The 218,876-nt window shown below is 48.3% G+C and overlaps 5 protein-coding genes across 5 annotated transcripts; 3 read left to right on the top strand and 2 right to left on the bottom strand.

Moving 5' to 3' along the window:
• Positions 1-1,716: 1,716 nt before the first annotated feature.
• LOC133354748 (endophilin-B2-like) lies at positions 1,717-35,130 on the top strand. The gene is given in 11 exon segments (XM_061571829.1): positions 1,717-1,946; positions 16,131-16,272; positions 20,050-20,178; positions 21,721-21,854; positions 23,279-23,371; positions 24,850-24,912; positions 28,702-28,725; positions 29,011-29,100; positions 30,055-30,169; positions 30,472-30,701; positions 31,589-35,130. Coding segments are annotated over 11 exon segments (1,191 nt in total). The 5' UTR covers positions 1,717-1,883; the 3' UTR covers positions 31,697-35,130.
• A 1,098-nt stretch (positions 35,131-36,228) lies between these two features.
• Positions 36,229-52,962, bottom strand: LOC133354747 (proline rich transmembrane protein 1B-like). Its single transcript, XM_061571827.1, has 4 exons — positions 50,834-52,962; positions 47,473-47,834; positions 40,969-41,088; positions 36,229-39,818 (listed from the first exon to the last, which is right to left on the bottom strand). Exons 1-4 carry the CDS (start codon positions 50,841-50,843, stop codon positions 39,672-39,674), a joined length of 639 nt encoding a protein of 212 aa, XP_061427811.1. The 5' UTR covers positions 50,844-52,962; the 3' UTR covers positions 36,229-39,671.
• Positions 52,963-72,527: 19,565 nt separating this feature from the next.
• GLUL (glutamate-ammonia ligase) lies at positions 72,528-81,904 on the top strand. The gene is made up of 7 exons (XM_061571844.1): positions 72,528-72,740; positions 75,543-75,723; positions 76,522-76,683; positions 77,146-77,292; positions 77,785-77,912; positions 79,314-79,513; positions 80,063-81,904. The coding sequence occupies exons 2-7, from the start codon at positions 75,558-75,560 to the stop codon at positions 80,394-80,396; spliced, it is 1,137 nt and encodes a 378-aa protein (XP_061427828.1). The 5' UTR covers positions 72,528-72,740; positions 75,543-75,557; the 3' UTR covers positions 80,397-81,904.
• A 13,475-nt stretch (positions 81,905-95,379) lies between these two features.
• LOC133354697 (arrestin domain-containing protein 1-like) lies at positions 95,380-208,399 on the top strand. The gene is made up of 8 exons (XM_061571749.1): positions 95,380-95,551; positions 104,987-105,094; positions 173,597-173,656; positions 184,944-185,098; positions 186,013-186,195; positions 201,750-201,926; positions 204,068-204,893; positions 208,305-208,399. The coding sequence occupies exons 1-8, from the start codon at positions 95,443-95,445 to the stop codon at positions 208,397-208,399; spliced, it is 1,713 nt and encodes a 570-aa protein (XP_061427733.1). The 5' UTR covers positions 95,380-95,442.
• LOC133354691 (uncharacterized) lies at positions 134,785-141,190 on the bottom strand. Its single transcript, XM_061571743.1, has 2 exons — positions 139,259-141,190; positions 134,785-135,420 (listed from the first exon to the last, which is right to left on the bottom strand). Exons 1-2 carry the CDS (start codon positions 140,639-140,641, stop codon positions 135,415-135,417), a joined length of 1,389 nt encoding a protein of 462 aa, XP_061427727.1. The 5' UTR covers positions 140,642-141,190; the 3' UTR covers positions 134,785-135,414.
• Positions 208,400-218,876: the final 10,477 nt, after the last annotated feature.

The following is a 218,876-nucleotide window of genomic DNA, read 5'->3' as shown; positions in this document are numbered from 1 at the left end:
CGAGCCTCCACAGAGGCCGATACTGACACCGCTGCTTCCAGTCATCGGCAAGTCCACTCAGCTCCACATCCTCCTTTACTACATCACTCCATCTCTTATCTAGCCTGTAACGCGCCCGTTTAGCCCCCTCTATCCGGCCGAACAAAAGCTATTTGAGCATGCGGTGGCCGGGCATGCGGGCTACATGACCCAGCCAACGCAGCCTTGCCTGCCGGAGGAGCTCACCGATGGGACTTTGTCCAGATCTTTCGAGAATTTGTGAGCTCCTCACACAATCCAGCCTGGTGAAACCCAGGATGAATCGTAGACAGGCCAGTCCTGTTTCAAACCGGCGAAGATGCTCCATTAGGGTGGAGAAGGGAGGGCATGAACGTGGCCGAGAAGACCCGAAGGTTCGTGTGGAGCGATAGACCAGGTAGCTTACACACAGCGTTACACGGCCGATGAAAAGATAATGCCGCTCGACTGATTCGCATTGAGACCTCTGCTGTCTTCACACCCACTCGTTCACAGCTCAACACATCGCTTCTTTTGTCACTTGAAAATTGCCTTTCTCACGCACGAGTGATTCAGTACCTGGAAAAAAACACGTGGAGGTCACCGGACTGGCAAGTTGCCGCATGGGTCGTTGATCGACCACTCCAATGCCAATCTCGTCAATGGGAGCCGTTGTTGCCATTCGGGACTCGAGACTTCTTGGTGTCTTCTACGTGAAATGTTAACTATCTTGCCGAATATACCGGAGGTCGTGGGTTCGATCCCGACCCTGACGATGCCTGTATATTTGGAGTTTGCGGTTTTCCATTAGACGTGCGTATTTTGGCTGCTATATATTTGCACATGTCGTAAGCCACTTCGTGGAGCTATTATCATGTGTGGCCAGGTCACTCACTTCTAAAAAAGAGCTACATCGCTCACTGAGCCCTACCTGGTAAAATAAAATAAAATGTTAGTTTCTGATATAATCCCTATGACTCCCATCTGTCAAAATAGCGTTGAACTGAACATATTCTTGGTGGGCGGTGATTAATCGTGGGTCCACTGAGTTTAGGTTTTGCTTTCGTATGCAGTACGTGTACTGTTATATAAATCTACTGAGAAAAAGGTTTTTCTGAATTTCATAGGTACTGCATGGTGGCCCATTAACCCATGACAATGCCTGATTGGATCATTTGGCGGATGCTCAAAAGTTCTGGGGTGTTGCACACAACCAGTTCTTTACAACCTGTACCTTTCCACATTTGCAGACCCGCCCATACTGGACATCTGTGAAAAAATAACTTCATAGCTCGTGGGATTCCTCCAATATAAATTAAGATTCCGATTCTTACTTTATTGATCAGCTGGTGCAGTTGATCAGATTGACCTGATACAAATAATAACCGACCACGTTTTTTTTGTGGCCGATTACTCTGACCAGCCCCACTCGCATCAATCCTCACGAAGGTGGGAAACCCCCCACAAGACCACGCCCATAATGCGGATGACGTCACGACGACGTTCCATTCGAAAGTTCCGTCGCAAGAACCTGGCGCCGTGTTTGCAGCGCACGTGAGGTGACGTCACGCAGCCGTGTTTCCCGTAAACCAAAAAGTGACGTCAAAGGGGCGTGGTTTTTAGTAAACAAACGGTGACGTCACGGGTGTGTCGCCGGCAAAACACTGAATGGCGTCATCCTGCCTCACGTCAGCCGTTTAATGCGAAAGTGACGTCAGAGGCGGCGGCGGCTTTGTGTCGTTTCCTCTGCGGGAGGCTATGACGTCACGCGAGGGCGTTCTTTGCTCGGGGACGCACGTCCGGTGAGCGGTCTCCTCCTCGGCGCCCCCCACTCGCTGCTCGCGGGGACACAGAGAGAGACAGAGACACAGAGAGACGTGGGAGCCATGGACTTCAACGTGAGGAAGCTCGCGTCTGACGCGGGGACTTTCTTCAGCCGCGCCGTGCAGGTGACGAGACCCCCCCCACACCCACCCCCTGCCTCGCCTCCCGCCGCTCCGGTGAATCGCTGCTCCCCCAAACCCCGACCACCAACGCCGGGCCGCGCTCCTCCTCGGCCGGGTCTCGGTGCCGGGGACCCGGCGGGATTCTAGCCGAGAGGCGGGAGTCGGCCGCGGCCTACGGCCTAGTCGCATTGTCGTCGGTGACAATACAGCAGCGTAGAACTACTTGGAACAGACGCGTCACCGCGCACACACACACGAAGGAGACATCACAGCGATGATGAAACACTTCTCCTTTGCTCCTGACGCGGTTATTATCTTGCTTGACCACCTGAGATTTAAATTGTAGCTGTTGCTCCACATCTACCGTACGCAGTAAGATCAGCCATGGTGATCCAACTTCTTTGCGAAGTCCTCTCGTAAGCGGTCGCCATGGATCTCGACCCTGCGATGTTGATGATCCGGCAGCTTGCACGCTCGCTGATCTCTTGGCTCCGTCACTGTGGCCTCTGTCCTCCCCTCTTGGACGCGTCTCGTCCCTGCCACTCTCCCTGCCCCCACTGCCGCTAGTTCCTCACCATCGGACAATCTCCCGTTCCTGCGACGCGTCTTGCCGAAGCCCACTCACTCACTGATCTTTACGGTGGCAGGCGTACATTTAAAACGTACATTTAACCGGTTTAAACTGTCTCGAATCGCATGTCTTCCTCTTTCTGGCTATCGTTGTAATTCCACATCACAATATCAGTGTCGTGGTTTAGGGAAGCCCCACCGAGACACGTTGTTGTTCTTGCCTGCGTGACGTTGTATGGACAGCTACATCAACACGAGCTGTGTGGGTGGAGTGGTGGGCGCAGTTCAAAATCTGTCACGGACGAGGGGGTTCATCTGACCATACTTCACCATATGGGTCAGTGCAGGCAGGTGAAGGCTGGCTCAGGTATCAACTCCGTCGGCTGGTTTCAGTAAACTTTATTTAACGCCTGTGTGTGTGGGGGGGGGAGGAAACTAAGGCGGGACCGGTGGTTGACGCAAAGGAGTTAACATCAGAATTCTAGAGGATTCAATAATTTCGCTACGCAGTCGTCTTTTCGCCACCTGGCAGCACATCCTACGCCGTGTAGAATTCACAGGAATTCTCCCGTCGAAGTATCCACTCCAGCCAGCTCCTGCCCTTTGTTTTGTGTTGTTGATGTGTTTGTTTTGCTGCAGTGTTTAGTGTTGAGTCTATATGGCGGCATAGGGCTTCCGTATGGAAGTACATGTTCACGGATCATTAACTGCCATGGCAATGTGGAATTACCATCTCTAAGCTCAGGGATGTAAATCTGATTAAGCCCTTTTGTTTGTCATCGTTAACTGTTTTACTTTCTCTCGCATTGAGCACCGTTTAGCCACGCCCGTCTTTGTCACACTGACACTTGACAAACACTTCAGTGCCCGAGTACAATTCTGCTGCATCACTGCACTGAAAGAATAGCCGGCTAATTAAACGTCATTACGGATTTTTTTTTCTCTGACTTTTGCTCAATATAACCACTCGGGCGAAAGTCGAGAGATGTTTGCCTTTTTCGTGACTCTAAAAAAACCCATTTGTTGTTCACAATGTCTCCGTTGTTCATTGACTCCGTGGGGCAGCATAACGAATTGATTTATATTTTATATAACGAATACACTTTACATGTTAATGCACTCCTGTATGAGGTCCTCCCGGCATCGTGCGGGTCGTGGAGGTGACTTCACCATGCTTCACCATGCTGGCCCGTGCGGGTTGGAGAAGGAAGGTTGCATAGACATGATAGCACAGTACAGTCCAACAATATTTGTTTTTCTTCACTGCCCTCCGCTGCCCACAATGTAGCTCCACAGCAGCCTATAACAACCTATTTTTGTGTGGCGGGCACCCTATTGAGCACTATACAGGCTCTCAACCAAGCTTGATCGAGACGTGGTGAGATTAGGCACGTTGCGTGGCATTTGGTCAGAAGCTGCACTCAAGTCTTTACGCTGAACAAGATTGAAAGCCTCTCCACGTCGACTAAAGTATGTGCAAACGTTGGAGGTTACAGTTTACTCGGCGTGCAAGGATTCATCGATAATTACTATGTGCCTACGGTTTGTGATGCATGTGTCCAAACCATGCGTGTGAGAATTCATTTTATTTCAATGTTGCAGTTGTCAGATTTCACCCATAGTTTAGAATAATTTCCCCCCACCCTAAATATTCAAAGCTCTCAGCTGGTTAGATACAGGTTCAATACCTTCCTCTGGTGCTTCTCTTATTCAGATCCACCAACTGTGAAAACGAGGAAAAAGCAAGCATACGTTGCTTGTTGGCCTGTTTTTTTTTTTCCGCAATATTTGTTTAAGATTTAACTTGGTGGTTCAAGAGGATATTGTCATATTAGAGAACTGAATCTGATCAAGTACCCATTATTAAATTGGCTTCTCGAGTATTGCGAGTTAAAGGGGCTCAGATCAGTAAAAAATTACTTGCCCAAAATAATCCATCATTCTAAATTATATTTTTCACTTTATTTTTTAAGTATTCCACCTCAGGAGGTATTTTTTTTCTCATTTGGTTGACATTTTATTATCACACTTTTCAGAGCAAGGCCAATAGGCTACTGACTTGGCTTCAGAAGTTTTACAATCTTGTCTTCTGGCTTCATCCTCTGGCACAAAGTGGTGCACTGAGCAGAGATACTTTAACATTTGCGTAGTGGTTTCAACTGAGTCGCAGACGTACTCTTTGGAGGCAACACATGTGTTAATACAACACACGGGGTAACTGCCCCTTAACACTATAACAACCTATGGTGGTGGACCACCAGGCTAACTGCACTAATTTCACGGTACCTCGCTGCAACGGACCGGACCCCAACTTGGGTCCAGCTCCACGTGTTGGAGACTCTGTAGGACGTGGAACGTAAAACATAGATTTCTTAAAGCTGAACAATAGCAGCTGGTCCCGCTCGGGGACCCGGCTTATATCCTCTGGCGGGGCTGGCTCCGCCCTTAGCCACGACCACCTTCTAGAATCCTCTTGCAGGTTCTCGACCCTGACACGTGACCACCCCTAGCCCCCACCTGGGGCCCCTGTGTAGACTGTACCAGTCACGTGTCCTTTTGGGTCAACCAAAGTGCCATGGCCCTTGGTATAACCCCATTCCCATGGCCGGCACTCTCATCCTGTAGGGGTCGGCACTGCACGCAGAGCGTGGTGCCACTCAGCACTGTCAGACAGCGCTCACCGAGCCCCTCTAGTGCCGGTACTGCACCCACATATTCGTGGTGCCTGCGATGGCAATACATCGCACGCCGTGCCTCTCTAGAGCCGGCATTACACAGTGACATCCGCGATGTCACTACATCTGCATTCCCTTTACTCGGCACAACTCGAATACAATGGGGGGGGGGGGAACAGTGGTTTTATAATAATCATATACTTACAGTAAAGCGACACAACTCCACAGCTACATGATCTCCGGTTTAAACCGGTGATATGAGCCCACGGTGTTGCACTAATTCAGTATTCACAACATGTTATGGACAGCAAGTGTTCTCATGCGGTGGCCCCATCTGCCTTGCTGCCTATCTAATTTTGCACGGTCGTTAAAACTATGGCAGGCTTTCCTGGGGGCTCCATGCACTCGGATCGCGCCCACGCCCTCCTAAGTGCTCACGAGTAAAGAGTTGTTTTCTCTATTACAAACATCGCAGTTCCAATATACGTACGTGTCAAAGTGGACATCACCATTGTATTATAAACCTCACTTCTCTGTGTAAATGCGAGAATACGTTGGAACTGATATCTTTTGCGAGGCAGGCTTGGCCAACTCTGATCATGGACATCCATTTAATCCCATTGCAATTTTCCGCTGGGCATTTCACACACCTGTCATTTCATACATGACGTCAACGCGCTGTGCGAATATTGTCACGGGGTCTTTGAACATCTGTCCACTTTTCAGTATGCACAAGCTTTGGTAATTCATCACAGAAATCACAAGCAAGGCATGGGTGCCCGACATTTAACTGCAGGCAAACTGGGTGACTGGCAAGTGCTTTGATAATGTTTTCCTCACTGCCTTTGTCTCGCCAGCACTGAGACACCCAGTTTTCCTGCCAGACGCTGTGTATTTGGCACATGCCTGTGATCCATCGCTTTGAAAGAATGGGTTGGTAGATCGCATATATCTGTGATTCTCTCAAACCCGCTGGACTGTGTGGTTACCAGGAAATGGCAGTACAGCAAGTGGGTTCCCCTTACACCTTCATACGTGTTGGTGTTTCCCAGGTACCCTCGGTATCCTCACATATACATGAAGCTCATTCATAGAATTGGCCAAACATCGTGAATCAGGACCCTTTTAGGAATAGTCTTGATATTCAGCGAGACTTTGCTGTATAACTAAATGGCATTATTATTGTTAGCTTATATCGTCCACCACATAATCCAGCAACCGTGTGCCCAATGTGAAAAGATGCACTTATGGTGAGCACTTGAGTGCAAATTTGTCACGTGTGTATGTTATTGGAAACCCGCATGAATAATGGTGTTCTGTTGGGAATTCAAACACTTGCGTAATTGGTGAACGTGTAATGCTGCTGTCAGTGCTTAAAATACGTCACCCAGAGGCCACATGATATATTCGAAAGAAGAGAAGTGTGTTGGCCTAGTTCTCGGTCTCACCCATGCCTTCAGTTGGCAATTTGAGTGTTTTTGTTGGTGGTCTTTTGTTTGTTTGACTACAGCTCCAGAAGCTCTTACACCCACAGGAAATGGCCCTGTGTGTCAGCTGTAGTACAAATTACCCAGGAAATCCTGGCTAAGTCTTGATATTCTTTCAGGAGGCTTGCTTGGCTTTGGGATTTTTCTTTCCCAACAGCATGTTTATCCATCGTGTGGAGCAGCGGTGCCATTGGCTCTCGCACTGCTCTGTGAACCCAGCTACTTGAGTTGTATTCCCAGCCGTGGTTTAATATCAAAGGTTCGTGATATGTGACCTGGGCCTTCCCCTTCATCATCCGACACTGTCCTGTCTGTTGAAGTTCTTTCAAACAGCAACCACTGCTGTAACAGTCTGCAGAGGCCTTCATACAGACGTGAATTTATATCGGGCTTTGTTTCTATACCTACAGACGATTACCTTCAAAATGTAACCCCCATACGTATTAATAGTAATAATTTCAACTTTTACCATGCAGACGCACAGTATTCGCTCACCCACAGACAATCGATCAGGCAGCCACGCGGACAGCCAGTTCCAACAATTGGCCAAGGTCTGCGGTCCTATATATATTAAGGTTATTACTGGTAGGAACAACAGGTTCCACACTGCCCACCAGGGATTATTTGTCTGTCTATCGTGCACGAATGCGCTGTCCAACCAAGTTCCTACCTGCCCACTCCGAAGGAACGTGTTATGCACCACCGCTGCCCGGCTTGATTGTGTATTTTTGCCTGCTATGAATTTCCACGTGATTAGCGACATCCTTGAGCTATCACTTGTGGTCAGGTCGCTTCTGAAGAAGAGCTCGAAATAGCTCAGTGGGCCTTACCTGGTAAAATAAAAACCGTTTGTAGTTTGATGGTTAAATGGGTTAAGTTGCCTAATTGACTAATTTGAATAAAAACAATATCATCCTATTTTTTATCCTGTCTGGCTAGGTGATGCAAATGATTAATTATTGTTTTATACCAGGCATCGTTAGTGTTTTCTGGTAATCATTGAAGGATCATGTAGGGACCATGATCTACGATATTATTTTTTACAAAATGCAAAGCGTCCTATTTAACCTTTAGGGTTTTAGGGCACGTCCTATGAAGCAAACACCTTTCAGTACTAGTATGGCACATGGTGGAGTAGTGTGGTCACACCAGGCACTCATTTTAGTCTAATTCAACTTAGGGAAGTTCAGGCCTAGTATAGATTCCCAGGAATTTAACAAATTTTTCCAGAATACTAGCAGATGCAGATAACCACCACAACATCACTCCACCAGATATATGCTCACACATTCACATGCGCTGACACGTGCACCTTTCAACGTGAGCCTCCTTAAATTGGGTACGACGCGTGCGCAGCTGCTTCCATCGTCCGTGCACCGAGGCAGCCTCACCAGATGCTCGTTTATTTTGGTTGAGGCAATGCGGAGCAGATGTGCATCGGGTACAGACAACACACTACTACACCTTCATGCATGGCAGAGAATAAAACCCACGTGACTGCATGTGAGGATCATATATCCATGTGTGGTCAAGGCTTCATGGTTAAAAACAAAAATTCTCCATGTAGCCCAAAGAGACTACTGATACAAGTGATGCTAGCAAGCACTCCGAAGGTCGGCATAGCACACGAGGGGATGGTATGACCAGCACCACGCCAGGCCGCTTTTGTCTCCCAGGTGCTGATATTTGCACACCAGGTTCTCATGTAAGGCTGAGTTGACCTCGGTCAGGCCCAGGTCCAGTTCAGATATTCATCACTGGTATTGGTCACGATTGTGAATTGAACTCTGATCGCCAGGTTCGTCATGTAATGCGCCAACTACGACTCCAGCGCTACCCACAGTACTTCATGTGCACACACACACAGTTATACATGCGTGTCGTCTTGCTACACAGGTGTTGCAGTCTTGACGTGCAGATGTGCTGACTTACTCATGGAAAAGCAAATGTACACGTGGGGCCTGACAAAACTGACGTTAAAAAGAAAACCGCGTTTGGTAAAGTGTGCCTCGAGTCCAAGGCTTTGGAACGCCCCTCCCAAGGTACCTCGTGCCTCTAGGTCTTGTGGTCATCCTTGACCTGAAATAAGATTACAGCAGAGATCGGTGCTCAATCAGTGCCACCAATGAGCCCCTATACTCACTAGCACGCATTCAGTAAACATTGAATAAGTACTCATATTTCCAGCATTCCTAAAATAAGATTTGTGTCACTGCTTGTGTATATATATATATATACCCACGTATGAAAGCATCAGCGGTGGAGTGGTGGCGCAGTGCTTATATTCGTGCATCATGTTATGAACCCGCTCATGTGAGCTTTAAGTCTTAGCCACAGCTATAACACGAGTGGTGAGTGAAGTCTGAATTGGTCCTGGATTGCCCATACTTTCACCACTGCACTGACCAGCGTGGATAAACAACAGCCATGGCCGACATGGCATAGTAAGGACCTTCATTTAGTCGTGGACTGACAAAGGGCTGTATATATGTATGTGTTTGTCTGCAAAATTTCTCACCCACTGTACACCGAATCAATAATCTAGTATTTGTGTGTGTGTGTAAATCACTTGTCAGAGCTGTTGCCAAGAAATAGCACTGGAGATGTTTCAGCCCCCTCCCCGTCGGCCTGTAGTCTTGACCCCCAGCACAAACCCAAACGCCTGACACGAACAAGCGGCTTCAGTCACGAGAACTTGCTTTTAAGATCGGGCGACGATAATTGGGTGGGAGCTCTGGTGTTTGTTTGTTTCGACATTTAAAGTACTCGGCACACAACGGCCCCGATGTAATTTAATTCGTAAACGTAACTTAATTTCATCCCTCTAATTGGTTGAAACGTGCATTAGGAAAGCAAATGGAAGTAAAGCTGGTGATATGTTGGAGTTGAATTGAAAGCCACCTTCTGCTTTCAAATGCCATGCATTTTTTTGCTTGGGGTATTTTTTAAAGACTCCTTTTCTCGTCAATGCATGACGTCACTGTAAAGTGACTTTAGTACAGTGCGGTCAAAACGGCTTCCTCGTGGCTAGTAAAACAATTCTACCCATTCGTATACATTTGTACCGCCTTTATACTATTGATAGCTTGATTCAGTCACACAGCTCATTTTGAAGGGAGGCTGTGTTACGCCCAGTTTACAAACTGCTGCCAAAAATTTCAGCGATGACACACGCACACGCTCGCAAGGTTTCCATTTGTTGGTCTTGGTAACTCGGTTTATTCCAACCAGAATATATCCCTACAAGTTACTTGGCTTTACCGTTTCACAACATGGAATGGTTTCTCTCGATCGGATGCCTCGAGCGTTGTGTGCTGTGTGATGTAAGTGTTGCTTTCACAGCTGCGTCATTATAGCTGTAATTGGATGGAATCCATTGAAAATGAAAGCTTGTGCACAGTTTCATTTTATACGTTGCCTTTCACGAACAATGTTATGATCAAAATTTGTTTTATTTTGTATTGGATCGTGTAAGTATACAGTGCTTTTTTTTTTACAAGAACCCTCCATAAAGAAGTGTACCTTGCCTTTCAACATTCCTCCAGTTTTACTGAAAAACCAAATCAAGTGGCACATTCGACCATGTAACAACTTGATTTGATTGGCTCTGTCGAGTCAAGGGTTATAGTAAAACATTAGCATTATACTTACACAGTCTAACCACAAGTAATCTAATTACGAATTATTCACGGTTTACACGGACGTATATATATTTGTTTTATCTGCATTAACAACTTAATTCGTATAAAAAAAGTTAATGGAGAGCTGGTAAAATTGACCTACTCTCGAAAATCAAATCGCATTTCTTGCGCGTTGGCAGACGCCACGCTCTTCCCAGAGGGTGTGTGTGCTCATCTGCTAATGGCCCAGCTGCGACGCTGTGTGATCCGCCGTCAAAACCGTGAGCCCTGAATGATCTGAGCCGGTAGGGACCTCCACCCAGCACATTGTGCCTGGGGGTAGCTTCGCAGCCTCAGCGCTCGCTCAGAACCGAGTTCGTGCGCGGTTCTATTCTGGCCTCAAACCATAAGACGATGGTGTGGTGGCATCGCCGGAACTTTTCCACGATTGGTTCTATCGATCTTGAGATTGTAAAGTCAATAATAGTTCGTGCTTAATATTAATTCATCGATTCATTGAGTAGCATTGTCCCTTTGCTCATGGTACATGACCACATTTTTACGTAAGGAATCGGTTATGTTTAGTTCTTAAAATTATGTAAAATTTTACCTTGAGGCTAATGGACTGAGCAAGACACAACAAAAGCAGATGAAAAATTCTCAAGATGAAATTGTTACTCCGAATCGTGAAAATTCAGCACATAAAGGAGGGCACGATTGTTTTACATGCTTAATTTATCTAAGAGGTAGAACGATTCACTCCCCAAGTAATTGGACACATTTTCATGATTATTATAGTCAATTGATATAAGTATATTTTACTTTCGGAATGTCGCAGCCACTAGTGGCTTCACGGTTGACATGAACCCAATATATATTGAACATACAATTTTAAATACGTCACTTCATGTGTCATGAGCTTAGAGAAGGATACCCCGCCACCATTCAGTTATAATGTGTCACTGATGTGAGCCATGGCCTTTAATCCCACTCAGACCGATGTGTTCATAGCGCAGCGCGATAACGACTGTGCCACCACTTCCCCCACAAGTAACCTCTGAGTATTATTAAACAAGAGCGATTGCGTGGACAGACGACATTTGCCTGTGAGTATACTGTGTAAGCATGAGGTTGAAATAATTGAATATATTTAGGTATTTACAAAATATATTTTTCATTGAGTTTGGCATTCTGTGGGCCAGTGTGTCAAACATTGGATGGGTTTCTCTTGACAAGCAGTCCATTGACATCAACTTCAAATACCACATCACAAACATTGCATTATGCAGGCATTACCCCTTGCCCTGAACCATCGCCTCCTGCCTTGAGTCACGATGCTCCTGGGTGGTGTTCATGGCAACAGAGAGCGCTGTCGACGGACAGATGCTGTCTCGCTTTGAGAACGCATCATTCAGTGGCCTTCCTACAGTAAGGATCCTCCATTAGGCAGTGCCACAAATTAAACAACCCCACAGTTAACATTTCGGAATCGCCATAATGTGGCATATGCGGTGTCGTTTTGACTTATTTCGGCCCTTTGAGACATGAGTGGAGGACGCCTTAAAAATAAATGTAAATTATTATTATTATTTTAGTGCTGCTCGTGGGGTTGTTTTTTCTTACCATACTTTACACTGCTCAAGATTGGTTCAGATATCACTTGCCATTAATGTTAGCCGTGGCCTGGAATCAATCTCAGGCCACTGTGCTACCCACTGCACCACTGCATCTCACCCCAGCAAAAAACACATGGCTCATTTATGGTATAAGTCAGTGGTTTGGCACTACATGAACATTAATTTTCCATCACCATCCCAGCATTGATGAAACAGTCAGTCCATCTGAGTGTCTGATATCGTGGTATTGTATGAGCTTTTCTCTCTAATCAAGAAAGGTGGACACGTTATTTATATCTGAATTATACTGTACTCATTCATTTACATTATGCAAATATAAAGCCATGTCATGATTCAACTAATGATTACCCATATGTTTAATGTGTCTTAAATGTTCCTCGGAAATCGTGGAACTGACCAATATTGGAGATGTATGTATGTATGTTGAACTTCTTTTGCACCATCCGTAGCCACCCGTGCTAATCGGAGGTGCGGTGCAAGATGAGGCAGTCACACATGAAGAGACCCAGTGCCAGGAATGATCTTATATTGTGTCAGAGGCACTGATATCCTGGTTTTGAAGCCAGGCAGCCACATCTGATTAAAACGAGTTCTAAAGTGCATTGAGCTGATGGTCTGAGTCTGATCACCAAATGTACATGTACAACCCATACGTTGGGGACGAAATTTTTATTTTGATCGATCAAAAAGCAGTGCATCCCTTCATGTTAGAGCGGATAACTTAGTACTCGCTCTGAGAACCCTTCAAGTGACATCTGATCCACACACTTTAGGGGGCAGCACTTTCCTACCTGCTCTGCCATCAAGAGTAATGTTCAACGCATAGCAGGCAAAGCTGTAGTCACAGAGGCTGGAATTAGCCTAACTTAAGTGCAGAACTAAATTAAACGTGAGGTGTTTTGTATGCAGCCATTGGTGTGACTGAACTGAGACTCCCAGCTCTTTACACTTGAGGACCCGGGTTAATCGCAGATTGGAGTCTGGATTTGAACTGAGGATCTCGGCCGTGCCAGCTCGGCGCTCTGAGCTGAGAGCCGCTTGAGCACTCCAAACTGTGGTGATTCTTAAACCCGTCAGTCACCGTGTTTCCTGCTGGCTTGGCCCCGGGTTTTTGCAGACCGCCGTTTGCAATCGAAACGGAGGCTGCTGCTGCTCCCCGGTGGACGTGTAAGCAGCGCGTTGTGTAAACAGCGCAGCCCCGCTCACTGAGATAGGGTGGCTGTCGTTCTGCGGCACATTTTATGAAACTCTTACCGCTGAACAAAGGCTCCGTCAACAGGAAGCTGGGTCCCCATTTTCGTCGTCTGGTTTTGTACTGTAGTGCCGTTTTAGCGTCGTTGATGCTTTTTTTATTTTCACCCAAAACCAGGCGTGTATCGTCGGCGAGGGTTGGCACTTAATGAAATATATATCCCAGCCGCCTGGCGTCATGTGCCGCATGAGTCACCGCAAGCGAAGATCCGCTTCGAGCGAGGTATTGGACGCCCGTTTCAAGCCTCGGCGCCCTGTCCCAGTTGAAATCAGAATCTTTATTTAGACTGGACGAGGAATCCGATGAAATATTAAGATATTTTTGACAGATGTCCAGGAGGGGCGGGTTCAGAACGTTACAACAGCAAACGATACAAACACACGCTAGGAGTGCAAAGTATAACAAAGGTAAACAAATTACTTAAATATAAACTATTTTTTTTATTATCAGGTAAAGCCCACTGAGCGACATGGCCACAAATAAGTGGCTTATCACCTGGAAATATATAGCAGCAAAATAATCAGCGCAGAAGCTTAAGATAACCATTTCGTGTCTGAACGACAGTCACTATCTTGCAATTATGCATGTATGCCATGCAGATGATGGAGCGGTGGTACGGTGGTTATCACACTTTGCAACCAACCATGGCTAACATCAGTGGCAAGTGATATCAGAACTGTTCCTGCCCTCATTTCTCTTTCACCAACCTGCACTGACTGGTGAAGTGCAGTAAAATAAATCCCGCATGACTGATGATGCAAGGCCTTCATCCAATGGTGGATTGGGAATGTCTGGAATCTCTTATTTTACAACACTGCAGCCACGTTCGCAGATATGTTCAAGTACTTTGGATGTTTATTTGCAAACGTAATGCGTATGGAATTATACTGTACTCACTTGAGTGTATTGTCAAGTACTGTACTGTGTGCAAATGTTAGGCCGATAATGATTCCCCCCCATTCTATTCAGCGAGTTGTCCTGGCCTTATTTTATTCAAATAACTTTTTTTATCGTGAATATAGGAGCGTCTATTGGCAGCTGCAAAAAACACACAGACCTATTGACTATAGGGTATGCAAATAATTGTAAATGTACAGCTACTTTGTGAATTCATTGCTGGATGAAGTTGTCGGTAACGGGGTTTTTGACCATACCTTGCCATGCTGGTCAGTGTAAGTTGGTGAAGGTTGGACCCAGGACAGGTTCAGATATCGCTCTTCACTGGTGTTAGCCATGGTTTGCAATTGAACTCAGGAAACTGGTACGTAGCAGTTTGCGAACCACTGCACCACCGCTCCACCCACAATGGGTATACAAAGCTGTTGATTTTGAAACGGATGATTTGCATGTATATCGTTCATATACATATTAGCAAGTGTGTAAACGTTTTCTGTGCACAATAACAATAATAGAGTGCTCAGTGACTGGTAATATTAATACTGCTTCAGTCAGCATTAACCTCATCCTCATGGATCAGTCGGTTGTGGTTTAAGCCCATCTACTCTGATATATTCTGAATCCAAGTCTCCCTTGGCTGCCATCTCTCTATTGATCGTAATGGTGCCTTGTTGGCTGGATAGTTTGTGAAATCTATTGGCATGCCCAAGAAAGAATTGCACATTTACTTGTTTAGTGGTGGCTGGAAATCTGTATTTCTTTACGAACTGGGTGGTAATTGTGCACCATGCACATTCATTTGGGAGGTGTGCTGTTCGTGTGGTGGTCTTTCCCCCCCCCCTATACCTGAGTAACTTACGCCAGCCACACAAACTTGCTTGTCCCCTTCCCTCTGCCAACTCTGACCATCTCCGCACCCCTCACCCGCTCCTCGCCAACGTCGGTGACTGCTCCATCAGTCGCTACCCCCCCCTCGCTCTCTGGAATTCACTCCCCTCTCATCTTCGGCTTTCCTCACTAGCCCTCTTCAAATTTCTACTACAGACGTTTATCTTTGGCTGACCGTGCTTTCCACCGTCCCTAGTTTTAGTTTCGTTTTCTTTCCGTTCCTTTCCCCCACTCGGTATCCAATTCGTACACTTCCCGTTGTGCAGCACTTGGAGAAGTTTGGTATTTGTGATTCGGCGCCTTCTCGGTGAGCGTTGTTGTTGCTGTGGCAGGGTGGCCCAACGTCAGCGTGCCGAGCTGGCGCTGCTGACGAACCTTGCTTCGAATGTACGCAGCTGCCTAGAATTGGGGCGCCATGGTGGTGAGGTGTTAACTAGCTCACCCGGTATACAGGAGTTCGTGTGTTCGATCCCGACCCTGACGCATGCATTTTTGGAGTTTGCATGCTCTCCCCGTGATCATGTGGATTTTTCCGGTTTTTCCCTCCACATTTATAAACATGAGTTGAGAGTATTTGGCTGCTTTAAATTTCTACGTAATAAGCCACTTCGTTGAGCTGTCATTTGTGGCCAGGTCGCTTCTGAAAAAGAGCTGTATAGCTCAGTGGGCCTTACCTGGTAAAATACAAATAGTTTAGCTCCTGATAATTACACTGGGTCCTCAAGTGTAGTGAGTTAATGATTTCAGCCCAGTCACCAAAGACTGCACAACACTTATTGTTAAATATGGTTCTGTACTTAATTTGTAAAAATTCCAGCTCTTAATTATTAAAATATCAGTTTGACTGCCATGCGATGAACCGTACTCTCATGCCGAACGTGCGCGAATGTGCTGTGCTCATCAACTGTGTCTCCCAGAGGTTCTTTGAGGGAATCTCGGAAGTAGCTCTGTGATGTCTGCTTCCGTATTCTGATGTCTAACGCAAAGGGTCGCTCGCACTGTTCTGCTAAGAGATCCAAATGGATACTTTGTCTCATGACATGACGCCGGCAGCGCAATCAGGTTAAAATGCAGCAAATGACAAATAATACAAATTCAAATGTCCTGTCCACATCTGTGCTAATTGCTTTATCCTTTTACCTCCGCCCCTTGCGCTTCCAGTTCACGGAAGAGAAGCTGGGCCAGGCGGAACGCACAGAGCTCGATGCCCACTTTGAGAATCTGCTGGGCCGTGCGGAGATGACCCGGCACTGGACGGACAAGATAATGCGCCAGGCGGAGACCCTGCTGCAGCCCAACCCCAGTGAGTAGGGGCCGTGCGCGTCTCTCGCCCTCTCATGAGGTGGACTAAGCAGAGATCGGTCTCAAGCACAGTGTTTAGCTTGGTCAACGTAGTCGACCCTCTATTTAAGACTGGAACAGGAGGATTTCTCCACAAGTCTGGGTGTCACCCGATGAAGCTAGTTGTAATTGCTGACAAGATGTTATACTGGAATTGTAAATGTTGTGGGTTTACTCTCCATCACACCGGTGTGCTGCTGTACCACTAACGAATTGGCATGTTTTGTTTGCGTGACAAACCTTACTGATTGGCTGTTGGGTGGTGGCAGGTTTAACGACATATTTATATTTACACAATCTAACCCATAAAACCTCTTATGAATTATATTGGTTGCGTAAGCCTACTTGTTAAACTTTGTTCACTCCCGTGTGTGCGTGTGTATATGTATGTTGAACTTTTTTCGCGGTGTACGTAGCCAACCGTGCTAATCGGAGGTGCGGGGGGAGGACAACAAACTAAATGCAAAAAGCGGTTATTTAAGAGATGAGTTGTTGTTGTGTATATTGTCTCGACCAGTGGTTCCCAACCTTTCTTTTGTGAAAATAATTGTGGTTACAAGAAATTTGCGGACCATTTCGCAAAGTTTTTCCAACCATTAGTCAAAACGGCATTGTTTTTTAAAGTTGTGTGTTGGTCTGAAAACGCTTTGTTACTCATCTCAAAAGCCCCCTTTGTTCTGGCACCTCAACACATAGGGCGTGGGAGGTGCAGGATAAATAATAAATGATGACGATGAAGATGATGACCCATGTCCTCGTCACCGACGCGTTCTAGAGAGGTCAAGGGGTCATCGCGGATGATGCCGTTAACCCTTTCCTTGCAAGTTGCAGGGTGGCGTCCCGTTCTAGCGAGGTCAAGGGATCATCGCGGATGATGCCGTTAACCCTTTCCCTGCAAGTTGCAGGGTGGTGTCCCGTTCTAGCGAGGTCAAGGGGTCATCGCGGATGATGCCGTTAACCCTTTCCCTGCAAGGTGCAGGGTGGCGTCCCGTTCTAGCGAGGTCAAGGGGTCATCGCGGATTATGCTGGTAACCCTTTCCCTGCAAGTTGCAGGATGGCGACCCGTTTACCGCTGAATCTCGGAATGCGCAAGCAGCTTGGCGTTAATTGTAGAGAGGCGTAGTAGCGCCGTTGTTTTTGAAGACAATGTGCTCACCGCAGAGAACCGTAGCTACACGACCGCACACTCTATTATAGCTGGGGCCAGACTGTGGGAGCTGCGGTACTCTGACAACCTTCTTAGCTTATTTCAGTTTTTCTTCCGGTTCCATTCCATTGACGTACACGTATGTCACGACGTACACGTATGTCATCGGAATAGAATCGGAAGAAAAACTGATGACGTACATGCACATCATGGGAAAGGGTTAATATGGTGGAGATTTATCGAGCATCTGAGAATGCCTTTCGCCATCAACTTCTTTGTGCCTGCACAGCTGCGTTGCGGAGTCCACACCCCGTCTCGTTACGCCTTTGCCTTGATCGCTGACCTTGGTGCCATTTTATTGCCTCTCTCTCACTTTTTTATCGATTGCATATTTATTTTAAATCTCCATAGTTTTACAGGGTGATCCACGCCTCGTTTTCCCACAAGCTTGTGGGACCAAGTAAAGAAACTGCGGGAAATTCTACATTTATCGCAACGGCATGGAGTCACTATAATACGGTATTAGGAAGCCACTGGAGCTATGCACGTTTAAATCTAGATGGAAAACTCATTACTTTAAATCTGCTTTTTGTGTTTAGTTTGTTGTTCTTCCCCCTCACCTCCGACTCGCACGGTTGGCTACGTACGGTGCAGTGTGCTGACCATCTTCTCGTGCGGGGATGTGAAGTTGTGACCACATTTCTTACGGCCCAACACCTCTGTACACCCAGCATGTGGTGGAGTATTGTGTAGGTACTGCCACAGTTTCCAACACATTTGATCAGGGTGGAAGAGAGACCAAATCCTCTCCCTAGTGGAGGCCTCTCCGCCAGCAGTGGTGCGTTTGAGTAAATGCAGGGCTTTGCCGAATGTAGCTGAAAGCTCATGTTGGACAGAGGGCACACGGCCGAAATGTACCGAAATGTACGTACAAGATAAGAGCTCTTTTGTTTTTTGGGGGTCCAACCTCCTTTATAGGAATAAGTGTCAGTGTGTCAAGACATTTATTTGCTTAATTGATTTCGACTCTGTCATGCGTGTGACTGTACGGTGCCATTTTGGTCGAGGCCTGAAGGGTTCTACTCAGGAGGGATCTTTGTGCTGATACGTTCACGATGGCTGAGCATGTGACCGAGCCGTTTTGACGAGGCAATTTTAACCCCACTTAAAATTTCCCATTTTAAGCAGCGCATATCGCATGCATTAAAACCCGGTTGTAATTGTCTTGTACGAAGGAAGGTGTGGTCACACTGTCCCTGTGTCGACACAGCATGGGGGGGTCCCTCATCCAGCAGCGGATTGATAAACGGACGTAAATTATTGTCATCATTGGGTGGGCGTACGTAAGAATCTGATTAATTGCATACCGAGTTGCCGTTCCTTTAATGTCCACACACGCATGATACCCCCACATGCATAATACAGTACACACACTTGAATAATACATCCGCACAGTATGTACGCACACACATAAAACCACTGCAAGAACAAAAGGCATTGTCAGTGGACTGCCGTGAGAGAAACCCGATCGGCTCTTGACCTTCTGACCCAGATACTGTGATAACTGATTAAGAGAAGACAACTTCTCAGGTGTGATTTGCTCTCTGGTTAGGTCTTGAGCCTCTGAGAAGGAAATTGTCTTCTTATTTGTGACGACCACACTCCAGACATTACAAGCACCACTGATCAGATGTTGACAATGTTTTTCTTTCTTCCAGGAACTAATCTGTCTGCAGTTCGTATTGCAGGGCGAACAGTAACACGGACGTGAGGAGGTTATGGGTTGAGAGGGTCTGATTGTGTTGGGCACCACGGTGGCTAGGAGATGTTAACTACCTCGCCTGGTATACAGGAAGTCGTGGGTTCGATCCCGACCCTGATGCTTGTATGTTTGGAGTTTGCATGTTCTCCCCACGGCCGCATGGATCTTTCTCCGGATCCTCCGGTTTTCCCCCTCTGCGTTGAGAATCAACATGTGTTTTGCGTATTTGGCAGCTATAAATTTCCACTTGATAAGCCACTTCGTTGAGCTATCATTTGTGCTCAGGTCGCTTCTGAAAAAGAGCTACACAGCTCAGTGAGCCTTACCTGGTAAAATTAAAAAAGTTTAGTTTATTGCGATGGCTGCTCACGTCCCCTCCCTCTCCCCCCCACCTCCCCCTCCCCCCCACCTCCCCCTCCCCCCCACCTCCCTCTCCCCCCCACCTCCCTCTCCCCCCCACCTCCCTCTCCCCCCCACCTCCCTCTCCCCCCCACCTCCCTCTCCCCCCCACCTCCCTCTCCCCCCCACCTCCCTCTCCCCCCCACCTCCCTCTCCCCCCCACCTCCCTCTCCCCCCCACCTCCCTCTCCCCCCCACCTCCCTCTCCCCCCCACCTCCCTCTCCCCCCCACCTCCCTCTCCCCCCCACCTCCCTCTCCCCCCCACCTCCCTCTCCCCCCCACCTCCCTCTCCCCCCCACCTCCCTCTCCCCCCCACCTCCCTCTCCCCCCCACCTCCCTCTCCCCCCCACCTCCCTCTCCCCCCCACCTCCCTCTCCCCCCCACCTCCCTCTCCCCCCCACCTCCCTCTCCCCCCCACCTCCCTCTCCCAGATGCGAGAATAGAAGACTACTTCTTTGAGAAGCTGGAAGGGAAGGCTCCCCTTCGGGCCACCAACTCGGAGTATCTCGGCCAGTACATGATTGAGGCCGGGCAAGAGTTTGGACCGGGCACTGCCTATGGTAGGGTTCGTGTGTACAGCCCAGGATAGCACAACATCGTACGCTACTCAGGGATGTGTTCTTGGTCGCTGCACGGCTCTGGGCGTGGCCTCTAACGTGGCTCAGCTCAGCCTTGAGCTGCTCGGTGGCTTTCATAGACGCGTGAGAGAGGCTCAGCCATGTTCAGAGCTGGCTCAAGCTTGGCAGGGCTTTGAGCTGACTCACTTGAGCCAGAGCCAAGCCTCGGCCGAGCTGTGACTAAAGATATGGGCCTTCGTGTTATTGCACAATACTGCATTGCTTGACACTGAATCATACTTTACTGCACTGAAATTGACTACTACATTCGTATAATATATGCATATGCTGTACATGTACACGCATCTCCATGCTCCTTACACTTCTCCTTTGTAAATGTATTGAACGCAAATACCATGCTGGTGGCAATGATGAAGATTGTAATCTGTATACTGGAATGTATGCCATATTTAATCTCTCTATCCCTTCTAGAACATAATTATCATTTACATCAATCAATCAGTCACTTACATTCAACTACATATTGTATAAATTGCTATTTTCCAGCTACCTAGAATATATTTTATGCAATATATTTTTCTTTATAGAGCAACATCAGTATTGACAAATGTGTCAAGTTTTGTTGTTGTTTGTGCTTGTGCAGCACTGCCAACACAGTCTCAACATTTATATTATTTTATTCTTTGGTTGTGTACTCTCATTTAATAACATTCATTCAGTATGTGCCTTGGTTAAATATGTGCAGTTGTTGCTTAGTTGATACGTATTGCATCCCCATGCTCGCTTAGCGGTCGTGCGCGTGCACACACACACACACACACGTGCGTAAACAAGCGTGCTGGGTGTGCACACAGTCATGCTGTAGTAACATACAAAGACTAAGATCCCCCATATAGCCTTGGCAGACTGTTAGGGCATTTGCTGTTAGCGAGCACCTATTAAGGCCGTCGCAACACACAAGGGGGGGTGAGTGGCCAGCACTATGCCTGGCCGCCTTTGTCTCCCCAGTGCCAATATTTACACTGCACCAGGTACTCGTTTGAGGTTGAGTCGATCTAGGGGAGGCCTAGGACCGGTTCAGATAATTGTTACCGGTGTTGGCCAGGATCGGAAACCGAATCCGGATTGCCGGGTTCGTAGTGCAATCGCGCTAACCGCTAACCACTCCCCACAAAGATGAAGATCCCCTGTATAGCCTTAACATACTGTAAGGGCAAGTGCTGCTAGCGAGCACCTATGAAGGCCGGAACGGTACACGAGGGGGTGGGTGGCCAGCACCACGCCCAACCGCCTTTGTTCCCCAGTGGTGATGTCTACACACCATACCAGGTATTCATTTCAGGCTGAGTCGACCTAGGGGAGGCCCAGGACCGGTTCAGATAATCGTCACTGGTGTTGGCCATGAGCGGGAATCGAACCCGGGTCGCTAGGTTCGTAGCGCAGCGTGCTAACCGCTACACTACCGCCTCCCCACATGCACACACACAAATACGGTGGGCGTGTGCGCATGTGTGCCGGTGCCAGGCTGCGCCCTCATCAAGTGCGGCACCACACAGAAGGAGCTGGGCATCTCGGAGAAGGATTTTATCCAGACGACGGCCAATGGCTTCCTCACGCCCCTGCGCAACTTCTTGGACGGCGACTTCAGGACGATCGCTGTGAGGCTCCACACTCCCCCGGGACGCTCCGACCCGACAGCTTCGCTCGCTCATTCACTCGCTCCCTCACTCGCCTGCTCGCTCCCCCAACCAACCTTCCCTGTGGCCACACCTTTGACAGTCAAAACATTGAGCCGGGCGCGGTGCACAAAAATAGACGGTTTTGTTTTTCTGCAACGGGCCAGTTCCGCAAATGATGTGACCTTACCGTGAAAATTGCACAATCCCAACAATCCACACGGAGTGTTATTTTGAAGGTATTCCTATTTTTAGAAATGTACAGCTCTTTAGTCCACTGATTGCCGTGTCACTCGTGGGGGTTTGTTGACCATACTTCACTGCACTGCTCAGGAGCTCAGGATCGGTTTCTGTTATCACTCGCAATTAATTTTAGCCGTGCCTTGAAATCGCACTAAGGTCACTACGCTAACCACTACACCACCGCTTCCCACCGCAGTAAAAAAAACACATGGCTTATATATGGAATTAAATCGTGGTTTGACATGTATAAATGTTGTGGATTTGCTCCTCAACACACTGGTGTGCTGTACCACGTTCTGTTTGTGACATAAACAGAACGTGCCAAACCATACTAATTGGCTGTGGCGGGTGGTGGCGGGTTTAACGACACATTTATATTTGAAAATTACTCCAACGATTTACTAAACGTTTAAAACGTCTGAAATGTACGTCCAGAATTGTACAACTGTGCCCCCATGCACACAGTTGTACACATGTTGAATCGAATCTGCGTCATAGTTTTCTCTCGAGATAATGGAAAGGTTTTTTTGGTGCTGTTCAAAATATAATAATAATAATCAAGTGATAATTTCAACTTGTAAACCGCGCAGTATTCGCTCACTCTCAGAGAGAGAGAGAATGACGCGGAGGCACGAGGAGGAACCGCAGGCAAGCAGGAAGGCGGCAGCAGGCACGCAATGAGCTGGCGCTACCAACAATAATGTATTATTGTCATGTTTGAGTGGAGATATCCGTACTTAATAACAATGGTAGATTCTGGTGTGCAGATGGGACTTGTATGCTCTCTGAAGTTAACGTTACTTCTTTAAATAACCATCTGTTTGCTAATTTTCGATGCATATATTAGTGGCTGGGTGAATAGTTACGTTCGACTGTTTGACAAAGGGAACACAAGTAATGGGCAGGTAGAGTGGACAGGTCTTGATGAAGATGCGGTTCTGTCATGCAATATGACACTGCCATTACAATCTTTTAATGGTTTATTCTTTGGTTTAAAATGTTATCTGTTATCATTATGAATACATGTGGGGTCACCCCAAATCTAGTGTTTGCAAAACTCGACCAAGAGTGAATGACCAAGATAATGATGGTGGTCGTGTTGACGTTGCTAAGAACTATGGTGGCGGTGGTGGTGTGGGCTTCCTGCTGTCTCTTACATGCAGAAGGAGAAGAAAATTCTGGAAAACAAGCGCTTGGACCTGGACGCATGTAAGTCCCGGCTGAAGAAAGCTCGCAGCGCTGAGGCCAAGGCTGCGGTGAGTGCCACGCGCGCATCCACAAAGTTAACAGCGCACGCGCTTGTGCGTGCGTACGCTCGCTCGCACCCACGTTTCACCCATGCCCCGTCCGTGGAGGCGTTGCTTTTGTGACGAACGCGCTTGCGAGTTGTTTTTGATCCATTCAGTCGGAGCGTAATCGCTGTGCGTGTGAATCTGCTCACCGACATCAGCGCCGGGGAAGAGTGAGGCTGGCTGGGCACGCGCGTGTTTTTGTGGCACTGACCTCGGCTACTGCCTTGCATGTCACGCCGTCCTCAATAGGTGCTCGCAAACAATGCGGATTCCAATTATATAACTAGACTGAGAGATTCATCGTGTGTACGTGTGAGCGGTAAGTGTAGCGGTTAGCGCGATGTGCTATAATCCCGGCGACCCGAGTTCGATTCCAGCTCATGGCCAACACCAGTGACGATTCAACTTCAAATGAGTACCTGGTGCGGTGTGTAAAAACATCGCCACTGGGGAGACAAAGGCGGCCAGACGTGGCGCTGTCCACCCACCCCCTCGTGTGCCGTTCTGGCTTTCATAGGTGCTCGCTACCAGCACTTGCCCCAACAATTTGTTCAGGTTACCAGCAGCAGGGGGTTCGCAGCTGCACATGACGGTGATCATTAACATCCACACATGGGGTTCGGTGCCTCCGTTATGGCTCATCGGCCAAAATCTCATTCCTGGAGCAATGTGTGGACAAATCCGAGTGCTGTGGACATGACGATGTCGCGTGGAATGTTGTGGTCATTCCCACAGCTGGCAGCACGACCATGCATACGAGCAGCGCCCTAGACAGGGTTTTGGGTCTGAGTCATTTCCCTCATATTTGGACAGTGAAAGTTATTTTAATCTTTCGATTTAAAGCTTTCGTGACTGCAGGGATTCATCTTCTTGGTTCTTTCGGTAAAGTCACTTTACCGAAAGAACCAAGAAGATTATTTTAATCTGGTAAAATGCAATGCAACCTTGTATTCATGAGTAATGTTGAAATTCCGAAAGAAACGAGAACTACGTTATTGTACTTTAGTGGTACACATTCACCATCATCCCCTCTCACGGGCCCCAAAGATCACATGACCGCTCCTTCACCGCACATGCATCCGCTTTATTCCGTCATGTGAGCTCAAGCCGCATAGAAGAATCGCCGTGCGTATTTCTTGCATGGTAAATTAAAATATCATCCGCAGTTCACATTTTTAAGTCTTACAACGGCCAGCAGTATGCAGCTTCTTTGGAGCCACTGCAAAATAACGGGCGCTCTCCAGTGCCGCGTGTGCGCATTGGCACTCAACGCTGCGTGGCCACAAACTTGCGGCGTGTACTTTTCTCATCGCCTGCTGTGTCTCCCATCTGCTCCTCCTCCTCGTTCCCTCTCTTCGGCCGCTGTCTCTTGCGGCTCCGCGTGAACGTGCGTACGCCCCGTAACCCCCCTGCGGAACCCGCTTCTGGGACCACCCCCGCAGACCGAGCCGGATTTCAACGAGACCCGCCCGCGAAATTACGTGCTGTCGGCCAGTGCGGCGGGGGTAAGGCGGCGGACGCTTTGCCGATCTGCCGATCTGCCGGCCGCTCCCTGGGCCAGGAAGCTGATGCCAGGTTTTCACGACCGCTGGGGGAAGAGTGCTGGCAGCCTTACTAGGGCGGACACGATACCCGAGCCCTCGATTCCACCGTATTAAACATTACCGCACGGGGGCCGTGCCGAGGCTGGCTCAGGAGTCGTGCGTGGCTCAGGAGGTGCCTTGTTGTTTTTTTCCACTGCAGATCTCAAGCCGTGTCATTGACGACACATTCAATTGACGAGTTGAGTCGTGCGCGTGACTATGAACCCTGTCGCTGGTCCAGCTTTAACCTGAGCCAGAATCAGATGTTTTGCGAGACCAGAGTGTTTCATGGTTCAGAAAAATCTTACCTCAGAAATAACCAGTTGTAATACATCCATATTGTGGGGGCCCTGTGTTAGATTGGCTTTGATGTGTCAGTGGAAAAGTGGTAAAAGTAGGCACGGTTCCAAGACTTCTGAGCACCCTCCATCCCGTGCTGCGTGCACTCACCTGGCTCGACCCCGGGAGTGCGCATGCGCTCATGGGGTCAACATAGAAATGGGACACGCACGTCGTGACACGACTAACTCAGATCAGCTCCCTCGCCGAGTTGGTGTTTAATATGTGCGCTGGAAATTGACAAATTAGATGTTGGCGTACATTAGTCTAAACTTTCCCAATGCCTTGTTTTTAAATGTTTAAAATCAAATTTAGTTTTGAGCACTTGCTAAACTTCACCCACCAGCCAGAGAGGTGGTGGTGCGGAGCCCACGTAGCTTCGCAGCTCGCAGAGTGTGGAGACACGGATCCTCGGGGCCTTGAAAGCCATTCCTGGGCCAAATGCCGGGCTCTTCTTGCCAGTGGTCGTGGAAACGTAGCACAAGACCTGCCTCGTTTCCGACAAAAGGGGGGCGGCTGTGTGTGTGTGTGGGTTTGCCTGTGGTGTAATAGTTAGTAGTGCACCGTGTTCTGTTCATCACTGCGACCTTTGATACCTATCTGCAATGACCGTTGGCACATTATCACCTCGTGACAATTTGGGGATCTGAACCTGGTGGGGCCTCTCCTAGCATCTTAACCGATTGCTTGATGTGGCCATGTGGTCAACTTTCGTTCCGGAAGTGCGTGATGCCGACCCCACGATCCATCTCGTGTGCCGTCCCATTCTTCATAAGTGCTCGCTTACAGTACATTAACTGACGTTCCTCAAGGCCAAATGGGACCTTTGTGTTATTATTTAAATGCAAGCGCATTCATCTTGTTGGTGCCAATTTTTGGTGTGCTCCATTCTGGGATATCCAACATGCTGTGGAAATGAATGCCAGCATTTTGATATATATGCACTGCAGATAATGGCTAATTGCTATTGACTAAACTCGGGCAGTGAATTTATTACTTTTCTTAAAATGAGATGAGGGTTCTGTACCGGGTGAGTCTATGCTGCTCTCTGCAGCTTGACTATTCGGATGCCGTTTTTAATCGTCATGTGATGATTCGTCAATTGAAATGAACTCCCACGTTGTCAGTGACCGCGTGGCTCAGTGGTCAGAGTGCCTATGCCACTGCTGTGATTAAACTGGGTTCTCAGTTTTAGGGAGTTGATGCTGGGTCTCAGACTGGTCACATGGTTCTTCAATTAATTTGGCTAAACCCCGGGTCTGAGAATTAAAAAGTATTGGATTGACTGTATTGCGACGAACATAGGAGCTGGCAGGGAAAGCACTCTCCTCCTGATACGCTGTGGACTGGAGGTTCGCTGGTAGGGTTCTCAAGAGGGAGCTCTGTGATATCCGCTTCGGTAACACAAGGAGCGGCTCTTTGAGGGTTCTCATGGATTCATTCATCTCATGGCATGCCATCGATACCACAATTGGGATACAATAATGAGTAAAATATCTGTTTTTAATGTATTCCTATGCTCACGATAATGCAGATATCTGCACGTTTGAGAATTATATTCGAATTGGCCACAGCTTTCCTTTAGGCCATTGGTTGGAACGAACGAGACAGAAAACACAATTTGACAGGCAGAGTCTACAAACGACAGTGTAGCGTGGCAAAACGAATTGATTCATAACTGTAAATCATGACAGTTAATTCAATCTGGGGGAAGTTGAAGATTAATTATGTCTTGCGCGCCTAGCGTTCACGTAAAAAACTAACTCTCATCTCATAAATCTGAGCAGTCGCCAATAAACTAACCAAAAAGTAACTGCAGCTCATATATATAATATACATTGCCACACAAACACAGCCTCCAGCATGGTAGGGAAGATGTTGCAGTGGATCACCGCATCTCTCCCTGCCTTGGCCTGCGAGTGCACGAGCGTCTGCCGGGCTTCCCCTCCCCTCGCCACGTCCTCTGTGGTGCAAACGCGACCGCGATGTTGGCACCACGGGCCTGCGTCCCGTGTGTGTGTCTCTCTCATTCAGTGGCAGAGCCCACGGTGGCAGAGTCTAAATTCGCCATGCACCACGACTCTGGTGAAATGGAATTCCCTGGGCGGAGAGGCGATGGCGTAAAAACTAAAAAAAAAGAGATTTTGGTTTTCCGTGCGTGAATCTGTTAGTCCACACTTTGTCCAGAGTCTCGTATGGCCATGCAGGCCACAAATAATAATAATGAACACCACGTGACTGGCTGGTGCTTTATAATTGAAGAGATTATAAGAAAATAATTATCACCTCCAAACTCAATGGCCAATGACCAAATCAAAAGCTAAGCGGAATTGAGCCTGGATATTGCTCGGATGGGCGACCACCGTGCGTGGCAGGTGTCATCAGCTATACGACGTTGTGGCCAGGCTACCATGTGGGCAGCTGAGGACCATATAGAGCAGCATTATTATCATAATTGGTTTTTTACCCTTCTATCTGGCAACAAAACTGACACCTTTTTACAAGGAGTCATGTTTGCATAGACCGCAATACCTGCAGTCATAATACAAACAAAAGAACATAACTCTGATAATGTGCACTGTCCTTGAAGTTGATTGGTCCACACCCGAGACAGCTTTCCTTTTGGCGTCATCTGGTCCAACCCATGTGAGACTAGGCTCTAAGGAAAGCTGTCTCGGGTGTGGACCAATCAACTTCAAGGACAGTGCACATTATCAGAGTTATGTTCTTTTGTTTGTATTATGACTGCAGGTATTGAGGTCTATGCAAACATGACTCCTTGTAAAAAGGTGTCAGTTTTGTTGCCAGATAGAAGGGTAAAAAACCAATTATCATATTTTTACTGGCAAATGAGGTTCCCATAGAGCAGCATTATTGTTGTACTATACCATGCTTCTGCTTCTTTGCTCCCCGTCTTCAGTAACCCTCACTGACCGGCATAGTGGAAGTATTGTGGGGCACTACGGTAGCGATGTTAACTACCTCGCCTGGTATACACGTGGTCGTGTGTTCGATCCCGACCGTGATGCCTGTATATTTGGAGTTTGCGGTGTCTCCCTCCCTGTGGTCGCTTGGATTTTTCTTCGGGTTCTCCGGCTTTTCCCTCCACATTTAGAATCAACGTGTGTTTCGAGCATTTGGCTGCTATACATTTCCACGTGATAAGCCACTTCGTTGAGCTATCATTTGTGGCCAGGTTGCTTCTGAGAAAGAGCTCTATATCTAAATGGGCCTTATCTGGTAAAATAAAAAGTTGAGTTTAAATTCGAGCCCCAACATAACCATCCCATGCACACCTCATGAGCCCTGTGATGGCGCTTGAAGTGAAAGTGACGGCGTGTGTCTCCCTTGTTGTGCTTTACGTGACCCAAGCTCTGGGCGGACGAAGTGGCGAGAGTGAGTACCGCGCGAGCACGGATTTGCACACTTTTCGTCGTGATGGCGTTCGCCAGCCCCGTCCGCCGAGTGTCCTTCCCCCCACCCCCCCCGCACCTCCGATTAGCGCGGTTGGCTACGTACGCTGCGAAAGAAGTTCAACACGCACAAACGCGTACATCTGTGTTTTCTCATCGGGCTCGCTGCCCTCGGCTGCCGTTGTTAATAACGCGGTCCCGCTCCCCGCCCCTCCCCCCGTGCGCGTGCTGCCCGTGTGTGCTGCCCGTACGTTCGCGTTCTTTGCAGGCCGAACAAGAGCTCCGTGTGACGCAGACGGAGTTTGACCGGCAAGCTGAGATCACGCGCCTGTTGCTGGAAGGGATTGGGAGCACGCATGTGAGTGCACGCACACACATGCTTACAAGAGACAATGACAAAGATCCACCATATAGCCTACACAGGCTGCTGGGGCAAGTGCCATTAACCGATTAAGGGCAGCATTAGTGGGTGGTGTTTCCAGGGCTGCCTTTGTCTCCCAGGTGCTGATGTACGTACCACACCTTGTACTCATTTAAGGCCGAGATCAGATAATCCCAACTGATGTGAACTCTGGCTGTAAACCGTATTTGGGATGCAGGGTTCACAACGCAGTGCACTAACTACGACGCCACCCCTCTGCCAGCACACACACAGACATGTACACACGGACACGCGCACACGTCGTTACTGCTGGCCAATACAGTGAATCCTAATGGTGAAAAACATATATTGGGCCAACACTCAACAGAATGAACAGATTAGGGCACTAATCCGCTTGCTCCACTGCCATTTACTGGCCAATTTATAGCCCTGCAAGTTGGGTGTCTCGCATACGTAATCTTGGCATGGGCCACCTACCCCACATTCAAAGTACTGGATTCCAGGAGTGTACGACAGGTGATATATGAAACGCTACTGCTATTCAAGCTGCAGACTTGGCACTGTGCAGTTCTGGATGGCACCAGTCAACGGGTGGAGGGTACTCGGACTGTGTGTGCATGGAGTGTCGGAGCGGTTTCGTGGTGGTTAGCGCATTGTGCTGCAAACCTGCTGATCCCAGTTTGATTCCTGCTCATGAGCAACACCAGTGACGAATTTCCGAACTGGTCCTTGGCCTCCCCTATGAGTATGTGGTGCAGTGTTTGAACATCAGCACTGGGGAGACAAAATGGCCTGGTGTGGTGCTGGCAATACCACCACCTTGTGTACCATGCCTGCCTTAATAGGTGCTCACTAACAGCACTTGCGGTCAGTCAGGCTAAACAGGGATCTGTGTGTGTGTTTGCGTGTTTGTTTGCGTGTGTGTGACAGGCGAACCACCACCGTGCACTCAAAGAGTTTGTGGAGGCCCAGGCTGCATACTACGCCAAGTGTTACCAGAGCATGGTGGAGCTGCAGAAGGAGCTGGGCAGGTGAGAGGCTCTCAGTCTCTAAATCCGTGCTGTCAGTCACAATGTTGTCATCACGAAGGGACAGCGCTGTGTTTCACTGACGTCGTCCTGTCTGGACGCCAGCCAGCAAAGTTTTTTTGTTTGTAACATAGTATGATAGGATACATCCGGCAGTAATAACCTAAACGCATTTCCAAGACGGTTTTCAAAATAAAGTAGAAAATGCAGCACGAATTCGCCATGCCGAACAACGCACGGCGCAACACAACAACGCGTCGGAGACCGATGCTTTTTCCCACTCGACTTACGGAGTCCACCAACCCCTTCGTCTTCTCAGCTTCCCCACAGTCCTTCGTCTCCAACAACAACCTGGCGGGGGCCGCGGGTTCTGGCGCTGCCTCGGCCGGCACCGGCAGCGGCTCGGCGCCACCGGTCCCCACGCCATCCATCCTGGGGCTCCCGTCAGCCGAGGGCGCCCCCCCTCTGGTGACCGGCACGCGGCGAGCGCGCGTCCTCTACGACTACGACGCAGCCGACATGAGCGAGCTGTCCCTGCTCGCCGACGAGGTGAGCGGGCTCTCCCCGACGGGGTGAGCGGGCTGTCCCCAACGGGGTGAGCGGGCTCTCCCCAACGGGGTGAGCGGGCTCTCCCCAACGGGGTGAGCGGGCTCTCCCCAACGGGGTGAGCGGGCTCTCCCCAACGGGGTGAGCGGGCTCTCCCCAACGGGGTGAGCGGGCTCTCCCCAACGGGGTGAGCGGGCTCTCCCCAACGGGGTGAGCGGGCTCTCCCCAACGGGGTGAGCGGGCTCTCCCCAACGGGGTGAGCGGGCTCTCCCCAACGGGGTGAGCGGGCTCTCCCCAACGGGGTGAGCGGGCTCTCCCCAACGGCGTGAGCGGGCTCTCCCCAACGGCGTGAGCGGGCTCTCCCCAACGGGGTGAGCGGGCTCTCCCCAACGGGGTGAGCGGGCTCTCCCCAACGGGGTGAGCGGGCTCTCCCCAACGGGGTGAGCGGGCTCTCCCCAACGGGGTGAGCGGGCTCTCCCCAACGGGGTGAGCGGGCTCTCCCCAACGGGGTGAGCGGGCTCTCCCCAACGGGGTGAGCGGGCTCTCCCCAACGGGGTGAGCGGGCTCTGCTGCTCGCCGACGAGGTGAGTGGGCAGGGCAGTCGGCACGTGCGTCTCGGTGCTGATGTCTGTGCTTGTGTCCCGAGGCCAGGATCTCCGAGGTGCTGGCTCAAGCATTGGCTTCTGTCCCACCGGCACATCCGAGCTGAGCCAGCACAGGGCCCCCCCGCATTTCTGCGGCCTATTTGGGTTGCCGTTGGCTTCTTACCGTGCCAAGCCAGAACCGAACTGCGAAGCCCCGGCTTCTTGAACGCCGAGTCTGCCGGATCGCCTTCAGGCATCTCGAGTCTAAACATCCCTCGTGGTTTTTCTGTGGTTATCTTTCCGCAGGTGGTCACGGTGTACAGTCTGCCGGGGATGGACTCGGATTGGCTGATGGGGGAACGCGGGAACCAGAAAGGAAAAGTTCCGGTCACGTACCTTGAGCTGCTTAATTGAGTGCACACCGTGCAGGCTTGAAGGCTCTCTGGAGGTGCCTCCGCTGCCCGGGTCTCCGCTGAGCAGTCGGCCTCCTCCATGCGCGCGTCCCCATTTCTCTGTTCAGTTTTGTTTGTCCGTTCAAAAGAGAATGTGTTTTTTCACACGCGGCTCTTATTCATTTGGAATCTCCAAGTCGGTTCGGGTTGTTTTAGTTTCAGGCCAGAAGGTGACAAATGATTTGAAGCGAATGCCAGACTGAGATTGAACGATCGTCATTGCAACCATTTACAACAAAAAATTCCGGCTGCTTTCTTGGAATACTGAGCATAAACGTTTTGCCCATGTGCAGTGTCTGTGTGTAATTTAGAAGTCGGTCTAGGACTACATTTAAAAGTCTTTCATTTTTATGAACTCTCTCCTTGTTTGGGTGTATACGTTGTGTTGCCATGCACGTCTGGTTTCATGGGCGCCATTCATTTTCTGGACCAAGTGGACACTTTAATTTTGATTGAATGCGTTTTTAAATCAATTTCCCCAAGAAAACCTTGGAGTGTTGTGTATTGAGCAACCCTCAAGCCATGGAACCGGCGCGTGTCTCTGTTGCCCTCTCAGCAGTGGCAGGGCTCCTCAGGGGAGCGGGGGGGGGTGATGAGTGCCACTACCCAGGTCACAAAGCGGTGAGCGGGGGGGCGACAATAATTTGATAAAAAAATTCCAGCTTGCGTCACAAAGCGCGTGTGTAATGGGGTCGCGTTGGCACGCAAGAGGAGTCGCATTACGCGTAGCAAATGGCGACATTACAGGAGTGTTACCAGAAAACTAAGTTCTCTTTTTAACTACAGAGCGCTATTGACATTTAAGGCCAGACCTACTCGGTGATCCGTTCCGAACGATGCCAGTCGCATCAACTGGATTCTCCTTAAATGTTTAGCAGACTAAGCCAAATTTTCTAAATACCGGGGTTTGCACGCACACACGCCTCTGAGGCTGAGTGTGCGCTTCTATTTAGTGCATTGTGTTTTTGTTTTTTCAAGTTGCGCTCCCACATTTAAAATTCAAGCGTAGACTTCAATCGTTTCTGCCTACTCCTTTCGCTGGAGTCTTGTCGTTATCTTGGTAGAGATGCTTAAAAGTACACTCCTCCGCGCGTGGGAATCGGCACCAAAGTGTTCATATTCCTCCCGCCATACTTTACACTGTGAAGTGATTTGCAGGGTCCCCACCCCCTCCGCTCTGGCTGCAGAAACATAATAACAAGAATATTATTTATTTTACAAAGCACCTGTCACATCGAAATATCTCAAAGCGCTATACAGAAGAAGAAAACGAACTCGCAAGTGTCGATAAAATCCGATAGAAATATGGGAAAACCCGACAATAACAATGACAACTACACTCGCACTGCGGATAGAATGCAGACACTGATAAAAATCCAGTTATAATAATACTCGTCAGTAAGATCCAATCAGACTACAGGAAAAGCCAATTAATAGTAGGTTTTCAAAAACATAGTCCATGTACTGCCCGTGTCTCTAGACTCTTGTTTCAGGAGAGTCCTGAATTGGGGTTGATTGGCCAATTCCATTCAAAGAACGTTTGACAACTGTGGAATGAGTATCTGGAGATACCCAATCCTTAAAGGGAAATAAAGTTTAGTGCAGGCAGGTCTAAACCCCACTTGCTATACTGCTGTCTCCTGGCCAGTGTGCGACTCTGCGCGTTTTGGAGTTTGGCGGATCTGTGTGATCAACATCCAACATCATCGGTGGACGTTCTGCCATTTTCAACGCTTGGTTTCTTCTTTTTGTGATTTCCGTTCCCATCGCATGCTTTTGTTTCACCTAGAAAAGTACAAAACTGTCTGGACTGAGTCTTTCAGAGGTGAATTGACTTCAGGGACCAAGGTTGTAAGCGCTGGTGTTTGAAAAACTAATGGATTGCTACCTTTGTCAGCTAATTCCATGTTCAGGGTACTGCGGGCAGAAGGTATAAACGCTTTGGAACCTCCAGTGCTCTGCTTACTTGTTGCTATCGTCTGGCTGAACGAGGCCCCGCTTTGTGAAGTTATCGCTGCTTCACGAGACGTTTGAGGGTCAGACTGTTTTTTTTATTGAAGTTTGAAACTATTCCTAGACCAATTTAGAATGTGAAGGTCAGGCTCAGAAGTAGGTCACTACATGACTCCAATTCAGAATTGTTGTAAATTGCTGACTCGTGTGTGTCAATGTACTTTTGTGTGTGTGTGTGTGTCTGCGTGCGCCATGTGAAAATGTAATAATTGAACAGCTGCTTGTTGAGATGAGTGTACAGCGTTCCCCTGTGGCTGGAGCCTCTCTCACTCTGTTCGTGGTGGCAGTGGTGGTGCCAATTTTAACCCCTTCCTCACCGGACACGGCGAAACCCATTTTGCAGTTGCTGTTGATGCATGCGGCTCATGCAGTTTGGGCTGTGGTACTCTGTGCAGTTTGATTTCATCGTTGCTTCCAGTGTAAATATGAGAGATGTGACCTTGACAAAAGCATGATGGCCATGCTTTGTCCACTTGGCATAAAGATGACTCGTATCCTTTATCCATCGAGGCCTCGCTGAGTCTCAAGGCTTTTTTTCAGCAGGGACCTGCCAGAGTTGTTTGGCCAAATCCCCTGTTGAGTGTTCTTGCCTGTGGCAGGAGGCTGCAGCGCCCACACACGAGAGGCGAACGCTCGAGAACGGTTCCTGTCTGGACATGCAGAAATGTCAATGCAGCTCGTAGGTTATCACAGCCAATTCATCATCCGAGAATGGTCTTCCACGTGAGCGCACGTGCTAAACGTTTCTCTCACGCGTTCAACGTTTCTCTCACGCTTTCGCCATGCACTGCTGTGAGCGGCTTCAGGAGTTGAAGATGCCTGAAGGTGACTACCACCCCCAGTCGTGTGTGGTCAAAGCTTGAGAGACGAAACGCAAAAGCACGTGGCCTAGCCCGAGTCATTGAGAAATTGGCATTACATGGAGTGATTTAGTCGAGTTTGTTGTCCTTCCCCTGCACCTCCGATGAGCATATTTGGCTACTTGGGGTGTGAAAGAAGTTTAACATACAGATACAAGGAAGCAGCTCTTAAATTTGGTACCACTGCTGCGGAAAGTCGGGCTGTGGAGTTGGGGGAGGTGAGATGATGAGTTGCCGTCACAAGAAACGGGCCACGCTTGCTTTGGGCTACTTCCCCGGCACGGCGTGGCGCGGTGTTCTCGGGAGCGCTCGTGCCCCCTGCCGCCCCCCTGCCCCCTGCCGGCCCCGCGTGTGGGGTGGCCGCATCGAGGCCGCGCCATCCCATGAAGATGTCTTACGTCGCTCGCTTCCGTGCCCGTTGCCGCGACGCCACAGCGCTGCGAGCGGCCCGCCGTGCATGTTTCCAGGACATTTTGTGCAAGCGATAGTAATATAAAACAAAAAATAAACTGTGTGAATGAAAGCACTGCCGCCTTGGCTTTTGTGGCTGTTCTCGAGACGGATTCGAGCACTGCGCGGAATTCTCTGCTGCTCTGGCTCCAGTGACCGGGTTGCATAATGCGGTGAGGCAGCGCGTCCACATTTTAAATTCGAAAATTGCCCTCAACACTCAACTGGGACGACTTGGCAACAGTCGCCCTCCCCTACTAGCAGACTTATGCCCCCAAGTTACTCCTGAAACTGCGGAAAGCTATGGTCTCTTGAGCCAGCACCTTGTTAAACAAAAGAAAGTTAAAACGTCTTTGGTAAGACCGTTGGGTGCGAGGCTATGTTGACTGGAGGAGTTCTACCAGGGGATGTTCATCTAACGACGTCGCTCCCACACAGGGCTGGCGCTGAGGTGGGCCCCCTACCACCAAATCCCACACCCTTGAGTTCTCATCTGGTTAAACAAAACAACTAACTGCAGCAATATTGACTTAAAACTTTCGTGACTGCAGTAATTCATATTCTTTGGTTCTTTCGGTAAAGTCACGTAAATAGAAAAAATAATTAAGTGAATAAAAAATGTAACTCCGACGTTTCGATCACATCGTGATGACGACCGCTTGTGTTGCGATCGAAACGTGGTTTTTATTTATTTTTTATTCGTATTCTTTGGGTCTTTCGGTAAAGCCACGTCGATATAAAAAAGAATCTAGATAAAGTGAACAATATTATTGTGATTATTTTTTCTATCTACGTGGCTTTACCGAAATACCCAGAGAATAGCAATATTGAGCTTTTTTATCTTTTTTCCCAACTTTATCCCGATTGTGCGCTGTGTGTATATTGTCTTCTTATTCACCATACGTATCCAACAGTGCTAATCGGAGGTGCAGGTTCGTGTCATGAGACCATGCAGGAGGATAAGTCACAGAGTCGTGCATCAGTCCCCTGTGTTGGAGAACGGACTGCGGAAGAAAACGTCACAGATTTGCTTCTGAAATCTCTAAAGACCTCGTAAGCACGAGGGGGCAGCATTTTCTCACCCACTCTTGACACAGAGTAATGTTTGTCGCGTGATAGTCAAACGAATATCGTTCTGCGAGCTGCAAATTAACTAAATAGGATGTAGAACCAAGTTTAATGTGATATTTATTTGTGCAGTCATTGGTGACCGGGCAGAAACCATCAACTTTGTACACTCAAGAACCGAGTTTAACCACAAGTCGTGGCTGAAACCTGGATTCAAAACTAATATATCAGCGGTGTTGGCCCTTAATATCTAAGTCGCCCGACCCCTTTGGACTTTGTCAAGGTGCGAAAAAAAGTTCAATATTCATCGGTGCCATTTAAGCGGTCTGCGAATATCATCCTGTGCAGTTCTGCAGCATCATTTTCAACATGTAGTCCACGTAGGTCAAACTTTAAATAACCAAACAAGGTGAAAATATGAGAGTGCCAGATCTGGGCTGTACGGTGGATGGGCACGCACAGTCCCACCCAGCAGCGTCCGCGGTCATCTCAGGGTGACGCGCGTGCGTGGCCTTGCACGGTCATGTAGGAGGGAGGGCTTCCTACACGTGACGTATGATCATGGCATGACATTTCCATGAATGAATGTCAATGTATCCTTTAATTAAAATGTGATAAAAAATAGGCAATTAAAGTACTTTTGTGGTATCCCACATAAGTTGGTAACAATACGCAACGTCCAACAGCAACTCAAACTTTGTCGTGTCGGTACGGTGTGTTACTATGTAACACACATTATACTTCAACACATGGGCAACAGGAGCAGCATCACATCACCACTGCGTGTTCGAGACGGTGGTGAAGGCCGCTGGGATCGGGTTCCTCGGCCGGATGAGAACGAACCATGAGCCTGGCCCTGCCGAGCCTCCGAGCTGCAACTGGAAATCGTCGTCTGACATCTCGTGAATGTGTTTATTATTATTATTGATGATGGTGGGATTACACAAACATGAAAACGTGCTTTAAATATACTCAAAAATGTTTATAATTCAAACAAAACAACCCGCGTTCAATAGAAGCACACCGCTCACTGCCCAAAACGTCCGCTGGAGACAGCCGTGGTGTGAACAGAAGGGGAGGGCAGGTGACGACGGCGGTCGCCCAAAAACGAATTCGCCACTGCCAAGGAATTCGCGCGATGGCGTAAAGCCGTCGGGGTCGAAGGGGGTCACATTGGAATTGTAATGCGCCTTCAAACAAATCAATCTGCTCATCCTGACGGTAGGTTTCACTATTCTTCAATGGATTCTGGCCGAGCAAAACAACGTGGGGCAATACTTTCTGGGCACCCTTCGTGTATGTCCAGACGTGCTGGGCATCTGTGGAGAAGAGCTTTACAGCTCATCGGATTCCCCCAGTCTAAATAAAGACCATGATAACATTGTAGTGGGAACCTTGAACACCATGTCATTCTAATCATCTACGTACATAAAAAAAAACGACTTAAGTTACCCGTTTCTCTTACACGTTTAATATAATTAAACCATCTTTGGTTGCTGTTATCTAAGATCGCGTGATTATGACGAGTATGAATACAAACGTCAAAATGTTGTACGACCCATGTGTTCATAATGAACAGACATTCCTTATGCAAATGCATATCAAGCGTCACCCACGCTAAGTGCTGTTTGTTCACATCAAACCCGATTAGAATAACATTATACAATGCAACATTATACAATGCAACATTATACAATGCAACATTATATGCATCATCAGTCCTACATTATCATATCATGTGCCATATACTCGTCCATTGAAAATCGCTGTGAATTAATTCTGTACCGTTCACACGTTTTAAATTATAAACATAAAAGTATAGACATTGTGTCATGCAAGCCAGCTATTGTTACTGGAACTAAATCTACGACGCTACGGAGCAGAAGACACCGCCGCCCCAACTGGGACATGGCCTCTGATGCTCCTACATGACCTGGCATCTTCTTGTTGTCCCATTGTCACGAGCTGGCATTCTCTTGGTCTCTAATCGTCACAACCTGGCATTGTCCTAACCTCTCATTTTCGTGGCCTGGCTTTGTATTGGTGTCTAATTGTCGTGATCTGCATCGTCTTGTATCATATTGAGGTGAGTGGTAGTTTAGCGGTTAGCGCGCTGCACTACAAACCCGGCGACCCAAGTTCAATTCCCATTGACAGCCATCAACACCAGTGACGAATACATGAGTCCTGGGCCTCCCCTCGGTCTACTCAACCTCGAAGGAGGACCTGTTGTGGTGTGGAAATATCAGCACTGTTGAGACAAAGGCGGATGTCGTGGTGGTAGCCACTCACCCCCTCGTGTGCCTTGCTGGCCTTCATAGGTGCTCGCTAACAGCACTTGCCCCAAGGGTCCGTTCACGTTTAACACGAAGGCTTTCGCGACCAATATCCATAATAAAGGGTTTTTTTGGGTAAAATCGCGTTGAAGACTATACGGGGATCTTTGTGTCTGTGGTGCATTACACACAGCCCTCATAAAACACTGCTGGAGCTATAAAACACAGTGCGTCCACTGTCAATGGGCTAAAGAGATGGCGGGTGAATGATTGCGACAGAGGTATTGGCATGCGGCCAGCACATCAGCCGCACGCCGCCGCTATCGGTATAAAACGGAGAGCATCTAAGAGGCCAAATACGACCGCTTAATGGCGGTAGGGAGTGGGGTGTTGGGCTACAATAGGATGTGGGGCAGTGTCGTAAAAGCCCCTTCCTGGAACCGCCATTAAAGCGCTGCTCTCCACACCTCCCAAAGAAATGAGATCACAGGGGTGACGTTCACTCCTCGCGGTATTCGCCGACGGTGCACGGCTGTCTGTCGCGAAGGCGCTGTGCCACACAGACAGTGAGAGCCTGCAGCAGGAGGGGGGTGTCGTCTCTGTGGGTTTACCCAAATGGGTAATTTCCAATCGGACTTCAAATTTGCCAAATTTGGACCGTGAACGACACATAATGGCACATTTTGTGGAATAACGTCGCGGGATCCTTCGACGTACGACCGAGCTGACGCCCCCTGTGTTGTGGAAGATGGGTAGCGTTTGGTTAATCCGGCCGTAGTATTGACCAGGGCGGCCAAGGGGGCTCGTGACCTCGAACCTGTGCAACGAGTGGCAAGTGCGCTACCGCTCGGCCACGTCATCGCTAAAGTCCTAAAGAGAACCACGGTTCCAAGCCAAGAATCGCCTCATACTGGGGTCACGGGCTGCCTTGTCAGGACACTTGATGTCGCTTGCAGCTGCCATTTTAAAACCCCGCTCTCAAATCTCCCAGGGCCTGACCAGAGCATTGGAGATCAAACTGAGAATCATCTCACGCCGGGGCCACTGCGTGCCTGTGAGCAAACACGGGGCTCTGTATGGAGACACGGGGGCTCTGTGAGGAGACGTGGGGTCTCTGTGAAGAGCCACGGTGTCGCTTGGAGCTGCCATTTCAAACCCTCGGCTCTCAAACCTCCTCGAGGCGGTGCTGACGAGAGCACTGGGGATCAAACCGAGGATCCCCTCGCGCTGGAGGGGACACGGCGCGCCGGGCCGCGTCGCCCGCCACCGCTCACATGTAGAGCTGCACGATGACGAAGGCGAGCCAGCAGACGCAGAGGCACAGGCCGAACGAGAGGCTGAAGAGCACGAGGGCCCGGGTGCGTCGCGACGACTCCTGCGCCGCCAGCAGGTCCCCCCGGTGGAACGCGTTGCGCGTCTACGGAGGAGGGAGGGAGGGGCACGAAGGAAGACGGCGCACAGCGAGCGGTTACGCACCGACTACTACTACACGTTACCTACTACTACTACACACACCTACTACTACTAAACGCACCCACTACTACACACACCCTCTACTACTACACTCGTCCCTACAGATGCCTGCATGGACACAGTGGAGACCGCACGCACATTCACGTGGACGCGTGAACAGGTGGACACAACGGTACTATGGTCACATGATCACAATCGTGGGCACATACGCATGGTCATGCCGACACACAAAGACAAAGATCCCCCACATAGCCTTTAACAGACTGTTGGGGCAAGTGCTCTTCTTAAGCATCTACGAAGGCCGGCACGGCGCACGAGGAGAGAGCGGAGCCCGTAGCACGCACGGCCGATCCACTCGCATAGAGACACGGTAATAGTTGTGGTCAGATGGACAATTAGACATATACACACGCCAGGTACGTGAAAACATGGAAATACATGGACACGTGGTCAGACAAAGACAAATATCCCCCATATAACCTTCATAGGCTGTTTGGGCAAGTGCTACTGGTGTGGCATCTTTGTCTTCCCAGTGCTGGTGTCTACACCACCTCACCAGGTCGTCATGGGTGGGTCAGTTAACCTCGGAGAGGCCTAAAACCGGTTTCAGATATTAAACGCTCCTGCTAACCATGAGTTGCAATCGAACTTGGGCCACCAGGTTCGTAGTGCAGTGCGCAAGACGACTCTGCCACCGCTTTCACCCACACGGAGCTCCAGTGGATTCCTAGAATCCCTGCGTCTCGTTGGGGCCCAGTGCGCTATGGGGTCCTGCGCCTCCGCGGGCTCTCGTCGTCACCAGCAATGGCCGGCGACTCATCGTCGTCGTCATCATTGTCATTGCCGTCGTCATCATCGTCGTCGTCATCGTCGTCGTCATCGTCATCGTCGTATTCATTATCATCGTCGTCGTCATCGTCGTCATTGTCGTCGTCATCGTCGTCATCATTGTCGTCATCGTCATTGTCGTCATCGTCGTCATCATTGTCATCATCATCGTCGTCGTCGTCGTCATCATTGTCGTCATCGTCGTCGTCGTCGTCATCATCGTCGTCGTCATTGGCGCCGGTGCAGCCCCCACCCCCCCTCCCCACCTCGTTGGAGGTGACGATGGCGCAGAAGCCGGTGCACAGGCAGCAGAAGAGCGTGACGAGGATGGACTCGAGCAGGTAGTCTTTGGGTGGCGCCTGGACCTGCGCGCTGAGGTCCAGCACCTGGACACGGGCACAGGCGGCGGGGAGAGCCGTCAGCCGCACCTCCCATTAGCGCGGTTGGCGATGTACGGTGCGAAAGAAGTTAAACGTACGCACACACGCACAAATATAAAGATCCCCGGTATAGCCTTAACAGACTGCAGGGGCAAGTGCTGTTAGCGAGCACTTATGAAGGCCGGAACGGTACACGAGGGGGTGGGTGGCCAGCACCACACACATACACACGTACACATACACACACGCACACACACAAAGACAAAGATCCCCCGTATAGCCTTAACAGACTGTAGGGGCAAGTGCTGTTAGCGAGCACACACACACGTGTGTACGTGTGTGTGTGTACGTGTGTGTGTACGTGTGCGCCGCTTTGCCTTCGTGGCGCTCTCGACTCATCTCACGACGCGCGACGCGGAGCTGCGTCGCCGGCCCAAGTGGCAACCCAAGTTTGGGAACCCAAGTGGGGGAACCTGCAGCGCATCGAGACGCTGCAGAGCAGCGGGGGCCGTCCGGCGTCTCCCGAGCCGCGTGCCGCGTGCGGCTCTTTAATGCGCCGCACGCGGCTCTGTGGAAGGGGCGTCACGTGGAACGAGCCGCTGTCACAGGCGTAGCAAACAACAGCGAATGTCTCCCGTGCTCTGCCGAAAACTGTGTCTACACACACACATACAGATATATATATACAATTGGCTCCCTGCAGAACTCCTGGGTGCTGTTTGACTCAGTCTGTTACAGGTTGGCCACCTCTGCCAGAGAGGAACGGCACGGGAATGGGTTTTTTTGTATTTTCTGGAGAGAGAGAAAGAGGCGTTATGTGGTAGACACAGGAAAAGAGGAAGGCCTTGAGCTTAGACTTGAACAGAGGGCAGGGAGTCAGTCGACAGCACGGATGGATTGGAAAAAAATGGAGTTCGTTATTCTTTACAAAGTTGTTTTGAGCACTACAATTGTCTTATATACGGTATATATATAATTAATTTAATCGTGCAGTACTTTCTGGTGACTTCATTTCTGGATGTCTGTGAAAAAGAGCGTCACAGCTCATCGGATTCATCCGGTATGAATATATATTCTGATTCAAAAGGCCCAAAATCGCAATAAAGATCGATTGTTGTGAGAGGGCATGTACAGCTGGGTGCCATTGCCACTGAAATGCCAGGGCCGTGTTGAGGTTGAAGATTCTAAAGGCATTCATGGTAAGATAAGCCACCTGTTAAAGATATCCCTTTATATGGGATATAAACACCGTATGTGTTTTATTTGCTCGGTGGAGAAGTGAGATTACAGGTTAAGTCGGTTATCGAGAGTGAGCGGGGCTGATCAGAGCGCTGACGTGGCCAAAGTCCCCTTCTTGGTCTGTGCTTGTAAATTGCAGTCCGCCAAGTGCTCATTTGAGGTCACGTTAACCCAGGGAAGGTAATCACTCATCTCAGAAGCTGGTGATCTTAATGAATAAAACGCCAACTGCCTCGCAACAATTATGCGTTATTTCAGTGCTGTCTCAACCGGTTTAAACCCTACATGATATAATGTAATCGTGATAATAATCGTGATAATAGTCCTTATTTAATCTAGGAAAGGCTCACTTCGGGGGCCTGCTTTTGGGATGGTTGACCTGTTCGTTCTGGTGCTTTACACGTGGAGCAAAAACAACATAGAGAGCAAACGATCACAACCAACCCCAAACCGGGGGGGGGGGGGGGGACATCGCTCACAGAATCCACACAGATGTGTTCACGAATCCACTTCCCACTCTACCATCTCCAAGCCAACTCCCGCGGGGCTTTGGGAGCTTCCCAAGATCTGCTTGACCCACCACCCCCGTGTCACCGAGGCGGCGGGGAGCCGCTGAGCGCCACTGCCCCCCACGTCCCCCGTTCACAGCGAATTGTAAACCGGTGATTTACTGAGAGCCAAATCCTGGCCGTATTTCTTATGGGGTTCGAGCCATAAAACTTCCAAGGGAGGGGGCATTTTTTTTAGTTTACCGAGTCCTAAAATATGTTACAACTTGTTGAACTCTGTTTAGGTTTCAAGGTTATTTTGTTTCAACAGGTGGGAACTAACTCAAGAGGCCAATAAAGTGACCAGGGTGGTGTTAATTGAAATGTTAGGGTGACCATAGATGTCCAAACCTATCTCGTCTGCTCCTGAATCATAGTTATTTTGGGAACCTCACCAATGCTAAACAAATTAGTTGGTGATGATACTGCATTGTCAGTGGTGCACGAAGCACAATTAACAAACAAAATCAACACTCTTCAACAAGCAAATACAATGGCGCTTCTTCTAAGCATCGCCCGATATGTGACTGATTATATATTTTTATGACAGCGTTATTCACGGAATTTTGTTGAGTTTTGTTAATTAGTTCATTAGAATGGCAGCATGTTGCTCCTGAAGCATGCGCTAAGCACGTGTGCCCTCGAGACGATTACCGTGGCCGTCACTGCTGGTGTACACAAACACACACACAAACACACAAACACACGCACACATAAAAACAAAGATCCCCCGTATAGCCTTAACAGACTGTTGGGGCAAGTGCTGTTAGCGATAACCTATGAAGAGCAGAACGGCACACGAGGAGGTGGGTGACCAACACCACGCCCAACCGCCTTTGTCATCCCATTTGAGGCAGAGTCGACCTAAGGGAGGCCCAGGACCGGTTCTGATAATCGTCACTGATTTTGGCCGTGAGCGAGAATCGTACTGGAGTCGTCGGGTTCGTAGCGCTAACCCCGACACTACCGCTCCCCACAAACACCACGCACGGACCACACACACAAACACACACGTAAACACACACAGACACACGCAAACACACGCACGCACCACACACACACACACGCAAACACACGCACGCACCACACACGCAAACACACACAGACACACGCAAACACACGCACGCACACAAACACACGCAAACACACACACGCAAACACACGCAAACACACGCACGCACCACACACACAAACACACGCAAACACACACACACAACGCGCTTCTCCGTCACGACGCTTCACAGGTGAATTTTGGCCTCCTCTTCAATGCTGGTCAGACATCTTGGAATAGATTTGGTAAACGCACACTCTACCCCACCACACGCTAGCTGTCGATGGACTCCCTGCGGTGATGCCTGCCGATTATGCTGCTGCTGGGTGGACGGAGGCGGTGGCGGTGGGTTTAAGAAACTTTCACCGTTCCGACTGGCACGCCGGGAGATCAGACCGGCGACCTCCTCTGCATTGCCAGCCCAGCGTGCCGCTAGACCGTTCTCCACCATGGTTAGCGTCCCGTTGGGAGTGGAAGATGGCAGCAGCCTTCAGGCGGCCCACTCCGTTGAGTGAGAAACCATGACGGACGCGGTCAACGCGGCGACTGAACATGGATAGTCGACCTCCCGCTCTCCAGAGCGACAACAACAGCTACGAGGCCACGCCAACGGCCCTGAGCAGGGCCCAGCAGCTGGGCCCTGCTCAGGGCCAAGCAGCACGCCAGATGGGCCCGAGGGAAGAGGATCCTCCAAATGGACATTAAGGGAATCTCCCGGGCGATGTGACAACAACCCACGGTGACATTGATGTCCCGCACAAACACGAAGGCGACACCACGGCGATGATGATGCACTACTCCGCTGCTGCTGACGCAGCTGTCTGGGCTTGACCAGCTGAATGTGAGGTTGTTGTCGTTGCTTTGCGTCGACATCAGCAGCCGTACGAAACAAGAAGGGGAACATGAAGAAGCGTCCCTCTTTAATCAGCTTTGCGAGTGCGGAGCGGCGTGCTCGGAGCGGGGTTCGCGCTGACCGCTCAAACCCGCATGGTGGGGGGTCAGCGGCGTGCCAGTGCCTGAGCTTTGGACCTCGAATTTACAAAGATCTGCGGCACCCTTTGAAGTGACAACGGGCGGTTAGAACGGAGACGGGGCAGTTAGAACGGAGACGGGGGGGTTAGAACGGAGACTGGGAGTTTAGAATGGTGAGGTTAGAACGGAAACGGGGCGGCGTGCCGTGTCCCCTCCAGCGTGAGTTGATCCTCGGTTTGGTGCCGGTGCTCTCGTCAGCACCTCCTCGAGGAGGTTTGCGAGCGGGCGCTTTAAAATGTCAGCTCCCACCCACAAGAGCCCCTACCCCATAGTGATACACCAACCCTTACGTCCAACGCACACAACAAACCAGGCACCGGTTAAAGGCTGAGTCGCTCTAAAGGCGGCTCAGAACAGGCATCACGGAAGTATGTGTGTGTGGCTCGTCATTGAGTGCAAGTCGGCGGGTTCATAGGGCAAAATGCAAAACAATCCCCCACATTTACCGTACACTCAAAGGCAGCCGTCCCACAAAGGGCTACACACTAATTATGTTTGTATGGCTCGAGATGAAAGGGAAAGATAAGCCGGAGCAATAAAGGTTGAGAAGACAGCAAACCTGGGTGGCAGCAATGCGCAGATTAGCAGAGAACAGCACACTGCCAACAGCAGGCCGCTGACCCCCTAGTTGGTGGTGAACGAAAATAAGATTCATCCACTCCTGGCCTTCTTGCACCCCGGGTCAATAACAGCAACAAAGGTTCCAGCAACATCCTCACCATCATCATCATCATCATCTGCAGCAGCATCAATGTATCATCATTTTACATTACCATCATCCTCTTCATCATCATCAGCACCACCACTTTTGTCACCATCATTATCAGCAGCTACTGCATCATCATCATCTCTTCCAGCATCACCCTTGACAGATTGTTGTTTAGCTCAATGGGCCCCGTCCAGGTTAAGTAAAAATAAATGAACTTAACTAAACTAAACTCATCTTTCATAAGAATCAATAAAGCAGCGGCATCTTTATTTATCATATCTTATTTTGCGTTGATATCTTCAAAGTCATCTTCCTGTGCATATGAACCTCCATTCCATAATCTTGGGGAAGGATTGGAGCAGCAAAAGCTGTGCACTCCAGAGCTAACGCACAGGCGCAATTGTGCCATCAGCAGCAGCGGATTGATTACATTTTTGTGCAAATACTGGCCACGCAGGATTTGTACATTTTTCATTTTTTCTGAAGAGTGAGGCAGAATGAGACATCATTCTATCAAAAGGCGATGGAATTGCGGCAGAAATAGCGACACGAACCAGGCCCCACGCAATAATTTGGGACTCGTACAGAGCGGCGCATCGTCAAGTGCTAGAAATGGTCCCGCGGAGGCAGATATCACAGGAATAATTCTGAAATTCCTTCAAGTGGCCTCTTACACACACACACACTTGGGGGCATGTTACTTTCCCGCAACAACCTGCTAAAATAAATGTTTGTTACATGACAGTCAAACTGAAACGTGTGTTCTCAGTATAATCCAAAATTGTATTTGAAGTCACTGGTGACCAAGCTGAGTCCACCATTACACTTGACACCCCCCCCCCCCCCCCCACACAGGTACATCAAACTATTTGCTTTCCAGACAATTTAAAGATAATAATAATTACTTCCCTACTCAGAAAAGCCACACTAAGTTTAAATGTTCTTTCAGGAGGCTCCTGTTACATTGCGATGTTTGACGAACACTGATGGCATTGTAAAAGAGCTTCATAGCTTATCGGATTCCTCCAGTATAAATAAAGATGATGATCCTGTATGCTGTTTTATTTACACCAGGAAACTGGGGGACCTGGAGAAAAGCCATGCCTATTATCCAACAGCTTTCATTTCTGCAAGAAAACTCTGAATGGGTTTCGACCTTCTCAGTGTCATCAGCAAAGTTAAAGATAATAATAATTTAAACTTGTAACACGCCACACGGGATGTGCTCGCTCGCGAAGAGAAAGAACTCGGAGAGGCACGGGGAGAGTCCACAGACGGGTGGTGGGCAGGGCTACAGCCACACTCCCATCGTGTTGCTGTATTGTTTGTTGCTGCATTGTTTGCTGTATTGTTTGCTGCTGTATTGTTTGTTTTTGTATTGTTTGTTGTATTGTTTGTTGTATTGTTTGTTGTTGTATTGTTTGCTGTATTGTTTGCTGCTGTATTGTTTGCTGCTGTATTGTTTGTTGTATTGTTTGTTGTTGTATTGTTTGCTGTATTATGTTGTTGTATTGTTTGCTGCTGTATTGTTTGTTGTATTATGTTTTTGTATTGTTTGTTGTTGTAACGTCCTGACCTGCCCCGACTGGACATCTGCGCAAAAAAGCTTCACAAGCTCATCAGATTCCTCCAGGATAAATATTCTGATTCTATTCCCCCCCACCCCACATCTCTGCAGTCCCCTATACATGAAGTTGTTACCGGCCAGTCAGTGAGTGTTTCCATGTGGAAGGAAACCGGAGCACCCGGGGGACACCCTCACACGTGCGAGGGGCCGGCACCGACTTGCAGGCGAGGCTCTGCGCACTCACCGTGTGCCCCGCAGCGAAGGCGGGGTACGGCGGCTGCTGCTGCTGGATCGGGTAGCCCACGCCGACGCCGGAAGGAGGCACCGGGTACGGTCCCGGGTACGGTCCCGGGTAGAGCCCCGGCGGGAACGCTGCGTAGCCGAGTTCGCCGGACGGGCCGCCCGGGCCGGGGTAGAACGGCGGCGGCGGCAGCGGCGGCGTGGGGCTCTTGTGGTCGGTGGGGGAGTACGGGGGCGGGTCGCCCACGAAGCCCGCGTTGGTGTAGGCCGGGGGAGCGCCGGCCAGCTCCGCCTTGCCCCCCCGGCGCGCCGACTCGGCCGAGCCCGCACCCGCGGCGTCTCGTCCGTTCGAGACGTCTTCGTTTTCTGCGCGGACGGTAGAAGGGACACGCGCGGGTTTTCCTCCGCATTCTCCCGTTACCTGCCAGAGCTGAGCACGTGCGGCGCGTACGGCGTTGGTGCCGGCCAAACATCCCGATGTCATTGGACCCTCCGTGAAAAGAGAGAATTTCAATGTCATCTGTGAGCTGTTCCAACGTCCCCACTGCTCGCCAAAGACCTCCGCCCGTGCCTTCCACTTCTCTCGATCTCTTGCCACCTCCATCCAGCGCGCGCCTCCATATGTGCTAAACATTCCGCGCTGAAACTGAAGACATCTTTACAACACGAAAGGTGTATATCCTACCGCGAGCATTGAGCGTGAGCCAATACCAGAATCCTCCCGTGATTAGAACAACCACTGTTGACTTTCCACCAAGTGATATGCTTCGTCAACATCATCAGCCATGGTCAATCCACTGCTGAATGAAGACATCCGAAAGCCAGCACCATCTGTCGCAATCACGCGATGTAACACTCCACCGAGCACACCTGCACGCAAGCTGATTCCATCGTTCCATCTCTCTGGGGGACGTCTTATCAGACGCGTTCCATTCCTTGGCTTCCACTCTTTTTTTAAGCAGTTTGGATCACGTCGCGAACCTGCTGTATGTTCTCCAGTCCACGGGCCCCTCCGTCTCTCACTGCGATTCCAAGGATGCCTCTCCCCACGTGTGTTTGTCTCCCGTCTAATGATGGTGACGTCGTCACGTGTTTATCCTTGACAGCCTTGCCGAGTCTCAAATCTAATTCTGGAAGGTTCTGAATTGGGGTGTATGGTTGATTCCTCGGATGCAGCCGTGGCGCCGAGAGACGCGGGATGACGATGTCTGTGGTCTACAGCCAACGCTTCATTGACTGGAGTCACGGCACGGGTAAAACAGAAATCTCAGACTATGCAAAGCACATTTCAAGGAGGATTTCGAAACAAATTTAATATTTTACCCACGTAGAGTTGCGGGTGAAGCCGGAGAGTGCTTCTAGTTGTTTACTTTGCACCGTTTATGAATGCAAGCGGCTTACTTCTCGCCACGTTTGCGATGATCCACGTGACTGCCGAGTCACCGACCCTCGACGAGTGAGGAGCAGCCAATAATGACACCGGGCTGAGTTCATTGAGTACGGGACGGATGAGCGCGTTTCATCTGTCGCCCTGGACAATGGAGCTTTAACGGCGCATGCTGCAGGGCTGTTGCATGGACTCACACAGGAAGATGTTGAACATCTTAGTAGGTACATGGATCAGTGAGTCACCTTCTTTTAGGTTGATCCAGACCCGGCCAATAGAACAGTGGGAATCAAGGCAGTCTCCCAAGTCAATGTCTTGGTTTAGTCATCAACGTTAAGATCTTCGTTTTCGAGATGGTGGTGATATCATTGATGGTGATATTGGTGGATAATTTCAGTCATTTTCACGTTTGATGATTATCGTCAACTCAAAGTAACCGGTGACTCAAATATATATAAGATAAACACTTTGTTGTCGACAATAGTTGTAATTAAGTTCACGAACAAAGTTTACACGGCCATCGCCACTGCAACAGTGTCGAGTATTTCAGGAATGCATCCTTGCCCCTGACGAGTGTACGTGCTGCTTCTGTGCAGCAGCAGCAGCAGCTGCAGCTGCTGCAGCTGCAGCAGGTCGAGGAGATTGCTTGATTTATGGCCAGGTAGCAGCAGCGGTGATTGCACTGCACCATGAACCCGGTCACCTGAGTTCGAGTCCAGGCCATGGTCTCGATGAGTGTCTAGGAGGGAAGACGTCAGATTGTCTAGAATCTCGATCTGGGGTCGGCATCCCAAAGAGCAAGAAGAGACATTCTAGATTTGAAGTTTTCGTGACTGCAAGGATACATATACTATTTGTTTATTTCGGTAAAGTCACGTAGGTAAAAAATAAAATAAATAAATAATGGAAACAACTCAATTAAATCACGACGTTTCGGGCGCAACACAAGCGTCCGTCTTCAGGTGGGGACAACGCAGTGAAAGCACAACCGCCACAGCAAGATCACCCCTCGTCACAGCCATCTCTGAGACACACTCACGCGGTTGTGCTTCCGCTGCGTCGTGATTTAATTTAGCTGTTTACATGTTTTATTTTATTTATTTTTTACCTACGTGACTTTACCGAAGAAAACAAAGAGTAAAGAAGAGACATTTTTGGCGAATTCGATAATTCACTCCAACGTTTTAAGAGGCGCCGTGCAACGTGAATAACGTTACGAGCAAGTCCTTAAAGAGGTCGCCCACCCCCGCTCTCGATGAATGATGGACATGGCTCGCATGATACATCAACCAATCCTCGCCACGCCCTTCACGATGACCAGCGTAGTGAAGTATGGTCAAACAACAACCCCCACCTTGAGTGATTGACATAACATAGAGAGGCGTTCGTGCAGAAGTGGATTGGCAAAATGATGACAATTAGAAGTTTATAACTCATGGATACCAGCGGATAGCTGTATTGAGTGCATATCCAGCTAAACAACAAACTCCAGATGCATACAGATAAAACAAATAGACACTAAATACAATTTGACAGCTAAATCAACGTAAGAAACGATGTCTATACGATGCCGTGAGGAGCAAAACCTCACAATGAGAATGACGCTGGTGGCAACTCCATAATAATTATACAGCAAAAAAACTGATTGTTGTACTGTAGTTCTATGTCACCACATCTACGGTCTTCACTAACCATCGTGGTGAGAGTCTGGTGAAACAACCGCACGGCCTAGTGAGGCCCTCGTCATCCAGCAGTGGATTTACAGAAGGTCTCTGTCGGGACTCTTGCACATGAGACTCTCCCCTCACTGCTCACCTGGTTAAACACAAACCAACTGAAAACCCTCGTGATTTCATTCTTTCGAAACACCACCAACAACAACAGCACAAATAAACAATCGTGCAGAAAAAAAACAAGTTCAAGAACAAGAATGCACAAGGTACCGACTTCCCAAGTGGCTGTAGACTTCAGTGCTCACCTGGATTCATCCCGACACCTCCACCGGGGGGGGGGGGGGCCTTCCCAGCCGCTCGCAGCCTCGTGGACCCCGCTGCTGCTGCTGCCGCTGTTGTTGTTGTCACACTCGGGCCTGTGCTGGGCGCGTGCGAACCAAGTTTGTCACCGCGTGTGGCAGCGGCAGCAGCAGTGGCAGCAACAGCGGCAGTGGCAGCAGGTCGTGGTGCTGTGGTGCCTGGCACCGGCAGGACGCTCTCACCCCCCTTGCTCCTGCCACGCGCGCCCCTCCCCCTGTCTCTCTCTCTCTCACTGTGTGTGTGTCACTGTGTGTGTCACACTGTGTGTGTGTCTCTCTCTCTCTCACTGTGTGTGTGTGTCACTGTGTGTGTCACTGTGTGTGTTTGTCACTATGTCTCTCTCTCTCTCACTGTGTGTGTGTCACTGTGTGTGTCACTGTGTGTGTCTCTCTCTCACTGTGTGTGTGTGTCTCTCACTGTGTGTGTGTCACTGTGTGTGTCTCTCTCTCTCACTGTGTGTGTGTCTCTCACTGTGTGTGTGTCACTGTGTGTGTGTCTCTCACACTGTGTGTGTCACTGTGTGTCTCTCTCACTGTGTGTGTGTGTGTCACTGTGTGTGCGTGTGTCTCTCACACTGTGTGTCTCACTGTGTGTGTGTCACTTTGTGTGTCTCTCACTTTGTGTGCGTCACTGTGTCTCTCTCGCTCACTGTGTGTGTCACTGTGTGTCTCTCTCTCACTTTGTGTCACTATGTGTATGTCACTGTGTGTGTCTCTCTCTCACACTGTGTGTTACTGTGTGTGTCACTCTGTGTGTGTCTCTCACTGTGTGTGTGTCACTGTGTATGTGTGTCTCTCACACTGTGTCAATGTGTGTGTGTGTCATTGTGTGTGTGTCTCTCACACTGTGTGTGTGTGTCACTGTGTGTGTCTCTCACACTGTGTGTGTCTTTCACTGTGCCTGTCACTGTGTATGTGTGTCTCTCTCACACTGTGTGTGTCACTGTGTGTGTGTCACTGTGTGTGTCTCTCACACTGTGTGTGTCTTTCACTGTGCCTGTCACTGTGTGTGTGTCACTGTGTATGTGTCTCTCTCACAGTATGTTACTGTGTGTGTCTGTCTCACACTGTGTCACTGTGTATGTGTATTTGACACTTTTGTCTGCTGTATGTCTCAATGTCTTTATCACGTTGTGTCTATCACTCTTTCTCAATCACCACGTCTGGCTGGGTCACTATCACAGGCTCCCTCTCTCTCAGCCTGTGCCTGTCACTCTGCTATCAGTCCGTCTCGACCGTGTATCTCTCTTTCACGCCATCTATCCGTCCATGTAACCAGAGATCCTGTCTCCTAAAGCACCGTGGTCTCTTTATCACTGTGCTACTGTCTCTATCGCCCTGGTGGCAATCCTATATCCACATGTCTCTCTGTTTGACGATTTGTCTTCAAATCCTAAGTCGTTTATCTCTGTAAAGCTTCGTCCCAGTCAGACGTAATGGGTGTCTTCTGTCCGAGTGTCTCTCTGTGTGTCTCACTCACTGTCTACCACTCCATTGTGTCTGTCTCACTCAATGTCTACCCTGTGTCTCCCAGTGTCTTCCCCTGTGTCTCTCTGCGTCTGTGTCTCTCTGTGTCTCTCTGTGTCTGTGTCTCTCTGCGTCTGTGTCTCTCTGTGTCTGTGTCTTTCAGTGTCGGTGTCACTCTGTGTCTCTCTGTGTCACTCTGTGTCTCCCTGTGTTCCCACGTGTCTATCTGTGTCTCTCTGTGTCACTCTGTGTCTCCCTGTGTTCCCGCGTGTCTATCTGTGTCTCTCTGCACACTCCGCTGTGTCTCCCAGTGTCTCATGTCCTCATGGCCGCGGGCTCTGTGAAGCAGCGCCGAGGTGCTGGTGTCATCTCAGCGTTCAGTCATCATCATCATCATCGTTATTATTCATCTGTCCTGCAAGCCACCCGCCCGGCACACAATTCGCAGTCTATTAGCTGCTGCTGCATCACGCGAAGTAAACAGTCATCGTCGTGTCTATTAAACACTGGGGCCAGGCAATCTGAGCCACAGCCACCAAGGGGGTGGTTGCTGACACGCAACGATTATTACCGACAGCTCGCAGCGATGTGAGTTGAGGCGCTCTCGTGTTCTACGTGGAAGTGCCGCGTCTCTCTTTGACTGCCGCGTGTTTTAGCAGCTGCTCTCGATGTGTATCCGCTTGTTGTTTTGTATTTCTGCAGCCGGTAACGTCATTGTCATGGAACCTCGTAGAGAATATAAACTACAACTGCAATGTTTGTATTTTACAAGGTAAGGCCCACTAAGCTATTTACTGAAGCGACCTGGCCACACATGATGGCTAAACCAAGTGGTTTATCACGGGCAAATATACAGCGGCCAAAACTACTCTAAACGTGGGACATTCATTCTAAATGTGGAGGGAAAACCCGGAGGACCCGGAGGGAAATCCACGCAGTGACTACGGCGAGAGAGAGAGAGAGACACCCAAACTCCAAATATACAGCAGCAGCAGCAGGCGTCAGGGTTAGTCTCCACGACCTCGTGCACATCAGGCGAGGGAGTTGACATCTCCTCGCCAAGATGACAGACCACGCGAGTTGGCATTGTCTCTGCTGACTCGACACTGGGAGGTCAAAATCGCCCCGGGGTTTTGCTCGTGTTGATCCATCGCTGCTGGAATGATTCACTCCCAGATGGCCTTATGGCTGGCGAGTGTGTATGTAGAGGGACTGATCTCTATATATATGAAGGAAACTCTGTCTTCTTGTTAAGTTTTGTCTCTTAGACGAGAGACTCCTGATCGTGTGGCTTTGTAAGCTCAGCATTTGCGACCCTTTGCCAACCCACTGCTGCATGACAACCTTTTGGCAATAAAAGTTGTTTAACCATACTTCACCACCCTGGTCAGGACGAGGTTGGTGAAGGCAGTGCACCAGTCGGTGAAAAAGAGCTTCATCGCTCTTCGGATTCCTCCAGTATATATATTAATATTCTGATTCTGTTCGTGTGTGCCTTGCCACTGGCATCTAAGTGGTATTGTCACCTTTTCCACAGAGCAACCCCAGAGATGAGTGTCACTCATCACGAGGTTCATTGCCAAAACTGTACAGTACAGTGCAGTGCAATGATACATTTCAACACAGTAAGTGGAATGAACTCTCGGTGAAAATCAATTCCTGCCACCCGGACACGGACGCCGATTCCTGGACCGTGCGGGTCACTCCCAGACACATCGCGACTCTACGTCAGCCGTGGCTGGATGATGAACTCAGGCAACAAGGTTCAATAGTGCAGTGCGCTAACCACTGCACCACCGCTCCTCCTGCCCTCCAATGAGCACTTACCTGCTAATACATAGAGGTCATCTATCCCTCTGTCTTTATAGCTCATCGCAAATGATTTACGGCCAATGGGATTTTGTGCCAGCTTGACAGCTTGGTGACCACGTCTTCGCGTGATGTGAAATCAGTCGTTCATGAATCTGGGCATCCTCCATGTCAGCAAGGCATAGAGGGAGGACTTGGCGAGTCTCAGTAATATTCAGAGGCGGCGGCGCTCCAGACGCTTTAGTCATTCACCAAGGTGACGCGTCGGTTTCAGCAACGCGTAAAGACGCGACCGCATTATGCGCTGACATCGGTTAGTTGGATTGAATCTGGTCTTCCTCTAGGTTAACTCATCCTAAACGAGTTCACACTTTACCACTGGCAGGGGTCAACATGGTGGGCTGGCGGGCAAGACCGTGGCCGTTCCAGCCCCTCCGTGGTGGTGCGTGCGGTGCTGGTTGTGAGCGCGTAGTCGAGCGCACGATGGCGAGATGTTAACTACCTCGCCTGGTACACATGAGGTCGTGGGTTCGATTCTGACCCTGATGCCGTGGTCGGCGTGGATATTTTCTCCGGGTCTTCCGGGTTTTTTCCCCTCCACATTGAGAATCAGCACCACGCGTTCAGAGTATTTGGCTGCTATAAATGTCCACGTGATAAACCACTTCGTTGCGCTATCGGTTGTGATTCTAGATTTGAAGTTGTGGCCAGGTCGCTTCTGAAAAAACAGCTACATAGCCCAGTGGGCCTTATCTGTTAAAATAAAAGATAATGTTTTTAGTTGAGTTATAGGAGCGCGCTACAAAGCGCACCCAGCAGCAACAGCAGTGTCTCAGCATGCACAGGGCGGACCGGGATGTGGGCACGTTCCCGAGCCGCGTGTCCACGCCACGTCGTGTCTCTCATCGTTTGCTCAGAGTCGTCCCCTTGTTGTACAATAATTGCCACGCTAAGGAAAATGAAATGAAATCCGGCTACTGAAATTTCAGCACGCGCTCTCGATGTTGTTGGTTTCTGATTATGAACGATATGCCGCAAACGGCGCCTCTTGTCTTCCACGTGAGAGAGCAAAGGGAGCAAAGGCAGCGGTCGTCTCACAGGTGACGAAGTCAGGCAGTCAGACGAGTGCGGGTATGGCCCCAAGTGAGCGAAGAAGTTCATTCTTTCATATGTCCAGTGACGACAAAGAACATACGTCAAGTTGCACACGTGCAAATGTGTTACTGTTTCAATTACCCACATCCATAGTGTCTAGATTGTATTGCAATATGGTAACAACTGAGAGCCCGTTGACAGTCCACCGCGGCATTTGGGCCTCCCTGTGTTGTGTTGTTCTCGGGGGTTTGTGTGACCATACTTCACCACGCTGGTCAGAATGGGTTGGTAAGGGGGTGGGGGTGCCGGCCCCGGCACCAGTTCAGCAATCACTCGCCATAATCAATAATCACTCGCCATAATCAATAATCACTCGCCACTCACGTTAGCCATGGCCCGGACGTGAGCTCTGGCTGCTGGGTTCAGAGCCTGTTCTACTAACCACTGCACCACAACTCGCCCGTTCAGTATTTTAACTCAAGATATAACTGCACATTTTTAGAACAACATTCATGAATTTTCATTATGAGAATAGGGTTTCCCCTTTTATCTGGCAACAAAACAGGTGTTAACTTGTTAAAACACCAAACCGAAACCTTTTACAAGGAATCACGTCTGCATTAACCACAGTACTTGTGGTCAAAATGCAAAAAAAAACGTACTCTGATAATTATGCATATATTATAATATATGCATTGTCTTTGAAAGTGATTGGTCCACACCAGACAGCTTTCTTTATCTCAAACGGTGTTAGACCAGAGGACGCCAAAGGGCGTACAGCCCAAAGACAATGCACCATCAGAGTAATGAGAGCAAAGGAGGTCCCATGATGTAGAATTTTCATTATATACAGGAAAAATACAAAAATCCCCCGTGTAGCTTTAACACACTGTTGAGGGAAGTGCTGTTAACGGGCATCTATGAAGACGGGCACGGCACACGAGGGGATAGGTGGCCAGCACCACGTCCGGCCGCCTTTGTCTTCCGAGTGGCGATGTTTACACACCGCACCAGGTACTCATGATGCTGAGTCGACCTACACACATACACACCTAGGTTCTTTAATTCACCGAGTGAGAACCCGTTTAAATCCATTTCCCTTATTTCCCAAGTGAACTTTGATAACTGCGGGTGCAAAAGTTACATGCGCTCCTGCCCAAATCTAGTGGCAATAAAACCTGACTGTGTAACTTGTGACCCATGATTCCTGCCCAGACATCCGGTAAACTGAGGAGTCGTACTGAGCGGCGGTGAGAGGGGTGGGTTGGTTCATCTCCACCCTCGTGCTCACTTCCTGATGGAGGGCTCAGCAGTGGGAGCGAAACGTCGTTGCACGTTGATGTTGAATTCAGTCGTGAAAAGTCCGAAGCCATCGGTGAGGAAGAGCTTCATCGGTGAGGATGTTATGACTACACTGGCCACGTATAAATAACTTTTGTATAAACGTGACCATCTTGTCGGGTTGTGGAGGGTTAATGAGAATTATTTTGGCATAAATCTAGTGCGTGGCCCTAACCTAAAAACAAATACGGGTTGGATTTATTGATGCACATTAATAAGTGACAACTCTGGGCCATATACAGTCTAATAAACCACAATGGGTTGGGCTCCTTCAGTGGACGAGGAACAGAAAAACGACACCAACTCTGTCTCCTGAAGCCTTCTTGTCGTGGCGAGCCGCAGACCTCGACATTAGCTTCATGCTCAATAGTAGAATGAGAAAAGTGATGTATCCTTGTGAGTGATGGGTTTTGACACAGATTGACATACATTCTACAACACAGTGGAACTTATTACCTTTTTTCCCACAGTCAGTATTATGATTTGTAATTAATTCTTAGGTTCGGCCACGTCATGTTTGGGCCAAATTGCTGCCATGAACCCCTCCACCAGTGGGACTTGCATCAGCCAATGAGCGTCACTTTCAGAGGAGCCCAAATCGACAGAGGGGAGAACTTGTATTGGCGCTTAAAGAGGGAAATGTGGTTCAACGATTACACAGCTCTCGTTTTGTGAACATGTTCGGACTGAGCGAGTATTTCAGGCCGCTCAACGCGAGTTCGAAGCCCCATGGATGGCGACGACCTGGGGAGGCCTTCATCCAGCAGTGGATCATCGCAGCTATTGCCAATCCACTGTGCCAAATCGTTTGTTGCGGTGTCAAAGGGCGATGTCAACACACCAATCGCACCACGTTGGTGTGAGCTCTCCCCATCTTCAAGTCCCCTCTTTGTGAAGCCCATCATCCCCACGGTGTCAATAAAACAGGTACCATCTTGTAGGAAATGAACAGTGACTGCCCGATGTGGCGACTGACACTTTGTCATCTGAGTGACGAGTCTATAAAGCAGCGGTGGGGAACCTTTCTCTGCCAAGGGCCATTTGGATATTTAAAACATCATTCGTGGGCCATACAAAATCATCAACTTAAAAATTACCCTGTTATATTTGGTCAAACATTTAATTAACTCACCCCTAATGTGATGGTTGGAACTGCTTCTCTTTGGTGAGACGTGTGGTGTTAGCTGGTATTGGTGATGTTGCTACTCGCAACTGCTTTTCCAGGTTTGCTCCTAGATTTATTGAATTTCGAGTCCCGCCTGCGGTTGCCTCGACAGGGCCACACCAAATGATTTAGCGGGCCTCGTCCGGCCCGCGGGCCGGACGAGGCCCGCCCCTGCTCTTAAAGGAATACAGTACTGTGTGCCGCATTGCAGAGAATGATCCAGCACCACCGTGCATCAATGGTCACGTGCCTTGTCTAATATACCATGCAAGGGTTTTGGTTTTGGGACCAAATTGTGGGTAGCCCACGAGCATCAGCGTAATGAACGCATTTTGCTACTGCTGAGAAATACAACTCTTTACTATATCATGATTATCAAGGATGTGGAAAAATATATAAAATCTTTTTTTTGTGCACATCCGCTCCTCACTCGTCGAGGGTCGGTGATTCGGTGCCCCACGTGACCGCAATGACGTCAGCAAGTAAACACGATAACTTTAAGAAGAAATACAAACGGACATGTTATGTCTTCACCCCCGGTTCTGTGCAGGTTAACAATATATTAAAAAGCCTAATTTACACGTGTTTTGCATGATGGACGCTTTCATTTTGTCCGGACAAACCTTACAATTTTACATTTGATACTGATGAGTTCATTCAAAAGTATTACTGTAATAAAACGTATTCCTACCATCAATAGCCACGAGTAGGTAACTAATCAAATGCCCGTTTAAAAATTGCTCATCAGAATGTTTGGTTTCAATGTGATTCTCATCAGACCCCCCCCCCCCCCCCCCCCCATGGTGTGGACCGGTGCAGTCTCCAAACCTCCGACCGCAACACAGAGGCGAGCGGACTGGATGCCCGGTCTCATGACGGATGATAATCAGAAGCCAAATCGGCAATTCGATTGGGAGGGGGGGGGGAATAACAAAACAAATACAAAAGGAAAAAGCTAAATAGATTTTTATATATACAAATTTAATATTCGTCGATAGTTTTCTCGAGAAAGAATAGCACCAATGATGCGGGAACAATAACATTGACTTCCCTGTACTGTGCTGCATCATGCACAAATATTGACACACACCACACACGAACACAATGTGCTATAGTCTACATTGCAAAGTCTCGGGCATTTTCCATTCAGTCTCACACACACACACGCGCACTGGCTCGGGTGAACTCTGCCATGTTTACCAGCGATCTAAAGTCTGAACGCCTTTTGTCCACCAGCTGAGCCACCCACCCCACACGTGCTCGACATTGCACCGGCAAATACAAACATTGGCTGACGCACGAGGCAATCATATCGCCGCAGCAGCAGCAGCAGGAGCAGCAGCAGCAGGAACAGCAGGAAGGCACGCAGCGCTGAGCGAGTGACAACGACGACGCAACGCGGCAAGCCACGGCAAACAGACTGGGGGGGCAGCCATGGGCATACGCGAACATCGCCACGTTTTAGTTAGAATTGTCGAGGGTCAGATTATTTGAAGGAGACATTCTCTGCTCGTCTGTATAGGGGGCCGTCCATAAATGATGTCACGCACCTGGGGGGGGGGCGGGATCAGACATTTGTGACGATGTGTGACGAGGGGCGGGGGGTAGAGAAATGTGACGTCACATCAAAATACGCAACTTTAAATAAATATATAATTGTTTTAACAACACTGATTGTTATAACAACACTCCTACAACATCAGAGTGCAGCGCCACATTAAATACGCACTACAATGACAATAATTTGAAGCCATTTGAAGAATGTTTAATTTTCAAAATGGAAATATGGTTTGGGGGGGGGGGGGGCAGAGCTTTGTGACGTCATATTTGGGGGGGGTCTGACTTTTTGTGACGCCGTGTGACGAGGGGGGGAATCAAAAATCGTCCAAAATCGCGTGACGTCATTTATGGACGGCCCGTAGGACTGTCTGTAGAGTCGGCTCTTGGTCACTGCAGGTTCAAGCGAATGCAGTCACAGGGCCGGGCAGGTGACAAACACGGAGTTGTGATCTTTGGACGGCGAACAATGAACCACCAGAGCAGGAAGGAACGCCTCTTCACATTGTGGCAATAAGGGTGTGCACAGCAATGTGTGTGTGTGTGCACGTGTGTGTGTGTGATGGGGCAGTAGTGGAGAGAGAGGAGAATGTCCCATACCTGGGCAGTGTGCTTATGACCGGCTCCAGTTTAACAGCAGAGGTCTCACTCCGAATCAGTCGAGCGGCAATATCTTTTCATCGGTTGCGTAACGCTGTGTGGACGCTACCTGGTCTGTCGCTCCGCACGAATCTTCACGTCTTCTTGGCCACAGCCATTCCCTCCCTTCTCTACGCTTGCGAAACGTGGACCCCTCTAATGGAGCATCTACGCCGGTTGGAAATATTTAGGCTGGCCTGCCTACGATCCATCCTGGGTTTAACCAGGCTGGATTGTGTGAGGAGCTCACAAATCCTTGAAAGATCTGGGCAAAGTCCCATCGGTGAGCTCCTCCGGCAGGCAAGGCTGCGTTGGATGGATCATGTAGCCCGCATGCCCAGCCACCGCATGCCGAAACAGCTTTTGTTCGGCCGGATCGAGGGGTCTAAACGGGCGCGGCACGGGCTAGAGAAGAGATGGAGTGATGTGGTACAGGAGGACGTGGAGCTGAGTGGACTTGCCGATGACCGGTACCAGCTGTGTCATGATCGGCCTCTGTGGAGGAGGCTCGTGAAGGACGCTACTGGGCAGTTGGAGGCAGTCGCCCTCCAGCAACAACAGAGGGCAGAGGAGCGACGCTCACAACAACGAGCGGAGCGCCGGGTGGCTAAAGCACAGTAAGGTGGCACAGTAGGGGACACAGGTGGTGCATCAGCCAGTCATCTCGGTCATCTCAGTCAGTCGACCCGTGGCACCTGCTGCGTCTGCCCCGTGACCTCCTGCCAGCGGGCGTTCGACACTTCACGTGGCCTCAAGGTGCACATGGCCTGGCACAAGCGTCGTGGTGACGTCACCGCCACTTAGTGGCGAATGGCGGTTGTTATTGTGTGTGCACGTGGGTGTGTATGTGTGCGGAGTGGTAGTGTAGCGGTTAGCGTGCTGCGCTCCAAACCCGGCCACCCGAGTTCGATTCCCGCTCACGGCCAACACCAGTGACGATTACCTGAACCGCTCCCGGGCCTCCCCTAGGTCGACTCAGCCTCCAATGAGTACCTGGTGCGATGTGTAAACATCGCCATTGGGGAGACAAAGGCGGTCGGGTATGGTGCTGGCCACCCACCTCCTCGTGCACCGTTCCGGCCTTCATCGGTGTTTGCTAACGGCACTTGGCTGGACAGTCTGTGAAGGCTCCACGGGGGATCTTTGTCTTGTGTGTGTACTCAGCCTCAAATGAGTAACTTGTGCGGTGTGTGAACATAAACACTGGGGAGACAAAGGCGGCCGGGTGTGGGTTTTTTTCTCACCAAAGCCCATCGTGTGCCGTGCAACCTTCATAGGTGCAGCGACTCGCTAGCAGCACTTGCCAAAACAGTCTGCTGAAGGCTATAAAAGGGGCTCGTTGCCTTTGTTGTACTGTATATATATGTACACTGTATCCCATGTGTAGGTGCTTAGCCGGGTAGCGAAGTACGTGGCCTGTGGAGGCACCCGCGAGGGTTGATTGATCACGGAGACGTCGTGAAACTCCCCGGTGTGTACACGTACAGGGCGCTTCAAAAGAACGTGAACACTGCCGAGAATTTTCAACAACACCGTGCACGAGAAAGTGCCTCCTCCTCCGAGCTCTGGAGACCACCTGGAGAAGATTCCAGGCACGTGACGGCGAGCAAGTGGAGACTCTTTGACGTTTTGAAGCTATTAAGATACATTTGCTATCATGTCGCAGTGTTATCCGCGCTTTCTCTATTAAACACGAGTCCCATACAAGTGTTAACATTATTTTGAAGCACCTGGGTATTGAACCTTTTTCGCACCGTACGTAGCCAATCGTGCGAACTGTAGAGGAGCCATAACCCCTGGCTCGCCATCTGTCCCTGGGATAGAGCGTTGCCCCCTCGCACGCTGCTCCGGTTTCCTCCAACATGTATATATCACACACACACCCTCATTATTTGGACGCGAACATCTTAGTGTATGCAGGACTGCGAAGTTTGTGCGAACCGACTTACCGCCTGACTGCTTCCCAGCTTGTCTGCGGTTTCTCGGGGATTGTGAGATGCTCATTTGCATGAACAACAACGCCGTAAAAAAACGAATGATTACAATCACTTGGCAGTCGTCTGCCCTAGGTGGCAGCGTGGGGAGCGCAGGTGGTGCATGTGCCAGACATCTCAGTCGAGCCGATGGCACCTGGGTCTATCCTGTGGCCTCATTCCTGCCCGAAGCCTTCGAGACTTCGGGTGGCGTCAAAGTGCACCTAGCCTGGCACAAGCACAGTACTGTGGTGGTGGTGTTGCCGTCACTTAGTAAGGGAATGGCATCTGTTGTTATATTTGTACATGTATACAGAGTACGTAATTGAACATTGAAAACGAATTTCTTTAGCACTGGTGTTTGGTTTCTCGTCCTTAACCCCGCCATTCCGATTAGCACGGTTGGCTACGTACGGTGCGAAAAAGGTTCAACATACATATGTAAGTACATAGGTGCAGTATCTATGTGTAAGCACACACATGTGCTGTATATAATATACCTCGTACAGTATAGACATGGTGTGTGTGTAAATCGCACAAAGTAGAAGCATTCTGGCTTAGTTGGGGGACCAGTCGGGCTCAAGAGTTGAGGTCGGTGACTTCAAGTGGCGCTCGAGGGCAATGCTCCCACAACGCCATCACCAGCTGCATCATGCTCACCCACAGTCCAATCATCAATCATCATAGCTCCTGGGGTCGGTAAACGGAACCCTTGGTGAGATTTAAGCACTCGGGAGTTAAATGAAGTGCTTGTTTTATTATGTGTGTGCATGGTGCCCGTCAGACGAATGTGGAATGTTTACCATGAGCTCGTGGCTACCACCAGAGATGAGCGAGTGGACTTCCCTTGCGCCCACACACAGAGAGACGAATCACCCAACGCTTAGAGACAAGGCCCGTTTCAGTCCGAGCGCCATGGATACAATTTGATGTGCTCACTACACGTGTTAAGCCACGAGCGCCTCACTGAGTGTCGAGTCTGTTTTGTCGGGAGGAGGTTCCTGCCAAGAATTATCTCGTGAGGCGTCCATGTACGGAGGCAGGTTTGAGGACGATGTCTGATACAACAAGCACAAGTCACATGCAGAATCTCACCAGTAACCGCTGGCTTGTGGCACTCTAGGTAAGCTGCGCCCCTTGGTGGCGAGTGCCGGTGATGGGTCGTGATTGTTGGTGGTGAGTGATGGGTCGTGATTATTGGTGGCGATGGTGATGGGTCGTGATTATTGGTGGTGATTGTTGGTGGTGAGTGATGGTGATGGGTCGTGATTGTTGGTGGTGAGTGATGGGTCGTGATTGTTGGTGGTCAGTGATGGGTCGTGATTGTTGGTGGTGAGTGATGGGTCGTGATTCTTGGTGGTGAGTGATGGGTCGTGATTGTTGGTGGTGAGTGATGGGTCGTGATTCTTGGTGGTGAGTGCCGGTGATGGGTCGTGATTGTTGGTGGTGAGTGATGGTGATGGGTCGTGATTATTGGTGGTGATTGTTGGTGGTTGAGTGATGGTGATGGGTCGTGATTGTTGGTGGTGAGTGATGGGTCGTGATTCTTGGTGGTGAGTGATGGTGATGGGTCGTGATTGTTGGTGGTGAGTGCTGGGTCGTGATTGTTGGTGGTGAGTGATGGGTCGTGATTGTTGGTGGTGAGTGATGGGTCGTGATTCTTGGTGGTGAGTGCCGGTGATGGGTCGTGATTGTTGGTGGTGAGTGATGGTGATGGGTCGTGATTATTGGTGGTGATTGTTGGTGGTTGAGTGATGGTGATGGGTCGTGATTGTTGGTGGTGAGTGATGGGTCGTGATTCTTGGTGGTGAGTGATGGTGATGGGTCGTGATTGTTGGTGGTGAGTGATGGGTCGTGATTGTTGGTGGTGAGTGATGGGTCGTGATTATTGGTGGTGAGTGATGGTGATGGGTCGTGATTATTGGTGGTGAGTGCCGGTGATGGGTCGTGATTCTTGGTGGTGAGTGGTGGTGATGGGTCGTGATTGTTGGTGGTGAGTGATGGGTCGTGGTTGTTGGTGGTGAGTGCCGGTGATGGGTCGTGATTCTTGGTGGTGAGTGGTGGTGATGGGTCGTGATTGTTGGTGGTGAGTGATGGGTCGTGATTGTTGGTGGTGAGTGATGATGGGTCATCCAGCCAGCGAGTAAACCTTGTTTCTCACAGTGCTGGTGACGCAATCACGCAGATGTGCGCGGTGACGTCGCCACCGTGCACGCGAACATCCGAGCGCCAGTCAGCCAGCCAGGCTGCCAGCCAGGCAGCCATGAATACAGCCAGCAAAACGTGTTTCTAATATAGTAAGACATGTCAATGCCAGACAAGTATTGTTGGGTAAAACCCTTCTCAACTTCCCATTAAATGTATAACAAATATCAATCCAGTGCAGTGTACAGGTCTTTGGATGAGCTACTGCGTGTATATTATCGCAATTGTGTTGCATCTCTCCACGTGCTGGGAGGTTCCACCCATTGCCGGATTATAATCGTAGAAGCAAAAGTAACAAATGCTACGGGCCCCGCACTTTCAAGACCCCCGCGCTAAATGCGCCCAAGCTATCAATTCCGGTTCAGTGATGCTGCACATGCTCTTGCTATAGTACTATACTGCCTTCAACTTTTATGAACTGCGTGTTTTAGGTGAGCGATTTGTCGTATTATCTGACTGTATAGCAAATGAAAAGATACAATTACTTTACTGTGCAAGTGTAGTGTACTAATTCAGAGACACTAGTAGGAGGCACTCTCCCTTGTTTATTCCGGCCTCCACAGCCTTAGGGGATAACCGCACACCGAGTCAGGACAGCCAACACGCTGCCAGACCCACAGCTTGAAGAGGCGAAGACCACGACGACGGAGCACGACGAGTTCCACTGCAGGTGGCAGCAGCCCCGACTGCGAGTCGGAGTTCGCCTTTTATCCTCCCCGCGTGGCCAGGCTCCGCCTTCTGGATCCCCCAGAATGCTCCGGGCTCGGCCCACAGGTCCAAGTGGTAGAACTCGCTGCTGCCCCCAATCCCATTGTCTACCAGCCTCCCAGCGCCACGCGCTACAGTGACCCATTCAATGTCACTACACAAGTTACAAATGTGTGTTTTAATATTTATGTGGGTTTTTTTTTATTTAGGGGCCGTCCATAAATGACGTCTCGCACCTGGGGGGGGGGGGGGTGAGAAATGTGACGTCACATACAAATGCGCAACTTTAAATAAATATAGACAAAACGTCCTGCTAGTTAAATAGACTTTTTAATAAATGTTTTCTCCTACAACATCAGAGTGCAGCGCCACATTAAATACGCACTACAATGACAATAGTTTAAAGCGATTTGAAGCATGTTTTATTTTTCTTTGGGGGGGGGGAAGCAGAGCTTTGTGACGTCATATTTGAGGGGGGGTCTGACTTTTTGTGACGTCGTGTGACGAAGGGGGGGGGGGGTCAAAAATCGTCCAAAATCGCGTGACGTCATTTTTGGACGGCCCCCTTTATAACATATGCTACAGCCCCCACTCGCTTAATCCGGCACTGATTCCAGCCTGTCGCGTGAAACGTCGGACATCGTACCGAACAACACCGCTGTACTGTACCAACCCGAAAACATCGGATGGTTGTGTTTGGTGAGCTGTCAGCAGATGGCGTAAGAAGACCAACAAATATTGGTCTGCTTCGACTCACTACGACCGCTTCACTTTTACAAACACAATGAAAGTGACGTCTCCAACGTGTGTTTTACGTCGTCCTCTCACGAGATGAAGCCAAGCAAGCGGCTCGCAAGACCATGAGATATGGCGACCGCTTGGGGACATCTCCATCCAGCCGTGGATAGAGCACGGACTATGATGATGATGATAATGCATCACTGCCGCAGGGTCGGTGATCCAGTGGTTCGTGCAGTGCGCTGTGAACTTGTTGGCCACACGATTTTTAAACTAAAAATATGTAAAACTAAACTATGTTTATTTTTTACAGATAAGGCACACTGAGCTATATAGCTTTTTTCCAGAAGCGACCTGGCCACAAATGATAGCTCAACCGAGTGACTTATCACGTGGTAATGTAGAGCAGCCAAATACTAGAAACGCACGCAACTAAATGTGGAGGGAAATATCGGAGAAAAATCCACGCGGCCACGAGGAGAGAGACACGCAAACGCCAAATGTTTCGCAGGCGTCACAGTCGGGATGGAACCCACGACCTCCTGTATAGCAGGCGAGGGAGTTCACATTTCCTAGCCACCGCGGCGCCCTTTTCAATTAAATTCCCATCCCGACCTAACATCAGTTCGGAGTGATATCTGTACAGGTCCTCCTGACCAACGTGGTTGAAGTATAGTCAAACAGTTCCCATAACCAACACAGCATGAGTAGGCTTTCATCCAGCAGTGAGTTGAGTCTGACAAGGGAGCTGTAATTTAAATTATTATATTTTTAAACACTGCCCTATTGGGCGTGTAAACATGTTTTGATTAATTGATTCATAGTGATACGTGTATCGAATCACGTTGGTAAGAATCGATGTTCACGTTACCTCTGAAGCAACTCGTGGCCGCTCCGTTCTCCGTGTTCTTGAATCGAATCAGGGCACTATTCTGCCGTGGGGAATGAGTCGTTGCTCTCCGTGCACTGCGAATAATTGAAATTGACAAGTGCAGGGCCGTCGCTCCTCCTCGACGCCCCGGGAAGGTTGGTGAGACAACATCTGAGCGGTGATCCACCAACCCTCGCCTCCGCAATGCTGGATTAGAGGCCACGTGTCTCAACTACTGATGCCACCATAGCAATACAGGATGGCATCAATGATTGTGGGTTTTATTGGTTCAGTGGGAAAATAACAACGCATTTATTATGGTAACCATAACTGTTGGGCCACCCAGAGCGTGCGTACACCACCAATAAAAATAACACTTTTGCAAGAGAGATAACAAGTCGTTTAGTGAGACACGGAGCATGAAATAAGCAATGGGTGTGTGCAAACTGCGTGCCCTCTTGCGGTGTGCAGGTGTGGAAACTACGAGTTGCTGTAGTTCATTGCTGCCATTGCCACTGCTTGTTGACTGCGTTATTTAGGAAAAAATCGGGACAAAAAGGACATTGGTGAGACCGCTGAATATCCATGCGTATAATTTGCTGGCCTAAATAAAGTTACAACAACACATTGGATCGTGATGCACATTTCACTTGTGAGCAATTGGTTCAAATTACTATCAACATTGAACATGAATGCACCGATATAGTCGTGCGATTTTGCAATTCGGCGGTGCTAGTTACATAAATAGTTGGCATGCATATTCTTTGGGTCTTTCGGTAAAGTCACGTAGATAGAAAAAATAATACAAATATCACGACGTTTCGATCGCAACACAAGCAATCGTCATCAGGTGAAAAAATACTTGATTAGATGAGCCTTCTTGTCTCGAAGTTTGTTAAAAGATCTAACTTCGAGACAAGAAGACTCATCTGATCGAGTATTGTTTCACCTGATGACGATTACTTGTGTTGCGATCGTAACGTCGTGATATTTGTATGATTTTTTCTATCTACGTGGCTTTACCGAAAGACCCAAAGAATATGAATTCCTGCAGTCACGAAAGCTTTAAGTCAAGAGTTGGCATGCAATTGAATGAATCCATGCTTACACTACACTTTGCGACTCAACGAAGCCTTTGACATCCTTGCATTAGGTAATACTACAGTGCTCACTAGACACATGCACTCTCTTCTGTTGTAGCCATAAAACCAGACTTTCCAGGAACTTTATCTGTGGCCATGACAAGTATCGGGGCGAAAGTGCAATTTGCAGGCAGCACTTATCGGGGCGAAATTCAAATAAGTAATTAAAACCGATATTTTTTTACAAAGGTACTTTTTGTCGTTGCAGCAAACGACCATTGCATCACTCAGGATAATTTAATGGCTTTGCAAAACGACCTTTAGAAGATGTGCTTGGAAATAGCTGCGGATTCGACTCACCAGACATCACAAAGAGGATGTACCATATGGACTCTTCTCAGGAATGTTGATGACGAGTTCGGCGTTCCGAGACCTTCGTCCAGCAGTGGGTAGACAGAGGCTGATTATGTTGAATACGACCGTGAATTTGCACTACACAAATGTTATATTATTACTGTGTACAAACTGATTTCATCACTTAATCTCCATGGTGTTCGTACTATCAGGTGTATTCCCACCTTTTGCTGCCGTTCTGTCACCAGTCTTTTATGTTATTTTAGCAGGTAAGGCCCACTGAGCTTTCAAGCTCTTTGTCAGAAGCGAACTGGCCACAAATGATAGCTCAACTAAGTGGCTTAGTGGGAAAATGTATAGCAACCAAACACTCTAAATGCATGTTTATAAATGCGGAGAGAAAGACCCGGAGAAGAATCCACACGACCACAGGGAGAACATGCAAACTCTAATTATAGAGGTGTCAGGCTCGGGATTCAACTCCCGACCTGCTGTGTTCGAGGCGAGAAAGTTCACTTCTCGCCACCGTGACACTTGTTCAGTCGCTTTTATAAATTCTAGCGTGTGAAGGCAGATTGGGATCAAAAAAGTGAAGGTGAGCACGATAGATGTCTTTAGAAGAAAGATATTTGCGAATGAAAAATAACATTCCAATGAGCCTGCAACGTTTTTCAATCATTACCAATTAATTACCTGCCCTGGGATGAGAATTCTCGACAACTGCACGGACACAACAATCGATGCTGGGAATTTACAAAGAGAACCATGGAGAGGACTACGTGGATTGCTGTTCGATTGTCTCAAACAAACAACTTTAATGTCAGGGAATAATTCCAGAAGATGACCCCATCTACCAGTGTCCGTTCTTCGCTCATTTTCAGAGGGGAGGCCACTTACGCCGATAAGACATCGTCAGTGTGAAGGACGCAACACATTTGAAACCATTGGGGGTTTGACAGCAGCACGATGATGATGATGATGGGTGGTGGTGTTCTCACTCGCTGTGTATTTTTCGATTTAAAGCTTTCGTGACTACAGGGATTCATCTTCTTGGTTCTTTCGGTAAAGCCGTTTGGCTGGTTCGATCAGAGAAGTCGAACTGGAAATGATATTGTTGTTTTTTGTAGTCAGGCTGTTAGTAGGATCTTAACTGATTTTGGAGTAGCTGCCATCATTGAGAAGGTCCTGGATTTTGTTGTTGTATGTGGTTTTATCCATGTCGGCTGAAAGGATGACTGTCATCCCTCTATTTCAAATTTGTTTCTTGCTTTGGCTTTTCCACCTGATGACTGACGCTTGTGTTGCTTCCGAAACGTCGTGAGAATAATTTTATTATGTTTTATTATTATTATTTTATCACTTCCCTTCTACGTGAATTTACCGAAAGAACCAAGAAGATGAATCGCTGTGTATTGTCAGGGGCCGCACTAGAGGCCACCAGGGGACGCCAGTGACCCGCCAGGCTTGCGATGAAGAACGCCGCCTTCCACCCTCCAGCTTGTCACTTCAATTAGCGACTCTAGAGCCACTCTGGATGGCGCGCCTTCGTGCTGTGTAAAGAGAGGTTCATGGGATTAAATTCTACGTTGTGTTACTGTGCGCACCTCAGCAATACTATATAGGGTTGTGATTTATACGGCGTAGAAACACTCAAGAGGTTTTATAACAACAATTTGACGTCATGTAGAGAGTGTATATATATAGTTCAGTACTTATATTTTATAGAAAAGAAAGTCATATTCCACATATACCATCAATTTCTCGAGGCTAGACCTGTTTACTGATTTTATCACTCCACAGCAGTATGTAGATACTTGTAGAAATGCCAAGATGGGTAAACAATAAAACATACTTTGTGGCGTTGGTACACAAAACGTGCACTTTGCCTAATAAAGTGCATCAAAGTAAGTTTAATTCAATTTGTGCGAGATTTTGTTCTTGACTATGCTTTATAAAGGAAACTCCTGCTTTTCTGTCAGTGTAACCCTCTATCCTTCGATTAGCACGGTTGACCACGTACGGAGCGAAAGAAGTTCTACATACGTACGTACGTACTGTGCTGTGCTAATTCACTCAAATAAAAGTGCGAATTTACAGCAAACACGAACTCGCCAGCGTTCCGGACGAAACGAGAGCCGCCGGAATGTAGAGGCACACGTCGAGTGGAAAATGACCACCCTCAAAGTAACCTTCTCTACAATACGTGTCATCTCTTGAGCAGACACCGCTCGAGATCCCAACATCAAACATTGCCTCTTGGCGTTATTTCGGCTGCGCACGTCAAACATTGGCATACGTTCTGTGCATATCATGACGCGCGTGCGCGAGAGGAGTGGAATGGGTCACACCACGCCTGAGCCTCAGGTCACCGCTGGGTTCGATTCCTGGCCATGCACAGGGGTGGCGATGAGAATCTGAAAGAAAACTGAATATATCTATGGGACCTTTTTGGCAGTATCAAGACGATGAAAATATACAATATGTATACTTGTGAGGCGCACTCTGGAAATTAGGCATATAGATATAGCAAAGGTATCTGCTTTTAGCGTTACAACTGTATGAATGTATGTAGAACTTCCTTTGCACCGTACGTAGCCAACCATGCTAAGGTGCGGGGGAAGAACAACACACGAAGCACAGAAAGACTGATGGCTTCAGTGCCGTCAGTGAACTCCACCAGGGTCTCCCTATCCGAGTGTCATCCTCGAAGTGAGTGGCTGATGTCCCTGACAGACGCTTTGCATCTTCCGCGATCTTCAGTGTCTCTCGCGGAGTCTCCTGTTCCACTTCTCACACTCTTCCACCTTCAGTTGTGGGCCTCTTAGGATACGTCCCACATTTATGGTTAAATGTTCAGACTGGAACACAAAATGTCGTTGGCTGTAACTCAAATAATGCCAATGTGTCACCCAGCCATCTGCCTATACGGGAATCATGTTTCTCCGTGTGATGCTGACTACACGTTGTGATAGACCATGGGTGACGTTGTTTTGCTAACTATTAAGGAAAACACCTTGAGATGCTAAAAGTAATTGTTGCGTCAGTATGGTGGAAAAAATGCAGACCAGGTCACCGTTTAAAAATGCGTTGAGAATTCTGTGCTGAGAAACAGAAACTTAAAATGTTCAGCTCATGTGGAGTAGCCAGATTGAATATGGCATTGCGGTACCATGAGGGGTGGCATTGGTGTGGGGAAGCTTTCATCCAGCAGTGAATGCACCAAACTACATTTAAACTGTAAATACAAATTGTATTATACATGTTTGAGTGATCCTGTAATAAAAATAGCAACACGGTAACGATTTGGGGTTATTGAGGATGTAATTCATGTGAAAATCAGTGTTGATATGTTTATGCTTTGTGTTTAAACACTCTGATGATGTTTACACTTTCCTGTTCGTTCCCAACACCATTATTTATAGGTGAATAGGTGTCTCCTGAATTCAAATCTGAGTTTAAGTCAACCATATTTAAGCCAGCTTCTCTACTGTCGTGAGTGTGATGGTGTCACCTTAGTGACGACTGCCCAGAAAACATCTTGTGAATGTGTTTTTTCACTTGAGCCCTCTTACGTCCAGCCACGGGAGATGTTCATCTCCACTGTGCCACTGGCGGTCAACATCTCCATGCCGTGTACAGCGAACTGGTCATTTAAGCGTGCATGTTGGTGTGCATCTTAAATACAGCAGGAATTAAGTGTAAGACATATCCTATCCAAGACGACTCAATAATGTGTACCACAGTCAAATCCCATATCTAAATTAAGAAAATTATTTTAACATCACCATCAGCAGCCACACTCTATCCACAGCTAGCTTAATGCTACCCAAAGCCATAACTCTCAGAATCTCAAGGTACAAACGTCAATCCAAGCTCCTCCACACAAGCCGGTCTCCATCTCTGGGGTGGATATCCTCGTTTAGAGGCCACTTCTTTCTTAGTCTCGAACTACGGCCTTCTTCCATTCATGTTTGTTCGCGGGTTGTTTTGTTGACACACTCATTCACCTCATTGTGATCATGCTTGCTTACACGTGTGTCTCTCATACAGACATATGTCCGGGTTTTTTGTTGTAAACTTGTTGTACATAACTTTGGTGTCACAGGGCTATACCAAATAAATGAAACTTGAAATAAATTAAACTTGAAAACTTGGTAAAGTGTGGTAGAAACAACCCCGATGACTACGAAAAGGGTGTGTGGGTGGAGGCGTTCATCCAGCATTGTAATGACAAATAAGCTGTTTAATTAGCATTTCTATTTGGGATTATGCCCAAAAAAGGACCTTTGTCAAGGGAGACCTGTTCTTAGACTTTATGGCGAATTAAAGTTGTCGTTCGTCTCGCTGTTGACCGTCACAAGGTGTTGTTGCTGCCTACGAAATTGAACAAACCGTGTTCTGTGAAGAATGTAAAACAACACCCGACGCGGCCATTACTCCCAATGAGGAGTTCCTCGTTCCTGAAAGGGGGGGGGGGCACAGGGGCGGGGGGGTGCGGGGGGGGTCCACCACTCACTCCCCTCAACCAATCACAACGCGTCTCGCGCCGAGCATGGCTCTATCACGCGCCCGACCGACCAATCATCGGCGAGCTTCGGCTATAAATAAAAGCGCTCGGCGTCTTTGCCATTCAGTCGCCAGTTGTAGCCGCCACGTGTCGCCTCTTGCTGTTGTTGAGCGGTGCGCGGCTGGGTCGCTGTCTAAGCCAGCAGTGTAACGTGGCATCCAACTCAGACTAACACGACACCTGCCGACTGGTCTCAAGGTGTAACCTGCTCATTTCAGGTTCGGGAAGCACTCTCTCCCGCCCCGATTTAGTTCGGTTTTTATTTGTCAAGAGCGCGCACAGGTACGTTGCTGTTGTTGCTGCTGGTGCTGCTGGATGTGTTGCCATGGGGTTTGCGGTGCAGTAATTGTGGTCTTTGTGTACCAGCTCCGAACAATAATAGACAGAGAGCAGCGGAATGAGAACCCCTGCCAAGTGCTACACGGCAGAGTGTTACACAACGCTTTGGAGTCGGGGGGGGGGGGGTATATTCGTAATGCAATTGTTTAAAATGTTTACACGAAATGGTGATATGCTGAGTAGCGTTATCCTTTGTTTCAGAGAGCACGTGGGCAGGAATTTGCCAGCTCTGGCTGTGTGTGTAGGCTTGCATTCGGTAATATATCAATTGCACTAATCTACGTATGTATGTGTACATTCGTACAGAAACGACCTGATCATGTGGATTAAGATGTGTATTTTATACCATTACAGTATTAGACTCTGATGTATATTTGTGAATGTGTAATTTTGTATTGTGTTGGGTTAATAGCGTGGTGTTTTAAGCCGAATTTGTATATATTTTTGGAATGCCATTTAGTATTTTGGTGAAACAGAATCGATGTGGATGCTATATACATTATGAAGGGATACGCCATTGCGTAACCACGGGATGTGGACGAATCTCGGGGAGCGATAGAGAATGTAGGCGAATCCGCAGGCTCGTGATGTTACCTTCAAGTCAACGCGATGAGCTTCATATTCTTAGGTTTTTTTCTTAGGTTTTTTGCGATGAGCTTCATTTTGCTATACCACGGCCAATGCAATAGATGGTGACATTTTGAGATTTGTATTCCCAATTTGATGATAAATTGTGGAATGTGTCTGCAGGGATGACCTGGGAGGCAAGGCGATTGTTGTTTTAACCCTTGCTTGGTCACGCAATGGTGGCTAATCGCTGCTGCCAGCACATGCCGTGTGTGGTTGAGGCGGAGTGCCGCCACACAAAGACATTCGTGGCAGAGGGCATTGAGGTCCCTCCTTGGTGGCTTAGGGCGACTCTAAGATGGGCACTCAACTGGCTGTGCCGGCCATGTGAGGAATCTGCCTGTAAACGATGGTTTACATTGGGCACGAAGCCCACATCACAGCTACTCGTGTACTGCACCTTGAGGTGCCAGCACAGACCAGCGGGGCCGCAAAGCAAAATCACACGGAGAGCCATTTTATTGGAATTGGGTAAACAAAAAACTAAATTATTCAACAGCCTTGATTAATTTGTGTAAATGATGTCACGAAGCGGTCCTCAAAGAGCCGCATGCGGCTCCAGAGCCTCCGTTTGCTCCCCTCTCGGCCACGAATCCGCGTGATTGCAAGGCGACTCGACATAAACTATTAATGATGGCAAGACCACCTGATTGGCAAGTGTTATAGAGGTGAACAGGAAATGTAGCTCTTCGATAGAATGAAAAACGGCGTTTTCAAACCGACACTTAGATTGGCAATCGCAAAAGTAGATTTTTTTTTAGATTGGCCCATTTATCATGGCTCCTGTATAATGATCACATTTAAAACATTTTAAGAATGCCTTTGAACATTTTTTTATCGTGAATTCCATCCTGAAAATTGGGGACGACGTTTGATGCGGAGAAATTCTGGAACGTTTAGGGTTACATTTGGATGATGGCTTATCCTCATAATTTATCCAGCTGTTGTCGTAAGGAGTTGTTTCAAATGCCACTGTTGTAGTAAGTCCGTGCTTGGCTATCGTTACAAGCACCTATTTTTAAACCGTGAGAGTTTATTTTCAATACAGCTGGAGTTACGTTCGAGAGCCATCTCTTTGGCAATATCCTTGCTTGAAGAGTGGGTGTCTCGCCACTAACAGACACCGGGCCTCTTGTCCCTCTTAAACCCAGAGGGCCGCGATGTCCATTCAAAGGGTTCACAATTTGCATTGTATTTTTGGTCTGCTGGCCAATAAGGCCCTTAATTCTAGATTTGAAGAAAAATAAATAAATAAATAAAAATAATAAATAAAAATTTTACCTAAATAAAAATGTATTTTTCTTTTATTTTTTTACCTACGTGACTTTACCAAAAAAAAACAAAGAATAGTCCCTTGTCGAGACCTGGCACCGTATGCAGTTTCACCTTCCCCATCGATCAGTTTAGATTAGAGTTTACAGCAGGTAAGATGGATTTGAATGCAAAACTAGTAGGACTTTTTTTTTTTAACCCGATTTGGCTGCATACACCACCTCCCCTCAATCCGGTGTTAGATTATGTTGTTGGCAACATAATTTTAGGTTCTATAAGAAATGAAGTGGATTGTAGGCGATGCGTTCAGTTGGCTGAAGAGTGGGCAGTGGAGTTCACATGTGGTTTTAAAATGTAACAGGGGTTCTGTTGGCCTCTTTTTTGTTGTTCAAACTATAGCAGTAGCAAAAGTAAATTCCGATATTTACTCTTTGGTTATTTTGGTAAAGTCACGTAGGTAGAAATAAAATAAATTTCTAACTCTGGAGTGAAGCTGAATAATTGTGAAATCTGTGGAATACATGGAGTTAAAACGTCCAGCAGCTAAGCTTGCTGCCCTAAATGAGAACGCATGATAGTTGTACTGATGGGGAGATGGTTTCGTGGTCACCATCCACCATGTGAGGTGGTTGTTAACTTGAAGCTTTGTGGCGTGAATGCTCTCTTCGTGCTCCTCGTTAAAGCTTGTGCGCTTGGATTAATCTGCGTCAGCATCGGCCACGTGATCAATTACAATCCAGGCCATTGTATATCCACGTGTAGTCGTGTTGCTGCAGAGACGCGGTGTCTTCTCCCATGGTTTGTGGCGAGACTACAATGCGCGGGTTTCTCCCCCCCCACCTCCAGAACCAAGCTGCTGCCATGGCCACTTCGGAGAGCTCGCGGCTCAACAAGATGGTGAAGAGCAAGTACATGGAGCTGCCGCAGGGCGACGCGGTGCAGGCCATGTACATCTGGCTGGACGGCACGGGGGAGGGCCTGCGCTGCAAGACGCGCACCCTCGACACGGAACCCAAAACCGTGGCCGGTGCGTGAACCACCACAACAGCCCCCTATTCACCACAGTAGCGGTGGCTTTCACCGCGGCAGGAGATGGCAGAACCTGGCAGAACGGAGCCCTGCCCGGTGTTTTGGGTTGACCGAGATGACTGGCACCATCTAGCTGTAGACAGTACGGCAACTAGCCCAGATTTAGCTCAGGTTTGTTGGGTTTCTCTTGTAGTGTTATACAAATTAATTTGCCAAATATTTCAAACCTATACCTCAAATGTTTCGCGCAGATACCCAAATCTTAAGACGTAGTGGAGAAATAATTTAGTGCTTGTTGTTTTGGCTGTTAAGTGATTATTTGGTGGCCTGTTCCTGAGGTTTGTACACGTTGCTTGCTGGGGCTGTGTGGCTTTGTGAGGCCTGCACTCTTGTTTTTCGCCCCAGGGGTTAGCAGCTTAAATCTTAAATTCGTTCACCTCATTGTAATTAAATGGGGGGAAGGGGACTTTATTTGCTATAAAACCTGCACATTGTCTTATAATTGTGTGAAGTAGCCTGCGACAGTAAGCCATTACCTTTTTGGCACCGCATCTGAATTCTAACAGGGACCTAAACTTGGTAATCTGCCAAACAATTGTCGTGAATGATTGTGAAGTGGCTGATGCCCCCCCTGCACTTGGCTGGGTGGGTTGTAATTCCTCTCTAGACCAAAACCACCAACAAGACACTTGGTACTAGCTAGCAGACATACCAAATAAAAGCATCCTCATTGGGAGGCTTGAATGGGAGCTGGTTGAATAAATTGTGAATCCTTCCTTTGCCAATCTCTGTACAGATCTGCCCGAATGGAACTTCGATGGCTCGAGTACGTACCAGGCGGAGGGGTCCAACAGCGACATGTACCTGATCCCTGTGGCCATGTTCAAGGATCCCTTCCGCAAGGACCCCAACAAGCTGGTGCTCTGCGAGGTCCTCAAGTACAACCGCAAGCCGGCCGGTGAGCTTCTGCAAGTGCCTGTCTTTTTTGGTCGACCCACTTGCCTGGCTACCTGATTTACGTTGTGTTTTTGCTTTAAAAAAAATTTATCCATTCTTGTAGCTCCTTGAATGTTTATATATAGCTGGATTGAATTGTTTTAAAATAAGGCCTCGAATGTGCGAGTATATACGTCTTTAATTTTGTTGCGGATTATTGACATTACATTTAGACCAAGCCACATTATACATTTCCTATTTGCCTGTAAGGAATTTTTGTAAACGATGGACAACTGCGCTATAGAGCCAGGTCTGTGATTTCTATTAAAATGAAGCGCCGCTTGTGCATTTGGAGGGCAGTGTGGGCCAACTCGAGGTGGAGCTAAGATGGGGCCATGCCACAATTTCCAGTTCGCCCCGAGGAGCCTCTTGAATGTTCAGTTGCTTACCGTCTCCGTGTTTGTGTGGTCTTTTCGCCCTGCAGAGACAAACCTGCGTGGGACCTGTAAAATGGTGATGGAGCGCATTCGGGCGCAGGTGCCATGGTTCGGCATGGAGCAGGAGTACACGATCCTCGGCGTGGATGGGCACCCCTTCGGCTGGCCGTCCAACGGCTTCCCCGGGCCCCAGGGTGAGCGCTGGGGGTGCCGCATGCGTCGTCTCTTTGTTGTGGGCTGCACGGGTGAATGTGGTCACTATTGAAGAAACAAAGCAGCTCTGTAGGCTGGTGCAGGACTTTTCTCTCGGTATGCTTCCTGTTTTGTTCAGTCTTGAGCATTTGTGCTGAATCGTAAATGTTTCAGGTTATTAACTGTTCCTTCTCATATGAATTTTCCTGGCAGCACTGCTCTTGTGGTGATATATGGCCATCCTGTATAAGCTGCTAACTTGGGTAGTATAGGTTCCAATTCTTACGTGATTTACCATTGAATCACAACTATAATTGGGCTATTGGCAGTGGTGGTGAAGGCTGCTCTAGATGGTTTTAAAAAACCTTGTACCTGGCAATGTGGTGTTTCACAGTTATAAATAAAGGACGCCTGGTTTATGTGAGTGCATGTGGTGGTGGCAACCAATGACTGGGGCGAGTGTTTGACCAACTGCCCCGTCTTTGTGCCTGCAGGTCCATATTACTGCGGTGTGGGCTCTGATAAGGCCTACGGTCGGGACATCGTGGAGGCGCATTACCGAGCATGCCTCTACGCCGGCGTGAAGATCTGTGGCACCAACGCAGAGGTCATGCCCTCGCAGGTAAACAAGGGGGACACGGCATCCTTGACACGCTCGTCTCGATCGTGACATGCGCAAATGACCAGTCAAATGGATCGATTCGTCAAACTCGGTCGGTGCACTTTGGCCTCTTGATTTATTTTGCTTTATTGCATCGTGATGGGGTAAGGTTAAATGAAATGTCACGATGTTTTCTGGAAGTGAAGGCAAGGGCCTCGTTTTAGTTTGTCTTGGCATTTTTTTATTCAAAGTTGACCTGTTCATATATGTTAAAGTTTATAGGGTAATGCTTTCTGTTTATCCAATTACATTTGTAGACATGTGTCTAATGAGTTGGCATGTTGATACATACCCTAGACTGGCAGTCACACACAGTCTTGTCGCGAGAACCATCGGCACTTTTAGCAATTAAATATTCCGCATTTGTTATTGCCGCAATTCTTGTTCACAATGTATTGAAGCGATAGCTGCACACGCGTTTAAATTGTGCTAGATATGTTTTCAGTTGCTCGGTGTATTTACTCGACCTCTGATCAGAATTGCGAAATGGGTGTAGTAACGCTGGGAAGCCAAAATGTCGTTACTACCGAGGGCTCGTTAATCGGAATGGGTTTTATCCTGTCAACACGCACTCGCTGCGAAGTTAAGAAATTCTTATTTTGGCAGTTCTAATATTTTGTCGGTCTTGTGCAAGAAGCAGTGGGGATCAAATGTTTGTTTATGTATTTGACGACGTTGGGATGATTGGCCACACATTTCCCCTCTGGCTCTGCAGAGGCAGACTAGAATTGAACCATTTGACATCCACACCCACGGTGTGAACTTCTGTCGCCCGAGATCGCACATTCAATGACGCAAGTAGTTGTCGCAGAAGGAAATGAATTTACACTTAAAATGCCGTTTAAGAAAATGCCAAGACCGCACCCAGTAACCCAAATTGTGAAATGTTACTTTATCTGTGCAGCATTTTCTTGAGAACAAATGGCTTTTACCTGACAGAATTGCGTTCGTAATTGCATTTTTGGACATGATGCTTTATTAGAAATATTGGACCCTGCTTAAAATTGTATGCAGAGTGCTTACCATTGATGTTGAGATTGCTTCACTTTTTCAACATCAGTGGCAGCCAGTTAAGAAGGCCCGCTCTCTCATCAATGAAGTATATGGGGTATTTTTTTACAAATTCATGAAGGGAGCAGTTGTACATCACAGTGCTACAAATCCGATTACTCTCGTTTAATTCCTGGCTACGGTGTCGTGTGTTGTGGTTTACACTGGCCACTCGCATACCTCGCGTGCCCCAATAGGTGGTTGTTAACGGCGTTTAATGCGATAGCCTGAGCGGTCGGTCACTCTTCTTCAGCTTCCGCCTGCCCATTTGTGCACGATGTTAACCTCGTCCTTGGTCCCCCCCCTGCGTAGTGGGAGTTCCAGGTCGGGCCCTGCGAAGGCATCGACATGGGCGACCACCTGTGGGTGGCGCGCTTCATCCTGCACCGCGTGTGCGAGGACTTTGGTGTCGTGGCCACGTTCGACCCCAAGCCCATCACGGGCAACTGGAACGGCGCCGGCTGTCACACCAACTTCAGCACCCTGCCCATGCGGGAGGAGGGTGGCCTGCAGTAAGTTTCCTTCTCCTCTCCCGTTCGGTTTCCGGTCGTAACGATCCGTTTGTGAAATGTTGCTGCGCAAATTGGCAATATCTGGGCCGGATGGGCCATCATTTGGTATCAAAGTATAGTCGTCAACTTTCTTAATAACATCCGTGAGCTTTGCACTCTGGATGGGTCTGTTGACGTGTGCATGGAGAGATGGACTTTTGTCTATTTGTGTTGGCCCATCGACCTATTGCTAAATGCTTTTATCTATTTTTACCCTGTGGATGGAATCAAATAGGTGTTCCATAGCCCTGGACCAAAACTCAATTTTAGCTATCACTTTTTAAATTACTTCCTGCATCTGGTAAAGACCTCCAATTACGAATATGGACTAAATTAAAATTTTCATTTCCGCAATTGAACTGACAGCTTGGTTATCTCCTCCATGATGATGAGGGTGGTGAACATGCCCGCCCACGCACAGACTTTTATTATCCACGCAAACCCAAATTGTAACGCAACTAACGTCCGCATCCCCTCTGCGTGTCTTCCGCCTGTCCCCCGTCACGCCAGGCACATAGAGGAGGCGATCGAGAAGCTGGGCAAGCGGCACAGCTACCACATCCGCGCGTACGACCCGCGCGGGGGCCTGGACAACGCGCGCCGCCTCACTGGCTCGCACGAGACGTCGAGCATCCACGAGTTCTCCGCCGGCGTGGCCAACCGCGGCGCGTCGATTCGCATCCCGCGCCAGGTGGGCCAGGACGGCTGCGGCTACATGGAGGACCGCCGCCCCTCGGCCAACTGCAACCCGTACGCCGTGACGGAAGCGCTGATCCGCACGTGTTTGCTGCACGAGAGCGGCGACACGCCGACCGTGTACAGCGACAAGGACGAGAAGGCTTAGGGCAGCGCGAGCCGCTCCCTGCCCGTCCATCCACTCCCACGCCGCCACCGCCGCCTCCATTCCCGCTCGTTCGTTGTCCCCGTTGAGCCGCGCGTGTCGTCACCGCCGCTGTGTCCCTTCGTTCTCCATCACCCTCGATTGTTTTCAGGGTTTTTTTTTTGTTTTATTATTCCTTTCCGGAAACTGCTCACCTGGTGCGAGGAGAAATGAGTGAACGTAACAACAATAACAACCACCCATGATGTGTTTCTCGTGCGAGATTCTCATGGGGCATTTTTGATTTTGTTTCCCATCCGCTTAGTGCCACTGCTCATGGTAACGAATGGATTATAATACATTTTTGACGCTAATTTTTTTCCTTGATCATTATTTAACTGTTAACATTGTCATATCACAAGTGCAGTGAATGATTATAATTATTTAGCTTCTGCTGTGTGTGCGTGCGTGTTCTTGCCCATCCCACGCGGTCGTGTTCTGTTATGATTTAGATTGCACTTTGATTCTCGTTGGCTGGTACACGGGCTGAGCAACCTCGGCTGTTCACAAGAATGTAATGCTCCGTTTAAATTCTCATTCAAGGTTAAATGTAGTCTCTGCTTTTACCGTTTATTTTTAAACAGTTATTTTAAGCCTTTGACGTTTTTTCTCTTTGCTTATGAATCTTGCGTTTTTAGTTTTATATAAATTAACTCAAATCACGTTGCAATAATACAATACCAGAATATTAAAATTGTTTAGGAGTCGTTGTTTACTTAAACATAACTTGTTCGGACATACTTAAAGGGGTGCTGTATCTTACAAGTCTCAGACAAATGTTTGAGATCGTTTTTCGACTGTATGCTACTGTAAGCCTGTTGTCTGCCAAGCGTTAACCTGATGCAATATTTAAAGCTTGCCCTGTTTGTTTGTAAAAGAGTCCTTTTTGGAAGTCTCATTATTTTCATCCACTTTTGAACGGTTCAAATTGTGTGCTTTCAAACTGCCAACATTTCTAAGGTTTCTATTTCTGGTTTAGATTGTTTCTGTGGTCAATGCAAATTAAAAGAAATGAAAATCATAACATTTGGTTGGGAGTAATACAAATCTAAACTGGCACAAAGCTTGAAAACTGTTTTGTTTCGTGTGAACTGTTGGTTTTTGAATGCAAGTCGGCTTTTCTGAGAAGCATTAAAAGTAACAAAAACTTTTAAAATGGGCATTTTTTTTTTTACTGGTAAGCTTTTTGTAATTCAGTACATGTAACATAGCAGTGCAGAAAGTAGTTTTGTACTTTTTCAAATTTGCACCCACTAAGACCTCTTATTAAATGTGGTGTTTTTACTTGTAAAAGACGTTAACTTTTAAATGCATCTGTGATGTCTTGAAGCCTGTAGAATTTACAGGGTATATAGAATGAAGTGCCATGGTGTGTCTGGTATTTCGTGATGTTTTACCATGCAGTCTTGGTCTGTCCAGTATCTTGGTTTTTGGGTAATAAAATAAAACAAACCTTGAAAGGTTCACTTGGAGACTTTTGTTGTGTGTTATGCTTGAGCTGAATTGAATTCTTGATCCTTTGACTTTATAATGGCGTGTAGAGTACCGAAACAATTGGTAGTGCACAACAGCATCCACACCAAATTAGCACGATCAGAGGCTATAATTTCAGCCAGACAACAGCGATGGCGAGAAACAGTTGAAATTAACTTTGCACACTCCAGCCGCAAAGCGTGCAATCTTTACCATCTTGGCACCAGCGTATTATTTATAAAAAAAGGTGCAGCAAATCACCAACAACCAAATCGCCTCTCGCCTCCTAACCTGCACAAAGCCACCACAATGAACAAGCAACAACACAAACAAGTTGTGCGCAAAGATCTCTCTGCAACCTTCAGGAGCCGACCAACAAGCTCCACAATCTCCCGTCCATACTCCAGGGAAGAGATTGCTGGCGCTTTTCTGGCCACCAAAGCCAAAAAAGCCCGCAGCTTTTTTGGCCCAGTTGTAAGTGACAGTCTATGGTAACCCGTCAAAAGTGACCCATATCCCAACTACTAGAGCATAACACGAGACAGAAGCCTCGCCATCAAAAAGCACATCGAAAAGGTGTGTGGAAAACAATGCAGAGGGGCTCTGTTACGCAAACTGGGTGATACAACGTGGGGAGCCGCCACCAAAACAACCGCGCTCGGCGTGCTCCAGCGCCGAGTCTTGCGCGTGGGTCTGGGCATTAAGTGCCCACAGAAATTGGACGTCCAGATCTGAAATTCACTCCCACTGAGTGGCTACCGGTTCTGGCCAAAATTACGCCAGCAAACCTCTGCCGGGATGCAGCGACGGCAACCCTATTGGCAAAAATTGGAGAAAGAGGACATTTACCATTACAACAAGACCTGCTTGTTGGTAGGAAGTGATCAAATGTGAGGCAATTGAGGGCTGGGTAATGTGCATAATACAAGGCTTTGTAGTGATGAGATATATTAGGAAGCGTGGGTTTTGACTAAATAGAGCCACTTTGAAAGGGTAGAGATGCCAATTCAATTGTAAAAGTACAGGGGTGTTCAAGGCATGTGTTAATGTCCTGCTCGAGTACAGCAGAATCCACAAATCCCCGAAATTCTCCCACTGCCCACAGTTCGCAACTCTTTCCGTAATGCACGAGTACCATTGGTCCTGAAATCTGTGAAACAAAGATTTCCTGGATCTATTTCAGTCGTGGCTAATTGCTCCCGTACACCGCAAGCCGGTGGAGTCTTCATATTGTAATTTGTCTTTGCAATGCACAGCGCTTTAAAGACGTTGCCTGCACGTTGCAAGAAGCTGGCGACCTTTTTGCAATGCGCAGCACTTAAATAAAAACTTCACAGAAGTTGCCGGCTAATTTACAAAGCAACACGAGCCGTGTTGATGTCATCTGCCGAGTCCTAAATGATTTTACATTTTTGTAGACTTGATATCAGTCAAGAAATTTGTCTAAAAAAAGCAAATCACTTTTAAAATGGGCTCTTTATGTTACTGCTCCATTTGGGTCATTAGAAAAATGGGCACCTCCAGCGGTGAATTTATCGCAAATTAATGGAGCCGCACCGGACACCCTCAACCCGATAGTCTGGAAACGTTTCGTGGATTTTTGGAGTTGCGCAGCGAAATCCTCCTCTAGTCCACCACACGCCTCGTCGACGTCACATCTCTGTGGATTATGGGGAGGCGATATCCCCCCCTCCCCAAATCAAACTCAGGTTATCCGGGATTCTGCTGTGTATTAGCACGGTTGGCTCCGTAGGGTGCGAAAGCAGTGCAACATACACACGTGTGTGGGCATTTCATGGCGGGAAATTCTTGTTAAAACAGTGAAAATCTTGTCCGTCGTGATTAAGAAATTGCGACCGGTGGGGCGTGTGTGCGGTGTGGAGGAGGGCAGGTCACTGAGACCGGCACTGAAGTGGCAGGTTAGAGACCAAAGGGTAAAGACCGTGGGAGACTTGCGCAGCAGGCACTGGAAGGGAAGCGCACATTTTTAACCGTGGGCATCGATCAAAAGTAAGGAATGGAGAGGTGTGGTAGATTCGTTGGCTGCGATGGTGACACATTGACATCCCAAGAGAGGCAAAGTTATTTCATAATAGTGGCCTGCTGCTAATCCTGCATAATGCACGGGCATAATATTAATTTGAAACCCCCCCGGCCACCTCCTACGCATTTTCCATATGCTAAATTCCTCTTGATATGCAAATTATTTTGTCTAGGCGCTCTTCTTCCCACCTCCCCCCCTCCAACCCAGCTTAAATATACGCTCCAAGCTTGGTGGTGTTTCATTCTTCACCTGAGGACGGCTGCTTGCGTTATGGCCGAAACGTCGTGAGAATTATTTTATTATGTTTTATTTTTATTATTTTATTACTTCCCTTCTACGTGACTTTACCGAAAGAACCAAGAAGATGAATAGTGGCCTTGTTTAAAATCGTTACCCTCGGCGTCCTCTGAATCAGTGTGTTTTGGGGAGATTGAGCCAATTTATTTCTGCGGCAAAGATGCTTTGACAAACACGCTTTGTGTGGACTGTAGTTTTTTTTTTATCTAAGCAGAGCCAGTAAACCTGGGACTCAGGGCTATTTTAATGCAGAGTTGCCCCACGTCCCGGTGGTGACTTGGTAGAGCCGTGTCCGACGTCACTGGTCACACCACAGATGTGCAAAGGGTAAGAAACCCACCACGCGAGGCAGCTGCTGGTGCAGCTCGGGGCCTGGAACGTTCACGATGACACCATTGCCGCTGATGCAACCCCATGGGCGAGTGTATGAACATTCCTCGATTTCTTTGGTGACGCATAATTTCCATGAGCCAAATTTCATCAGAATTTTAATTAAAAGATTGAATTTTCAAATCAAGATTGAATTTTTATTCAAGTTCAGCTTAAAATTAATAGGAATTAGCAGCTTAATTTTTTTTATTGAGATATATTCTATCTTAGTTGAGAGTCAACCACAACCAAAAACACAACTGCCACTGTCTCCAACTTAAAAAAATATATGTTATGGATGCCTGATGCACAAAAGGAAAATAAAAAAACTCTCCAGTAGTGGTGCGACTGTGGTTATCCAGAACAGACCGCAGTACAACGTATAACGATGCATTGCTGCGTCAGCAGCAGCAGCGGAGTGTATCACCTGAATGTGAAATGTAGATGCTCTGCATCTACATCAGCAGCTATACGACAGAAGCGGATAATACTGTCCACATCCTATGTCTCAAGACATGGGGTGGCGATTGCCCCAAGTCATCCGCCAGCTGCACCTCTCACCCCCAATTATCATTGGTCACCTCTCACCCCTCAATTATCATTGGGGGTGAGAGGTGATCGTTGTTTTTTTATGTCACTATTGGGTCCCGTTTTAAAGCACACCACTTTGGGGCATGGAGTATGCACGAGTGTTCCCCGGGGCGCACTCGCAAATGTCCTAAATACAAAAGTGCTTCACAGACAACGTGGCGAGCGAGCCGTGGCCCACGTGGCCACCACCGGGGCTGTGAGTCGTGGTTGCTGATCAGCGCTCTGCAACAGAGAAAGCCCCAAGTGTTGGTCGTCATCCGTTGCAGCCGAAATGAGGAATACAGCACGCGCTGGGGTTACAGAGCGGCCAAATGCAATCGCGTGTCTGTATGTATGTTGAACGTGCTGATCGGAGGTGCGATACAACCCCAGTGACGAATGTGCACATCGTGGGGAAAGGAAGGCGTGTTCATTTTTTTTATTTTAAAATAAGGTCAAAAGCAGACACAAGGGAAATCATTTTACCTTTCTCAGAGACAATTTTGAGGATTAATTTCAGGCGACTGTATTCAATCGACAGTTATAGTCTCTTGATATTCTGAACGACCTCATGGTTACAAACGTGCACTCGCTTCTATCCCCACAGCCTTTGGTGACGACACTCTTTGCTTATGAATCTCAAAGTTCTTAACTCCTGAAAATAATTACCCCAGGGGGTGGAAACGCAAAAGCCTTTGTCTTGAAAAAGACCCACTGCATTGAAATGACTGACGATTAACAATGGGTTTCAATGAAGAGGAACGCTCTTGCAGATGTAACATACTCTCTTGTTAGGGACATTATGCTGCTTTAAGCACACTGTGCTGCTTGATAGGTAAACGGCCCATCATTACTGAGTAAATAATGTAAGCCCTTTATCAATCTACACATGGATTAGATAACCAGAGCAGGTCTACAGATATAATCTTGACTGTTAAGAAAAGTATGTGTGCTTGGGCAGGACACGTGACGAGAAGGGATGATGGCTGGTGGTTGGGATTTGGCGGCTAACGGAGGGAATCAGAATCTGAATATGTATTTAGACTGCTAGAGGAATGCGATGAGCTATGTAGCTCTTTGTCGCAGATGTCCAACAAACAATACACACACACGACAGGAGTGCAAAGTATAGGAAAGGGAAGCAATCCCTGGACATATATACCATCCAAATCTACTTTTATTTTACCAGAAAAAAGCCCACTGAGCTATTAGCTTCTTTTTTAGAAGCGATCTGGGCACAAATGATAGATCAGGGAAGTGGATTATCGCGTGAAAATGTATAGCAGCCAAATAATCTAATTGCATGTTTCTAAATGTGGAGGGAAAAACCGGAGGACCCGGAGGAAAAAAAGACACACGACCACGGGGACAGAGAGACGCAAACTCCAAAATGTACAGCAGCAGCAGGCGTGAGGGTTGGGATCAAAGCCGCGACCTCCTGCATACCAGGCGAGGTAGTTAACATCACGCCACTGTGCAGTGTGGTCGGGAAGGGCGTTGAGCGATGGATTGTGAGAAATGGTGATGACTTTGGAAGGACTTCATCCACCAGTGGATACCGCATGGCTGATCATGACGATCATATCAATATGCCACTGGCCTACTGTCTATCGTAGGAGACGTTTTACCATAACGTGGCTGAATTGATGTGAGCCGTGCCCAGGATTCAAACTCTGGCAGCTGGGTTCATTGTGCATACGTTATACATAAGTAGAACATGATTGGATGAAGATTCACTGTTAAAATCCCTGAAAAATAAATGACAGAGAAAAAAAAACTCATAAAATCACGTTATTATTGGCACCCAAGCCCCCACAATCACCATGCTGATAACAATTATAATCACAGCTCATTTAAACTAAACAATTTTTTTATTTTACCAGGCAAGACCCACTGAGAAATATAACTCTTTTTCAGAAATGACGTGGCCACAAATGATAGCGTATATCATGTGGAAAATTGTAGCCAACAATTACTCGAAAAATTAACTCAGAGAGACACACGCAAACTCCAAATATACAGCAGCAGGCGTCAGAGGTCAGGATCGAACCGACGACCTCCTGTAGACCAGGCGAGGTAGTTAACATCTCCTAGCCACCGTGGCGCGCCTTTCATACATTCTGAAGGTGCTTTACGCTGGCAATGGGGGCGGGGGGTTGAGATTAGGGTAAGAAGTGGTGAAGTTAAAATATAAATTGCAGTTGTAGAGTATCTTCATGTCCCAATAATTGTTACCAGCTCTGCAGCGTGAGTGAAATGCTGGGCCAGAAAGTGATTGTTACAAAGGACCAGTAGTTGCTACCTGGGACCGATGTGTAAAATGGAGATAAAACATAACAGCTTTCACCACGATAATATAATTGTACCATCCGTTGTTGCGATATTTCCCCAAAATATGTTATGATATATCAATCTGCACATCCGATTACCATGGTTGGCTACATACGGTGCGAAAGAAGTTTTAAAAAATACATAAATAATATCCTGACAAAAAAGGTATAAAATTACAAGCTCAATCATTAAATACATAGCTATTTTGAATCTCTATTCATACTGGAAGTACAGCAAAGCACAAGCATAATACAATAAATCTTGACTTAAAGTTTTGTGACTGCAGGAATTCATATTCTTTGGGTCTTTCGGTAAAGCCACGTCGATAGAAAAAAAAATATATCACGACGTCTCAAACCTTGACAACAGCCTGCCTCAGCAGCTCTCCCGCTATTTCTTAGCTGATGACGATTGCTTGTGTTGCGATCGAAACGTCGTGATATGTTTTTTGCTATCTACGTGGCTTTAGCGAAAGACCCAAAGAATATAATACAATAACACAATGTGAAATGCAATGACAAATCTATACACCTCTGGGAAACTGATATTGCGATAATCGTAGTATCGTGAATTCTGATACCATATCGTATCGTGAAAAGATTATAACGCAGACACCCTACTTTGCTCATTTAACAAAGCTTCACTATCAATGGACACATCTTTTGAGAAGAGACCTGCCGAGGCACTTTGGGAAATTCCTTTCGAGTATTTTCCCCATGGGAAATTCCCGGTGTGGCCAGAGAAAACTCGCACGCACGTGAGAATGTCACCCAGAGCAGACTACACAGCAAAGACAACATTCGGTGGTGCTGCTGCTGCTACGTTGGCAGCACAAAGAGCAGGGTGGGGGAGACACTCATCACGTGCCATCAATGACCATGTAGCATCACAAAGAAAACGTATATTCAACGTGCAGTATGTATTCAACGTGCAGTATGTATTCAACGTGCAGTTTATATTCAACGTGCAGTATGTATTCAACGTGCAGTTTATATTCACAGCAAATCAGGGAGCAAGGATTCAACGCTCCACTCCCCAACCCTGGCGATTCAATGAATTTTCGCAATTCAGGGCCGAAATGTATTCAATAGTTAATGTGTTTTTTTTGCCTCATTTACCGTCTTGTTTGTATTGTTTACCTTCTCTTCTTCTCTCGTTTGTCCACTCTTATTCACTCCAGTGGCAAACGTGTGTAGTGACGTAACTGGAGTCACTATGGCAGTTAACGCCAGCTCCTGTCACAAGGGTGGAGCTGTGCGTCTTGAGTCTCTCTCTGGCACCAGAGTCGGCATGGCGTTGTTTCTGTCTTTGGCCAAAATAGTTCGAGATCCGCATCGCACGCAAACCTACTATACACAAACACAGCAATTATAAACAAAATAGGTGATGGAATAAATTGCATCGATTAAGCCTTTTCCCTCCTAAGTTATTCTTTAACAATAGAGTTTGACTGCACATTTGTGTCATCACTTTGACATTACATAGTAACCCATTCCCTGACATATTTCAAAAATTATCTTGACGTAAAATTAAGTATTTAAGATTTAAGTTTAAATAAAAACGGCTGCCCGCAAAGGGGAAGCCAAAAGAGCCGCAGGATGCCGACCTCTGATCTCGACTGAGGAGGCTGCGTGGTTCAAAGGTCGGGGCGCTCACCTCGCACCACTGAAATTCTGGATTCAAATCCGGGTGTCAGTCGCCTGGGAATAAGCAGTCACTTGATAGTCACAGCTTAGCAATCAGTCATGATTGCGCACACACAAAAACAAGGACAGAAAATTTAGTTCTGCACTTAATTTTGTTAAATTCTGTCTCTGAGAATAAAGCTGAATATTGCTTCCACTGTCATGCGAACATTACTTTCGGTGGCGGCGGTGAAGTTGTGCCCCCTAATGTGTGCACAAGAGGTGACATGGAGGAATCTCAGAGCTAGCTCTCCGATATACACTTCTGTGGGCCATTGTCTAACATGGAGGGTTGCACTGCTCCATGACAGATTCGAATATAATCTTCATCTCGTTACGTGACAGACAGCAGGAGTGGGGAAAATACAAAGAAAATCAATGTTATTCAACGCATCGATGCGTCTGCACACTGGATGGACCGAATAAAGGAAGACATGAAGACGGTCAACGCATCCCCTGAAGATGCCCTGGACCGAGCCAAATGGAGAAGACAATGCCGAAAAGCGGACCCTGCGCCACAGCGGGAACAACGCTAGGAAGAAGAAGATGCGTCTGCACACTGATAATCGATACTATATAATACACCGACTTGCTGCAATATCTCCTCCATATACCTCATTACCATTCTGGTGGGTGTCTCACCCAGTGTCTCCATCTCTGCGTGATCCATCAACCCCACAGTTAAACTGTTGAATTACAGACAAACATGATCGCCGTCGTGTACATGGACAGCCCTTTTCATCAATTCACTTGTGCGAGTTGCGGGGGTCATCTGACCATACTTCACCATTCTGGTCAGTACGGGTTGGGTGAGCATAGACGTCACAGCATAATTCGGTACAACAATGGATTGTTGATACACTGCCCCGAGACTGACAACATTGCCCCACTGCAATCTACGGCACCTGTTGTGGGATGCATCAGTGGCCGCCCATCCAAACAATCTCCAGGCTCCTGCCTGCTCAGCTGGCGAGGTCAGCTGCTCTCTTTGGGGTTTGTGTGAGTGACAACCAGACCGGCTTCCCAACAATCCGGGAGCGTCCTCGGGTGAACCGGACCGTCTTGTCTGCCCTGATCTCAGCTCGTGATCAAATTCACATTCCTTCTTACGGAAATAAAAACGATGGTCGGTGCTGGTGGCGGCTGTGGTTTCAAATACCGCGTGATTTTTGTTGCGTCACAAGGCTGCGGTAATTGGACCTCACTCAAAGCACACAAATGGCTTGCGCTTGAGAAAGGAGCTCATAGAAATGCTAATGAGGATGAATGGAGTGGGGTTTTCCCCCATGACAAAGAGGGCCTTCAGGTGAGGGCATCTATTCAAAGCAGTAAATGAATGAGGCCAACGGGAAACGGGAGGGGGCTCAAAGTTTGCGTGGAGGTAATGGACGGGAGTTGATTTATTCATTCGACGTTTATACCCAAGTTTCTGCTCAGCAACGCTCAGTCCGGTTCCTACCTCGCCTGCTGAACAAATCAAGCGGCGGTGCTGCCGCTGGTTTGCCCGTGGGTGCACAAATAACGCCACAAACCCAAAACGTTCGTCCATAACGCTGTAGACATTATATTCATACTCTTTGGTTCTTTCGGTAAAGTCATGTAGGTAGAAATAAAACGTGACTTTACCGAAAGAATCAAAGAGGATGGATTCCTGCAGTCACGAAAGCTTCAAATCAAGATTACATTCATACACAAATATATAATCGGCGACGTTTTGGGCAATGGTCCTTTTTCATAGAACCAGTCTGCTCAGCGGCATATCCTATGAAGAAGGGATATTACCTGAAACGTCGCCTATTATATATTTTCATAACGCCACGATGTTATTGACGAATGCGTTGAGTTACTTTTAATATGTAATACAAGTGGTATGAACATACGCGGCCACGTGGTTGTGACGCAGTGAGCAAGGCGATTAACTGGAGAAGCGCCGTGGGTGGTAATTGTGGCAAGGCGCGGGACTTCCCATCTTTGTGCTTTAAAGTGGCCTCCTCCACGGATGGCACCCAGTCAGGCCAGAGGCATCATCACAGGCAGGGTTGATGGCTATCGTGAAGACGGCTTGGTAGACACATGTTGACGATCAATGCGTTTGACGAGGGTGACGCTTGTGGGTTGCTGCAGTAGCTCACAGTAGCTTTAGTTCGTTGTCAATCCGCTGCTGGATGAAGGCCTCCCCACGCAGTGTGTGTCAAGCTGGTTGTGTCACCATACGTCAGCGGGGAGCGGTAGTGTGGTGCTTAGCGCGGACACGGTGATCCAGGTTCGATTCCCGCTCACGGCCACCACCAGTGACGATTATCTGAACCGTTCGTGGGCCTCCCCTAGGTCGACTGAGCCTCAAATGAGTACCCGGTGCGGTGTGTAAACATTGTCACTCGGGAGACAAAGACGGCCGACGTGGTGCTGGCCACCCACCCCCCTCTTGTGCCGTGCCGGCCTTCATAGATGCTGCTCGCTAACAGCACTTGCCCCAACAGCCTGTTAAGCCTACACGGGGGATCTTTGTCATTGTAACCACGCTGGTCACAGTGCGGGTTCGTGGAGGGAGAAGCCGAGGATTTTTTCACTTGAACACTGATGTTAGTATCGGCCCGGAATCCAACTCATGTCGCTGCGTTCATAGCGCAGTGCGCAAACCAATGCACCTCACCCATCGGCGCTTGGGAAGTGAATAACAAACTGAATTGTATTTAATCCGAGGTAAAACTCGCAAGTGTCTACATTCCTATGACGGGGTCAGTTTATATACTTCTGGTTAAGTTCCCACTAAGTGGTATACCAAGGAATTCACACAAAGACGTCAAGTTTAGTAGATCAGACGCGTGTGTGATACACTAAAAACGACTGCAGTCAACTTCTTTCCACTGCCTCCTGTGGCCAACGGATCTGAACCAAGAGCCCTGACAAAGGACATCAAACGGAGCTGAAGAGAGGGCAAAGAGGCCACGTGGGGAGACGCTTGCATTGAATTACAGAAAGAGGAATGATTATAATCGGAAAATGATGGGAAACCTACAACAGAAACAACGCAGACTGGAAAACAAAGAGCTCTCCGCCTTAAACATGTCGCACAACCACTATTTCCTGAAGAACTGCAATATGTTCGTCGTGGCTCATATCACCATCAATAAACGTACGTGACCAACCGAAATGCAAGCGGCGCGACAAAGAGACAGCTGCAGACGAGGTTTTGTTCATAATAGGACTCATCAGTCGAGTACAATCACCGATGCTTTGCTGTTGTCTCAAGGCTGCCTCTGGGAACTTCGCGGATGTTTGAGACCCCACATGGACACGGTGGATACCCACAAGCCGGTCTATTGGCAGCAATCGTTCGTATCTATAATTGACCAAAAAATCCCATAGCAGAGAAATGAGAGCGGCGTTGATTGGAGAACATATGCACGTTCATTAGGGGCACAGCGGTGGAGAGACGTTAACTACCTCGCCTGGTATGTAGGAGGTTGTGGGTTAGATCCCAATCCTGACGCCTGTATATTTTTATTTTTTCTCTGGGTCCTCCAGTTTTTAGCTCCACATTTAGAAACGTGCGTTTAGAGTACTGCATTTGGCTGCTATTAATTTCGTAATTACTAAATTTCACAACCTTAGGTTGGATATGAATGGGATGAAGTTGACTGCCCAGAATTTAAACTCACGCTCCCATCGCTGGAAGCTCTACGGAGCCACATTCTGGTCCAATTCTACGTAGCTGATCTCAGCCGCGATGACAAATGTATCAGAATCATCGACATTGATCAACAACATCGAATACAATCTGAGAAGTGCACAAAGAAGCATGGAGAAGTGGGACGTGTGGAATAATTATTTTTGGTCATTTCTTTTCTTATGTTATTCACTGACAAGATTTGTATGCCATAACAAAACTAAGCAATGAAGGTTTTAAGTGAATAGCTATTTTCCAATAAATTATCGCTTTGTTAAATATTTTTGTAGCAATAGGCGCACCATGGCGATGACAGTATGTGACGCCAGCAATTGTGTAACTCATAGCAATGTGCGCAATGGGCATTGTAGATTGTAAAGATTAGAAATGCTTATGTCAGGCTTATGCTGAGTGAACTGCGGTTGAAGATCGTTGAAGTACAGCAGGACTCCAATAACCCGGGGTGATATGGGGCGGGGAGACATATAGAGTCGATCCCGTCATCAGCGGAGGTTCGTCCCGTGATTCACGTCGCTTTACTTTGCACCAGCTCGGTGTGGGTGCGCCGCGGATGACTCAACTACAATTTTTATTATTTTACCAGATAAGGTCCACTGAGCCTCGTAGCTCTTTTTTCAGAAGCGACCTGGTCACAAATGATAGCTCACCCAAGTGGCTTCTCGTCGTGTGGAAATGTAAAGCAGCCAAATTATCTAAACACGTGATTTAAAGCTTTCGTGACTGCAGGGATTCATCTTCTTGGTTCTTTCGGTAAAGTCACGTAGAAGGGAAGTAACAAAATAATAAAAAAAATGTTTTATTTTTTCTTATTTTTTATTATTTTGTTACTTCCCTTCTACGTGACTTTACCGAAAGAACCAAGAAGATAAACACGTGATGTTGATTCTAAACGTGGAGGGGAAAAGCGGAGGACCCGGAGAAAAACACCACACGTCCACGGGGAGAGAGACACGCAAACTCCAAATATGAAGCAGGTGTCAGGCTTGGGATGGAACCCACGACCTCCTGCATGCCAGACGAGGGAGTTACCATCTCACCAGGGTGGCACTCCGCGGTGGCGAGATTGTGTGTGACATCACTAGAGGACGTTCCAGCTTCTGTTGTTCATCCAGAAATCTGAGACTTCCCCGAATTTCGAGGAAAGCCACAAACCACGCGTACAGGGATTATTGTAGCACGGATGTTTGGAGTCCTGCTCTAATCATTATTTGCACGGGAATGAAAGCAAGCTATAACAATTGTTTGATAAAAATGCCAAAACCAACGACAAAGTAACGAGAAACAGATATCGCGATAGTCGTGATGTCGTACCATGTGATATTGTATCATGAAAACATTATATCGTGGCAGCCATAAGAGGGAAACTCAAATGGATGAGAAAATCAATGTAGAGACATCATATTGACTGTCAATGAAAGTGGGGTTTTCGCTCGGGCACATCATGGACCAGTGTATGAGATGAGCTAGAGACCGGAACGCGCACACTGCAGAGATGGAGCGATGAGATCAACTTATGTCCAGAAGTGCGACTGCGGCATTTCAGGACCGTGAGTCAAATCTACGATGCAGAAGCCTTCATCCAGCAGTGAATAGTTCATGGTTATCCATCAGCATTTGTTTTTACATTGAATCCTCATCAGGTTCCATGGTGTTGATTGCGCTCTCCAACTCTTAATATCGGCGCTATCTCTCTGGTTTCACTATTTACGTGCTATGAAATACCATTGGCCATATTGTTGCCTTTAAGATACATTTACATTTTATCAGGTAAGGCCCTTATTTATATTTAAGGCAGTGTTGTATAATATATAAGTTATGTGCCGCAGGAAATAATAATTGTTTAATCTCCCCCCTTCACCGCCTCCAGCTCGGCTGACGGATGAAGTAGGGGGGTGAGGACGGAGAAAAACATTCCCTAGTTCAGACCCGGACAGCAGCTCCTGGTTGTTGTTTGGCCAGGAGATGATGGATGTAGTGACCAGCAGGAAAATATTTAACTGAATGTCGAGAGGAGTGTCCATCATGCCACTCTACCTCGTCTGAATCACACCAGCCCAATGCACGTGTTCACAGAACAATCATAAGGGACAGCTATTAACCAAACTAAGTTTTATTTTTCCCAAGTAATGCCCACTGAGCTATGCCGCTCTTTTCAGGAAGCGACCTGGCCACAAATGATTGCTCAACCGTGTGGACAGAAGCCAGAAACTCAGCCAAATCCAACACATCCCAACGAGAGAGCAAAGACACATTCACACGCACCAATGTTTGAGCGAGATGCCACGGCCAGGATTGCTGGCTGGGTCGCCTACACTATGTGTAAAACTAAATATACCCTGACAAATGTGACTCATAACGACCACAGCCCTGCAACAAACACACACGGTGTGTAATTCCAACGCCTCTCCCCTAAAATAGCCTCCCCCCCGCAGCAGCAGCAAAGCCCCTGGTGCCTTTAAGAGAACGGAGGTGGGGGTCTAACATTGGTGAAGGCAACCTCGACAGAAACAATCGCACACGTCCACACACCCACGCGGCGCGCTCGCTACCATGGAGGATCTCTTAGTGCTCTTCAAAGGCAACAAATTGTCGTACAGACCGGGCGACGTCGTGGAAGGAGTTATTAAAGTCCACGTCACGGCTGCCGTCCCCTTCAAGGGTAAGAGGACAAGAGGGGTAGGGGGTGCTGGGTGATTGTGGAATGAATGATTTTGCGGATTTATTCCGTGACCTGGCGCAAAGGAGGGGGGATACACGAGACTTGTGCTTTGTTTGTGGTGGTGGTGGTGTAGCAGCTGTCACGGTATATACAGTACACGCAACGCTGTTGAACGTCGCGATAGTTTAGACATTTAAAGGGCGGTTGTGGAAGAGAGCCGTATTCGTGCGTACGTGGTGGTTACAAGTTACTACGTTTCTTAAATGACTGCGAAATGTAAACAACAGGTAAGGCGGCACAGGTGAAGGAAGGCCTTGCCTGGGCGCTCTGCCGCCACAACTCTGAGTCCACGTGGCCCACGAGGCTTCTCGCCTGCTAAGGATGATCGTGGTCGGTGTCGCCTCGGGTTCCTGACTTTCGCGAGGTTGCGCATTTAAAGGGGGTTATTTTGCGTCATGTTTTGAGCCCTTTGTGTTCATTTCCGCACTGCCATTTTGCCAAAGCCTTGTGGCAGACAAAGGGAACTGCAACTCGCAGGTGTTGCCAGGTGCCCCCGACCACGGGGGGGGGGGGGGGGGGGCTGTTCGTAGCCTCTTTGGGGGGCCCCGAAGCAGATTTACCTTTCAGAAGGGGGGGGGGGGGTCACATCCCCTTTGAATGCACCACCTCCCACTAACGTGACGGCAGAGATGCGATATATACGGCGTGAGATGGTAAGGGACGCAGGGAAGTCAAAGTGATGGTGGTGATGATGCAGTGAAGTGAAAGAAGCGGCGTTGTGGACATGCTGTGGATAATAGAGCTTCATTGCCTTTTACGTTAATTATCTAATTATGAGAATAGGGTTTCCCCTTTTATCTGGCAACAAAACAGGTGTTAAGATGTTAAAACACCAAACTGAAACCTTTTACAAGGAATAATGTCTGCATTAACCACAATACTTGTGGTCAGAATGCAAAAAACATACTCTGCTAATATATGCATTGTCGTTGAAACTATTGGCCCACACCAGAGACAGCTTTCTTTCGAGCCTAGTCTCAAACGGTGTTAGACCAGAGGACGCCAAAAGGCGTGCATCACAAAGACAATGCACTGTCAGAGTAATGAGGGCTCGGGGTGAGCACCTACATCATGGTACCTCCGGTCGTGCTTGTCTTTAAGCTGTACGCCTTTTGGCGTCCTCTGCTCTCGCATCATTTGAGACTAGGCTCAAAAGAAAGCTGTCTGGTGTGGACCAATCAGTTTCAAGGACAACGCATATATTATCAGAGTATGTTTTTTGTTTGCATTCGGACCACAAGTATTGTGGTTAATGCAGACATGATTTCTTGTAAAAAGGTTTCAGTTTTGTTGCCAGAAAAAAAGGGAAAACCCCTATTATTATCTTAACACAGCTGTTTTGTTGCCAGAAAAAAAGGGGAAAACCTATTTTCATATGTAGGTACTGGAAAAGGAGGTCCCATGATGTAGGTGCTCACCCCGAGCTCTCAATACTCTGACAGTGCATTGTCTTTGTGATGCACGCCTTTTGGCGTCCTCTGGTCTAACACCGTTTGAGACTAGGCTCGAAAGAAAGCTGTCTCGTGGACCAATCACTTTCAAAGACAATGCATATATTATCAGAGTATGTTTTTTGTTTGCATTCTGACCACAAGAATTGTGGTTAATGCAGACATGATTCCTTATAAAAGGTTTAAGTTTGGTGTTTTAACATCCTAACACCTGTTTTCTTGACTGAAAAAAGGGGAAAACCTATTCTCATATTTTGGTACTGGCAAAGGAGGTCTCACGATATCTAAGTATGCTCATGAACATTCCAGCCGATACTTGGTGCACCCATATCCTTTGTATGAATCCGGGCTTCCTTAGTTGTTTGGTGCCCAAAATATCTGCATAGTTTGTTGATGCCACTGCCATTCAACATAGAATCAATGTATAGCACTATAGTCGTCCATCTCTAGATAACCCACCACAACACTGTTATATGGAGATAGAGAGAAAAGGACATTTGATTTCACAGCCTCTACACGTTTCCCACAAATGTTAACAAACATTTACATCGTTTTACACTCATCTCTGTAAGGTATGGGACCATCACTCAATGTGCGAATCACCTGTTGAGAAGAGGCCCACAAATCAATAGGGTATTTATATAAATGTTAATAAATAATACTGCAATTGTCATAATGAGCTTTTTTATGAATGCTCATTGAGACAAAATCTCTTGCGAGGAAGATCTGGGATGAAAACCTGCTGCCATGTTTCCCACTCGCATGGGGGTCTGGCTTCCTATTCCTTTGCACTCAATCCTGTCCTGGGCCATCCACATCCACTCCACAGGCCTTCATAACCTGCTTCGTCACTTAAAAACACCAAGGCACGCCGCTCGGTTTCTGCCTCTGGTGCTTCCACGGATCATAGCCTTGCTGTGTGGGTTTCCTCACTTTACGTCTGAATCATCCGAGTGGCATTTCTCTCAGCTACTCTGAGATGGGTACCGCTCTCGCTGTCTTCCGTGTCTCTTCATCTCTGACCTCCCTGACCCGATACGGTCTAATGACCGCTGGGATGTATCTTCCATCGTCGTTTCTGTGGTGCTCTTCTGTTCCTTCCTCTCTGGCTTTTTTGGGCCATTCAGACCCAGATGTCATTTCAGTACTGCCCTAAGGTACCAAATATAAGAATACAAGTTTATGGTACAAACATTCAGCGTGGGAAGCAGAAAGAAAGGAAAAACATCTTCATATAGAAATGATATATGCTGACTACGAACAGAAATATTAAATATCATTACTGTACTGTATTATAGAACGGTACATCAATAATTACTCGTGGGCAGTTACATTATTTTGAATGTACATTCTGGACACTTTAAACGTGGATAATCATAAGTAAAATCATGAAGTTGCGTTTTACTTAGGAAGTGTATTGTATATCATCCAATTAGAGGCCCAGATAGGATTTTTTTCAACTTTATGAAGGAGAGGTTATAAATTACCGTGGTATTGGAGAACCCAGCCGAATTTGCCACTATTTCATCCACACTGGTATGGTAGGTAGTGATGCATCCTATTTCATGTACGTGACAGATCATCGACTTATTCCATAAATAAGTGATAGCTTCTAAAACTGTATTATAAATATATTCAAAATGATTCCCCAAATGTTTTAATTGGATTTTGAAATCTTGACTGGGATGTTGCTTAACTTGTGGAACTCGCTACATATGGAGGACTTCACCGTACACGACAGTAATGCTGCAATCGCAATAGATTTTAACAGTTCTGTACCATGATGTGGTTAACTGTACTGTAATTGCTTACATAACAGCACTGTACTGAAAGGGAGACTGTGAAATATGTGTACAGCTGGGACGATTAGGTCACCAAGTTGATTAATCGACAACAATTAGGTCATCAAGTCCTACGTCTCTTCTCACTGTCTCTGTCCCCTCCACCAGTCTGGTTTCCGTCCGCTCCATTCCACCGAAACCGCTCCCCTCCATGTGCACAGCCACTTGGCTAACTCACATCACTCGGGCCTTTCATCTGTCCTCATTACACTCGACCTGTCTGCGGCTTTTAACACCCTTGATCACCCCATCTTCTTATCCACTCTGTCTAACCTCGGTATCTGTGGTATCCCACTTCATTGGCTCCGCTCTTACCTCATTTCCCGTTCATCCTCTGTCTCTTTTAACCGTGGTTCTCCCTCCCCTGCCACGGCTGGCACCCACCAGGGTTCTCTACTGGGTCCTCTCCTGTTCTCCCTCCACACATCCCCCCTCGAGCCCATCCTCTCTTATTTCAATCTCTCGTCTCACCCATTTGCCGACGACACTAAAATCTTCTTTTCCTTTCAAGGATTTTACGCCGACCTTTCCGAACACATGTCATCCTGCCTAATGGCCATCCAAACATGGATGACACAATGTCCGTTCCCTTCACCCTTCTAAAACCACCGTGCTCTACTTTCCCACTTCCGGCTCCCCTCCTCCTAACCCCTCCATATCTTTCCTTCTGCTCAGTCTAACTCTGATCGCTTCCGTTCAAATTCTTCGTGTCACGTTTGATTCCTCATTTTCCTTCACTTCCCACATTGCGAACACCACTCGCACGTGCCATTTCCATCTTTTTGATATCAGGAAAATTCTCAACCTTATCACCATCACCGCTGTCAAACTTCTCGTGCACGCCCTCGCCTTCACTCGTCTGGATTATTGCAACTCGCTCCTGGTCGGTCTCCCTGCCTATGCCCTTGCCCCTCTACAACAAATTCAAAACTCGGCTGCATGCACCGCCGTCTTTAACCTCCCATTCACTACCCATTGCTCCCCTCTCCTACAACTTCACTGGCTTCCTATCTATCACCGCTGCTTCTTTAAATGACTCACCTTAGTTTTAAAAGCTTTGCATGGACCCCCTTATCTCTCTCCTCTCATTTCCTTATATGCGCCAAATATCGCTTTCGCTCCTCTCTCCCTCGCTTGCATCTTTTTGCACTGCCCTCAAGTCCCATCTCTTTTCTCTCACCTTTTCCCTTCCTCTTCCGCTACCCCTACCAGCACCACCTAACGTCCTAAATGCCTCCACTATCGCAGCCTCCACCTCGCTCCCTCCACCTGAGTCACTACCCGACCCCCCATCCCTTCTCTTGCCATCTTGTACTGTAGTCAACTTGCGCACTATTTAAATGGTGGCTACCTTGCGAAAGCTGGAAACCCCTACAAGCCACACCCAGCGTGACGCATGGCAGACGATGCCGAAGACGTCACCAAGCCCTTGGGAACAGCACACGTGGGGCAGGGTTGCGATTTGCGCACCAATTTCCGCAAACATGCTGTTTTCGACCGCATTTCGCGGTAGTTTCTGTGACCCTCTTCCGCACAAATTTCCGCAATTTGCGGTGATTCCTGGGAAGACTTCCGCAAATCGTGACTTCGATTCCCGCCTATACCGGTGCCGTACTCGCGCGGTTGGCGCACATATCTCGCGTCTACCCACTTGCCTCTGCCGTAGCTACTCTATACCTCCTGCAAATAAATACACTTTACTGCTAACGATAATAGCTCATAACATCACACACAGATTCAAAAATGAGCAGCACCCCCACCACCAAGAGCAAGCCTATCGTCCTCGAGCGCTGGTTCCTCGGCCGCCTGTGGCTCATGTACGACGAGGAGAAAAGCGCCTTCTTCTGCACCACGTGCTCTGCCGCCGGGCCGAGGTCGTGCATCTTCCACAAGGGCAACAAAGGATATACCTTTGTTGCCCTCGACCGCATCGTCGACCACGGCGACAGCATCGGCCACCTCAAGGCCGCCGAGACGCTCCGAGCGAAGTCGGCCTTGGAGTTGGCCTTCCAGCGCAGCGGCGAGCAGGAGCAGAAGAGCATGGGCGCGGCGGCCGGCGAGTCGGGCGCCGCCGACTACACGCTCTGGCATTCGCACGCGCTGCGGTGCGGCTACTTCATTGCCAAGCACAGTCTGCCCTACTCGATGATGGAGCACATCTGCGGCCTCGTGCAGACCAGCATCAACTCGTATGCGGGCAAGCAGGCCTTCTCCACTGCCAGCGGCACCTACGGCTCATACTGCTCGCGCGACAGCGCAGTCGACATGGTGGAGATCTGCAGCACGTCCATCTTGGAGAAGACCGTGCACGAGATGCGCGAGGCCAAGTTCTTCTCGATCAGCTGCGACGAGAGCACGGGTCTGTCGACTGCGAGAGGGCCTTCTCTCTGCAAAACAACATCAAGACCGAGGAGCGGTCGCTCCTCACGTGCAAGCAGTTGAACGCGCTTATGGTTTGCGCCCGCGACGGACCAAAACTCAGCAACTTTGATGCCGAAGACAACATGAAGCGCTGGAAGAATGCGAAGAAGAGAAAGTACATTTGCTCGTAGTCACGCTCTGCCTTTGAATAAAGTACATTTGCTCGTAATCACGGCTCTGCATTTGAATAAAGTATGTGGTTCTTGTGCGGAAATGCGGAAATCATATATTCATTGCAATCAGTAGCTCAAAGCCCTGCGTGATGTTGGGCCTTGCATATATCCTTTCCAATAGAACGCATTAACGTGTTGTTAAAAGCGCGCGGTCACAGGAGTAGTCTTTCCACCGTTTGCGGTTGACATTAGCAGAAATGCGGGAAAAATTGAACCCTCCTTCCGCATTTTCCATGCCGAAATCGCAACCCTGACGTGGGGAATTGCAAAGGTGAATCTCTTTTCAAACCCGCTTTTTGCGTGTTATCTGATGAAGTGAAATTCAAGCAGCAGTCATTGATTACTTAAACGGTGAGATAGCCCATGAACACAGTCTGCACGGGCGTAGAAAGTTTCACCGAGACCATTGCAATGTATTTCATATTTAAAACGAGCTTTACTACACACACCACAGCAGTTACTCGTTCGAGGCTGAGTCGACCTAGGGGAGGCCCAGGAGCGGTTAAAATAATCGTCACCGGTGTTGGCCGTGAGCGGGAATCGAACTTGGGTCGCCAGGATCGTAGCGCAGCGTAGCGCTAACCACTACACTACAATACGTTACGCTTCCACATGCGCGGGTCACGTGACAGATGTGACGTCACAGCTCACTTGCCGTGCAAAAAATCAATGGCATTATTGAGCTCCTCTTCCCAAAAATAGCAAGTGTATTTAAAAATAAAATTTGCATGGCGTACAGTCTAGAAAGTACCCACATGGCAAATTTCAAGTTTGTTGCATGTCGGGAAGTACGCTAAACATTTTGAACAGACGCACATAAACACAACTTGCCTTTTATATATATTTAAGAAGAAGATGGTTTTCCCTCGGGGAGGAAACTGGAGTACCCGGTTTGCCACATGGGCGTATGCCAACTAGCCACAATAAAATCTCATTTCATAATTATTATTCTTGCAGTAGCGTACTACATGCAGTATGTGTACTGTCAAGTATAGTTTTACTTAGCATCACATTTGCACGCAGTACAAGATTGTATTCCGCTGTAGTCCTGTATCGTAGTTTATTCTGGAAGTTTAAAATAATATTGTTCTGCAAGAGATTAATGGAAGCGTTTTTTTTCATATGTACACTTTGTATGGGTGGTTACATTCCACACTTGTGTTCACGTTTACTTACATAATATACACGGCGTTTAGACACGAGATGCATTGCGCAAGAACATTACGCAGATAGAACTGCACGCACACTCGTGTGTGTATGTACATGCACACTCGTGTGGCTGGGTCGTGTAGCCCGCATGCCCAGCCACCGCATGCCTAAACAGCTTTTGTTCGGCCAGATCGAGGGGGCTAGACGGGTGCGGCACGGGCTAGAGAAGAGATGGAGTGATGTGGTACAGGAGGACGTGGAGCTCAGTGGACTTGTCGATGACTGGTACCAGCGGTGTCAAGATCGGCCTCTGTGGAGGAGGTTCGTGAAGGACACTGCTGGGCAGTTGGAGGCAGTCGCCCTCCAACAACCAACGGAGGGCAGAGGAGTGACGCTCACAACAACGAGCAGAGCGCCGGACGGCTAAAACACAGCAAGTTAACTCAATAGGGGGCACAGGTGGTGCATCGGCCAGTCGTCTCAGTCGGTCGACCCATGGCACGTGGGTCTGCCCCGTGACCTCCTGCCAGCGGGCATTCGACACTTCACTTGGCCTTAATGTGGACATAGCCTGGCACAAGCGCCGTGGTGATGTCGCCGCCACTTCGTGGCGAATGGCGATTGTTGTTGTTGTACACTCGTGTGTGTATGTATGTACATGCACACAACAGTAACATCATGTTGATTCCACCCCAGTGAACAGACTATTGGTGCGACGGTTAAAACCACATGCCAACGTTAGTTGAACGTTAGCATGTTACTCGAACATTCACATTAGGAAGGACTATACTGCAACGTGCATGGATGAGGTCCAGTTAAAACACTTGCCAGTATTAATGACAGTACAATAGAGTACTTTCACAATTAATTAACCTGTACTGGTTCAGCAATGAGTGTTTCATTGTGAGTCTCCAATGTGACACGTACCGTCCCACATCTGGCTCACACAAAGGCTCGGTGAACTCTTTGGGTTCAACCCTCGCGATGTATCAGTGCACGTGGAACCACTGGCGGGGCGTGGATGGTCTTGTATTGTGTTATATTAGTATTATCCATTTATTTGTGGCCTGTAACACATCAGAGGTTTTCCACCGATTATATATTACAGCTTCAGCAATCTGGCTTCTCCCTCGCTCCAAACCATAACGCCACTCAAAAGCATTATGTTAATCCATATGAGTGAGTAGTTTCTTATTCTTGTCAACGATATAACCAAAAATCCACACGGCCACATTGTGAACTGCAACTTGATTTCATAGCGTACCGTTCGCACAGGGCCTTGTAGCGATTTTCATAAAGTAACCCTTTCCCTGAACAAACCCTTTAATTAATACCACTGAATCAAACCTTTAACAGATAAAATTGAATGCTCTTGGAGGTGCGGGATACACAGTTGTTCTTACCCTGATTCATATTTGCTTCATTGCTCTACCTGATTTTCTTTGTTTTATGTCATTTTGTTGACCTGGGTCAGTCTTGCTAAATGAGACTTCTCCTGGTTCCTTGAGTTCTCACCTGGTTAGACAAACACACTTGAAACTGGAAACTATCAAAACACTTGCAGGGTCCTCACACTCTGAATTAGCCCCAAGTATTTTTCACGGTTGCGGAGGGACAACTTCCCCAGTTTCGCACGAACATTTGATGTCATTGTTGCTCTTCCTCCACAGTAAGAAGGTGCAAAAACTGCAACTGACATGTCCTGCTGATGTGCGTTTTGCCCTGCGGAATAACAGGACTTGTGAACGCAACATAAATAATGGTTAATAATCTGAGGATAATTTTAACACAAACCAAATCCCATATCCATTGTCACTACTATTCCAATAAATGAATTGTGAATTCTTTGTACCTGGTATACAATACTGGCAAATAAAATACATCAGAATGCTGCAAGCACAGATGAATGCAGCAGAATTATAGTGCAGTACTGTACAATTATATATATAGACTTGTAGGCCTCAGAAATGCCGATAGATCAGCAGTCTATTTTCTGTACTGCCTCCTGCATGACATCTCCACCGCTGTTGCTATGTTGGTAGTTGTCTCACGCATGCAATTATTCAATGCCTGCACGAGCCACTAACCAGCCCTGTGATGTGTAGAAGAGTAATTGTCTGAAACGTCACCTAACCTACGCTTTTGTAGAGGCAGTGTTATTGATTAATGTGAGTTGTGTTGTTGTTAATAGTGCTTGTGCACCACTGCAAACTCGGCAGCATCGCCTAATAAATTGGTCACAAGGTCCTGAATCACAGGGCGTGTGTCACGACGCTTGGCGCGGGTAATGACGCTGATGTTGTTGATGTTGCTGATGATGGTGTTTGTGCGTCGCTGCAGCAATCCGTGTGCGATGCGTCGGCCGTTGCGACATTGGGCCGAGGTCGAAGGCCGAGCCGGACGTCATGGAGCAGTACATCAACGAGTTCCAAGTGGCCTGGGGAAAAAGTAAGAGTGCGCACACGCACACTTCCAAACTTACAGAGATTAACTTCTATACATATGCCCAGAAACCAATTCTAACACTTCCTGCAGATACTGAAAAACTCATCAGACAGACATTCCCATTCATAAAAACGCTCAAATCGAGCTGTCAGTTGGTGGGATAAAAGGCAATCGTGGCTTAATTGTATCACTGTGTAGACCGGAGTGAGTGACACAGCGAGTAATAGCCACTGCCATAGTGAGAAGCATACTGGATGTGGTGTGCCGTATGAAGAAATATTTCCAGGTCCCCGACCTGGATAGACCCGGGCTTAAATCAATCTTTGGAGCCAGCGATGAGTTTACGAACCTATCTTGAGCTTCGTCAATGCTGACATCACACCAGCAGTTTGAGATCGTGAGAAAAACAATTATGTGTCCTGAAGTCAATCTCTCGCAGAGATCAGAACACGATGTTCAACACATTTCAGACATTGTTTGCATTCGGATTGCAATTCAGTGCTCGTGGCCTCGGTTCATCTATTTGTTGTAGCCACGTTAGGACTTTGTGAGCCCTGCTGACTCTTCCAGGGTTTTTTCTGACCTTGAACAAAGAAAAATATTTGCGCTTTATTACAGTGCGGTGACGTCCATGGCAAACATTTAGGTTTGAGAGGGGCCGAGCGCATTGATCGTGGCGAGCGCCTGTCCCAATAAGGACTCGAGTAAAACTGTACGTTGTGTTTTGTTCCCGGATGTGGCCCCATGGGTCAACCTGTACAGGACACACTCCACGCACCACACTCCAAGCTCCACGCATCATGCGCGTTGTCTGCCCGACCTGTGGTTGTTTAAGGCCGTCGCGGACCATTATGGTTGCATTTGCGTCCGGAAGTGTGTTTACCTCCCGCGCAGCGGCGACACGAGCAACAAGGGACAAAAGCCGTGGCTGGAGTGGGCCCTGCAAATTCATGACTGAGAAGTCCTTGTCAGCTATTTCTGGAAAATATTATTTAAAAAAATAAATATGTAGCTCGTATTGTGTAGTTACGTAACTTAACCCTTTCCCATACTTCGTTCGCATTAATTGTATTTATAGAGGCTTAGCGCCGTTGTTTTGTAAGACATTGTACTCACAGCAGAGAACCGTAGCGACACGTATGCATTTTTATGATAGCTGGTGCCAAACTGTGCTACACTCCCTCCCACATGACCTTGTGAGAGCCTCGGTACATCTTCTGACTTGAAGACAGAGCGATAAAGTTATTTTATTTTAGTTTTTTTGATGATGTACACGTACGTTAATTCAATAGGTTAATTCAAACGAGAATGGGTTAGGCTGTGTGTCTCGTGCTGTCCCGAGTCTGGAAGGAGAGGAGGCCATTTTGTATAGTGCTGTCCCTATGAAAATGGACCTGGAACGTCAGGCGGCAGCTTGTTGTTTACTAGAGGTGACATTAGCATCTCACCAGAGACTGTGGAACCAAGTGCCCATGTTTCATTTGCGTTTTTAATAGATCGTCATATGTCAAACTAGATTCGAAGCTTTCGTGACTGCAGGAATTACTCTTTGGTTCTTTCGGTAAAGTCACGTAGAAAGAAATAAAATTAAATAATAATAGAATACGACGTTTCGATTGCAACACAAGTAACCATCATCAGGTACAAACGAGTGAGAAAACAAACCTAGTAAACTTAGAAATATAATGCAATACAACACAGAGAGTTAGCCAACACAACAGTCAACACCCCACCTGGTTGATTGCGTTCTTCCAAAGATTGCTAAATTTGAGAGAGAGACAAAACATAGACACGGAGACACGCAGACAGACACACAAGCAGAGAGAGACAACACAGAGACACAGATGATTTAATTTAGCCACTAGCTTTTTTAAAAGATTGAAATGCTGTTTACTACTTTTTTACAATAACAAGATGCATGCATTCAGAAAGATAATTATTGTTAATATATAAAAAAAATATGTATTTGTTTGGGATAATACCCCAATGCCCCATACAGACCAACCACCACTGTTTAAATGTGTGGCTAAGCTTGCCATACAATCACTGCAGAGATGCTAGTCCCAGTTCTAACACAATGTTATTGCAGTAATGTGACAAAGGAGATAGGTTGCATTAATGAAGCTTGAACTACTTGTCAGATTGCCTGGGACACGAAGCTGATCAAAGTTTGTGCAATACGTGTTTTTGGTTTGTAAAACCCGAGCTCATTAATGTATTTAAATACTGCCTGTTATCATAAGTTAAGTTATTTGCCTGTATCAATCATTTTCTGGATTCAGGCGTTCTCATGCCACGTCAGTCATGGGGGTTGTTTGACCAGACCTCACCAAGTTGGTTCGAGTGGGTTAATGAAGGTGGAGCAGCGACTGGTTCACACGTGACGCGCCACAAATGGCGATCGCCATGGCTGGGAATTGGACTCAGGTGGCCGGGTTCGTATAGCGAAAGTGCGATTTAATTCGCCGCCGCTCAACTAGACATGTTCGGGATGTGGTCACTTGGGCACGAGTAGCCATTGATGCAGATACAGCTTTCAACTGGAACTCTCCGTTTCTTGAACGTTCCAAGGACATCACCCAGGATGTGGATTGTTGCTTTGAACCCGCAAAACTGCAATGTAATAAAAATCCGAGGCATTTTAATCGTATTCGGCCTTTTGCACGAACAATAACCCTTCTATGGAGACTCCAGTGTTGGCATAGCTGTGGTTCAGCTTTCATTCGTGGTGCTTTTTAAAGCCTGACGTGTAATTGTTAAACTTGTTCTGCCTAAATGTGGCTCACGTTATTTATTTATTTTGTTTATTTTCGCAAAACCCTGCACAATGCGGGCATTGTTCAGATTCACAATGTACACTCCCCGTTGCCTCAAAATAATTGTCCCCATTTTTTCACAAATAGAAAAATAATATAACTTACAGAACCGCTGTTAATCCATTGCTTCATCATCTTCTTGTGAATGCACCACAAACTGTAATTCTTGTTCTTAAACCATTAGTGCAGTACATCAGTACCGATACGGAGCGCTGTAGCGGACAATTGTGGGTAGTAAATTTACTTAATAAATTCATGTGAAAGGTTGGTAAAGGTGCAGCCCTGTAATTGCCTGCTCATGCCACTCATGGCAGAAGGCCTCCACGAGAGGGAGCTCTGGAGGAGCCCCTGTAGGGGTACTTTGGTCTACTCTTCTATCTTGGAAGAGGTGGGAGTGCCCACACTTGACCCCACCCCACGTGACCTGCCGACCGAGTCACTGGTGAACTCGCTTGTCCTGCTGTGTGGACAGCGGCGGGGGAGGGAGATGGAATCTAACTGGTCATTTTTGGATTTCAAGTCCGGGGCACTATTGCGTCGCGGCCTTGAGTCTGTAGCTGTACGTAAAAAATAAATGTTTACCTGCCTATTGGCCTTACAGACTTATGTTAAACGGCATTTGTTAAGCACGCAAACTCTCTCATGGTTGCTGCCTTCTGGGTCTCATCAGAAATGCGGGTAACTTAAATCCTCTATTTTGGTTTCGAATATGTTAACACGCGCGTGCATTAGCAGGGTGAATTCACGACTCGCATGTTCCATTGTAAACGTTGCACATTGACGAGTTCATTTACACAGCAGTGCACCTGCTACTGCGGTGATGACTGCATATCGGTCCCATTATCATTCCTTCATTCGAGTGCTATGTTTGAATGAGTATATGCCGCTCACCTAAAGACGCGTGTTTGTCATCCCGGGTGTTAACGAGGCCCTTGTAACCCAGTAGTTGCTCAGTTTCTCAAGCTCTGCCAACGAACGTCCATAGAACGTTGCTCACTCGCTGCAGCCTCTTAGCAGTCACTAAGCGCACTCAAGTTATATTGCCACCCCTGCTTTCTTGAATCATGATACATCCACTTGTTGACCGTACAAACTCTTGCCCACGTCGTGACTGTCCGCGGGAAGGTTGACCAGAGCTCACCCCGCGCCGGCCAGGGCGGGTGGTGGTGGTGGAGGGGGGGGGACCGGCTCGAGTTTCAAGTGCCGCTGATTCTCTAGCCACCGTGGTGGGCCGATCTTACAACACCCTCCCCTCCTCCCCTCTCTCCCTCCCCTCCCTCCCTTCCCTCCCTCCCTTCCCTCCCCTCCCCTCTCTCCCTCCCTTCCCTCCCTGGTTGGCTTTAATAGACAAATAAAGTAACCCCTGATAGCGGTGGAAGACTCTGGACAAAAGTACCTTGCTCTGCCAATTATGCCCCTCCTGTATTTTAAAACAAAAGTTGGGGGTGCGTTTTGTGGTCGGCCCAATGTTCCTTTGTGTGATACCAGATTTGTAAACGGTATCTCTATTCACACTCACAGGCAGACCCATAACTTCCCCGGGCAGTATGGGGAGTGGAAGCAGGCTTAAAACTTAGATTTCAAGCTTTTTAAATATGACTCTGCTTTGATATACACTGTATGTGTTTAATGTACATAGACTCCTCTACTTATGAACGAGTTAGGTTCCAGAGGTCTTTTCGTTAGTCCAAGTTTACTCCTGTCGATGCCAAACATGTTGTATGGCATGTACATTAAACACGGGGGAATGGCTTTAAAAGTTGTATAATCTCCTGCAGATGTAGATGCCACCACCGCCATCCATTATTGCGCGGCGGTTGGACTTACTACTCTCGGTCCAAACAGGAAACTGGACATAAGGACAGGTTTGTTCGTATCTCTGAAGTTCGTAAGTCGAGTGTTCGTAAGTAGAGGAGTGCATATTTTCTATGGTCAATGTCCATAACATGGCAAAATCTGTGGTCTAAAGCTGCGCGGTGTTGGCGATACACGCGGCTTGTCATCCAGCGCTGTGGCGGCAGCAGCAGCAGCGAGGGATGGCGGCTCACCACACAAATGTTGTGACGCTCCCTTCCGTTGAGGAGCCAATACCCTTACTCGCCAGGAAAAGGCAGTACAGCAAGTGGACTAATCTCCATCTTTTTCTATCTGTACGGGCGTAGCGTGTGGCCCCCCTCGCAAGGCCGGGGATTTCTCCGTGAGCTCCGATTTCCTCCAACGTGTATGTACGTTGGACTGGATCTAGCCAACCGTGCCCATTAGTGAGTATAAACACTCACTAATTGGCTGAACGCATCTTAAAAACAAACGCATGCAGGACCCTTCTGAGTCATACTACTCAGTGCGGCTTTCCCGGATAGATAAATAAGTAAATTAATTACTGGGGGAGAGGGGGAGGAGGGGTGATTGCCCCCCTTCCCATGGATCCACCACTGCTGACACCAGGCACGAGTTTGTGGGAGATGCGTCTTACTTTCTGCAGCATCGTATAATCCAGAGAATACGATAATTACTGTGATTTTTTTTTTGCCGGAACAAACAATGGGTGTGTGTGTGTGGCCTGAGCTTACTGACGTCACAGGTTGTGGCTGGGCTGGATTAGTGTGTTTGTTCTTCTCTGCGTTGGTAGGCATGGATTGTGGGCACACCTTTGTATCCGAACCAGTGTGCATGCGTTTCGGCCTGAACCCTGACCCCAATGTGGTCCGGAGAGATTGCTCCCACCCCCCCCCCTCGCTGTTGCGTACGTGGCCCCCCCTTGCATTATTTACTGTGCTCCGTGTGACTGACATTACATCTGTGGCTTGAACCTGATGACCTTCGTTGGTCGTGGTTTGAAATAGAGCTCTCAGACAAGAAATGTTTTGCCTTATTTAAAGCCCCAAATTTTAACAGTGCCCTTTGAATGGATATCTTGAAACTGACTGTAAAAATGGAAATTCATCATGATAACGATGATGATCACCCATTATCATTATAGCTATGAATATAGTTGTAAAATAATAGTTGTTGTTGTCCAGCACTGCAGTCTGTAATAATATTTTGAATATAAACTATTAAACTATATTAATTTTACCAGGTAAGGCCCACTGGGCTATCCAGCTGTTTTTCGGATGCGACCTTGACACAATTGATATCTCAACGAAGTGCATCATCACGTGGACATTTATAGCAGCCAAATACTCTAAACGCGTGTTTCTAAATGTGGAGGGAAAAACTGGTGCACCCGGACAAAAATCCACACGATCATGGGGAGAACATGCACATTTCAAATATACAGGCATCAGTGGTGGGATCGAACCCATGTCCTGTATACCAGGCGAGATAATTAACATCCTGCCACCACAGCACCCATACGTTACCTGACTGCAGCCTATTCTTCAAAACGAAATGATGTCACACCATCTTCGTTTGCACATGAAGCTCCAGCGCAACAAATAAAAACCTCACTGAACAACACTGAACTCAACCACACCAACATTTCCAAGTTAGAAAAGTACCCCAAAATTACTCGGTTGGGATTATACTTAGCAGTGACTGCCTGCTAAGTACTTGCAGACTAATGCGCTCGCTCACTCTTGCAAAGGAGACCTATCCTGGTCTCTTAAGTTCACATCTGGTTAAACAAAATAAACGTCATATGCTAATTACGCAGAGACGTCACAATGTCCTGGCTGATGTGCTGCAGATTTCCAGGGAAATTGAAAATCGGGTTTTCCTGGCGAATCGCCTGTCCCAAAGAGAGTTTTTAATAGCGACACGATGGTCGTATCCTTGCTAAACAAACTGTAAAGCGCCCTTTTGATGATGATAATTTATAGAACATTTTGAATATTATTAGGAGACTCAAAATAGTTTTTTCTCATGAATTTAATTAACTGTACTATGGTTGGTAAAATAATAGGACGGTGTAAAGCCTAAAATGTTCGCGGCAATGCTGCTATGACACCCAAACAAAGAGAGCAGAACTACACGAATCGGTGAGCCTTGGTCCGGGCCAGTGGCTGGGAAGGGTTGTTCAGTCTTGGGTTTAATAATGCAGACTTTGAGACCGCCATATGGCACAGTTTAAACGAAGTGTTCAGTAGACCGCGGAGCTGTGCACAGCCACTCTTGAGTGACCCGTGTCTCCGTAGTTTGCTTAGTGGATGATGTGGCCTGGCCATGTGGCTCTCTCTGTACTCTAGTAACCTGGCCATGCTTTTTAGAAAATTTTTTTAACCGATGCTTTCATCGTCATCACGGAGTGTTCTGTCTGTGAGACACGTCGGAGGCACGGCTCTCTCCTCTGTGTTGCGTGACTTTTAGTGAGTGTCCGACCTTCGGGAAACAGGATGTCAATCTTTAGAATCAGAATCTTTATTTATCCTTAAGGGGCAGGTCAGAAAGTTATAGATTATCTGCTTCACTACACAGTGGTTTGTAAGACAGCAATGCCGTGCAGGATTTTGAAGGTTGTAATCATTTGATGTCTCTCAGCATCGGTCTCAATGATTGCGAAATAACCAATTTCTGCATACTCTTTGGTTCTTTCGGTAAAGTCACGTAAGTGAAAATAAAAATATATATAAAAAATGAAAATAACCAAATTAAATCACGACGTTTCGGAAGCAAGACAAGCCTCTGTCCTCAGGTGGGACAGCCACAGCAAGAAATAATTTGCTGTAGTGGACTTTGCTGTAGTGGACTTTGCTGTAGTCCACTACAGCAAATTATTTCTTGCTGTGGCTGTCCCACCTGAGGACGGAGGCTTGTGTTGCCTCCGAAACGTTGTGATTTAATTTAGTTATTTTCATTATAATTTTTTTCACCTACGTGACTTTACCGAAAGAACCAAAGAGTATGGATCCTTGCAGATACGAAAACTAGAATTTCTGCATATTATGATAATTACTTATTTCATTAAAATTTTCCCAATTCCAGCCCTGAGGGTTAACAAATTCACGTTAAGTGACGTGACCCAAATGGTGTACTCTGCATAGCATTTATATATAGAAAATATGTGCCCCTGAAGGGGATATAGAGGCCTATTATATGATTGCGCGTGATGGCAATACGTTCAGGGGCAAAGTGCTAACGTCGAGGTCTGCTGGCCTCGACAAGAAGGCTTTAGGAGAGAGGGCGTCATCTTCTTGGTTCTTTCGGTAAAGTCACGTAGAATGGAAATAATAAAATAATAAAAATAACTATTTTATAATGTTTCTTTTTTTCCATTCTACGTGATTTTACCGAAAGAACCAAGAAGATGAATCCCTGCAGTCACGAAAGCTTTAAATCGAGAGAGGACGTGTCGTTTTTCTCTCCATTGAATGAGTGCAGATTACGTTGGTTAACTACATGGTCCATAGTTTGGGTTGCATGCCCACTGTCGCACTGCGGCTTGTCTTTAAATTTCCATTTATGAAGGAGATGTGCACAGCAGCCTGTTAATTTTCTTATGCAGTTGATGGTTCATCCAGTGTCTATTGAAGTGACCTCATAGGTACTGAGGACAGTTCTGTGATGTTACCTGCCAGGACCGTTTTTCACACGCAAGATGGTACACTGCTGTCTGGTAGAGTAAAAGCTGGATGTAAATACACCCCAAGTCCAGATTCAACCAATCGGAAAGGTTGTGAGTTCCAATCCTGTTTGAGGGTTGATTTGGCCCATCAGCCCTCTGCGGACAATAAAATGAGTTAAAATTGAGTACAACTTAGTGGGGAAGTCAAAAGGAGTTTTTCCTACTGATAGTCTTGCCTCTGTCGTAGGTATGCGGAATTTCCACCACTGGCTCAGGGCTGGCAGCAGGAGATGAGCGGCACCCCAATGCTTGTTTGAGCAGGAAATCACCCTGACCTTTGGACGTCTGAACACAAAGTTTGAAACTATTTCCTAGAAGATCTGTAATTAAATGCTGGCGGCGTCCCACGCCAGGGCTTTAAATAGGCGAGGGTGTGGAGCTTCACCACCGATGGCCACCAGCTCCAGCTCCTCTCGGATGTCGGGGGCCAGCCCATGCTGCTGTGTGTCGGGGTAGTGGGGGGGGGGCTTGACGGATATTCACCGCGAACGCGAGTGAGCTTGGGTGGGGGGTCGAAGGGATTATTGTACGTATGAATGTTGGGGTGCCACGGTGGCGAGATGTTAACTCCCCCGCCTGGTATGAAGAATGCCGTGGGTTCGATCCCGAGCCTGACGCCTGCTGTATATTTAGAGTTTGCATGTGCTCCCTGTGATCGCATGGATTTTTATCCGGGTCCTACGGTTTCCCCCTCCACATTTAGAAGCACGCGTTTAGAGTATTTGGCTGCCATAAATGTCCATACGATAAGCCACTTCGTTGAACTATCATTTGTGGCCAGGTCGCTCCTGAAAAAGAGCTATATAGCTCAGTAGACCTTACCTAGTAAGAATAAAAAGAGTTTATAGGTTTTTTTAATAAAAATAGTTTATAGGTTTTTAAAATAAAAATAGTTATTAGTTTTTTTTAATAACTTTCTATTTTTCAAGTATACTTCTTTCGCACCTTACGTAGCCAACCGTGCTAACCGAATGGGTGGTGTCGCGCCAACTCCAGCACTCCCCCTAGCGGTGGCCCTGGCAGCCAGTGGTGACGTTTCACAACTGTGACGACACGGGGCCAACGCGTTGCATCAGAGGGAGATCCGCCTTCACCCCGTGTGAGCCGAGGGCAGTGACGCACGTGCCCGACTTGGTGGAAGGCGGAGAGAGAGATGCGTGGGTTCGTGACGCACTGGACCGAGAGGACATTAGAACACGGGGGTTTATGAGCCCTGCGGTGCCTAGCGACACTTGAAATGTGGTCAAGTCGCAATGTTCACTTCATGCGCGAAATGCACGCGTGTGTGTGCAATAGCCATGGCGGTGATCCACTGCTGGATGAGTACTACCGCACACCTCGTGTTGGTTGTGGGGGTAATGTGACTATGCCTCACCAAGCTGGTCAGTGCGAGTTGCTGACGGCAGGGAGCATAGACTTGGGATCATAGAAGTACAGCACAACAATGGATTGTGCTGCACTGCCCTCTCATGTACTCCGCAGCAGCAGCCTATACCATCTCGACTGGGTAACCTAACACCACATAGCTTTTTTACAGCCAAGATAGGATTCGTAATTAATATTTGGGTTACGCCATTACGCAGGAAGCCAGGTGGATTGCGACATCGCGTGACCCCGAGAGGTGGCGACGGCTTGGGGAGGACTTCATCCAGTAGTGGATAGATCGTGGCTGATCATGATGATCATGATCATCATGTCAATATACTGCAGGATTAAGGCCTCCGTGTCAGTAATATTTGTGATGGTGTTGATTTTGTTGGGGGGTGGGGGGGTGAGGCATTCATTTAGCAGTAGACCGATCATGGCTGATGAGGGTGGTCTAGATCACTCTTGCAAATGGTCTCTAGAATTATGTCCCGATCAAACAAAATAAACTTGATGAGAAATACATAACAAGCCAACAAATAATTTGGCAAGTGTAAGACAGTGTTTGTTAAACACCACTTGAGCTTTGGAGCGTTGTCAGCTTGCGTGTGCGTCGATCTGCCCCGCTACCAGCAACAAACCCTGGCCATTGTTATCACAACCGAGACACCTGTTCGGATGTTGGGAGTGTTTTTAGGTTTGCAAGTGGGGCACACGCGTGCGTTTGTTGTGAGTTTGCCGTGCCTCGAACACGTTTGGCAGCGCGGATCCATCGCGTGGTGAGCGACGTTCCGAGCGGAGCGGCAAGCCGCCTGGCATCAACACGTGCCGCGAGTCTCGGGGTCACGGCTCGCGGCCACCCTCCCAGCAGCAGCAGCACTGCCGCTGTGTGCTCTGACGTCTGCTGGGACGTGAATCCACCACCAATGTTGTGCTCGTTGTTGTTGTTGTTTTTTGTTGGCCGGAACGTGAATCTGTTGTTACGGATTGTGCACATCGTGCTTTAAAATGTTCCTACTTTCGTTTTACACTTTCAAACTACAGCCTTGTGGCATCAGCTGTGTCCGTCTTGTCTGTCTGACCCCTGTGGCTGTCTTGTCTGTAACATGAGAGTTTCGATAACTCTGGCACATGTGATCCAGTGTAAATGAAAATGAATTTTTAATTGTGCTGCCATTGAGGACTCACCCCATAGCAAGTCGACAGATTTATTTAAGTGTTACCCAACACGTGGCATTAAAAAACATATTCGACTAAGGTGTGCCCTCCTCTCCATGACGTCAATACGTGTGCCGTCAATTCACGACGTCACACACACACTGAAGTTGTGCGACTCAGAAGGTTACATTGTTATTATCGCAAATGAAACACTTCTGAGGACACAAACGCACACGTTGGAATGTGTTGGCATGCCATATAAAAAACTATGCATATGCATTATTTATTTTTATCCGCTGCGATTACTGTGTTTAAGCTTTCCCGATACAGCAGCGGTAAAGCCGACATGGGAAAATCGCTCATTAACCCTGCGAGGCGATCGTTGCCACTCGGTTGATGCTGAGGCCAGGCAATTAATCGGCTAAAAGGGTTCCAACCGATGATCGCTGGGTGCAATGAGGGTGGTCGAAACCTTTGAAGAATGCGATGCCGATAAACACCTTGCTCGCGTAGCTTTGGGCTCATTCTGAAGCAGTTAGTCAGTTGGATTGGCAGGTGTGTGGGTAGGTGGGTAGATTGGTATCTGGGTGAGTCGGTATGAAGGTAGGTGAGGAAGTGGATGGATTGGAAGGTAAATGCATTGGTAGGTGAGTTAGTCGGTAGCTAAATGGGTGAGTAGATAGGTAGATGAGTGGGTAGGTCAGTGGGTGGTTAGGTAGGTAGGTAGATGGGTGGGTAGGTAAGTGGGTGTCTAGGTACGTATGTATGCTGAACTTATTTCGCACCGTACATAGCCAACCGTGCTAATCGGAGGTGCGGGGGGGGGGAGAAGAATAAACTAAACACGAAAAGCAGTTCTCAAGAAATAGGTAAGTTTATAGTTAGGGAGAAATTCATTCACACGAAGTTAGAGCCTTAATTAAATTAACGTTGTTGAGGTGATTGCTTTACAATTGGTGGTATAAACATGAGTGTGATTTAATGTTACATTTAATTAGTGCATGTGCGTGGATACATAACAAGTAAAAGAGCTTAGGTTGGGGCAAATGACGAATGGCCTAATTATTCAACCTGACTCGAAGATAAATAAACTAACATCTATTCACCAGCTCATTACACTTGACATGTTAATGGAATTCTTCGCATTTCATTATTTGAATAATGCACATTTCAATGAGCTAATTTGCGTAAACATTATTGGCCCATAGTATATATGTTTTTAGAACGTTGTCTATTTGAATGTAGAGTGAGTGGCGTAATCTGAAGGTCGCAAGCTTAAATTAGTGTTGCGGTTGACTTGGCCCATCATCCCTCCGGGGTCTATAAAACGAGCACCACTTTGTAGGGAAGTCAACAGTGGTTGCCGTATAGATAGATTCACCCCGTCATAAGAATGTGGAATTTACACCACTGGCTTAGCGCTCTATACATGAGATGAGCAGCAATGCCTCGACGCTTACTTAAGCTGGGAATCGGTTGGACTTTTATTTCTAATACGGTCTTGCATTAAATATAAAAATGTTGCAGGCAGCTTTGTATGTGCCTACATACTGTGGTTAATTCCATGAGATTTTTCCATAATGCTCTGGTGAACATAAAACTTAGGGTTTTTTCTCGGAATTAAAAAAAAACTATTTTAATACGAATGTGTGAAACGCGATCAACAGGCTTTAATTCACCGTTTTGTAATTTGTATTCCCACTTTAATGACGCGTTGTTAAACACAGCCGCGTTCCGACACTTGGTGAAAAATAAGGGAAAGGAGGGTGAGATGGAGTGGCAGTTCCAGGATGATATTTGGCAGGACCCTCTGAAATAAAGTCTTGTGACTCGGTGGGCTTTACAGGGTAAGCAATGGCAATTAAATTAAATAAATAGAAAATTCAAATCATAAAGGATGAGTCTTTTACCACGCAAAAATTACATTTCAGTATGTCAACCTACAGACTTTCTGGACCATTGTTTCCATGCAGAAATTTGTATAATCGGCAAATTCTGGATCGGTTTCACTGTGTCTCATCAGCAGTGCGGTTTGTTAAACTAACGCTGCTGGAGGCCGTAAGATCAGAGCGCTGAGCTGTGGTACCACTGAGGTTCTAGGCTCACATCTCGACAGCCGCTTGCAATTCAAATGGATTCTCGATTGTGACCAGCTGATGGTGTCTGCCCGGTCACCAATGGCCGGTCAAAGAACTGCCACATTAATTTAGGTTTTGCACTTAATTTGTCAATTCCAGGTTCGAGAACAAAATAATCGGTGTGACTGTCATGCGACGAATATTACTCTTTATGAATGGCAAAGTGCTGCCCCCTACCTGAGGTCACACGAAGATATCTCAGAAGATGTTCCGTGACGTCCACTTGCAATGGGCCCTTGTGCAACACGAAGGGTTGCACTGCTGAATGTGTAGAGATCCCAAGGGAGACGTCCTCTCATGACGTTACTCTATCATCAAAATCGGGATATCATTTGGAGAAATACAAAAAGTCAAAGAGAGAGAAAGCAGAAAACTATTCCTTCTGTCTTTTACATTTTTAAGTGGAGTTTTTTTTCAACAAAAGGGTGGGTGGAAGGCTGTAAAGTGCCTCGCCCATGAACTTGTGAGACTCCCACCCCCGCATGAGACACCGGCATGAGACACCGGCATGAGACACCGGCATGAGACACCGGCATGAGACACCGGTTTGGCGTCTCGCCTGTTAAATTCTGAGCGCTCACTTTAATAATTTAACAATCGAGCAGCACATTTGGCACTCGCACCGTTCTTACAACGCTAGGCTATCACGATGTTTTACAGCAGGGCTGGGGAACCTTTTTTCTGCCAAGGGCCATTTGGATATTTAAAACATCATTCGCGGGCCATACAAAATTATCAACTTAAAAATTAGCCTGTTATATTTGGTCAAACATTTAATAAACTCACCCCTAATGTGATGACTGGAACTGCTTCTCTTTGGTGAGGCGTGTGATGTTAGCTGGTATTGATGATGTTGCTACTCGCAACTGCTTTTCCAGGTTTGCTCCTAGATTTAGTGAATTTCGAGCCCCGCCTGCGGTTGCCTTGGCAGGGCCACACCAAATGATTTCGCGGGCCTCATACGGCCCGCGGGCCGGACGTTCCCCACCCCTGTTTTACAGGCACGGTCTGCAGTAGTTTCTCAACACAGGGGCGATGTTGCTGCGTGTAATCCCAATTGAGTAATCTGCAGTGTCTTTTTTTCTCATTTGTCAAATATGTTGATCGTGACATTGGTGGCGCAGTGGTTAGCAGCGCATTTGCCTCTGAACATGGTACCCGAGTTCGACTCCAGGCCATGCCTACAGCATAATTGGCGAGTGATATCTGAGCCGGTTCTGGCCTCCACGTTTCACCACATTGCAGTTACCTGTGTGGTGAAGTATGGTCAAATAACCCCCATAACTGACATGGCAAGTATATGCCTTCAATCTAGCAGTGAATTGTATGTATGTTGAACTTCTTTCGCATCGTACGTAGCCAACCATACTAATTGGAGGTGCAGGGGAAGGACTACAAACTAAACACAAAACGCAGTTCTAAAGAAAAGAGTTTTACATCTTTTAAACATCCACCGGGTAGAAAACAGAGCGTGGTGTTCTTGTGGCTCGCTCCCACCGTGGTGTCGAACTCTGGGTCTCTGCAACAAGTGGCGAACGCTCAACCTCTGGGCCCACGTCACTGCCCCTGCTGTTGTGCCGCTGTGATGTACCGCCACCTTCCGAGCAGCTTTGTGAACAGACGGCTTCCTCATTGCCAAGGGCTGAAGCTTTTACTGGCACTGAGTATGGCTTCGTTTGCCAAACATTCAAACTAGATATTCTGGGAAACATCTACAAGTATCCACTCGATAAATGTTACGTAAAAAAAACGTATTCTCCGGATCATAGGATACTGCGGGGGAGGTAAGGTAATTGATCGTTGAAAGCCCGATGTCACGCCACTGCTAAATTAAAGCCTTGGTTCATTAAAGCCCAAAATGTATTTAAGTGGCATTGACAAAGCTAAAGCTTTTGGCTCTGTTTAGCTCCATCATTAGCTCTGAGCTAGTCATACTTATTTTACTCACACTTATTTTACTCACTTCAGAGGTGATGATGATCAGTTTTATGAAATGGGTCGAGATTTGTGGTCACTTTCACGAATCCTGCCTCTGCCAACCGCGTTGCATCCCAGCTGTAAACAAAACTGCGTGGTAATTCCCTCCATATGCAACCAGAAGTAACCTCTGACCTCATGACAGCGCGGCTCGATGACCATTACACTGACCGTCGGCCTCTCATCTGTGGCCAAGTTAAAACCACAGAGCGGAAACTTAGCAAAGCTGCTGTTGGCGGGTAGGTGCCACACCGCAATTGCTTGCTTACGCCATTGCTGGCAATAGGGCTACCACTAGAGCTCCCTCTATCGAGCCCCTCTAGCGATGGTATTTGGCCTATTGCTCCACACTGGTAAGGCTTTCACAAGGGGTGGGAGTACCCACGCTTTAACCCCACCGCACGCGCCCTGCCGATCGCCTAACCGTGGTGAACCCCTGTGTATGTTGCTGGGTGGACAGAGAGAGGAAGAGAGATTTTAGACACTCTCGAATGGAAATTGGCTGCATCGAGACTGCAAGTCAAACGTCTGACAATTTTACACTGTCAGCGTCTCGGAGGGAGAAAAAAAATCAACCCATAAAGCAAATCGACTCGTGGGTGGGGAAAGAAATAAAAATAACCGCGTGGCTATCGGTGGCCTTCAAAGACCAGGTGGTCCCCCCCACTTGTTCCGCACCGCTGGGTGAGATTGTGGGCACGCGGCTCCAAGATCGCTGTGATCACCGTCGGCGTGGAAGCCTCCCCCCACCCCGTTCCCTCGCTTTGAAAAACAAGCTTAATATTTTTATATTCTGGCGAGGTTTTCACATCCTCCTGACGGGCTGTTTACAGGAGCCGCACGGATGAACTCTCCCCCAGTTCATACACACACGCTCAACAACCCCTGCCGGTTGTTGGGGGTGTGAGGTGAATTAGAACACCGCTTGTTGAGCGTGAGAGGTGAATTAGAACACCGCTTGTTGAGTGTGAGAGGTGAATTAGAACACCGCTTGTTGAGCGTGAGAGGTGAATTAGAACACTGCTCATCGAGCGTGAGAGGTGAATTAGAACACCGCTCGTGGAGCGTGAGAGGTGAATTAGAACACCGCTTGTTGAGCGTGAGAGGTGAATTAGAACACCGCTTTTTGAGCGTGAGAGGTGAATTAGAACACCGCTTGTTGAGCGTGAGAGGTGAATTAGAACACTGCTCATCGAGCGTGAGAGGTGAATTAGAACACCGCTTGTTGAGCGTGAGAGGTGAATTAGAACACCGCTTGTTGAGCGTGAGAGGTGAATTAGAACACCGCTTTTGAGCGTGAGAGGTGAATTAGAACACCGCTTGTTGAGCGTGAGAGGTGAATTAGAACACTGCTCGTCGAGCGTGAGAGGTGAATTAGAACACCGCTTGTTGAGCGTGAGAGATGAATTAGAACACCGCTTGTTGAGTGTGAGAGGTGAATTAGAACACCGCTTGTGGAGCGTGAGAGATGAATTAGAACACCGCTTGTTGAGTGTGAGAGGTGAATTAGAACACCGCTTGTTGAGTGTGAGAGGTGAATTAGAACACCGCTTGTTGAGCGTGAGAGGTGAATTAGAACACCGCTTGTTGAGTGTGAGAGGTGAATTAGAACACCGCTCGTGGAGCGTGAGAGATGAATTAGAACACCGCTTGTTGAGTGTGAGAGGTGAATTAGAACACCGCTCGTGGAGCGTGAGAGGTGAATTAGAACACCGCTTGTTGAGGGTGAGAGATGAATTAGAACACCGCTTGTTGAGCGTGAGAGGTGAATTAGAACACCGCTCGTGGAGCGTGAGAGATGAATTAGAACACCGCTTGTTGAGCGTGAGAGGTGAATTAGAACACCGCTCGTGGAGCGTGAGAGGTGAATTAGAACACCGCTTGTTGAGTGTGAGAGATGAATTAGAACACCGCTCGTGGAGCGTGAGAGATGAATTAGAACACCGCTTGTTGAGCGTGAGAGGTGAATTAGAACACCGCTCGTGGAGCGTGAGAGATGAATTAGAACACCGCTTGTTGAGTGTGAGAGGTGAATTAGAACACCGCTCGTGGAGCGTGAGAGATGAATTAGAACACCGCTCGTGGAGCGTGAGAGGTGAATTAGAACACCGCTCGTGGAGCGTGAGAGATGAATTAGAACACCGCTCGTGGAGTGTGAGAGGTGAATTAGAACACCGCTCGTGGAGCGTGAGAGGTGAATTAGAACACCTGCTTGTTGAGCGTGAGAGGTGAATTAGAACACCGCTCGTGGAGCGTGAGAGGTGAATTAGAACACCGCTTGTTGAGTGTGAGAGGTGAATTAGAACACCGCTTGTTGAGTGAGGAGGTGAATTAGAACACCTTTTGCTTCAATTGTAAGTCAGACATGGGGGGCTTCTTCTTAAACGCATCTGCCTGCCGAGCACCAGGAACCACCCTCGTCAAGTGGCCAGCAAACAAACGACACTTATCAGAGTTGTAAAAAGATAACAGTAGATGCGTTTTCTCGAATCGAGAAAGGTTATTCTTGTAAGAGCTTGGGGAAACGTCTGAATCAGAATCTTTTTTTATGCTGGCGGAGGAATCTGATGAGCTATAAAGCTCTTTTTCACAGATGTTCAGTAAGGGGCATGTAAGAAAGTTACAGCAACAAACAGTACAGAAGCAGGACGGGAGTGCAAAGTATAAGAAAGGTAAGCAATTCACTAAACAAATAAAACTAAATTATTTGTATGTTACAAGGTCGTCCACTGAGCTATTAGCTACTTTTTCAGAAACGACCTGGTTACAAATAACAGCTCAACAAAGTGGCTTATCATGAGGAAATTTAAAGCTGCCAAATACTCTAAACGCATGATTCTAAATGTGGAGGGAAAAACCGGAGGACCCGGAGACAAAGCCACGCGACCACGGGGAGAGCGAGAAAACGAAAACTCCAAATATACAGCAGCAGGGGTTAGGGTGGGATCGAAACCACGACTTCCTGCACACCAGGAGAGGGAGTTAACATCTCATCATAGATGATTCAGTGGGTGAGTGAGTGAGTGGGTGAGTGGGGTAGTGTGTTGTTGTGACCTGTAGTGTGGTGGTTGAACACAGTACGGATGGAAGGAAACATTCAATGGTAGACCCGAGACTTCAACGTGGGTGGAGGAATCCACGAGTGAAGTTCACGGGAACTCTAACCGCGTGATTTTAGAGTGATAAGGAAGGTTGTTGACTGCCAGTGAGCGAGTGACTCGAGCGAATGACTGAGTGCGGGATCACTGTTGCTACAGCAAGTCTCGTGGATTCTTCGTGTTTTCACCACACAATGCGCTTGCATGTAAATCATTGACCCATATATTTGAGTGCTGAGCCAGCGATTTTGACAATCCTCGCTGTGCCACCCGTGGACACGTCTGGGTCTCTGCCCCGTGTGGCTGCCACGGTCGGGCAAACCCCACGGCCTCTGACCGTCACTGGGGGCTCTTTCCGTGGAACAGGGTGAACACGCAACGTTGGCTTCACGTTGCGTGGCTTGTTGTGTAGCGCCCCTTCAAGGTTAGCCACAATTAGGAGCGTGTACGGCCCTTTGTCAATACACCGCGGGGTGAGAGCCTCCCACGCCGTGTCGGTCATTGGAGCCCTTTGACGATACCTCAGCACGCCGGTCCACTTGCTATTTAGCGAAGGTTTGGAGCATAGACGCTGGAACATAGTGCAGTACAACAACTGATTTTGCTTCACCAACCTTTGTTGCCCCCAACGTTAACCCCGCCGCTGTTTTGTGCACGGCGGTGGCCCATCCAAGCGTTGTCCAGCCTCAAGTCTGCTTCGGCTTCTGTCTGACGACCTTCAAGGCACATTCCGTGTGATTTGTCGTACAGCACAAGTTGCCCGAAATGAATTTTATCTCTCCAACTTCCCCGGCAGAGAAAAGACACGAGGTGTTTTGTAATAACGAAACGTGCCAGTCTGTGTCGGGGCAAGGCGCTCTCGTGAGCTGTTTTCAAGCTGGGGATGTTCGCTGTTTTCCATCTCGCAGCTGCCTCGAGAAGTTCCTGTGTACTTGGGCCTCTTTACTCGTCTGTGCACGCGGGCGCCCTGGAGTTGGATAAAGAAAAATTGGCCGAAACAAACGGAATCAGCTGCTGCCATCGACAAATGGGTGTGGGCGGCTGGGCAGGATGAAACCCTGCTGCTGCTGCTGCAGCCCGTCTTGTTGTTGTTGTGGTGTCTACACGTTCTTAAAGGGAGCCACGGAGCTGCTTATGGTGCAGTTTTGTTATTCCCCATGAAATATTTTGAAAATCCGCCCGCTTATCCCCTCTTGCCGCTCCCATCCGAGGGCATTGCCTCGTCAAGGAGCATACACCGTCACGTGAACTCGGTCATTCTCGCAGAGCAGCGACTTGTGGCTAGCCATCAAGCAAAGACGGTCACCGTATGGCGCGCTTTCAAATGCGCTCTGTGGCCTTCTAGAACTCCCTTCCAATATTAGGAAGCCGTTGGGATCTATGCACTTTAAAATCGAGATTGAAAAGATTTATATGTTCAATTTAATGTCCCCCATAAGGACTTCCGATTAGCATGGTTGTATACGTACAGCGTGAAAGAAGTTAAACATACGGTACATACATTGCACTCATTCTCATGAAAGCACACAAACTCCGTAAGCGATCGCTTCGGCTCTTACCGCAGAACCTACTGGTACGGTACCAGTGCCTGGATCTGGTGGGTGGTTTTGTGGCCAAGGCTATCGAAGCATTTTTAAGGGGTGAAAAAACTAAAATCCGCTTCTAATAAAACTGTCTGTAACGTTACGCGGCGTAAGAGCGCGCGGGTTAGAACGTGAGCGCGCCCGCGTGTTATTGCAAGATTCGGATTCCCCCAACCGGACAAAGGCTCCCTGGATGGACTGGCTTGCCCGGCCTGTGTGTTTCTATCCCGACCTTTACCCTACTTCCCAACGGGGGTGTGGGGGTGTACTGGGCAAAACCAGGGGGGCAGCTGTTGGAACAAACACAACTCGCTTGTGACGTGGTCTGCTTAAGGAGCCCCAATGTTTGTGATGAAATCCTCCTCCCAAACCTAAATGCAGACCTAATTATAGTTACAGTCGTTTAGGTCGCCTGGCCAACCCTATACAAAACGGTTATTAATAATAACAACAACTTACCAGAGTGCGGTATGTTTCTCAGTGCTGATGGAGCGTTAGCAAAGAAAACACGATGTGTGTGTGTTTCACTTTAAAAGAAAACATGAACGTACGTCATGTTTCAAACTACACCATGCGTGGTTAGGTCAGGGACTAGCAGGGGTCAGGGACTGGCAAGGGTCAGGGACCAACGAGCGAGCGACTTCGTTCATTCCAGCACGAAACGTCCGGCAGGCGCGCGGTAGAGATAGACGAAACGTTCCTGTGAAGTTTTGTTGCTCGTAGGGACTTGCTCATTGCAGTTCAAAACTGGGCAAATTGCTCAGTGAATCAGGATATGTATTTATACTGGAGGAATCCGATGAGCTATAAAGCTCTTTTTCACAGATTTCAAGCGTTGTTTGCACTCTCCCCAGAGTTGCCGCTTTGCGAGCTCTCCGTTATGATCACGAGCGACCATTAGTTTTCACGACATTGTTCAATACCTTCCGAGCACGAATGGATGCTTTTTCTTCCTTGTCGCTATTTCAATTAAACATAAATCATCAGCCGTTTACGAATAAGCATCACCACGCGCACACACGCGGGTCCTGTGTCCAGACCGACACCTTTGGGCGAACTTCTTAGTGAAGTATTGGAAATGACGGCAGGAAACTCCTTGACGGGTAACACACTTTTTATTAAATCTTGACGTGTCACGATACAACGTGTGGTCTCTATTCTTCTGACTATACACTTCACTTAACTCGTGTAGACTCTATGCCTCTGGCTACACACACTTCACTTAGCTCGTGTAGACTCTATGCCTCTGGCTACACACACTTCACTTGACTCGTGTAGACCCTATGCCTCTGGCTACACACACTGCATTCCGCCTCTGGGTTACACAGAGTCCCGGTCCCTTCAGGACAGCGGGACTAGGTACCGCAGGGCCCTATCTCTTCCTCCCCGTCTTCAGTCTTCGCTGGTTACACACTGCCCGTGCGCCTGTGTGCATCCCCTTATATAGCCCCCGCTCACGGGAGACGGAGCGGATGCGGACCTCGACGTGAGCATCACTCCTTAGTTAACCAATGACGACGCGCTGTTCCTACGATCCGTTTTCCCCAGCGCGTGTTACCACTACCCAACCAATCACGCCGCGCTGCCACCCGATCACTCCCTCTCAAGCGCGTCACCGGCACCCAGCCAATCAGCACCACATAACCCACGACCCCGCGCTGACCCCTGATCTTTCACCGTCAGCGCGCGTCACCACCCACACAGCCAATCACTACGCGCTGACACACGATCCCTACGCCAGCGCGTATCACCACTACATCACCCCCTCCCACATAGCTCGCAGCCGGCCCGGCTGCTAACCAACAACACAAGACAACGTCAACACAACAAAAACCCCACCCCCCAGTGTGCCCCGTAACGCAACAACAACAACACAACAGCAACACTTAAATAAGAAGCAATGTACAGCCCGGCGAACAACACAATAAAAGCGAACTCTAGAAAACGAACGCGCCAAGTGTCTCTGTGACTAAACGCAGTGACGCGGCGCTCCGGCTGCCTCGACTCCTCACGTGGTAGGTCATAAAAAGTAGCGCGACCTAGCGCGAGTCCGTCTGACCGGTCCGTCGTATGGGACGGGACGCTGACGACCGTCCGGTGGCTCCGACTGCTCTAGACGGCGCGGATCGGGCCCGGAAGGACCGGCCCCGCCGCGAAGATCCGGCCGCCGGTGGTCGGCAGCTGTCAGTTCCGAGACACCTGGGAGCGGATCAGGAGGAGACATGTGAGGATCAGGCAAAGACATTTCCCCCTTTGGGTCGTCGGTCACGTCACATGCTCGGCCCTCACGACACAAGGGGAGGCCATATGGAGGCGAGAACGGTTTCAGTCGGGAGGGGTGGACGTACCAACGGCGCTTTCCCCATTTTATCTGAACGCACTGGGGGCGTGCAACCCGCACGACCTCCACGGGTCCCCGCCATGGCTTCAACAATTTAGGCGACGTAGCCAAAGGTGCCTGAGGGCAATGCAGCCAGGCCCTGTCACCTGGTTTCCAGTTGTGCACGGACACCTTCCGTGCACGCAACCGCTCGTTTGCAATTTGGCGAGCCCGCGAATTAAGCCGTGCGGCCTCCCTTGCCTCTGTCAGCTTATGAATATTAAATTTAATATGCTCTGCCAATTTTGAATTAGTTCGTGGTGCGGACAGGCCCAGCTGCGTTTCCATGGGCGGGTCGGCTTCCCGACCGTACATCAGATAGAATGGGGAAAATCCCGTTGCTGCATGGGGGGCCATTCTATACGCGACGAGGACCCCCGGGACCTGCAGGTCCCAATCAACATGTGCCTCACACACCTGCTGGCACAGCATAGAAGTCAAAGTCCTGTGGAGTCTCTCCACCATCCCGTCCGTCTGCGGGTGGTACGGGGAGGTACGCACCTTCTTAGTACCCAACAGATCGCACACCTCTTGCAGCAATTTACTTGAAAAATGTTTCCCTTGGTCGGTCAGCAAGCGTTCGGGAGCCCCCTTGTCCAGGACGTAGCCCTGGACAAAGGCGTCCGTCACAGCCGCCGCCGACTGGTTGGCGAGTGGCCACGCCATAGGCCACCGGGTAAAATATTCGACCCCCACCAACAGGTACTTATTACCCCTAGGCGTGACTGGATAAGGCCCCAGAATATCGAGCGCAACGAGCTCGTTAGTGCGCGAGACCTGAATAGATTGCAGCGGTGGATTAGCTGCCACGGGCGGTGGTTTCCGTCTGGCGCACTCAACACATCCCTTCAGAATATTCACCACGTCACTCCCCATCCCCGGCCAATAATAGTCACGCTGAAGCAGGGCAAGCGTTTTGTTTACTCCCAAATGCAAGAGGCGTTCGTGTGCGGCTAAGACAACTTTCCCCCTCACAGCGGAAGGCACCACAAGTGCGTGCCGCCGAGACAAACTGCCCCATCTCATTAACAGGCCTTGCTTAAGTACGTAGGAGCCAGTCCGCTCCTGGTCCTCTTCGGAACCCCCCACCCTGCGGCGCAATGCTAGCAGGGTGCTGTCCGCCATTTGGAGACGGCCCCACTCACTCAGCGACAGTGAGAGCAGCGAGTCCTGACCCCCTGGGGTAGCGGGAACATCCCCAATTGGTGCGCCCGCGGTCGCAACCAATGCCCCCATACCTTCCGTAACTGGCGGTTTACAGCGCGTCGATCCCGATAAGCACGCACATTTGTGACAAGGCAACAATCGCGACAGTGCATCGGCATTTGTGTGTCGCAACCCCTTACGGTATGTAGTCGTGAACTGATTGTCCTGGAGGACTTCCAACCACCGTGACAATTGGCCCGAGGGTTGGGCGACCCTCAATGAATACTGGAGCGCCGCGTGGTCCGTCCGGACCGTAAAGTGACGACCATAGAGATACGGTCTGAATTGTTGTATAAAAAAAACAATGGCAAGCAGCTCGCGACGGGTGACGCAGTAGCGCTGCTCCGCCGGCGACAACACCCTGCTACCATAGGCGACAACCCTTTCGACTCCCCCAACGACTTGGGATAGCACCCCCCCAATGCCCGTGTTGCTAGCATCCGTGTCTAGCAAGAAGGGACTCGCAAAGTCAGGATAGCGCAAGGGTGGGGCACCCACCAAGGCGTCCCGGAGGGAGCAGAACGCGGCCTCCTCCTCCGGTCCCCATCGGAACTTCACTCCTTTCGCCGTTAGAGCGTGCAAGGGTTTTGCAATGGTGGCAAAGTGCTCAACGAATCGGCGGTAATAAGAAGCAAAACCGATGAAACTGCGCACGTCCGAAACTGACGTGGGCGTCGGCCATGAACTGACACAGTCCGTCTTCGCGGGATCGGTAGAAATCCCCGAAGAGTCGACAATGTGACCCAAGTATCTAACGGACTTACGAAGAAGGTGGCATTTGGCCGGTTTAAACTTTAATTTAGCCGATCGCATTCGCAAGAACACCCCTCTCAATCGCTGGAGGTGTTCCTCAAACGTTTTACTGAAAACAATGACATCGTCAAGGTAAATCAAGCACGTATCCCATTGCAAGCCCGACAAAACCAACTCCATAAGGCGCTGAAACGTCGCAGGAGAGGAGTGAAGTCCCATGGGTAACCGGTTAAACTGAAACAGGCCCCCTGGAGTCCGAAATGCTGTCTTAGGTTTAGACTCTTCGTCGAGTGGCAACTGCCAGAATCCCGATAATAAATCAAGAGTCGAAAAATATCGCGCACCAGACAATGCATCGAGGGACTCGTCCATCCTGGGGAGCGGTTACGCGTCAGCCACAGAGATCTTATTCAGGCGACGGAAATCTACGCAAAATCGCAAGGACCCGTCCTGCTTTTTAACCAGCACAATAGGTGCTCCCCAAGGACTGGAAGAAGGCGAAATAATGTCGGCTTCTAGCATATCGTTGACGGCCGACTGAACATGTTCCTTCTTAGCAGGACTCAGTCGGAAGGGATTTAGCCTGACCGGTGCCGCATCGCCCGTTTCAATGTGGTGGCGTAACAGGTCCGTGCACCCAATGTCATACTTATGTTTACTGAACACATCAGAAAATTCTATCAGCAACCCGCGCAGCGCACCCAACTGTACCGCTGACAAATCGTCAGAGTCCGCGCACAGCGAATCAACCCATTCAAGGTCCTCCTTCGGTTTAATGTTCTGCGTGGGGCTCGGATCAGCCTGCGCAACCAGCCGCTCTTCCGCAGGGACCCGTGCCGCGTGAGCTAGCACGGTGCCCTGCTGAATGACGGCCGACCGCGACCCAGCGTTTAAAACCATCACAAACGGATCCCTGTCAGCCCTAACCAAAGTGTGAGCCACCGACAAATCGAGACCTCCGACAGCCCTATTAGAAGGACCCAAAAGCATGCCTTGTTCCGAGGTCTCCCTCACCCATGGTTTCCGCAACCGGAGGGGAATTAACATCTGTGAACCCGGGGGCACGTGCACGGTCTGTGTCGCCAACGCTTGTATCGTAGTGCACGCCGTCCGAATTTCAGTAGGGTTCGTCAAAAATGAAATACGGCGACCCGATGGTAGTTCAATGCAACGCTGATCGATGAGAATTTTAATGGGCATTTTAGCCAAAAAATCAGTGCCCAATAGACAAGGAACCGCCAAGGAGGACGAAACGAAAACGGGTCCCGACAATTTGATATCTCCAATGCAAATGAGGTCCGATATAATAGTCGCCGACGCCCCCGTGTCCACTAACACCCTGACCTCGACCCCATCAATAGATCCCGTAACGACGGATGAACCCGCTGAGGCAGCCACTATTCTGTGCCCCAACTCCGACCATTTAATGTCTCCCCGGTCCCGGCCGAACCCCCCTCGCCGAACCGAATCCCCGAACCCTAACCGGCTCTCCTCCGCCGCAACGCGACGGCCCATGCGTGTCGAGCATGCAGGCCGAGCATGTGAGGTGCCGCGACTTGCCGGGGTTAGTAGGGATGACTTGGGGCCTTGGTCGTCGTCCAGCCGAGGTCCCATGGCGCGCTGACGTGGGGCGCGGCAACCGGACACCACGTGGCCCCGGAGGCCGCAGTTATAACACGTGATGAGGGTCGTCGGAGATCTCGGTTGCTCCAGCTTGCGGGCCGATCGCAGAGGCGAACGACCCCCCGACCTCCAGTCCCCCGGTCGTCCCGCGGTGAACGCCTCCTCTCGTGGGCTGACGACTTGGGGTTCGGTGACTACCGGGCCCGGAGCTGAAGCCACGGCAGCGTTGCAGACGACCCCCTGTTTACGTTGAAGGACCTCGTGCGCTTGTATACTTGTAGCGACCCGCAAGGAAGAAATATCGATCTCGTCGGCCGTGTTGATGGGGACCCCCAGGTCCTGCACCAACTTGAGCAGTTGCTCCAAAACCATCGCATCTTGGCCCTCCTCGTCCATACGAGGGAACGCGGCGTCGGCGAGAGCCAGCAACGCCGTGCGATAGGCGAGCGCGGTCTCCGTGTCCGCCTTCCGCCTTGCATAAAAATGATGGCGACACGCCGAGGGAGGTCCGTAGACCTTGGCCATGAGACCCAGCGCAGCCTTAAGCGTGGAGCGGTCCGACCTCCGTGCGGACGTGAAGGCCGCGAGCGCGTTGTCGTCCAACATGGCAGGCAGTGCCCGCAGCGCCGTAGCGTCGGACCAGGCGGACATCTCCTGATGCGCCAAAAACCTGCGCTGAAATTGGCCCCAGTCCCCGCCTTCCGCCTTGAAGGCTGACAATGTGGGAAGGTGCTGTTGAAAGATGAAGTCGTCCTCCGCCTCGTGGTTCCTCTCCGCCGCCCCGTCGGTGTGTAAGATGGCGGCCCCAGTGGCGGGTGTCTGATGGCGGTCCGCAGCGCGCGTTGATGACGTAAGCGGGCGCGCTTGGAGAACCGCCGCCACGTGGTGGTGTCCGTTCCCGCCAAAAGTCGGCGCAGATGAAATGGCGGGAATCGCCAAGTCATTTTGGCGGGAATCTGCGGGGCGACCCTGTAGAATGTCCGCCGCCGTCCCCGCTCCTCCCGACGAGCTGATTTCCGCCAGGATGGACGCGGCGGCGAGCAGCAGCTCCGCCAGACGGGAGTGCGCCTCGCGGAGCACGGCATCGGTCCCCCGTTGCTCGCCCGGCGCCGTCGGCGGATCCTGCAGCGTGGGCAATTCTTCGTCCTCACCCCCCGATGCCAGCTGGCCCGAGTCGTCAAGGTTATCCTCGCGGTCAATCCCGTGGGTCCGACGGGTCTTCCTTGTATCCATGCTTGGAAGACCGTTTCACTTCTGACGCCAGTTGAAGTATTGGAAATGACGGCAGGAAACTCCTTGACGGGTAACACACTTTTTATTAAATCTTGACGTGTCACGATACAACGTGTGGTCTCTATTCTTCTGACTATACACTTCACTTAACTCGTGTAGACTCTATGCCTCTGGCTACACACACTTCACTTAACTCGTGTAGACTCTATGCCTCTGGCTACACACACTTCACTTGACTCGTGTAGACCCTATGCCTCTGGCTACACAGACTTCACTTGACTCGTGTAGACCCTATGCCTCTGGCTACACACACTGCATTCCGCCTCTGGGTTACACAGAGTCCCGGTCCCTTCAGGACAGCGGGACTAGGTACCGCAGGGCCCTATCTCTTCCTCCCCGTCTTCAGTCTTCGCTGGTTACACACTGCCCGTGCGCCTGTGTGCATCCCCTTATATAGCCCCCACTCACGGGAGATGGAGCGGATGCGGACCTCGACGTGAGCATCACTCCTTAGTTAACCAATGACGACGCGCTGTTCCTACGATCCGTTTTCCCCAGCGCGTGTTACCACTACCCAACCAATCACGCCGCGCTGCCACCCGATCACTCCCTCTCAAGCGCGTCACCGGCACCCAGCCAATCAGCACCACATAACCCACGACCCCGCGCTGACCCCTGATCTTTCACCGTCAGCGCGCGTCACCACCCACACAGCCAATCACTACGCGCTGACACACGATCCCTACGCCAGCGCGTATCACCACTACATTAGAATAAAGCCGTGACTCATCCTATAGAGTCCAGAAAGGGGCAGGTGCTGTCACTAAGACTAAAATAAAATAAATGAGTTATTATTTGTGCTTTCATTTTTTTCAGGGAAAAATTCCACTTGGCAAAAAAAATACTCAGCAACATGTTGACTTCCCTGAAAAAAATCTGTCCCCGTGTTCTTCGAAATTGGCACTGTTTTAGGAACCATATGAACTTGCGGACCTTTGTATTTTAAGAAGGTAGGCTGGGTTTAAAGAGCGAAGTAGACTAGTTATGAGCTTGGTAGATGGGTATTCTATCCTTTATTTTAACCAAGTGAAACAGTGTTTGTTTTGGGAAAGATACCTGTATATATTATTGTGCGTTGTAATTGGCGAATCAGTGACATCTGATCCGAAACGGTCCTGGGCCTCCCCTCCACTAACCCGTGCTGACCATTGTGGGGAAGTATGGCCAAAACAACCACCATGACCAACATGGTGTGGGGAGGCTCTCATCAAGCAATGGATTGACAAAGGGCTATAGATTATTTATTTTGGAATATGGCAGCTCTATTAGAGTTTTACAAAGCTACATAAATTTGAGTCTTTATGAAAATGCAGCCAATGTATTTTTAAAGGTTTAAGGAATAAACCAAACTTTAAGAGCTCCCTGAGCAGGACACATTAGTGATAGGTGTTCATGAAATTGTATGGGAGGAATGCTAGAAAATGTTTTTTTTTATTCTGAAAAGTTGGGGTTTTGACTGAGCCAAGCAGGTTCAACACAGGATTTTGGGCAGATAAAATTCTATCCAATCACATGTTCAATACCAGATTGGATGTCATATTTTCTGACGGGAAATCGAGTCTTATTTCTCTCCAGTCCCCGGTATTCAACCGCATTTGGATCGGATCGTACTCGACTATCTCCGAGGAATTTCCTCACTGGTAATTTGGCGGCTTACTTGCCGTACTGCCTTCTGCAGGCCCCTCCCCGTGGCCCCGCAGGTGCGCGCCTCGCACGTGATCGTGATGATGATGTCTGTGGACTCCGCCGACCCTGTCCCCAAAGCACCGGCCGGGTCACGTGCACCACCGGCGCGTGAAGTTCCTCGTGAACACAACAACCTGTACTGTATAACAAGCTCGCCTTACAAAATTACTGCATCGGCCATTTTTTTAAGAGGGGCCGAAAAACATAACCGGTGGTGTTTAGGTAGACGCCCCAAAGAGGTGTGTTTGTGATCGCAGCTTTCGATAAACCCCGCATAGGACGTTCTGTTTGGCGATTATTATTATTAAGAGCGTCACTGTCACGGAGCAAGGTTGCATTTGTGTGTGTTTTTTTTCGGGGTATGACTGTACGACTGCTGAGCCTCTTGTTGACTCGTTTATGCGCCAATTGGATGGCGGCCATGATACTTGGCCAGTTATGTTTCGTGTACTTTTGTTTGGTAGTGGCGCAGCCATGCGTGTGACGTCTTTTGCAAATAACATCACGGGTCTCTGTTACATCGCCGTGCGGGAGCAGACGGGATGTTCCATGGATCGAACTCCTGTTCCCACATGATGCCGTCAGAGCGAATTGTCGGGGCGAGATGTTGAAACTGCGTCGTGCACTGACGTTGGACCCTCGCCAAAAATCGCCGAGATAAGAATAATATAACTGTAGTATTCTTGAATGAGACCGACACTTCGTAGAGGCCACACGCTTTTATTCCGATAACACTAGTCCTCAGGACTCACTGGGGGAACAGTCCCACACACACAACCTAGGGAGGTACAGCCTCTGGCTCTATTCTCATTTCTCTCCTTCCCTAGCCTCCAGCTACTCTGTTACTCTCTTCCCTAGCCTACAGCTACTCAGCTACTCTCTTCCCTAGCCTACAGCTACTCAGCCCACTCAGTTCCAGCGGGGCGGCATCCTCGAGGCTTGGGGGTCCAGGATCTCCGGCTCACCTCCTTCAGCTTCTCCTCCGATCGACCCCCCCGCTCTCCGGGAGCCGTCTTATATATCCCCTCTCTCTGAGGGGCGGGGGTGTCTCGGGCCCTGGCTCTCGCCAGCCCCCTCCCCTCAGAGCCGTTCTAACCACCTCTCGTCCCTGTCGATCCGGGCCGGTCCAGACCGGTATGTACCTCTCCCCTAGCTTGTGTGACCTGTGTGACCTGTGTCAACCTTGGTGTCAACCTTGACCACCACATCACCCCCCCCTATACAGCACGCAGCCATCCCGGCTGCATCACTATCCACATCCCAACCCTAACTAGCGAACCAGGAATTCTGAACACGACAAGAACAATGCGTGAGCCTCAACACAACAATAACAACAACAGAACAACAACAACACAACTATCCCCGATAATTTACCCCAACCCCCCTGTACACAAGAACACCGCGGACACACCACACCAACGAACAAGGTGACTCGAACACCCAGGCCCCGTGAGGAGGCAGTGTATCTGCGACAGGTCTCAGGAGAACCTGAGACCCTTCGAACGAGTCCGTGTGGCGGGTCCATCGCCAGAAGCCAGCGTTCCTTGCGGAGGGTCAGGAGGGGCCAGATGACGGGCGTCCGGCACGTTTCGAGGCCCCGGGGACACAGCCCGCGAGCCGTCTTCCTGCTGGACAGGCGGCCGGCTCGCTTCCCGCTCCTCTGGCGAGACCACCCTAGGTGGACTCACACCTGCAGCATCCGAAAGAGTGGCAGGGGGTTTTGGAACAACAAGGGGGTCACGAGGCCCCTCCCCCAACCTGCCGGACACGTCACGCGGCCGGCCCCTGCGAGATGAAGGTGTGTGAGTGCGTGGTGCGACATAGGGCTTCAGGTGCGAGGGGTGCACGTACCAAGAACGCCGTCCGCACGCGACCCTAACACACTGGTCCCGAACGACCCGAACAATGTCGACCGGCCCCCGCCAGGGCCGCAGCAATTTCGATGACGTCGACAGCGGCACCTGCGGGCAGTGCAGCCACGCCTTATCCCCTACCGCCCATTTATACACCGTAACCCGGCGATCATACAGACGCTCATTGGCCCGTTGCCTTGCCCTGGAATTTTCCTGCGCGGCCACCCTCGCCTCGACCAACTTCCGAATATTGAACTGAGCGTGTTCGGACAGTTTCGAGCGAGAAGCCGCAGACTGGACCTGCAATTGCACCTCCACGGGGGGGTCGACTTCCCTGCCGTACATTAAGTAGAAGGGCGAATAGCCCGTGGCCGCGTGAGGCGCTAACCTATATGCGGCCAGAACTCCGGGAATCTTCAGGTCCCAATCCAACTGTGTGTCAGTCTACCTGATGACACAACATAGAGGTAATGGTCCGGTGTAGACGTTCGACCATACCATCGGTCTGCGGGTGGTAGGGGGAAGTCCGGACCTTCTGTGTGCACAAAAGGTCACAAACCTCCCGCAGAAGATTGGACGAAAAGTTCTTTCCCTGGTCGGTTAGCAGCCGTTCCGGGGCACCCTTATCCAGGACGTAGCCCTGGAGAAACGCCTCCGCAATGGCTGCTGCCGACTGGTTGGGGAGGGGCCAGGCCATAGGCCAACGGGTGAAATATTCAACCCCAACCAGCAGGTACTTATTTCCCCGAGCGGTGACAGGGAAGGGACCCAGAATGTCAAGAGCCACCAACTCATTAACCCGGGACACCTGAATGGACTGAAGGGGTGGGCAAGCCGCCCTAGCCGGGTGTTTCCGCCGCGCACACTGTGTGCAACTATTCAAAAGGTCGGCGACATCGCGTGCCATTCCCGGCCAAAAAAAATCCAATTGCAGTGTAGCGAGCGTTTTGTGAATACCCAAATGCAGGATGCGTTCGTGCGCCGCCCACACGGCCCTGCCCCGCAGAGCGGTGGGGACGACGATTCTGTAACGCCCCGAGCTGGCGTCCCATGACATGAGGAGACCCTCCCACAACCTGACAGTACCTACCCTTTCCTGACAATCTCCCCCTCTCTCCGCATGACGGCGTATCCTGAGGAGGGAATTGTCTTCCATCTGGAACCGTCCCCATTCGTCCAGAGGCAGATCGAGGAGTGAGTCGCGAGCGACCAACACCTGCGAGTCCCCCTCGGCGACAGGTTCCCTATCGACCACCCCTGCTGCCGCTGCCAAGGGAGAAGCCGGAGCGGTACTCGTGGCCGATTTGCATCTCCCCGAGCCCATAAAACACGCGCACCCATCACCCGGAGGAAGGCGTGACAAGCCATCCGCGTTTAAATGTTGTGTCCCCTTCCGGTACACCACCGTGAACGTGTAGTCCTGTAGGACCTCAAGCCAACGTGACAGCTGGCCGGACGGCTGGTCTATTTTCAACGCATACTGTAGCGCGGCGTGATCGGAACGAACCGTAAAATGCCTACCGTACAGGTACGGTCGATATTGTTGAACAAACACGACAATAGCGAGCAGTTCACGGCGGGTGACGCAATAACGTTGCTCTGCCGGAGACAGGACTCTACTGCCGTAGGCAACGACCCGTTCGACCCCGTTGACAACCTGCGAAAGCACCGCGCCGATGCCGGTATTGCTGGCATCGGTGTCCAGGATGAAGGGCAACGTGAAATCGGGATAGCACAAGGGAGGAGCTCGGACAAGGGCATCGCGAAGCGCCCTGAACGCCCTGTCTTCCTCTTCCCCCCAATGGAATTTAGCCCCCTTAGCCGTCAGAGCATGAAGGGGTTTGGCGATCGTCGCAAACCCCTCAACAAACCGGCGGTAATAGGACGCAAAGCCTATAAAGCTGCGGACTTCCCCCACAGACGTGGGCGTAGGCCACGACCTTACACAGTCAGTTTTAGCAGGATCGGTGGCTATACCCGTAGAACTGACAACGTGGCCGAGGTACCGCACCGATTCACGCAACAGGAAACATTTCTGAGGCTTAAATTTAAGGTTAGCCGATCGCACTCTGAGAAATACAGCCCGCAGTCTGTCCAGATGTTCCTCAAACGTACGGCTGAAAATAATCACATCGTCCAGATATATAAGACGAGTCCTCACTGCAGGCCAGCGAGGACCAGTTCCATCAATCTCTGGAACGTCGCTGGAGCTGAGTGCAATCCCATGGGCAACCGGTTGAACTGATAAAGGCCCTGTGGCGTACGGAACGCGGTCTTAGGTTTGGAAGCGTCATCCAAGGGCAGTTGCCAAAACCCCGACAAAAGGTCCAAGGTTGATAAATACCGTGCCCCCGCCAAGGCATCGAGCGACTCGTCCATGCGAGGGAGTGGATACGCGTCCGCCAGCGAAACCTTGTTAAGCTTCCGAAAATCCACACAAAACCTCAAACTGCCATCATGTTTTTTAACAAGCACAATGGGCGCACCCCATGCATGGGCTGTTGGAGGGAGCCACAATGTCTGCGGCAAGCATGTCATTCACTGCCAACCGGACATGTTCCTTCTCTGCCGGACTTAATCGGAACGGATTTTGCCGAATGGGAGCGGAATCCCCCGTATCAATGTGGTGTTTCAATAGATTAGTGCACCCAACATCGAATTTGTGTTTGCTAAAAACATCGGGAAAATCACGAAGCAACATGCGCAGCTTGAATCTTTGTGACTCTGAAAGATTTTCAGCCCCTGAACAGAGAGAATCCATCCATGCCTCATCGACACCCACCTGCGTCCCGGACGCCGGCGCCTCACCGACATGAGCTGCAACGGAGTCAGTGTGCAGCGGCAGCGACGCATGTGCAATGACAGCCCCTCGGTGCACGACCTTCGTCCGCAACCCCGCATTCAGCACCTGAATGAAGGGCTGTCCATCTCTAGGCACAAGCGTTTGTGCACCCACCAGGTCCAACCCTCGCTCGGTCGTATTTGAAGGAGACAACAAAACCCCCGACGTAGCGTCTGCCTCCAGTGGTTTGCGTAACTGAAGTGGTATCAGCATCTGCGCACCCGGCGGAATCCGCACGGTTTCAGACGCCATAGCCGGAACAGTCGTGCAAGCTGTGCGCAGCCGGTTTGGTGAGGGCAGAAACGCCATCCGGCGGCCCGAAGGAAGCTCGATGCAGCCTTTGTCAATCAAGATTTTGATGGGCATCCTCCCCAAGAAATCCGTACCCAACAGACAGGGAACGGCCAAGGCATCGGAAACCAAAATGGGACCAGATAATTTAATGTCGCCAATACAAATTTGTGCAGTTATTTGGCCAATAATCCCCAGGGAACCCCCATTTGCCGCAAAGCAAGGAACGGAGAACGGGGTGAGTGCCTGACATCTCTTTGGTAACACGTTGTATATGAGGTCGGAGATTATAGTAGCCGAAGCCCCCGTATCGACCAACAATCGAAATTGAATTCCCTCAATATCCCGAGAATAACCGACGAGCCCGTCGCCGCGGCCACGACCCTGTGGGCCAACTCGGACCACTGAACCGCGCGAAGTGGCCCCCGAACATCAGCCCCATTCCGCTCCCCACCCCTCAACGCAACGCGATTTACTGGCGCGCCGATTCGCGGTGTATGAGATGCGGGCAGGGACCGTGTGCGTGAGGTGTCGCGACATGCCTGGGGGTCTTGTGGAGCGGCCGGCGGACGGGCGGACGATGGTGGATGACCCGAAGCCCGGCGCCGGGGTGCTGGGCAACCCGATGCCAGGTGACCCAGCTGGCCACAGTTATAGCACGTGACGCCAGCCCACGCCCGCGGGGATCCGTGTCTCCCCCGGGTTTCCCCTTGGCGAGGCCGGTCGGCCCCCCTCCAACTGGCGGCCCGCTGTGACGCGAAGGCCTGGGCATCCGGGACCTCGTCATCTCTTGCAGCGGCGCACGCAGCCACCTGCCCATCTCGCTGGAGGAGCAACTCTGTGTGCAGGTAATGTGCCGCCCCCAGCGAGGAAAGGTTAGCTTCATCTTTGACGTGGATGGCAATCCTCAGTTCCCGAGCCAGCAGCAGCAACTTCTCCAGCACGATGGAGTCCAGGCCCACATCGTCCATTCGAGGGTAGGCTGCTTGAGCCAACGCCATCAGTGCACTCTGATAGGCAAGAGGTGTCTCGTCCGCCTCCCTCCTCCGACTGGCGAAACGATGTCTAGTTTCGGATGGAGGTCCATACACTAAGGCCATCCGATCGAGGGCCTCCTGCAAAGTGGAGCGTTGCCTCCGTGGAATAAGGAGGAACGTGGCCAAGGCCACGTCGTCCAAGGCGGAAGGCAGGGCTCGGAGAGCGATGTCAGCAGACCACCCAGCCGTCTCGGCATTTGCCACGAAACGGCGTGAAAAAGCAGCCCAGTCCCCCCCCTTTGCCGTGAAAACCTGAAGCGAAGGCAAGCGCTGTTGCAGCGCCGGGATGTAGTCCCCCCTCGAAGACAGCAGCGTCCCAAGTGCAGTATATGAAGCATCTTCCGGCGGCAGAATATCAGACCGAATCGGCGGGCACCTACCCGAAAACTCTGCTTCTCCCGATGTAAGGCCGCAGATGGCGGATGTGACGCGGGCCACCTCTGCCCCCTGACCTCCTGGGCGGTTGACGTCATGTCCCCCGGAAGCGGTGACCCCCCCGGCGGAAGTGACGTCATCCCCGGCGGCCGCATCCCCGGCGGAAGTGACGTCTCCCCCTCCGGAGGTGACGTCAAAGTTTTGCGCGGGAATGGCGCGTTTCTCGGCGGGAACCCGTCCCATCCTCCGGCCTGGTACTCCACCCGGCGCTCCCGCTCCCCCCAGCGTGAGCTCGTCGAGGATGGAGGCAGCGGCATGGAGGAGATCGGCCAGCCGGGCATGGGCTGACTGGATCGCCCATCCCGACGTCGGCGGACTCCTGGAGGGCCCCGGAGAACCCGAGCCCGCCCCCGCAGACCCGTCCCCCGGAAATGGCGCTCCCGCCTCCGGCTCAGCGTCTCCCTCGACGTCCTTCTCCTGGCCCCTGGTGAGCGCTTTCTGTCTTGTCTCCATGTCGGCGAGGTTCTTTGGCCGCTTCTAACACCAGTTGTAGTATTCTTGAATGAGACCGACACTTCGTAGAGGCCACACGCTTTTATTCCGATAACACTAGTCCTCAGGACTCACTGGGGGAACAGTCCCACACACACAACCTAGGGAGGTACAGCCTCCGGCTCTATTCTCATTTCTCTCCTTCCCTAGCCTCCAGCTACTCTGTTACTCTCTTCCCTAGCCTACAGCTACTCAGCTACTCTCTTCCCTAGCCTACAGCTACTCAGCCCACTCAGTTCCAGCGGGGCGGCATCCTCGAGGCTTGGGGGTCCAGGATCTCCGGCTCACCTCCTTCAGCTTCTCCTCCGATCGACCCCCCCGCTCTCCGGGAGCCGTCTTATATATCCCCTCTCTCTGAGGGGCGGGGGTGTCTCGGGCCCTGGCTCTCGCCAGCCCCCTCCCCTCAGAGCCGTTCCAACCACCTCTCGTCCCTGTCGATCCGGGCCGGTCCAGACCGGTACGTACCTCTCCCCTAGCTTGTGTGACCTGTGTGACCTGTGTCAACCTTGGTGTCAACCTTGACCACCACATAACGTACAACTCAATAAGGGCCTCTCCATATCTTGTCAGTTATGGGGATTGTCTGGTCATTGTGAGTTGGTGAAGAGGGTGGCTCAGGACCGGTTCTGGTATCAATTACCACTGATGTTAGCCGTGGCTGGGAATCGAACTCGGGTTACCGGGTTCATACATTGATTTTCTAACCACCACGCCACTGCTGCACCCAAAGACGTAAACATGCACATTTTTTTTTACCACGCAACTCCTCTAACCTAGATAATAGTGTGCAAACCATCTCTACTCAGATAAAAACACTGAAAAGAAAGCAAAACCAGCCAAAATGTTGCTTTGATTCAGTTACATTGCGTTATTTATAGCCATAGCGGGATAAACAACCGACAAGAGAGTTTGGGAATGAGCGCTTGCTCAACTTCCAATTTTGTCAAAAAAAAGTGATTCACATTGAGTTCACCGGATGTGTGACCCCCACAGCCAAACGTGGGCAACAAAGCGCTTAGTGTGTCAACTGCGCCTGAGAAACACAGCGTGCGGGCTCCGCACAACAAGTCCCGTTAGCGCCGTGGCCTCCGAGCACCGCAGTGTGTGATTACTGGCCAGACCTGCGGGCACAATGCCGCTGCCTCCAGTTCCACAGCGAACATAAAACACCACGCGCATGACCATGGTGAGAACCCCACGGTACCGTCAGTGCCACGGTACACGCCGCAATTCAACTGTAGCATTGTTGCACGTGTTGTTACGCAAGTCGCTTTGCCGTTCACAACGTGAACATCTCAGATTTTCTGGTGCCTCTCAGTCGTTCCGACAACCAGTGGGAATGAACTGGGGGAAATGGGTAAAGAACACGTGGTAAAGAAGGGAGTGTGAACAACGTGGTAAAGTCAAGTACAATGAGTTTCCTGGACAACTGAAGATATCTGTTGGAGGAAATAAAAATGTACAAAGTGCAGCCGAGTATATAAACCTCGGATCGTTACTGAAGACGGACTGGGATCAAAACAATGAATTAATCGGATGGATGAGAGCAGGCTGGAGTGGTTTTGGAAATATTAACTTGGAGGCACATCGATGTGCCTACATTGGAGGTTTTTAAAATGAATCTGTGCGTATCACCTGCATGACATGTTATTTGGTAATGCGGCTGCATTGGCAGTGGCGCAAGCACAATTAACAACAAGCTCAGCACATGTGTCGGTACCGCGGTGTGGCCTTTAAAGGAAAAACACGAGACCTGTGTATTGCACGCTTGGCTGTGCCACATTTGACCCCCCCCCCCCCGTATCTCTGCAGGGACCTCTGTACGTTGAGTTGGGGCAATTCTGGGAGGGTATCAGAACAATAGGCCATTGATTGGAAACCATCTCCATTTACACGCATTCACACACACACATGTACTGTATTGGATAGATTTTCCCATCTATTATATATAATATATATTATTTTGTGCAAGACATTCTTTCCAACACACAGTCAATATTGCTGGATGTGTTGAGTTTGTTTTCTTCTGCTATGACGTGGTTCATAAAGGTACACATTGACCAGGATAATGGAACAACGTCTGAAAGGTGAGCAAAGAAACGTGGAGATCTTCGAATTACACTGAGACACGGAAAGAGGAACACATTAATCGGGGAACAAACATGCCGTAGAGACATCATAGTGACTGTTTAGGAAAGTAAGCTGGCTTTGGCAGGACACGTAGCTGGGAGGGCTGATTCAGTTTCATTTATTAGCTATAGCCCTGTGAGCCATGCGGCTCTTGATGCCGTCAACAGCAGCCAGAGGGAGGTTTGGAGAGAGGAAATCGGCAGGAATTGAATGGATTCTTGCATTGTGATATTGTGGGGGTGGCAACCTCATGGGGGAGGCCTTCATGCAGCAGTGGATAGATGAAGGATGATGGTGAATGCAAACGACATAGATTTTAGTACTGAGGTTAGTTTTCACAGGTGGTCGTTGACAACGCTCTGCATCCGCACCTCTGATGAGCACGGTTGGCTACGTACGCTGCGAAAGAAGTTTAACGTACGTACCCTAACTGGAGAGTTTCGTCTACCACCATATGAATACACAGCAAATTAACTTATTTACAAAAATATATATAAATATTGTTCGGCCAACAAGTAAATAATTTTCATCAAAATGCATTGTCATCAGTTTTTCCAGGCGAGAGCCCATTGAGATTCTCACTGCCACCAGTTGAAGACAAATTAACGTGTCCCCTGGCACCTGGGAATACAGCAGTGATAGCTGTTTTAGTGATTCACAGGTCCCTCATGATCTCAATATGGTGATTAATTATCCAAAGGAGGGAACGTGTCCTATAGTTCATGTCTACTGCGGAGATGGAGCGATGAATTCAGCTCTTGTGTAGGAACAATATGGAGTGTCGCATCAAAGGCAATGATAGATGCTGATGGCTTATGGAGGCATTAACCCAGCAGTGAATTGATCATGGCCGATGATGGTACTGTGTGGGGTACGGCGGTGGTAAGATGTCAACTACCTCGCTTGGTATGGAGGAGGTCGTGGGTTCGATCTCGACCCCGACACCTTTATATTTGGAGTTTGCGTGTTTTCCCCTTGGTCGCATGGATTTTTCTCCAGGTCATCCGGTGGTGTTTTCTTCCACATTTAGTATGAACATGCGTTTAGAGTATTTGTCTGCTATGCATTTGCATGTGATAAGCCACTTCGTTGAGCTATCATTTGTGGCCAGGTCATTTCTGAAAAAGAGCTACGTAGCTCAGTGGGCCTTACCTGGTAAAATAAAAATACTGTATAGTTTTTAGTTTTTTAGGTTACCGGACAAAACCAATTGTGCAAGCTGCTTTATTGTACAGTACTCTCTAAGTGAGCGAATGTACGTGAGATCAGTAACACATTACTGTATGCGATCAGGTCAGATGTGAATATCTACAGAAAAGGACCGTCACATTACGCAAATACTGCACTGGGCTTGCGTAGTTAATTGGCCGTATATATGCGACTGTTGCACTGTGCAATCTTTATGTTATTTTAAAAAGTCAGTGGTTTCCCACTCGGATGAGCATAATGCCCAGTGCTCATCTCTTCTTCACAACCGTGAGGCACTGCTGGAAATTCCACATTCCCGTGGTGAGAGAAGTCCATTCATAGGAAGAATGTTGGATTATACACGTAATATACATGCGTGTTATTCAGTACGGCAGCGCTTCAATATTGGAGTGCAATTTCATGAATGAGGTCTTAAGGCCAAAAATCCATTGGGGTGAAGTATGTTGGTAAATTTTGAATTATTTGCTGCCTTAAAGAAAATATGTTGTCTTTGAGGCCCTGTTGCTTTGACTGCAGGCTATTGAAATGCTGTGCGTGCGGGTGACGACCAATGCCTCTTACGTGACAACATGTCCCTCTTCTAAATGCGTTTAATTATTTTAGTCATCTGCAAGCGGCACCGGTTTATAAAGTCCCTTTGCAGTTACCCATCATGCGAGTGAGCCACTTACTTAAACAAGTTTCCTTCCTGTGAAATTTTTGCTGCGCGAGGTTTTCGATTTGAAATCCGAGTCCCTGTTTTAATAGCGCAGCGCACCAGACTGGGGTAGTGGTGGCGCAGAGGTTGGCGCACCCTGCCTGCAATTCCGGTGATCTGAGTTCGATACCCGTACATTACCAAGAACAGTGGTTATGAACTGATCCTGTGCCTTCCATCAATCGACTCAGTCTTAAATGAGTACCTGGTGCTGTATGTATAAGGCAACCGCACTCGGGAGACAAAGGCAGCCAGGCATGGTGTGAGCCACCCACCCCACCTCGTGTGCCATGCCGAACTTCTAAGGTGCTCGTGAACAGCACTTGCCCCAACAGTCTGTTAAAGTCTGCACGGGGATGTGTGTAGTCCAGGGGAGTCCTGGATAGACCTGGGTTCCATTCCCAACTACATACGACATCTCTGGCACGTGATATCTGAACCCGGGACTGGGCTGCCCCCTCTGTTGACCCAGTTTAAAATTAGTACAAGGTGCGGTGTGCAAACATCGATACTGGGGAGCTGAAGGTGGCCGGCTGTTGGGCTGACCACCAACTCATAAAATAAATAACTGGACAAAATGCGTTCTATCCTTATCTGTCTCTCTACATAAAAAATATATTATTATTATTTAGAGAACCCATCAGCCACCATGGCCTTCTGGGGGAGTAGATCATTTCAGCAGCATTGTTTCAGCGCAACTTTTGAAAAAGTTTCGACAGTCATTGTTTCATTAGCAGAGTAGGCCTTGCTTGAACCAACGCTGGTGAACTGTTACTTGTATACAGCTAATGATCTACTCGATTAGATATGGGTCCTAGTTCGACGCAGACCAATTTAATACGTGACACTTAATTAGCGTTGTAGTGGATACCTCGGTCACAAATAAGTTAATTTAAAAACTCCTCTTAAGGGGAGCCTCTGCGATTCATATTATTTCTCACCGGTTGGTTCTCCCCATTATCTGTTAATTTGTGGACAATACAATTACCATGGGAGGCAGACACGCCCTGTGACTCAGGCGGATAACATGAAGGCCTTTGTGTGATTGTTTTAACACGTGTAGAGGAGAGGATCGCTGAAGCCATCCCCGTTATCAGTGGGTCTCTGCGGACAACTTGAGTTGGGTTTGACTTTCATTAATGTAAACAAAAATACTCGCACATCTTTTCCCGTTTTGATGTTTTAGACATATGGGTAATATACACGATAAATGACCCAATACATTGTGGTGGATAAGAAAAAATTACTCAACAAATGAGTCAACAACACTGTGGCCTTAAAAATAAAAGTATTTAATAGGTGACATTTCGGGCAATGGTGCTTTTTCATAGCATGGGTAAGCGGTCACAGATAGGAGGAGCTTTGATCATACAGAAAAAAACTGCACATCTGCAATTTTTCTGATCTACGATATTGGTGCAACTAAATAATCGCAGACAAAAGGAGTTTCACAATCAGTTCTCTTTCTTAAATATCTTGACCTCGGCACTAAACTTTAAAACCGGCCAAATATAGCAGCGTTGCATCTTCTCTGCCTTGATTGGTTATTTCAGTGAAATGCTGCTTTTATCTATATTAATGTGGAGAACGCTATTGGTGGATCCTTGTAACTGCAACTATCCGCAAAACACATTTCCTCTTATCTACAAACCTGTGGTTAATCACGGATAAGATACGTTTTCTATGTGGCTTCTCTTAGATGCAAAAACTTTAAATAATAGTATCAATGTAGTGGATACAGCTACCACTTCCTTGCACCCATGGCTAAACGTGGTTAATAAGATGAATTAACCACCCGATTCCTCTATCTGTAAAAAAAACATGGGTAATAGGAGTTTTTTTGCAGATAGCATTGGCATAATAGGGTTTGGATGCATCTTCCCTCTTTAGTTACGCAGTACGTATGTGTGTTGATTCCTCTTGGGCAGTGATTGAGGCCGCTATCCTGCCCAGCAGTTGGTTTTCTGTTCCTTGTTTAGTTTTTATTTTACCACGTAAGACCCACTGAGCTATGTAGCTCTTTTCCAGAAGCAACCTGGCCACAAACGACAGCTCAACAAAGTGGCTTATCACGTGGAAATTCATAGCAACCAGATACTCTAAACTCATGTTTATAAGTGGGGGGGGGGGGGGGAGGGGGGGGAACCAGAGGACCCGGAGAAAAATCTACGCGAGCGCGAGGAGAACGTGCAAACTCGAGATATACAGCAGGCGTACCCACGACCTCCTGTATACCAGGCGAGCCCACGACCTCCTGTATACAGCAGGCGAGCCCACGACCTCCCGTATACCAGGCGAGCCCACGACCTCCTGTATGCCAGGCGAGCCCACGACCTCCTGTATGCCAGGCGAGCCCACGACCTCCTGTATGCCAGGCGAGCCCACGACCTCCTGTATGCCAGGCGAGCCCACGACCTCCTGTATACCAGGCGAGCCCACGACCTCCTGTATGCCAGGCGAGCCCACGACCTCCTGTATGCCAGGCGAGCCCACGACCTCCTGTATACCAGGCGAGCCCACGACCTCCTGTATGCCAGGCGGGCAAGATAACGCCTTGCCACCACGGCGCTCCTGTTCATGTGGATCTCGGCGTGCGGGGGGGGGGGCAGGGGTCAGGGCTGGGTTAGCCACGAGGCATCGGAGAAGGGTGCTCGTGTTTTTAGGGAGGGACGGCCGTGCGGGGGTGATCGCGGGGAGCACTCTCGCGGTGCCCGGTGGAGCTCAAGAGGGCCGATCCCTTCCAGGAGGACCCCCATTGCTTGACGTCATCGGCATCGGTGATGCGAGTTAGATCGCTATTGATGTGTTCAATATGTGAAGTCGGAGCGTTTGTTCCCTTGTTAATATGCAGCAATTGCTGTTTAAAATGTTCTGTACTGATATGCACGCGGACACAGTCTAGTTTAAATCTGGGTCCTGGGTAGATTACATAACAAAAAAGGAAAATTAGTAAACATTGGCGGTCCCGAGTCAGTGGTGAACATTCTACATTGCTCTCTTGTTTTCTCCATAGAGCAAGTCCCTGCTATTGTATTGACCCTGTGAGATGATGATGATGGGCTGTGTCGACCTGCGTTCAGAAACTTGAACTCGCAGGTTTCTAAGTCGGGTCTGTCTGCCACAGTGACCAATACCGTTGCTGTTATTTCGAATAAAAACTCGAATTGTAAATGTTGTGGGTTTACTCTCCAACACACCGGTTAGTGCTGAACTAGTAAATAATTGGCATGTTTTGTTTACGGGACAACTTACTAATTGGCTGTGGGGGGTGATGGCGGGTTTAACGAAACATTTATATTTACGAGGTCTAACCCAAAAACCTCTTATGGATATTAATTCTAGATTTGAAGCTTTCGTGACTGCAATGATTCATATTCTTAGGTTTTTTCGGTAAAGTCATGTAGGTAAAACATTTTAAATTAATAAAAGTAAAATAAAAATAAAATAATATTTCAGTTAAGGCCCATTGAGCTAAGATTGAGCTAAGAAGCTCCATTTAAATGGAAATCTATTGTTAGGCAATGTCCCTAGAGGACGTTGCTGTACTTGTTTTCTGCATTCTTCATGTTTTTTGTCTTCGTTTTGTTTTTGCTGCTCTACTTAAGCTCCACTGGATCACCCTTGTAAATAACCGGGCAATTTGCTTAACGGGGGCCCATCATCCGTCTAACAAATCGGATAAACTCAACGCTCAACACCCGTGCAGTCTAGCGGCTACAGTTTTCTTTCGGGTCAAGATTTGAATTGTGGCTCTTGACAGCTTGAATTCGTAATTTTTGCCGCAGCTGCCGTTGACAGCAGACTGCTCTTTCCAGCAAGTGATGGCTCCTCCGGTCGTGCCGTGAAGATGTGGCTGTCGCAGAAGGACATCATTTGGACACATTTTTGTGATAAGTCCCTAATGGTTCTACCGTACGCACATTGTGCGGCATGGAGAGACAAAACAGACAAATTTGATGTTCGCGATTTTAAAACACGAGGTCAGTTTATGGAAAGTAATTATGTCTGTGTTCACGAGTGATAGTCCAGGCATGCGGTAAAAAACGTCTTCTGCTAGGATGGTCTGGTTGTGAAATGCAGTTCGAGATGAAAATGTGTGCGGTGCATTGTGACAAACCGGTCACCCAGAACGTGCGGAGTGAAACAGCGCAGTGGTAGTACATCATCAGTAAGTGGAGAGACAGCCTGCAGCAGTGCCACACTTTAATAGGCGCTTGCTCACAGCACTGGACCTGCATGTGTGAGAATATGCGCGTGAGGTCTATTGAGCCTCAAATGAGTACGTGGTGTGGCGTGTAAACATCACCACTGGGAAGACAAAGGCGGCCGGGCGTGGTATTGGCCACCCACCCCCTTGTGTGCCGTGATAATAGCACGTGCCCCCCGACAGTAAAAAGGATGGACGCACGGGGAGAGTCTTTTTGTCTTTGTGGGTGTGGATGCGTGGGTGGGTGTGTGCGTGCGCATGCTGTGCACGCGCACACACGAGTGTGAGTGTGTGTGGGGAACATGTTCGTGTGCGCGTGTGTGCAGTGCATGCTCCGTGCAGGGCACGTTCAGCCGGCGAGGGTGAAGCTGGAGGTGATGTAATGCTATCCGGAGCAAACCGGTTGAGGAGGCATTTTTTTTGCCTGCGCTCCCGAGGCAGGCGACGTAAACAAGCTGAGGGCTGCCGGTGGAGGAGGAGGGGGAGGACCGCGGGCACGGGATGAGGCCCCGTGCGGTTTCTCTTCCTACAATCGCGACGTGTCAAGCCGCTTGGCACTCCCCGACAGAGAGCCTCCAGTTGACGTTGCTGGCATTGTCGTGGACATTTTGGTGGTAACATGAGGGCATTTGATGGTAACATGAGGCTATGTATTTATTAATTTACCCAACATCCATTCACACCGCCGAGTCCACATTTTGTTTTCATCATTCACGAGGGTCATGACGGTCCCCCTTTGGTTTCTTTTTTTGAGATTCATTAAATGATGCACTGTACGTACGTTGAACTTCTTTCGCACCGTACGCCGCCAACCGTGCTAACCGGAGGTGTGTGGGGGTAAGGGCAACAAAATAAACGCAAAATGTCCTATGGCAAACCCATCCATGTGAGGCGATAAGGCTCGGTCGGCATTCTGCCCGGATGTGTCGGTCGCCTGCTTTCTGTGCGAAGAAGAAAACCGCTGGACCTTTGTCAGTGACACTGCCCGAGAAGGATTACATTAATAAACACACATTTTCGCACACACATTTCACGTATCAGCAGCATTGTTGGATGGAAATGGTCTTTTTCATAGCATCCCTCAGCTATGAAGAAGGCCCATTGGCTGAAACGCCACCGATTCGATATTCTTTCCACATTTAGGGCAGTGTTATTGACGAACACTGACCCTGCTGCCCACTCGCAGGGCAATATATCACTGACATCCACAAAGCCTCCACGTAACCTGGACACACACAGCGTTGCTAATTTCACCTTGCAATGTGAATGGATAGAGAATTGACGAATGCGTTGAGTTGTTCGTGTGTAAATCAGTATCACAACAAAAGGATTGCTCTCTGTACTTCCAACAGGCACCTAACCCTGCCCCACACGGGCACCGCGTACACGTGACGTGTGCGTGATTCACCAACCCCCTCCTGGGTCGATCTGTCCGTGCGGTTTACTTCCCCGGCATCGACGATTGCTTCCTGTCTTGGGTGTACACTCTGGTCAAACTCCAGAGTCCCTAATCAGCCGTTCTTATTATCCAGGCGCCTCCTAAGTTTTTCCGCACACCTTCCTATTGTCCATGTGCCACATTATTCCTTATTTTAATGTTTAAACTTTTCTGGGATAAGAGGAAGTTTACCAGAAGCGTCAGCAAAATCCCTTTCAGATGCCAAGCAGATTTGAGTCCTCCAATTGCAGTGATGAGTGACCACGGGTTCTCATGGGGCTTGCTGGTGGGCTATGTGGTGGGAGGCAGAAGGAAATGCGGTGAGGTATGGTGAAATAACCCCCGTGACCTGCACAGCGTGGGGAAGCCCTCCCTCATCTAGCAGTGGATTCACGAAAGGGTGAAATGTGTGCATGCACCATGTGGGTTGTGGCTGCTCTTGTCTGTGGTGTTGTTAATTGTCTTAACAAAGCAACCTCTCCAGCTCACAAACGTGAAGTGGCAGACTCTTGTGGGATAGTCATTCAGTTGTTGAGGGTTGCAACCAGACCTAAATGATTTCATTCCAGTTTCAGTGAATTGCACCAAGGTGCATTACTTTCTTGGAGTTGACTTCTTTTAGAAAATGCAAAAGGTAAAACGAAATATGTTGTAATCTGATGTAATATGGAGCTCTGTATAATGAAGAGCCTTTTTTTTATTACAGCGCTAAAAGGTTTCATTTCTCAAGCTGTTGTTGCTTATGACCAAGTCACCCAGAATAAACCCAGTCTTGTTGGATCTCGGAAGCTAAGCTGAGTCGAGGCTGGTTTTGGTGATCGCGCTTTTGTTAGCGTGGTACCCAAGCTATGGAACGCCTTGTCACTTGAAATCGGGAATTAGTCGGTAGATATATTTGTCTGCTTTGCAAACCCATCTCTTTAGTTTGATCGGTTGCCCCTCTGGGTTCTGTTTTTGTTTCCTGCTTTTCATTCATCGCACATTGGGGTCGTAGGATGGAATGTGCATTATAAATTTGAATTATTATTAGTAGTTCTGCACTTGGATGTGTGACCACCAGTGCATAACAACTGCCATAGGGGTGGGCCGCAAGTACTGCAAGATGTCAGGAGGTGACAGAGCAATGGGTGTGGTGTACAGAGCAGAAGCATAATATTTAGTTTTACTGGAGGAATCCGATGAGCTATGAAGCTCTTTTTTTACAAATGTTCAGTAGGGCATCGATTTGGTCCACTCACAGGCTTGGGTATTGATTACATATCTCTGTATGGAACTTGAATATCTCTCTGCAGAGTATTATCCCCTCTAATTCATGGTGGGTTTTACCCTGGGCTCTCACCTGAAACCAATTGCTCATGAATGGGATTTGCCAGACATCCCAATGCAGCACAACTTCCTGAAGTAGTCTTTGGACTCGGGGAAGCTTTCCTGGGTATTGAAGAGCACATTTTATGTATTTATTAGAAAGGACGTGGTGGTGGTTGTGGTGATAAGTTCAACTTTTAACGTGCCACACAGTGTTCGCTCACTTTCAAACAGAGCGCTCTTGAGGCACGAGTAGCCACAGACAAGCAGTTAGGCAGCCGCCAGCTGTAGAGCCAGGTGGTGAGCCGGTACCAACAAGCTCTGCGTTCCTCTATGTATTGAGATGTTTTCAGGCAATCAATGAGTGTTTATGTGTGGGAGAAAACCCGAGCACCCAGAGAAAGCCCACGCATGCGAAGGAGCAACCCTCGATCCCATACAGATGGAACAGTGGCATCCATATTTTCTGTCCTGCCTTCTCCTGGAAAGCCAGGTGACGGCACCCCCTCGACACCCACAAGGAAGGAGTTTTCAGGACATTTATGTGATCCACAAACCCCCGTCGTCACAGGGTTGCATTACAAAGCATGTTCTACCGCCGATGGGGCGGTGATGGTTTTATTATGTAGTTGTGGCGACGATGTGGCGATGATGGTTCTATGTAGTTGCAGTCAAAAACTCAAAAAACATGTTTGTGTCTCTTATTAAATATTATCTTTTTATTGCGTGTAATGTGTGTTTAATTACATTTAGATCGTATGCAATAATGAGAAAATTGTTAAGAAAGTGATTAAAAAGTATTTGTATTACCTGCAAGGCGTTTATATAGCGCCTGGGCTTCATTTCAGCCAGAGCTCCTGGGTGGCAGGGGACGATTTGGGGTTGGGGGGAGGGGCCCAGAAAATATTCCACGACAAATAATCCCCTGGGTACTGCCGAACAACCAAATCGATAGTACTTCACGACTTCGTATTGTCAGTCGTCATTGTGAGCCATGATCAACACACTGCTGGATGAAGCCCTCCCCAAGCCATTGCCATTTTTCACAGACCGATATAATCTACACCATACCTGCCAACTCCTTACACTGTGGTAAATTATACAGCAATCTGTAGTACGGCACTGTATTTAAAATAATTCAATTGAGTACTGTATTGTAATACTGCATCAACTCCCATTCCCATTTAAACACACAAGTTGTGTATGTTGAACTTCTTTCGCACCGCGCGTAGGCAACCGTGCTCATCGGAGGTGCGAGGGAAGGGCAACAAACTAAACACGTGATACAGGTGCTTTTTGGGTTAGATCGCGTAAATATGTGTCATTAAAGCCGCCACCACCCGACACAGCCAATTAGTAAGGTTCGTCACGTAAACACAACATGCCACACCGGTGTGCTGTATAAGTAACCCAAAAAACCTGTATTATGGATATTGGTCGCGAAATCCTCCTACGCGTTAAGCAAACCAAACACAGCGAAGGTTTAGATGCAGCCCTGACATTACTTGCTCATGCAACTAAACACGAAGCTCATGGTCCACCCTAAACCGCATCCACTGCACAAACCTTGGCAGCAAATGCAGATACCTGATGCACAAGCGGAAAGATTTTAACTCTCCAGTAGTAGTGTGCGACTGTGGTCATCCAGAACAGACCGTGCGACATATAACGACGCAATGCCTAATCCACAAATACGGAGACATCGCAATGATACACTCCGCCGCTCCTGACGCGGTTTTCTTGCGTGACCACCTGAATGTGACATCGTAGTTATTGCTGTGCATCTACATCAGCCATGCGTCAAGAAGAAGGCTTTTCTTACTCTCACAGGCCAAGACATGCGTCTTGGATGAGCTGGTAGGCAACCCACACTTGGACCTCGGCACACTTGACCCGCCAAAGTACTCATAACCCTTACCGCTTTTTGGGCCCTTGTTTATTTTTCAGGTCCCTTTGAGTTGGTGGGGAACGCAGAGTGGTGCGATATCGAATTACCTCCTGCATTGGCCATAGACATAGAGAAACCTTGTGTTTTCTCTCGCCTGTGTTGACAGGCTGCTGAACATTGTCACTGGCATGTACCTAACCGGGTGTTTTTTTATGTTTCGGGCATCTGCTTTGTACTAGACAATACACATAGATGCCATTGACAAATTTTCAAGAGAACTCGTTGGCATTGGAGCATAGATGATCTTTTTAGTCGGACGAACCTCGTTAATTGTTGTTGAGCGTTACGAAAACAAAGCCACGTATGTAGTTGGAATGGTTGTGAATTTGACTGGCAGTAAGTAAGGGTGGCTTGTAAAAAAAATAAAGAAATGGTTGTTTTGCAAAGTTGGTGTGCTCAGTTGCCCTGGCCATGTGACCAGCAACAGACAAGAGGGTCCCGATTGGCTGTTGGCTCGGACCGCCTCTCGCTCCCCATTGGCCCAAGGCTCTCAACATCGGTCGCGTGATGTCACCGGTGCTGCTGTTGCCATGGGATTCTTATGCTCCTGAGGGTGCTGTGGATGTGGTCAGCCTTTACTCAGGGCTGAGCCAAAGCAAGTTGCCAACAGCACAAAGCAGCAACTCAACGATAAACAACCTATTTTGGTGATGCTGCGTTGCCAGTGGTGTACAAGTACATTTAATAACAACTCAACACGGTCATCAATACAATTCCCTTAAAATATATAAAAGGCGACGTTTCGTGCAATGACCCTTCTTCCATCATATCACATAAATAGAGAGACCACAGAGAGATGGAGGATAAGGGTTGTAGACTGTAAGAAATGCCATCAGCCCTGATGAGAATTAAATGTTTACAATGGTTTCTGATGACCATGTTTTAAATTGACATGAATTGTTACCTAGCAGTAGTTATTGAGTAACAGACAAACCCTTCAATAAAATAAAGTATGACTAAATAAACGTATGTCAAATAAAAAGTAAAACGAAAAAATGTTGCTGGCGCGATGCATTGTGGGAAGGTTCTTGAGAGAAGCCACAATCCACCCTGCAATACATTCCTGGGCCCAATCACCGATTAAATGTAACTGCCCTCCATTCCTGGGGTTAAAATAACAATTATTGTCATTGTGGAGGATATAAATTACAAATTAGATTTGTGATCAATGTCTCCACCAGATAAGATTCGAACAAAACCGGACTGCTGATGAGACATGGTGTGTTGAAATCATCCAGAGTTCTGCTAGTATGTACTTAATCAATGCTGCTGCAAGTATTCACTTCCAGAGGGCCGTGTGGCTGATTGTGTAAAACTATGTTTATATTTTTATGAGAGACATATGATGGACCACTTGTATATCGAGATGAAGCCTCATGACAGACTCTCTCTCTCAAATGAGTGATAGAGCGGCGGTCAAGTCGGGAGTGGAATTCCATATTCCCTTTGCATGCAGCAGTATCTGCACATGACAGCTGTTGCCTTCTACCAAAGTGGTACTCATGTTGGCGATGCCAAAGGGATGATGAGCTTCACTGTGTTTTGAAAAATGACAGCTGTAATAGGAACATGACCACACAGGGCAATTTAGGATTTTTTATTTATTAAATAGACAAGTACAAGAGAAGAGAATACACACTTTAAAGAGCATACCAGTCGAGAACTTATACAATGCACACACCACCATACATTGCAGAATTAGACTCCAGTTGTCTATGGACAAAAGGGTTCCATAGACAGAATTGCTCAACCCGAGCTTATTAACGATTTCATCTTTACATTGCCTTAATGCTGTCCGCCTTTTGGCGTTCTCTCGTCCATCACTGGTGGTAAGACAAGGCCACAAAGGAGGCTGTCTCTGGTGTAGGCCAATCAGTGTCAACGACAATGCATACATAAAAGCATGTTTATGTTCATGTTTTACCACAAGCATGTGTGGTCTATGGAGAGTTGATGCCTTGCAAAATAGGTGTTGTCTGTTTGGTGTTTGAACATCCTAACAACCCCTGTATTTCTGGAGCTGGTAAAGTCTATTATTTTTTCATCAGTACAACCATTATAGACCTGCATCTTGACATACACGAACGTGCACACGTGGTACGTACTGACATAATTACTGCACTTCCACAACACTCGGTGCACACTCAAGTCATTGGGTGCCGTTCAACACAAAGTGACTGCGTTGTCACCACGGCGCTTGTACCAGGCTTGGTGCACATGCGCGCATGCATAATCACCATTGACCACCGTGGTGAAGTATAGTCAAGCAACTCGCGTCATCGACACCGGTGTGGAGAGGCCCTCATCCACCAGTGAATTACACAGAAAAGGGCTGTGGGTTATTGCTTTTTTAATTCTCTAAACTCCACTAGTAATATTATTTATTCTGGTATGACAAATGTGTAGTCGTGCTAAAATAAAGTTTAAGAATGAGTGTTTTAATAAACCCTGTTGCAAACCCTAAATCTAAATATATCTAAACTTATGTAAAATGGGTCACACAAGCCAACAACACATGGCAGCTTTTTGCAAAGCAGCGGTGGTATTGTTGCATAATGGCAACTACACATACAGCACCCCTCGCGAGCAAGGTCACGGGGCTTTTGTGCATCATTTGCGTGGAGCATCGTGGGGAAATCGTGTGCAATGAAAATTAAGTTGTAGGCTGGCTGAGAAATGTTCGGGCTATATGAGTGCATGCGTAGGTGGCTTGGTAGGTAGCAACATGGATGGGTAGGTAGGTAGCTAGAGGAGTGGGTGGGTAGGTCAGTGGGTGGTTAGGTAAGTAAGTAGATGGGTGGGTAGATAAGTGGATGGCTAGGTATATATGTACGTTGAACTTCTTTCACACCGTACGTGGCCAACCGTGCTAATCGAAGGTGCGTAGGAAGGACAACAATCTAAACACGAAAATGAGTTCTAAAGAAATGAGTTTTCGATCTAGATTAAAAAAGTGCATAACTCCAGTGGCTTCCTAATATCGGAAGGATGATTTGGAGTGCATCCCCCAGTTGCATTCGTGAGTTAATGGCATACTGCAGCTGACAGTCTGCAATATTACCATGATAATACCTCAGGCTGGATTCGCTGTCTTAATAGTCGTCCTCGCTGTGTGGGGGTTATGGATGTGGGCTGCTGATAGAGAGGGGAGGGAGAATGGGGGGGAGAGTGGAGCTCCAGCCAAAAACACCACGCTCAGCTGTTGTGATGGGTGGAGGCAAGAGAGGGTGGGTGACGGGGTTGGGTTGTTCTGGGAGGCAGGGATAATGAGGAGGAGGGAAGATGTAGGGGTGGAAGGAGCTGTGTGCAAGAGCAAGTGTGTGTGTGCGCGCGCGCGCAAACGCTGGTGCTGTCAAGCCCACGTGTGTGGTGGGTATGTGCGCACAACCGTGTATGTGCATTCAAGCAACTGTGTGTGTGCACTCCCGTGCGGCTGTGTGTGTATAGGTGCACATAGCACATAGCCTGGCACAAGCGTCGTGGTGACGTCACCGCCACTTAGTGGCGAATGGGGGTTGTTGTTGTATAGGTGTGTAAGTCTGTCTGTGTGTAGATCTGTGTGGGTGTGTGTGTAGGTCTGTGTGTGGGTGTGTGTTGTAGGTCTGCATGTGTGTAGGTCTGTGTGTGGGTCTGTGTGTGTGGGGTGCGGTAGTGTAGCAGTTAGCGCGCTGCGCTACAAACTTGGCGACCCAGGTTCGATTCCCGCTCACGGCCAACATCAGTGACGATTGTCTGAACCGGTCCTGGGCCTCTCCTAGGTCGACTCAGCCTCAAATGAATACCTGGTGCGATGTGTAAACATCGCCACTGGAGAGACAAAGGCGGCCAGGCGTGGTATTGGCCATCCACCCCCTCGTGTGCCGTGCCGGCCTTCATAGGTGCTCGCTAACAGCACTTGCCCCTACAGTCTGTTAAGGCTTTGTCTTTGTGTGTGGGTCTGTGTGTGTATCTGGCCAAAACAACCCCCTACCTCCTTGTGGTGCCGGACGGCAACGCTGTGGTGGGCAGTGCCGTGGGGGGAGGGCCACTTTAGATTGGCCATTCCCCTCATGGCGTTTGTAACCACCACAGCGGCCAAAAGTGGGCTCTGGACGGGTGCGAGGGGCTAGTAACCCCTCCACCTTCAATTAATTACCACAAAACCACGTATAAAATATCTAATTAATAAGCTTGTGCTGGAGGCCCCGGGGGGACAGGCGTCTATGACGTCTCCTGGCCAAACCCCATTTGGCGGAGTCAGGAGATTGACTCCTTACCCTCGGGGCTCCTCCAGAAACAACAAAAAACCACTGAGGGTGGCCACGTGGAATGTTCGAACGCTCACTGCGGAGGAGAGGCTGCCACTCCTCTGTCGGGACCTAGACCGGTACCGCCTGGATCTCTGTGGCATTCAGGAGGTTCAGTGGACCGGCTCTGGCTCCTGCCAACATGAGGGGTGGACAGTCCTCTACTCGGGGCAGGAGACTACCAAACAACAGGGAGTGGCTCTTCTTCTGAACAAAAGAGTGAAGGGGGCGTGGGAGCGTGGCGGTGAGGTGTGGGACGCAGTAAGCCCCGGCCTACTTGGGGCTCGCCTTCCCATCAACCGGAGGCGAGGAGTGGTGGTCGTGGTTACTTATGCCCCCACCGAAGACGAACATCCGTGGAGGGGGCAAGGCCAATGAGTCAGATGGCTTCTATGACCTGTCACAGGTGCTAGCTAAAGTGGCCCCTTGGGATAGTCATCCTGTTGGGCGACTTGAATGCCCGAGTTGGTCATAATGTTGGTATTATGGCACCTGGTCTGGAGTGATTGGAAGGCATGGGCCAGATCAGCTCCACGACAACGGTAGGAGGCTAATAGATTTTTGTGCCAGGAAAGGTCCTGGAAAGGATTATTCAACATTGCCTTGCCATGTACGCTGAGGAGAGGCTTGCAGAGCCCCAATGCGGTTTCAGGAAAGGGCGGTCCTGCACAGATGCCATATTTTTTGTCCGTCTGCGACAGCAGAGATATAGGGAATTCCAACAAGACCTACATCTCTGCTTTATTGACCTGGTCAAGGCCTATGATACCATCAGTAGGCCTGGGCTCTGGGTTATTATTCGTGCTTTCGGAGACCCTGACACTCTGCTCACGATCATTAAAGACCTTCATGATGGTGAGCGGGCCTGGGTAAAACTGTGTCCTGGAGTCGGAGCCATTCCCTGTTCACCTTAGGGTGCGACAGCGATGTCCTCTGGCTCTCACATTATTTAACATTTTTCGACCACGTAGCTCATGAAGCCTTTGATGGCTGTACCAGAGGAATTTCCATCTGGTATAGATACAATGGGAGGCTGATCGATGCCCGGGTATGGTCAAGGGATGTCTCCCTATTGGTCAACCACTTTATGTATGCCGATGATCTGGTAATTGCCGCTCACTCAGAGGAGGAGTTGGAGGCGCTGCTGCTGAACCTGGAGCGTGCCACTAAGAGGTGGGGCCTTACCATCAGCCCCACCAAAACTAAGCACCTGCCTGGGTATTTTGTACCATCGGACACTCCACCCCCACAACTCCCAATTGGTGATGGGGCAGCTGTGGAGAGAGTGGAGAGTTTCCCATACCTAGGCAGTGTGCTCATGACTGGCTCCGGTTTGACAGCAGAGGTCTCACTCTGAATCAGTCGAGTGGCATTATCTTTTCATCGTTTGCGTAACGCTGTGTGGAAGCTACCTGGTCTGTCGCTCCGCACGAATTTTCAGGTCTTCTCGGCCACGGTCATTCCCTCCCTTCTCTACCCTTGCGAAACGTGGACCCCCCCTAATGGAACATCTTCACCAGTTAGAAACATTTAGGTTGGCCTGCCTATGATGCATCCTGGGTTTAACTAGGCTGGATTGTGTGAGGAGCTCACAAATCCTTGAAAGATCTGGACAAAGTCACATCTGTGAGCTCCTCCGGCAGGCAAGGCTGCGTTGGCTGGGTCATGTAGCCCGCATGCCCAGTCACCGCATGCCTAAGCAGCTTTTGTTCGGCCAGATAGAGGGGGCTAAACGGGCGCAGGCACGGGCTAGAGAAGAGATGGAGTGATGTGGTACATGAGGATGTGGAGCTGAGTGGACTTGCCGATGACTGGTACCAGCGGTGTCAAGATCGGCCTCTGTGGAGGAGGCTTGTGAAGGACACTACCGGGCAGTTGGAGGCAGTCGCCCTCCAACAACAACGGAGGGTGGAGGAGCGGTGCTCACAACAATGAGCGGAAGGCCGGGTGGCTAAAGCACAGCAAGTTGGCACAGTAGGAGGCACAGGTGGTGCATCAGCCACTCATCTCAGTCAGTCGAACCGTGGCACCTGCAGGGTTTGCCCTGTGACCTCATGCCAGCGGGCGTTCGACACTTCACGTGGCCACAACGTGCACATAGCCTGGCACAAGCGTCGTGGTGACGTCACCGCCACTTCGTGGCGAATGGCTGTTGTGTGTGTAGGTCTGTGTGTGTGTGGTAGGTCTGTGTGTGTGGACGTTTGCATTGGTCGGTCGGTGCGTGTGTGCGCGCGTGTGTGTGCGTGCAGCGCAACGGGGGTTAAGAAAGCAGCCCTCCCCCGTCCCCGCTGAAGGAACACAATGTTCCTGGAGAAAGAAAAAAAATGCGAGTGTGATTTTTTCAGAGGGAAGAAATCACAGAGCACATTTATTGAAAGGGGAAGAGGGGGGGGGGGGGTCCCCCCACCCCCTCCCCCCGTTTTATCCTGCAGTATCCCTGTATGCCACAATGGTTGCATCTGTCATTCCAATAAACAACGTGGCAATGAAGAAGATTCTGGATGTGTGGTGGTGCACTGTAATGTGGGGAGCGGTAGTGTCCCGAGTTCACTTCCCGCTCACGGCCAACACCGGTGACGATTATCTGAATCGGTCCTAGGTCTCCCCTAGGTAGACTCGGCCTGCAATGAGTACCCGGTGCGGTGCGTAAACATCGCCACTGGGGAGACAAAGGCGGTCGGGCGTGGTGCTGGCCACCCATCCGTTAGTGTGCCGTGCCGGCCTTTATAGGTGCTTGTGAAAAGCACTTGCCCCAACAGTCTGTTGAGGCTATACGGGGGATCTTTGTCTTTGTGTGTAACCGCTGCTTTGTTATTGATGCAGCGCCCTCTATGCCTGGACGTGTCCCCGCGCTGCTGCTGGAATGGATGGGGAGCAGTGACGCAGTGGTCATCGCTGCACTGCGCTGCAAACACGGCGAATCGAGTTTGATTCCAACATCATTTACCTCCTATCTGAACCAGTCCTGGGGCCTTTCTCTAGTTCTACATCCCACCAGGTAAATAAGGACCTGGTGCCATGTGTAAACATCCATACGGGGAGACAAAGGTGGCCGGGCATGGTGCTAGGCACTCCACATCCTCTTGTGCATTTGTTGGCCTTAATAGGTGCTCACCAACAGCACTTACCCCAACAATCTGTTAAAGGGCTGTATGGGGCTAGCGAAACATAAAATATCCTTTAACTTTTTTTGTGGGTGCATTGCCCAATGATCAGCATTCTAGGCCCAAACCGGTTTACACGAAGGTTGCATTCTGGTAGAGATAGAACACATACATTGTAACCAGTGTTGGCCAAACAGCCCAATGCTAGACTCTGCCTGACTTTCCTGGGCTACAGAAGTAATTATTGTTATGATTATCGCTCTGCAATTGTTTGCTGATGCCGCTTGCTGGCACAAGGGCCTCCGCTAGGGGGAACTCTAGATCGCCCGTCTGGAGGGTACTTGGCCTATTATCCATGCTGGCCATGCATCTTGAAAGAGGGTGATGTTGCCCATACTTTACCCCATACAATACCAGTCATCGCATCAATCACCATCGTGTGCCATCTGTTGTGAAGCAGATGTTAATCTCAAGTGTAGGGGACTGGCTTTGCTGTCATACATTATACCACGTTAAGAATAGTATTTTACTTACTCGAACATTGTATAATAGGAACAGATGAATACTTAATAACTAAGAAACTCGTCCATTGTTTCACCTGTTGTCTGTAAATAATCAGTTTTCCTAAAAAAATAAACCTCGGTGGATAAATTATTTTTTTATGTATCGCGAGGTAAGAAGAGTTCTGCAACCCCAGTTTTTGTTGTGGCCACGGCTCACATCAGTGGCAAGCGGCATCTGACTGGTCCTGGGAATGGAACCAGCACTGTCCAGCGCGGTTAAGGAGAGTCGAACAAACCCATTGACGAGCGTGGGGGAGGCCTTCATCCAGCAGTGGATTTGCAAAGGTCTTTACATAATGATGCAATTATCGTTAAGGAGACTCCAATGTGACCTCTTTTTGCAACGGAGACCTGGAATTATACACTCCCTGTGGGCTCACATCTGCTATAAAAGAGATTTAAATTATTTACCACTTTTAAATTCATAAATCATTTAAATGTTTTTGGGTGAGAGTAATTCATGACAGTCACTTAATGAGCTTCACACAAAGATGTGCGGAGTCGTTTCATTCATCTGTGTTCGTAGTGTTCGTTAAGTCACATGTGTTGGGGCATTCATGTTATGTAACGGGACATCGTGATGGACCGCCGCAACACAACGATCCTTAAAAAATAAATCTCGACGCCTGCTTCCTTTTAGGCATGGCTGTCCTGGTACCATCAATAATTAATATGTAAGGTACGCAGATGTGAGACAATAACTAAGAGTATTAATTAGCCAATTGCATCTTGAGTAAAGGAGAAGCCCAGTCATAGTACTGTTACTGCATACATTATGTATGCAACAGCGCCTTCCCACTGTCTCCCATGTTGTTCAAACGTATTAACAGTGTGCGGGGACACTGCCACAGTGGTGCAATGGTTAGCACACTGGGCTTGCAATCAAGAGGGTCGTCCTTCGGATTGATCTCACGGCACGACGACAGGTGAAACCATCAGGACAGGTGACACAATCAGGACAGGTGATACAATCACAACAGGTGGAACAATTTACGAGTTTTTAAAATTCTACCCAACGCCCTCCACCTCTGTCCATCCAGCAGTATAAATGGGCACACCACGGTTAATCGATGGGAAGGTCACGTGTGGTGGGGTAATGTGTGGGTACTCCCACCTCTTCTAAGAGCCAGCGTGAACCAGTAGGGGGCTCTTTAGAGCTCCCTCTGTTGCTTGCTTTTCCACCAGCAGTGTCGTGAGAATTTTTATTGCACGGTGGCTGCACCTTTAACTAGTTACATACTGACGTAACTACGACACCTTCCCATCAACTCTGCACCTCCGATTAGCATGGTTGTATGTTTTTTATTACAACATCCTGAAAGGTTTCAATGACAGGGTACCGAAAATCAACGACTAGCTGTAAACTTTAAACTACTACGAAACTATATTTTATTTTACCAGGTTAGGGCCCACTGAGTTGTATAGCTTTTTCAGAGGCGACCTGGCCACAAATGATAGCACAACGAAGTGGCTTATTACGTGGAAATGTAAAGTAGCCAAATACTCTTTAACGCAGGTTTATAGATGTGGAGGGAAAAACCGGAAAACCCGGATAAAAATCCACACTGCCACGGGGGGGATCATTCAAACTCCAAATATACAAGAGTCAGGGTCGTGATCGAACCTATGACCTCCTGTATACCAGGCGAGGTAGTTCATATCTCACCACCATGGCGCCTTTAACGTATGTATGCTTGCTTGTCCAACTTCTTTCGCACCGTACGTAGTCAACCGTGCCAATCGGAGGTGCGGGCAAAGGACAAGGTTGCTTACGTAGTGTGGCAAAAGAAGTTCATACATACAACTCCCACGGTGTTTAATAATTAAGTAATAGTGCACGCCGTGTACGGATGCGTTTGGGGGCAAGGCACGCACGCACATGTCCACGACACATTATGTTGGCACCGCACAAAGACATGCTGCTTGTGGCTGCTGCTGCTGCTCGGTGACGAAGGGAATAATGAAGCGAGGAGGAGCGTTGGTGAGGGGCAAGGGGCAGAGTAGATTTGCCGCATGGGAATATCTCGCTGGGCCTGTTTACGAGCTTCCCTAGCACGGCCTTTATTTTTTGTTTGGTCATGCAGAGATGCTTTGAAGTCGCCTTTCTGTCGGGCCCATTCATTTACTAATGAGCTATTTCACCGTGCCGTTGTGCGTGTCCATGGGAATCATATTTGTTCATGAATAAAGTAGGAAAGGAGACGAGTAGAGGCCGTTTGTTAACTTTTTTAAAATCCAAATATTCTCGGATGCCCTCTTTCGTGTCCTAATTGTGAGGGTGCATTATGCCTGGCCTTGTTGTGCCTCATGTCTTGTTTTTTTTTCCTCCTTTTGAAATTCCAAATGTATTCTGGGTTCTTTAATGACAATAAAATTCTCACGAAAAAATCAAAGTATTCTCATGACTATGGAATGGAGGCCTTCTTTAATCGAGTACTGCAATATCACGACCGTAATAGAAATAATACATTTAATTATTTATCCAGGAAAGCTTTAGTTTGTTTTCAGAAGGCTCCTGCATCGGAATGCTTGGCCATTGTCATTTTGATGTTGTTTTCCAAATGTTGGAAAAACTGGAGCACTTGGAGAAAACTCACACAGACAAGAAGATTCTATTCTTGCGTATGATGGAAATATGTCCATGCGCTAAATGGCAATGTCTGATGTTGGCCAGCTAGGAGAAACCTTCAGGAGAGGTTTGTTTTTACTATTCCTCCGTCGTTAAAGGAGTGCAGACTTGAGTGGTGCACTATGTAGTTCGTAATTTTTGTGTTGTATGGCCACAATCGCACTATTGTGGATTGTGTATTTAATTGTCCATTTTTGTATGAGTTGTACGCATCGGCCTGTTGATTTTCTGGTGCGGTTGATGGTTCGACCAGTATCTTTGAGGAGGAATGTCAAATCCAGGAGGTGTGACTTTTGAGTCGCGAATGAGGCGTTTATTCTGGACGTCCGCGCTGTTCCACTCACAAATATGAGAAAACTCAGAGCCACACAAATTAGTTCACACATCTCGTTTTGCTCTACTGCCGTCTCGTGGCCACATTACACACCCGTGGATTTTGTAGTTTCACAAATATATGCCTGATTTGCAAGGCTGGTAGCCGACGGTTAACCGTTTTAATGGCGCTACGTGCACTGTGAAAATAAATGAGAAAATAATTTGTGACGAGGCTGTGTACACGAGCACAATCCTGTTTTGTGTGTCAAGTCAAAAGCGATTTCTCTATAAAATTAACATTGAGGCAGTTGGTGCGCATCTCCTGTTTACAGCCCACATTCCCCCATCACAAAGCTGTACTTATAGTATCGAACCCGGGTGGGATGATGGGCCGAGTCAGCTCCCTCTGACCAGGATTTGAACTCGCGTCTTTTGCGACTGCAATCCGGTCGCTTTACAGCCCAGCCACCCCGTCGGATCGTTCAGAATGTGCGTGTGCCTCCGTCTGCCCGTGTGCCTCTGCGTGCCATTAAAAAAAGCATTTCATTTGTCTTGGTAGCCGCAGCACTTCACGTTCAGGGGGCAGTGCAAGCGGTGCCAGGGTTTGCGTGTCTGTGTGCGTACGTGGGGAGCGGTAGTGTAGCGGTTAGTGTTCCAACAAAGCCACCCGAGTCCGATTCCCGTTCGTGGCCAACACCAGTGACAATTATGTGAAGCGGTCGTGGGCCTCCACTCCAAGGTCGACTCGACCTCAAATGAGCGCCTCGTGCTATGTGTAAACATCGCCACTAGGGAGACAAAATTGGCCAGGTGTGGTGCTGGCCACCCACCCCCTCATTTACTGTGCCAGCCTTCATAGGTGCTCGCTCACAGCACTTTCCCCAACAGTCTGTTCAGGCTATATGGGGATCTTGTATTTGTTTGTGCAGGGAATGCAGTATATTATGATTCAGGGCATGCAGCAGAATATAATGTGCGATGCAGAGGGGTTTTGATCGGCTCTTATAGGGCTCTTTTTATATATATTTATTCAGTGGCGGTTATGTAACTGTCAGCATATTTGCAGTCTCCCACTCACACAGGCCGATAACTGGCCAAAGCGGCACCGATGATCTTGTGCTGTGTGTTCGGATATATAGCGATGCTTAGAATGTCGTACAAGGATTGGAAAAACAACTTGGGATGTTTAATTGCATCTAACTAGGACCCATATCTACAGAGGGGCATCTTTGCCTATGCACACGTGGCGATTTGCCAGCATTGGTTCAAGCAAGCCTGACTGCTGAGGAGGACACCAAATGTCAAAACGGGTCGAGAGTTGCTTCTAATAAAGCAGTGTTGCTGAAGGACATGTAGCTGATGGGATGTGTAAAAACACATGTACGTGGAGAGACGAAAATGAGGCATCTTTGTCTGTTCAATTATTTTAATCGGGAGAACCATGTTGTGACGGGTAGGACAACACGTGTCGCGTGGAGGAGGACAGGTTACTGAGACAGGCATTGAAGTGGCACCCAGAAATTAGCCACCAAGGGGAAGATCTGTAGCCAGGTGGCAGTGGCAGTGATGACGGGGCTGCATAAACACGTCTTGGAGGTCGGTTATCACCTTTGCGACAACTGTGGGATCTAGCAGAAATAAGGAAGCAATGGTGAGGTTTCGTGTTGGCGGCATGAAACAGCATTGGCCGTGTTGACCTCTTGACCTGTGTACAATGCAGAACTAAACAAAACTATTTACACCCATTGTGAGCCCCCTGTTTGAAAACACCTTTTTACACCAGATGACCTCATTCGCGAATATTTTAAGATCCTTTTAACATTGCAAAATGCATTGGTATGTGCATAGGCACTTACGGATATATATTAAATAAACTAAACACATGGTTATTGTTTGACCATACTTTACCACGCTGGTCAATGCGAGTATTGAAGGGGCAAGTGAAGCAGGACTGCTTCAGACATCACCAGCCACCGGTGTTGACCTTGGCCGGGAATCAACCTCAGGTGGCCGGGTTCGTAGCGTGGCATGCTAACCATAACACCAGTCATGCTCTCTTATCATCAGGCATGGTCAGTCCACACTGCTGGATGAAGCCCTCCCAAATCCGCCTGCCATCTCTCACAATCTTGCAATGTTACAACCCACCTGAGTAACCTGCTGCACGAGCTGATGTAGTGGCTCAGTCTTCTTTGTGGACGTGTTCCCTGGTACATTTTGTGCGTACCGGACATACGTGCGCCCGTGCACACCCGTACTACCTGTTGGACCGTGTGTGAAATTAAAGCTGTGCTGATGAAAAGCTCAAAGTGCCAATTATGTAAGAATGGATCGCAGTCCTTTTAGGGCACGGGGGGTGGATTTTTATAGGGGAAAAGGATTTTTTGGTTCCTTGTCCCTTCCTGTGCTCAAGCTGTGCCACTGGTCATTGTTGTCCCCCCACTGGTGCCGACATATGGCAGCCACATGAGTCGCATTCTGCTCGAAAAAACAACGATAGGACGTGGCGTTTGATGGCTTAAACGCATTTTCAAGATTCTCAGAGTGCTCGCAGCTCTATGGAAATCCCTGGTGCTCAACGAGATGGATCCACCCTAAAAGAACCGTCGCAAAAATATAAAATATTATGCTGGGTTCCGCTTGCTGTTGTTTTACTTCTCATTATTATTTGCTTACCTTCCTGCTGTGTGATGCTTGTTTTCCACACGTCGTGTGGTGGATGTCATAACTCAGTTGTGAGCATTCCAGATGGGCGCAGAAGCGCATCCAAAAGCGCACGATGCGGTGACCGTCTTTGTTTGATGGCTAGCGAAAACCACTGGCAGCGGGTTGACGTGCAGGCTCTGTGTGTGACGTCGGCCAGTACGCTGCGAGGACACGGCCTCATCGCGTCCTCTACATGCACCCAGAGTCGTTAATTCCGCGTCACGTCCCCGGCACGGCTCGGCTTCTACAGTGGAAATGTAACCTGGCACCACACGAGCAGTGCCGGGCTGGCTCGGCACGGCCCCGGTGTAGCTCAGTTGTTCAGTGGAAAAGTGCTGTTGGCGATCGCACAGGGGAACTGAAGCCCAACATCTCAAACATTCCAGCTCAAGATTAATTTCTTCAGAGGCTTTCTTACATTGAGGAGTTTGGCCAATTCCTGAAATAATATTTTTCCATGCTAGAGAGTGGCAAGGGAAAACTCACAATTTTAAGTGGATGCCATTCAGGAAGATTGGCAGTCCACCTGCTTTGTTGCCTGCAAAGGGAAAACCACTGGCGATAAATGTTCTGATAATGCATTGTCTTTGTACTGGTCGCCTTTTTGGCGTTCTCTGGTCTGACACTGGTGGTGAGACTGGGCCATGAAAAAGGCTGTCTCTGGTGTAGGCCAATCAGTTTCAAAGACAACGCATCAAATATTAGCAGAGCATGTTTGTTTACATGTTCATCTTAACACCACCTGCTTTATTGCCAGAAAGGGTAAAACCTATTCTTTATCATACTTTATACTGGTGGAAGAAAAGGTCCCATGATAAAACTATACATTGTTGCAAATAATTGTCTTGTGTGATTGTTGGAGATTGTTGCTGAGAACATCACATGAGCTGTTTGTGCAAACCTTGTTCTAATGCCCACAGTTACAACCCAAGGAGAAAAACCCACGGCAGTGTCAGAGGTGCTGGTTCTGTGAACTCGCCTAGATTTACCCAAGCCCCTTCAGCCACCCAATTGGTCTTCTCTTGATAAAATAAACAATATCGATGACGTGTGATGTGGAACAAGAACATCTCTGTGCGTATTTGTTTTTCAAACATTGAGAGTTAAAGAGGACGCCACGTGAGTACATTCAGACGTGCGCAACCTCTAATTGATACCAAATCTGCCGTTAAAGCCGACCGGCCGTAAGGGGTAGTGTTGTTTGTTTTCCCGCGAGCTCGGCTAACGCGTGTTAAACCGCCATCCCCGTGGCGTTTCAAAACCCGCTGACGCTCGTGTTCGGCCGCGCTGTGGAGAACGTTCGAAATGCGGAAACCGAAGGTTGAACGGCGCAGAATAATATTCGTGCAAACCGCGACGGTAATAACCGTACGTTGTTATTTGTTTAACGACCGAAACTTGAGCGACCGCCGATTAAGAAAAAGTGCGGTGCTCAGTGACGGAACTCATCCTGGGTGCGTTTACAGTGTTGGCGTCTGGCGGCACTGTGGACCTGCAAGGGAGTAGTGGGCAGCCAAACAAAATCTACCTCGTAAGGTCACCCGGGTGCATCTGCTGGCTCATGATATTAATGCCTGAGCACTCGACTCTTTATTATCCGCAGCGGCGCCACGGATAAGAGGAGTCGAGCAGTAAACTGCTCCTGCTATCTGCATTATCTGCAGCTAGGTGGCACTTGGAAGTGATCCCAAGAAATTGGGGCTGTACTACCCCCTGTTATCCACGGCCGTTCCACGGATAACAGGACTCACTCAAAGATAATATAAGATCCGTGAGCAGCTCCCATCTATATCAACACGGATAAGAGGAGTTCACTTCACTTAGGAGTGGGGGTCACTCATTCTGATGCACAATCATGGTGAGCCAATCTCTCCATGCCCTTTTAAACGCGATGCCCCAGCAATCGCATGAGCACCCGGGTACATAATTTAATATTTATAAAGGGCACCCCTCGTCAAGAGAACGTGCCCACCACGTTGCATGGGCACGGTACGGCCATGTGATTAGAATCAAAGCCAGGGAGGCGTTATTTCTGTGGATAACCCGTCATGACGGTGATCTACATACGCATGTGCGGTCAGTCTGTGTGTGGGGACAGCGGTGGTGCAGCGGTTAGCGCGATGCCCTATGAACCCAGAACCCCAAGTTCGAGTCCTGCTCACGGCCAACACCATTGATGATTATCTGAACTGGTCCTGGGCCTCACCTGGGTCGACTCGGCCTCAAATGAGTATCTGGTACAGTGTGTAAACATCAACACTTGGGAGACTGGCCACCCACTCCTTTATATGCCGGCTGTCCATACACTTGCCCCAAAAGTCGGTTAAAGGCTATACGGGGATCTCTATCTTTGGGGACGGGGTAGCGTGCCGTAGTAGTTTTCAGACTATGCAGACACCCTGATGGTGACGATGTGCGTCAACAAGCGTTACCCCACTTCTCTTTCTGCTTCTTCCGTCACACTTCACTTCTCTCCCCCATCGCCTCTTTCCCCAAGTTCTTTTAACATTGCTCATTTTAAGAAACAACTTAACTCTTCATCACCATTGCGATGTGCATTTGATGTGCTATAAAGGAGGACCATTGCTCGAAACGTGATTTTTTTCTGATTTTCTTTTAAGGCAGCATTATTGACGGCATGTGTTGAGTTGTTCAGTTTTCATTGCGGGCCTGTGCTCGGCAACCATGATTATTGGTATTTTATGGAATTGGGTCACTTAAGCCTTTGATAAGAGGTGAGCAGACTTCGTTAAGCCTCTCACCAGGATGCTGGCTTCGTCAGATGCAGTTGCATTTCGATGCTGTGTGAATCCGCATTGTGTGTTCTGCTGGATTGTTATTGAATTATTGATACACATCAGCACCGCTGGAGAGTAAGGCGACCAGGAACATTGCGTCTCTGCGTTGGGAAATTGTAAATTGTGTCTTCGCTGGTGGGGAGCGGTGGCACAGCGATTAGCGCACTGTGGTGTGAACCCGGCGACCCGAGTTCAATTCCTCGCCAAGGCCAACATCGGTGGTGATTAATGGAACTTAACGATATGAGCCTGTCCTCTGTTGACTCGTCCTCAATACCTGGTTCAATGTGTACGTCACTACTAGGGAGACAAAGGCGGCCGGGCGTGGTGTTGACCACACTGTTCTTACGTGCGTCGTAGCGGCCTTAGTACGTGCCCGCAAACAGCACTTGCCCGACGGTGAACCCAGGATTATATTTTCCTTAATTAACTGGTACTTCCAGTTGGCTGTGTACAAGTTCAACATACAAATATATATCTGTCAGTTATGATTGAGATCTTGGAATGTTTATTCTCAGGGGTTGTCTCCCGTGATAAAATGACGATGACGTCACGATCGAGCAGAGCATGGCGCACCACGAACAAACCCACACCGCAATTCACACTTTCTTTTACTTCCCCACAAAGTGGTACTTTCTTTTATTGACCGGAAGGATGATGTGCTGACTCAACCCCCTGACCATACAAATCACGATTTGACCTCGCAACCTTTCCAACTGCGAGTTCGGTCAAAACACAACTTGTGAGATACAATCCTGATCGTTCTGCTTCCCGAGCCGGTTCGTGTTGACGGCGTCGAGTCACAAGAAAACTACCGGAGGCGTCTCAACCCGTCGCAGTCGTGGCACCGACTCGGCACAAACAAGTGACGTCAGGGGGTGGACGCCAGGGCTCGAGTGGTCGAGAACGTCCCAGGCACCACGTGCGGCGGCGCGCACGGGAGCCGCCACCGCGGGGTCCTCTTGGTCACCCCCCCCCCGTCCACGTCCCCCCTGCTCCATTCATCCCCGTGGACTTTTTTTGTTCCCCCCCCCCCCCCCCCGATTTAATTAAGGCTTCTTTTGATGAAGATTCAAAAGTGTTTACGGAGTTCTCTGCCTTGCCGCCGGGCTGCCGTGAACGGCGCTCATTGTGCGGCCGTGCCGTAGGAGGGGGGCGTTGAGGAGGATGGAGGGAGGGGGGCGAATGTCCCAGCATGCTGCGGCGAGAGGGCTGCTGCGAGAGTGCAGCCCGCCCGCCCTTCTTCCTTCACGGGCTGCGTCCCCAATTTGAAGGGAATCGCTGCTGTTTTCGGGTTACCTATTGCCATGGTGATGGTGGTAGGGGTTGTTCAAGGACAGCCACGGTAGTTACAAGCTAAGCAGAGTTGAGCACGGGTTTAGTATGTACGGTGTGTGTATGTTGAACTCCTTCCGCACCATGATGTAGGCAACCTTGCTACTCGGAGATGCGGGGGAAGGACAACAAACTAAACACAAAAAGCAGTTGTCAAGACACGAGTTTTCAATCTGGATGATGTAAAAGTGCGTAGCCCCAGTGGCTTCCAAAGATCGGAAGGAGGAGCGTTCCGGACGGCCGCAGAAGCGCATCTGAAAGCGCCGCGCGATGCGGTGACCGCCGCCTTCGTGCGATGGCAGCATGTGGATGGGGCGGCTGCCTGGGAATGCAAAGTCGTTTGTAGGCTTGAGCTCACGAGCTGGCGAGGAGATGGCGGCACATTTGTTGATTCTTTAACCTGCGTACAAGTGTCTTTCCTTGCCCTCCCAATGCGGCATGGTGGGTGTTCTCCAGTCACTTCTGGTTTCTGCCCACGTGCCGAGAAAGCACTGAGGAATAGAATTGGCCAACTATCCCAAGCCAGCACCCTCGTGATAAAACATCCGTGAGACTTTTATGAAAACACAAAACAAGGGCCACTTGAGGGGATTGTTTGTTGTTTTTGAGAAAGCCGTGAAAATCACTTCCCACAGCCGCTGCTTGACGAGCGAGGCACAGGAGCGCTGCTCTGCCAGATTTCCACATTAATTATTCGTCGTATGACACGGTCATACCAAAACACACAAAATAATCACTCGTTGAAACAAAAACATCTAATATATTCTTGCTCATGATGGCAATATGTCCAGGGGCTGCTGGCTACGACGAGATGGCTTCAGGAGAGAGTTGGTGTCGTTTTGCTGTTCCTCCTCCGCCTCCATCGCAATGACGCACACCACAGCGGTCGACTATACGGTCCAAAATAATGTTTGCAAATGTAAGGAGCGTTTGGATTGGAGGGCAGTTGAAGGCTCTACTTGTACGTTCATACAAACCAGACAGTAAAGCCTTAATAGTTTTTTTTTCATGATAGTGTTTTAATGCGAAGCCATTAGCTCAACAGCACTTATCTTTACCGCATTCGCAGGAACAAATCTTACCGCTAGGTGCAGTGACACGCTTTGAGTGCTAATGTGTGCCAAGCCGTTCTGTGAACCTGCTGTGTGACGAGCACAGGGAAAGCTTCTAACGGTCTGCGTTCAATTGATTCAACACCGTGCCGTCGTTACAGGCTCCAAGCTCGATTATGTCATCAAAGCCTTGTCCTGGCGCACGCACGCACACTCACAGATTCCTTCACTTGCCGGGAAACAAGCTCAAGTCTAACCGTAATGTGCTGTTGTGTGTGTGTATTAGTGGTGCACCTAGCCTGGCACAAGCGCCGTGGTGACGTCGCCAACAGTAACGTCGTGTTTAGCACGCTGCGCCATGAACCCAGTGCCCCAAGTTTGGTTTGCGGCCACGGCTAACTTCAGTGGTGATTACCTGATTCATGTCCTGGGCCTCCGTTTTGTCGACTTAGCCTTAAAATAGTACCTGGTGCAGTGTGTAAACATCAGCACTAGGGCGTGGTGCTGGCCATACCCCGCTCTCGTGCGCTGTGCCGGCCTTCATAGGTGCTTGCTAACAACAGCACTTGCCCCAACAGCTTGTGTAGGTTGTAGGGGGGATCTTTGGCTTTGTAATAATCCCATGGTTCGCGCTGCGATACAATCCAGTGGTCCTGCTGTCACGTGCATCAGAATCTCGCTTTGTCCTTCTCGGCACGAAGCGAACACGAGATGTGTTGGTGCGGTCATCGGTTTTGTATTTGCCACATGATCCCTTTGTGTGCTGTGCCAGCCCCTAATAGGTGCCGACACCACTTGGCGCACAATGTGTTTTTTGTATCAAGGTGTAAATTGTGTATGGTTGGCATATTGGAGACCCTGTCTCGTACAAGATGCACAATAACAACACGTGTTGTGGTTGGGTTTCTGTCACCTGTCTGAGGCTCGTCATCAAATATGCACGCACATGAATTGCTCACATGCACGGAAGTCCCTGGGCATTGTGGCGATATTCGTGTGTGTGTGTGCAGTGCCGTGTTCAAAAGCCTTTCTGGCGTTACACAATCAAAACCATTACCTCTCTTGGAAGCCATTGCAAACATCAACAGCTATTCACCTTTAAATCAATTCTGGACAGCGTTTGAAGGACTTGGGTGACCTGCTCGTGTTAGCAGTTTAATTTCATTGGTTGCGTGTGTTTGTTTTTCCTTTCAGAGTCGTCTGGTCCGCTGTCAATCGGAAAGCACTCCTTCCCCTTCAGCTTTAAGCTTCCAGGTAAGAGCACGACTGATTGAGGAGACGTGGCGTTCCACCCAAAAATACAATGCTGGAGAGATCGGTTTAACACGTAGTAGGCTTTCGCAACCAATATTATCCATAATAAAGTTTTTTTTTTTGGGTTGGATCACATAAATATAAATGTGTCGTTAACCCACCACCACGTAAACAAAATGTGTCAAATGTGCAAATTAGATACTGCTTCAGCACACCGGTGTGTTGGAGAGGGAACCCACAACAACATTTACAATTCGGGTCGGACGTATCTCCGGCGACTAGAACCAGCTTCATGAGGCGATTTGCCAGAATTGTGAAGAAGTCTTCCTGGAGAGATCTCTCGATGGTTGATTTCTGCTGATCTGTCATCAACTCTGTTATCAAATAATTTTTTTCTCAATCAAATAATTTACCTGCCCCACCCTCCCAGCCGTTCTGGTTAAATTCTGCTGTAGCTCCATCCATGCGACCTAAGACATTGAACAACATTTCAATGTTCTATTCTAGGAGTGAATAGCAATCTTGGTCAATCATCATCATCATCATCCTCATGCTTGGGCCACTCTCTTCAAATAACTTTGCTTCCCAATTGCACCCTGGAGCCATTCCATCAGAAGCTGTTTTTTTATTATAATTCACCATTTGGTGAAATAAACATTAACGAATCATCCTACGACCACTAGTTTCATTTCAAAGTAAGAAAAAAAAGGTCAAAAGTTATTTATCTATTTTAAATTTTTAGCAGGAAAAGCCCACTGAGCTATGTAGCTCTTTTTCTGAAGCGACCTGGCCACAAATGATGGCCCAATGAAATGGCTTATCACGTTTTGAGGTGGTAACCATGTTCTGTTTGCAGCCCTGAGCCAATAGTGGAAATTCCACCATATCCAGGACGACTACAAAGTGGTAATTTTGTTATCGATTCTGGAGTCGATGCCCAGCTGGGATTGGTTACTCACAACCTTGCGATTGCGAGGCGCTCGCTGTACCGCTGAGCCAGCTGGCAGTTACTCGCCTCATAGGTCGGGGACCCCACCTATTTGTCGTTAAGAATTGGCACAAACAAAAATACAAATAAGGTGCCGAATGATGGTGTTATTAAATACATTTTGAGTACTTGTGCTCTACTGTTTTAATAAAGTGCGAAGCAGTGGCCATAGTTGTTCGCGCCCGGCACTATGAACACGGAAACGACCCGAGTTAAATTTCTGGCCGCTGCTAACATCAGTGGTGACTGATCTCTGTACCAGTCCAGGCCGCTTCACCCTTTCCTGTTCCAAGACGTCTGCAAGTGGCAGGGTGGGTGTCCCGTTCACCGCTGAGTCTCCGAACACGCAGGCGGCTCGGCGTTAATTTTATTTAGAGAGGCGTAGCGCCCTTGTTCTTAAATACACAGGACTCATCGCAGAGAACAGTCGTGACACGACCGCACTCTGTGACAGCTGGCACCAAACCGTGCCACACGCTTTCCCGCACGGCCTTGTGTGAGCCTCGGTACCGATAAAGTTATTTGATTTAAAATGTTCTCATGAAAGGGTTAACCAACCCCCAGTGACCAGCGTGGTGAAGTATAGTCAATCTGCTCCATGACTGATACGACATATGGAGGCCTTTGTGTAGCAGTGGATCGACGAAGAGTAGTAAATGGTTGTTGTTATTGTCGTCGTCATAGTCAAGGCTGTTGTTTCTGGGCTGTGGATCACAACGAACCCACAGGTGTGTTTACAGCACACAGTGTCCCTTTGCCTTCGTTGTTTCCGAGGGACATTGAATCAGTACAGAACTCGTCAGGGCTTGGATTTGTTCTTTCACTTGACTTATTGGCAACTTGTCAGCTTTAACGTTAAAATAAAACGTAACCTTTGCAAGCTACATATCTTCTTAACGAGAGGGTCAATGCCTTTAACATGTGGTCGTTCACCAGCATCGCTTCAAGCCAGCCTGATTGCTGATGAGACACTGTGTGTTGAAACCAGTCCAGAGTTTGCTTGTTCTGAATCAATGAAGGCCGTGGGAATCATAGGCTGTATGGACAATACTGACTTATTTTTACATGGACAGATAGATATTTATTACGTGACACTGCGTATATATATTCACTTTACAGGTGCTATTCTATATATGCTGCGTGTTGAGATGCAATTCTATTTCAGTTGAGATTTACTTAGCGATTTTTATAATGGACTAATTGGCCCAGCTCTTTACCAATGGCTTTCAAAAGCTGACCTAGCCTAAAGTGAGTAGCTGTTGTGGTGCATCAATAATGAGAAGCACAACTGAAGTTCGGTCATGGCAATACCGTGGCACCCACCACAGTTAACTACCTTGCTCGTTTACAGGTCGTAGGTTCAATCCTGACCCACATGCCTGTATATTTGGAGTTGGTGTGTTCTCCCCGTGATCGCGTGGATTTTTCTTTGGGTCCTCCGGTTTTCCCCTCCACATGTAGAATCAACGTGAGTTTTAGAGTATTTGGCTGCCATAAATGTCCACGCGATAAGCCACTTCTCCGAGCTGTTTTAATGTGTGGTCTGGTCGCTTCTGAAAAAGAGCTACATAGCTCAGTGGGCCTTACCTAGTAAAATAAAAAGGGTTTATAGTCTTGGTTTATACTGCCCAGTTTTGTACATCACTACTGTATTACGCATTCGCCACTTATTGCAGAGGGTCACGTTTCAGTTCCAGCAACCGCTCTGATTAAACCTGCGGCATGCGTATTAACCAAAGCACTACGTGCCACCTGCTTTACAGTGGACATTAAAGAACTTGTCACCTAATTCGCAAGAGTAGGCTTTTGTGTGTGCCGGTGTCTCGTTCCAAATGTGGTAAATTAGAAACTTTTCACTTCAAATCACTCAATTGGGATTAGATAAAGCAGCAATAATTGCCCTCTTGCGAAAACCTAGCAGGTCCTTCCCAAAGAAGAGCCGTGAGACTCGGGTGAGGCCCTCCCGGGTAACAATCTGTTCTTTATTACTCCCAATCAGTCCACGCTGACTGCCCATGTCCTGGCGTCTGTGGGGAAAAACAACGATGGATCTTTGTAGTCTAGTAGTAATAATAATAGTACTGTTACAATGATGTTTATTTTATAAAGCGCCTTTCATATTGAAATAACTCAAAGCGCCTTACTTAGAAAGAAAGTCTCGTAAACTATCGATAAAATCCTACCAAAATGCAATAGAAGCTGATAATGATAACTCCACTCACACTATAGATAACATTAATAACCCTCTACGATAAAAGCCATGCATTCTAATTACACTCACGTTGTAGATAAAATCAAACCAAGCTACAGGGAAAGCCAATTAATACAAATACATTTTAAGCTATAATTAAAAGCACCATATATATAGTATGCATACATATACTTTTAAAACTGAAAAAAAATTCGATTTAAAGCTTTCGTGACCGCAGGGATTCATCTTCTTGGTTCTTTCGGTAAAGTCACGTAGAAGGGAAGTAATAAAATAATAAAAATAAAACATAATAAAATAAAATAATTTATTTATTTTATTAAATAAAATAATTTATTTATTTTATTTTATTATGTTTTATTTTTATTATTTTATTACTTCCCTTCTACGTGACTTTACCGAAAGAACCAAGAAGATGAAAAAAAATTGTTTACCAGATAAGATCCACTGAGCTATATAGCTCTTTTTCAGATGCGACCTGGCCACAAATGATGTCTAAATGAAGTGGCTTATCATGTGGACATTTCTTGCAGCCAATTACTCTAAAAACATGTTTTTAAATGTGATGGGAAATAAGTATAACCCGTAAAAACAAAGTTTTTCACTATAAATCCTTTATATGCGTGGCGGCTAGAGTCCTCTCGTCCTCTGGCTTGAGATGGCTGCCACCTATGGGTCAGATGATTGTCTGCCAGTATTAAGCAATTGGTAATTAAATATTTAATTTGTTTTCCCTAAACAGTGTAAAATTTTGGAAAAAAAATTCACGAACATTAATTGTCTCGCACAACGAGTCTGTGTGCAAAATGTCAGCTCGATTGAATCACGGGAAGTGGGTTAAAAAACGGCCGAAAGATTTGCACGGTCGTAAGCAAGCAAGCAAGCACGCAAGCAAGCAAGCGAACTTAATATAAATGATTTAAAAACGGAGGACCTGGAGAAAAATCCACGTGACCGCGGGGAGAGAGGAATGCAAACTCCAAATATATAGGGAAGGGAGATTACATACACAACACATATCTCACTTGTAGACTGTAGAGGGGAGTGCTGTTGGTAAGCTGATTAAAGTTGGCATTTGGGCAACACCACGGCCAAACGCCTTTGTCTCCCAAGTGCTGACGTTTACATAAAGCACCAGGTACTCGCATAAGGCCGCGGTGACGGAGCCACGCACAACCGAAGTTGTGCGTGGCTGTTGTGAGTTGATGGCATTGCGGTGCATGCCATGTATGAACCATCGTGTCACACGTGCACACACACACGCACACACTCGTCAACATCTGTGATTTCCTGCTCAAAGTGAGCAATGAGGAATTGGTAGGAAATTCCACATTCCTATGTCGGGGGCAAGTCTATCCAGAGGTCGACCACTGTTGCCTTCCAACACAAAGTGGTGCTCATTTTATGGACCCCGGATGGATGATGGGCTGAGTCAACCTCCCAACCAGGATTTGAACTTGCATACTTCTAATTGCGGGCCGCTCGTCCGACTGCTGAAGCCACCTGACGAGCTCAGGTGCAGATAAGGGTGTCCGGAGACGGCAGTTGGCCACAATTGTGACCACAATTGTGACCACGTGATCCATCCTCTCATTGCCGAGTTGCAATGCCACGTGATCTAACACAACGCGTGTCTAAAGCCACCAGTCTTGTTTTACACCGCCATTCAAGAGGCAACATTGTGGACATATAATTTATGTTGACCATTTTTTCTCAAATTTTTACCGTTTACCTGTTGGACTCATTTTGCGTGTACGGAGTTATTGCCCTGCGCGTATCATTGCCGTGCTTGCAGCCTGCTCAATACTTTTCTGTCTTCGGGAGTTTCTCATCGTTGACGGTGAGCGTTCAAATTGGGTCACCCCAAGGGTTGTTCCGTTTTGCGTTTCACCGACGGGGCAGCGCCGCCACCTGCTGGCGGAGATGTTGCTGGTGACGTGGGAGCTTTTTGGATTGAATTCCCGTCGTGTCGAGACAGCCGTGTTTGTAAACTGGAATACTTTATCAACACATTTCCACCGAAGATTAGCTTAACTTGCTACGCTGTCTCTGTTGGATCGTCATAAAGTAACCTCAAGAGACTTCCAACGTTTGTAAAACCGTCTCTCGCCCACCACGTCACCTTCGGTGTCGGGCACCCTCGGCTCGACTCCCACTCGCCCCTGTCACCCTGCGCCACGGCTCGTGGTGGAACTCTCCACTGCACAGCGTCCTCCTCTCTAAAACACTCACTTCTTTAGAACTTCCGTTTTTGTGTTTAGTTTGTTGTCCTTTCCCCACACCTCCGCTTAGCATGGTTGACTACACGCGGTGCTAAAGAAGTTCAACATGCACACATGTATACAATTGAGTCATGCAACGGCTACGTTGCCAAATTTCAAACATATTTCTGAAATTTGGAGGCAGTGTTATGACCAGGTGTGCAGAATATACAAGCTGATAATCACCTTGAACCGCCCAATCTCAAAAGCTGAGTGGGATTGTGCCTGGATAGGTGACTACAATGCATGATGGGCACTATGGGCTGTGAGGGATACATTGTTGGTGTCTCAGAGGGCAGTGCAGCGAACTATATTGTTGTACTGTAGATCTATACTCCCACCCAACCTTTAAACCACACCGACCAGCGTGGTGAGGTATCATCAAGCAACCACCAGATGTGGGTGATTCACCAACCCTCGCCTCCACTGCTGGATCACAGTTGTCTTGGGGTGCACGTTGGGCGGTAGCTCTTTATCTACTATTAAAATTATGTTTCGCTCGTTTTATTTTTTATAACGTACCTATTTTGTCAGGAGGTAAAATCGCACTGTATGGGAAACAAGCGTGCACCAGGATTTGGAACGTGGTATGAAGCAGCTGAACATTGCTCTGCCCCATAGCCGCCCCCACGCGCCGTGTGACATCTTTTACAGCACTTGAGTCAATTGCTAACCGCTCCATGCGATTTGCAAGCACCGTGATCAGCTGGGGTACAAAGAGTGCTTTTTTCTCCTGGTTGAGAATCTATTTTAACCTTCAGCACTTTTTGCATTGCCCGGATACAACTCAAAGGGGGGCGTATGTCTCCGATGTGCACAGGTCGCTGCGTATGGTGTGAAAGAAGCGCAATATACATTTGTACAAGAAGTTCAACATGCATATCGCGATGTCGTTAACGCATCGGTCACTCGGCATGAGGTCGATTAGTCATTCTTCTTCATATGGCTGATGTTCATTTAGAGCAACAACTATAATTTTGCATTAAGGTGGCTGATTCAGATGATTGTGCATGTATGGCTGAGGTTCTTTCGCACCGCACGTAGTCATCCGTGCTCATCGGAGGTGTGGGGGAAGGACAACAAACTAAACACAATAAGCAGTTTGAAAGAAATTAGTTTTAAATCTAGATTTGAAAGTGCATAGCTCCAGTTGCTTCCTAATATCGGAAGGAAGCGCCTTCCAGACGGCCGCAGAAGCACATCTGAAGGTGCGCGATGCGGTGTGTCGGCGGCAGCGGAGTGGCGTGTCACTGTGATGCTTCCTTCGACATTCAGTGGTTGAATGTTCCATGGTTTTGTTCTGGGTGACCACAGCCACACACCGGAGGGAGAGCTTTTAAAAGTGGACACGGTTTAGGGTCGTGGCCATTATCTTTGCAGAGCGTCCCAGCCAGGGTTCTTCTGCATGAGGTCTTTCACGAGGTGTTTTGTTTGCGACTTCTTGTGAACTCCATTCGGCTTTTCAAGCATCATCATCATGAAGGTTGAAGTTGCATTGTTGAAGGTTAAAGGCGTGGGTCCAAAAGGGCTTTGTGCTACCTCAAGCGGTGGCGAGGGACGTTATTGACATCCCCAGTCAGTAAATGAGTGATCATCGGTGTAATGATACATATGTGTGCAGCGGTGGGAACGCACAGCGATATGATTCCAGCAAACCGAGTTAGATAGATTCCCACGGCTAACATCAGTGGCGAGTGAGCTCTGAATCGGTACAGGGCCTCCCGCTGTCGCAGTGGTGATATAAGGTCAACACCCCGCGCCCCCCCCCAACATTGTGCGGACACATTTCATCGTGCAGTGGATTGACAGAAGCTTTAACTATATAACTATTTCTGTGCAGTGTTCACGTAGTTAATGGGTGGGCATACGAGTGCTGCTTTTGCTACAGGAAAACCGGATTGAACAGGCACTGGCAGCACACGTTTTGAAGCAACCTTTTAGCAGTAAAACAATAAACCAAAGCAGTCGTTTGTATCAAAGTCTAGAGCAGAGTTGCAAGATGGGAGCGGGGGGGACACCAAGGGTTGCAATTTTATCGCTCGGTCAATTGCAGCCGCTAAGAAAATGCTCACGGCTGAGTTTATGGGTGCGTCCCTGGGTCACCGAGGTCAGATGAACCCAGATCTCAGTCCCGTGGGGTCCCCTGGCCTCCGATAAGGTCAGAGCGATTCTTAGAAGACTCCAGCATCACCGAAATACCTCGGATTGATCTCGACGCACCCACAAAGTGTTACCTCTACCTTATTCTCCCAACTGTAAGGCACACACACCCCTAACTTGTCTAAAAAAAAAAGTTATACAAATCTGGCCACATGTGCACAATCCAACCGGATTATAAGGCGGGTCTGCAAAATTTGCTTTAAAATGAGGGGTGGGGGGGGGAATTTGTCTTTGAATCCAGAGAATATGGTAAAAGGTAAATCGACGAGTGAAGGTTCACGGGTAGAGAGAGTAACTATGGTAGTAGCGATTGCAGAGCGGTGATTGTGAGTGTGTGAATGGAGTAATGAGAGTGGGGAGCGGTAGTGCAGTGGTTACACATTGCGCTACACAACTGCCAACCCGGATTTGATTCCCGCTCATGGCCACCACCAATGACGATTATCTGAACCGGTCCTGGGCTTCCCTTAAGTCGATTCGGCCTCAAATGAGTACCAGGTGCGGTGTGTAAACATCGCCACTGGGAAGACAAAGGCAGCCAGACGCGGTCATGTTCACCCACCCCCTCGTGTGCTGTGCTGGCAGCGTAGGTGCTGGCTAACAGCACTTGCCCCAACAGTCTGTTAAGCCTATGTGGGGGATCTTTGTCTTTAGAGTAATGAGAGAAAGCCTTTGAATAACACACTCTTGTTGAAGCAGTGAGGTGGTGTCATCTTCCGAGGCCATTCCTGTGGACTAATTCAGATGACAATGCTGTATGCCGTGTAAGCTTTTTGAGTTCATTGTCTGCATATTCCTCTTTGATGGCAACTTAACACCATCGTGATCGCGCAGCATCCATAAACACCCTCGCGGTATGTTATTTGTGATTGCCACGACTGCATAAAGGGGCGATTGTGTCGCCTTACCCCAGGCCCTGTCTCTTGCACAACTGCGCACGTGGCGGCCTTGATGGATCTCCCTCCTTCTACCACGACGACGTTGACCCCTGTGTCTCTTGCCAGCGGCTCGTCTCTAAACATTCACAAAACCGCTAACCCCCCCCCCCCCCCGAGTTAAAGGGCACGGGCAAAACAGCGGCGATAAGCACGTGGAAATCTGCTGAAACAGCCGAATGCATCCCAATGCTCTCGGTCATGTGGTCAAGCCAGAATTTTCTATGACTCGAACTTGGCTGTCAGAAGGCACTGATTTTACAGTCTCGGCAATGGTCTCGTGCCACGCGGTGGAGGTGTGCGTTGTTTATTTACGGAATTATTCTCGATGAAATTCTCCGTGCAGAACAAGCAGAGCTGACGACAAGAATAATTCACTTGCCGTTGCGAAAGAGAGACCTGGGCAAAATACGATTTTACGAATGGTTTTAACAGCCTGAAATGCTAAGAGTGCATATTTAGTTGTGCGAGTGAGACTGCTAGGCTGTGTATTCGGCCTGTAATAAACGAATTTATCATAATTCAAGCCCATACTTCCGGCAGCGGGTTGACAAATAGTGCTTTGGTAATAATTCAATGCCCCTTTGTCAATCGACTGCTGGACGAAGGTCTGTCCGTCCCCTATCGTTCGTATGGGTTGGTAGGAGACTGGGCCCAGGAGCGCGTCAATCAGAGAAACATTGCAGTTTCATAGCTCCTCTGCTGCTGCTGCCTCTGTGATAATGATAATAATAATACGGTTAAACTTTGTTACATGCCACCACACAGTTTTTTTCACTTTCAAAGAGAGACGGCGACTCAGAAGTTTGACCAATCACAGTAAGGCGGGAAGGCAGCCAAGCGGTGAACCATGCCAAATTTCCCCCCACCCCCCCACTTCCCAAGCTCAACAGTCCTCTACATATTAAGATCTTATAGGCCAATTAATGAGTGTTTACATGGCGAGTCATGGTGCGGAACCTCGACGCCCACGGGAAGGGAGTAGCACAGCGTTTTGTCGTGCGGCGATCTGCCAACCGTCGCTGCTGCCCCCACAGTGCTGGACCACAGGCCACGTGCACAGAGCCACCACAGCCTGGCATGCCCCGCGGTGGTAAAACATTATCGATGCAGAAATGGAATTGTGACCTTGAATGGTGACAATTTACCAAATCACGGTGGTAGAGGGGTGGGGGGCTTGCAGCCCACTTACGTGGTGGCTTGTGGATGGCAGGAGAGCAAGTAGGTTGCCGAGCCATCTGTGGCAACTTTTGAGTGTAACTAACCCTGTCTACATAAACATGAGTAAATTGGTTTTCTGCGTGAAATGAACGAGACGACTATTGATATGTGGGCGAGTCCTCTTTGCTTGTGTAAATGTTTTGTTTAATCTCACAGACAAGCACCACAGTAAATTTTTGTTCGAACAATGACATCAGTCAAAATTGTGCTTCTCTGTAAATGTTCTCGAATTGGACGTTTGATAATAGTTGTGACTCGTCCAGAGCTGTGACCCCTTGATGCAGTGCTTCTCAACACGGCCAAGGTTACTGAGGCCACAACACACAGAGAGACCACGTGTCCATGCCTCTAGACAATGCAGTGTCAGTAAGTTACTTGTTTAATTTTGTGTTTTCGTGTGTTTTGTGTTAATAAGGCATCTGATTTATGTTGTCTATTTGTATGTTTTGCGTAAGGCGATGTGTCGTCGATATTTCCCTGAGCACATTTAAAATTGCTCCTACACAGCATCTGTGCTGCAGCCTGTGCCCCCCCCCCCCCCCCCCCATGAAGGCCGACCCACGTTTGACAAGCGCTGCCTTCATGCCAACAAAGCGATGAGAGTTTTTGTTTAGATTAAGGTTTGCACTGGGCTGGCACGCAAATGTACGCATTTGATCGCCTGCAAAACTGAGAGTGTAAAAAATTGTCAAACCGACCACAGGGTGGCATTAGTTCACGCTCTGCACCCTTGGAGTGAAGCTGGGCTGACTTGTTAGACGTGGTCGACGCGCGGTCAAAACATCTCGAGAGCAAAGTAATGGCATGGGCCTAAATGGCAGGCATCATCTGAGTCATCGTCTTAATGCTTGAATCGTTGAATAAAATTACCGTGTTGACATTCGAAGCTGACTTGAGTGTGAATGTGTTTGCTTTTAACATAATAGTAACCCCATCAATGCCTCACTGGGTCGTTTCTCTCTTCAACGAGGTTCCTGCCCAGGATGTTTCAGAATCCAAACATTTACACTGGAGGAATCCGATGACCTATAAACCTCTTTTTCACAGATGTCCAGTATGTTTGGCCAATTCCATGTTGAGTATATTTGTGCGTGGGAGGCAACCAAAGCAGTTCCCGGCCATGGCCAACATCAGTGGCAGTTGGTCGCAAAAACCTCTTCTAAGCCTCGTCTAGGATGGCGTCCAATTGAGCACCGAGGGTGGTGCTTCTACATCAGCATGGGGGATACCAGTGGCAGTCGGGCGTTGTGCTGTCCACACCAGCCCCTTGTATGCTGTGCGCCGGCCTTAATAGTTGCCGGCCCACGGCATCTGCCCCAACAATCTGTGAAACGCTATTCGGGAGATCTTCGGCTTTGCCTCCTTCTTGTAAATAAGTTTACGAATGAAGGGATGAAATGTGTCCGCGAGCTGCCCGTTGCTGCTGGCCGCCGTGCGTCAACTCTGCGCGCCCGCCCGTCCACCCGTCCTTTCCCGTGCCGTCGTTCATCGCCTCCCGTCTCTGTCGCCGCAGACAACGCTCCGCCCTCGTTTGACGGGAAGCACGGGCGCGTCGGCTACTCGGTGATGGCCGAGCTCGACATGCCCTGGTACAAGTCCGACCAGGAGCTGCGCGCCGAATTCACCGTCGCGCTGCCCGTCGACCTCAACGCCGTCCCCGACGCGGCTGTGAGTGCACGATCGGGAAGGGCGCCACCTGCGTTTCCCAGCTCCCGTGTCGCCATCAAAAATAAAATGGATTTCCTTCTCAAATGAGTTTCGAGCAAAATCCAGTTACCACCTTTATAAGTGGAAAATCAGAGGAAGCCCGGAATGGGCTACAGAGACTCTGATCACATCGTAGAGCGTATTGCGAACCGAAGGTCGCACTGCAAACCGCAGGCTGCATGGTAGACCGCAGAATGCATTGATAAGATAGGTACTTTTTGCGGAAGCAAAGTGTATTGAATAATTTTCCACTCGCAAACTATTTGTGCCTTCTTTATCTGCTTCCATGAAGCCCAAAGCATTGTGGCCTATCTGTAACCGATCGTTACTGCTGCTGTTACCAATGTGTACGGCGTTGTAGTTGTGCTGTAAAGCTCCTGTATGGTGTTCTGGTCGTGCCGCGTGTTGTTCGGCACTATGCTCGGCGTTGCGCTGCACGTGCTTTCAACGTCAAGCTGAACAACATGCAGCACAACCTGAAAGCACACGGGAGAGTTGCTGCTGCTGTTGGTGCGAGTGGTACGGAGACAGCTGCATGTTCCCCATGTGTTTGTGTGTGTGTTCAGTGCCGAAGTGGAGCGGTGAGCGTGCTCCAATATGAACCTGGTAACCTAAGTTCAATTCGGGCTCACGGCCAACACCAGTGACGATTATCTGAACTGGTCCTGAGCCTCCCCTAGGTCGACTTGGTCTCAAATGTGTACCTGGTGCGGTGTGTAAAAACATCGCTGCTGGGGAGACAAAGGCGGTCGGGCGTGGTGCTGGCCACCCACCCTATCGTGTACCGTGCCAGCCTTCGTAGGTTCTACCTGCTAACAGTACTTGCCCCTACAGTCTCTGAAGGCTGTACGGTTGACCTTCGTCTCTGTTGTCAGTGCGAGAGCCGCTCTAAAGCGAGCAAGCAGGTGAACTACTCGCTGGTGAAGAGTGGCACGCTGTCGCTGGAGTGCGTGGCTGAGAGGAAGGGATACGTGCCGGGCCAGGTGATTCAGCTGCTCACCTCCATCGGCAACCAGACCGGCAAAACCTTCCCTCAGATCAGCTCAAGCCTCGTGCAGGTGTGTTGTGGCCGCTGCGCTGGCAGTGGCTCACAAGAACGACAAACAAACAAGCTCACAACATTCGTCAATAACACCGTAACCTTAAGAGTACAATGTGTAAAATATGTGACTTTTCGGGCAATGGCCCTTGAGCAGAACACGCATGTAGCCGATTGTTAGCAAAGTGATGACCGGGTGAGTAATATAACATTTCTAACACTTTGAAAGGTGATGGATTATCTCCCAATTTGAGGCCGTAAATTAAAATCCTGACCAGGGTTGACTTGGACCCAATTACCATCCTCACCATCATCATCATCATCATCATCCATCACGGGTCACTTTCAAAGAATATGAATTATTTTGTTCAAATTTTACCCTGGAATGCCTCACAGAGTAAACGGAATGCCTCACAGAGTCTTGAGTATGTTTATGAGGAGAATTCTAGATCAAGATATTTGGCCAATTCCATAAATTAATTTTCTCTTTGCGGTTATTGACACGCTGCTTTCTTTTGAATGTACATATGCTGAACCTCTTTTGCACCGTACATAGCCAAACATGCTAATCGGACGTGCGAAACTTAGTCCTAAAGGGGGAGATTCTTTGCCAGAATCTGACCCCGTTTCACCGCTGTGCAGGTCTTCGTGGTTCTGCCACGCAGCCCTCTCCGTTGTGTTTCTCATCATACTGCGCGTTGCTCTTCACGATGTCCGACGTGTCCTTCCATGTCCTGGGGGCTTCTTCAGCACGTTGAGCAAAACATCAGACATGACGTCATGCCAGTGTGCCAGAGCCATGGAACTTTACGCTTACAAATGTGTTGGGTTTGCCGATTCCAAAAATATGTTTTTCAAGAATTATAACTCAAATTCTGGGTCAAATAAAAACTTTAAATACTTTTGACCAATGTAAATGTCATGATTCTTGCGATGGCTGATTCTAATAAAATTATAATGGTCAAGCAATGGATGACTATAGTTTAGAGTCGGTGCTAAATTTGAACAGTATATCCACATTTTCCGCGGGCTGCCATCAACTCTTGTTTATCACCCCCATAAAACAGGCTGTAGAAAGACAAACCTAATATTTGCTGTGACTTTATAGGAAGCATACTCGTCGGAAACCCATTGAGATGTAACATTAATACATACTTTGCCTATCTAATGTGTGATTTGGAATTGGAGCTCGTGCCTTTTTGCTTTGTAAATGATAGAGTGGATAAGCAGCGCTTGGGGTCAATAAGCCAAATAATCAGAGTTATCGGCTCAAAGATCAAATGTTCAACCTCGTTCACGTAAACTGCATATCATAGGCTTTCAAATAACTCCTCATTATTTGGGACTAGTTCATGAAGCCTGTCTTGGCCAGGCAAAAGTTTTCAATAAATATAATAATTAACCTGATATGATTTTTTTACAATATATATCTACAATCAGATGGTAACAACTACTCCAAAAAAATTATTTTTCCACGAAACTAAAATTATTCATGACTTGATTCAACTCCAATTTAAAGACGTACCCATTGGAAACTGCTCCATTTAGAGATTCCATTATATTTGTTTATTAGAAAGAACAAAAATTAATTCACGTAATGCTCTGAGGGGAAGGTCCTATTTTTTACCGTTTTCGAATTATTCAGATTTTAACATCTTAAAATATGTATTTTTCCATTAAAACCCGCTTAAATCCGAAATATCTCAAAAACAATAAAAGATAGAACAATGGTTCTTACTTAAAATTTATTTGATATTTAGCGCTCTATCAAATGAAAAAAAACCGCAATCTTATATTTTGAACGTTTTCTGAATCATACGAGGCACCAACATGTTTATGGTGCACTTAAAATCGAAATTTGGGGGGCTGAAATTGATAAATATCGGATTTTCTGATTGTTCCTGTTTGTGTCCTAAAAGCTACCTATGAACCAAATTTCAACTCTCTACCTTGTCGAGGTAGGTTTTGAGGCATAGAGATTAAGGTCTTTATTTATATAGATTGTGGTCTCGGAGGAATTCTTGAGTCAATCACACATACATGTCTATTGAATGATAAAACAGCCTTTGTATATAATTAATTGTCTTGATGCCGGTGAAAGGGTCCCATAGTTATACATGTTCATTATCTCATTCTTTGGTTCTTTCGGTAAAGTCACGTAGATAGAATAAAAAGAACTCACGACTTTTCCATCGCAACACAAGCGGTCGTCATCACGCAGAGAGAAAAAGGCCTTCAGCTGCAACTGTTTATAAAGGCTTTTATAAACAGTTGCAGCCTTTATAAACAGTTGCAGCTTTTATAAACAGTTGCAGCCTTTATAAACAGTTGCAGCTTTTATAAACAGTTGCAGCTTTTATAAACAGTTGCAGCTTTTATAAACAGTTGCAGCTTTTATAAACAGTTGCAGTTGGAGGCTTGCCCCCCCTTTTCTCTCCGCCGGATGACGACCGCTTTTATTTTCTATCTACGTGACTTGACCAAAAGAACCAGAGTAGATGCATTCCTGCAGTGACGAAAGTTTTAAGTCAAAATGTATATTATCTCATTATCATGTATCTATTTAATTTAAATATTGATCTTATCAGCAATTACCCTGTTCTGCTATCAGAGTTAAATCACTTTACAAAGAAGTGTCCGGTTCTGAACTATGGACTGCGCATCAGCCAACTCCCGGGGCACGTGGCGAGGGCGGTGGTGACTCTACCACCCGGTTGCCCTCACAGATAGCCTGCACTGTCGTATCAGCAAAAAAAAAACTATCAGCAAAACAAGGAGAGCTTGTGCCTTGCCGTTTTATCGGCCTGGTAGATGAATGGCCAATGTCCACACGTACCATCGCCGGGTTTGCACGAGCGCGGCGGGTGGGCGGCTGGATGAACATATTTGTTGATTTAATTTGTTTTGCTTGCGCCAGAGGTGCCTGTAGTTACGAAATGTTAACTGCCTCGTCTGGTATGCAGAAGGTCGTGGATCCGATTCCGACCCTGACGCCTGTATCTTTGGAGTTTGCATGTCTCTCTCTCTCTCCCCGTGGTCTTGTGGATTTTTCTCCGGGTCCTCCGGTTTTTCCCTCCACGTTTAGGAACGTGTGTTGAGAGTATTTGGCCGCTATAAATTTCCACATGATAAGCCACTTTATTGAGCTTTCATTTGTACCCAGGTCACTCCTGAAAAATAGCTCTGTATCTCAGTGTGCCTTACCTGGTAAAATAATACAAATAGTTTAGTTTGGAAGAAACGTCTGTGCAAATATGTGTCGGAGCCGAACGAAAGGTCGAGGGTTGCACTTTCACCGAACGCCCGCTGGATGTCTCCGCTGCTGCTGCGACGAGTGGTGAGCGTGGCCGCGGTGCGACACAGACGCGCGGTGCGACACAGACGCGCGGTGCGACACAGACGCGCGGTGCGACACAGATGCGCAACGACCCCCCCTCCCAGCTCCAGTCACAAATCCGTTTTTGCGGTGGATTGTCCATGGGCCAGAGGAGAATGTGGTACTACTGGAAGTGTCGCATTTTTTTTATAGACCAGGTGTCGGCAACCAAAATGACAAAAGGAGTCTTTTTTTTCGAATTGTGAAAAATAACTCAAGATTTCAGGAGATGCAATGCATGTAAATACTAGGCAGTCCTAAATAAATGACATCACAAAGCAGTCCTTAAAGAGCCGCATGGGGCTCCGGAGCCGCGGGTTGCCGACCCCTGGGCTAGATGAATAATAAAAGTGGATTACGTGATGAAATGCTGATGGAATACGGTCACTGCATAATTCGCTTTCATTGGCGATTTAAAGTTTGTTGATAAAACTCAGGATTTGGCCTTCTCAGGTGGTATCAGCAAGTATATGGTCTGTTCCCATGGTCTGTTCCCATGGACTACGGTTGTCAAGGATGCACTGTAGTGGTAATTCTTAACAACGACGAAAATGTTAGACAGCTGTCATGTTACAGAATAGCCACCGAGTGAGACTGCGGTCACCAGCGTCAAACAGTGGACCACATAAGCAACGTCACTGCCCGCTGAGATGATTTACTGGCAGCATTTCACATATTCACCATGACACCACTGCTGAAGTCGTGTCTGTCTATATAGGTTTATGAATCTCCACGTAAGGCGACATCTTAAACCACAGGGCCACATAGTTACACCGCTGGCCACTTCAATCATTCGCTGGCAGCATATCAGTTGTTCAGCATGAGGCTACCCCTGAAGCCACCCACTGGCTCATGTTAGAAAAAGACGTTGAAATAGGAAAGGGCCCAAGTTCAGCAGTTTCATTCAGCGAGCAAGATCAATCTCCTGTGTGCACACATTATGTATTTCAGACTTGCAAAGTTTTATGCAGTCCCCCCCCCCCCCTGCCCATAATGTGGAATGAATAAAAGCATCCACTAAAGGTCACTGGCTCGGTGATGTGACTGGTAATGACTCCCGCAGTGACACAGCCCTGGGATTCACAACCCAGCGCTCCTCCTATACATGCAGACTCGGTGCCCTGCCCGCTATCTTTGGACCTTTGAGTTTTTCGCGTTTAGTATTCTGGACAATGCGACGTGTACATTATCATGGAGATCAGCTGGTAGCACGCACAGCCAAAGCACTGCTTGCAAAATCTGTGTCGTGTGCTATTATCGCTGGGATTTAATATTTCCAGAAGGTGAATTGTTAACACCACGTGTCATGTTAATACTAATTAGCATTATATAGATGAAGACCTTTTGTTGAAAAGCAGGTATGCAGACGTGTCCTCTGTGGATCATTATTGTAAATCAGCGTAAGGGTGAATGTTTGTTATTATGTAAATGAATAAAGTAAATTTGTTGCGCTCAATATCTTGATCATGAAAGACCCGGGCCATGAAAATTGGACAGCGAAACGAATAAAACATTTAAATGAAGTAATACAAATGTTCATATCCAACCTAAAGTATTTCTATTGCAGGCAATGTACCCATTCATTGTGGGAGCTCTGGCACTGGCACACAATGAGTGTCACAGCGAAATATGGCCGTGTCACAAATACTTTTCATGCCTTCTTTGCCCCCCCCCCCTGCACAGATCCTATGGTGACTGTGGCAGGAATGAAGCTGTCGCCTGGCTCAGTGGGGAGCACCCTGGCCACCCAGCCACCCGGCCACTGGCCATGAAATGATTCATGAATTAAAATTGACTCTAATGCTCAAGATAGTATGTGTGGGATCATACGTGTAAGAATCAACTATTTTATTTTCATGTCTAATGTATATATAAACTATTTAAACAAAATTGTATCAGGTAAGGCCCACTGAGCTGTATAGCTTCTTTTCAGAAGGGACCTTGCCACAAATTATAGCTCAACCAAGTGGCTCGTCGCCTGTAAGTTTATAGCAAACAAATACTCTACACGCATGTTTCTACATATGGAGGGGAAGGCTTCTATGAAGAATACATGTGGTGCTGCGTTGGAATGGTTAGCAGCACGCTGGATTCGCAATACTCCCGGGGGGGTCACCGGTGCAGTCTCCCGGCAAGGCGGTTGAGACAAAGTTCCTTCAATTCCCCGGCCTCTGCCCGCCCGGCAGTGTGAGTGGCCGCAGGTCGTCTCTCCTCCGACGCGCCCTCTCATGGAGGTCTTTTCACCAGCATATGCATGAGCAAGCAATTGCAGGGCTGCACCGTTGCCTTTAATGCTGCACTGGTGATTGGTTCATGGAAACAGCGCAGCAAGTGAAGAGTTTTCATGTTCCGCAGTGGTAACCAACCAACAAAATCTTTAAACCTAAGTCCAGATTTCAGACCCTGAATCACATGACAGTTCATCGGATCTTGGAGGGGCTACCATTTATTATTAACCCATGATTTAGTATACATTAACACATTGTTAACCCATTAATTTCAGCGTTGCATTATTAATCGATTATTGAAAGTGTAATAATTAATGGAGTCAGTTCTAGGAGTTTATCCATAAAGAGGGCATCCAATAAGGTTCAGTGTTGGGGTCATTATAATTTAGTCTGCACATTAATAATACTAAAAGCTAAATGTCAGTATTGAGGTCTGCTAGCCACAGTATGACTTTAGTGGAGAGTTTGTAGTTTTGCTATTCCTTCACTGAAGAAGTGTCGACTGCAGTGGTTTACTATCTAGTCCATAGTGCGGGTTGCCTGTCAACAGTGTCCTGGTTATACCGGTGTCTTTGAGGATTGTCAAAGCGAAGAGGCGCTTTCTTATGACAATAATTGAGCCGAGCTTATGAAGCATCACGGATGACGGAACATTCTCCACATCTCGTGTTAATTTTTGTGACGTAAAAATGAAATATTTGTAGCACAGCTCAAGTTGTGAGGGTTTAACTCCGTCATGAGCAAAGGAGATACATCTGATGGAAGGCCCTTAATTCCCTAATAAACATTGCGAAGAGGAACACTTTCCAATCTACGTCCCTCTGTCATGTCCGTGGTAGGTGGTCATATCTATAGTGAGGGTCCCAGTGATAATCAAAGGGACTTTGATAATAAAGCCAAAGGCCAAAGGGAAGACAGGGGTAGGATTACTCCATATTATGGGGTGAGTGGGTTTCATAAATCACATCACCATTATAGATTTTAGGCAATAAAGTGGATCTGATGAGCGTGTGGCCAATGGATAATGAGAAGGATTTAGGAGAAAAATGTATTGAATAAAACATGTTTTGTGAAGCTCTACGTGTGAATAACAATGATATTGAGGTGAGAAAGTCCTTCTAAATGTTAATGTGCATCAACATCTTGGATTGTAAAGCTGGCAAAAACCACTCGGTGATTTTATCTTTACAAGGATTGATGACGACTTGATGGTGTCGAAAGAATACAGGTTTCGTCGTGTATTTAGCAAGAGTCTATCGGGATTCGAATGTGATTATCTGCCATGGCACAAAGGCTTTTGTTAACTCAATAAATGCGACCGAACATATTTTATTATCTGAAATTCAATAATATATATAATTTAACACTGTTTTGGTGGCTGATAAAGTAATGTCCCCTGGCACTGAAGCGGGATTGATTTTAGTTTAGGTCGAATTCCACCAAGAGATAAGAAACAGGTTTTTCTGTTGTTGTAATGGTTATTATTATGAAGGTTTTTTTGACAATCTGGACTGGTTGAAATTGTTATGTTATTTGTACATGTGGTGTTTACAGACACGCACCAGACAATTTCCCATCATTAGGCACCGTGCATGATCGATTTTGCACCACACAAAGATGTGCATTGCATATGTACAAAAGCTTATGGCCACATGCAGGTCACTTGCTCAATTTACTGTGGAATTTCGATGCCAATTTCACACAATGTGGGAGAGTGCCAGAGCATTTTGGCTGAGTTATTTACTATACATGAATAATTACTACGCGTTGTCAATCCAGGAAAAGCCACGCTGATTACAATGGCTCTTTTTCAGGAGGATTCTGCATTGGGTTGCATTTTAAAATGTTTCCATCCAATGTACAAGACAATGCATATGCTATCATAGCATGTTTTTTTTTTTTGCGTGTTCGCCACAAGTATATGGTTAAATCTTGACTTAAAGCTTTCGTGACTGCAGGAATTCGTATTCTTTGGGTCTTTCACGTAGATAGGTTGAAAGAAAATAACAAAAAAACTACGACGTTTTGATCACAACACAAGCGATCTTCATCAGGAGGAGAAAAGAGGAAAGCTGCTGAGGCAGGCGGTTTTCAAGGTTTAGAATGGGCGTAGCCCAAGGGTCATCAACAAAGTGGGGGCGGGGCTGGTGATGTTAATGTCAAACATTAGCATGATGATGAGAAATCGGAGGACGACGTCCACGACGGAAGGCTTGGAGGTGGCTGTGTCCATGTGAGAGATTAGAACGTTAATGTGGGATCGCAGAGCCGCTGCCGTGTCGGCGCGCGAGGTGGCTGTGTTAGTGTCACATTCTAAACCTTCAAAACCGTCTGCCTCGGCAGCTTTACTCTGTTTTCCTCCTGATGACGATCGCTTGTGTTGTGATCGAAACGTCGTAGTTTTTAGTTATTTTTTGTTATTTTTTTCAACCTATCTACGTGACTTTACCGAAAGACGCAAAGAATATATGTGGTTAATGCAGACATGATTCCTTGCAAGAGGTTTCTGTTTGGTGTTTTAACATCTTAACACCTGTTTTATTGCCAGAAAGGGTTAAACCTATTCTTATATGGCTTATACGTGTGGGAGAGAACTGGAGCACATGGAGAAACCCTCCCACACGCGCGAGGCGGGGGGGGGGGCATCATTCTCTCCCCATACAGACGGAGACGGATGAGGATTCGTCTGCACTTTGCTGTGCTGCCCTCTCCTATTGAGCCACGGAATAGCTCCGCGGACACCCACGGGAAAGGCGTTTCACAACATATGTGTGATCCGCCAACTCTCGCTGCCTCCGCAGCACTGGGTCAGAGGCACATGCGTAGCCACCACCGCCTGGCAAGGGTTATATAAGGGTTATATATTTAAAATCGCTTCATGTTGCGTTATATAAGGGTTCAGGGTGGCTGGGGTAGGCTTCGCTGCCCGTGGACTGAGAGATCGGAAGTGATAGGGAGCACGCGAGGAATGTGTGGCCGAGGGATGGTATTGTGGGGGCAGTCGAGAGGTCAATCGGGAGAGGGCGCTTATGGCGATGGCCGCCCCTGCTGCAGCAGCGTGGGAGCCAATGGCCTGAAATTCGTTGTCCTTGCGCTCGACTCGCCGCTGTGCGATTGTTTACCATTAGACCGGCCGGGAGAGGGTGTAGTTGTGTGGGGTTTTCTATGAATGTATTTCATCGGATTCTTTTGGGATAGATTTTAATTTTTTACGCTTAATCGGCAACTCTTTCAAAAGTAGTTTGATTGGGTATTTCGAATCTGTTCCGTACACAAGTTTCTAAATCGTAATAAATCTTGGGCTGTGCCGATTTGGGTTTTCTATCCGCGTGAAAACCCAGGCTTCATTCCTTTGCTGAATATTTTCTCTCAACTTGGGGTGTGTCTGTTTTTTTAATAGGGTGGTGCAACCAAATCTATTGTTATACTGTACTCCTAAGCTCCTCTTTGTCTCTGCTGTCCCTACTTTCCAAACCCACGCTGACCAACTTGGTCAAAACAGTCAAATAACCCCGCAACCCACACAGCGTGGGGGGGGGGGGGGGCTTTATTCCAGCAGTACATTCCTAAAAAGCCTGAACGTGTACATATCATTGGTCTAAGAATTGATGTGTGTGCACATTCTTCATTGAAACTGGAGTCAATGTGGAGAAGTGAAGCCTTGTAATCAGTTGCAGGAATGTTGGACCATGCCCACTGCAGTTTTTGTCTTGAGACTCAGAGGTTGTCAGATGTGTGTACGTTGAACTTCTTTGACACCGCACGTAACCAGCCGCGCTAATCGGAGGTGCAGAGTGAATGGACAAATTTAAATGGACAAGTGTGGATGATGATGATGGTAAATGGACACGCGTTCATTATTATCACTGTCATCGGCCATCATCTATTGACTGCTGCATGAAGGCTCCCCCAAGGCATCACCACCTCTAATGGCCTCCTGCACACAGGTGGACTTCATGGCTCCACGTCCGTGGTTTATTCCCTCTCAGGAGTGTTCTCGCCTTGGGCTGCCACTGTCATTAGTATCGGCCGCCGGACGTGATCTTATTTCATATTTACCGAGTGCCTTAGCTCAGGGCGCTTCACATTGTTTAAAGAATGGTGAAAAATATAGAGAATTAGTTGGCAGAGATGTGCAAGGGCTGAGGAATGAGTGACCATAACAGAGGTCACATAGGGGTCATGAAAGAGCAGGGGAGGGACGGGAGGGAGTGGGGGGGGGGTAAGGGGAGGGAAGAGGAATGGGAAATGGGAAAGAGGTGAGGCTTTGAGAGAGGAACAGAAGGAGGTTAAGGAGGCGGGGGGGGGGACTGCTTCATGTACAGGTCGGAAGAAGAGGAACAAGACCTCTTGTAGCGACGTGACCTTCCCAAGCCCATTATCATTATTATTATTAACGTTCAGCGGCATGTCTCTTACCGGCTCGTCTTCTCTGCTTCTCGCGTTCCCCTTCCTGTCACTGTAATTGCAAGTGTGCACTTATCCATGTTCCTTTGTGCACGCTTTTAGCTTTTGTTCCATTTTCTTGGTGAATGTTCATGTTTTTGAACTATATGTCATAGCAGTTAAGTGTTCGCTATATTGGGAATACATCTTTTAAAATTGTTGTGCTTATCAATCGTTTGTTTGTTCTTTGTATAACAGTAGTCCGCTGTGGGCCAGTGCAAATCAGCACTTTACAATTGGTAATATTATCCGTGCACATGTGACTTTACAAGAAATTGGCTGTCTGCAATTCATTGGAGGTGGTGATCTGCTAACTATTATTATAGCATTTTTTATCTTACCATATAAGGCCCACTGAGCTATCTTGCTTTTTTTCAGAAGCGCCCTGGCCACAAATGTGGCTTATCACGTGGACATTTATCGCAGCCAAATACTCTAAATGCATATTTCTAAATGTGTAGGGAAAAATTAGAGGACTGGGAGAAAAATCCACATGACCACGGGGAGAGAATATGCTCCAAATATACAGCAGCAGGCGTCAGGGCCGCGATCAAACCCTCGACCTCCTGTACACCAGGCGAGGTAGTTAACATCTCCTAGCCACCATGGTGGTGGTGATGATGCATAGAAGATAGGCCACTTGATGTGCAATGCAGAGAACCTCACTATTCAGGTCACGTCTGCGAATGTCAGCTGTTTACGACGAACACAAAAGACATTGCGTTAAATCATGTTCCTTGTCCTTAAGTGATTGTGGACAAAGGATGACCTTTGTAACGCATGACCAATTTTCAGTTTTATGACAGCTGTCCCAGTACCTTGTGCCATTGACTCCATCACTAAACATTAACACTGCTCAGATTGACTAGCAGCTGATTGAAATGCCAACGCAGCATTTAAAAAAACTCATGGTTTTCAACAGTCGTCAGGTTTTTTTTCCCATTCGCGTTTTATGTCGGTGCACCCTTTGCACCGCGAAGACGCCTCGATGGCAACGTTGTAACGATCAACACTCGTACAGCGCTGCAAGACAGCGAAATAGATCTCGGGCGTAGTTGAAGATTCGATTTTTGGTTGATGGGCACAGCGCTTGTGCCTGTCCCCAACTGCACAGTCGAGGCCAGTGCCAAGCCCAGTCAAGGCCACATCCTCCAGACAGTGAAAACAATCTCATTTTGTAGAATGGAAAGTACCAAATACTTTCAACCTACTTTTAAATAATACATTTGCATAAAACTGTCTTACAATACAAATTTTGGGGAAAAAGCCGTATAGTTTACCTTTCAATAAAAGGTATCAATCGGTCAATATTGACAAATTTCACGCGAAGTTACCATTTTGAGAAATTACACGTGACCAGGTGGAAACACGACCCAGGTTCTCAGACCACGGACACCCCGAGACCAAACCCCTGAGAGCAAGTCAAGAACAGAAGCTGAGACAATGTTCTGTGACTCACGACGACGTGTAGCTCAAGAATTGGCTTGGTGAGTTTTTTTTTTTTAAGTGGACAATATAAGCCACAAAACAAATATCTCTTATCTGCCAGATGTTTTAACTGGTCGTGAGGGGAGTGCCCTAGTGACATTCCTGCAGTGCCTCTGCCGTACTTCTCGATGTGTCACAGTGGTGACCTCAATATGCAAAACCCCTGACCGTAACTGCCCATGCTCTTTTTTTTCAATCAATAAAGTTTCACGATCATTGTGCACCGCCTGTGGCACACTGCTCAAGGCACGTGCAAGATGACATATGGTTGTTTTTGTCAGCTGTGCCTTCCCTTTATGTACCCATGTCACTTCCATCGTCAACGATATCATGTCCCCTCAATGATCTGGATGAGTGGTGCCACGGTGGCGAGATGTTAACTGCCTCGCCTGTTATGCAGGAGGTTGTGGGTTCCATCCCGACCCTGATGCCTGCTGTATATTTGGAGTTTGGGTGTCTCTCTCCCCGTGGTCGCGTGGATTTTTCTCCGGGTCCTCCAGTCTTTTCCTCCACATTTATGAACATGCGTTTAGAGTATTTGGCTGCTATACATTTCCATATGATAAGCCACTTTGTTGAGCTATCATTTGTGGCCAGGTCGCTTCTGAAAAAGAGCTTCATAGTTCAGTGGGCCTTGCCTGGTAAAATAAAAATGGTTTTAGTTTAGGTTAGGGTGTCGTCTTCACTGTGTTTAATTCAGAAATTTGATTCAACGGTTGCTGCGACTGCGCAGGTTTTCACGGTTGTGCTCTACATGTCTCTGAGGTGTTTTGGGGTTGTACCTTGCACTGGTGACCATGGTGTCTGACGTTTTCGCTCCACGTGCTGGGAGCTTGAGGAACATCAGGAACGATTCAGTTATTGTACAACGTGTTGTTCGGCATGATGTCTGACGTTTCGCTCGATGGGCTGGGAGCGTTTCTTCAGGAACTGAATTACTTTGGGAATATATATATTAATTGACCTCTCCCATGAACGTTAAAATACTTTCTGAACCAAATGACTGTATAATGTTGGTACGATATTGTTATGTTAGTTGTTTGTGAATCAGAAGTGCTAATCCCAGAATGCAAGTGCCATGTTGATGACTTGAATGCTGTACACAAAGAAGACACCGAGTTTTATTCAACAGCTGCCTCCAAGAAATAAATCACAAATTTCAGGTGGAAAAACAAGCAAATCACCACAAAGTTTAATCAGTTTATTTTGTATGTTTGAACTTCTTTCACACCGGATGTAGCCAACTGTGCTAATCGTAAGTTTGGGAAAATACAACAAACTAAACACAATATACAGTTCTAAAGAAATGAGATCTCAATCTAGATTTAGAATCGGTTAGCTCCAGTGGCTTGCTAATATTGGAAGGGAGAACGTTCCAGGTGGCCGCAGAAGCTGCCCCCTGAAAGCACGCGATGCAGTGGCCATCTTTGTTCGATGGCTAGGTAAAAGGTTCGATGCCAAGCTAAAAGGTTCGATGGCTAGCTTAAAGGTTTGATGGCTAGCCTAAAGGTTCGATGGCTAGCTTAAAGGTTTGATGGCTAGCCAAAAGGTTCGATTCCAAGCCAAAAGGTTCGATGGCTAGGTTAAAGGTTTGATGGCTAGCTTAAAGGTTTGATGGCTAGCCAAAAGGTTCGATGCCAAGCCAAAAGGTTCGATGGCTAGGTTAAAGGTTTGATGGCTAGCTGAAAGGTTCGATGCCGAGCTTAAAGGTTCGATGCCAAGCCAAACGGTTTGATGGCTAGCTTAAAGGTTCGATGGCTAGGTAAAAGGTTTGATGGCTAACCAAAAGGTTTGATGGCTAGCTAAAAGGTTTGATGGCTAACCAAAAGGTTTGATGGCTAGGTTAAAGAGTCTCGGCAAAGTCCCACAGGTGGGTTCACATTCCCTGGTGTCGCTGTGCTGCCTGAGAGTTGATGGCTCAAGGGAGACACCTGCTGGTTCCGCAGTCTTGAAGGTCACGTTCTTAATAACAGGCAGTTCACCAGTGTCTGGTTAGCCTGAATGCTAATGAGACTGTCAAAACTGGTCCAAGATTTGCTTGTTTTGAACCAATGCTGCTGATGAGACACTCCCAGAAGGCTGTGTGGCCGATGGATTGTCACAAAAAAATACTTAAATATATTTTTATGTAGAGGGACAAATATGAGAAGGATGGATTTTTTATTTTGCTATTCAAATTTTCTGTAACGATGTTGAATGATTATCGCGTGTTATGTTTAATAATAATGGTTTTTAGTTGTCCAGGAAAGCCTCTTTTTCAGGAGATTATTGCATTTTGACGTTTGGTAAATTCTGTCCATGAGTGTTGGACACTGGAAGAAAGCGGGCAAGCTGGCGAAATGCCATGCATACGAGGGGACACCATTCAAAGCTCTGAACAAAAGTATTCAACAATCCATAGTCTCTACCCCCATCTCCTGGCTAGGTGACAGACCACCAGTGCGTTCTGGAGTTTCAGTCGTGTACTCGTGATTTAAAACCTAAAATAGGCCACAGAGCAGCACTGCCTTAACGGCCTCTCTTCCGTTGCAAGCTTTGTCAAAGCTGTTTTAAATTTAGCCTCGTTAATATCGGGTTTGTAATTAATTTCTCGACTTAAACATTTTCAATTATCAAGCATACAATATCTTGAGTGGTGTTTTCGGTTTAATCATATTTTTTCTCTTCTTTATAAAATATTCTTGTCGCAACCGGAATGGAGGCAGCTCGCAGTGTTCTGCTTTCCCTCTGTATTTCTCTCTGCTATGGATCGGGACCAGGCAGCGCAGTGGCGCGCAGTGGTTAACACACCACACCATGAAACTTGCCCTCTAACAGCTAACATTGGTGGCGACTGATATGGTCATGGGTGCCCTTCCCCCCCATTAACAACCCGCATTGACGAGCGTGGTGAAGTATGGTCTAACGACATGGCATTGGGGAGGCATTCATCCAGCAGTGGATTAACAAAGGGCTGTAAATCATGATAATTTGATATCATTAAACAAAGGGCCTTTTCCGCAAACGTTACTCCAGAGACTTCTAACATCTGGTCCTGACATCACACCGCAGTACAGGTTTCCATATTTGCTTAATTTGGATTTCAATGGATAAGATTTAGTAGACGTGAAAAGGTGGATTGTAGTGCATTGCTAAAATGCGGTTGGGAAGTAATGGCTGGGTAGCGAGAATGCGTTGTCAGAGCGTCGAAGCCGGCACTGCTGAAATTCTGGGTTTCAGTCGATGACGATGAAACTGAGTTCTTGTGTCAGCCTGGATATCAGCGACTGCACAAAGACATCTTTAAATATGAAATTTGACTTAATTTGGAAAATTTCCAGCTCTAAGGATAGCAACTTTTTCAGGTTGCTTTGTGTGCAATAAACATTTATAAAGCAGGGCGTTGTGGGAAGGTGTACCCACTGCTGAGTGAATGGGAGCTAAATGAGGGAATCTCAGAAGTAGTGCTCTGATTTCACCAGAGGCCTTTCTCAAACTTGCGATGATGCCATTTTCTGATAGAATTCCCAGATAACGTGTTTGTTCATCTCTTGACATGACATCAATATCCACGCTAATAGAAACATTAAAATAATTTATGTTGTAGTGGATTTGTATAGATTTACGTTGGACTATTTATTTAATGAAGTGACCCGATTGGTTACTTTATTGTCACCGTTTGGACACTGAACACCAACACTAATGCCCAGATCTGTATCATTGGTTTTTTTTAAAGTATTGTTTTGTGCTGCATACAATTTGGGCTCTTGCGTTAAAAATGACAAGTGCGCCGCGGGTCAGGGTCCACATCTGATGCGCGCGTTTATTTGAGTGTTTCCTTGCACACACACACCTGACTAGCACGGTTGGCTACGTACAGAGCGAAAGAAGTTTCACATACATCAGTCGAGCTTTCGTTAATATGCCGGCTTGCCAGCTCGCTCGACATACAAGGCATTGTTTTGTCAATGCCACGGCCTCATTTACCTCTCCTTGACCCACGATTAACCGCACATTCCACCTAACCACCAATTTACCGTGTACCGTCCCTCCCAGATGGTGACTTACAGGGGCAAGCGCGACATCGTGGACCTGACCACGCTCGTCACAAAGGACGGTGGCAGCGTCGGGCCCAAGCAGACAACGCAGTGGAAGGAGCGCTTCTCCGTGCCGGCGTTGCCCTGCTCGGAGTTACCCGGCTGCAAGCTCATTTCCCTGGAGCACTTTGTGCAGGTCCCCACGCACAGCGCCCGCGGTCACTCGTCGCGGTGCTCGTACGGTCACGCGTCGTAGCGCCCGTGGGTCACGAGTCGTATCGCCCACGTGGTCACTCGCGTATCGGTGCGGCCCGGCGGTTGGCGTGTTTTGACGCTTGTTGCGAGACGTTTCGTTTGCTGTCGAACGTCTTGGAAGAAAAACTGATCACTTACACGTATTTCATCAGAACGGGAAAGGGTTAAGAGATGTGCTCATTGGTGCGGCCAGATAAAAAAAAAATTGGGGTGGTGAATTCTGGGTTATTTGGGTCAGAGGCTTTTGTGCACTGAGCTAACACTACAGCAATGGTATGATTTATGTAAAATTATAAAATTTTAAATTTCATTGAAAGTCATATTTAAATAATTTATGAATATATCGCTTAGTTTTGTGCATATTGCATGAAGTATAAAATTACAATATTTACACGGGGTGTGGCGGAGCGGTGGTCCGGAGGTTACCAGCGTGCTGCGCCACGAACCCCGGGGGCTCCGAGTTCGATTCCCTGCCGCGGCAAATATCAGTGGTGAGTGATATGTGAACCAATCCTGCCCCGTCGCCTGCCTTAACTTGGCCCACCCGCACTGACCAGCCTTGCGGTGTATGGTCAGCAACCCCATGGCAGATGTGGCATCAAGAGGCCTTTACATTATGAGGTCCCACTCATTACACACAAAGTGCTTGCCACAAATTACCCACAATACCTTGGTGATCTCGTCAAGGAACATAAACCATCGTCACGCGAACTCCGGTCATCCTCTCGCAGCAGCGGCTTTTGGCTGGCCATCAAACAAAGACGGTCACTGCATCGCGTGGCGCTTTCAGATGCGCTTCTGCGGCCGTCTGGAATGCTCTTCATTCCAATATTAGGAAGCCGCTGGAGCAATGCACTTTTAAATCTAGATTGAAAACTCATTTCTTTAGAGCTGCTTTTTGTGTTTAGTTTGTTGTCTTTCCCCCGCACCTCTGATTAGCACGGTTAGCTTCGTTACGGTGCGAAAAAACGTTCTGCATACATACGTACATTCACTAATGGAGTGGCAAAAAAGTTGCTGTACATGCATTGTATACACACATACTACAGATGTATACACAGAACAACATTGACAGACTACTGTCAGCGAGTGCGTGGCACACGCGACGATGGTGTGGCCAGAACCACGTCCGCGTTCTTTCATTAGCACTCTGCGTTCTCGCACCACGGTACCAGCTACGGATTAAATCGGGGTGAGTCAGTCCCACGGGGCGACTTTGCCCCAGGTGTTGTGCGTAGCTGGTAATTGAATCCAGGTCACCGCCAGGATCGCAGCGCAGGCGCGTAAGCCCCTGCCACGCCGCTCGCTGGTCACGCGGCACGCCTTACACTGGAGCAGCGTGCTTACGGACGTCCGGTTTAAAGGGCCTGCGTTCTCAAATTAGTAATTGTGAAGGTGCTCGTCTGCGTTAGTGGCAGTGAACCAGTGGTGTAAATTACACTTTACTATGGCAGGCACCAGGCTATCTACAGAGTGACCAGTGTTGGTTTTCACAAAGTGGTCCTTATATATTTTGTATGTAATGTATATGCATCGGCATATGACGAAATCACCTGGAAAAATATGCTCTAACTCATCAGATACCAAGCAGTTTTAATCCTGGATAGTGCTTGGATGGGCCATCACTATGCACAACAGGTTGCTATGGGCTGCTGCCGGGCTTGTATGGTAGGTAGCAAGTAGTCGTTCCGTAAAATCCCGTGTTGCCCTGTACTTCTGTGCTCCTACATCTATGCTTCCTGCTTTCACCCACCCACGCTGACCAGCATGGTGAAGTATGGCGTACGGAGGCCCTCATCCAGCAGTGAACTGACAAAAGAGATTACGTATATGCAAAGACAAAAACCAAGATTCCCTGATATCGTTAACAGACTTTTGGGGCAAGTACTCTGTATCCAAGTGGCGATGTTTACACGTCGCACCAGGTACTAATTTAAAGCTGAGTCGACCTAGGGGAGGGCCATGACCAGTTCAGATAATCGTCACCGGTGTTGGTCGTGAGCGTGAATCGAACTCGGCTGGCCGGGTTCGTGCTCTGTCCAGGCTTTTCAACTCTGCCTACGCCGTGCACGCCGCGTTCAGGTCTCCGTCAAGTCGCTGGACCTCACGGTGCGCGTTCCCCTCCTCATCGGCAACGTCCCCATCGAAGGCAGCGAGAAGCCGACCCTCCCGGCGGCCGCGCCCGCCCGTCCTGCCGAGGCCGCGCCGCCCTCCGACCCCGTGGCGCCATCCCAGCCTCTGCAGCCGCAGCCGCAGCCTCTTCCCGAGCCGGACTACCCGACCGCAGCGGATCCGGCGCCCTCGTTCAAATCCCCGGATCCCGACGTGGGCGAGCGGCCCTCGCCCAGCGCGCCCCCCATGGGGTTCGCCGACTTCCCGCCGGCCTACGGCGACCACCCGCCACCGACGGGGCTCTACCCGGCCCTGCACGGGGCCCCCTTCCCGCAGCTCCCCACGCCGCCCCCCTACTGCCTCTACCCCGACGCGGCGGCCCTCGGATCGACGGGGCAGTTCGGCTACTCCGACGCGGCCGCGTTCCGCCACGAGGCGCAGCCGTTGCACGCGAAGGCCGCGCCGATGCCGGCGGCCACGTCCGAAGGGAGCCTCGGGCCCGGCCCCGAACGGCGCGCGATGCCACCGCGCGGCCTCGGCTCCTCGGCGATGGCGGCGTCGTCCTCCTTGCCGTCGCTGCCGGCCGTGGTGCCCGCGGGGGGAGAGGACGGCGGAGAGGGGAGCGGGGAGGCGGCGCGGCGAGGGTCCAACAACCGCCTGTCTGGCTGCGTGCCCACGCCGCTGGCCCTCGCCATGGGAACGGCGCTGCCCTCGGTTCCCGTGCGGAGGCCGTCGTCCGAGGGGGGGGCGGCGTCGTCGTCGGGGGCGCCGAGACCGGCGAGGCCCAAACCACCCGGTCGGTAACGCCGCCGCCGCCGCCTCCGCCGCCGTCTTCGTGCACGCTTTTGTCTCCGTCGGTATCGTTCACCGTGCGGTCGACGCCAGTGGTCTGCCATCATCAGTAGTCATGCTGTTGTAATTATCAGTCAATTGCTATGCACGTCGTCACCATCATCATCGTTATTTATGATTAATTGACGTCATTCCCAGTGTTATTTATAATCATTAAGCTTGTAATAATTTCACGTATTATCATCATTTAGCTTGACCATAATCATGATAGTAATCACCTTTATAATTAGCATTATTCTAATCGCCATTATCATTAGCATCATCGTCATCTTCCAATGGTCAGAGTGCACTATAATAATCATTGTTAGTCCACTGCTGGATGAAGGCTTTGTCCTTGTCCAGTGTTGGCTCCTTAATGCGGTGGGCGGAGCGAGGGGTAGCTTCGAATCCGATTCTGGCATCACTCGCCACTGATGTTAGCCGTGCTCAGGCATTCAGCTTGGGTGGCCAGGTTCATATTGCGGTGTGCTCACCGCACTACACCAACACCACTCTCCATGGCCCCTGTTTAAAGCGGAAGTATAGAGGTTAGGGACTGACAGCCATTCCTTCAGTTTATTCACACAATGCTATAATTTGTTACCTTTGTAATGCGGGCGTAAATGGGCGGGGCGGATATGACGATCCGAGAGGGAGGAGTCAGGGTGACGTGGGGGAGAAGTTATAGCGGGGAGACAGGAAGCTATCTGGGTCAGTCGGGGGAGTGAAGGGTGGTGAACACGTTGGGTGGTCGCCGTGCCTCAGCCTGGTTGCTGAGGGGCTCATGACGGCGCCAGCCAGCGGGGTGGAAGAGAGAGTGGAGGATTGAGGTAGGAAGTGGCGAGATAGCCACAGAGGCCACGAAGGGCTGAGGTAGGAAATGGCGAGATAGCCACAGAGGCCACGAAGGGCTGAGGTAGGAAATGGCGAGATAGCCATAGAGGCCACGAAGGGCTGACATTGGGAGGTGGCGAGATCGCCACGCACGGAGGAACAGGGAGCAGAGATGGAGCTGCTGGGGGAGCAGCCAGAGGGCTGTACCAAGAGCCTGCAGCGGAGCTGCAGGAGCGTGGAAGGCTACGGGAGCGAAGGCAGATGTGGGGCTGCCAGGGAGAGAGTCTCAGGAGGAGTGCCGTGTGGGAAGGAGAACGCGAACCCCAAATAAAGGACACGGAGTCAGCAAGAAGTGTCTGAGTCCTTTTATTACACCTTGACAAGAAATAACATTGAAAATAGTTTCGATTTAAAGCTTTCGTGACTGCAGGGATTCATCTTCTTGGTTCTTTCGGTAAAGTCACGTAGAATGGAAATAATAAAATAATAAAAATAAAACATAATAAAATAATTTTCACTACATTTCGGCCACAACGCAAGCAGCCGTCCTCAGGTGGAGAACAGGTCTGTCGAGAAGACAGTCTGAATGACACACCCCAGGCTTGGAGCGTCTATTTAAGCTGGGATGGAGGGGGGAAGAGCGCCTTGACAAAATAATTTGAATATTAGCATATTTATGGGAAATGCAGATATGCGATTAGTACTACTTGTGAAATGCGTAGGAGGTTTGGCGGTGGGTTAAAGTCATATTATGCCCCTGCATTATGGAGGATAATCCTGCATAATGCACGGGCATAATACCACCTCCATGGATCACAAACGTGGCAGCTGAGAGAGAGAGCAATTGGGACATCTCATCACCATCTCAGATTTGCTGAGAACTTTGACAACAAATAGAAATTAACGACAGGAAATTATTAAATAACTGGGTAAAGGAGACCTAGACAAGGTAATGTCATACAATGTCATCTTAATACCTGCACAGACAGAATAACAAGGGCAATATAACACTATATAGGGAGGCCCTCATCCAGCAGTAGATTGACGAAAGGGCTGTTTATGTGTATTATTTGTGTTTTTTTAAATGTTATATGGGTTCAAGTTTATTTGGTTCAACCAGGTGAGCAGTCAAGGGACTAGGAATGAGTCATATTGGCAAGGGTGACCTGCGGCATTAGTATGGCAGTAGGGTACCATTATTGCTACGTACAGTCTCAATTGAGTAAGACGTGTTTTTGCCTGTGGAGTAATGATCACCACACTGGACTTGGAACCTAGAGTTTCGCCGGTTTTGTCTCCCTGCATGGCAGTATAAATGCGTACAGCTGGTTTATAAAGGGGTGCACCGCAGTTAGTCCGATTGGCATATCGCGTGCGGTGGGGTAGAGTGTGGGCACTTCCACTTCTACCAAGATGTACGGCCAGCGAGGACGAGTTGGCCCTACACCTTGCAGAGAGCTTCTCTAGAATTCCTTCCAGTGGAGGACCTACTGCCAGCAGTAACGTGATTAGGACATTGCAGGGCTGCTCCTGTACCTTTACTTACCTTTTACAGTCTCCACGTGAACATCCGTTGTGTGTCAGCACGTGCACAGGGCGGTGTGCGCGTGTCGCAGTCGGTGAGACCTCCAGTGACCTGCCCTTATTCTCATTCGATCGCTCGCAACTCCAGTTCACGCGAGCCCAGTCCGGACCGCGTGTCTGCGGAAGAGAGCCTCTGTGTGTGCTTGAATCTCTGCGTGAATGCCGCACGCCGGAGGAACGCGCCACCGGCTTGACGACGTGTCGGGTTCTGAATCCTGATGTTCACTCTCCATCAATGAAACCCCTCGACTCGAATGAGCTTGCCAGGCCAGGCACGTGGCGGCCGCCGTCGCTGTTCGATTAACTCTTATCGTCTGGTTGGCCTCCTTAGCTCGATTGTGATATTTACCCGTCGTTTGCATTCCTCATAAATAATCGATTCTTGGGTGGAGCGATGATATAGTGGTTAGATGGGTGTGCCATGAACTTAGCCACCTAAGTTCATGGCATACCATGGCTAACAATCGGTGGAGAGCGCTACATGTGACCCGGTCCTGACCTCCCCCCTCCCCTTTACCCACCTGCACTGACCAGCGTGCTGATGTGTGGTCAGAAAACCCAAAAGACCGAATATGGCATGGGGAGGCCTTCATCCAGTGGTGGGTTGAGAATGGCTGGAATTAGTAATTATTTGTACATCAGACATATTGGTGCATTGATGGATCATTCACATAATACTCAATAATGAAATGAATGAACCATGGCATGCTTACTGAGGCTCATCATGTTTAGAACTGTATCCATTCACTTGCGAATTGAGCAGTTTACAACTCGCCGCCGCTACGCCACTCGAGCGACTGAGCCAAGGCCCCGGCGTGACGCTCACGAGCGCTCTGCTGTTTCAGGGCGGCGGGAATGAGGCGCATTTTTCCGTGACTGAAACCGAGCAACTATCTGAATAATCCTGTCGCCCACTGCATGCCCCAGCTGACATTCTCCCTCTCTCTCTCTGCCGCAGCTCCCCCCCCACACATGCCGTCGCAGCAAGGCCTGCGTCCAGTCACGGAAGAAGTAAAGGCGATGAGCGGAATCGCGGGACTGACAAGAGCTTGAATGAGAATCGTTTTTTATTTTTATGGATCCACAGAGTATGAAATGGTAAACAATGCAAACGTTAAGCTGCCTGACTTGACTGCGTGGGGGCCTCGCGCCGTTGAGTGGATCCGTGGGGGCTTTTAGGCTTAACGAGACGTATCACGGCAAAGAGAAACGAGCTAAAGAGATTAGCACTCAGAGAGTTGGTGGTAATCGAGCAAAAGGCAGCGATGGGAAGCTTTGTTTAAAACTGTGATTGTGTGACCAGCGCAAGCGACTGATTCGCAAAGAATGCACACGGCATTGTACTTGCACTGAGCCTTGCATGAGTCCTTCAGGAGATTGTGACTCACGACCTTCAGCTTCCCTATGGACCACTATGTTAAAAACCCAGCAATATAATCGACAGGGCACTTTATATGTTTGTACACACGATGCAATATACTGGGTGTCAATACAAGTATGTCTTCGTGTAATAATACAGCAGCAGTGGCACAGAGTTGTTTGCACACTATGGCTGGGTTCCCAGCCAAGGCTAACATCAGTGGCGAGTGATGTCTGAACCACTTGTCCTGAGTTCCCCCCTCAATTAACAATCTCACACTGACCAGCATGGCGAAGTAGGGACAAACAACCCCCACAATTCACATGGCATGGGGGGGGGGGGGGGGTAGACCTTTGATTGACGAAGGGGTTGATTACTATTGTAAGATACAATCGGACTGCAGTTTGATAAATGTTTAATACGGCTATAGATCATATAGGCTTGGGAGTGTGAAGACTTTGTCATGAGCCTCATCGCTCTGGAGCTCCACATGTCTGCCCACCGTGGTATTGGCGAGATATTTCGCACGGGTATTTCAGAGAGTCCAGGACTCTTTGGAATCACCCTGCATATCCGGCTGTGAGTGTTAAAATGCTTCTGGTCATTGTTATCGAAGGTAGCTCCAGGTTTTAGAGATGTTTGTGGAAACAATGAATGAACTTTACATAACCCCAACATTTCAACAACACCGTTTAAACCAGTTGCCAAACTTTCATTCTTTAATAATTGTTGAAATTTGGTATGAAAACCCTGAATAATGTACACGATTCCACTCGCAATCGCTGAAGCCACGCCACTAGTAGGGGGTCTGTGCGCTGTGCCACACTGCAGCGGCACTGGGGTTAGTTCCCCATCTGAGAGGATGTGTTCCCCCCACAAATATCTCTAGGAATGCAAATTCGGGAAAATTGGGTCCCCATCCCTATATATTGAACCCCAATATTTTTTTTATTTTTTACAACAAACTGATCTTTGCACATGAAGTTCCAAACCCATGCATTCTTAAACATGTTTGTGAGACACCTGGCTGTTTTTCTTTCAGTGTAATTAATTTTTTAATCCATTTCCGAAACAATGTAGCCCAGAGCCCCAAATCGGTAACCCCTAACCAAAAACCTAAGCCTGACCCAAACCTGGGGTACATAAAAACAATTTGTTTGGTTTCTAGTTTATCTTTACCAGGTAAGGCCCACTGAGCTTTCGAGCTCTTTTTCAGAAGTGACTGGGCCACAAATGATAGCTCAACGAAGTGGCTTATCACGTGGAAATTTCTAGCAGCCAAATCATCTAATCGTGTGTTGTAAATGTGGTCGGAAAAACTGGAGGACCTGGAGAAAAATCCATGCGGCCACGGGGAGAACATGCAAACTCCAAATATACAGGCGTTAGGGTTGGGATCGAACCCACGACCTCCTGTATACTAGGGCTGAACGATTTGGGGAAAATATCTAATTGCGATTTTTAGTTAAATAAATAAAAAATAATACATAAAGTTATAATAATAAATAATAAACCAATAGGACTTTTCAAATCGCAAAAAATCGCAGCCTTTGTGATTTGCTAATCGCATTGTTTCAAATTTCGATTTGAAATCGATGAATCGTTCAGCCCTACTGTATACCAGGCAAGGGCAAATATATGCATTGTCCTGGAACAGATATTGAGGAGAACCAACATTGACGATTCACAATGGTCAATGTGAGCTGCACTGCCTCACCTCTCTCCTCTCCGTGTCACTCTACGGGCAAACGCTCGCTCGCACGGATACACAACGGGGCTGTTCGTTTATCCATTGTCGCGCCGCGTTAACGGATTTAAGCTTCACCTCGTCGCTCTCATTTAGGGATGTACCCGCCGATCGTGACTTAGTCCTACTGTGAATGTACAGACGGTGCCTTGCGTGTGGGATTCGCAAGCGTGCGTGCGTGTGTCTGCAAGTGCACGGATGCACGTCAGCATATGCCGAGTGGTGGCTTTCGGATTGACACGCCGCTCGACCGTTCTGCACGTGGGTCTGGGTTCGAGTCCTAGCTATGCACAATTCCCGTGGCGTTTTCTATCTCCGCCAAGGTGGTAGACTTCGCCTGAAAAAATAGAGTACCACTCATGCGGTTCACATCGGCATTGGCAACAAGAGGAACGTGACTTGGCATACGTTGGTGCCAGTTTCTATGCCCTTATTTGTCGCTGTGCCAGCCTCGATCGCCGTTTGCTCGCTGCACTGGCTCTGGCAATCTGGGAAGTCTGATGGAGGAGATTGTTTTTTAACACGTAGGCTTTCGCGACCAATATCGCCCATAATAGAGGTTCTTGGGTTAGATCGCGTAGATATATATTATGGAGAAGTCTTACTGTTTCGTTCCTTATAGGAACGAAACAAATCTGTCTGTCGCCTGATGAAGCTAGTTGTAATTACTGGCAAAGCGTCGTACTCAGATTGTAAATGTTGTGGCTTGGCTCTCCAGCACGTTCTGTTTACGTGACAACCCTTACTAGTTGGCTGTGTCGGGTGGTGGCGGGTTTTAACCCCACATTTATTTATTTACGCGATCTAACCCAAAAACCTATTTTATGGAGATTGATTTTAGCTGCTCCTGCTACGAGCTCTGTGTGCGTGCGTGCTTGCATTTCAGCGCTGTGCCTTATTCGTGGAGATGGAGAGAAACGTGCAAGAAGCCTTGCCTTCCTTGTCACACCGCAGCTAATATATCCCAATTCATGTCTCTCACAGCCTGTTAACAAACTAGCCGAAGTTGCCCCTGATTATCGATAGGTCTCAGAATCTTAGCAGGCTCCAGCCTTAATAGTGCTTGGGTGGGTGACTCCCATTTGCAAAGCACTGACCAGAGTGGTGAAGTATGGTCAATTACCCTTCACTGGTCCCACAAAGGCGTGGTAAGCCCGCATCTAGAAGTGAATGGACAAAGTGGACTATATGTGTACATGTTTATGGACATTTACATTATTTTTGGTTCAGAAAGTTACCAGGATAATTTTGGTTTGGATAGTTAGTGTTTCGCCTTCTTATAAGCTATTGGACCAGAGTCCTTGGCCTTGTGTCCTTCTGATGAAGAGTGTAGTAGGAGTTCGCTGTTGTAGGACTCTTCCTTAGTTTGTTGGCAATTAAGACAATATGCAAAAACAACTGGGCTAAGCCATATTGGGCCCGGAAGTGGAGAACGCTTTGATAGGAGTGAGTTATCTTGTAACGGATATAAATGCCACTGCAGCTGATGATGCTGTACAAACAGGGAAGTGCATTGCCAGCAAGAGGAATTCGTTTTGGGGATTTTTTCAGAGGTGAATCGGAGTGAGGTGGGGGGGGGAAGATGGCTATGGGGTACAGACGGACACGGCTGGACTGTGAAGGCGCGAAGTCGTCGGGAGGCAGAGAGAGAGGACAGCCTTGAACCTGGACGGGAGAAATATCTGCAGTGCGTACAGCCCCTCAAGCAGAGATGGCCAGTATCTACATTACATGTAGTTAGAGTCTTACATTTTGTTATATTTGTAATTTGCAAGTAATGCTCCAAAATTTCACGCAACCTAAAGCAATTGGTATTTAAAAAAAATAATCCATATCACATAAAGTACCCTAGTAATTTGTAACGTGAATGTATTTTGCCTGTTTCGGCCTGCAAGGAGGGAGCTCCCCAGACTGGACGGGGCAGCAACAGTAGCGGGTGTGTGGTGTGTGTGGGTGTGTGTGGGTGTGTGTGGGTGTTTGTGGGTGTTTGTGTGTGGGTGGTGTGTGTGGTGTGTGGTGTGTGTGCGTGTGTGTGTGCATGTGGGCATTATATTTATGCAAATGAAAAAAAGCACAGGGGCTCAACAAAGATTGAGATTGAATGCTGCTGCCTGCTTGAGGTGGTGGGCACACCCAGGTGGCCCTGCAGTGGTCATCGCCACTGAGCCAGTTCGCCTGGACAAGCTCTCCTATTGGCACGATGGACATCATGTGTTCCCATTTTGTCATCGTTATTGATTTTTATATTCTTTGTTCGAAACAGAAACATTTTCATATTGGAACTCTGAGAGAACAGAACGACATCCACTTAATGTCAGTGAACGGCCTCAGGAAGATAGTATCACAGAACTACTTCTGAAGTCTCTTCGCTTGTGTACCGGTTAAGCTCAGTGAGCGTTGCACATTTTAGATGCCCTGTTAAGAGTGTTTGTCAAATCGCAGTCACACCAAAAATGCGCTTTCCAAAGAGCGAAATTAAGCGACAAGGTGACTACAAAATTGCGTGTGTAGTCAGGATGAACTTAACTGAGACTGTAAACTCTGTATGTGTGAGAACCTGGTTTAATCACGGGTGCATGAAACAACTTTGGTGGCATTTCTCGGAGCTTATTCTTTAAATTGGGTTTCATTAAGGAGGGAAAATCAGTTGCTCCTTGTGACATCTGCAGGATCTCAGTGGTACTGGCGCGCACTCTTCAGTGTCCGCTGTCCCAGAGGCTCCGGGCCGCTTGTGCGCGCCGCTCATTCTTCCTCTCGTCGCTGGCTGATTCCTGCTGGGGGCTGTTTCGCCGGAGCTTGCCGTGTGCTGTGAGAAACAAAATCACGTTCAGGAACCCGTGGCATCACCAGCAGCAGCAGCCGTAGGCCATTGTGTGCCAATTTCCCAAAATGCCACATAAAAAAAAAATTACCTTCCACAATTTGGCATTCGGTTGGAAGCGAGTAATGCACACTGCACTGTGAACCCCCAAAACCCAAGCTCGATTCCCGGTCACAGCCAACATTGATGGTGGGAAGTTATATTCTGAGCTGTTCCTCAACCCCTCCTACCCACCATCCCGTGCCGACGAGCGTAGGGAAGTAGGGTTAAACAATCTTCCCGTGAATGATATGCCTTGAAGGAGACCTGTATCCAGCAGAGAACTGTGTTTATTGTTGTTATAGTAAAATTAATTACACTTGTATGTAAAAAGGCATTACATTCAATTGAGTTTCTGTGATCGCCATGCCCAACACTGCAGACTGAGTGTCCTTCGTTTATAGTGGATGGGTCTGCAGTTACAAAGGGAAGGCATGGGGGTGGGTCAGCTCACTGCACCGCACAGCCGATTAGGTGATTATGTAAGGGATGAAAAAGTTCAATATACATACACACAGCATACACACACACAGCATACACACAACATACATATACACAGCATACACACACACAGCATACACACACACAGCATACATACACACAGCATACATACACACAGCATGCACACAGCATACACACACACAGCACACACAGCATACACACAGCATACACACAGCATACACACAGCATACAGCATATACACAGCATACAGCATATACACAGCATACACAGCATACACACAGCATACATACAGCATACACACACAGCATACACAGCATACACACAGCATACACACACACACAGCATACACACACAGCATACATACACACAGCATACACACACACACAGCATACATACACACAGCATACACACACACACAGCATACACACAGCATACACACACAGCATACATACAGCATACACACAGCATACACACACACACAGCATACACACACACACAGCATACATACACACAGCATACACACACACACAGCATACATACACACAGCATACACACACACACAGCATACACACAGCATACACACAGCATACACACAGCATACACACACAGCATACATACAGCATACACACAGCATACACACAGCATACATACAGCACACACACACACGTGTATAGTCGACTCTGCCTTAGTGACGCATCTTGCTCGGCAATTGACAGGCTGTTTTCCGAGGACCGCGTGTTGCGTTTCTTTCCCCCACGGTGCCCCCACTGCTGCTGCTTCTCGTGCCGCTGCTTCTTCTCGTGCCGCTGCTGCTTCTCGTGCCGCTGCTTCTTCTCGTGCCGCTGCTGCTTCTCGTGCCGCTGCTTCTTCTCGTGCCGCTGCTGCTTCTCGTGCCGCTGCTGCTTCTCGTGCCGCTGCTGCTGCTTCTCGTGCTGTTGCCGCTGCTTCTCGTGCTGCTGCTGCTGCTTCTCGTGCCGCTGCTGCTGCTTCTCGTGCTGCTGCTTCTCGTGCCGCTGCTGCTTCTCATGCTGCCGCTGCTTCTCGTGCCGCTGCTGCTGCTTCTCGTGCTGCTGCTTCTCGTGCCGCTGCTGCTTCTCATGCTGCTGCTGCTTCTCGTGCCGCTGCTGCTGCTTCTCGTGCTGCTGCTTCTTCTCATGCTGCTGCTGCTTCTCGTGCCGCTGCTGCTTCTCGTGCTGCTGCTGCTTCTCATGCTGCTGCTGCTTCTCGTGCCGCTGCTGCTGCTTCTCGTGCTGCTGCTTCTTCTCGTGCTGCTGCTGCTTCTCGTGCCGCTGCTGCTGCTTCTCGTGCTGCTGCTTCTTCTCGTGCCGCTGCTGCTGCTTCTCGTGCTGCTGCTGCTGCTTCTCGTGCTGCTGCTGCTTCTCGTGCTGCTGCTGCTGCTGCTTCTCGTGCTGCTGCTGCTTCTCGTGCCGCTGCTGCTGCTTCTCGTGCTGCTGCTTCTTCTCGTGCCGCTGCTGCTGCTTCTCGTGCTGCTGCTGCTGCTTCTCGTGCTGCTGCTGCTTCTCGTGCTGCTGCTGCCTCTCGTGCCGCTGCTGCTGCTGCTTCTCGTGCTGCTGCTGCTGCTTCTCGCACCGCGACGCTCCACGGCGTCTCCTCGTGCAGGGAACGCCGCCGGCGTCTTTGTGGCTTCTAATTGCGGGATTGTAACGAGTACGAGTTTGCACATAGAAGTCGTAGTCGTGTTGATGTATACGTGTTAGTGCACTTACACGCTGGTATATTCCCACCTGCGTTTTCGCATGCGTGAATGAGATTTTACGTTTGGAATAATTAAGTGGTTTTCAAATGGGTTGGCTCTTTTGTTCTGGAAGAACAGAAGTTGTACAAAGAGCCACTTGATGCCGAATTATATTTTACAACGAGGTGCATAAATATTTCACACGGCCATCTCATTCTTCACAGAGTTTTCTGACCAAACACCTATGGGGGATTAAAAAATAGAAATTAACCCGGGCCAGTTCAATGTATCGAGCTGTCGGTGAAGGATATGAAACACGAGACGTCGGTTCGCCTCGACATTCAAAGGGAGCATCCCTTGGCTTTTAGTGAGTAACCAAACTCCATTTACCACCATTCTCACATCCCAAGCAGCAGCAGCAGCAGCGGCCTGCCAGGGCCAGTCCCTGCTTAGCTTGCTGAGCTCCAATGATGTCCGCATCGAGAAGATGAGCACCACGATGGTTTTAATCATAATTGTTACGTAAATGTATTCTTGATAAAAAAAAAACGACTCCATGAAATTAGGTAATATATATGCAGGTATATGGCTTGAAATGATTTGGAAGCACAATGTAAAGTGTATGCAGTGATTTATTTTTAATTAACATAGTAATTATCCTCATTACCCAGACTTGTACACGCTTGTGTTAATCATTGACATGTTAGCATATTGAATTTTAGATTATTTACTCTTTTTATTTTGAAAATCCTATCACTGAGCCTGAATTATCCTTGCTTAATGAAACCACAGAAGCCTTGGCAATCAAAATGTTGAAGTGGTTGTGCGTTTGTTCTCTTTACTAAGCTCTTGCGTTCTAAGTGCAGTGTTTTGGGCTGAGCTCAGCATGTTGAGTGTTTCTTCTTGTTAGCTTTTGGCATGCACCACAGCAGACATCCTCACCACCACTACAAACACCTCACCACCACTACTACAGACACCTCACCACCACTACAGACATCCTCACCACTACTACAGACACCTCACCACCACTACAGACATCCTCACCACCACTACAGACATCCTCACCACTACTACAGACATCCTCACCACTACTACAGACATCCTCACCACTACTATAGACATCCTCACCACCACTACAGACATCCTCACCACTACTACAGGCATCCTCACCACTACTATAGACATCCTCACCACCACTACAGACACATCCTCACCACTACTATAGACATCCTCACCACTACTGTGGCCATCTTCAGGAGGTGAGTTGAATTGAATGGATGAAGATGCCCGCAGTAGTTCGTGGTAAAAGCTTGCAAGAAGAAATGCTCAACGCAGACTGGAGCGCCGCGCTTGGATTACAAGCGGCCACGAGAATAGACCCCTTCAAACGCGACCGTTTGATTGAGATACGAGAACCAAAACGTACATCTTTAGTCACACGTTCGCACTTGTGCTCGCAATGCCTTTAAACATCATACTCTCGTAACCTCGGTGTGCATTATGGACGTTTTACAAATTGATCAAACTGATTTTACCTGCTTTGGTGACTTGTCTCGTCATTATCTGCATCAGCTGATTGGGGCAGCTCGTGTATCCAAGTCGGCGAGCTCGTTGGTCCACAGTGTTGAGTTTGAATCCTCGTCATGGTCAACTCGGTCCCAGCATCGTCATCGTCGTTGCCATCATCATCGTCGTCGTGATTGTCATCATCATAATCATGATCGCAAACGTCATCATTCACCTTGATTCATTCTATGGTTTATAAATTAGCAGAATCTGTTTAAGATTCTACTTTTTGGACAAAATCAAGGTCGGTTCGTATGTCCAGCAGGCTGGGCCCTGCCTTAACGTGCAATTTCCACCACTTGGCCCGTTACCACCAAACGAGATGAGCAACATCCAATGCTCCTTAATGTTTTTACTTTTTACTTTTTTATTGCATTAGGATAATCACGTGTTATTGATAATGATATAAGTAATTGTAATTTTATACCAGTACAGTACGAGTAATGTGTGTTATCTTTAAATATTGTTAAGTCAATGCCTCTAATGTTGGCAAACGCAGCACTGGTGGTATGAGACTGTGATGCTGTAATGTCGGAGTGAGCTGCTTCAGCTGAGAGCCCGATGGTCGCAACACGTGGCTGGAGCTGAGATCAGTGGTGATCGAGAGCACGCGGCGGCGGCTGCCTTGTGGCTGCTGACAGTAAAGGAATGCAGTGGGCTCATCGTGACGACATCGATACACGCGACTGATAGGGCCGTGGCGGTAGCGGTCGAGTGTGCAGGCGGTGCAGCTGCACAGGGGCACACGGCCCGAGGTTGTCCGGGTGGCCAGAATGCAAAGAGGGGGGGGGGAGTGGGTCCCGGGGGGGTGGGTCCCTTGTAACTCGAGTCCTTCCACCAGAGCCCATGCCAAGCAGGCTGAGCCACTGGGTAAGGGCATCGTTGTGGAATCCACCTCCTAAGGGGAAGAATCGTTGCCCGTCAAACCAAAACGTTCCGAGTCGTTGCCTTGAAATGTCTCCACCGCCAATCCTCTACCTCCTTCCACCCGGCTTGAAGTTCGACGCGCACGGTGGCGTGAGCTCGTCGGTGGGTTGTGTGTGGTGGGGTAAAGCGTGGCGATACTCACCACCATTTTTTCAACGTTGGGGGGGAAATTTCAGTTTTACGGTGAAACGCAGTGGGGCGAGGGAGCTGAAGAGAGGCACGGAAAGCAGTGGGAGCAGTGGAGAGCAGTGAGAGCGGTGTGGTGCGGTGTGGTTCACAGAGAGCAGTGTGGTTCACACGGAGAGCAGCAGTGTGGTGCACGGCTTGATTCTGGTTGTTAGTGAGCGGGCGAGATGAATGCTTTGGGGGAATGGAAGTCTGAGGCTGTGCATTATTTATGATGTTATTATAAAATAAGTGTGACCGCAGTCCCTCTAGTGGCACGTACATCTGTCTCCTGCAAGCGGTTCTTTTAAAAATTAACGGGTTTAGATTTGGCTGCGATGTGTTAAGTTGCCTCTATAATTGCTTTTGTATCGAGTGGAGGCAGTTTTGTTTGCGAGTCGGGTTTAAGAAAACTGCAACAATCAATGTATCCGGCTGTAAGCGTGCTTATTTACTGTATTTAAATAAAATGTCATTGAATAATTGCACGTGTGTGTTTATGTTTTAATGCAGTAATTATAGCTATTATTTTCCCAGGCATGCATTGCCTCGGATGAGTAGACATTTGAGTATGAAGGTTAAATGCGACAAGTCAGGATACACAAGCCCCTTACTGAACAGGACGCGTCTTCCGAAAGCCAGCGAGGAAATAAAAGTCGTCACCCGGCAAAACATTTCCCCACCGTCGTAAATGCGATTAATATGGCACAGAACCCGTCAACATTTACATAGTCATCATCAGCC

The sequence above is a fragment of the Lethenteron reissneri genome, chromosome 48 (genome assembly GCF_015708825.2).
Source record: "Lethenteron reissneri isolate LAM-NWPU_2019-01 chromosome 48, ASM1570882v1, whole genome shotgun sequence".
NCBI lineage: Eukaryota > Metazoa > Chordata > Hyperoartia > Petromyzontiformes > Petromyzontidae > Lethenteron > Lethenteron reissneri.
The sequence above is the reverse complement of the archived record's forward strand: the minus strand, read 5'-3'. Positions and strand labels throughout refer to the sequence as shown.

Bases quoted from the DNA above. Each gene is read 5' to 3' on its own strand.
- LOC133354691 (XM_061571743.1), bottom strand. From the start codon at position 140,641: ATGGAGACAAGACAGAAAGCGCTCACCAGGGGCCAGGAGAAGGACGTC.
- LOC133354747 (XM_061571827.1), bottom strand. The intron at 41,089-47,472 runs GTGAGTGCGCAG...GCCCGTGTCCAG, and splicing joins CCTTCGCTGCGGGGCACACG to GTGCTGGACCTCAGCGCGCA. The intron at 39,819-40,968 runs GTGGGGAGGGGG...CCTCCTCCGTAG, and splicing joins CCATCGTCACCTCCAACGAG to ACGCGCAACGCGTTCCACCG.
- GLUL (XM_061571844.1), top strand. From the start codon at position 75,558: ATGGCCACTTCGGAGAGCTCGCGGCTCAACAAGATGGTGAAGAGCAAG. The intron at 77,913-79,313 runs GTAAACAAGGGG...CCCCCTGCGTAG, and splicing joins CAGAGGTCATGCCCTCGCAG to TGGGAGTTCCAGGTCGGGCC. The intron at 79,514-80,062 runs GTAAGTTTCCTT...CCGTCACGCCAG, and splicing joins CGGGAGGAGGGTGGCCTGCA to GCACATAGAGGAGGCGATCG.
- LOC133354697 (XM_061571749.1), top strand. From the start codon at position 95,443: ATGGAGGATCTCTTAGTGCTCTTCAAAGGCAACAAATTGTCGTACAGA. The intron at 186,196-201,749 runs GTGTGTTGTGGC...CGTCCCTCCCAG, and splicing joins TCAGCTCAAGCCTCGTGCAG to ATGGTGACTTACAGGGGCAA. The intron at 201,927-204,067 runs GTCCCCACGCAC...CGCCGCGTTCAG, and splicing joins CCCTGGAGCACTTTGTGCAG to GTCTCCGTCAAGTCGCTGGA.